Consider the following 280,877-nt stretch of genomic DNA (forward strand, 5'->3'; position numbering starts at 1 on the left):
GGGAGAACTCACCACAGGTTCCTGGTGGACACCCCCCCACTTCCCTGGATCTGGTCCTTCCTGGGACCTGGCTGCCTTCTTTATGTTAAACTGGATGCCCTATCTTTATGTTAAACTGCCCCTTTTTACGATGCTAGCTTGAGTGTCTATTAGGTGCAACCAGTAAGTTCTTCCTCATTCAGATGTTTGGTCCGTCTGTTACAGAAAGAGCCAGGCTTCCAACTTAGGTTTATCAACCTCTAGAGTCCATCCATGGGGACTTCCCACCTCCTTTCTGTCTGCTCCAGCATGGCAGTTTTAGCAGAACATTTCCTAAAACGAGGTTGTTGGGACAGCCTTGCTCTTTGCTTCATCCAGGTGGTTCCTGTGCCAATTCGATGTCACCAGTGTGACAACCAGCTGCCCTGATGTGGGTAGGGAGCTGCCCAGCAGCAGTCCAACTAGTTCCTACAATTCAGTGGTTCCCCATCATCACGTTCCTCCTAGAACATGCACCTTTCCTACCATGTTTCCCTGAAAATAAGACCTATCCCGAAAATAAGCGCTAGCATGATTTTTCAGGATGACATCCCCTGAACATAAGCCCCAATGCGTCTTTTGGAGCAAAAAGTCATATAAGACCCGGTCTTATTTTGGGGGAAACACGGTAGAAAGTTGTTGCTTTCCAGATTTTAAAGACATGCCACAGAAAGCGCGGCTTCAGAGCCTGGGTTTCTAAGACTGCACAGCACCTCCGATCCTGCACCTGCTCTCCGCGTGCTGCTGCTCTCTTGTCAGCAGAGCTGTCACCTTTGCCCTTTTTGAAAGGCTCCTCTTGTCCCTTACCCACAGGTTCTTCACGTAGTTGGAATCACCCTGGACCTCGTACCGCTGTCTGTGACAGCTCTGATGACATGTCTGTGCTTTCATTTCCTTAGCCACATCTGGCTGTGAGGGCAGCGTCAGGGTCCTGTTTGTCTTTGTGTCTCTGGTCCCTACCACGGTGGATGGCGTAGAGCTGGTACTCCATAAATGTTTGTGGAGTGAATGATTGCATGAATAAATGAATCATTAAATAAACTCATTTCTTTCCCAGATTCATTTCATTCACTGTCTCTTCACGCTGGCATATTGACTAGGCTAAAGTTTACCTCAACTAGTAATACTTTTTAAGGATAACTTTGGCTTCCCCGTTTTTTCCTTGTCCACTGGAAGGACCATAAAACAAAGGCCTTCTTCCCACTCTCCGTCTCACACCTAGCACAAAGCTTTACAAATAATTGGTATCTATTCATGGGTGTGTGTACGTGTGTGTGTGTGTGTGTGCACGCGTGTGTTGTGTTTGTTTTACAAAATAATAGTCCTAGTGTTTATTCTTTCACAGCTAATTTCCCAGATGGCAATTTCTTTCCTGTCCTGTCCTTTTCCCTCCTCTCCATGTGGCTGGCTGCCTCTTGACAGTGGACATAGTACAACACAGGGCTTCAGCTTCAACATGAGTGACCTTTGGCTTAGGCAACCCAGACAGGAATTTACTCAAATGTCCAGAAATAGAGACACCTATTTAATCGTCCTGATTGAACTTGGGAAATCTCACATCACATTCCTGAACTTTTCAACTCGCCTGATCAGAACAAATAAGAACCTGAGTGCCCACTGGGAGATCACCACTGTCCCCGCCCGTCAGACAGTGGATGCAAGTGGAGCGATGGGTGAGCTACCCCTGCCCCCCATCCTCGGGCCTTTTACCTCCTACCTCTGTCCCCGGTGGCTGCCGCTCTTACAGGCTGTGTCTCCTTCTACTACAGGGCAGAGACAGTGGCTCAACAGGAGGGAACTGGAGCAGACTGTCAATGAGACTAGAGAGGAGAGTGGTTAGAAGAGGCTTGCCAGCCAGCACAGGCCTTGATGAGGGAGACGTGGCTCTCTGGGTGTTATATTGGCCACCACCACCTCATGGTGTTCAGGTTACCACTCCCCACTGGGCAACCCTGGATGCCACTGTGGTGCTGCTGCCTTGCTCTCCAAGTCTCCGGGTGCTCTGGGCCACAGCAGCTCCCTCTGCTAGCCTAGATCACATTACCTTCTTTTAGGTGAGTCAGGACAGCCCCTAGAGAGGAATACGTGTGCTGAAAGTGAGGGCAACTGCTTTATGGCAGGCACTGTGATAGGCCTCTCTCTCTCTCTTTTTCTCTCTCTCTCTCTTTCCTTCTTTCCTTTTAATTAAAGAGCTTATCTATGAAATTCTAGATATCTTAAATTAGAGCCCTGTATGATTTATTTCCTTTTACTATGTCTGGCTTGCTACAAATTGTTTAAAATCTCAGTGTGCCACTGTTTCAGCAAGATGCTGGCTTGGCTTCTTTTTTACAGATAATTTGCATGAATTGTATTTCTGGTCTTCTATGTAGCTCTGGACTTTATGGCCAATATCTTGAGTCTCATTCTTTTCTCAAATTTGCAAAGTAATTTGAAGACTTGAGATTGAAAATTTTGGGTAATACAACTCTATAATTGTCCATCAAAATATGTTCTTTTCTTTATCCTGGTCACATAACCCAGCTTTCCTTGAAGTTAGATATGGTCAAGTGGCTAGATTTCCACCAAAGGAATGTGAACAGAAGTGCCATGTGTCACTTCCAGGCCTACACCTTAAGACCTGGGTGTGTCTCCTCAACCTTCCCACACACTGGCACCTAGACAAGGCAATGTCTATGCGCAATGTCAAACCTGATTATGCAGACAACATCAAGGCCTTGGGGGATGGAGGAGCAACAAGATGGAAGAAACTTGGATCCCTGTGTGGTCAAGTGGAGCAGAGCTAGCCACTGCCTGAAGCACTCAACCTGGACTGTTACCTGAGAAGGAGCTAAACTTGTCTTCTTTAAAGCATGAGATTTTTGATGGGTTTCATTGTTAGAGCAACCTAACCTTACTTTAACTAATAAAAAACATGGTACCAAAAGTACAGTATTGCTGTTACAAACACCCAAAATATGTGGCGTTGGCTCAGCAGTTGGGAGGTAAGGGAATTGATATTGTTTACTAGAAAGCCAGTGTCCTTGTTGAAGAAAACATTTGGTAAGATTGTCGTTGGTGATAATTTGAAGGACAGACCACTTGCCTACTAAGCCCCTAACTCTAGAGGAAGTAGTTGCGTAAAACCATAGTGTTAGTGTCTATTAGCTGCTTATTCCTGCTCTGTAGCAAGATATTATAACAGAGTGCAGGCAAGAATTGGTCAGGTCACAGAGAGTGTCCAGAAACGTGAATCTTTACAGAGTTACAAAAATCAGTTGTTTCTGTGTTCAAAACAAGAAAACACTGTAGTTACTCAAAGCGTTTTTTCAAAGTCCCATTAAAACAAAGCCAAACTAAAAGCCAGTCCTACGGCTAAGATGAGACTAGGGTTCTAAGGATTGGCTTGGATGCATATCGTTTCAGCTGGACTCAAAGTAGGCACCACTAAAATGAAAGAGAAATTCATTGGTTGATCATGGAAGCAAAGAAATAAAGCAGCTTTTTTTTTTTTTTTTTTTTTTTAAAAAGAAGTAAAGCAGCTTTGAGAACTGTGTTCAGAAAAGAACTTTGGGATAGTGACTGGCTCATGGAACTGACTGAAGCTTTCTCAGTTTTTGAGACAATTACATTGCCAAAGAAACTATAAGCCTTGTCAAAAAATAAGTCTCTTTAAGTATTTAAGGCATAAAGCAACCCTTGGGTGCCAACATCTGTACCAGCGAGAAGCCAGCTATGGAATTTGCACAGCTCCAAAGAGAGCTTAATCCAAAACTCACTTCAAATGTTGTGAGAGAGGAAAATAGAGGAAGAAGAACTTCTCGGAAGGCTAGGCCATTAGCTGTGGAGGACAATGGACATACCTCTTCCTTACTCTTTTACTCCTTCCTGCCAGCTCGGATTAACCATTGTTGCATGTAGCTACTGGTTATTCATTTTCATTACCCAACAGTATTCCAGTGTAAGAATATGCTGTTTAAGTATTTATCCATTGTATCATTTACAGATACTTAGGTTGTTTCTGGTTTTTTTGCCATCATGTTATGAACCTTCTTTCACATATTTCTTAGTGCCCGTTTGGACAGATTTCTCTGGGCTGTAACTGGTGGGTCATTAGGTACTCAACAGCACCAAACTTAAATTAATTGTAGCAATTATACTCCCTCCTGCAGTGTATTTGTGTTCCCTTTGTTTATAACCTTGTCTATATTTGTTATTTTCAGATATTTTAATTTTGTCAATCTGGTGGATATGTAATGGTGTCTTGTTGGGGTTTAATTCACATTTCCCAATTACTAATGAGGCTGAATATCTTTTCAAATTGTTCACTGGCCCATTTGGATTTTCCTTTTTGTGCCTATTCAAAACGTTTGGATAGAGCTATTGGGTTGTCTCTTTCATATTAATTTTTAGGAATTTTTTTATGTAACAGTCATTTACATAATGTTGCAAATATTTTCTCTGACTTTGTGGCTTATCTTTTCATTCTCTAACTGGTCTTTTGATGAATAAAAGTACTTCCTTTGAATGTGGTTAAGCTTAGTTGTTTTATTCCTCAGTCTGTAACCCTTCCTATCTATGGTTCACATTCAAAATCTCTGAGATGATCCAGTTAGTCGGCCAAGTACAGTACAGTGCAATGTGGTTGAGTGATACTCTGATGCAGGAAGACTATTTCCTAGGTTCTACGCAACCTCTAGATGTCTGCTTTAGGTTCGGTGCCAATCTCTGGCCTTATTTGCTGTCCCTAAGATAGAGGAGTACCATTGAAAACCATAAATGATGGAGCAAGAGGAAATTAGACAAAGGATAAGATATTCAAAACAAGAAATATGCACTGACAATAAAGCCTAATAATCCACATCCAGAGATGAAGAAAATAAATAACAGGAAACTTCTTAGAAATTAGATCATTCCATAGTATAGAACTTTGCAACTCAAATATTTGGCGATTAAATACACTTAATAAACATAATCTTAAAATGTGATTCATAGGCAGCTTTTTATTGATTAGATTATGGTAATTCCAAAGTTATTGCCAGGAAGTAATAAGCTTAAAACTTCATGAAAGTATGTTGGAATGATAGCTACAATTGCAATCCAAAACGTGGCAGTCCAAAGTCTTTCTGGAGTCAGTGAATTCAGATCTGCCAGTGTTCATTAAGAAATTTCCAAGAGACAGCTGGGCTAGATAGACTTGAATGTTCCTGTCACTGCAGAAAGCTCTATTTCAGTTTTAGAAATTTGAGCTCCTACCAGAAGCTCAAATGCGGAAGGGAGCTGGTGGGGACTTGTGTGGAGAAAATTGCTCTGCAGACAAGATCCAGAGAGCCAGAAGGGAACCATATGAGAACCATGGGCTCACCTAACAATCATTTATTGAATGCCTGCCATGTGACAGATACCGTGGTGGATACAAAGTTGAAGATAGAGTCCCTGTATCAGTTAGGACTCTGTGTTGCAAGTTACAGAAAACTAGCTCCCAATTTAATAAGCAATTCTTTTGGCTCATGTACATGGAAGTTCAGAGGTAGAGTAGGCTTCAGGATTGGATTAATTCAGTAGCGCCTGAGTTATCTCCCTTCGGGTGTACTGTCCTCATCTTCAAATTGGTTTTCCACGTGGTGTTACTTTTAGATGCCAAGATTTACAAAAAAGAGGAAAGTTTGTGTGGTGGTTCACTTTCTAAAAGTAAAAATACTTCTTTCCTAGAAGCTCCTAGCAAAGTTCATCTCATTTTTCATTGGTCCACCTGGGTCACATGCTCCTTTCAAAACCAATCCAGATGCTGAAAAAAATGTCATGCATTTATTGGTTCAGAAACCCAGGTCTAAGCCAATTGCCTTGGCAAGCAGCATGTGTGTGGGGGGGGAAGGGGCGGGGATTCCATCTTTCCCCAAATCTAATAGGCCAGAGAGTAAATACCTAAGTGGAAATTAATGTACTGTCAGGAAATGGCAGAAAGGATGCGGTGCCATCTTCCTGTTACAGTCTCAGTCTGCAAGGAACTGACACAGTTTAGAGGGAAAGACAGGGTTATAATCTACTCATAATGAAAAGTGACATGAGAAGTACAAAGTGCCATGGGAAACTAAAGGAGAAGGCTCTTTATAGCACCTGAGCGGTCAAGGAGCTGGGTCATGACAGATGACTTTTGAAAGATATTGAAGTAGAAGTGCATTCTAAGCTAAGGGTGTTGGATCCAGAGCACAGAAAGGGAAGTGTAGTTTAAAGGAAGGAGGAGGAAATTAGTTGGATTTATAATAACACTGAAACATCCAAGTGGAAATATCTGGAGAAAATTTGGGACCAGGGATGGAGGGGTTGTATTGGAAGCCATCAGTATTAGAGAAATGATAATAAGACCTATCTTTTATTTTTTTAAAGATATATGTATTATATATAATTTTTATTTTATTATATACTATTTGTATGTTAAATTATATATACATAATTTATATATATATGTGTGTGTGTGTGAGTGTATATATATATATATATATATATATATATATATATAATGTCAGACCTATTCTAAACACTTCATTGGTATTATTTCTTTTGATTCTTGTAATCCAGTATAGCTATTCCTGTCTCAATTTTACTGAAAAGGAAACTGACACTCAAAAACTAACTTACCAACACCATCTACCTGATCAATGGATGGAAAGGATTCAAACCCAGTACTAGAGCTATGAACATGGAGAAGGTTATTCAGGGATGGAAGCGCGTGTGTCCAGTCCTTACTTCCAAAATGCAGTGATCCTCAGTTTATGTGGATACCTTGATTATTGTTCCAAATTGTCTAGTTGCCCATAGCTCTTCTCCCACTCCCACCGCACGCCCCCTCACCTGGGATACTTTTGGCTGTAAGTAACTAGAAATAGTGGCTCGGCAAGCCAAAGCAATAGGAAAAGGTATTACCTCCTATAATAAGAAGTTGCAGGGCAAGGCACCTCCAGGGTTGATGAATTCAGCAACTCCATGTCACCAAGAACCTTGGTTATTTCTATCCATTCTGTATCTTCAGTAGGCCCATTAGATGCTAACACTAATTCATCTGATGGATAAAAATAGCTGTCATAGTTTAAGTAATATGTCTAGACCTGACAACATCCAAAGGGAAAAGTTAGACCATCTCTTCTGCTGGTTCCTTTTCGATTAGTGAAGAAACCTTTCCCCAAAGCCACCTGGCAGATCTGCTCTCACATCTCCTTGCCCAGAATTTATATCACATGCCCATTCCTAACCAATCACGAGCAAAGACAATAGGGTGACTGAATTGGCTTTATAAAGTACGTGACCTCGTGGAAGATAGTGGATTAGCCAGAAAAGATTGGGATTCTCTGAGATAGAACAAAACAACGGGCTGGGGGTGGGATGAGACAGTGGTGGGGAGATGAAGGGGGTAGGTGATAAGGACATTAAATAGGCAATTAACACGTCTGCTACATTGTCGTCTGCATCATGCATTCTCCGCAGTAATGCTATTCCCCCAGGAAGGCAAAAAATTGATTGGGAGAGGACTTTACTCCTTTTATGTGTGAAACACAAACATACATACAGTAGTACATGAGCAGATATACAGTATATCTACAGTATAGATAAAATTAAATTTTTGTGGGGGGTGAATTACAGAAAAGATGTCTAAAAAGTCTCCTTGGGGAAGGGGGGTGACAATGAAAATAAATGTAAGAAAAACTGATCTACATCAATGTATCTTTATCCAGAATTGGAGGCCCTTTGAGAAAAAGCTGTGCTGAAATCCTGTGTAGTACTCAAGGGAGCATTGTAAGGAAGTACAAAAATAGGAATTGCTGTGAAGCCTCTGATGGTAGCAGCAGTGATTATTGTAATACACTCATACTCTGACTTCTCAGTGTCTTCTAACTCTCTCTGGTCCAGGTTTGTAAACAATATAATAGCCACCAACATTTATTGAATGTTTTATTTATGTCTTCGTTCTTCTGAATACTTGACAGGCACTAACTTGTTAAATCTTTACAATCTAGCAAAGTGAGTGCAATTATTCCCATTTGACAGATGAGGAAACTGAGGCACAGAAAAGTTAAATAATTTTTATAAGAAAATGATTGAATGGCAATTAGAAAAAAACTATTTAGTTCTGAAAATGTTGGAATGGAAAGCCCTCACTTTCCACAGTAACACAGGACTGTAAAAATGGCCATGCAAGCTGAAACCATGCCAAGCAATCTTAATAAATAATGAAAAAAAAAAAAAAACAATTGTTTTGTGACCTTTAAACATTTTTGTCAAGATATTTAAAATTCTCTCCTGTCAGTTATAAATGTATAGGGAAATGAAAAAAATAGTAGAGCTAATATTATTAGTGAACTGTAGTTTAAAATATTATACACATTGAAAATAAAAGTGTTTTATTTCTTTGTAAAAAAAAAAGTATGAAAAGTAGTTTGAACAGTGCTTGCCTTCTCGTCACGCAACATAGAATACAGACTGAGCATCTTTTCTATGCCTTGGTGAATGGTTATACTCCTTTCTAAGTTTGGATCAGCTCCCAACATTTTTTCCTTTGAGTATTCAATGTTGTGAAACACCTCCCAAAGTGCCTTCAATGTGAAAATTGTTTTCCCGGTGTCATTTCCTCTGGGACATCATTATCCTTTTTGTCACAACCACTTATGTCCATGAGTTTGCCTTCACTGAGTTCCTTTGGCTGCATCTGGCATCTCGAACAGTAGCAATGTCGACATCCCCATGGTCGGCTCTTTATCTGTAATTCCATCTGTGTTCAGCTCAGATTTCACCATCGATGTTACCACTTTTCCTTTCTTTTTTTTTTTTTTTAATTTATTGGGGTGACAATTGTTAGTAAAATTACATAGATTTCCGGTGTACAATTCTGTACCACTTTTCCTTTCTTTGGTCCATTTTCATTTCTGTTGGCCAGTTTTCTCATTTGATTATCCATTTTTGTGAAGTGTTACATGGGTTTTTTACTAGGAGGCAAGAGGCAACTCAGCACATGCTTTCCTGTCAGTGTGGGAACTCCACAACGGACGGGCAGTGACCCATAACCAAGACAGAGTTGGAAAGAAGTGATATGATAGGTTACTGATTGTGATGTGCATCTGTTTTTTATGCAGTGATTTGTACACTGAAGAGCTAACAGAAAAGTATTTTAGGCAATTACTCACAGTTCATATACCATGGTAACTGAGCTTGAACTGTATTGTGGGGGACTGGTGTTATGTAACCAAACCGTGGTAACTGCAATCCATGCATATCAGAACCATGCAAAGTAAGGACTGCCTGTATAGACCAGGTAGGCAGATTTGTATAATAACTCCCCATACATCAATCACCCAGCTTCAACCATTACCAACTCACAGCCAGTCTTGTTTCTGCAACACCCCCACTGCCTCTTCCGTTCCTGCATCAATTTGAAACAAATCCCAGGCACCTCATCATTTCATACACAAGTATCTCAATTCATAATTCACAATGGGTATTTGAACCCCTCTCTGTCAAATTCCGGAGTCCGAGCTCTTAACAGTTAAACTACAGCTTTCTGGGAAAGGTACAGACTCAGACAAATGGAATGGCATGTGAACAGTGTTTGCTTTTTGTACCCTGACAGCAACCCTGTAAAGTGCTAGTGTCTTCCTTTTTTCCGAAGGAAACAGTCACAGAGGTGCTAAGTAACTTGTCCAAGATTACGCAGTGACTGAGTAGATGAGTCAGGCTTTAAATTCAGGTCTCCTGATTGCACATCCCATTCCCTTTCCTGTGCATCACAACCGCATGACATGCGTCCTTAAATTCCCATCTGTGACTTTCTCCTGTGCCCAACCTCCTCCACCAGTTAGCCCCCAGCTGTGGCCAAGAACTTAGGAAACCACATATTCCTTCCTTCTTTCTGTACCTCCAGTTTTATTAAAATATGCTTTCGATGGAAAAAACAAACAAGGACTTCGCACAAATCCTTGTGCAGGTGTTGACTTCTCGCATCCTGGGGGAAATGGTCCCCACTGGCCCTGAATCCATTACCAGGGCCACGCTTGCTGCATACTCAAGAGCCCTGGTCTATCAACATCCCCTCCTCCACAGGTGTCTTCTCTGCCACTGACTCAAAGAAAAGCCTCATGGAACAGGTCACTGGATTGAAAGCTGGTATGCCTCCCACCCCCAGGCCTGAGTTAAATCACTCTCTGCTTCTTGCTTGAACACCTGAGCTCTTGACTGTAGCACTCCCTGTACTGAGCCTCTGGCCAGGGAGGGAATAGTGCCTGAGTTCTCTGATACTGTGGAAACAGCAGAGAAGAGAGAAACAGGAGAAGAGGGGGAGGGGGAAAGAAACAAGAAACCCAGCCTGTCAGTCTAGCGGCACCTCTCTGAACCCTGCCACTAATTGTAATGAGACTTTACAAAGAATTAGCTCATAATTACTCAAGCACTAAGACAATAGGCCTCTCCATGTTTGCTTTCCTTTCCTTTCTATTACAACTTTCTGATTTTCCTGTGAAACTTCCTTCTATTCCAGAACAGGAGCATATTTTCTCTCTGGTTCTTTGAGGGATTCAAGCAGGGCAGGGTCCTTTCAGCCCCCTTGGTCTGCAGTTCCTCAGCAGTCTCAGAAGTGACTCTGGGTGTGGCTGGGACAAGGATATTTAAGGAAGGAGGTAGGAGGCACCAAGACAGAGGGACTGGGAGCTGCCAAAAGAAGGAAGACATGGGTGGCTCAGTTTAATGTCTATTTCTGTACCAGGCACTGTTGCCTTACATATGACATCCCATCGATTGAAATGGACGGTTGCTATTTTGTTTGCACAAATTTAGCTCCCCCTTACACCCCAAATTCTTATTTTTGGTAAGAGCACTTACAAATACCCTTTCCTCTGGAGAATTTCCTCTCTCCACTCTACCAGAAGATTCCGGTGGGACTGCCAATCACAAAAACCCTTCTCCTCTCCCAGGGCATGGACGTGCACCCAAGAGCTGGCCAATCAGAGACTTCCTTGGGCTTGTATATATTGATATGGGTAAAGAGGGGTCCTCTTTACTTCTGGGTTACTAAGCAAAAATTAAATAAAACAAACTATTTACAACATTGCCACCACTTGTATAGAGAAGATTTATTTATAGTAGGAGAAGATGAGGGCAATCACAGAAAGAAGCAGAGTTGATTGTGTGTGTCTGTGCGTGCGTGCGTGCGTGCGCATGTGCGCATAGAGATTGAGACATACATATAGATATAGACAGATAGATAGATAGATATCTGTCTATCTATCCATCCATCCGTCCATCCATCCATCCATTTATGAGCGAGAGAGACAGAGAAAAAGAGAGAGATCTGAAACTGTTTTAGTCTCTGCATCAAGTCATAATGTAAACCAACAACACTTCTGTGTACCAATACATTTTTTTGTGTGTAAACTTGAGTTCTGTGTTCAATACTTAGGATGCAGAGAGACCTAATAGGCTCCTTCCATTGTCATAGCAATCATATGATGCAGTCAAGGCTCAGAGAATTAACGTGTCTAGAAGTCATTTATTTGGTCAATCATTGGTGAGCCAAGGTTCACTCCAGTTCTCTCTGATTCCCTAGCTCTGCTGCTGGCACTCTGCCAACCTGCCTCCTAATGATGGGTAAAACCTGGTCCTGCCCCCAAGAAGCAAAGTCTGAGAGGAAATCAGACCTTTATCAACTACTATAAAGCAAGACAGAACACAATGCTATCACAGAAATACAGATAAAATTCAGTGGGATCCACAGGGAAGGGAGTATTTGAGACCACAATTGTGCCTCAATTATGTCAGCCCAAGCCAGCTTTGGGGGACTGCTGAATACTTGGATGCCCAAAGAAATGCCAAAGTGACCAAAGTCACTTTGGGCTTTCCTGGCCACCGACTATTTGCTGATGTGCAATCGGCAGTTATCATAACCTTGAACAGAAACTGACTGCTGGGAGCTATGGCCACTATTTGCAGAGCTTGGCGTTGTTTGTGATTCTGCCAGTTATATTTACAGTTGCCCTGAAACCTTTGCTCCGAAGAGCCCCGCCCCACTCCCATTCCCGATCACTGCTCTGCCTCCTGATGGGTCTGGACTCCATTACTTCCTGCTACAACCACAGTGCATGCAGCTGAGTAGGCATTGGAGAAAGGTAAGTGTGGATAATTATTTTCCAGGCTACCAAGCAAAATGAGTTTGTGCATGCCATTTATAAGCTATTTACAAAATGTGCAGTACCTTCAGTTGTTTATTCCTAGAGTCTAAAACAGTCGTTTTCAACCTTTACTTTTTTCTACTTGAGCTCACTTTGAGCTTGGCAAAATAGCCCACAGCCAGTCAATCCCATCCTTTCTCACGTACCAATGGAAAAATCATTCAGGGATACTATTAAGGGGCCATTGTGAAGTACACTTGGGGAGATTAAGTGTGCATGTGCTTTAGCAATTAGGGCATAAATTCGTATTCAAATTGCAATGCATAATTGTCTTTAGGTATAACTACTGGAAAATTAAAAGCCAAAAAATACAGTTGAAACAAATATGCAACACTAGTCACATTAAGGGTAACCAAACAGATCACAACTAGCTTATTAATGATGAAGGTAAGTTAACAGCAAATTACTATTAGAAACAAGAATGGCAGCAATTGAAGAACTTGACCCGCATGTGGCCAAACTGATGGTAGACTAATGTCAAAGTTCTACTCCAGAGAATGTCAGGTGTGGGCAAGCCTCCATCAGAACTGCCTCTGGAAGCTGGACTTCTTGGTGGAATATTAAACTAGAGTCCGTAATAAAATTTGGTACCTCATTAATTTTGGTTTATGAATTCCAAATTAGATTAACTTTTGATAATTCCCTTAGCAAGTTATTAATAAGTCTTAGATGTACATAAAAACAAGAGCGTATGGTTTTGTAAATATTATAGTTTGTCCTAAAGGACTAAAAGGGAAGACTTGCTTTCTTGGGTCAGTTGGAGGCCTGTCAGGTGGGACTTGGGTAGCTTTTGAGAATCACTGGTTGGAAGGCTCTGGAACACAGCCAATTTGTTATTTGCAGGGGTCTTTCTTTGACCAAGGCATGAGCGAAATATGAGATCTGAGAGTCAGGGACAATTTATTCCAACTCTCTTGCCTTCTACAACAAGAGTTTGCCAGGACCTCGGGAGAAAGGGGAAGATTCCAAACTGACACCCCCAGTTAGGTTAGCAGGGAGGTCAATGTTACTTGGAAATTTTTCACACTTGCTAATTAAACAACAACAACAAAAAAACCTTAAAGCAATGGGGATGGATGTTGTAGACTCACAGAAGAGTTATATTTCATTTGTGGCTAGAAAATTAAATGAAGGAAAGACTAAGAAGTAGTCTGTCAGAAAACCCAGCAGTACCCGCCCGTCTCCAAAGGGTACAATGCCTTGGTATTTCTACCTTAAAAAATAACACTTTATAATTGTGTAACACGTTTAACATTTCAAAACACATTTGCATATGTTTCTTTAATCTAGTGAGAGGGTGTAATTTATGTGACTGGAGGCAGTTTGTAGCTCCCTGACGTCCTTTTCCTCTCCTCTTTCCTCAACATTTTCCTTCCTTTTCCTTGCGTCCACATCCCTCCTAATTTAGCCTATCTCTTTTTCTTTCTGTTGTTGCTCAGTTATTGCTTTAGTAGCTGGTCCAGGCATTGACTACGTAAAATGAAACTACAGGACTTTTCAGGGTTACTCAGAGAGGTGGCTGATCCTGGCAGCAAAGTTTAATTCCGTCTAGATTTTTTGGGTCCTTTTTAAAAAATCAAAATATTTGACTTTTCAGTGAATCAGGTAGACCCCTTCATATAAAGCTCCTTCATTCCTGGATAAATTACCCCGGTAAATGGTTTGTGAATTGTGAGTGACTCATGCACAGACTAGGCTGTCCTGTGTCTCTGAGACACTGAGTTAGCCAGCACCAGCTTATGGGTATCTTGGTTGTGAAACCTAAAGTTCAGTGACTTGGGAAGTGTTGTGGGTTGAACTATGACCCTCCACCTCCCCACCTGGCCCAATTCATATGTCGAAGCCCTAACCCCCAGTTCTCAGACTGTGACCTGATTTGGAGATAAGAGTCTTTAAAGAGGAAATTAAGTTAAAATGAGGTCAGTAGGGTGGGCGCTCATCCAATATGGCTGGTTTCATTTTATAAAGGGGAAATTTGGACACAGAGACAGACCCAACTAGGGGGAAGACATGTAAAGAGACCCAGGGGGAAGATGGCCATCTCCAAGCCAAGGAGAGAGATCTGGAACAGATGCTTTCCTCACAGCCCTCAGAAGGAAGCAACCAACCCTGCCAACATCTTGATCTCGTACCTTCAGCCTCCAGAACTATGAGGCAATACATTTCTTTAAGCCTCTCAGTGGTATTTTTTACTGGCAAACTAATACAGGGAGCAACAGAGCCCAGAAGACTGCTTTTTCCTACCTTCTCACAGATGGTTTTAAGAATTAAATGAACTGATGTAAAAGCACTTTGTAAGTAAAGTGACAATGAAGATGAAACAGATTAATATAGCAGCAGTCCCGGGCTACAATCGTTATATCTACCATATTTTAGGAGGCCCGTTTCCACACATACACACTGAATCCCCTTCCTTGATTTATTTTCCTCTACGTAGCCCTTATCACCTTCTAACATACTATACATTTTACTTGTTTATTTTGCTTATTTGCTTATTGTCTGTTTCTTCCCACTAGAAGTAAAGTTGCATGAGGTGGAACTTCCTGTTTTGTTCACTGCTGTCTCCCCAGCACCTAAAACTTTGCCTAGTACATGGCAAGTCCTCAGTACACTTGTTGGATGAATCATAAATACATACTTGCCCCTCTCATCTTCATCAGGCCATTGCCTGCTAATCCTTTAAGACCCAATAGGCATCTTCTCCCTCAGGAGACCTCCCTGGGTCACTTTCCTCTCCTCTACTTTGGTGCTCCTCCTCCATTTTCTTAAATAGGTATTTCTATCATCACACTGACCACATCACACTTCCCTGACTCCCTCACTGCGGGTCCTTGAAGGTGGGGACCACCAATATGTGTATATCCTGCATCCCCAGGAGGTGGTTCTGAACCTGACCCTTAGTGAGCACTCCATCCTTGATTGTTGAGGGAGCCAGTAACTGCAGAGCAAGGGAAGGGCATGGGGAGAGGTAGATCAGAAGTGGCTCACTTAAGTAAGATAAGAGTGCTAGGCTAGTGTGGATGTGGAGAAAAGGGAACCCGTGTGCACTGTTGGTGGGAATGTCACTGTGCAACCACTACGAAAAACAGTCCTTGAGAAAATTAAAAATAGAACTACCATATGATCCAGCAATTTCACTTCTGGGTATATATCTGGAGGAAATGAAATCACTATCTCAAAGAGATATTTCCACTCTCATGTTCATTGCAGCATTTTTATAATAGCCAAGACAGTGAAACAGCCTCAGTCTAAGTGTTCATCCACAGATGAATGCAGATGGATAAAGAAGATGCCATATATATATAAAATGAATATTATTCAGCCATTAAAAAAAAAAAGGAAATCTGGCAATTTGCAACATTATGGATGAACCTAGAGGGCATTATGCTAAGTGAAATAAGTCAGAGGAAAAAAGACAAATACTGTGTGTTCTCGCTTATATGTGGAATTTTTAAAAACCAAATTCATTGAAAATGAGAATAAATGGTAGTTGCCAGGGGCTGGGGGAAATGGGGAGATGGTGGTGAAAGGGTGCAAACTTCCATTTATAAGTTCTGGGGATTTAATGTACAGCATGGTGGCTATCGTTAACAATATTGTATTATATACTTGAAAGTTGCTAAGAGAGTAAATCTTAAGTGTTCTTACCATCACAACAACAAAAAGACAATTATGTGAGGTGATGGATGCACTAACTGATATTTTTGTGGTAATTGGTTCACAATATTTACATGTATCAAATTATCACATTGTCCATCTTACTTACAGAATGTTAAATGTCAATTATATCTCAATAAACCTGGCAAAAATAATAAAATTAAAAAAAAAAAGAAGAAGAAGAAGAAGAAGTGGCTCATGAGGGGTGCTGGCCTTTTCGCTTGGTCAGTGCCCAGAAATAGTCAACAGTATTGCGCACACAAAAGGAAGGCCACTCTCACATGCTATTTTGGGGAACCCAGAGGAAACAACAAGTTGACAGTGAAGACAACCTCAGGAGGCTCTCAGGCATTTGAAATAAAAGAAAGAAAATGAAAATCAACACATCAGAGCAGAGATATGCAAAGCTGTTTCAAAGATCAAAAGACAAAGGCTCCTGGGTACACAAAACTGAAGTCTTATCTGATTAATATATTAACATAACTGAGTACAGAATGAGTTCCCCTGAGGCTGGGGTGGGGAGTGGGGGTTGTCAACCAAGAAACTTTGGTTAGAAAAGGGAGAAGTGAGGGGCCTTTGTCAGCTGAGCCTGGCTAAGGCTGCCTGGACTGGGGATGAAAATATCAGACTGTCCTGGAAGGTCTTTGATGGGAATTAAACCGCAGAAGTGGGGGCAGGGTCCACTTGAGAATGGGAGAGCCCTGTGTGACCAGAAGTAGTGCCAAAGTGGGGCTTGAACATAACAGTGATTCAGGGTAAGAATTCTTTGTCCTGGTGAAGCATGGTGTTGCTGTTAGCAAAGAGGGAAAAAGTACAATAAAGAATATCTATAAATGTCATTATTTTCCGAGTGAGGAATTAAGGATCTCAGGCTGATTGGTGCTTCTTGTCTGCAAAGAATGATAAGGAAAGACGGGATTTCACTATCCCAGGGAGCAATAGTCATCCTTTTGTTGATATTCATTCATTCATTCATTCATTCATTCATTCACACATTTTTGAACTAGACCCTGTGCTAAATCCTGGGGATACAAAAATAACTATTAACAACCAGTCCAACTAAGACCCTTAACCTCCTCGATCCTTTACAGGCCTACCTCATTGTACTGTGCTTTGCTTTATTGCACTTCACAGACATTGCATTTTTGACAAATTGAAGGTAAGACCCTCCACCAGAAAAAAGATTAAGACTTACTGAAGCCTCAGATTATTGTTAGCATTTTTAGCAATAAAGTATTTTTTAATTAAGGTATGTACTTTTTTTTTAGACACAGTGACACTGCACACGTAATAGATACGGTACCAGTGTGTACAGGCACTGGGAAGCCGAAACAGTCATGTGACTCACTTTATCGTGGAGGTCTGGAACCAAACCCACAACAGCTCTGAGGTCTGCCTATACTCTACCATCTAATTCAAGCAAGTGTCCTCCGGCGTCCCCCTAAGGAAGGGTAGCGATGACACAGGCTAATCAAGCAGAGCAGAAAGCCATTGGAAGAGAAAAATGCCAACCCCCCTGGGGACCCAGGACCAAACCCTCACAGCCTTTCGCTGGCAATGTTGACTGGGACCCATTAGAGCAGAAATAGAGTCCCAATTAGGCTACAGGCACTGCCTCTGATAATCACATAGCCAAAATTACCATTGAGCTAAACAAGGGATGATCATAGTTAAGCAGATCTGGCTTTCTTCATCAAAATTTTACCAGGGTGCCTGACACAGAGCACATTTATACGACGCCTCTCTTGACTTCAGTGAGACCTGCTCACCTGAAACAGAAAGATTAAAGTGAGTCGGGGCTACACTCCCTGATTTTAAAAATAAACATTCTCCAGGTTTTAAAAAGTGAGTTTCCGCAGGCAACACTTTACACAAGTACTTCCCTATACTGGATATATTTTATAATCTCTGTAAATTCTGCACATATTTTGCATACTAGCGACGAAGCTATTCAGCGTTTCCTTTGGACATAAAGGGAAAAGGAGAATAGATGGCCGTTGTCTAGTCTTTGTCCAAGGGGTCGTCTGTTTCCCATCCATCAGAAATCGGTTGGTTTACTCTGTTCAGCACTGTGCTGAGTACCAGGGCGATGGAGCAGGGCAGGAGGGGGAGATAGATACAAAGAATGGGACAGCTAGTTCTCAGTAAGCTTCCGGTCTCATGGGAGTGTTGTAGGGCAGGTTCCCTGGGTCTGAGATGGAGATTTGGAGCACGAAGTTAAATGGGGAGTGTTCTTAAGAACACACCTGTGTGGGACTGAGAAAACCAGGACTGGACAGAAGGAGGAATTGAACTGTGATGCAACAAACACCTCAGCTGGTCCCATAGGGAGCTCTGAAGCTGAGAGATATCCCAAACTGAGGCAAGGGAGATGTGCCTTTGTATTCAGTGCCATTGGGTGCAGGCTCCCCTGCTCCAAGGAAAGTAAACTTGGACAAAAAGCTACCTTCTGTGGAGAGAAATACATGGGAGGGACTCAGCTATGAGCTTTCAACAGATACCATCCCCAGAACTTGGGGGAATTCCTGTCTTGTCCCCACAGGTGGAGATCTGGGTGGCCGACCACAGCGTCCACCATAAGGAGGTGTATGTAACACGACAGTACAAAACGGGATATGACATCACGGTGCTCAAAGGAAGGTACAGATGTCGTAGAAGAAGCATTCAGAAGGTGGAAGAGGATATCTGACAGGGAAAAGGAAAACTTCAGGGAGTTGGAGTCCTTGGGTCTGAGCAAGGCCCCACGCCCTGCCTCAGGAGAAGACCTAGACTGATAGAATCCCACATTCCCAGCTCATGCAACGGAGCCATGAGAGGAGACATGTGCAATCATCTCCTTCCCCAGCACTTCCAGTGTCGCAGTCCCCATTACCCATCTCTCCTCAGGCTCAGGAACCCCTGAGAGCACTGGTAGAGGGTTGCTTACGGGGACCCTTCAGATGTGCTGACTGCCCTGCTGACAGACTGGCTCACCTGACTGAGCAATCCCTGTTCAGTCCGGGAACAAACTGACCCAAGGTCACCCCAGAATTCTGAATCTAGATGGCACTTGGCTAAGATAGGACCTCTTGTTTTCAAAATTTTTGTTTCTATCAAAACGGTTGTTCACTTCTTTTCCAAGAGTGAATGTCAAGACTGGTGAACCTAGAGTCACTTTTGTGGGTTCAGAGTGAATGGAGAAAGTGTATAGTGTTCCCCTCTTGGGCAAGGCAGAGGATATTTTTATCAGTTTTGTGATTTATCTTTCTAGTTGAGATGTCTCCAGGCTAGGGGAAACAGTTTTTCCATGGATTTACCCCTCAAATAGCAACATGTCCCCTTTCCCACTTTATAATTCTTTCTGCTCAGTTATGCCCCTTGAGATTCTTCATCTTTAGGCAATGCAAAAAGCTGCTGTTCAGAAGCTGAATAATGGTTTCCTTCCCGGTGTTTTCATACATTTGCATACTCTAACACACAACCTCCTCTGCTGTGGTTCAAAAGCATTACTTCAAGCAGGCAAAATTAAACAAATAAAGCAAAGCACATTAGTGCTAGTCCAGATAAAGCCTCATTTTCCTGCCCGTAAAATACAGAGATTGGTCTTACTTAACAATCTTTATTTGCTAGGCCCTTCCATGCCAAAGGTCACTGAATTATACAGATCAGAAACAGCTGATTGAGACCCATTTAAAGTATAATAGTTATCTATTGCTGCTTAACAAATTACCACAAAATTTAGTGATTTAAAACAACAAACATGTATTATCTCTGTTTCTTTAGGTCAGGAATGCCAGAGCAGCTTAGCAGGATGGTTCTGCTCAGGGTTTCATGAGGTTTCCGTCAGGAAGTTGACAAGGCTGCAGTCATTTTTAAGGCTTGACGGGGCTTGAAAGATCCATTTCTAAGACGGCTGAACTCACGCAGCTGTGAGCCAGTCTCATTTCCATGCCACATGGATCTCTCCTCAGGACATGATACCTGGCTTTCCCCGGAACAGGTGATCCAAGAACGACCACGATGGAAGGCACAGTGTCTTTAATGACTTAGTTTCAGAAGTGATACACAGTTTCTTCTGCCATATTCTGTCCATTAGAAACAGTCACTAAGTCCAGCCCATAATGAACGGGAGGAGACTCAAGCTCCCTTTACCAACTGAAGGGGAGCAGGTCATAGAATTAGCGGACATCATTCAAAACTCCCTTAGAAGGGAATGTGACGGAATGTTCCATTGAACTACAGAGCGAGCCTGAGCCGAAGTGTGAATTGGAGTCTCATCTTGTTGCCAGTGTCACCCCAGTGCCCCTACACCCTCAGCCCCCATCACCACTTCTTGGTCTCAGCGTCTCAGATGTGTTCTCAGCTCTCCTCATCGGTCCATCCCAGCCCATTATTTTATCCTTTCCTAAGGATATCTGTGCCCCTGAGGAGACGGTAAGATAAGTTAACCTACTTATCCCCTCCTGGCTAATGCTGGCATTTCGTTATTGGAAACTGCCTCTGCGGTGAAAGCAAAAGCTATCCTCTTGGAGAAAGAATGCATTTTAGAGGACATTGTAGGGTGATTGCCCAATGAACTCACAAATAATGGGATCTCTCCTCGGGAGCTTGCATGCAGCAAAGGATCAAGAGTAACGTCCAACATGCCACATTCTCCCAAGCCTGTTCCCTTCCCTTCTACCTCTGAGGTAGCATAAGCTCCAGGCCTGGTGATGGCTCCCTCCAGGGAAGTTCTTCCTATCAGCTTCTGCTTCTAGCAAACCAAATCTAGCAATATATAAAAGGATATAATACAACATGACCAAACAAGGTTCATCTCAGGAATGTAAGATTGGCTCAGCATTTGAAAATCAACCCATGTAATTCATTGTATTCATTTTCTATTGTTGTGTAAAAAAGTTATCACAAACTTAGCAGTTCAAAACAACACACATTTGTTATCTCACAGTTTCTGTAATCAGAAGTCCAGGTATGGCACAACTAGATTCTCTGCTCGGGATCTTACCGGGCTGAAACCAAGGATTTGGTTTCACAACTGTGCTTCTCATGTGGGGCTTGGGGTTCTCTTCCAAGCCTGCAATAACCCTTTATTGTACTGCTTTCTATGACCTATTTTATTGTGGAAATATTTGCATCTTTGTCTTATCTCCACCACATCTCCTGCCCTGAAGGCAGAAATTGCCCTCTTCATCTCAGTTTTGTGAAATTGAGCCAATAAATTCAAATATGCCGGTGCTTTCTGCTTGAGCATTTTGTAACAGTGACTAAATAGAGAGTCAAGTCAGGTTATATATTTCTGCCATTTTGCCACAGAACTTGTCTGCATTCCTCCCTTTTGGCAGTACTTTTCCCAGTCTGGTAGTCAGCATTTCAGACAGCTGCTTGGCATGGCTTTCAATTAAAGACAGCCGTCTGTAAAAGGTGCACTGCCGCACAGCCCATTACTGCTCTGGAGGTGGTGATGGTAGCAATAATTACCATTACTTATTTACAGTCTAATGGGCCGAGGCACCTTTCTTTTTTCAGAACTCTTCCCCAAATATGAGTCTACCATTTCTGGATAAAACTTTCATTTTAAGAAATTGCATTCAGCAAATTGAACTAGATATAGACATATCTGAGAAACTGGAACAAAGACCCAGACCTCCAACTAGGGGGGCTGTCCTTGGGCACACCGTTCAGAGTGGCTTTATACCTCTCCCCCATTTTAGCTGTACCTACTTGGAGTCCTTTTCTCACTTTCGTTTCCAAATGGTGGAGGCAGACAGAGGACGGTGGCCATGGGAACCGCCAGGGACTTTCCCTCCCTTCTCTCACAGAGCTCTCTATCTGGATGAAGTCAGTGAGTCAAAGAGGTTCGGTTATGCCATACACTGAGTTAACAGCTTGGGCTTTGAAACCCAATAGTCTGGGGTAGAATCCCAGGACACATTTCTTAATATTTTGTACCTCAGTTTCCTCACCTGTAAAATGAGAACAATTAGAGCACTTATCTCATAAGCTTTTTCCAAAGAATAAATGAGCTGATTCATTTAGAATAGTGACTGGCACGTAGTAAGTACTCAATCATAAAGGTTAGCTATTGTCATTATCTGTAGAACCGTGATTCTCAATCCTGTCTATATATTCAAACTAATTGGCAAGATTCTGAAAAGTGCTGAGGCTCAGAGCCCCCTCCGAGATCAGGGCTTCTCATCTGTGACACTAATTCTTTGTTGTTGAAAGCTGTCCTATGCATTGTAAGATGTTTAGCATCATCCTGTGCCTTTACTCATTAGACGTCAATAGCAAATCTCCGCCCACTCTCAGCTGTGATAACCAAAACTGTCTCCAGACATTGCTAAACATCCATGAGGGGGTGGGGGGTAATTGACCTCAGCGGAGATTTACTGCCCTGGATCAATGAAATCATAGTTTCCGGAGATGGAGCTTGGGCATGGGTCTTCCCCAGGGCAGATCCAGATTCTGTGGGGTATGAAGCTTATAAAATTTGGGGGTCACTCTTTTAAAAAAAATAATACAAAATACAAAATTAGGTATGGAAGTGAATATTTAGAATGAGTGAAGATATCACAGCAAAATACTTGAAAAAAAAGTGACTTGGAGATTCATATCCCTTTCTTTTGAGATCACTGCAGACAATTTAGCAGCAAAAATTATTCTTGATAACAACCTTGCTTTCTCTCCCTGTCTAGAATACTCAGCACCTCCCAGCATTCACAGGGTCCCTGAAGTTTAAGCATCCTGAGGAAGCTTCATGGCAAATCTGCCTCTGGGTCTTTCCTTGCTGCAGTGCAGTGCTTTGGACAGAGGCTCAGGTGGGCAGAGCAGCACAAAATCCGCAAGGCCCAGTTACCTTAATCAAGATTTCAGAAAACTTGGCAGTGGGAGGTAGTTTGGAGGCGGGCAGGGAGCACAGCAAGAAGAAATTCAGATTGTACCCAGAACCCAAAAGTCTGGAGAACCATGACTCTGGTCATGAAACAAGTAGTTCCAACAACTTGCTGTGCTTTGTTTTTCAGCCTCAGCACTGAGATCCTGGGCAGAATAACTGGTCAAAATTCAGGACCAGGGGTTGTGGGGCTAGGCAGAGAAGAAGTGTCCTCACAGGTCAGTATAATCACCTTCCGTGACTTCTTCAGGTCTGCCCTTAAACCTAAGAAACTGGGCAATGGGCAGGTCACACCGGTACCCAGCAGCCATAACTAGGGAGCTAGACTTCAGGCCTTAGAGAGTAGACTTTCTTCTCAGTCCCTGAGATGATGTTGTAAGAAGAGACTAAGCCTATACATACTAAACTCTGCAAAAGACTGAATATTTGTGTCCTCCCCAAATTCACATGTTGAAATGCTAACCCTGAATGTGATAGTATTAGGAGGTGAGACCTTTGGGAAGTGATTAGTCTACAAGAATGGAGCCCTCATGAATGGGATTAGTGCCCAGAGAGCTCCCTTGTCCCTTCTGTCATGTGAGGACACAATGAGAAGATGGCCATCTGTGAACCAGGAATTGGGCTCTCAGCAGACACTAACTCTGCCAACAACTTGACCTCGGACTTTCTAGCTTCCAGGACTGTGAGAAATAAATTTCTGCTGTTTATAAGCCACCCGCTCTATGTTATCTGTGCTAACAGCTGGAATAAACTAAGACAAACTCCCTGCCTCCATTTGGATAGGCTCCAGAATTGGATGTGAGGAAGAGCAGCTAGTACTGGGTATAGGTATAGACTGTAAACTCAGCTGTGATGCACTGGGGACCACAGAGGAAGAAGGAATGAGGCCAGGACTGACACAGGGTAGCCTGCTGAACAGCTCTCTTGGTCCTGTGGATGGAAAATGGGACGAGGTAGACCTTCCAGCTCTTTGTGACATCATCAAGGTTGCCCATGGAACCTGCCCATCATGGAAGCTGCTAAGATAAAATGATGAAATTCGAGGTTTTCTAGACCCACAAAATTAAAAGAATTAACCTCTAAAGTCACCCCTACAATTTGGGTTGGCCAGATACTCATTTTCTCAGAACTGGGGATGAGGACTATTTGACTATGAGGCTATGCTCCTAAAGGTGACATGCATTTACCAAGGATCACGTAGACTCTTTCCATGAATTGCCACCCTTGGCACATTTAATAGAGAGTGTCTATATTGTCACTATCACTGCTGTCATTTCAGTAACCAAGATTCCTGACATACGTGTACTGTGCCTTCGTTCTAAGAACAGATTCCTTTTCATTCAGAATTCCCCTGCTGTCGAGTTTGGGTGACGTTTCGGGGAAGATTGATTATAATGTGTATGATGGCATAAAGGATGAGGTGGAAGTGGGAGTTTTTCAGTCTGACTCCCCTGGACAACTGTATTCATCTTATCCTACCTGTGGTTCCAGGTACCCATGAGTGTGACGGCATGTGCTCTAATCTTCATATTATAAACCATCAGGGAAGAGGCTGTTTATAAAGTAACATGTGTTTATCTGATGCTCTAGTCAAACGAGTCTCATAATGAACCAATGGCTTCCCCATCCTGGTTCCAAGTGTTCTTCTAACCATGGATGTTTGAATCAATCAATTAACCTAGAAAACTAATTTTAACCAGTGATTTCATCGTATTCCCCATTTTTCAATCAAATAGTTGATCAAAATTTCTATTGGGACACAAGTCCATCTTCCTCTCCCTTTCCTTGCCCACTTATTGGGAATCCTGCAAATGGATAATAAAGTAATCCAAAAGAGGCAATGGTAAGAGAAAAAGCAACAAGTTTGGATATTTTTCAAATTAGAGCTTCAAATAATCCATTAAGCAATGAGGACAAGTGTGTAATATTAGACGTATATCTTTTTTCCCTCAAAATAACCAGTCTTCCATGCCATATTCCATAATTCTGGGAACTCATATTTCCTATGGGAAGTTACCATCTTATTCTTCCAGGTTTTCAGGTTTGTTATTTACAAAAAAGAAAGTTCAGATCTTTCTCAGAGTTACATTAATTCTCTAACACTACTTCTTTCTATGCTTTCTCTTTTAACTCTTCTAATACTTATTAGAGGTCTGAGATTTCACCCCACTCCCCACAAAACAAGCTACCACATCCATAGCACACTAAAAGGCAGGTTACAAAGGAGTTAGAGCATCAGCTGTGTCTCTCATAAGGTCTTGTTAGTTGTTATTTTCCCTACTGTGTTGGGATCTGATTCCAAGTCTGTGAGAGCCAGGCCTGTCTGGCTTCAATATCCATACTCTATCCACTCTCCCCGGTGCCCATTCTCACAGGAGAAGGAGGAGGAGGAAGAACAGAGATGCTAAATGTGGTTTGCTTTTGAGGGAATTCAGTATTAGCTTTTTATGCTTTTGAATATAACTCTCCATCAAGGTATTGTTAATAATTAATAAGGTAATATCCTATAAATATCTGCAATAGCTACCTCATAGGCTTGTGTAAGGCTACTATTAATATTTAATAAGATAATGTTACCTTATTCATACCTAGGTATTGTATTATTTAAATCTACCTCACAGGATTGTAGAGAGAAATGAAGAGAGTATATAAAGTGCCTGACACGTCAGTGATAGTTATTAAATAGTAAATATTACTGATACTATGAATTTGGTAGAAACACATTTTCTAACTCTTGAGTCAGACAGACCTGAATTTGTATGACCTTGAAGAAGTTATTTAAAGTCACAAAGCCTCAATTTCCTCATCTATAAATGGTAGGAAATAGTTTCTACTTCATAGTGTTGCTACGAAGGTTAAATATGCCGATGCTATGATATTTAGCATTATGTTTGTCATGTAGCAAATGCTGAGTGAACATTAGTTATTATATTAATGTTATTATGAGGACTTTATTATTATGTTTTTGTTTAGCTTGTCTTTGATATCATCACACATGCTATTTCCTTGTCTTCACATACCTTTTTTTCACCCCCTTTTGGAATAGCTGTGCTTTTGAAATTCTGAAATCAAGTTGGAAGAATTCCGCTGGATTCCTTCCTTCTGATCCTCATTGAGTCTACTTTGATTCCTTTTTCCCCCTTAAATTCTCTAGGTACTTTCTCTTTGCCATTTTATTTTAATTTAGAACACTCTTAATGCACAACCCATTATTCAAACTCAGCACATCTTATGACTTGGACATGCTTTGTTCAATAACAGTCATACCCTTGATTGAAACCATGATATTTGACTCACGTCTGTAGTTGTTTTCTCCAATCTTCCACCTGCCTGACATTGAGCCCTCCATTCCCACGACTGAGAATCCCACAGGGAAAACCACTGCCCACCAAATTGGGGAGGAAAACAGGTTGAATACAGTGACTCATAGTAACTTGCCAGAGCAGAAACCTTCAGAAGACCCAGGCCTGGGGTAGGAAAGCCTGAACTGTAATTGATGAATTGTTGGAGGCTTACTTTGGATAAGTTGGAGAGACCAAGGGCGACCTAGTCACAAGGGACTCCCACGCTTTTGTGAATTTTACCTCTAGGAACCCTACCAGATCGTCACAGCAAATATGAAAAAAAAAAAATGCCCTCATGCTTCCCGCAGGGGGAGAGGGAAAGGAATCATTTTGAAATATGCCACAGCATCGTGGTCTTCTTTATAAAGCCCATGGGCATTAAAAGGATAATGAAGGAACACTATGAACAACTCTATGCCCACAGATTTGGATGAAATGGACCAATTCCTTTAAAGACAATCTGCCAAAACTCACACAAGAAGGAATAGTCTGAATAGGGCTATAACTATTAAAGAAATTAAATCATTAATAGCCTTCGAAAACAGAAAGCACCAGGCCTAGATAAGTTCACTGGGGAATTTTACCAAACACTTAAGGAAGAAATTATACCAATTCAACAGGAACTCTCATTTATTGCTGGTGAGAATGTAAAATGGTACAGCTACTTCAGAAGAGAATTTGGCGGTGTCTTACCAAACTAAACACACCATTACCATAGAATCCAGCAATCATGCTCCTTGGTATTTACTCAAAGGAATTGGGAACTTATGTCCACATAAAACCCTACACAGAGATGTTTATAGCAACTTTATTCATAATTGTCCAAACTTGGAAGCAACCAAGACGTCCTTCAGGAGGTGAATCACTCCTGGTAATGGAATATTATTCAACACTAAAAAGATGTAAGCTATCAAGCCATGAAAAGACATGGAGAAAACTTAAATACAATTACTAAGTGAAAAAAGCCAATGCGAAAAGGCTATATACTGTATGATTCCAACTATATGACATTCTGGGAAAGGCAGAACTATATACAGACAGCAGAAACTTCAGTCGTTGCCAGGGTTGGGAAGAGGGAGGAATGAACAGGCTGGGCACAGAGGGTTTTTAGGGAAGTGAAACTGCTACAATGCTACAATGGTGGATACATGTCATTATATTTGTCAAAACCCCTAGAATACACAACACCAAAAGGGAACCCCAATGTAAGCCATGGACTTTCGGTGATAAAGATGTGTCAATGTAGAGTCATCAGTTGTAACAAATGCACCCCTCTGGTGCAGGATGTTGCTAATGGGGGAGGCTGTGCCTGTGTGAGGCGAGGGGTTATGTAAGAACTCTACTTTCTGTTCAGATTTACCGTGAACCTAAATCTGCTCTAAAACATAAAGTGTGTTAATTAAATATATAATAAGGATAATGTGTACATGTGAGAATACATAGGATATTAATTCGTCTTTAATATACCATCCACTTCAACATGTCCCTTTTTCCTGACACATAGTTACTGTTGAAATAAATAGTGTCTAATTTTCAGACCCCTTTTGAGATCTTAAGGCTTCAGCCAGGGCTTTTGGGGCTTTATACATCACGCACATCTCAAAAGGTAAAGGCATTTCCCAATCAATTCCAGCTTCCCTAAGGACCCACTATAAACCCAAATATTTTTCATTAGGAGACTACATAATAAATAAATTGTGGAAATTTATACCACTTGGTATGTTCATACTACTATGTGGTCATTAAAATACATGATTAAAAATGGGTATTTTGACATTGTGTATTAGACAAATGTTTATTAGAAATGCTAGACTTTGAAAATATGGTTAGGGACAATACCAAGTTGCACAATATTATAGATTTTTGCCTTTATTTGTATTGACTTATATATATATATATATATTTTATAAACTTTATTGGGGAATATTGGGGAACAGTGTGTCTCTCCAGGGAGGGCCCATCAGCTCCAAGTCCTTGACCTTCAGTCTAGTGGTGGAGGGTGCAGCTCACTGGCTCATGTGGGATTCGAACCAGCAATCCTGTTGTTCAGAGCTCACACTCTAATCAACTGAGCTAACCGGCTGCCCCGACTTATATTTTTAATGACACTATTTCTTCAAAGTATCAAAGTATAATAATAGTAACCAATTAGAAAGGAAGAAGGAGGGTGGGTGGGACAGGGAGCAAGAACACAGGGACTTCAACTTTATTTTCAAAGTTTTCAAAAGGATGTATTATATAACTTCTGGTTTTCTTCTGAAGAGTGCTGAGGGTAAAACCTCCTTAAGTTTCCGGGACATTTTATAAGGTAATGCTTTCATAGACTTTATGTTTCTCTTTCCATTTTGAGAGGCATACCTCATTGTGGCAGTCTGAACTTAATTTTGTTCACTCTATATTTACCATTGCAAAGGTACCCAGAAAGAGTAATATAGATTTAGGATTAAATCTCAGTTCTATCACTTGTTCATGGTTTGATATCAAGTAAGTTATTTAATTCTGTTTCCTTGTCTATAAAATGATGGTAACAAAAATATTCTTCTCTGGTTGTTATGAGGCAATATATGTAATAGTGGCTGACATAAAGCTGGTACTCAGTAAATGCTAGCTTCTTTAAGACTTAAATGATATTCTTTCTTAGTCTTGGAACTATCTGTAGGTTGAATGAATGAATGAATTTCAGGAGAATTACATAGTCAACAATGAAGTAGAAATACTGAGACAGCAGACTACAGATTTTACATAGCAATATAAGGAATAAGGTAAAACGTCAATTACTGTTCATGGATAAGTATGTTTTAGCAGTAAAGAAGAATAAGTGTGTACTTGCAAGCACACCATTGAAGAGGAAGCTGATATATCCGTGAAAAATGTGTGATGAGAGAAATCAATTAAATTGTCTCTACTGACCTCAAAACTACCATCAATAGCATGGATGGGTCTAGTTATGTCCTATGATATATCATACAGATTACCTATATGACCAAAAAAAAAAAGTCATAATCCAGAGTTATTAAGAATGAAATAGGGGGTTGGAGATGGGGAATTGTAAAAGTTAAACAGGATGTGTTGTGGTTTTTAATTCAATAGCAACTGTGGTTATTATGTGATCTAATGAAGTACCTAGGCAATGGGCAGATAAGCCCCTTAACAAACCAATAATCAGAAAATTCACAATAGAAAAATCTTATTTCCTTTTTTGATCACTTGAGGTTCTGAGTTCTCTTGGAACAGAAAATGCCTCGTCAAATATTTTTCAAAGTAGTCAAGTATTTTTCACATGTGGTCTATCTTACCAATGAGAAGCCAGTGGATATTACATGTCTGCAGAGAGGATATTCTGAAAAGGACACATCAGTTACATAGGAATCTGGCCAAAAATGTATAACCCAAATCTAATCACTAGAAAACATTAGCTAAACTTACAATAAGGGATATTCTATAAAATAATTGATTTGTATTCTTTAAAAATTGTCAGTGTCTTCAAAGACAAAAACAGGCTGGGGCACTGTTCCAGATTAAAGGAGATGAAAGGAATGTGGTTCCTGGCTTGGATCCTATATGGAGAAAAAAAAAAGTTGCTGTAAAAGGCATTAATGAGGCAACTGATAAAATTGGCATATGGATTGCATATTAGATAAAACTTTCTTATCAATGTTAAGTTTCCTGAATTTGATAACTGAACAGCAGTTGTATAGCGAGAATATCCTTATTCTGAAATTTTAAGGAGTAAAGAGGTATGATATGTAACTTACTCTCCAATGGTTTAGAAAAAAATTTTATTGATAAAGACAAATAAGAGAAAGGGGGAGGAGAGAGAGAGAGAAAGAGAGATTGTTAAAGCAAATGTCACAAAATATTAAAACTGATGAATCTTGATAAAGTATACATTAGAATTCTGTGTGAATTTGCAACTTTTCTGTAAATTTGAAATTATATCAAAATAAAGTTGATTTTAAAGATTGCCCATGGATCCTCTGAATCAGAACACTGGTGTAAAGTACTTGCTAAAGATGCGGTTCATGGCCCTGCCACTGAATCAGAAATTCTAGGGGTAGAGCCTGGGAATGTTCATTTAAAAAATTATTTTGGTGATTGTTATGCATACTAAAGTTTGAAAACCACTGGGCTGAACGTCAAATAGTTTTCTTAGCTTAATTAACTGGATGCCTTGAAAGAGACTACTACTACTGTACTACTCCTAATAGCTAAAAGTATCATGTGTTTATCACATGGTAAGAACTGTATATTTTATTCAATTCTCACAATAATGTCTATGAATTACTGTATACTTTTTTTTATAGATGAGGACATAGGGGGAATAGAGAGGTTAAGTAAATTGCCAAGGTCATATGCTATTAAGAGATGGAGTCAGGATTTAAATCCAAGGACAAACTGACCCTAGAGCCACACTCTTGCCACCATCTATTGAGCCCAGCTAGGAAACCACATGTTAGGATTATAGGTTTTGGCTATCATACAACAGACACGTTGTTTGTCTTTATAAAGTCAGTCCTTAATTGCATGTTAAGGAAGGAAGAAATGATGCAGCTAGAGCAAAAAGCTTTATGATGATTATAATAAGGCATGGAATTCCTCTTGCCAATCCTCCATCCTGGTGACAAGGCCTGGGCTCCATGACTAAGATAAGACCACAACCTGTTTGTTCTTCCTGATCACTACTGTCATTTCCCCATCCATCCTGTAGATCCTCTTCAGTGTGCAGGTACCAGACTGGGTGAGGTCTGGATATACCTTTACCAAAGAAAGATTCATCCTTAATGTGGGAGGGTTTCCTCAATGAGGTAGAATGTCATAATCGTTTTAAACTAGGAAAGGAATTACCCACGATGAAACCAAGACAGTGACTTGATTTAAAAGAGGTAGGGATTTCCCAGCTGGTCCTGCCTCCTCTGGTCCAGGGTATTTCCACCCCTCTGAGGCTCAGTCCTCTACAGAGGGAGCAGTCATCCCACAGAAGAAAGCCTGAAGAAGTACTTCACTTGAGAAGTGAGTTAGGCAGGCATGAGTCTCCCTGCTGATATGGACAGAGCTGGACTGGACATAAGCCTGCCCATTCCAGAGGCTCAGGAGGTCTTCCCATTAAACCATGCTGCCATCTGAAGAAAGAGATCAATACTGACAGTGTTTTGTAATCATGATCTAATATTTTTAAGTAGATCAGTAAGTGCAACACTACCATATGTTTTTCAGCTGCATCTAGTTAAAATGCAACGTATAATTGGTAATGAATTTTGTTGAGAGACTCAACCACCATCTTTTCTAATTAGAAAAATGAAAAGCTTTCAGCAAAAAACCTATTACAATTTTGAAGGGATTGAAGAACCACCCCCAGCTCAGCACCACCACTACAATTGCTATGGTCCTAAAGAACCTCCAGGTGGCAGGTGACATGATCTTATATACTGAAAATCCTAAGGAATCCACTTAAACTATTACAGCTAATAAATGAGTTTAGCAAGATCACAGGATACAAGATTAATATTAAAAAAAATTATTTTCTATATGCTTGCCATGAAAAAACTGAAAACGAAATTAGGAAACCAATTCTATTTACAATAGCATCAAGAGGAATAAAATACTTAGGAATAAATTTAATAAAAGAACACAAAATCTATACTCTGAAAACTACAAAATATTTTTGAAAGAAATTAAAGAAGACTTAAACAAATAAAAAGACAAGATGGCAATACTCCCCAGAGCACCACAGATTCAATATAGTCCTCATCAAAATCGCAGCTGGCGTCTTTGCAGAAATCAACAAATTAATCCTAAAATTCATGTGGGACTTCAAGGGACCCAGAATAGCCAAAACAATCTTGAAATAGAAGAGCAAAAATGCAGGATTCACACTTCCCAATTTCAAACCTTACTCCAAAGCCACAGTAATCAAGACAGCTTGAACGAGCATAAGTAGAGATATATCGATCAATAGATAAAATTAAAAGTCCAGAAATACACCATCACATTATGGTCAATTGATTGTGACAAGGGTGCCAAGACCATCCAAAAAAGTAGTCTAGGACAACGGATTAGCCAGCCACATACAAAAGATTGAAGTTGGACCTCTACTTCCCACCACCTACAAAAATTAATTCAAAATGTAGGAGCCAAAACTTAAACTCTTAGAAGAAAACATACATGTAAATCTTTGAGATCTTGGATTAAGCAGTTGTTTCTTAGATATGACACCAAAAGCACAAGAATAGACAAATTGAACAAGAAAAGAATAGATAAATTGACATCATCAAAATTAAAATTTTTTTTTGCTACACCATTAAGAAAGTGAAAAGAAACACACACAATGAGAGAAAATATTTGCAAATCAGATAGCTGGTAAGGGACTTGTATTTAGAATACGCAAAGTATTCTTACAACTCAATAAAAAGACAAATCACCCAATTAAAAAAAGATAAAGCATCTGAATAGGTGTTTTTTTCCAAAGAAAATATACAAATGACCAATAAGCACATGAAAAGATACTTAATATTATTAACCATTAGGAAAATGCAAATCAAAACCACAGTGAGATACTGCTTCCCACCCACTAAGATGGCTATAATCAAAAAGAGGAAAAATGGGCCAGCCGGGTGGCTCAGATAGTTGGAGTCTGTGCTCCTAACGCCGAGTTCGCCGGTTCGATTCCCACATGGGCCAGTGAGCTGCACCCTCTACAGCTAAGATTGTGGACAACAGCTCTCCCTGGAACTGGACTGCCATGAGCAGCCAGAGGTTGGCATGAGCTGCCAAGTGCTGCTGTGGGCAGCCATGGGAGGCCGAATGGGGGCGGGGGGAAGAAGGGGGAAAAAAAAAAAGGAAGAATAGCAAGTGTTGGTGAGAATGTGGAGAAATTGGAACTCTTGTATTTTCATCGTTGGTGGGAAGGTAAAATTGGCGCAGCAATTTTGGAAAACAGTCTGGCAGTTTCTCAAAAGGTTAAATATAGATTTACCATATAACCCAGCAATTCCACTCCTAAGTATACATCCAGAAGAATTGAAAATATATGTCCATACAAAATCTATGTACATGAGTGTTCATAGTAGCATTATTCATAATAGGCCCGAAGTGGAAACAACCCAAACATCCATCAACTAATGAACTGATAAATAAAACGTGGTGTATCCAGATGTCATACAGGGTGTCAGGCGGGGTCTCAGCTCCAGCTCCCCACAGAAGAACGCAGGATATGTTACGGCCAAAAAAGGAGCCATAGATAGGGGAGTCACACCACTAGTCTTGCTGGCGGCTGGGTTGGAGACACAGGAAGCAGGAGCCACACTATCCGCAATCTGCCATCCACTTCTCTCTCTGCCAACCAACCCCACTTGCTAGCTGCAATCCGCCATGCTAACTACAATCCGCTCTTGCTAGCTCAGCCACCATCTTCTCACTAGCCCCCATTTGCTTCTAGCGTAGCCACAGCAGTTATATTAGTGGCCAATGACTCACTGGTTACAGCTGATGGCCATCCGATCACAGTTGATGGCCATTTACTACCCGAGTGAACACCTTTCCACGTGAGGGCAAGAGCCTGGAAACGGCACTTCTGGCTCTGTCCCCACACCATATTATTATTTGGCAATAAAAAGAAATGAAGTTCCAATCCATTCTATAACATGGATGAACCTTAAAAACATTATGCTAAGTGATAAAAGCCAAACACAAAAGGCCACATGTTGTGTAATTCCATTTACATGAAATGTCTAGAATAGGCAAATCCATAGTGACAGACAACAGAATACCCGTTTCCTGGGGCTGGGGAGTTTGGGACAGCACCACAGATTCAATATAGTCCTCATCAAAATCGCAGCTGGCGTCTTTGCAGAAATCAACAAATTAATCCTAAAATTCATGTGGGACTTCAAGGGACCCAGAATAGCCAAAGGACATGATGAGGCCAAAAAGAAATATCCACGGAGCCATATATAGGGGAGTCATATCACTATAGTTTCACTGGAGGCTCGGTTGGAGACACAGGAAGCAGGATCCACACAATCTGCAACCTTCTGTCCATTTCTCTGCCAAGCAACCAACTCCACTTGCTAGCTGCAATCTGCCGTGCTAACTATAATCTGCTCTTGCTGGCTCAGCCACCATCTCCTTGCTGGTCCCCATTTTCTGCTAGCGTAGCCACAGCAGTTATATTAGTGGCCAGTGGCTCACTGGTTACAGCTGACGGCCAACTAGCCACAGCTGATGGCCATCCAATCACAGTTGATGGCCATTTACTACCTGAGCCAGCACCTTTCCACGTGAGGCCGAGAGCCTGGAAACTGCACTCCTGGCTCTGTCCCCACAGAATATTTTTCTGTGAGTCCCCAAATGATGCAGGGGATATTTGCTGTGAGTGCTGGGATCTCGTCTCCTGAGACCGAAGAATGGAAACATGGACCCAGGAGAGGCAAAGAGTGTTTTTAAAAAAGAGGATAGTTTATTGAAAGCAAAGCGTCAAGGCTCCCGAGTGGGAGGGGGTACCGAATGGGGGTGCCCAGTGACCGAAGCAAAAGCTCTTACTTTTATACCTTTCTTTGCCTGTTTGGGGGGAAGGGGCGCCTGCGCCTTTTAATGGAATTCGTCTGCCAGATTTGTTCTGTTAGCCCATCCTAAAGGGATTGGCAAAATAACCAATTCCTATCTATCAGATCTGTTCCGTTTGTCAGGCCAAAAGGAATTTTATGATTAACTTCAAGGCGCTGTTACATTTTGTCCTGGAGCGAAGGAGTGATTTCAAAACCTGGAATTTTAGGATATGGCTATCTTTGTTTATTCCACCAGGGGCTTCCCTGTCTACCTAAAAACATGCTAACTAATCTGTCTCAAAATTAATTTAAAATTGCTAAATACTGCAGAGTAAAATAATTGGCTTCCTATAGAGTATAATTGAATAATATTAAGGTGTGGTAATGATTAATTTGCAAAGAAAATAGTTATGTATTTTATGGATGTGAAAAACACTAACAAAGAAGTTCCTGCAGGTTTACTGGAGAATTTAGATTAAATATAAATGGAAGAAAGCAAAGCAGAATGCTGTTTAAGTGTCAATTTTGATTTTATGACATCAAGCTTGTTTCGTCATTGTTTGCTTGGCTCATGATCGTAACCTCTTGTTTCTAAAGCCACCAAGTAGTTTTATGGTGCAAAAAAGAGTGCAACAATTAAGAAGTTATATATACTGTTTGCTATTCCTACTAAAAAAGTAGAACATCTTGTAAAGAATGTTAAGATTATCATAAAACCATGACAATCTTAAGTAAATAATTTTTAAACTATCTTCAGTTGAGAAATATGAGTTAAATAAGACAGAAGCAAATGATTATTTGGAAATCCTGTCAGAAGCACAGTTCTCATACCAACAAAACCTAGATAAGTAGCTCATGGTAGCTATGGGAACATTTTCTAATAGGAGGAAAAAATGCTTTAGAGCAAATCCAGGTGAAAGAGTTCCTGGCTTCATTTACAGCAAGTCTATTTGAGGTTAGGTGTGGTTGTTAGGCTATAAAAAAGATTGTTTTCCGTATGGAACACATTGATCTGAGGTGATTTAAATGGCCCTTGCCTGAAGGCAGCAAGTTAAGGAGCCATAATTTTTTCTTTATAGCCTTTGATTCTTGAAACTAAGGCTTAGACCAGATAGTTTATACTTTGGTTAAGATAATACCCTCCTGGATCTACCCTAGTCTTTCAGTGCTTAGAAGAATATAATTAGAGTAGTCATATGTGGAATTTGAAGTCCAGATTTCACTTTTACACTTGAATTAATCCATGTGGTCCTGAAAATAGTATTTCTAACCTTTCACCATGTCTTGCCAATTTTACCTTCTAAATATTCCTCAAATCCATCCTTTTCTAGCTCCACTGCCATGATCCTAGCCCAAGCTACTGTCTTCTCTTGCTAACAATCTAACTGGTCTTATTAATTCCATTCCTTTCTGCCTACACTTCATTTTCCGTAGTAGCCAGAGTATACGCTTTAGAAGAAATCAAATCATGTAAAACTACTAGGGTGATCAATCCCTTGATTTGCCCAGGACTGTCCCACTATAGCACTACCCTCAATCCCAGGCAAACTGGAAGGGTTGGTTACCTGGGACTCTTCTCAAAAGCTGCCATCATCAAAGCCAAGATGAGTTGGTCACTGTAAAACCATACCAGCTCTATTTCTGATACACTCCATCATCCAATCATACACTCCAAACCCTCTGTAAAGGCCTACGAGGCCCTCCAGAACCTGTCTCTTGCCTTCTCCAGCTCCTCTCAGGTTGGACTTCCCCTTGGGCACACCACTCCAGGTACACCAGCATTAACTTAATTATAGGACTTTATTGTGCTCCCTTCTACTTCATGGGAATGTTCTTTCTGTCCCCCTTCACTTAGTTAAGTCAGGTTCATCCTTCGTATCATATCAGTTTAACACTACCTCACTATGTTAGGGCCCTCTGATGCAAGCTCTCAGAACCTTCTGTTTCTTTCCTTCATGGCACTTAACACAGTTTTTCATGTAGTTACTTATTAGTAGTTTAAACCCTTTTGCCGTGTCAGTCGGATATGCCCAAATGAATATTTCCATCCACTGACTACAGATGGAAACTTCTAGAAAGGAAGTTTAGGAAAGCAGGTGTACATTTTTCTATATTTTTGTGTTTTTCAAGAATTAATAAGAATAGGAAACTTTTATATATAAAAATAATGTCATTTATGTACAAAGCAGCTCAAATTGTTATTATTAAATGCCTAAAATAGTCAAAATGTCTACTTTTTGGGTTTTTGTAGATTTCTGACACATTTTGGAAAAAAAAAAAACTTGAAATCTATTAACACACAAAAGAGTTAATGTCTAATTCCCATACCAGGCTGTAAACTTTATGAGTGTCAGAGGCATGTGTGTTTTTGTTGATGATTGTGGCTTTTCCTCCTAGAATGTTCCTGGGGCATAAAAGGGGCTCAACAAATATCCATTTCAGTTCCACTGCAAATGCCATAGGCTAGACTTGAGATTTTTGAAGCATTTCCCTGCTTCTAATCTATTCACCTTCCAAACCGTGATGTGCACTCCGGCCGTGCTCATCTTTTAGATGTAGACACTCTCAGAATTTCCAGAGCCATCACTGTGCCCATATTGCTCTGTTAATGTGCCCCTATATGTAATTAGAGTACATTTACTAGGAGTGTACTGTGCACCGACATCATGCTACATACTGCATATACTTAATCTAATTTGCTCCTCACAACCACCCTAGAGGAATGTCCTACCTATTTTACATGTGAGAAGAGAAAGACTTAGAGAGACTAGGTAATGTATTTGGGTTATACGGTTTATAAGAGATGGCACCAGGTTGGTTCCTGATACAAAAACCCGTGCATTTGTAACTTTCAATTACATGTTTTATTAGTTCGAATTAGGTTTGGCTGGGTATGACAGAAAAGTCCAAAGTACAGTGACAGTGGCTTAAGCAAGACAGAAAATTACGTCTTTCTTGTGTTAAAGCGAACAGAGGAAAGCACTTCCGAGTTAGGATGACCGATCATCAGGGACCCAGACTCCTCCTGTGTCGCCGTTTGCTCACCCAAACTTACAGCTTTCACCTTGTGGTCCAAAATGGCTACGTGAGCTCCAGTTACCCTTATCCTCATTTAGTTAATAGGAAAGTAGAAGATGTAATGAAGGATGTGCCCCTGTCCTTTAAAGATACCTTAGAGAAGTCACAGCTAACACTTTTTATTTATATCTCATTGGCCAGAATATGGTCATGTAATCACACCTCCCTGAAAAGGAAGCTGGGAAGTATAATCTATATTTTGGTCAGTTATGAGCCCACTTTTTAAAAAAATGCTCTTATAAGAAGAAAAAATGAATGGATATTGGGGAAAATAATCAGCATCTTCCTGCTATAGTAAGTTCTACTTCTGACTTGTGTCTAGAAGACTATACAGTAGGAAACCAAGGAGTGAGGTGTTCTTTACTGACGGTTTCCAATTTACAATCAGGTTATACGTCAAGAGAATATTTTTAAGTTTGTGTTTCCTTATAGAAATAATATTCTGGTGAGAGGGGGTACAGAGGAGGGCCTGCCAGCCTTTGGGGTGACAGAGGGTGGAACTCCCACTCCAGGGCCTGCCTCCGGCTGTGTTGGGAGGGAGGAGCCTGTCCAGGATCCCCTCAGCCCTACTCTGGGGTTTCTCAAGGCTGTGTGGTTGCCAGCAGCTGATTCCAAGTAATTTAGATCTCAACTTCAGTTTATGCTTTGAAGCCAAAGTTTAAGAGAAACAAAGAATTGGAAAGTATATTTTATAAAATGTTTCTTGAAGATATTTCAAGAGAAAACCACTTCTAAGGAAATTCTTTCCTTATCCTTCTTCTTACTTCTTTTAACCAATAACTACATTAGCATCCAACACGGTGTGTGGGGGGGGCAGTGGGGAGAGAGACGAGTGAGCGTGTGCCAGCGCGTCATTGCCTGCTCCGTGCTGGAGAAATGCAAGATGGGATGATTTGCATTAGCACAGAGTCTAGCCACCAGTCTCACTCCCCAAGACGACACATTAACTTTAAACACACAATTGGAATAGGAGCAGAGTGAAAATTTCTGTTCAAATCTTTTATGATTTAAGCTGATGAGAGCCATGGATAGAGCCAAGCTGCACTGCAGAAGGCTTGGATAAGAGGGGGAAATTTAACCCAGGTAAGGACAGGTGATATGCTTTAGAGGAAACATTAAACACGCTATCAGCCCTGAATGGCTTGTTAACCTCTGATGTATCAGATCATCAGGGAGCAGGTGTAGCATAGAAAAGGTGGAGTAGACAGGGAACGGGACCTCTGTAACCTGGCTAAGGGACTGTATGGGGACCCAGGAGTTAGGGGACCACATCGATTCACCAGCCATTTTCCAGGACTAAGGAGTTTCCTGGGATATGGGACTTTGGGTGCTAAAATGATGAAAGTCTTGGGTAAACCCGGAGGAGCTTAATTCTACACCAGCCCTGTTTCTGATACAATCTATGATGAACAAACCATATAACTTCTCCACACCTTATTTCCTTTGTTCATAAGTGGAGTTATCTTGTGTTCCTTTTCTACAGGGGAGTTGTTCTCCTTATCAAACATCACTAAATTCCACCACCTCAACACTAGAACAAAGATCCTCCAGTGGGTTTTTGTTTGTTTTTTTTTAATTTGTGGGAAAACCCAGAAACAGGATACTTATGAGATAAAATGTTCCAGAATAAGTTAGAAGCTTGTTGTCAATGGCAGGACTTGGAAGTGTGAATGAAAGCTTGAGATACAATTTCAATAGGTCTCCTGAGGATGGAGGTGAGGGCAGAGGAAAGGGAAAAGAAGCTAGTTAGTTCAAAGCAGCTTGTCGGAGTACTGTTTTCCAGAAAGAAGTCAATGCCGGGAAATTCTATGAACAGAGTCCAGGGAAATTGCCAAGGTGGAATTCAGGTAACTGTGAGGAGGGCAGTTTTGTCCAGAAATTAAGGATAACCCCAGATCTTAAGAAGACCTAGCTTTTCTGACAGTCTAGAGAGGCTGAAGAAAATGGATTTTGCTTTAAATTGGAGTATGAGCTTGGGAGGACAGAAAAAATGGAAAGGATCAAGCTACTAAAGGAGCAGCAGAGTAAGAGAGAGATGGAGCTTATTTGCAGTCTGAGTGAGTACCATGAAACTGTGCACCTGGAACTTCTCAAATCTGAACAGTTTATATGTTGAGATCTCCTCGAACTGCAGGTTCATAACTGGGCAGTTAATTGTGAAAGAAGGAATCTGTGAAAGCAAAGAATGAAGTCAAACCTTAATTTGAGGTGCTGTGGTGCTTCTATAAATGCAGCAGTTACTCAGAGAAGGGACTCTGGAGTCCTGGACAAGCAGACAGGCTTCTCCTGGCTATTGAAATATGGTGAGAAGGAAAGAAGGATGGCATTCCAAGTAAGGGAAACAGCCAAAACGAAGCTATGGAATGGACTCATTTAAAAGTAGAGGAGGTTGATAGGAAAGTCAATGAGAATTGACGTAGAATTTGACAGTGTTTCCCAACCTTTAACTTCATGGCACTCATTGAAAATGGTAATAATAGTGTGGGGTAAATGGAAGCAACCAGTCTGGTGCCCTGGAAGTGCCAGCTGTGCCACGTAAGCTTAATTGAGTCACAGCAGTGTTCATGGCCTGTTGGTTGATAAACTCTAGAATAATGAGTGAGGAATCGGGTATTGAGGGCCCTGAAGCAAACCAGATAGAAACATTCAAACTTGATTTGTTAGGACATGGAAAACCAACGTCAAAACTTGAAGAGGAAAATGAAATGTTAAAAATGGTATTTTAAGAAAAGTACTATGCCCACATTATCTAGGATGGATTGGGAGTTAGGTGATAGCTTGAGAATGGAGGAAGGAAGATATTTTAATAATAAAAGAGGTAATAGTATTTTGTACAATTAGGGATTCCACTGAGATACTTCTAGCCACTGAATATTATTGAAACAGTCATTTTTAAAAGATTGAAGTGCATTTTAAAATGAAGTATTAGCAGCTTTATTTCTTCTGTGTATGGTTTGGGTAATGATGATGATGTCACCATTCAAGGTATCCTATTGTCAACCTAAAAAAATGAAAAGAAATTATTCAATCTGAATAAATTAAACAAACACTGAATTCAAAATTTGTTTCCACCATGTAAGGCAGTAAGCTAGACACTGGGAAAATAATCATCAGAAAGACAGGTGATATGGAACCCCTAATCTCAGTAGAGAACCTGAAATATAAAACATCCATGATAACATGATCCATTGTTATCATGTGGTAAGTATTGTGACAGAAGCATACATATGGAGGAAGACGGTGAATTCTGAAGTGGGGATGAGAATGGGGGTATGGATCCTTTGATATCTTAGCTGGACCATGAGGGATGAAAGTGATCAAATAGACACAAAAAAGGGAAAAGCTTGAATATAAAAAGCATGAGCTTGTATCTGTGACATTGCACAGTACCTCCTTTCAAGAGGGTTAGTACCTTACTGTGGCTGGTACAATAGTGGAGAGTGAGAGGAGGGGCAGTACATGGGGCACAGGGAGGGGTGAGGAAAGAGTGATAAGAGGTGAGACTGGAAAAGAGTAGCGTCCTCTGAAACTTCCTATTTCTCTTTCGGTGGAGAAGAGCTTTCCTACCAGTCTCCTCGAAAGTCACTGTAGTGTGTGGTCAGTAGTGTGGGCTCTAGTGGGCTCAAGTCCCAGCCCTGCCACTTACTAGCTGAGTGACCTAAGGCAGATTGTTTCATCTCTCCGTCTGTAAGATATGGGTAACAATATACTCTTCGTAAGGTCTTTGTGAAGATGGAATGAATGAATGCACGTAAAACACTGAAAACAGGGCCTAGAAGTTGAAAGTGATCAGTAAATGTCAGCTATTATTATTTTAATTGAATCAGAAATAACATGTGATTATTTTAGTTCTTAGGTTAAGAAAATGCAATTTTAAATTTGAATTTGACTTGTTTATAGGTGTACTACATGACTTCATAGGTTCTGTCAGTGGAGAAACTTGCTGAAATAGCCTTCTCCAAAATATCTTAATACTCATCCACTATCTATATAATACCTAAGAATTTACCACTAGAACGGCATTAAGGCTTTGGGGGTTTTAGGAGGTTCTTTATAAAATGTTCATACTTTAAGAAGAGGTAACACGGTTTTTAGCCATAAGCATATCAACATGAATTGGTTTATCACACCAAGAAGGAAAGACAGGGCTAAGCCAAGGAAATGCAACATTGGACAGTTGAAAAAGAAGGTTCTAGCTTTGACTGTTGTCTTTTGAGAGAGTCGGGGTCTTAGGTGGGGCCCTTAGTGCCCTTTGGGAATTAGAGATCATTTTAGTATAAAGAAGAAAAAAGGGAAATTAGTTGAAGAGGAGAAGGACACAGAGGAGAAGAGAGAATTGTTTACTTAATATTGCTTAGGGCCAACCTTGTTAATGAAAAGTTGATGACATGGCTTCAATAAAGCTGCAGTGAAGCCATAATGATTTGATCCAACTTGTCTAAAAAATATTTAGGTTATAAGCCCTAATGCATTTTATATAAACTGATAACTGATACTAACATAGAAGAAAAAACAATTTTTATATTATATATGTGTGTATATATATATATATACATATATATATACACACATATATAATATAATATAATAATATAATATAATATAATAATATATACATATATATACACACATATATACGTATATGTGTGTGTGTGTATATATATATATATATATACACACACACACATATATATATATATATATATATTTATATCCCTTTTTGTTTGAAGTTAAATCTGACAACAGAAAGCATGACTCTCTTGGGGTGCTAATTTCTAGGTTGCCACTCTTTCTAGTGATGTGCCAAGTCACTGCACAGCACAACACTGCTGATGAAGTCTCCCCCCAGAGAGGAAACAGTTCATTGGAGCTTTAGTGCAGAAACTGGCGAAATGTTTTTATAATTGCCACTAGGAAAAAGAGAAGGCCCAGGTGGTTTCTTCTGCCCAAGGGAGCCCCTCCCGGGTTATAACCTAATTTGTTGTGTGTATGTGGACCAGATGGGTGGAATTAAACCTTCTAAGGTGTTGTGGTTAGATTGTTTTCAAATGTCTGGGGACTCTTGGAAATGTGAGAAATCATATTTCTCTTTCAAAGGTCCATCCTTTTGTGGTTCAAATGTGGGCTTTTGAAACTGAAACTATAATGCCTGTGGCTATAGGGTGGGATCTGTTTTCCTTTTTCCCCTATTGGGGTGTATGTGAAGGCTCTGCAATTCTTGACTTGATTAATGTTGGTGCTTTGATAAACATAGCTCTAAGGTAGCAAGATAGGGGACAAGAAGCTGATTAGCCACCGAAGAAGGTCCTTGCTTTCTACAGATTTGTCTACCCTGAAGAGCTGGCCTTCCCCACCTTCCTATTAGTTATTCAAAGCATTTATACATCTGTCTGCCTGTGGTGTTGTGGAAATAAGCCATCGAGAAATCTCAGGGGGCTGCTTTAAGTGAGTTGAGGGTAAAAAAAAGGTATAGGCAAGAGGAAGGTAGTATATATAAGGTAAAAATTCAAAATATAGATCTAAAATGAACTCTGAAATATAAGAAATATACACATCACGTGATATTGTACCCTGAAGAAGTCAGCCCAAATGCAGTTTCTTATCCATTGTAGGTACTGAATAATCTTGAAACTGAAAGTGCTCCAGTGGTCAAGAAAGTTAAAAAGATAAGCCCCCTCATTCACCCTGGGGGAATAAAAGGCATATCTACACTTGAACATACTGTACTGCTCTGTTTGCTTAGTTTCAAGAAAAGTCTAATGAGGATGGAGCCAGTCAAGACTAGAAAAGCTGAAATAATCAAAATGAGGGCTTCCACATCCTTTCCATGAGGAGCTACTTAAAAGGCAGAATTCTGCAGTGTAAACAGTAGAAGGATGATGTTATGGCTGAATTGTGTCCCCCTAAAATTCATATATTGAAGTCCTAACCCTCAGTAGCTCAGAATGTGACTGCATTTGGAAATAGGGACTTTAAAAAGGTAAGTAATGTGGGTTTTTTGTTTTGGGGGGGGCCCTAATTCATTGTGACTGCGGCTTTCATAAGAAAAAATGAGAACACAGAGAGACAGACACCAGACCCATGCACACACACAGATGACCACATGAAAACACAGGGAGAAGGTGGCTGTCTACAAGCCAAGGAGAAAGGCCTCAGAAGAAACCAACCTTCCTGACACCTTGATCTCGGACTTTCAGCCTCCAGAACTGTGAGAAAACAAATTTCTGTCGTTCAAGTCATCCAGTCCTTGATATTTTGTTATGGTAGCCCTAGCAAACTAATGCAGATGAGAACAGATATGAACACATGATTTAAAATTGTGAAGGGTCTAGAAAAGGATGTGATTATCTCAGGATACCTCCAGGATAAGGTTTCTTAAAGCAGGATCTGCATACTACCTGTAGCAGAAAGACCTATGCTACTTTTTAAAAAGCAGCTTCCCAGGCCTCTCTGGACGTAGAGTATAAAATTTTCCGTTATACGGCCCAAGAATCTATCTTTTAAGGCACCCCAAATGATGTTTTTGCACCCCAACTGATGTTGAGACCCACTGTGCAAGGTCCTACCCAACCTCTGGCTGTTTTCTGGGCCTGGCTGGCTGGTACTAATTACATCTCAGCAAGTGCTGGTGTATCTGGCACTCTGGAAAATGCTCTGTGATCCAGGAACCAGATATACATCCCAGGGTAGGTTATTTCTCCAGGTATCAGCCAGTGTTTACCAGCATGGGAATGCTGAATGGATCCTTAGGGGGTTTACTCTTGATTCTTGGAAGATATATGTGCCTCAACTATCTTATTTAGGAATATAATAAGATTATTGAACAATAATCTACAGTACATGTTATTTCTTTCACGAGATTGATTTAAAGATGCTATTGTCACGTAAATTCTCAGAGGGAATACAGGGAACAGAAAGGGGGCACATCTAACCTTTCTATTGCTATACTTGAACATACATGGAAAGTTCTCTCATAGGGCCTGTGCCTTTTTAAGCCCTGTACAGTTAAAATATAGTATCAGTGAAATAGATAAATAACATATATAAATAAAAACAATACTAAATGGAAAAGAATCTAATGAATTATTTCAGCCAGGCTCTGTGCTTTCATGTATTTCCTCATCACCAAAGGGAATGAGAACAGAAAGAATTCTTTCTTACGGCACCAGGTGATTTTATTTTTCCTTCACCTCTGGACCAAAGAGGAACCGAAGTGCGAGAGAGAGAGATGTTGAGTTAGTTGAGAGTCCAAAGCAAACACAGTGACAAACATTTTCAAAGTAGGCAGAATAGGTGGTACTCTGATTGAATACGGCAGGTCATTAGGAACATGTAAAAACTGCCCCCACCCACATTTACCAATGTGATTAAGGGATATAACAAGCTTTGATAAATTTATTTATTTTTTAACTGAAATGAACGTGGGCCATTTGAGAATGTTCAGGTGGGCAGGTCATTGAGCTATTATTTCTCTATTTTCCTTTTGGTGGTCCAGCCTTGAAACAGAATGTAGCTAGTGTCCCAGGAGTGACTAAGCTTGTGCTGGGGGTTCCTATGGCCACCATTTTTTGATCACTTACTCAATAGTAGGCGCTGCCTAAGTGCTTTTCCCTTCTTGACTAAATTTCAGTGTCTCTGTGTAGACCATTCATTCCCACTGGATTCCTTTTTTGGAGGGGTGTGGAGGTGGGAGGTTGGACGGGGAATTGCAGCTGTCGTTAATGTCTCAGGTGCTTTCCAGAAACAAGAATTCTGGCACTTAAAATGAGTTTATTTAAATTCTAGATTTAAAGTCTAGTTTAAAACTCTAGACCTTAATACTGTGGAGAGGTTCAGAAGAAAAGCCTTGAGAGCCACGGGGTTGCATTAGGGAGGAAAAGAGGACATTCAGTCTTCAAGGAGACAGCTTCCCAGTTTGGATAGTGATCGACTCGTCAGACTAAAGAGGGCCCTAACAATGAAAAACGGCTGTTGTGGCTGAAAAGGGGCTCTCAATTTGGACCCAAGCACTCCTCGTGTGGTGTAAGGACTGGTGCTTCTTCCTAGACCTTTCTGAGCGGCCTTTTCCTCCTCCCTGGCCTCAGCGAGGTCCTGGCCCGGGGGCCAGGCAGCCCCAAAGGCCTTGAGTCGCGCGGACCGGCGGGGTCGTAGACGCGGGAGGCGGCAGGGAGAGCGGGCCGAGCGGCGGCGGCCGCGGCAGCGCCTTCATTAGAGGGCGCTCTGGGGGCGGCTCCGCCGCAGTCCTGACTCCCTCCGTTTCCTCCCCGCCTCCCCCCTCCTCCCTGCCAGACCCGGCGAACGCCGCCGGGCCCTGGGGACCGAGTCTCCGTGCCGCCGGGGACGCGCGCGGGCCGCGCCGCAGCCGGAGCGGGGCCAGGCCCCGCCGCCGCCTCCTTCCGCCGGCCCCGCCGCCGGCCATGCATTCTTCCGGCTCCTCTGGCTCCTGTAGCCTGGGCCGGAGCCCGGCCAGCCCGAGGTAACCCCCGGCTCAGGCGGGCGCAGGCCGCGGGGCTGCGGCGGAGCCGAGCCGGGGAGGCGCTGGGGGGCGGGGAAGGAGTGTCGTCGTCGTGCAGCCCGGGGAGGCGGCGGCGGCGGCGGCATGAGGGACCAGGGCGCGGTAGGCCCCGAGGAGGAGGCGGGGGCGTGGGGCGTCCGCCCGCCTCCCCGGGACCCGCCCCAGTGACAGGTCCGGCCTCTGAGTCCCCGCCGTCCCTCTGTCCGCAGGCAGCCGCGAGGGGAGTAGGGCGCCCGTTCGCGCCGTGCCTCGGCCGCCGCCGCGTCCATGACCGCCACCCCTCGGCCGGGGACACCCGCCGCCGCGCAGCCCCGCGCCCCGGGCCGCCGGCCCCGGCCGCGCTCGCCCCCGCGCTCCTCCGCCCGCCGTCCGCGCCCGCCGAGGTGAGCCCGGCGCGCGGGCCGAGACCGCCGCCCCGACCCTGTCCACACCCGCGGAAACCGCTGCGGGCTCCTCCCGCCCCCTGAGCGCTGTAGTCGCCTCTGCTTCCTCGCTTCTTTCGTCATGCCAGGCTCCCCGGTCCTCTGGTCGGAGACTTTATTCCCTCCGTCGCTGGCCCCTTTGCTTTTACCTCCTTCTGGCTTGTGCTCCCTTCCCCCTCCCCCTGTCCTTCTTATCCCCTACTTTTCTTCCTCTCCCCTTTCTGCCCTTTTTCTAGGCCCCTCTCTTTTCTTTCTTAAAAAAGGGAAAACAATAACCCCCCAAAGGAAAATTTTTAGTGTAACTCTTTGCTAATGCTAGAGACCTTTGGAAGGAATGAATCAATGTGCCGGAATGGTGGTGGGGAGGGTACCAGGTTCACAATATCTGGGGAATCTGATCTGGGGAATCTGATCGAGAGGTCCATGTTTCAGTCTTCGTGTCCCTGGTGTCGGCAGTTTGGAGATACTGAGGGTGATCGAAGCAAGTGGGTCTATTTTTCTTCCTTCAAGTCCAACAGAAGACTGCAGTGAGACGCGGTGCGGGGACGGCCACCGATTAGTTAGTGGGAATAGCATTATCATTTGCTAAATATATTATGACATACCCTGTGCCTCTGTGAACAGCTCCCTTGACCTTGTGCGGCTCCTCCTCCCTCGCTCTCTGTCCCCCTCTGGAATTTCCCGGAGAGATCACCGAGGTACTACACCGGGAAGGCTTAGACTCGATTTTTTTTTTTTTGTGCTGGAGACGATTTCCATGTTGGTAACTATTTATATGTGTTTGATCCGTTTTCCTTTTTAAATGAATTTTCCTTTCATCTCAGAAAGACAGGACGAACTCCAATGTGAGAATGGCTGTGACTTTGGAAGAAGCTCCGTCGCTGGTCTGGATCTTGGTGAAAGCCCTGCTGAGGTTTGCCTTTATGGTCGCCAACAACGTGTTTGCAATTCCAGCTTACATCTGCTATGTGATTGTGCTTCAGCCCCTTCGAATGCTGGACAGTAAGCTCTTCTGGTATATTGAAGGACTCATGTATAAATGGCTTTTAGGAATGGTGGCTTCTTGGGGATGGTATGCTGGATATACAGGTAAGAGTGAGAGCACTTTTGTTTAATGCATATGAACAAATCTGTAATGTTATGTTTAAGTCAGGAGCCATGATTAAATATATATTACGCTTTTGAGTTGACGATGCTTTAATGCTTTGACTTATTGAAAACATAAATAGAAAACAAGTCTATTGAGCTTGTCTTTAGAATCTCAATTAAGGATGATATTTTCAGAATTACAATTTCATAATTATATATTGATAATTTTTTCAATAATGTGTTTTAAATGTGATTGACATTTAGTAAGACTAGTCTGCAAAAGCTCTGCTAGAGAAATAGGAGTGGGTTATATGGGGCTTGAGGGCTTATAAAATGAAGAAGTAAGATATTTAGCCCATAAACGTGGGGAATTTAGAAAAAGGACTGAGCCATGTTTGTATCAAAATAGTTTAATAAGTTTTTTAATTTAATGTAGTATTGTACTGTTAACATTTTAAGCCAAGCTGAAAATGGCTTTCCTTTTCGTTATGTATGTTTCTTTTGATTACTAGAATCTTTTTATCTCAAATCTGTATTAGAATATTAAATATAAAAATTACGTTTTATCCATGTTAAGCTAATTTATCTTCTGAGTGTCTTTAAGTACATTGTTATTTCTCCCTTTAAATTGCATTTTGGGAAGCAGGAGTAAGGCTATTCCGAAGTGGACTTTTAGAGGGCTACATGAGAAATAGTGTTTATTTTTTGTTTTGAACCCTTATGTGCTTTGAGAACTTGTGCCTCTGCTATGAAAATTCTGGACTGTGTATTATACTTATTTGACTTTTTCCCCCTGAGAATGAGGATGATGAAAAAAGCAGTGAGGTTTCTTGTCTTAAGATATTGAGACTTTTATCCTAGAATTTTATAACTGATAGGCTCCTTAGAGATCATGCTGTAGATGCTGCAGTCAGTGAGTCTAGTTCGTAGCTTGGAAGAGTGAGGAGGGTACTCTCAGGGTGGAACAGCATGGCAGTTCCCCATTTTAAATTCTCTGTCTCCCTCTTTCTTGTCCAGGCTGCATCTGCAGATTTTATCTGTACACAGAAAAGGACTGACAGCACCCAGGTGTTAACGGAGTCTGACAGACTTGCTAGGTCAGAGAGCTCTCAGATGAAGCCTTTTCTCCTGGCAATACCATTTATTATTCTGCAAGACTGGAAGCCCCTGGGTACTGTACACATTGCTTCCTTGTCATGTAGGTCTTGTTGATATCTCAGTGCTTTTTGGATACAGTAGCTTCTAGTCCTTTTTTAGGCCCTTGTGGTAGCAGTAGTGGTGGTAGAGAAAAAGACGTTCTCATCTGTGGTGCTGAATTCTTACCTGAATTGCACTGCTGTTTTAGAATTGCTTTGCTCTGTTTGGGCTTCCCCAAATATGCTGTGTGGTACTAGTGGCTTTGTTCTTTGTACAGTATACTTAAGTTTGCTTGTTTTAAATGGGCTCATAGGACTTTGAGATACAAGTTTTAGAAATTCATTCTCCTTAAACACGATGAAATTACCGAAATGTTTGTGCTTGCATGTGTGTGAGGTATATTTGCATATAAAGTGAGAAGCTGAAAAAATTAATTTGGCATTGACCTTGAGATTATAAGGAGTGCAATTATAAGTGCTGCTTGAAGTGAAAGTTAGTTATCTATGGCCACAGCATGGCTGCAGTGTATTTTTAAGCATATTTTCTTGGGGCGTCTCTTCCCTGTTGATTGTAGAACTGCACAGTTTCGTTTGCCACCTGCTTGGAAAGTGGTCTTGGCAAGGATCTGCATATTTTAGTCTCTCTCAAGCATCTGCTCTCTTTAGGCTACTGCGTTTTGACCATGTGATCAGTTCATCTCATTCAAGTATAGAATATTTTAGTGTGTTTATTTTACATGGTATTCCTATAAGTAGAATACTTTCAGAGGGTCTAGTCATGGTCTGATCATAACAGAACACAGTTAAGAGCTCAAACTTTTTTTGAAAGCCACCACTGGATCTAAAGAAGTAGGGGTTGATGAGCAAATGTACCCATAAAAGCATCTAAGAGGTTTTATTAGCCTTTGTATGGATTTATGTGTTTCATTTTTTTCCCTTTGTATCAGGAGGATGAGCTTAAGGTTTTTTTTCCCTTTCTCTATGCTTAAATTTCACAGATGGAAAATTGAACATTGCCAAAGGAATTCTCAGCAGATCTAATCTGTTCGTTTTAGAATAAAAATTGCCAAACTTCGTTGAAAAACCACTTCCTAGGAAACCTTAAGTATTAATTAATTAAATATTAATTAGGAGGCTGGAAAGTGAATATTGGTGTAGAATATCATTTTTTCAAAATGTGGCATTCAGTCCAAGACAAGTCAATTACACAGCTCTGCTGCTGAGAACTTACGTTAATTATCCTACGCTGCCCGTATGGTAGTTTGTAGTCTATGTGGCTGTTTAAATTTAAATTAATTAAAATGAAATAAAGTTTAAAATTCAGTTTCTCAGTCACACCAACCACATTTCAAGTGCTCTATACTAGATGGCTAGTGGCTACTTTATTGGATAGTACAGGCATAGAACACATCCATCATCACAGAAAGTTCTGTTGGACAGAGCTGATAAATATTAAGTATGGCTTTCTCCTTTTTCTTAGGAAAAATGCATTTTATTTTTATAAAAAGAATATTTTTTAAAACATAGTTCTAAACAGATTTCTTTTAGGGAAGACAGGAAGATTTATTCAAGTTTTATAAAATTGTCTTCTAATTTCAGGCAAATGTCACAAAAATTAGTCCTTTAATCTCAGACATGGGCCTCATGAGAATGGAGAATAGTGAGGCTAGTAAGCCCGAGAACTTGAATGAATATTCTTGCACTTAATTTGCATTCTCAGAGGTGGAGTATGGCCTCTGGACACAGAAGATGGAAAGGGGTTTTCTGGTCTTTCTGTTGGTTTCTTACTGTTTATCAGCTCTTTACGTCATGTGGGAACACATTTCTTGAAAGAACTCGGAGAACATTTCCTTTAGTGGGAAGTGCTGTAGAAACATCTCACGTTGAGGAAGAGTTGTACATTGCCTTTGCGCTAATATTTCAAGGGCACACCAAAAGAGAGATTCTAGCTCAGTTAATGATCTACTTCTGCATGTTTTATTCAGAGCTGGGATAAATCAGTACAGTCCCTCCCTCCAATTTAAGTGAAGATTGGCACATTTCAGAGAGATTTTTTTAAAAATAAAATGTTTATTTAAAATAGTTTATTTTGATTTTCATTCACTTATTTTAATAAATTCATTGTTCCACGCACAAACACACTTAATTAAAGTCTCTTACACAAAGTCATTTAAAAAAGTATTCATTATAAATGGGAGCGCCAGAATTTCTATGTAGGATGGCAGTCTTTGGGGCCACAGTCTAACTGAAAGGGAGCTGGAGTGTCAGGGAACTGCCACCAAACTGATTTTGCTTAACAAATGCTATTTCCCTTAGATTGGGTATTCACTTGGGTGGCTTTAGGGAAAGCTGATGGAGATTAGGTTTAGCTTCCTCCCACTCCCCAAGTGACAGCTGTCATGGTTATTTGATTATTTGATAGTGTTTTTCACTGGGATGCAAATTCATTGTGTGAGGAAAAATACTAGGAATTATATCTGACCTTGAAATTCTAGAGAAATTTTTTAAAAAATTTATCTTCTATGCAGCATTTTCCCACCTTTGTCATAAACTAATTTAGTGTGTCAAGATGAACATTTTTAAAAAGTGAGATAGAATAGAATTAAATACAAAAGATCAGAAATGTGGGTACCTATACTGGGTAGTGTTACAGAACGTGTTTTTACTGTGAACCCTGTCAACGTTTGAAAGGCATTGTTCTAGTGGAAAGAACACTGCAATTTACAACTCTGGGAATCAGATGTCTTGATCTAGCTTTAACTTGAGCATATCTACTCACTCGTGGGGGCGAAATCCTTACCTGCTCTGTGCCTACTGTGCTGTGAGCTCTTTACAGATAGAGATGTGTCTTCTTTTATTCCTCTAGAGACAAGTTCATTGCCTGATGCTCACAGAGTGTTCCATAGCATCTAAAGTATTTTTTGAATGATCCCTTCTTTCTTTCTTGGTCTCAGCTAAGGTGCCTTAGCTACTTACCTCCCTGGAAGGTCTGATATCAAGGGCATTGCAATCCACAAAATAGAAACTCTGAACTGGATCATGTTTTTCTCATACATACATATGCACACACACACATGCTCAAACACACACACATACACACATACATACAAATACACATCCTATAGTACCACATTTGTTAACACACCTTTCTTGAGCTTCTATTATGTGTGGGAACAGGTACCTGGAGGGGCTGAGATGCACAGACATAATCGCTGACTTGAGTTCACAGCAGCCTTGGTGGGGAAGACAGTGCACCAACACCGAAAACATCCTGGTATAATGCTGTCATGGAGATGTACCTGGGGTAAAAGAGGAAGGGCTCCTGCTCTCCCATCAGTGGTAGGTGGTAGCAGAGAGGGAATAGGGAACTTAGGGAAGGAGATGCTTTAAATTCCTTTATTTTTTCCTGTAGGGAACTATTTCTCTGTGGGGCTATCATCAAGAATTATAATAGATTGAAAAGACTTAATGTGTCAGTTGAAATTTGTATCTTTGTGATGATATTAGCTAACATTTATTGAAATATAAGCCAAGTAGTATTCTAAGTGTTTTAGTCATTTAAAGCTCACAACAATCTTATCTGGTTGATTTTATTATTATCGTCCCTCCTTTTGTTACTGATGTTGAAATTGAAACACAGAGGTTTCACAGTTACTTCCCTTTAAGCATTAACTGAGTTGATGTTACAGGTTTATTTTTGTATTTAAAGAGCTATTATTGATCTTTATATAATGTTCCTAGAGTTTTTCTTGATTTTTATTACCCACATGTTCTTGCTGAGGCATGAAGTCTCTTTCCAAAGCTACAACTCTTTAACACCTGAAAGCAGTATCATAGTTATGATGTCTGCAAGAGGTTAAAAGTATTCTGTTGCTGCTACGGAAGTATTTTAGTATACTGTAAATTTCATAAAAATCCTACTTCCTTAAGTCTCTACTCTTACAGAGAACAGCAGTTCAATTGGAATTTTAGTTTTTGAGTGCTTGACAGTAGATTGTCATCCAAGTGAGGAGTTACTGTATGATGTTAGGTCAACAACTAATCTTGACATAAACCCAGCTGAGGAGTTTTCATTCAGTACGTTGTTTTGAGTTTTCATATGGAAAATATATCATTAAAGTTAAATATTAGTAAACGCTTTAAACTCAGCAGTCTGGTGGTACTGCAAATTTGATATCTAGTCTTATTTCAAAGATCATAAATAACTGAGTAATTTATTTTAAATAGCTTTTCTTTTGGAAGTATATAAAGTATATTCATTCATGCATACATACTCAAATGCACCATTACAGAAGCACGTGAAGTGGTATTTGTAGTGTTTGTAGTACTTAAGACTTCAGATTCTGGAATCAGACCAGGTAAAACAATTCCTACTTTCTTTTTGTTCACATTTGCCTAGTATATCTTTGCCCAGTATATCTTTGCCCGTCCTTTTGTTTTTAAACTTTTTAAACGATTTTGATTTAGATGTGTTTCTAATAATCAACATAGAGTTAGGTTTTGCTTTATAAGTCAATTTGAAAATCTTTTAATATGAGTTGAATCTAATCACATTTATTGACACGTTAGATTTGTTTTGTCTGTGCTCTGGTCATTGTATTTTATTTTATGTTTTCTGTTTTTATATATATGAATTTTAAGTCTTTCACTGTGTAGTCTGTTTTTCCTTGCAGTCTTGTTTTTCATTTTGTTCTGATGTTTAGCAAGGCTTGTATTTTTGTCTTCCTGTTACTTTATACGATATTCTTAGTTCTCTATTGATAGTAAGTAACTATTAATTGTCTTTCTATGAACAAAGGTAAAATTCTTCTTAAATCCTCCATTTTTCTCTTTTCTCTATCACTCAATTTTAGTCAATAGTGTTTATTGACAGTAATGTTTGCATTTGTACTTTTATGTATGCTTATATCTCTTCTACTTGCTTTGTGAGCTTGTAAGGCTATCCATTTATTCCCAGCTATTATCTCAAGGTAATCAGTAAGCTCATTAATCTTTCTGCTCACTTTCTCCCTTCTCCCAATTTTTATTATTTGCTTTGATATTTTATTAAGGCCTATAATATTTATGTCCTATTTTATCACCCTTGTCTCCTTCTGTTTTAGTCTTATTTCTTTAGTTTAATATGTATAGTGCTCCCCCAAGCACTTTTGCTGAATTTTTTCCAGTCATCCTATGGTTGGCTGAAGTTTATCCTCTAGTAGTTTCTCAATAAAGAATCATGAGAACAACATGAGAATATTATTCTTACAACATTTTTACAACTTTTTGTTGATTTATACTTGAAGGATAGCTTAGCAGGTAATAAAATCCTTGGCTTTTTCTTTCTTGCACATGTTGTAAAAATGTCATTTGGCATTAAATGTTGCTGTAGAGATGTGTGAAGTCAGCTTGAATTTTTTCCCCATTATTTATCATATGATCTTTTTTTTTTTTTGCCTGTCTACTCAAAGGATTTTCTCTTTCTCTCTAATATTTAGTAACTTTACAAGGATATGGTGGTGTAGGACACGATAGCACATGTGTGCCCTTTTAATAATGTAGATTCAAATCTATTTCAGAGAAGTTTTCTTTATATCTGTAAATATTTATTTTGTTTGATTGTTGTGGGGTTTTTGTGTTTTGTTTTTCTTGGTGATTCTAAATGTATGTGTATTGGATATCCCTTTGTACGAGTATCTCTCTCTCTCTCTCTCTCTATCTATCTCTCTCTTTCTCTCTCTTAATCATTTTCTCTTTAATCCTTTTAAATACTTTCCATTTGTTTGTTTCTGTCTTTAATGTCTCTTACTATGTCTTTTGCAATTGTCTTTAATGTCTCTTACTATGTCTTTTGCAATGTTTCTTCTATTTGTTCTCCTTTCAGTTTCTTCTTCATTTCTCTTGTGGTTTTGTTTATTCTTCTGTCTCTTTCCTGAGTTCTGCCAGTGCGTGTTTTCTCTATTCCTGTTGTGTACACATTTCTTTCTTAAGTTGTTATATATATGCTTTGTAATCTTCTTCCTAGTGGTGGTGACTTCATTGATTTTCTTAGATTCATGCAAGAATATTTAGTTACAATTTTTATCTTTGTTGTAATATTTTTCTAGTAAGCATTCTTTGACACTTGGTACATTATGCTACTCATTTCTACCATTTTTCTTATGGTATCTCTAAGTCAATGCTGTGCCAGCTACCTTTTTATTCCCTGTAATTTAATGCATTGGATTTTCCTCTGCCAGTTATTTGTAGGAGGTGTGGGTGGGGTCAGGGTCGATTTCCAGATTTTTGCCTCCCCAAGAGTCTTTTTTACATATGGTACCTGGCTGTGTTTCTCTGTGTCGCCACAAGTCCTCAGTTTCTCCAAACCAGACTTAGTCTAAAAGGCTTTTTGACACCAATGCTAAACTTCCCACCACTTTGTAGCTGTGACTGGAGGGACATAGCCCCAGCATACCAATATAGACTCCTTTCTTTGAGGAAGTGCATTTTTGCTGTTGCTTTCTGAGGTCTTCCAGAAAGCATGTCACACCTTCCATCTCTATCTCACATTACATGTCACACCTTTATCTCTGCTCTCTACTCCCAACATAGATTCTGTCTGATATCGTCCTTGTTTGAGCTCAGCCCTGATCTCATGTATTTTGGAGTTTTATATTTTTTGTTTTCTCTTAGGTTTGCTGAAAAAGGAGTTTTGTGAGGTTTTTATCTTTTTCTTTGTTGCTGTGTATTATCCAGGAAGATTTATGTCTATAACTTGACCACGTTCATACCAGGAAATGCAACAAAAGATTTTCGTTCAACTATGTATTAATAATTATAATTCAGATAGCTCTGTCACCATTCTACTGTACTACCAGTTGATTATTATAAAATGGAGGCCAGTTTACCTCCTAATTAATTTTCTTTAAGGTCTGTCCAAAAGCAAGAAATAGCCTCCTCAACTTTTTTTTTTTCCTCCTGGTGATTCCCAAACTGTTTTGATTCTTGGACTACTTATCTTCTCAGTGGAGTATAGTTAACACAGCCACTCTATTTCCACTTGGCTGCAGTAAGAAAATGTCACCAAAATGAATGGAAGAATTGAGTTACCTTTGATACTTCAGTAAGGAATATAAATGAAATGTCCTAACGGTATTAATACTGCTCTCTAGGGTCTGGTCTGTGGACCACCTTGAAAACTTTAAGGATGACCAGTGCTCCCCAAACTTTGGTAAATGTATTTGTGTGTGTGTGTGTGTGCGCGTGTGTGTAATACATCCATTTATATATATAAAGTGTGTGTGTGTGTATATATATATATACATACATATATATATATATATAAAGTATATATAGAATATGTTTTATATATAATGTAACTATATATTATAGTATATTTATAGTTTATTTGTTATAAACTAGTTTCAAGAGTTTCTTTTAGAGTTTGCAGACTAGTGGCCATATTGACCAGCTTATGTGCTTTATTTGGCCTTTATACTATCCCAACTTTTTAAAAAATTAGTTGCCAACATTTCAAAATTAGGGATATTTCACAAAACATAAAAAATAAAGCAAAGATTTGCAGCTCTTAAAAATAAGAAATCTTGCCATGCTGGGCCCTCATTTCCCTCTGCACCAGTTTGCTGGAGGTAAGTGATGTCTGCCCCCATTATGTTGTGCCCTTGCTCTCCGGTTCACCCAAGATCCCACTTCTTCCTTTCTTACCTGGTGCTGCTTTGCTCACTTACATTACCTGCCTGGGCCCCAGAGGCTTAGGTGATATCCATTAAAAAAAGAATTCAAATAACAATTAGTAGTCTATTCCTTTTAGACATGTAATAGTTTTGCATTTATAAGCCATAGTGCCTATACAGTAATGAATTCTACCATTAAAAACTGAAAATTTCTTAGTGGCCTCAATGACTGATTCATGTAGCAGAGGCATGTGATGGGAACTGAAAAATGAAGTGCCATTAGTAAGAACTGTGGTCACAAGGTTTTTTAAGTTTCATGTACCATATTACTAACCTAGTGAAATGTTTCCTCTTTGTGCACTCATTAATTAGTGGAACGTCTCATTTCTTTTTATGAACAAAATCATGTAAAATGTAGGTTATTAAAAATCAGTTATTTCTCTTTGCTTTTCATAGTTTTAAATATGAAAGATACAGCAAATCTAGTTGATTTCTGTTCCTTTAAATTGTAGTACAAATAATTTAAAAATAGTATTTTAAAAAGCATGCCTAAATTTTAGTTATAAGTTTATGCTTTTTCTTAAGTCTTAATAGAGCTTTTCAAGTTTTGCTAGCAAATTACCTTTCCTAAACATTTTTTATCTCATTAAACTTTAAGAAACATTATGACTTGTATGTGTACGATACATTTTGCATATGCAATTAATTAGAAGTTAGCATTATTTGACACTTTAAGGGGAAAAAAATCTGTAAATTTAAATACATCAAAAAGTTTCTGAATCATCAAAAGACTAAGCTATGATCAGTATAGCTTTAGTGTTAAGAATTTATATATATTTAAATAGAGATACAATTCACATACCATAAAATTTACCATATTAAAATGTACAATCCAGTGGTTTTTAGTATATTCATAAGTTACAAGATTCTACAAACATCCCCACTGACTAGTTCCAGAACATTTCCTCACCCCCAAAAGAAACCACAAACCCATAAGCAGTCACTACCCATTTCTTTTTCCCTTCAACCCTGGCAGCCATTAATCTATGCTCTGTCTTTATGGATTTGCCTATTCTAGACATTTCATATAAACGGAATCATATATGTGGTCTTTTATGTCTGGTTTCTTTCACTTAGCATAATGTTTTCGACGTTTGTCTATATTGTAATATGTGTCAGTACTTCATTCCTTTGTATGACTGAATAGTATTCCATTGTATGGATACACCACACTTTGTTTATACATTCATTAGCTGATGAACATTTGGTTTGTTTTCATATTTTGGCTGTTGTGAATAATTCTGCTGTGAACATTCATGTACAAGTTTCTGTGTGAACATACGTTTTTAATTCTCTTGGACTTTGGAGTCAAATTGCTGGGTCATATGATAATTCTATGTTTAACTTTTTAAGGAACTGCCAAACTGTTGTCCATAGCAGCTGTCCCATTGTACATTCCCACCCGCAATGCAGAAGAGTTCCAATTTCTCTACAACCTCACTAATACTTACTCTTTTCTGGGGTTTTGTTGTCGCTGTTTTGTTTCAATTTGGCCATCCTAGTGGATGTGAAGTGGTAGCTAATTGCAGTTTAGATTTGCATTTTCCTAATGACTAATGATGTTGAGCATCTTTTTTTGTGCTTATTAGCCATTTGTATGTCTTTGGAGAAATGTCTATTCAAATCCTTTGCCCATGAAATTGGGTTGTCTTTTTATTGTTGAGTTCTAAGATTCTTTTCTATATGCTGTATTCTATACCCTATTTTTTCATTGGTTGCTTGTGCTTTTGCTGTCACATCTTAGAAACCATTGCCTAATCCAAGGTCACGAAGATTTACACCTATGTTTTCTTTTTGGAGTTTAACTTTTATATTTAGGTCTTTGGTCCATTTTTCTATATGGTGTAGGTTAGGAGTCCAAACTTTGTTCTTTTCCATATGGATATCCACTTGTCCTAGCATTGTTTATTGAAAAAACTATTCTTTCCACATTAAATGATCTTTGCACCCTCGTTGAAAATCAGTTGGCCACATGGGTTTATTTCTGGACTCTTTCAATTCTATTCCGTTGATGTGTATGTCTCTCCTTATGCCAGTACTACACTGTCTTTATTACTATAGTTTTGTGGTAAGTTTTGAGTGTTAAGTATATTTGTATTTAATTGTTTAAAAAGTCACAATTCTTTTTATGTATTATGACTTCAATAATAATAATAAGTTCACAAATCAGAAATCCTAATTTAACACTGTCTTGAATTTTAAAGTTTCAAGGCAAATAATGTTTTTTTTTTTTCAATTACAGTTGGCATTCAATATTATTAGTTTCAGGTGTACAGCATAGGGGTTAGATATGAAGAGTGTTTTTCAAGAATTAATATTCATAACTGGGTTAAATGACCCCTTTCTACCTCTGTGTTGAAGAAATGCTTCCTAGTTATGTGTTCCACTAAAAATTGTTAGAAATCTTGTTATTAAGAATGAAATATTTATTTACTGTTTGCTTTCTCAAGGAACCATTAGTTGTAGAAGTATTTTGATGACTGATCAATCAAATATTTGTTGACTGCCTATTGCCAGTTAGCAAAGTTATTGGTAAAATACTGTGCTAGAGTGTGTGATTTACATTAATTCCTATCAAAAGGATTTTTGACGTAGTTTTTATTTTCAGGGATGGTTTTGGGAATAGTTAAGTTTACTATGAACTGTGTGTCCAAAATGGATCTGCAAAATGTTTTCTGAAAAATGGAGATCAATATGCACATTTTCCTCTAATGTGATGGTTCCATTTTAAAAAGTTAATTGAATGAGGTCCTTGCAGAGAAGAAAATTAACTGGAAGCTAAATTTTGTAGAAAAATGTATAAATTACATGGATAAGGAACAAGGGTGTCATTTTGAATGAGAATCTCAGGCTATTTTTTATGGGTGGGATAGAATTGGTTTTTGTATATGAGAGACTGAAGTAGGCATTTTGAAACTGAAATTGTCTTTTAAAGCCATTTTAAACCTGAGATACTTGTATATGGCTGTTGTATTTTTAGCAAAGAATAGATATTGCTAAATAAGTACGATATTAGAGAGAGCATGATGTATTAAAAAAAAAAAATGACTTTTGAGCTAGTATGAGTTTGGGTCCTGCCACCACCACTTGGTAGTTGTGCAACTTTGAGCTAGTTACTTAACTTCTTTGAACCTCAGTTTCATCATCTATAAAAATGGAGGTTATGATATTTATTTCTTGTGAAGCTTAAATGTAAAGTGAATAACATGGTGTTTGGTATTCTATAAATAAGTGTTATTATTATATTAATGCCTAGGAAAACAACCAAGATAACCTTTTGGGGAAAGATATGTCTAAATGAATAAAAGCTAACTTATGGATAGCTTTAGAAACATTTGAGGATGCTCAAGCTTAGCCAATAGAACAGCTCAATTCAGTTTTTGTTTTAATCAATAAATAATCATTTATGGTTATTTAAGTCATAGTGTAACTAAAATATTAACGAAATATAAATTTTATGTTTATAAAATATGAAATGCTTTGAAGCAATTTATGTTTAGCTGTCTTCTGACTGATTCAGTCATCTATCCTAATAAGAAATATTTGAGTGTCTGCTCTGTCAGGCCCTGTGCTGGTGGTGAGAGAACAATGGCAGATAAAACGGCACAGCTCCTCCTCCTCTTCTGCAGTTGACTATTTTGTGTGGGGAGACAACAGGACTCACGCGAGAACCACACAATCACAACTGTGAGAAGGGCTGCAAAGAACAAGTGTAGAGGCTATGAGGGTAAGGGACGGGGGCTTCCCCTGGAAGTGAGTGGTGTCAGGGAAGAATGGCCTCCTTGAGAAAGTAGTATTGAGACTGAGACCTGAGGAATAAGTAGGAGGTGGCCTGGTGGTGCTGGGGGAGCTGTGGCGTGTACAGGGGATGAAAAGTGTTTGTCGTGTTTGAGGAACAAAGGGAAGGCCAGATTGGCTGCAGCAGGGAGTGAATGACAAGGAGAGGAGTAAGGGGTGGTCATGGGGGAGTTGACGAGGCAAAATCCAGTGAGGCCTCGTAGTGCCTATTAAGGATTTTGAAATTTATCCAGAGAGGAAACTATTCTAGGATTTTAAGTAAGGGGATGGTGAAATCAGATTCATATTTGTAATTCTATACTCTGCCGGCTGTGTGGAAATGGATCGGAGAGAACGGAGAGTGTGCAGGGGATACCCTCTGGCAGACCCTCACCTTACCCAGGTGAGTAATAGTTGCTTGGTCTCGGGGTGATGGCAGTGGAGATGGAAAGAAGTGAACTAATTGCAGAGTTTTTATAGGAGGAAAATTGTCAGGACTTGCCGAGAGATTGGACGTAGAGGATGCAATAGAAGGGCAGGTGACGGAGATGAGCATAACATTTCTGGTATGAGCTTCTGGGTGGTTAGGGAAGCTCAGAGAAGGAGCAACATTGAGAAGAAAGATAAAAATTTAGCATAGGATAGGTGAGAAGTAGCCAAGTGGAGCTCTGAAGTGAATATACGCTTATGGACAGGCAATCTGGAACTCAGACGAGCGGTAAATTCCAATGGTGTTTAAAGCCATTGGAGATGGATGAAATCAGCTAGCGAGATTTTAAGTACTGAGTGATTAGAGGCCCGGGATCAAACTTCGAGAATGCCAACAGTTAGAAGTTGTGGAGAGAAGGATGCCCAACGAGTGTGGTGTCAGAAGTCCACAGTGTGTAAGGCAGGGGCCTGAGGAATGCTGCTCAGAGTTTATATTTTGTTAGACGCGAACTGATTTATTCTTTCATTGCATTTAGCAAGAGCAGCTTCATCGAGGTGGTAGGAGTGGAAACTAGATTGGAGTGGGTTGGAGATAATGATAAATGGGAGGAGATAAAATGCAAACATGAATGTATGACTTTCCAGAAGTTGTGTTACCAGAGAGTAGGCCCTTCTCGGTGCAGTGTCCAGGTTTTTGGCGTCTCGAGCAAAGAATTGAACGAGATGCTGAGGTAAAGTAGTGAACAAGCAGTTTATTAGAAGAGATAATATACTCCAAAGAAATAGGAACGGACCCAAGCAGTAGACAATGGCTCAAGGGCCCAAGGTGGCATTATTAGGAGAAAAAGTACACTCCGAAGAGTTTGGAGCGGGAGCAAAAGAAGAGGCTCAAAAGGCTCTGACTGGCGAGGACTTGGAGTTTTTAATCCTTTTCTCTCTAGAATGGGCTGTACCTTTCCAGGTATGGGACCACTTGATTGACACCTGTGATTGACAAGCGGCTGTTACCTCATCTTTTTAGACTGAGCATGTTCCTTCCCAGAATTCAGTCTGTTATATTAATGAACTTCCAGGCGTATGCATGATATTATAATGATGGTATGATAAGGCCCAGCTGAAATGAAGGTCATTGTGGCCTTTACTGCGCAGGTGTGAGTGACTGGTCTAATCCAGTCGGGTATTTTGTACCCATTTGTTTCCTCATAGGGGTAGATAGAGGGGAGATCTTTTTGGCGGTCACATTCTGTGGGTTGTGCAGGAATGCAGAGACCCGATGCCTAGCTCTAACTGCCTGCCTTGTTTTCCCTTTGAGAGATGTGATCCCCATAAAATGTCTCTGGGAAGTTGAGGGACAGGAGGTCTTTTCTTCTGTATCTGCTTCCTGCTGGGCAGGGGTGTAGAGCTGTCCCTACCTATTGGGGAATTTATGGAACTCTCGCCCTATCTGGTACCAGATGAAAGGAAGGGGTTCAAGATCCGCCTGGAAGACCGCATTGGCTTCTTTGGTTGCGACTAGCAATGTTGCTGGGGTATCCTATGTATCCCTAAGGCCCCTAAATGAGGAAAAATAGACTTTAATTAATAAATCCGCTAGCTCTATAGAGCCTGTGGCCATTCAACCAGTCATTCAGGTGGCGTCAATTGTCCAGGAGCTGGGCCCAGAATGGGTTGGAAAGAATTTTGTGTTCAATGATTACAATCCACAAGTATAATGGCCTGGGGGAATGTTAAAACTTATTTGTTCTCTGGGATGGAATTATCCAAGAGTTAAGTCCCGCATGGCTTGGGGGATGTTGGGAAGTATTCAGGCTAGAGCAATCTTTAGTCTAGGATTCAGAAACTGATTAGAAGAATAATCAAAGCCCGGGGCTAAGGAGCTAAGAAACTAGGGAAAAGGAAACTTAAAATTTCTATAGTGAGGGGGCTCTCCCATATCAGTTTGCCTCTGAAAGAGTAGAGGGTGATAGTTGCAGGAGAGAAATCGGGTCAAGAGCAGGATTTTTCATTTTTTTATTTTTAAGGTGGAAAAGTAGACTTTGACCCACTTAGAGTTGTACCTGATGAAACCAGGGTCACTTACTTACATGGCTAATGTATTTAAATAGGAAAACTATTCTTAGAGAAGATTGAATGATAGAACATTTATCAGGGCATGATACATGGAAGGCACTTCATGTTGGCTCTCTTAGTGAGGCAGGCAGTGGGGCAGCGCCTCCAATTTTTGGTTCTGTTCTGAGCTCTTATTTAGTAAGACTGTTCCCCCTCAGTCCCTCTGCATTTTCTCACTGCTATTCTTCTTCTCCCTAAGATCTCTTCTTCCATTTCTTTGAAAATCTCTGCCTACTTAGCTAACCCACTGACATCCTTCCCCACTCCTTCAGTTTCCATTCTTTACTTCTTGCTGAACTTCTTTGGCATCTGCTCTTTACCGTGTTCCTAACATTTGGGCTGAGATTTCCAGTAGTGCTTCAGAGTTCTCTCAGGGGTCAAGAATCTATACACATATTATTAGGAACCATCTGTAGATGAATAAATAATGTCTTGTAGATATGTGTTAATATTTTTCAATATATGTAACTGCTGTTTTGATTAATAAGAAATCCTTTACAAGCATTATAGACTTTATAGTTGCTTTTTGTTATGGTTATTTTCATTCAATGCTAAAAGAACCACTATCACATATTTGGACCTTAAAAAGGCTGTTCCTACTTGAAATGGTTAGGACTCAGTGCTTTACTACTGCATAAAACCTTCAGAATTTCACTCTGTTTTTCCCTTTTGTTCACCTTTGCTGTTCCTGTCTCTTTAACTAAGGCGTCAGTTGCTTAAGGGCAGGAGTTGTGGTTTCCGTTTGTACCTTTCTGCAGTGGTTGGCAGGCTACTACCCTTGGGCCAAATCCAGCCCACTGCCTGTTTGTTTTGTAAATCCTCTCCAGCTCGGGAGGTTCTTACAGATCACCATTTTCCATCGACCTGGTGATGGGAAACACTAACTTTGAATCCCCATTAAGTGAAATGCCACCCCTCCCAGGAAAGAATTCCATTCATCTCCTTAGTAGATGTTCATTGCAAAAAGTTGTACACTGGTTCTCCCTTCTCCACGGTTTTGCTTTCGTGGTTTCAGGTACTCGCTGTCAACCGCAATCTGAAAATTTTAAATGGAAAATTCCAGAAATAACTAGTTCATAAGTTTTCAGTTGCACACTATTCTAAGTAATGTGATGAAATCTTGCACATTCCCGCTCTATCCCTTTTGGGTGTACGTCATCCCTTTGTCCAGCGCGTCCAAACTGTATATGCCACCTGCCAGTTGGTCACTGAGCCATCTCAGCTTCGGATTCACCGTTGTCCTCTCATAGTGCTCGTTTTAAGATCATCCTGATTTTACTTAATAAATGGCCCCAAAGATATTCACATAGCTTTTATAACAGTATATTGTTATAATTGTTCTATTTTATTATTAGTTATTGTTAATCTCGTACTGTGCCTAATTTATAAATTAAGCTTTATCATAGTTATGTATGTATAGGAAAAAACATAGTCTATAAAGAGAGTTTGGATCTTGGAATGTATCCCCCATGGATGAGGGGGAAACTACTGTATTCAACTATTTTTATATTTTGAATTTTGTCAATAAAAAATTTGTGGAAATTTGTTGGAAAACAAATTTGTTATGTAAATACTTATAGTATGTAAATGTCCTCAAGTTTGCCTTTTGTCCTGCATGGCCTAAAATTTTTACTATCTGACCCTTTATAGAAAAAGTTTACTGACCCCTGCCTTATAGTAGTCGTTTCCAAATTTGTCTGCACATCTGAATTATCAGAGGAGCTTTAAATATATATATGAATTCTTCTACCCTGGAGATTCATCCAGATGGAGCCTGGGAACTTATATTTTTAACAAGCTATTTAGTTGATTGGGAATCACTGCCCTTTAATGCATTCATAGGGTTGAACTCCAAGAGATAAAGCAGTGAATTTTGGATTAGATGTCAGAAGACAGCTTATTATTTTCATATTTCAACATTTACTAACTGTGGGACCTTATCCAAGTAACGACTTGTTCTGCAGGTTTTTTAAAAAAATTCTAGTTCCTTTGCTTATAGACAGTTTTGCTTTATGTTCTACAATGGGAGTTCTTTACCTTTTGGGGTTCATAAGGACAGGACCTCTTTTGAGAATCTAATGAAAGTTATGGGCCTTCCCCTCAGGAAAGTGTACTTGTGTAATTTCCTATGGCAGCCATAGCAAATTACTACAGAAGTATGTAAAACAACAGCAATTTATTGTCTCACATTTCTGGAAGCTAGAAGTTCAAGTCAAGGTGTCAGCAGGGCTGTACTCCCAGGAGGCTTTAGAGGGAGCTTCCTGCCTCTGCCAGCTTTTGGTAGCCGTTGGCATTCCTGGGCTGTGCCTGTGTCACTCCAATTTGCCTCCAGGTTCACATTGCCCCTTCTCTATGCTTATTGTCTGTGTCTCTTATAAGGACACTAGGCATTGACTTAGGGCCCTACTGGATCATTCAGAATAAGCTCCTCCTCTCAGGATCCTTAATTTAATCACATCTTTTTCCATATAAAGTAACATTCACAGGTTCCAGGGATTTGACATGGATATCTTATGGGGTGGAGGTGAAGGCACATTTGGGGGATTACCACATACCTTTGCACATGCTGACAGTTTTACAAACAGTTTCAAGGGGTTCCCAACTCTTTGAAATTCATATATGGACCCCATGACCTCTAGGTTTGATCTCCATGCTCAGTGAGAAGACGGTTTCACCTACAGTGCATTCTCATTATGTAGTCTCTTTATTCTCACCTCTTGTCTCATGTTCTTACGTTCGTCATCCTATTAATATAATATCATTCTTGAAACCAAGTTCTTAGGACCTTAAATACTTTTAATTTATAGTTTGCTTTCTGAGTTAGTTTCTCTGATTCCTTCAGGAACTATTTATCTTCTGATAAGACTTACTGTTAAAAGAAAATAAAAGCCTCTCCTAATCCTTTTTAGTTAGTTCTGCAGCAAGGAGACTAACTTCTGTGCGAACCATAGACAACCAATAATGCCTCCAGTGAGAAGAGCAACTTACCTCAATTGAGTACCTGATGTGCCAGGCCTTTTAGCAAGTGCTTCCATGTGGCTTCTCACTCAATACTGAAAACAGTCCTCAGAGAAGGAATATCAACCCCATTGTACAAGTAAGAAAATGAAGACTTGTGAAAGTCAGGTCACTTGGGTGATAGAGCTTTGATGCGTGACAGAGTAAGCACGGGACAGAGCTGGCCTTTGAATGAAAGTCTCCTGCTCTGAAGCCCACACTGTTTTCATTAGGCCCTGAAAACATAGCACACTTTCCTTCCAGGTAATAGTTAGTAATCTAATCAGACAGGGGCTGTCTATGCTTTGGCTTCAGGGGTCAACAGACCAGGATTTCAGTCAGATTTGTGGTGCTTATTTACAGTATTACCTTGCACAATGTCTTCTCTGATCTTGAGCCTTCAGTAAGACAAATACCTCACTTCTGTGACAATGGAGAGAATATGAATGAAAGCTCTTCGAAATAGGACAATTGACTGTGTAATACAATTTATTAGTTTCTCATTTGGTTATATTCTTAGCACTTTTTTTTTTTTTTTTTTTTTTTTACTATCCTAGATTTGGAAGTTTGGGAATATGGTCAAGCCTCAAACCAGAGGCTATTTTAGCTGCAACTATGAATTTCTTTGCTTAAGACCCCTTGGGCTGAATGCTTTCTGCTCTTTCATTTTAAGTGACATCCCCAACTTTGTCTCGCTTGGCTTCACTTAATATCTACGTTCGTGATAACTTTCTGAGCAGTTGTCTTTCCTAGGTCAGGTTTTAACGCCTCTCATTGCCCACATTGCCATGGGTTGGGTTGGTGGCCTGGGTCTGTGATCTGGAGACTCTTCCTCTTTTCTCTGTTCTCCTCCCCCACTTCCTTCACTCCCTCATTCATCTGTAGATACCCAAAGCTGATACACCATCTCTCTAGTTTCACCTCACTAATTACTATTGCCTTCTATCTTTGCTCTTGACTTCTAGGATATAAAGATACTTAAAGGCATTCTCTCTCGTCTTTTAAAAACATACCCTCCCATTTAACAAACCGCAATTCTCCCTCATCCCCACAGCCCAGCCCAGCCGTCCATCCCACGTACTGTCAGTTCCTTTCACCTCCTGCCTTCCTGTGGTTTATAAGGTAATATGCAGAATTGTGGTGCTCTAGTAGCTTGGCCCAAGCCTACTTCTTCAGCCGTGTCCTTTGCTTCTCCTTTCCTTTATTCTTCCTGTCACAGTGCAGGATGTCCTTTCTATCAAGAGCCAGTCCCTTTGTTTGGATTCCATTCCTTCTTGCTTGCTCAGGAACCTTCCTCCATTGTTAATCTCCTCCTTATTTAGCTTTCATAAAAACTCTCACATTTCCAATTACTCTTAAAAAATCGGTGGGTATGGTGACCTGGGTCCACATTCCCAGATACCAGCAAGAGACTGGAGGTGATTAGTCGCTGCTCTTTGAGGTGGGGCAGCACTCTCTATTTTAACACAGTTCAGCTGCTCCCTACTGTCACGAAGGAAACCCACTTCCCTCACTTCTGTCACCTGCCTGGTAACACAAAAGGAATTTTGTACTTCCTGGCCTAAATTCTAGTATCCGGTTTTCTAAAGTACCTCTGTTATCTGGGCTTGTATTTAGAGTTTTAACCTTATTTCTCATTCTTTCCAGGACTGTCTGTTCCAGAAGGTCTCTATCCAGGCCACGTTCCCCCATGTCTTTGGTCCCCTAGCTCACAATGATTTCTTCTTTCCCTACCTCTGTGATGCATATTTTCATGTGTAATGCATTATTCTCCAATTTGTCTTTAATCCTAATAAGTGAGCAAACTTGATGGCGGGAATCATATTACATCAATTGAAAAGTTTAGGTTTTATATGGAAGAAAATGTACCTTTTAAAAAACTGAAATCATAAGTCCCAGTGAGATGCTGGCATAGTAATAGGCACATTAGAGCTGAAAATGACAAATAACAGCAGATTCACAATTCAGTCTCAGGCTTACTCCAGGGTATACATCTGTATACACTGCAAAGTGATCACCCCCAAAGTCTAGTTACCATCCATTGCCATACAGTTGACCCCTTCACCCTCTGTTCTCTGTATCTATAAGTTTTTGGTTTATTTTGTGCGTTTTTGTTTTTTGTTTTTAAATACCAGTTAATTACTGGTTATTACCGTTGTCTTTCCTGTTCTTCCTTAATTCATGCTTTGCAGTCAGGGGTGATTTTGATTTTATTGGTATTTGGAATTGGAAACTATTTCTGAAGCTTTCTAGCAGGTGGCTAGAGTGGAAGCAAGAAGACTTGTTAGGAGGTCACTGGAGAAGCGCAAGAAAGAGTTGTTGTCTGCCTGGACGAGAGTGGTAGTAATGAAGGAGAGACACACGGGATGCAGGCTATGCGTCGGAGGGCCAGTCCACGGGAGTTAAAAATGGCGTGAAAGTGGAGAACTACGGAAAGGGAGCAATCAGAGGTAGTCTTGGGTTTTGTCTGGAGTTGACCGGGTGAATGACCGTGCCCTTTGTTGTATGCAGAAGACTGGGGTAAAGAGCTGGTTCTGTACTGAGTATATGAAATTTAAGATGCCTGCATCCTGGGCCCAAAGACAGCATTGACTTCTTTCTTAGCTACACTGTGCTTCTTTAAACTTGGTTATTATTCAACTGTCATGCAGAAACCACTTGATTCTTTGGCCATACACTTGTGTACCCTTCCTTATTGCACTTGTCCAGCAACCTTTTTTGTTCAGGACTTTGGGACTTGGCTTGTCCACCCCATTTCTTGGCATAATCCTGGGCAACGTCAGGGGCTGTGTGAGCAACTCATCCAAGTTCATGTCTGCCAAGTTCTCTGACCTGCAGCGTGCCAGCAGTGAGTTCCCCTACTTCCTAACTACAATGTAACTTTGTAAATACTGCTTACCCTTTTGTCTCTCATTTCCTCAATTGTAAATTGGGGTATGGTAGCTGCACATTTGGGATTTTGTGAAGATTAAATAAGAAAATAATGTAAATTATTTTCTGTTATTAATGACAAATACCTGGCACATAGTAAGCAGTCTATAAATGTTATCTATTAAGATTGTTAGTATTTAATTATGTATCTATTTAATAATATGTGATGTTATTATTTTTTCAGTTAAGCAACCCCTTCAAAAGCTATACCTTAAGGCTTGCCTCCTCAATTTTAACCTTTAAATTTTAAGTGCCAAAAAAGGGGTAATGACCACAATTTCCTACTATGTTCAATATACTTGCTTTAAAAAAATAAAACTCATCAGTGCTTCAATTCCAGTGGTTCTTATTTACAAGTGTACATCAGATTTACCCAGGGGGTTGTTTTTCCAAATTTCTGGGCCCTACTTCTGGGAGTTTGAATAAGATGGGTAAGGGTGGAGATGAGGGATGGCATCAAATGGCTCTATTACAATAGTCCTCCCTCCGTCTTCTCTCAGTTTACCCCCTTACTTGGTTCCTTTCCTCACCAGTTTCCCCTCCATTAATTCGTACCTTAAGCTACTTTCTCATGGCAGCCTTAATTAATGTTCTCATTCTCTTTTTATCTTGCCCCTTCGGCTCTGCTAACCCCTAACTTTGGATAAATCCATCCAGTCTGCCTCCAATGGGGCTACTGAAAGCCACAGTTCTTAAGCTATGTGAGATTGTTTCATGTGCTTTTTTGCTCTTTAATCTTAAGTGTTCACATTAGAACACCTAACCTTACTGGACACAGTAGGCATATAACTCTTTTAGTTAATAATGATTTCAAAAGTGACTTCAGTTCTCACATAATCCAATTACCCAGGATCTCTGTGATTCTATCAATTCTCTCATTCATTTTCACAAAATGTTTGGAGTAGTATTAATGATATTATTAAAGTTTCATAAATGAGAAAACCAAGGCACAATGATAAAATAGTTTGTGGCACGAGCTGGCAGGCATAATTTGTTTTTGAACTTTGAAACATAGATTATGATAATCATGTATTAAGCCACCTTTCTTCTCCATATTAATTCTGTTTTGTGGGTCAGTATGTGGCTTTAACATCACTGTTTTTAAGGAAGTTGTGATGGATTACTGTTGTTTTTATTTTCTTTTTGAGATGTAAACTATCCTGATCATCAGTTTTAGTCTGTGTCTTTTGGAGGAGGTTTATTGATATGTTAGAGAGAGAGAGAAAAAAAGAGAGAGAGAGAGAGATTGGGAAGTAGATGATAATCTTTGGATTTGGTTTTTAACAAGAATTTTTAAAATTCAATTACAACTAGAGAACTTTTCTTCCAGTTTTTATTCAGTTCTCCTTCATTCTGTTTGGAAATAGGGGCCCTGACCCAATTATTTTTTTGAGAATTCATAGAACAGTGTGTTAAAATATTTTAGTTCTAATCAAGTTCAGTGTAATAACTGGCAGGCATCTATAGCGTCTGTTCTTCAACATGTGAATAATTCTTTGCTTAAGATATTGACTCTATTATTATACTTCCTGGTTTTGGGATAACTATGATCTGAAAAATATAGCTGCTTCACATATAAAATAAATGCTTTTTCTCTACAAGCATTTTTTATCTTGATTTTGTTAGTCATATAACTTTCTAACAGTGATATTTGAAGTATATAATGGTATGGTAAAAGTATGGTAAAAGAAGAATACCATAGATATTGGAAATTAAATTTATTGTTGAATAAAATTTAGATTATTACAAAATTCAACATAACTTGGTTGCTATATCAGGGTAATTTCTTAATAAAAAGCTGATCTAGCTACCTTCACATGTTTGATTTAGTATGCCATGTGAGTCTTAGTAAATTGACGTTTAGTTTGAAAATAAAATTTGGCTAAGTTATAGCGGAGAGATAAACTATGTATTGGATTAACTCTTAATGATTATACCGTGAAAGTCTTATAGAAATTAACATTGAGAACCATTTATAATACATAACATTAGATGTCTGTTAAAATGTTCTAGATGGTTAAAGTACAGTGCTGTCATTCTTTTCCTATATTTGGTAAGAAAAAAAACTATAATTTGTGGAGGAGTAATATGGAAAAGAAAGAAAGAATGAGCGAAGTTGAGTGAGTGGGGCGTATCAGTTTCAGAGAGCTGCTATAACAAAGTACCACAAACTGGTTAGCTTAAAACAACAGAAATGTATTGGAGTTTTGGAGTTTAGAAGTTTCAAATCAGGGTGGTGGCAGGGCCATGATTTTTCTGAATGTTCTAGAGGAGGATCCTTCCTTGTCTCTTGCTCACTTCGGGTGGTTGTCCGCAATCCTTGGCTTGTAGACACATCTCTGCGATCTCTGCCTCCATCATCACGTGGCATTCTCCCTGTGTGTCTCTGAGTCCAGATTTCCCTTTTATTCTAAGGACACCAGTCACACTGGATTTAGGTTTAGGGCCCACCCTAATCCAGTATGACTTCATCTTAGCTTGATTACATTTGCAAAGACTGTTCCGAATCAGGTCACATTCACAGATTCTGGATGGATGTAAATTTTGGGGGGACACTGTTCACTCCAGTAATACAGGAGGGCTCTATATTCAATTTGTATTTTGAGATTTAAACCAATACACTTACTAAAGCAAACAGGTAGATACATTTTATGTAAGAAACTTATTTTTACTTACAGCTATATTCATGTATATGCTTTGCCACTGTATAGGCCTAGGTATCCACTGTTTTCCATTCATGTAGCACAGATTGCACTGAAGGAATATTTGGTTATGAAACAGCTGTTTATGTAGTTGTGGAACCAGGAGACTTTCCACATGACCTCTTAATAGCCCAATGTTACAGAACCAAACTAGACTTTTCTTGAGCAGAGCATTTTAACTGCTATTAGAATAATACATTTGTTCTTACTTATTATATATCCACAATACCTAACAGTGCCTGATGCTGATTTATTTAGTGAAGGATGAATTAATAAAAGAGTGGTGTATGTGTGTGTCTGTCCATTGAGAGGTTGTCAATAGAGGCATGATATGGGGAGTTTTCATTTCGTGAATATATTTTCTTCAGTCTTTTTTAAATACTCAACTGGTGGCACTCTTCACACACTGTTCTACACTTTGTTTTTATTACTTACAGTATATCATTCCATATTACTATACAAATGCTATGATTACGTGATATTCCATTGCATAGATATAATTTATTTAACTAATCTTTCCTTTTTATTTTTAATTTTGATAAATACACATAACATTACACTTACTGTTATAACCATTTTTATATGTACACTTCAGTATTGTTAAGTATATTCACATTATTATCTAACCAATCTCCAGAACTTTTTCATCTTGCAAAACCATGACTCTATACTAGTTAAACAACTTTCCATTTCCCCCTCCTGGCAACCACCTTTATATCTATGAATTTGAGCTAGCTTCCCTTTTTCGTTGTTTTCATCTTTGCTCTTACAAACAATGCTGCAATAAATAGCCTTGCATATGTGTCATTTTGAGCATGAGTAAGTATATCTGTGAGGTGAATTCTTAGAAGTGGAATTGCTGGGTGAGAAGATTTTCACATTTCTTACTTTTGTTATATATTGCCAAATTGACTTCCAAAACTATTGTACCAATTTATACTCTTCCCAGCAATGTGATATAGCAGCTGTTTAAATATACTTCAGTAAAGTTAGCTTGTCAACCAAACTGAATTGGGAACTTGGGAAAGGAAAGGGCACTGTGAAGGGAATTTGGTGCTATTGCGTTTTTCAAGAAGGTGGGATCTCCCAGTATTCTACCTCTATTCTACCTCGGTTTCTTAAGGATTATCCACCATGCGGCACTCCAGTACATTGGGTTGACGTGAAGGGTGCTTGGGGATGAAGGGAGGCTGGGAGAGGTGAAGCAGGTGGGCTCCAAGTCTCCCGGTCCCCATTTCATCCAGAACTATTACATACAAGCCCCTCAACTTCTTTCCCTATAGCAGTGAGTGAGATGAGTGAACGTTAATGTATAATCAGCCTCTGTGATTCATGTCAGACATCTGAGGAACCCTAGAAGCTTCTTTGTAGAATCCTGATGTTTGAAACTGATGCTCAATTTTATTTTTTTCTGTGAAATAAATTTACTATAAAATGAGGCATAATTTCGTGGAAATACCGCTATTTTCCCTAGAGTGTATATACATATAGGTTTTGATGCAGTGTTCATCTGGAGATTTTAAATAAATGTAATATCTTTATTAGTTTTCTTATTTTAAAATGAAAATACTTAATATATTTTTGTAATGTTGCGTATTTTATTGTAAAGTAGAATTTGAAGGGCTCTGGGAACCACCTCCCAATGATGATTGGGATTAATAGTTTGGAATTCATTCCCCCAGACTTTCTTCAGTGTATTAAATAACATATAAATTTTATTTCTTCCTTAAAAAGATGGAGTCATGCTAAATATACTGTTTTATTATTTGCTTTTTTTACTTGATAAAGTCCTTTTTGGGTTAGTGTATAGAGATACCCTCAGTTCTTTACATGGATTTATATCATAATCCTGTTATGATAATTCTGTTATATCATAATTTTCTTATCCATTGCCCTGTTGGTGAACACTTAAGTTACATTAAACATCCTCTAAACATTTATCTTTGCCCATTTGAACTAATGTTTCTGTCGGATAAATTTGAAGAAGTAAAACTTCTACATCAAATAAATGACCATTTTATATTTTAATGGATATTTTTGGACTCTACATAATGTTATATCGATGTCCTGATTTTCATAAGAAATAAAATTCGTTTTAAACTTTCAGAAGTTTTAATTAGATGATGTGTCATCATTGATGTATACCAGTTTTTCTAATATAAGGTTTCTAGTAAGATCTTTCCTTAAAATGACAGCTTGTTTATTCTTACAGTGATGGAATGGGGGGACGATATTAAAACAATTTCAAATGATGAAGCAGTGATGTTGGTGAATCATCAGGCAACGGGAGATGTGTGTACTCTGATGATGTGCCTCCAGGATAAAGGACTGGTAAGCCATCCTGCACACAGTAGAAGACCATAGAAAGGGAAGGTTAACAGTCAATTCAAGTAACTTACTATGATTTGGAACATAGACTTTCATATGTATACTTTCCCTGAAAATTTAGAAAATTTTAAAAAGAAAGATGTGCATAATTCTAAGTCACTCCAGGAGGGGAATTTAGAGACTTAAAAAAAATAACTGTGATAATGTGAATTATATCTGTATAAAGCTGTTTTAAAAAAAAACATAAGAGAGCATTTTCTCAATCTGTTGGAAGCTTACTTCTGGGCATGTCCTCAGTTTGGCTCAAGTAAACTCTTAATAAAATTGTCTATAGGTTTGGGTAAAAATGAATGAATGAATGAATAAATAAATAAATAACTGAAATGAAAGCAAAGCTAATATGGTTTGAATTGGGGGCTATCTATCTTGAAGTAAAGTGGTGGATTGCCAGGTTGAGAAATACAGACACAAAAAATAATGTTGCTTAATTTAGAAGAGTAACATTTGTCAGTGAATTCAAGGGTCTTGGGGATCTTTAGCCAGAGGAAAATAAGGTAAATATTATTTTGGATTTTATTTACAAAGCATATTGAAAGGAAAGATATTAGGCTCATTTTATTCAGTGTTGCTAAGGCTGTGTTTGACCTGTTGATTTATGTCACTTATATTGATAAATAAAATATACCTATAAACTGGGTGGGTTTAAAATAAATTCTTATTTTAAAGGAATTATCACTTTAGAAGTTAAAGGGTTCTATTCATAGAAAACTAAATAAATAGAGTATATAAAATTAATGGAGCTAATATTATTTGCCTTAATAGTAAAGAAGCAAATCAATCGGTTTGTTAAGTGCTTCCTATTCGTGGTCAGCGGCTGTAAGTGTAGAACACCATCCTATAGGACACTTTCCTACTCTTAAAGGAGCTACGGTCCAGTGGTAGGTGCAGGGAGGGTATAGCAAACCATACTTAATTGCAAAATGGAGAATGTTCGGTGGCAGATGAGCTCACCATGTACTTGATAGATACAGAAAACTTTGTGGAGGGCAGAGGACGTAAACTTGGCCATGAAGAAGTAGAAGTTAGTTAAGGCAGAGTGGTGAAATGAGGGCCTTCTTCCTTCGTGAGACAGTCTTAGCCAGGACACCAAGGCGGGAATAAGCCTGGTGTGTTTAGGTCCTAGAGATTGTGTAGGTCAGTGGTCAGAAAATGAGGTGAGAGTCACGGAAGGGATGTTTGATTATTTTGGAATCTGTTTTTCATGTTTATCTGAAAAGCAGAGGCATAATCATGCTGGAATGTGGCATATATTGTCCTTTCTTATATTCAGTCTTGAATTGTTAAAAGACTATCACTGTGTAGATTGTTTGTACTTAATAGTAATGTTAATTGCCTGTCCTCTAAATTCATGACGTTAAAACTTTGTAAAAACTAGGTTATTTGGCTTTGTATAAAGAGAATCCCCAATTAACAAACATTTTTTTCTTACTGATATGATAGTTACATTTATAGTGATTATTCTGAGGTCCTACAGTGTCCTTAATTGGTTTTTGAATCTCAAAGAATGATTAAAATGGTCAGAATAAATATGCCTGACATTATTACTCTAACTCCACTTCGGCATTACATGATAACTATATTAACCAGAGTCTTAGTTAATCTAAAAATTGCTAATCATGTGGACAAAAGAAAGTTTGGTTTGTTTGTTAGCTTTTGTAAAAAGATTTCAGTTAGTTTGTCTACATTTTATTTTTCTGTCCAGAATAATTTTTTTTTTATTTTCAGATTAGTCATACTAAACATTTTTTATGATCTGATACTGCTGAACAATTTGAAATCTTTTTTTTTAAGATATTAATGACAGTACTTTTTTTTTTTTAATTGGGGAACAGTGTGTTTTTCCAGGGCCCATCAGCTCCAAGTCAAGTTGTTGTCCTTCAATCTAGTTAGTTGTGGAGGGCACAGCTCACTGGCCCATGTGGGAATCGAACCGGCAACCCTGTTGTTAAGAGCTCGTGCTCTAACCAATTGAGCCATCCGGCGGCCCCCAATTTGAAATCTTGAAGAAATTTTTATCATTTTTCATAAAGAAGTAATTAAGAAATACAAAGCTGGAAGTATAGTTTTTACCTCTTGCCTAATAAGTTAAGGCAGTATTAATTTATATTTACAAGTATGAACGTTTACTTGATTTATGTACTCCCATGGTACTACTACATTCCAAGAAAGTGCTCTCAAAATGTAAGAGAGTTGGCTAGACTATAGTCATGTTTCTTTTATCCAACATTTAATTATTTCTTGTTTTTAAATATTTTAGGTTGTTGCTCAAATGATGTGGTTGATGGATCATATTTTTAAGTACACAAACTTTGGAATTGTTTCTCTAATTCATGGAGACTTCTTTATAAGACAGGTAAGTAATGAGCATATTTCTTCTCAGTGACAGCCTGATCATACTTATTCTTTATTGTAAAAAGAGGCGTAACAAAACCAATTATAATAGGTAGAGCCAGTTCTAGTATGTCAGGGAGCTCTTCCTCTGACTTTGTTCTTTAAATCATTTATTTCAATCTGAACTTGAATATGCAAGCATTATAATCATTAAAATGATGATAATGTAAATACTCTAATCTCTACCCTCCTTCTTTTATCTACACAGTACAATGTTCAGTAAACATTTATTAAGCACTTGCCACATTCTTAGCTCTTCTACTTCTTAGCTATGTGACTTGGACAAGTTCCTTAAACTCTCCAAGTTTCCTCCTGTTTCAAATGAGAATAATAGGTGCTTTCCTCATAGGGTTGTTATGGGGATTAAATGTAGTAACACATGTGAAGCACTCAGAACAGTGCCTGCTTCCTTCATCATTATTTCTATTATGATTACCACTATTGTCATCTGTATTGTCACCATTATTTACAAGTCACTGTTATACTCAGTATATAAATTATCAGTAGGGAGATTATTAAAAAAAAAAAAAAACCAAGATTACCAGTAGTGAGATTATTAAATAAATAGAGGAGATATTTTGAGAATTCATAGTAGGAAAAGTGAGGACATCAGATTTCTGTGAATCCAGAAAAACTTTAGAGCAGAAGATGATATTTGGTATAAATCTAAAGAATGAGTATGAGTTTGCTAGAAGGTGGAATGGGTCCCAAGCATTAGGAATAATTTAGTGTAGGAAAAAGATTCATGCACTCTTACCAAATCAACACTACATTATACCGTGTTTCCCCGAAAATAAGACCTAGCCGGACCATCAGTTCTAATGCGTCTTTTGGAGCAAAAATTAATATAAGACCTGGTCTTACATTATATTATGTTATAAACACCTGGTTTTATATTAAAATAAGACCCGGTGTTATATTATATTGTATTGTATTGTATTGTATTATATTTATTATATTTTATAAGACTCGGTCTTATATTAAAGTAAGACTGGGTCTTATATCAATTTTTGCTCCAAAAGACGCATTAGAGCTGATGGTCCGGCTAGGTCTTATTTTTGGGAAAACATGGTAGTGTTTCCCTGATACACTATTAGTATCACACACTTTATTTTCTCAAAAATGGATTATTGAAATATGATATGCTAGCATTTTTATGTATGGTAATGCCACACTTAGCCGGTGTTTATATATTTAGCAACTTCAACCTGGATTGTGTAGTACCTTGCACATAAGTACTTAATGAATAACTGGTGAATCTAATTAAGCCTCTCCTAACAACCGCAAATTCAGAAATTAGCTGGAAGTGTGTGTACAAAAATTCTAAGCTCTATGAAAGTAGGTGTCACAAAATACATACACTTTACTCCAGACAGTTTTATGTACAGAACATAGTTTTGTTTTTCACATGCTGTACAATTACCTAGTTTCTTCTGGAAACACCCCTGGTTCTTCTGAGCAGAGAGATGAATAGACGCATTCACCGGAACCTCAGGAAGAAGTAGCAACAGGGATTAGCCACAAGGTTGAGGCAAAATAAACAGTGATCAGAACAAAGAAACTAGCCTAACATCTCAGAGTATCGCTGGAAGGGAAGACAGCAGAACCAACAATCGAAGTTTAGCAGTCTAGGGGAATCACGAGGGAAAACAGCTGAGCTTTTTGCATCATGGGAGTCTAAGGAAATTATTGAATTTATAGTATAGTATAACAGTTGACCCTAATATGATTCCCAGCTATCAAGAAGAGGCTAAATTATGGGTGTACTTTGACGGGATGAAAGTAGAAAATAATGTACTCTAAAATATTTTTCTTCATACTACAATGTAAAGATTTGTATACTTAAAGATTTTATTTCAAAATATCAGAGAAATTTGCAAATTCATTTCTAAAGAGCAACATTTTCCCCCGATAGATGGTAATAAAAATCTATAACATGGAGGGAGGGAAGAGAAAAAAGTATTAATGGTAAAGAAAACCTCTTGGGACTGCTGCTAGACAATTTTAACAAGTTATTTCCAAGAATGTTAAAAATATTTTACATGTAGACTTGGGAACTTAAATACATAACAATCATAATTCAATTCAGTAAACTAGCTAAGAAAATACCTTACTTGTTTTGCGTGTGGAATAATTCAAAGACTGAGAGCATACAAATTATTTTGGACAGCTTCTGTAATTTGTTGGCTGGAAAATTATTAGCAAATTGATCGTACAGGAAGAAAGAACCTTTGTGATATTTAGTTGTGAGTTTGGGGCCTTCCTACAGATTTTTCTGGATTCCTGCTTTCAGTCTCCAAGTCACCCTCTTTCCTCTCTTTCTCTCACAACTAAGATCCAGTGTCCTGTTAGCCTCACTTGCAGATTTTTCCCTGAATATATCCACTTCTCATCAATATACCATAGTTGAACCTCATTAAACTCCTTTGTCTGGACAACTGCAATAATCTCCTAATTTATTCTGTAGTTTTTATGTCACTGGAGCCAGCAGATCTTTTTTTTAATGTAAATAAGATAAAGACACTCCCTGGTTCAAAATTATCCAACGACTTCCTACCCCAAACCACTTACCAAGTGCAAGACCCATCCTACGTATCTGTTGTCTGCCTCTCTCTGCAATTTCCCCTCCTGCTCTGTCTTCCTCATTCATTACACTTCAGCCGTGCTGGCCTTGGTACAGTTCTTTGAACATGTCACGCTTGTTCCCAGTTCAGGGAGCTTTCTCCTTTTTGTTCTCGTCACCTGGAATATTCTGCTTCTCATCTTCCCATGGCTTTTTCTCTCACACTGTCAGCTCTGTTCAAATTTCACTTCCTTGGAACTCTTGACCCTCTCTATCCTCTTACTCTTTGTCTCCTAAGACGTATCACCAATTGAATTTACATTCTGTATTTACTATCTTCCCCACTCCAGTAAGCTCCATGAGGGGCTCTTCTCTCTCTCCACTGTATAGGGCAGTGCCTGGCAAGTAGTAGGCACTCAGTAAACAGTCACTGAATTGATGAATGAATGAACTTTCAGGGGCAATTAGAGCAATTTTTTTTCTTTAGGAAGAAGAGTTTATTTATATAAGTTGTAATACCTTTTTACCACTTTGGTTAAGATAGGCAGTAAGTGGGGGGAAATCATTATCCTAGTCTATGATTGAGTTTTACTTTATAAGTTGTTATTTCTATTTAATTTTATGGCATTTTCATTTCAAACGTAACTATATTTATGTGTGTGTCTACCTTCTAGGGAAAACTTCATCGTGACCAACAGCTTCTTCTTCTCAAGAGGCACCTAGAAAATAATTACAGGAACAGAGATAGAAAATGGATTGTTTTATTTCCAGAAGGGGGCTTCCTCAGGAAGAGGCGAGAAACAAGTCAGGCATTTGCCAAGAAAAATAACTTACCGTTTCTTACACATGTCACTCTGCCAAGGATTGGAGCAACAAAAGTTATTTTGAGTGCACTTGTAGCACGACAGGAAAATGGAAGTCCAGCAGGAGGAGATGCTAAAGAACTAGGTAGGATGGTTTTTAGCATGTTTTCCTTTGTTGGAATTAAAGGATTTTATGGAGTTCTAGAAGATAACATTGTTGTTCTTTTCTATATTATTACAGAAATAATACTGAGGGAGGTGAAAATATAGTTTTTAAATGTTTTTATTTATAAAAGTTGTCCATGCTTACAATAATTTTTTCAAATAATACAGAAATGCATAAAGATGAAGATGTCTTTCCCCTACCTTAGCTGTCCTTACTTCTGGCCATTCCCACGGCTATAGTAAACATTCCTGTAAATATCTTTGCGTATTTGTGCAAGTATTTCTGTGGGGTAGATTCCTAGAAGTGGAATAGCTAGATTAAAAGATATAGGGAGAGAACTGACTAATTTGTAAAACTAATCATAGATAATGCAAATGAGAATAGTAATTTATCATTTATCAGATTTAGAAAGTTTTTTGTTTGTAATACAGAGAATGAATGCAGTTGGGCACTATTTATTAAGAGCTTTAAAATATTTAAAAATGACTCATTTATTCCACTGCAACTAATACTTATCAAAAAGAAAGAATCTGAAATACTGGCAAAGAAGTTTATCACAGCATTATTTGTAATAGCAAACAATTGGAAATAACCAGAAGGGAGACCAGTTAAGAAATTATCAAATATTCATACAACAGAATACAGCTCAATCATTACCAATGATGTTTATAGAGCATCTTTATTGGCTTAGAAAAATGCTTCTGCTCTATGTTAATGATGTGGGAGGAACATACAACTGCGGTGAAAACATTTGAGCTCAAATATATAAACAATAAGGCAGTAGGAAATGAATGAAAAGAAAGATACCAAAATGTGAGTAGTGATTGCTTCTCTGAGTTGTAACATTATGGATGATTTTTTCTCATTTCTTAATGCTTTTCTGGATTTTTAAAAATAATGAGTATGTATTACTTTTATGGCCAGGAAGAAGTAAAACACACTCAAAGTTGCAACTATATATCTTGTCAGCATAATCGGTTGTGAATTATGAAGATTTGTAGGCTACATTTGTGCCAACAGCATAAAGGCTGTTATGAACAAGTTTATCTAAGACACAATGAAAATTTGGTGATAGAAACTGAAAGAAACTCACTAGGGGTAAGAACAAAAAGAAAGAAACTCACTTGGTCTGTTTCCTTAGTAGCATTTTGCTATTTTAAAAAATATTCTTTAGATACAGCAAAAATAGAAATAATAGGTCCTCAGAAATATGTATTTATAAATGACAATAAGGGCCAGACATAGAAATAATGCCTGTGAGACTACAGAGTTTTCCTTTCATTTGTTTTTTTTTCTAAGCAGCTAGACAGTCAGTTCTCTTAATCTTTCATCATGTATTACAAAGACAAATGGAAAGAGTTTTTTAATAGAAAAGGAAAGTTCAGAATAGCTTCACTGCTAAAGAGACACTGTGGCAATGTCAGCCAAGCCAAAGCTTGAAGGGAAGGTCTTCCAAATAGGATTTGTTGAACTAATTAAGACTGCTGTTTTTAAATTGTTTTATCCAGTCAATCCCCTGTGATGTTCTAGATCTCAAAGGCAGGGACAGTTATCATGCTAGTTACACAATGGTAAAGAAAAATGGTTTTTTCCTTGGGAACAAGACAATTTATATTTATAACCAAAGCAAAGTAGTTTATTATTTATCTTACCTTAGTTAAAAATTTTATTCTAGCTGTTAAGGGAAAATTATAAGAAATTCTAGAAAGTTATATACCTGAAAACTAGTTTCACTTGTATTTTACCATTTTCCCCTTAGTTTTGGTATTTTGTATTTTATTTTCTTTACTGTTCATATTCATTATTTAGTGTTCTATTCCATAGAAACACAAACCATGCCTTTGTGTCTTTTAATATGTGATCCATGCACATACCAATATTAAGTTGGATCTGATTAAAAGGATTAGTTTTTTCTTTGTTGTATGATTTAATAGATATAAAACTGAACTCTGATTTTTTCCCCATGATTTTATTATAAAATTTTTCAAACATACGTAAAAGTTGAAAGAATTTTACAGTTAATATCCATGAGTTGGTTCAGACAACCAAGATGGCGCAGTAGTTAAATGCTGTGTTTACCTTCTCTCACAACCACATCAAAATTACAACTATTAATAATCTACAAAGCAACCATTATTGACAATCGCCTAAAATCAAGCTGAACTGAAGCCTTTCAACTAAGGACGCACAGAAGAAGCCACCTCCAGACTGGTAGGAGGGGCAAAGACGTGGAACGGGCTGGTCCCACGCCTGCGTGTGACCATTAAAGATCGGGAAGGATATTTCGGCTGTGGGGATCCCTCACCATCCCCTAGGAGGGAAAGAGATCCCAGCCCCACTCCAGCCCAGGGTTCCAGTGCCGGGGAGAGAAGTCCCCATAATTTCCGGTTGTGAAAACCAGCGGAGATTGTGACTGAGTGAGACTGAGTGCAGCTGCACTCACAGGTACTCCTTTTAAAGGGACCGTGCGTGTGGACTTACCCACCAATGGAATCATTCACTCTGAGCTTTTGTACTGCGGCAGCAGCTGGAAAGGGGGCAGGGACATATGGTGGGGAACTGAGTTGTCTGACTTGGGACGGGGGCTGGAGAGGCAGATTCCCCTGAATGGAGGAGTTGGTAGAGGCCATTGTTTCTTTGCTGAGCCCTCTCCCTTCCCTGCGTGCAGATGCAGGCAGCTGCCATATCTTGAGTCTCCACTCCCTGGCGATTTGAGATCCAGCCCCGCCCAACTTTCTGGCACGCCCAGGCCGCTTCCTGCGGCTTTTTTGTGCAGACCACCTGCCTTGGCTCAAGCTGTACCTTTTTCTAGGGTCTCTCAAAGATTTGCAGAACCCAGACAAGCAGCATCTGGCTGGAGCATGTCCTGTACCTCTGGCTGAGCAGCCCTAAGCACGGCACTAGCTGCAGCCAGCCTTGGTTCATGGCTTGGCCTGAACCTGTGCTTCCATGTACAGCACGGATAGCAGCCATCTGCGACTTCTTTGTAGCTTCTGCCAGGCAGCCCCAGGTGGGGCACAGGCTGTAGTTCAACTTGACCTACAACAGATCCCCTCCAAGGTGGTCCTGGGTCTGGTAATCCCAGTGTCTAGCTTCAAAGTGAGCTGGAGCATCACCCAGCCACGTTCAAGTACAACATACCCAGGGGGCGGATCAGGAAGACACCAGAGTCCTGCTGAGGCAGATCCTGCCTCATAGGATCAGCCCCTACACAGTAACTTCTCCACTGTAGTCATGGCCAGTCCTCACAACCAGTGAGCCCCTGCAATTAAGTGCAGTTATCATCCAAGGCTCAACTACAAGAGGAGAACACACACAACCCACACAAGGGACACACCTAGAGCACGTGGCTCAGGTGACCAGAAAGACTGCACCACTGAAGCCCACAGCACACCTAGTACATAAGGCCACTCTACTAAGACTGGAAGACGTAGCAGCCCTACCTAATACATAGAAACAAACTTAGGGAGGCAGCCAAAATGGGGAGACAAAGAAACATGTCCCAAATAACAGAACAAAGCTCCAGAAAGAGAACTAAATGAAACAGAGGTAAGCAATCTATCAGACATAGAGTTCTAAACATTGGTTATAAGAATGCTCAATGATCTCAGGGAGAACTTCAATAGAGAGATAGGAAGCATAAAAATGGAGATGGAAACCATGAAAAAGAAGCAATCAGAAATAAAAGATATAATAACGGAAATGAATAATATATTACAGGGAATCAGCAATAGACTAGATGAAGCAGAGGATCCAGCCAGCGGTGTAGAAGATAAGATAGCAGAAAACACCCAAACAGAACAGCAAAAAGAACAAAGAATCCAACAAATTGAGGAAATAATGACAGAAAACTTCCCTAATTTGGTGAAGGAAATAGACATACAAGCCCAGGAAGCACAGAGAGTCCCAAACAAGATGAACCCAAAGAGGCCCACACCAAGACATCATAATTAAAATGCCAAAGGTTAAAGACAAAGAGATTATCTTAAAAGCAGCAAGAGAAAAGCAGTAGTTACCTACAGGGGAGCTCCCCCATAAAACTGGCAGCTGATTTCTTAACAGGAACTTTGCAGGCAAGAAGGGAGTGGCAGGAAATAGTCCAAGTGATGAAAAGCAATGACATACAACAAAGATTATTCTACCCAGTAAAGCTATCATTTAGAGTTGAAGGACAGATAAGGAGTTTCCCAGACAAGAGAAAGCTGAAGGCGTTCACCCCCACCAAACCAGTATTACAAGGAATCTCAGAGAGACTTCTTTAAGACGTGAGGGGGTTAAGGATGTGTGAAAGGGGAAGGGATTAAGAAGTACAAATTGGTTGTTACATGGCAGTTATGGGAATGTAGGGTATAGCATAAGGAATATAGCAGCAATGTAATAATTGGGTATGGTTCCAGATAGGTACCAAATCTATCAGGGTGATGGATAGGATTGTGGGGGGCAGGGTGAAAAGGTGAAGGTATTAAGAAATACAAATTGGTACTTAATACAGTATGGGGAATATAATCAACAGTGTTGTAAAGATTATGTAAGTTGTCAGATGGGCACTAGACTTATCAGGGGGATCACTTTATAGACTGTCCAATGTGCCATACACCTGAAGCTGAAGTAGAATAATACTGAATGTCAACTATAACTAAATACATAGGTATATATAGTCACGGGATGTGGAGTACAACATAGGGAAGATAGTCAATGGTATTGTAACAGCTATATAAGATGTCAGAGAGGTAGTAGCTTGGGGGAGGGGATTTATCACTTTATGAGGGGTTTAAATGTCTATTATGTTGCTTTGTATACCTGAAACTAATAATATTCATGAGCTGACCAACTAGATTCTATAATTAACATTTTACTATATTTGCTTTATCATATCTCTCTCCATCCTTCTATCCATCCATTAGTCCATCTTGGTTTTATTTTTTAATGCATCTCGATCTAAGTTGCGGACATCAGTATACATTTCAGCATATACATCACTGGGAGCTTGTCAAAATGAGTTTTGTTACATAAACTCTGTTCTTTTAGCAATATGTTATTTAAAAACTTTTTTCTTCCACTTGTTTCTTTTATAGGTATTATTTTCCCTTCAGGATGTTGGCTAAATTTTTAAAGAATTTAAGGCCAGCTCATAGTTATTTGACATACACCAGTAAAATATCATTGATTCCTAATGCACATTTGGACTTAGGTTTGAAAATAAGTTTTATTTTTTAGGGATCTCTTAAAAACTTCAAACAAAGCACAGACCATTACATGTTGAAGTCTGGCTATCAGCATTCTCTGGAGGATTCCCCTCTCAATTCTTTGTCAACTTTGTACTCCATGCTGGCAATAAAAACAGCATGCAAAAAAAAAAACAAAAACCCAGCATGCAAAGGACCAAAGTTAACAGAACCTCCTCATTCCCTCTCACAACAATAGTTATCTGCTGTACCTACCAAGGGCAGACAAGTTTACTCCTTTATTTCTATGTAACTCTTGCTAAAATGGGAGGAATTTTTCTGTTTTGTTTAAAGGAGAGCAACAAATGACAATCATGTGCATTAATAAAATGCTTAATTTTATTGCCTTATTCCAATATCCAGTACCTTGTGATACTCCCAGGTATCACAAACCTTGGTATTCATATTATATTGTGTTCTATTTAATGGATGTTTTTGTTTGGTTTTGATGTCTGTTTTTCACTTTTGTGATGTGATACTTCAGCTCTGACCTTTTTTCATAAGCCAGTTTTTGTGAGTGATAAATTAGATCTTGATGGTGCATAATTGTATTGAATATTTGAATGATGCATGTCTAATAAATAGCAATGCTGTTATTTGTTAATTTGTTAAAGGCTCATCTGTTTTATAATATAATAGGAAGTGCTTAATTTCATCCTAAGTGCATCATATGGAACAGTTAACATCAAAATTCACCCTGTTTTCTTAAAGCAAAAAAGTATTGTCAGTATGCTTTATACTCCTCACATAATCTGTACTATGTTACTTGTAAATAATATAAAAATTGATTCAATTTTAAGTCGTTTTTTTCTTTGTTCTCAGATAGCAAATCTAAAGGCCTCCAGTGGATAATAGATACAACCATAGCTTATCCCAAAGCTGAACCCATAGATATTCAAACCTGGATCCTTGGATACAGAAAACCAAGAGTCACACATGTACATTACAGGTAAGAATTCTACTTTAGGACTGGAAGAATATCTCCAACATGAAGTACTGTCTCAGGACACTGACTGTTTTAATATTAAATGTTTAATTGATAGTGAGTGTAATTGACTAAACATTGTTATGCTGAATTTTTAACATGAAAATATCATTTGAAGTAGTATTTTCACTGAGTGATAAAAGTCTCTAAAATGACATTCTAGAGGCACTGTGATTACTTAATTGTCTGAAACTCTTGAGTAAAAGTGATTAACTTACTTAAAGGGCAAACAAACATCAAGGAGAAATATATATTCATTTTTTGTTAAGTAGATTTGTATGAATAGAAATAGAATTTTTTAAAGCATTAAGTCATGTAAGATTTTCTAAATTAAACTGATAATTTCGCTGACTTACATGTTAAATTTTTAATATTTTAGTGTGCTTGTCATTTGTATAAACAACAACAATAACACTGAATATTCTGTGCTAGCTTTTTGAGATTTTTTAAAAGAGTTTTATGTAAATGTATATAAGTATTATATGAGGTGTGATAAAACAATACAGTGAATGTTTAAATTGAAAAAATTATTACAGTAAAAGATACATTGCCATTAATTCCCCTCAAAATATTCCCCCTCACTTCAGACATACTTATCCCATTGTTCTTGCCACTGTCTGAAGCAGTTCTGGAAAGTCCTCTTTCATGAGTGTCTTTAGTTGTGCTGTTGTGGCTGCCTCCATGTCCTGAAGCATTTTGACTTTGGGGAAGAGCCAGAAGTTGCACGATGCCAGATCTGGTGAATAAGGTGGATGAGGACACACTGTAATGTTTTTATTTGACAGAAATTGCCATGTACCAGAAGTGATGTGTGACACAGAGCGTTGTCATGATGGAGGATGATTTATGGCACACTTTAAAACACACCTTCTCTCAGGTGTGGCTCACACTCCACTGACTGCACTGAACAAGTTGAAATTTGTCACACACTGTTACCAAGGTTCAACATGCTGCTCCCGTATTGAAGATCCCTGCCTTTCTGTTAGATGGCACTCAGCAGCAGCAATCACCGTATTTTTTTTATCACAAAGGCTCTGTGTCACATGTCGCTTCTGGTACGGCAATTTCTGTCAAATAAAAACATTATGGTGTGTCTTCATCCACCTTACTCACTGGATCTGGCACTGTGCAACTTCTGGCTCTTCCCCCAAAGTCAAAATAACCATGAAAGGTAAACATTTTGAATCGATTCAGGACATCGAGGCAGCCACGACAGCACAACTAAAGACAGTCACGAAAGAGGATTTCCCGAACTGCTTCAGAAAGTGGCAAGAACAATGGGATAAGTGTGATCAAAGCGAGGGGGAAGTATTTTGAGGGGGGTTAATGGCAATGTATCTTTTACTGTAATGGTTTTTTTTAAAATTTAAGCATTCACCATATTTTTGTTATCACACCTCATATCAAAGTATTATGCTGATAAATAAGGCCTGGATCAGTTTTTAAGCCATTTATCTTTATTTCCTGGTCAAAGATCTCAACCAACAGCACCTAAATTATAAAGTGACCTTAGTCCCAAGGAGGATCACAATTGCCAACAAAGCCCTCAATTCAAGAGGAAAAGTACTCAAACTACAGACCCTTTGATAATAGATCATTAGCAGGTTTTCATCTGTGTAAACCATCAGAGATTTACAAATATGAGTACAGAGGTGGAATAATTTGAAACTTAAATTTTAAAACTTAAAATTAAATATTACAGTTTGGGTTTTTGATATGTGAGGAATGACTATAAAATTATAGTTGATTTACACTGCTGAATTATGAAGTTCATGTATAAGATAAGAAAATAATTCCTGATGACTGTTCTGACTCCATTCCACATATGTTGTCCATTTTACTGAAATTATTGAGCACTTATTATGTACAAAGCAGTGTGCTAGGCCCTGGAAGAATTTCTCCAGGAATAGTTTTATTTTCATACATATGAAACATCTAGCTTTCAGTTAAGTTTTTAAATTATAATCTATAAATGAAGCTGAATTCTAATGCCCAGGAATACGTGGCTATTGGATATATGTTTTGGACATGTGTAGATTGTATCTGCATTGGCTATATGTCGATCTTCCTAGCAAGCAAAAAGAACTGAGACAAGGAAGAAAACATTAAATTGTATAGGCAGTCTATTATACTTGACCTTGCTTTTTTAACCAATAGAAGACATTTTAGTTTATAGTTATTCAATAAAAAATGAATAATAGGGATCTTAGAAATTGAAAAAAATGTTTGTTTTTAGCAAAATTATTTTAACAGGAACAAATGCAAAGCTGTTAAATTCACTTGAAAAAGAGATTCTTAAATCTGGGTCTCATAGATGGACCTGAAAACAATTTTTAGCTCAATCTCTATACAAACTTTTGTGTATGTTTGCAATTTTCTATAGAGAAGATTCATAGCTTTCACTTTACTCTCAAAATAGACTAAAGATTTTTTAAAAAGATAGAAGAGGAATGGTTAGTTTGATACCGAAAAATACTTCTATTATAATAATAAAATAGAAGCATCTCAGAAATATATTTTTTATAGAATTTTTATTACCAGACATAGAAATAACAAAGAATATTCTAATGTGTTAGAGTACCAGAGATTAAATTAGGATTTAGAATTATACCCCAACTATTTAATACAATGTACAAATTATGCTCAATTATTTATTTACACACACACACCCTAGTAATCTTGGAACATGTTGAGGAGATACACTGTTCTTTTTTTCCTAGTAATTTAATGGAGATCATTCTCTAACCAATGTTAGGAAAAGGGAAGGACCTGTTCTCAGATGGGCAAGGGAGGGCAAATGAAAGGGCCAAGAGAAAACAGAAATGTCTTGGTGTCAGGATAGTTTTGAGGATTTGTAAGAAGCCTGTGAGAAAGGATGTGGGCCATGTCCTTAGCAACTCCCAGGGATAAGACTCTGTCAGCCATAGATTGACTGGGTCTCCTCACGTATTGTTGGAGGCCACCAGGACACCCTGGGCCACCAAGAAAAAGAGATTGTTTTTAGGCTGGTTTGTTTTTTCACTTTCTCAATTGCAAAATTATCTGTTTATTGCTTATTCTGGATTTTTACTGGCAGGAATAATGCCATTAAAATAAAAATAAATTTAAACAAAGTATACTCCTTATACTTTTTTTTTTTGCTATTCTCAGAAAGATTGGTTTTTTTCAGACTCTCCAATTGTTTGGTTATATTTTTAAAATTTTAAACAAGGATGAAGTGTTTTTAATTACAATAAGAGATTTAAAATGCAACATTAGAAATCATATATACACAAACATGAATAATATAAATGATTGGTTAGACCTTTATCTCCTTTAATGTAGGAGGTTGGCAAGAAAAACTAAATAGTATTAACTGCCTAAAGTGTGGAATGGGTACCCAGAAGGGTAAGAAAAGGTGATCTGGAAACTATAAGAAAAATAGTAGTTTTGCTTACTTATGTTGGCTTACTTATCTTCACCTATAGGCAGATTTTAAAAACTCATGAATGTTTTTTCCTGCAGTTAAGCATAATTTATCCAGAACATTACAACTAACCCATATGGTGCAAGCCAATTTTGCTTCACATGATGTAGAAAGTATTTGCTTTCTTCTTAACCCCAGTTGACCTTTAAAAAAAAAAAAAAGCAGTCCTCATTCTTAGAGAATTTAGCTGGAGTGATGACTTAGTCACTCTGGGTAGCTGGGCAGGTTAGTACTCTTGCTGGATTTTTCTGTATAATCTAGAGGAGCATACACATGAGTCAACAAGGCATTAGTTCGTTCTGCTCAGCATTCATTAGATCCCACTTCGAATATTGCATATATTATAATTTCTCTATTTTAAAAGAAATAATACAGTTAGTAGAAGGTTATGAAAAGAGCTAATACAAACCCTAGAATACTTGTACCAATTAAAAGGCAGCCATGTTAGATCGAAGCAAAGCAAATTTGGGGTGGTAATAATTTAACGAAACATAATTTTAAGAAGAACTCCAAGTTGAAATTACAAACATGTTAAGAAGTTTAGCAATCCATAAGTATTAAATTTGCAATAAGTTTCTGTATATATGAAGTAACTTTGATCACATTTTAGGTAAATTTAGGTAAATTTCATGGAAGGCAGTAACTGTGATGCATCTTGGTGCCAGCTGAGAGCCACGGAACGTGCCCTCCACGGCTCTGGCACTCTGTTATTATGCTGTAGTGTTCCTAGCCATTAAAATTCCCTTGGGAAACAATAGAATTGGCATAATTTATTTAACGTCAATCAGTGGTCGGGCTGTTTTTTATTTCCTTAATACGGTTCTTTTCTATTTTGGAAATTATTGCCAAGGCTACCAAGTAAATTCTGCTACCTATTCTGTACCTCATTGGAACATACTGTGACAGGTGTTGGAGGTATTTGAGCTAGGAAGGCATTTTCCCTACAGAGTGGTGCCAGTCATACTGTATCAGTAACATTAATTGCTTAGAAAACAGTCTTTATTTACATAGGAAGAGAATCATGTTCTAGATTTTATGTTTCTGTACTGATACTTAGGAAAAAACATAAGAAGCAATCGTTTATTTTAGATGTTCAAAAAATTTTTTTTATTTTAATAGCAGTTTTCTACATTGTCAGTTCACTTCTTACTTCTTAGGCTTATGTTGATTTTTAGGATTTTTGGAACAGATGAACTCTAAATACACGTTACTATCTGCTGTGAAATACTTTCCTAAAATACTACATAAGTGAGAAAGTGAAAATTTGTGACATGGTTATATACTAGCTCCTATCTTACAAATAGGTAGTATTGTTATCTTGCAAAAGTCAAAGTTTTGGTTAAGTGTTTGGAGCTTTTTCCATAGAAAATTGGTGGTAAAAAATAAGTACCCTGGCCACTTTACTAATTAAACCAAATGTACACGTAGCTCCTCAGGCGGCCCACCTGGGACCTTGATGGCCAGAGGTTGCCTGGGAATGCATCGTTTGAGCACCAAATGATATACTGATAAAGAAGTATTATAGAACTACAAAGCACCTTACAAGTATAAAGTACTATTATTAAGATATATAAAGTATATATGGATTGTGGATAAGTCCAGTATTAGTAAATTAGTATTCCCCGTTGATTGGATATAAGCCACTTACTACTTTAAGAGAAAAGATGTCTTTTCTTACTTCTAACTTCCCAATATTATATATTGTTTAACTAGGGAAATATTTTTGATTGGTTTACATACAACTACATTATAGATCTTTTTCAAAAGTAAAGTGTTTTTTTGTTTGTTTGTTTTTTGTTTTTTTAAAAGTAAAGTTTGTTTTAAAAGAGAAACCAAAGGCTTAATTCTGAGAAGCATTTGAAGGGAACAACTTTTTCCTCTCCCTCACCTCTCTCCCCTTTATATTCCTGTCTGAAATATAAACTGGAAGGCAGTTTATTCCTATTAATAAGTAATGGGCACAGTGTGCCACTATTAAGGAGTTAACAGGAAAATTAAACATGATTAGATTTTAATCATAGGGATACAGTGTTTATAATGATAAAAGTAAAAGTAACCCCTGTCCTTAATATAAATGTCTGCTTTGCTCCAAATTAGGACGGTGAGTTAGAGAGGCTGATTGCCATGTGCAGAAGGAGCTTATATTTTCATTTTTTAAATCTTGAGAAAAGATATAACCATAAATGTAATAGCATAGATAGATTACCAAAAGTAGAGGGGTTGCTGTCATGTCTAACTTGATTGGAACTTTGGTTATTTTGGAGAAGGCATTCAATTAGAGTCTTTGGGCAAGAGCTTAATTTTCAATTTTTTTTGGGGGGGGGAAATTAATTGAGAAGAGGAATATTTAACATTTCCAAAGAAAATATGCTCACTAGTGAGAATGGACAGATGTTAACATTTTGACCTATTTGCCTCAGGACTTTTTTTTTTAATTAAAAAAAATAAAGCATTTCTAATGAAGTTAACTTTCCATTGTTCTCCTTCCCAATTCCATAACCCTTCCTTCCTACTCTCAAAGCCAAAACCATCATAAATTTGGTGTGTATCCTTCCTGTTCTTATACTTTATTATACAGATACATCTATAATATACAACGTTGTTTTGTATGTTTTAAAAAATGTGTATGACCATATATGGTGTATCATTTTGCAACATGTATTTTTCCACTGTATATTATTTTCTAGATCTTTTTTTTACATTTATGACTCCCTTTTATTTGTTTGAACTATTAACACTATTTAAATATTCTATTCCCATCATATGATTGTCACTCATTATCTATTCTTTCCCTGAATGTTTTCTTAGTCTTTTTGCTATTACAGTAAACAGTGTTGCCGGGAACAGTTTTATACCTGTTTCACTAAGCATATATTTGTAAGTGAGTTAAAGTAGGGTACGGATGTGCCCCACAGTGGAATTGCTAGATCCTAGGTGTGAGCTATCACCTTACTGGGTATGGTCAGATAGTTCTCAAAGTGGTTGTATCAGATTACAGTCTCATTGGCAGTATGTAAGAGGTCACCTCTTCCTACATCTGCATCAAAGTCAGTCACCTTTGATTTTTGTAAATCTGATTGGTTTGAAATGGCATATCACCATTTAAGCCTCAGGTGTCATATTTATGAAATAAATGTGATAATCCTACAACCTGATATTAAAATGCACTGCTATAAAACCTAATGTTAAGCTGAAGGTAGCATCTTTATCTAAAATTTCTGTCACTATTGGAAATCTTAATGATTTACTCATTGGTGTACATCTACCCTGTCTAGAATGTAACCTCCATTAGAGCAGATCCCTCACCTGTCTTGCTCGCAATTATAATCCTAGGACAATGCTGGCATATGGTAGAAATGCAATACGTAGTGAATGTGTGAATGCTAAAGTTCATGCTGTCTAGGCATGCACTGTTAAGGTATAGCAGCAATTAGCCACATGTGGCTGTTGAGCACTTAAAATGGGGCCAGTCTGATTTGAGATGTTCTGTAAGTGTAAAATATACACTGGATTTCAGAGACTAGTAGGAAAAAGGAATGTAAAATATCTCATTAATTTTTGTTAATGACATGTTGAAATGATATTTTAGATATGGGGGGGATTAAAAGATTACATTTCTTTAATGTTATTAGAGAAATAACAAGGCCAAGAAGCCCCAGGATCTGTTGTTTGTAAGCTGGAGAACCAAGAAAGCCAGTGGTATAATTTAGTCTGAGTCCCAAGGTCTGAGAATGGGGGGGAAGAAGGAGTGATGGTGTAAGTACCTGAGTCTGAAAGATCAAGAACCAGGCACACCGGGGTCCTGGGGCAGGAGAAGATGTCCAAGGAGAAAGCGGCTTTGCCCTTCTTCCACCTTTTTGTTCTATTCAGGTCCTTAATGGATTGGATGATGCCCACTGCATTGGTGAAGGTGATCTTTACTCAGTCTACTGATTCCAGTGCTAATCTTCCAGAGACACCCTCACAGACACATCCAGAAATAATAATTTACCAGCGGTCTGGGCATCCCTTAGGCCAGTATAGTTAACACATAAAGTTAATCATCACAATAGTCGACATAGAAAACCCAAGAAACTGAGTTCACCATCTATTTTTCAGAGTTCAGCAATCTTAACATCAAACCATTACAGAAAAATCAGTGTTATCCCTGTATCGTGGCAATAAATTGAAAATGTAATTTTGAAACAATATTATTCTTAGAAGCAAGAAAACTATAAAGCACCTACCAATAAAAATTAACAAAAAATGTGTAAGACTTTTATGAACAAAAATATAAAGCTTCACTGAAGAACATAAAAGACCTTGAATAAGTGGAAAGAGATGCCATGTTCATAAAGGGAAAGACTCAAAATTTTAAAGATGTCAGTTCTCCCAAATTAATCTGTAAATTTGACATAATTCCAATTATATTATATCCAGGAGAATTTAGAATCAGAATCCAGGAGAGTTTTTCTGGTTAACTTGAGAAAAGTGGTTCTAGAATTCACTTAAGAGATTAATGATAAATGAATAGCTAAAACAGTTTTGAAGATGAACGAAACGGAGACATTCTTCCTACAAGATGTCAAGGCTTAGCATAATTAAAACAGTATAGTATGTGGGCCAGGCCAGATCAATGGAAAGATTAGAAAATCAAGATTTATTTGGGCACTTGTGTATGATTAAGGAGGCATCACATATGAGTGGGGGAAAGAATGAATATTCAATAAATGAAATGGTTTAGGATCATTGATTCGACATATGAGGGAAAATTGAAATTTTACCCGTGACCATTTTCTAAAATAAATTCTAAATGTGTTATCTTAACATCAGTAATGAAACTCTAAAGTATTGGAAGAAAATACAGGAAACTCTTAATCAGTAGGGCAGGCCTTCCCTATAAGACACAAAAATGATGTCATAAGTCATGAAGGAAAAATATAAAAAATACAAATTTGACTGCATCAAAAAACTGGAGTATGTAAAAGAGACCATAAACAAAGTTAAGGTGTTTGAAATGCACATAACAAGGATTCATATGGCATATATATGTAAACATTTTCTGCAGATCAATAATAATTTTTAAAACCCAATTGAAAATGGACAAAGGCTTCATTATTCATGGAAAACAAAATATATGAAAGGATAAGGGAAATGCAAAATAGGACAAAATACTGTTTTTTGCTCATCAATATTAAGTATTGGTGAGGTACGTAGTAAAGAAAATAACACAAATTGGTACAATTTGAAGAACAATTTGACAGTATCGTAAATCCTGTACGACATAATGGTTCTACTTGGGATTACATATCCTTCAGAAGGACAGGGATAATTGTGCAGCATTTTTTGTAAGAGTAAAACATTGGAAACAACTTAAATAAATATCCATCAGTAGAGAAATGGCTAAATAAAATGTACCTTCTTCTTACCAAACAGAATTTTGTATCTGACCACTTAACATCTTCACTAGGATGTCAAAAAGTCCTCTCAAAAACTAAACTGTACATTTTCCTAAAAATATATTCTCCTCATAGCCTTCCCCCTCTAATTATTGATGGCAACTTGCATCTTGCCTATTGCTCAGATCAGAAACCTTGGAGTCATCCGTGGCTCCTCTCTCTGTCTTGTATCTCACATCCGGAAGTCGTTTTGGTTCTGTATGCAGATTTATATCCTGGATCTGACTTTCCCCTTGGCCCTGTCCGCCATCACCTCTCCCCAGCTCCTAGATCACTAACTTCCTAACTGGTCACCCTGTTTTCACCCTTGTCCCTCTTAGTGTCTATTTCCAACATGGTATCCAGAGTGGTCTTTTTAAAATCTAAGTGAGATCATGCCACACTTAGGTTCAGAATCCCATAAGCACTTTAGCCATCTGAAAAAGCCAGGTGCCTCACGTTGGTGTCTCAGGCCCTGTCTAACCTGCTCCTTCTGCCTGACCCCACCTCCTACTTCCCCTTGCCCACTCCCTTGGCTGTACTGGCCTGCTTGCTGTCCTTGAACGCTGTGCCAGGTATGTTCCTACCGCACCATCTTTGTTCTAGCTGTTTCCTTCCCCTCAGAGAGTCTTCCCTTGGAATCTTCTGTGCATGACAGTCGATTCCATATGATTTTCTAGTTACATTTCTTATAGTTGGTAGTTATAAAGGTGATATTCAAAGCCTGTCCCATAGAGATAAAATAATGTCATTTCTTAGATCCTAGAGTTAAGTTGTGAAAAACACAATAAGCAAGAAATCATGTACCGTATTTCATCAACTAAGATACGTATTTTGGGGGCCGGCCCGGTGGCTCAGGCGATTGGAGCTCCATGCTCCTAACGCCGTAGGCTGCTGCTTCGATTCCCACATGGGCCAGTGTCCTCTCAACCACAAGGTTGCCAGTTCAACTCCCGCAAGGGATGGTGGGCTGCACCCCCTGCAACTAACAATGGCAACTAGACCTGGAGCTGAGCTGCGCCCTCCACAACTACAATTGAAAGGACAACAACTTGACTTGGAAAAAATCCTGGAAGTATGCACTGTTACTAGATAAAGTCCTGTTCCCCTTCCCCAATAAAATCTTTAAAAAAAAGATACATATTTTTTACATAGTAACATCTCTGTAATTAGGAGGCATCTTAAAAGCAGTATAATAACGCATTAGTTATTATTTTATTGGATATTTAGCATGCAGCACCTCAAACAAACAAAAGCCCAAAAAGTAATGTTGCCTTTTCCCTTTCCTCTCCCAAAAAGTCTGCACGGTGACTGCCTTGTAATTGGTATTCAACTGTTAACAGTTAATGCCTCTGGGAAGGGATCTTATTTCTCATTGTGTTATTTGGGTTATTATTTTATTTTTTAATGATGTGAATGTATTCTTCAACTTAAAAAAAAGAAATTGAATTTTGGTTTAATAATTTGAATAATTACAACAAAAGCGTTTTCATCAGATAGTTATAAGCATTTAATAGATTCACACTTAAAATGCATACCGTTTAATAAACGTTAGATAGACGTCACCCCTTGAAATCAAGGATATTGAAATACTCAAATCATATAAATAATCTAAGAGATTTTCATATTCTAGTGTTCTATCCATAATTTATTTTTTAAATTGATTTTTTATTAAAGTATGCTTGACATACAGTATTAGTTTCAGGTATACAACACTGTGATTTCACATTGATATACCTTACGATGTGATCACCCGATAAGTCTAGTAACCATCTGTCACCATACAAAGTTATTATGATATTATTGACTGTTTTCCCTATGCTGTACTTTACATCCCCGTGGCTTATTTATAACTGGAAGTTTGAACCTCTTATTCCCCTTCACCGTTTTCATTCGTTTCCCCCTCCCTTCTGACAACCATCAATTTGTTCTTTGTATCAATAATGAGTCTGTTTCTGTTTCGTTTATTCGTTGGTTTTATTTTTTCAATTTCCACATATAGGTGAAATTATGCAGTATTTTTCTCTGACTTATTTCACTTAGCATAATACTCTCTAGGTCCATCCTGTTCTATCCATAATTTAAAAGTGAGCTTAAAGAGACTTAAATTTCTATAATACTTTTTATGGTACAAAACTTAGAATAAAATTAATATGGTAAAAATCACTTGTTCAACATAATGGGGACTAAGTTTCAGGTCACCTTTTCCTAATAACTCTAAGTAAAGTGATTCACACCTAAGTGGTACGCAGTAATGGTACATGTTTAGAAGTTTACCAGCCAGCTCCAGACCCAAAATTACTCATCTGGGAATGAGGTCAGAAGACTGCTTACATATTTTGAATGAAGTAAATAGACTGTAGCTTTTTTTTTATCCCTACCAGAAGGAAACTGTGTCCTATCTTTAGTTTTTCTTATGGTAGGGCTTTTCTCTACCGTTGTTTATAAGTATTGCTCATTTCACCCCTACTCCTGCTGTGTAATAATTCGCTTCTTTTTCCTGTTTGCTTTTCTTGTTTTCTATTGCTTTACCTCTCTTTGTGTGCTAGCTTTTTTCTGGAAAAGGCTGGACATTTTAGTCATTCATCACTATTCAGAGCTTCCAGTTGGAAAATGGAAGGTTGCACATTAAATGTAATCTTCAAGTTTTTAGTTCTGCTTGGCTGTTTTTATTAATGTTCACCACCCACAAGTTCCTTTTTCTTCTCTGCACCAGCAGTTTTTTTTTCCCACTTCCCTTTAAGAAAATGAAACATTTTAGTTTTGCATCATTCAGGATGCTGGAAGCATGAAATAAGTGGTTTAATTGAGGTTGACTATATTGTGAAGTGAATTCTGTATTTCTGTAATGACGCTGAAGATTTGAAAGAGGTGTCTCATCATTTTAAATAAGATAAAATCTCCATCCCCTAGTTAGACGATATGCTTAATTTCTTCTCAAGTATATATCAGAAGTTAAACATGAAAATTTTTTTTGTTGCTGGAAACGACAAGGTCTCCTCTCCCCACCTTGGCCCTTTGGGGTTCACCATGTCTTTTTCACTTTTAGATCTCTTCAAGGTCAAGCACAATGACTGCCCTTGGTGTTCAAATAATCCTTTTTGTTTTCTAATTTAGTTTTGTTGGGAATATTATGTTTCCCAAATAAAAAAATTCTTGGAGTTTAAATTTTAATTGAATAATGGTTAAGCATAATTCTCACTGATGATCACTATTGAGAATTGAATTGAATCTGAGAAAATGGAAGGGTTTTCTTTTGTCTAACCTTTCATTTAATATAAGATCATATATACATATACATACATATATATGTATGTGTGGATATATACACGTATGTGCGCACACACACACACACACACACACACACACAATCTCTGAGAGACTGACAGATTATATAAATACAGACTTTCTCCAGGATCCTGTTTTCTGGTCCTCCTTTTTCCTGTGGAGATTTTGTTCATTATAGGAGAGCATGTAGAAATGGCTCCTCTGTAAATGGACCTCTAGCTCTGTCTTTTTTCCAAGTTCCAACCCCTCATTTAACTTCCTTTCCTCTACCTGGATACTCTGTTGCTTCTTCAAACCTTTTATTTCTAAAACTGGACTCATTTTCCTTCACACAAACCTGGTTCTTCTGGTTTTCCAGTTGTGGTTTATGTTAACATCATTCTGCCCTCACCCAAAATGAAAAATTTGGAGTTCCTTTGATTCTTCTACTTGTTTATTTTATCCTATCTCTCAAAGTTAACTGCCAGTTTCTATGAAAGATCCCTCTGCAATGTATGTGTCTATTCCCTTTTTTTTTTTTTTTATCTAAATGCCATAGCCTAGCTCAGGTCTCATTACCTCTTGCCTGAAGTATATTTGCTTATTAATTATTCTCTTTATTTCCCTACTTGAGTCTGTCTTATTTATTTTACTGTTATACTCCTCTTCCTGAAGCATAGTACCTGCCTTTTTCCTTTCCTTGTTTCTTTTCTCTCCCTCTCGGTCCCTCCCTTCTCTCTCTCTCTTCCTCTCTCTTTCTCTCTCTCTCTCTTATTATTTATAAACAGTGGAACAAGTGGCAAATTTTGAATGAAGTAAATAGATTGTAGATCAGATAATAGCATTGCATCAGTGTTAATTTGCTGATTTTGATTGTTGTACTATGGTTATATAAGAGACTGTCCTTGCATTTGGAAAATACAGATGGAAGTATTTAGGGGACACAGTATCTGTAACATACTCCCAAATTGGAGGAAAAATCATATATACATATCAGGAAAAAATATATGTATATATGGAGAGAAAGAATTATAAGATAAAGCAAATATGGGAAATTGATATTTGGGAAATCTGGTTGAAGCATATGTGTGAATTCTTTGTACTGTTTTTGTACTCGTTCTCTGAAATTATTTCAAAATAAAAAGTTTTGTCATTAGAGACATAAGGGGAAATCTCCATACCTTCCCCTCAATTTTGCTGTGAACCTAAAACTACTCTAAAAAAATAAAGTCTTAGTAAAAAATAAAAAGTCATTAGACTCATGGAAAGCATAACAGTGATTCTTTTAAGCAAATATACCAGTGTCATGTTTTGCTTACTGGATAGTTCACTTCAGTTTATTCAACAAACATTTGTTAAGATTCTTACTATGTCTCAAAGGATGTAACAAGAATAAACATATAAAAGAAAAAATTTGAGATCGGAACAATGTTATCTCATTGTTTATACTGTCGAGTGGCATGTGGCTTTGCTGTAGCTTTGACTTTACAAGGACCAGGACTCACAGGGAAGGTACGGGGATAATCATCCCTAACTCTGAAGGGAAGCAGGGACCTAGGTGCTGAGTCTTTACCGTCTCCCTTTCTACACAAACTTTAAAGTCACTCAGAATTCTCCTGTGTGTCCCTAGGTTTGCTACCTTACAGCCTTGGTTTATGCCTGTATTAAAGCTGCTAAAAGTTTATATCTGAGTTGCTGAATTCTATTTTCAGTTAACTGAGTGGGGATTCTTTTAAACCTTCCTGGGGAACCCAAGGGGAAGCTATAAGTATTATATTTTAGTATGTTGAAGATGAGGCTTGAGCCGCTGAACTCAAGACAATGGCTCAAAGCAAAACTTCCAAGAACTGAATGCTGGAAGAAATTCTGATATGCTAAATTTGACAGTACCTGGTCTTGTCCTTAAATCTATTTTGATGGCAAGTAGTTTCTGCATTTCTGAGTTATTCTTGTCACACTCACCCTGGTGGCGTCATTTAACTATGCCCATGGTATGATGGCTGTCTGCAGTTAGCACCTCATAAAGTTTTATGCTGGCAGATGACTTTCAATTTGATTCAGTTCAGCAACTTGAGTTCCCACAAAGGCGCAAGCACTGATTTACACGTTGGGTATGCAAAGATGAATATAGCACAGTCTGATAGAGAAACCAGACACATGAGAAAATTATTGGAACATACACTAGTAAGCACAGTTAAAAAGGACAGAAGTGGCACTGAGAAGGCATTAGGAAGGAGAAGGAGAGAGGGCCAAAGGAGAAGAGGACACAGGTGTGAAAGGGCCACATCCTGTGTTCCTTCAGAGGAAGTCAGTGAGGAGGTCGTTTTAAATTGGATGATCCAGAGCAGTGTATCAGTAAGATGGAGATGAACAGCAAAAGAAAGTTTTCTGGGAAACAGGTATCTGAAGAAGGAAAAAAATAGGGCTGTCATTTTTCATTGTGAACCTTGTAGTACTTTGACTTTTGAAAACTAACATATTGTTACTTTGTTAAATTTTTTTCCCTTAAATCTTAAATTCCACTTACTCTTTTTGGCCAACTCACGTGAAGCCTTTTTCATGCATTCTGTGCCATAAGTAGACATGCACACCCTTTCATTTAAACCTACGCAGAAATTCCTTAAAGTGCTTATACGACATTTACCATATTCTGGTTTTAGATTATTTGTTTACTTTTCACACCGCTCTGTTATATTATTAGATTTCTGAAAGCAGGAACTATTTGTCTCAAAACCTTCAGTGCTTATTAGTTCCTTACATGTAGTTGGAAGAATATATTTGCAGGTTTAACCTTGTTGTTAACTCACATTTTGGAGTCTCGGTGGCATGAAAATTCAAATGTTGTAACTTGAATCTATAGAGGTGCCAGCTGGTAAGCATTATTTTATATATTTTCGTAAAAGTGTAGTTTATTAGTGCTCTAAAATCTGATTCTATGGATTTGGGTAGAATACTCTGGATTTAAAAGTACATTCTGGATTATGGATAATAAGAATTTTTATTAGGAGCTAGTTTCTCCTAATAAATAAATGGATAGCTGTTGGTATTGGAAAGATTTATTTCTGTTGTTTATTTATTTATAGCCCAGAAGAACTCCTTTTATTTGATTCTAAGAGAACTGGTGTTCAGTGCATTTAATACTTGGCCATATTAGGGGATTAGTCATTTTAATATTTTAATCCCACAGTGACCAAACAATCAGAGTAATAGAAGTAGATTGCTTTTGAGGGAGCATTTGGTCTGCCCTCCTGGCTGTCTCCTAAGGAAGAGAATGTCCGGCTACTCTAAGCAGATGGTAGGGTAGGATTCTGTGAAAACAGCCCACTCCCAGAGTCTTCCCCACTTAAATCCATAGACTTCATCAACTCACCACGGTCCTTTCAGAGTTCAATTGATAAACCTAAACTTCCTCTGTTTAATTCAACCTTATTTGTATATCATTTTTCTCCTTATAAAGATGTTTTAAATACTATTTCAAGATATTCTTTAGCCCTATGACTCTTGCTAATTTATCCTTAGGTTGGTTAGGCCTGATTTTATATTTACAGAACTAGTATATTTTTTAGAGGTCAAAACAGTAGTGCTAATAATTCCCCCAAACCATTTGGCTGCTACTCAGTATAGTAGAAGGGACTAGGTTAAAAAGTGCTACTTGTATTGCAAAACTGTGTTAAGACATATTAGATGATCTAAAAGTAAAAAGTAATTTGTAATGGCATTCACGTTTTGCCTAAATTGAAATAGCAATATAGGCTCCTTGGTAAAATAGCAAGTGGTAGGTACTGGCCAAAGATGGAAAAATAATCTTAGACCTTACAGAAATAACAAGACAACTTCTCAAAAGACATAGTGGATCAGATTCACGTCTGCTGTCATGCTCTTCCAAAACCTCAGGAAAATACACACTGATGAGGTTTTTAAAGTTGTAGACCATCAAGGATGGGAGAACAGCAGGAAAAACAATAACAACAAAACTTGGGAAGTTGGAAAACAGAGCAGCAAATAATGTAACAGAAGCCTAAGCCGGTTGTGGGGAAAGCCAAGAGTCAACCTTATTTATACCACAGAACCTCCCAAAAGACTGAAAAACCGACAGCATCAGTACCTGTGGAAATGAGGCTGAAAGGTTTGCTGAACTTGGGAAGACTGGTTGAAATCTGTTTAAGGAGAGCTCAGATCCCCAGAACTCCTACCCTACGTCCCACAACTGGGTGATTATTCTTTCCCTACCCTGGCAAATACTGGAGGTTTACCCTGGAGAGGGAAATGAGGCACTCTGGACTCAGAAACACCAGGCACAGTTGAGGCAGGTAATGAAAATATCCTACAGTAAAAACAGGATGGCTAAGCTATGTAAGTGTGCTGAGACTCCCGGACCTGATATCTCACTCTGCTTCCAGAAAGCTAGCGACCAGGCCTTTACTTCCTAGGCAGAACATTAGAGGATCTGTCTCTGGAGAAATTGTTCCTCAGTGAAGCTCACAGTCACCAAACTCCATTCATGTGCTGAGAGCTTTCAGTCCCACATCTGGTAACAGTCTAGTCCCACATCTATAAATGTGAGTGAGCAAGAAAGAATTCCCAGATAATAGTAACATAATCGGCCTTTAATGTGCAAGACGGAGACTAAAACAAACATAAGAAGGTGACTTGGAGGAACGGAGACGGTACAGAGAAAGTACAGCTTCCAAAAATCCTAACAGTACATGGAAGTTTATTAACCCTTTTCTCTACTTTCGTGTATGTTTTAAATTTTCCACTATAATTCTCATAGAGATAAGACTCTCATAGAGATAAGATATTGTACCAATAAAACAATAGCATACTATTAAAAAGGAACACTCAAGGAGCTCTCAGAAATTAAATATATGATTAAAAAAAAAAGTAAAACCTCAGTAAAAAGTTTAGAAATTAAATAAGAAATCTCCCAGAAAGGACAACAAGAGAAAAAGAGATGCAAGATAATGAATTCCAACCCTGAATTCAGCATCTAGTCAGATTATCAGCCAGTGTGAGGGCAGAAAGAAGGCATGGGCAGAAATGCAAGATTTCAAGTACCCTTTTCTCAAGAAAGTGCTGGAGGATGTGCTCCATCAAAATGCAGAGTAAATATAGAAAGAGGAGTACACGAGATGTAAGAAACATGAGAGCCATTGGAGGGGTGCAGAGAATCACCAGGATGATAGTGAAGGGTCATCGCAGGATGAAAGCCACAGGCAGCAAATGCAGAATCTGGGTGAAATTTCTTCAGGAAGATGAAATCAAAGGAATATCTGATGCCTGAGAATGCCTTGGAAAAAGATCTAGACCACGGGTCAATCTGGCCCACTGTCTGCTTTTTAAATAAAATTTTATTTGACCACAGCTGTACCCTTTTATTTATATATGGTCAATGGCTGCTTTTGCACCACAAGCCAGAGTTGAATAGTTGCAACAGAGACCACATAGCCTGCAAAGTCGAAGTCTTCTATCTGGCCCTTTAAGAAACAGTTTGCAGACTTGATCTAGAGCATTGATTCTAGACCCTTGGCCATGAGTTTGTGGTTGAACTAGTTATGTGTACATAGAAAGCAATGCTCAATCCAGGGAGAACAGAAATTGGCAGGAAAGAAAAAGTAGCCATGATTTACTACATGGCTTAGTTCTGAATATATTTCCACGATTATAATAATGGAAATGTCAACTATTGTGCTAATTAAAATGATCATGGGACTGCATTGGGAAGGTGGGAAGGATGTGCCTGTGGAGTGGGACTAGGAAGAGGAAAGAGCTTAATCCTCGCCTTCCATAGTGCGAAGTCATAGTAGATAAGCCCTAAAACTAAAGCAGCAGCATGGTGGTAAATACCAAGGGAATTGACTAAATGAGGTGAAAATCAGTTCCTTTGGAGAGGGAGAAATGAAGAGCAGAGGAACAGGGACTGTTTTTCATACAAACAAACCTTTTCTAGACTTTTTAACCATGTACCTTTATAACTTTGATAAAGGGAAAAAATAAAGAAACCCCCCACACACAAAATTGGAAAACGAAGAAGAAAAGAAATTATTTCTCAAGGTCAACAAATATGCCGTCCTTCCTCATGCTGCCCCTTCCTGTTCTTTCCTCCAGTGGATATTTATCACTAATTACTGCAGTCTGTTTATTTCCTATTGAGTCAGGACAGAGTTACAGAATATTCAGATCATGTTCCATCGACCACACCCAATCAGTAAGAGTTGGCTTTGTTCATGAAACCAAAATCAATGATGTAATTAGCAAAAAAAAGGCACCAGTTTATGGGGATCCTATCTAGTTCACAGACTTTCCCAGCAAAAGAACATTATTTGGCCTAGCATTTGACTATTGTAATTTAGTGTCCTAAAGTAGCTGCCTTCTAAAACTTCATCTGTTCTAAATACCATTCCTACTTAACCCACAAACATGGGAAGACAGTTATTTCTCAATAATTATTCATACAGATAGGATAATCTCATAGTATGTTTCCAGCATCTAGCACTGGACCTAACATGAACAGGCTAGTAAATGTTTAAATGAGTGAATGAATGAATGAATTCAGTTATGTAATCAACAACAATTAAAAAAACAAAAACCCAAGGCAACTTAAGCTGAAGAAACCAACCCATGTGAAAGCAAAAGGGGATTCCATAACTTTCTTCAGCTTTTCGGTCACCACAGCTAAATTGTGGTTCTGAATGATTTTGACTTCTGAATTAAAGTAGTGTTTTGCCCTTTTTTTCCTAACTCTTAATAGGATCTTTCCAATCAAAGATGTTCCCCTGGAGACGGATGACCTTTCTGATTGGCTCTATCAACGTTTTATTGAAAAAGAGGACCTCTTAGCGCATTTTTATGAAACAGGTACACAATATTTTATCACATTCCTTCCTGAAATTACTGATAGTTCCAAAGATATACTTTGGGGGAGATAACCATTTTTTTTTTTGATTCTTCAGATACCCTAAAGGAATCAAAGTATTTCTATATTTTAAAATTTCAGCTTAGAATTTTCATAAAGACAAATTTATATTAAATTTATTCAGCCAGTGTGCAAAGATTGAATGATGAGTAAAACGTTGGACAATGGATCTAATTCAAGAGAATACACAGTCTGCCAAAGATTGCAATCATACATATACAATTATATGGGCTGTTTTATGAAATAGCAAGTAACCTTCATGTTTTGGCATTATACTTGGTTGTTTAAATAATACCGTCGTCTAGGAGTCATTTGAGATCACTTATAACTGCCTTTTTATATGCTTATTCTTTACATATAGGGATAAAGTTCACTTTTTAGTCTTCACAGGTACAACCTTATACTTTTCTCCTTGGTAGAAAAAAAGTATATTTCCCCTAAGGTCCCTTTTCCATACTTAATATTTTCTATGTACTATGAAAACTAAAGTGCAGTAAAAAAAAAAAAAAGACATAGCACGGGGAGAAGGAAGAAAGGAGGTTAAGAAAAAAAGGAAATTAACATTTGTAGAACCCCAAGCACTACCAAAGTGCTTTCACAAATAGTGATCTGTAGACCTATTTTCTAGAGGTTATGCTACGACCATAGGGAAAAAAGGTGAAGAGCAAGTTCTCCCAGGTCTGAGGATAATCAGGTAATTTTAGATTAACAGAAGGTGCTGTTCATTCTTCCCACTGAGGATGTTTTTTGGGACATAATTAAATTTCATGTTAAACCAGACTGTCAAAGGCCTGATGTTGAGCAAAGGCTGATGCTGTGAATTCCCTGTAGTGCTTTTTGTTTTTGTGCTCAGGATTGGTTCGCTTTGCCTTCAACAGGATTCCTTCCTGATCTTAACTTGCTAGTTCTGGGGCTGTGGAGTAGTGCATATTATTACATGACAGGAGCTGGACACTGCGTGTGTCTTTAGAATTCCTCGTAAGACTCATTGAATAAGATGTGCCTCTCCACGTGTGCAATCCTTGGTCTTACTCTTGAATTTTCCTGAAAGATAAGACAGGATGTATATGTAAGAAGGCATGGGGCGATTAAGAAACTACCCTGTTTCCCCAAAAATAAGACCTAGCCAGACAATCAACTCTAAGGCGTCTTTTGGAGCAAAAATTAATATAAGACCCGGTACTGTATTGTATTGTATTGTATTGTATTATATTATATTTATCATATTATATTTATTATAAGACCCGGTCTTATAGTAAAATAAGATCGCAAAAAACGCATTAGAGCTGATTGTCTGGCTAGGTCTTATTTTCGGGGAAACAGGGTAACAAGATTTCTCTTTCAGTCTCAGTCTCTTGCTTTATGATATTTGCCCTCGACTGTAGCAGCAATAATGGAAGCTTCTTTTTAAAAAGAAAAGTATTTGCATAACAGACCTTGAAACTTTAAAAGTGTTCTCTGTAAATTGCTTGTGAGAAGCAAATCTCCCTCATGAATCAGCTTAGGGTAGGGGATTACCAGCAAGGACAAAGACTATTTGAAATGCTGCAGAGTGTTATCAAGATGACCTTAGGTAATATTGCCCTGAAGTGGGCCAGCTTTAGAAATCTGTTTACTTTGTGTTTCCTTTTTGTTATTAAGGGAATGTATTCTTTTTTATTATTAAGGAAATTTATTATTCCTTTTTATTATTAAGATATATTTCATAAATCATATTGCCTTTTGAAAACATCAGTGATTTACAACCACTTTTTTGTGGCAAAGACAATTAACTTGTAAGAGGAATTAGTATAAGTTATGGTCTTTTGCAAAGTATTTAATACCGATTTTGCACATCTTGTGTCCTGGCCACTGTGGAAATCTCTAAGGATACAGTGGGAAACAAACCATCCAGAGTTCCTGCTCTCATGCAGTTTATATTCCAGCGGGAGACAATCTGTAGGAAAAAAAACAAGATAGATCCGGGATCATTACAGGTTGTAGAAAGTGCTGAGAAGGAAGTGAACATGGAGATGAGAGTGACTGACGGGGAGGCAGGTGCTATTGTTTCTGATGCTGGAAGAGTGCAGAGGCCCCAGCCAGTCACTGGCGTGCATGCAGAAGGAGCACCACAGGCAGAACAGAGATAAAGGCTCAGAGACAGGGAAGGGCTCAGCACTTTGAAAATTGTTTTTCAAAGATCTCTATTCAAGAGCAATGGGAAGTCATAGAAGATGCTCCAAAAAACAAAAACTCTAGTCAAAGTAATACTCAACTTTTGCTCTAGGAGACTTATCCCCACAATAAGACAAAGTAATCTTTCTGTCTTGTCTTTTAGGGGCTTTTCCACCTCCCAAGGGCCACAAGGAAGCTGTCTCCAGGGAGATGACCCTCAGCAATATGTGGATCTTTCTCATACAGTGTTTTGCATTTCTGTCAGGCTACATGTGGTACAACATCATTCAGTATTTTTACCATTGCCTGTTTTAGGAATTGACTTGGACTCATCAAGGTCACCATAGGAGTTCAGACTTTCATGAGTGTGCATTATTTTACATGTGCAAATCAGAATATAAAAAGAAAAAAAAAAGGAAATTCCATGGATGGATTAATGTTTATCCCCCTTTGGGATATTTTAAAACTCTGCTAAAATGAAGATCAGTAATGTGTTTTAATTAAGGACTTTTCATGTTTTAAAAAGATACATTCTAGCACACATTTAAGCCAACATCACATTTGGAGGAGGGGAAATCATCAAATCATCCTAGAAGACTGAGAGAAATTCAGTTGCCACCAGACATACTTGATACCCTAGTTCAAGCTAAGGAAGCTGTATTCGTCCTCTTAGCTAGTAGTCTCTGTTAGGGCGGTGCTGTAGAGCGCCCTCCTTTCCGCCAGCTCTTGCTGCGTTACTGGTAACCTGGAGCGGGGCTGCTCAGCATCTTCTGAAGAACTGTCTCCCTGTCATTTGCAGTGGCTCGTCAGTCCTCAACAACTCAGTGTCACGCGTGCTCTGGGGGGGAAAGCAGTGTCCAGTGGACATATCCCGGTACTAGAATGTGCTCTTTAAAAAGGCTAGCTCGGTCTCAGTCTAACACAGTGTTTACAGGCACTCGTGCTTTCCCTTGTATGAGGGTGTCACTTGCCTTCTTTTGTATAGAAGGCATATTGTAGATTGATAATTGTCTTTTACAAAATGCACTTTGATCAGATGCATATATAGCAAAGGATTAGTAGCATAGCCTGAGAACAAATGTGAGCATAATCAGTAAGAAGCCGTCTTGTCTGCGTTTTTATCTGTTTTGCAGATGCTCTGCAGCGCCTCCCCGAACTGGGACCACAGTGAGGTGAGGCTTCTGTCTGGCTCAGAGGCTTTTTTATTTTATTTTTTATTTTTTTTGGCATTTTAGCACCAATGCATTTGGGGATGGTTGAAATAAATTAATGAGAAACATTTAAATGATTAAGGTGAAATAGGCTAGTTTATTAGAAAAAGAAGAGCTACAGCCAGACACTGGCTTAAAACGGTGACAAGTTCTCACATGGCACCCCCAGAACCTGTCACATCAAGGAGCTGCCCATGTCAGAGCGGTGTGACCAGGAGTGAGACCATCACACAGGCTTCCCAGTCTCTTCCAGTTGCTTTTGAAGAGGACAAAGTCAAGTGTCTGTTTCTAGAAAACACATTGTTGGTTTTTTTTTGGTTTTTTTTTTTATATATTTGTCACTGTTCATGCGATTTACCTCACAGTAGAACCAAACTCTTCTCAAAAAGTGCCAGCACCACATCAGCCCATTACGGGCGCACCAGTGCTGAGAAAGGGCGTGGGCTGTGGTTTGGGACTGGAAGACTCTTGCGATCCTAGGAAGTCAGTTTTCTGTGACATGAGCACTGTAGACATCCCCTGTTGTCGCTAATCATACAAATGACAATTTTGAGAAGTAGGCCGGAAAATAAAAGTAAGGCTGATGTTTTCTGTTTTCAATAAACCAAAAATACTGAGAAGATGTGAATTTTCTCCCAGTTACGTGGGAAGGTAAAGCAACACCAAATAAACGACACAGCAGCTTCATCTTTATGTTAACTCCGTGCATGTAAGAAAGAGAATGATGTGTTAACTGAAATACCTCACTGATTATACTACTACTGGTAAAACGCACAGGACAGTGTTAATGTGTTTGGTTTGGTCATGGTTGTTATAAGATGCCTTTTTTTTTTTTAATCTAAGCATTTCATTGTATGTTTTACAGTGACAGTGGATAGGTGAAACCAATCTCAATTTAGAGGTACGGGTGACAATAGGAAGCCAAGTAGAAGCTTAAAGATAGCCTCTATTGGAGGCCCAGCAAATTGTACTAGATTACAAGGTGAATTGAAGTTGTTCACTTGAGAAATTAGTCAGCCATGGGGGGACTAAGTTGCTCACTGTCAAATATGACATGCGCAGTTCTAGCTATTAGACTGTTTCCTCATTGCTAAAGCAAGCACAGGTAGAGTGGCCAGTTCTGTCTGTCTCTCTGTCACACACACACACATACCACACGCATACATGCCTACACGGATATGGTTTAAGGCCACTCTTGTCATCACTGTGCCCCAAAGGAACATGATATTGTTTCATGTACTGTACACATTAAGCAAACTATTCTATAAGATGCTTTACTTTTCAAGCGCAGTCAGTTCAACAGGCTATTGACAAATGCCAATAGATATGTGAGTTAATTTTTGAAAGTAGGTCTGTGAGCTGTCAGTAGATGTGTGTTTGATCTGCCCTCTCCCTCTTTGATTCTTTATCAATATGTTTTCTCTCTTCTGCTTGTTTGAGAGCATCGCTCATGCTTTCCTAGTGGTAACTGGAGTTCTGCTTGCGCTAGGAAACGTGAAGAGAGAATCAGTGTTCTTGAATGGCAATCAGGGAAGCAGCAATATACCACTATACAGAACTGAATAAAAAATCCTAATTTGTACTGTCTTTGCAAAGTGAGACGAAAAAAGTTTTAGCAAATATACATTTTATCTAGGGGAAAGAAAATAACACTGTGCCAGTTTTATACCAGTAGCTTGCAGAATCTCAGCACTTCTTGGTCTCAGCTGATATGCCTGGATTCCCATAGCAGACAGGGTTGCGAACTCCCTGCTGGGTCCTGGTCTCAGCCAGTCACAGTGATGGAGCCACTGCTTGGCCTCAGGCAGGTGCAGTGATTCCAGAAGTGACCACCTCAGCAGTTCAGAAACCATTATTGGGGTTAAAATATGCAGATATTGTGGAGAAACCCAAACGCCAGTGGAAGTTAAAGACAAACTACAGAATGGAAGTGATGTTTTGGGTGGGCAAAAAAACTAGTTGAGAATCTAAAGAGTAGATTTTTTTTAAAAAAAAGGTTAGCTGTGAATTTAGATCTGTTATCTGTCATATCTTAATATGACAACCAACCCTTAATTTTCCACAGTAAAGTAACTAGAGATTACTGGATAATTGTTCCACTAATATGTCATAGTAATCCAAAAACCTAATTGTATTTGGGAGTTTGAATTGTTCTCATCAAACTTTTCTTTCCTAGGGATAATTTTTTAAATGATTGAGTTGTTTCTTAGTTTCTCTTGCTTATATATTTATGACTGTGTTAGTGAGTAGTGAAAAGATTTGGAAAGAGCTTCAGGAAAAGGAATCACAAAAGCCTAAATAATTAATAGGCTACAAAAGTAATCCCTAAATAATCAAGAGTTGGTGGGTGTTGCGATTGTTCTGAAATGTTCTTATGCAAATGAAGTGTTAAATCACCAAATGTAAACCTCAGAACATCATCCTCGTGTTCATATCGTTTGGATCCATGTTAAGAATGCCTCTTCATTCTGTGCTCTTGTTACTTGTGGATTTGTCTTAGTATATGTTTTTTGACAATCACTTCCCTAAAGACTCTTCTGAACTAGTGGGACCTGGTTATAATCATAGAACATAGTCTTTAATCATGGATAGTCTTCTTGGATTCTTTTTATATTTAAGAAAATTTTATTTGTGCTGCTGCATAGAAAGAGTTAGTTATTTTCTTCATTATGTAGGACTTCACTCCAGAGTTACCATTACGAGCGTACCAGCTCTGGTCCACCAAGGATGGATAAAAATGGTTAGTCTTATATTTTGCCATGTAGTGCTGTGAACCTTGCTTCTGGTAACATGAAAGGTAAAGTCAAAGGAGCACTGGGCAGCAGGTATACTGACTCATTTTATGAAGGGATAAAGACTAATATGTTTGGGACCAAAACCACCTAACTTGGACATTGCTAGATCACAGAGGGGCTAGGTGTTCTCTGGAGCGGTCCCTGGTTGGTGCTTTATTGTGATCATTTTGCATTGAGCCCCAACAATTAGGAACTGGACCCTGGGACTGAGCTGAGGGTGCTGAACTGTTTAGGGGAGGGTGACTGTGGCCATACGGAAGATAAAATATGGGTTTTTCTGCAAATTTCCATTTGAGGATTTATACACTTAGTATTTTTTAAAACAGTTTAAACAACAAAAAAAAACTACGTATTCTCGTTGCAAAGTATGCACACATATTTTGAATGGCTTTATTTTTATTGTGTAAAACTGTTGAACACATGGCTGTGATGCACACATCTTTACATGTAAGGAGTCTATGCATTTTACAGTAACTTCTGTTACGATTGGGTAATGAAACAGTTATACATTGAACTGCCATTATTTTAAGTGCTTTCATTTTTCTTTACAGTTATCACAAAATTGTATTTATTTTATAGAGATGGATTTTGTTTTCCTGATGCCATAATGTTTACTTGGGCATGGTGACCTGTCTTTCTTTCTTTGTGTATCTGCATGTTGTAATGTATGATAAGAATGAATGTAAAGGCTGTGGCAACTGTAATTTTTGTAAAGGGCTGGTCACACGTGGATCTGGTTTATGAATGCACTGGGATTATTTTAGTAACCAGATCACCTTTTCAGAAATTGAGATGTGAACACCAAAAGAAGCATTTTCTCAACAAAAAATTAATAGCTGGTTCTATTTTTTTTAACCTAGAAAAAAATAAAGTTGATTTTTTTCAAGTAAAGTGCTTTTAATTCTTAGTAGTGGGGATGGGGTTTTTGTGTTTTACTGGAGCTATTTTGGCATTGACATCTGTAGACGTGTACTTAGAACTCACCATGGCAGTTGGATGCTGAGGGCAAACTGAAAAATCAAATGAAAAAAACATTGTTCTTCCTCCTTTGGTTTTAAACTATTTCCCTCTCCCCCTTCCTTATTCTTCTCATCTAGTGGTACACTGGTAAATGTTTCCGCTCTGCTGGAAAAAAAGGTTATGTATACAGGCATACATAAGTTTGTTATAAATTTTGCTGATAGCAAGGATGTATAACAGCAAGGGATAATAAAACATACTTTATTATAAATTCTATATAGCGAATTGATTCTCCCAGGCTGCTTTAACTGATTTTTGCTGAACTCTTGTAGCCAACCTATGACTGCAATTCAACCATGATTTGAAAACTGGAATTACATCCTAATCCAGAAATTTCTCAAATTTATTGTCATTCAATCTGATATGTGATCTACTGTTAAATTATTTGTTAGCCTTGGACAAATTACACTCATTAAAGTGAACCACTTTTAGCTTCAGCACCAATTGTAAACTTACATAATTGATTTTTAATAACAGTCAATGAACAACTGGCAAAATTCGAAAACTTAAACAGTCAGCTCTCTTGAGCTGGTAGGAGCTGTCTCCAGCACACCACTGCCCTGTTCTGTATTTTGGGATTTTTAATTGTTGGTGTTGAATAAACTTTTCACAATGAATCACTCCCTGCTCACAGGAAATTCCTATCACTGACCCTGGCAGAGGCTTTAAAGGGTGAGAAGGCATTAACATCAGTCCACAGAGCATGCTTTTGATTTGAAGAATTTGACGAAAGCCAAGTTTTCCTGGAGTGCGTGGAAAGCTTGCATATTTCTAAAGTTGGCTCTATGCTTTCATTTCTCAAAGTAAATGGACACAGGCGTCTCTAAGATTTTGTTTTGAGCATTTAAGACATTTATTGTTTCGATATTTGTAGAATGTTTGATCCCATTGAAGATTTTTAAATGCATTAAAATATCTTACACAATCTACCAAATAAGTTAAATAGTTACAGTTCAGTCTACCTCTTCTGTTTTCTATGTGGGTTTAGGCTGCTGTTTTTGGTGAGGTTATACATTTTTTCCCCCTGGAAGTGGTTTCTGTAGAAGACGAAGAACAAACTGGGGGCAGGGCCTGAAAGCAAATTTGAAGTACTCAGAGATCTATTGTTGACCAGCCCTATTCCTTATGAGTTGGGGAGAAAAAAAAAAAAAAAGCCATTGTTTATAATTTCCACTTAATATGAAAATGTTTGTTTTAAAAATGTTTCCTCCTGCTGGAAAAAAAAAATGTATTTTTAAAGGGAAAAAAAATTCCTCTTTTGGCTATAAGAAAAAGTCAGCTGTATGAGCAGGTGTGACCATAGCATAACATGCTGATATGATATAAATCAATAAATTTTTACCTCTCAGGACTTGGATAACCTTTTTCTTACCTCTTAAAGGCTTGAGAAACATTAAGTATTAATAATCCAGATTCAAATGGAACATTGGGAGGAGGGTTGGCTAACCGCTGAAAGGAGACAGGCTTCTTTCATAATCAAAATACTCTGAATTGGGTATGATTAAATCCATTTTACAAAGGAAGAAATTGGAGTAATGCTTTTTTGCTCGAATGCATGAGTCTATCACAGCCTCTTTCTCAGTTTTCCCCTGCAGAGTTTCTGTTGCCTCATCTTGGAATACTATCTGCCTTTTAGGTGTGTGACCCACTCTAGAGATGGTGGTAAAGTTCCCGCTGTTTACTTACCTCAGGCAAGAGAACGAGCCATCTTTGTGACATTAGTACCATGTGTCCCCGAAAATAAGACCTAGCTGGGCCATCAGCTCTAATGCATCTTTTGGAGCAAAAATTACTATAAAACCTGGTCTTATTTTACTATAAGACCGGGTATAATATAGTATAATACAATACAACATAATATAAATAATAATATAATACTGGGTCTTACTGGTGTCACTGAGAAGTGCCTCCCCCAAAGGAGGGGCTTGGATACCTCCCCTAAAAAGTCAATTGCTTCACCTTCATTCCTTTGTTTCCTTTTTGATGGAAAGAACTTCCTGAAAACTGCCTTATCTTCAGATTTTTACCAGTTACCTAATACTGTATCAGCTGATGGAAAGTTGAGGGGCAAAAAAAGAGGTAGCTGGCAGTGGAGAAATCAGGAACCTGGAGTGCTGGGAAGAGCATCCCAGGCGTGTTGGAAGACAGGGAATGCCAAAGGCTGCTGCCTACAGACACGCAGCACCAACACAGCGGAGCCCGGGAGTCCTAAGAAAATCAGCTTCCATGGGAACTCTGTCCTAAGACTGCCATCCCTGAGTGCTCACCTGTAGAAGTTTCCACTGGGCGTCTCCAGGTGCCAAACAAAGAAACCATTCAAAATGCTGGCGACAAGGAGCCTCTTTTAATCAAGGCTTCTAGAGCCCCCAATAGGCCTTTTATCTTCCCCTGATATGTACACATTTCAGTAAGGACAAAGGATGGCGTTGACAACAAGACTTCTCTGGGCCCGCATTGGATGCATCAAACTCTGGTATATTTAGTGCGGGACAGCGAGAGCAGCGACAGCTCAGGGCTCGCCAAAAGCACAAAAGTAGAAGCAACCAAGACTTCTTTTAGCTCAGACCCAGGAGTGACACTGACACAGTGTCACTTGGTTAAAGTGAGTCATAAGGCCAGTCCAGGTTCGTTGTGGGAGGGTCTACAAAAGGGCGTGAATACTGGGAAGCAGGGACCCATCTTTGGGACCCGTCTGTGAAGACCAGCTATCACAGTAAAAAATTGCTCAGCTATTTGAATAGTTAAAGAACACTGGACAGGCCTACAAGAGTTCTTGCAATTTGTCCCGTTAGCCCATAATTTCAGTAGTTGGAGATTTTTTGAGCTTCCAAATACTTGTAAGAGGATTAGATTCATATAAATCACATTAATCAAAGGAATACCTACCTAAAAGAATGGAGATTTTGTTTGGGCTTTATCTTTATACTGTTGTTGGCACTGATTAATGCATAACTCATTGGCCCTTAGAATTTCAGAGCTAGTAGGAACGTTAGCTTGTTTTGAGATGGCAGATTTCATTCTGGTGCAATTTTGGTCCATTGCTGGTAGCATTAAATGGTTACTTAACACAACTGCAAGGACTAGAACCAGGTCTCTTAATTTCCATTCAAATGTTTTCCCCCAAACAGCAGATTGCTTCTGTTTGGGTTTCTGTTTTAGTAAATAAGAGTTAAACTGAGAGGATTAAGTACACTTGTTAAAGAGGTGATAGATCCAAAACTTCTATAATTTCCTTTTCCTTGATTTTAAGCATAATAGTTCCCAAACACTAAAAGATTATTTTTTTTAAGTGTTCCTCTCAGCTGTTGCAGAGATACAATTAGCCACTAATCTGAACTCTTATGTTCTTTGTTTTTTTGGATATAAAAATGAAATTGTTTGTTTGTTTGTTTGGGGGACATTTTTTTGCCCGGTGTAGTAGGAGATAAAGAGAATGCCTCCATTTCAGAATGAAGGGGATAGTGATTTCAGTCTCCTAACAGTTTCCTTCATTTCTAAATTCCAGGTATGAAACTGGCAGCAGGTAATAAATTCAGGGCCACGACTGCCTCTAGTGTCCAATGTCCCTCCATCATGGGGGCCGCTGGGCTCCAGGACTTGTCCAAGCAGGAGCTGGCAGAAGAGCAGCAGAACCCAGGACTCAGCCCATAAGCTGGAATTCCAACCCCTATGACAAGTGTCTGATCCTCTCACTCTCACTCTGATCATGTGTTAAATGGGAAACTTGCAGAGCTGTTTTCAGTATTAAAAGAGATCGTGTGTGTGAAACACATCATACTGAATGCTCAGTAAGGGGGACTATTTTATCCTAACCCAATGGGGCTTAACAGAGGATGTAAATTATTCTCACACCTAGCCGTGCCTAAGGTCCAAATAACCCATTCAGTTCCTTAAGAATTGTCTTATACACGTAGGCTGTAATGCCACCATCCCATTTTCTGGAGCCCTAGGTCCTTTGGGTTTCTAAGGTAAACTGAAATGCAATCAGTATAGCCAGGCTCCTAACCTCACCTCACCTAGTCAGACTATATCTAATTATCTAAGGCTCCAGACAGCAGCAAGATAAAGCGTTGAGGTCGGAGAGCCAATTAGGAAGGTGAGGAGACGAGGACATAAAGAGGAAATAGGTTCTGCTAGACAGAAGACATTACATAGTCTTAATAGGGAACCTATTTTTGCTTCTGAGACATGATGTCACTTGCAGTGAAGACCTTGAACTAATTATCAAAAGGGAGGGAAATACAATTTCTAGTAGTTGGAAACTATCCACCAGGCCATAGTTCTCTATGTATAATTCATATGATCTTAAATATAAAGCCTGCATGGAAGGCATCCTAAAGATTCAGGAGGCCACAGTCATTTTTAAAAACTTTTTCCTTTTTAGTTGCAGGAGAGTCTGAAGTTTATATACTGAGAATTGACATTTAATCTTCCAGTTACAAGTGCAGCACGCTCAATTCTTAGAAATGGAGGCACCAGAGAGAAGTGGACACATTAGAATCAAATATTACTTATGGTTCTTGAGATACCATGGTAGAGTTCAGAAGAACTGTAGGTGGAGCTGGAACAGCAAGCATGGATTTGAGACCCAGCTCTGCTGGGGGTGGTTGTGGGGAGGTGATAAGAAGGTGATGTTTCAAAGTCTGATCTGGCCCTAAGAGCGGTTGATTCTCCAACCTGATACCCAGCAGGCTGTCTGCCCACCATTCACAGAACTTCAGAGTATAAACACCAGAAGGTGGCAATTGAGAGTGAGAGAGAGCGAGAGAGAGAGAGCAAGAAAGAGAGAGAGAGAGAGAGAGAGAGAGAGAATGAAGGGCAAAGTTACAGTTATGGAGCAGGTCTCTTAGAGGAGATTTGGAAATAGTTACAAGTCATCACCGGGTGGGGAGCAATGAATAATGACTCATGGAGGTGCATCGATACCTGCCCAGGCATGACAATATTCAAAGCACTCCTGGGCTGGCTTATAATGGACAGAACCCGGCTTTGTTTTCCTAAAGGATGACTGAAAAAGGCAAGGGACTATTAGTTAATGAATGTGGACTTTATGAAGCAGTTTCTCCTTGGAGGCAGAGAAGCGGAATCATTGACTACGCAGCCTTCAGGATCCGTTCTATTTATGATTGGGACTAGTAATTGAAATAAATTGGAGTTGTGTCTGAGTCGTGGGGGAACCTGGTGTGTCAGGAGAGACTGGCTTACTCTTTATTGAAAGAGGAAGGAAAGGAGTGACAGGAGGGCCACCTCACCAACCCCACTGGTAGCGACCTGCCTAAGGACAGGGGTAGATTCTGACACGGAGAGAGCAGCCCAAGCGGGAGTGCCCCATGGGGTTCTCATTTGGAAGGTTTTCAATGTTGGGGTTTGAGGTGGGGAGGAGTGGTGGTGGTGGGCGCAGAATATAGCTACAGAGAATCTGAAAACAACAGACAAGAAGGAAGTGAAAGTAAAGGCTGCAGCCACCGAGGGTTTGCTGTAAGCTAGAGAAGCAGGAGAGCATTAGGCCTAACAAGCAAGTGAGAAGCGACAAGCGTGTCATTCAAGGAGCTCAGCCCCGGTGGTGCAGTTGTGTGCTTGCCAGCACGTCCACGTGGTGAGCACCTGGCTGCTCCTCCCGTGGGCTCCAGCTCTTCCTCTGAACCCTGCACCCCACCAGGAAGTCAGCATGCCAAGGACAAGCCTGCCCGCCCGCTCAGGTACCAGGTCTCAGCGGCCTCCACTCGCAGTTCCCTGCCCTACCCATTCCTTCAGTGGACGCCCATCAAATTGGAGGGCATTGGTGAAGTGCTCAGGATTTGCTCAATGAACATATTTCCCTGGTCTGGAGTGGGGACAAAACCACGTGGTTCTAGAAGCTTCCATTTCTTTCCTTGACTGGCACTTTTAAATGTGTGTGTTCTATCCTCTTTCCTTGTGTGATTGACTTTTTGGCTATCTGAGGTGGTTGTGTTTTTGTTTTGTTTTTACATTTCTATGTTATTTCTTTGGGCCATAGGGGAGGGAGGTTCTGAGATCCTGCTGTAATTCCACCATCTCTAACAGAAGTCTAATACATTCAACACAAGAGTCAGTTCATTAAAAGGTGGCTTTGCTCATGCCATTTTCATGACTGTTACTCAAAGTGAAGCACATCTGAAAAAATGCATCACTTTACTTACAGCCCAGGGGAAAAATAATTTAACATAAAGAATTTAGGAGTGATTTCTTTTCTTTTGATAGGCTGAAAGACTTCTAGATGAAGTAAGATTTCAATTGCTGAAAGAGGGAGGGGAAAAGCTGAGTGGGCCAGCAAGGGCTGTTAATCCGGAAGTTACAGTTTCCTCAATTTTTACTCCTTAGAAAATGACTGCTGCACAGAGAGTTGGTGAGAATCCAGTGAGATAATCCTTGTAAAAGGGTTTGGAGACCCTTAAAAGAGTCTGGAGACCCTTAAAAGAGTCCACAAGAGTGAGGGCGGTTACCATTAGAATAAACAATGAAACGGGTCCTTTCTTGTCATTAGAAGAATTCACAAAGAGGCTGGGCAAACCTGTGCCAGGGGTGCTGGGTAGGAGAACCCACCTCTGGGTGGGGAGTGGGCCAGCTGACCCCTAAGGCCTGTCTCCCTTGAGCCATTGTCAGTCACAGGGACCTTGATAAAAGTTGCCACTGTGCCTGCATTTTCTGCTGTGCTCAGAGGAGGGAAGAAAGAATGCGCTCAGCCTGACCAGAGGACAGGGCTCATTTGGCTCTCTTTCCTTGCAGAGACCTCTCTCTGAGCATCAAGGCACCAGGCAGGATTAGCTACAGAGGTTGTAAATGCAAAGCTCCTGCCTGAATAAAAAATTTTAAGAATTTCAAGATGGTGATAGCAGAGCATTAAAACAAGTACAGATCATATGTTAATGAAGTCAGCCCTGCCGCCAGGAGCACCAAGGAGGAAATAAGGCATGGAAGGACCCTGGGGATCCTCAGTGTCCCCGCTCTATCTCTCCCCTTCCCCCCGCCAGGACACTGCACAAAGAGGTCTTATACCAACAGCGTTTCCCATGTGCCAGGCAATGCTCTCTGCCCTTCACACACCAACCCATCTAATCTTAACAAGAACTCTAGGAGGTACCGTTATTATCACTATCTTACAGATGTATGAAACGACAGTTTAACAGGCTTGCCCATGATCACCAACTAGTGATGGCAGAGCCAGGATTCAAACCCAGGCAGTCTGGCCTCAGAGTTTGTTCTCTTAGTGACTGTGACTTATTCTTTTTCCAGGGGGTTCCATACAATTGCTTAGAGAGGGGGATAGTTGCAGAAGAACGCTGCAAGAATGTACGCAGGCCACCAGGCTGTAACCTCGTCTCCTTTATTGTCCTTAGTATAACCACACCAAACCCACCCAGGAGGTGGGCGAGGTGGCCAGGAGCTACAGCTGCCCAGACAGGTAGGGATGACCGTGTGCTCATCCAGGCGAGGGGTGTCTTAGTTTGGGTTCCCTCTAAAACAAAGCTTGAGATAAGGCTTTGGGCAGAGGTAGTTTATTTGGGAGGTGACCCCTGGAATGACTCAGAGAGATGAGAGCGTGGAAACGAAAATGGAAAGGAAAGGAAAGGAAAAGGGCTGAGAGAAAACCAGTATTAGGGGGTATTACTGCGTCCTCCACTGCAGGCAGCGGGAGCTCATCTCTGCAGGAGGCCGTGCACTCACCCACCACCTTCTGTCCCCCACTGGGTAGAGGCTGCCCCTGATGCTATGAATTCCCCCAAACTTCTGGGCTGCTCCTGCAGTGGATGGGAAAAGCTCCCCTGTTACTAGAGAAGCCTCAAGGCCAAAAGCAGAAAGACTCGGGGTGTATGCTTCAGGTGGGAACCCAAGGTGTCCCCCGCAACAACAGCTGAAAACAGTGGGCCAAAGGAAGTTAGTGAGGGATACCTAAGAAACCTGTACAGGGCATCAGATTTTTCTTGAGGACCAACCTCGCTAAAGAGCGAATGTGGTGACAGGGGTTGACAAGCAGATCTGAGGACAAAATGTCATTTGTACTGTTCTCCTCTGGATTCTTTGTTTCCCTTTTCCCTTTCCTTACTGACTGCAGTTGTCCATTTTTTGAGCTACCTTCTTACCCCACCCCCTGCCCACTCACACCAGGGAATGAACACCAGAGCACAAAAGAGTGGGACAGTGCGGGGAGGTCCATCCGTCAGCTGTTTACTGAGTGGGCTGGGAAGGGGTCAAGGGAAGGAGGAAAAGACCCAAAGCTCTGTCCCCCATGCAGCAGCATGTTGACACACCCCAGATGGCAACACAGAGATTAGCTGCTGGCTGTGCTGAAGGGTCTTGGGAAGGGCTGAATCCCCAGAGGCTTCCTAGAGAAGGAGCCATGAAGCCCACAGAAGGACTCAGAGTGAACCTTCGCTGCTGGCAGAAGAACACTGAAAACCCCCAGCACCCTGCCCCTCAATCCCCTCCTACACGCAGGCTCTCTGGGGCCTCCAATCGTCTGCTGGCCTGACGCTGGCCTGGGCTCAGGCAGGGGTGCTGGCTCAGCAAGCCTGCTCTGAGCCTCTGGCCAAGTCTCTCCCCAGGCCCTCTTCCCTTGGCCACATTTCCTGGAAACCACTTTCTAGCCTCTAATTGCCTCCCTCATTGTTCTGAGAAACTGGTTGACAAGTTGACCAGCCCAGAACCCCTGAACCTGCGAGCAGAGAGATGAGTTTATGACTTATTAATCTGCAAGAGGGAGGAATCCAGGCCTGGGAAGTAGGAATCTAAGATAAGGTCTCAGCTCGGCTTCTTTATAACCTGCTAGGTCACATTCCCTCAGTTTCCACATCTACAGACAGTAATCAGCCCTGCCACCTCCAGCTCACAGGGCTGGTGTGACATCAAATGAAACATCTGTGAGCGGAATTTTCAAACCAGTGGAGTTTTATGTAAATGGAGCATAATAACCATTGTTTGCTGCCCTTGTGCCTGGCATCGCATGAAACCTAGTTCCTACGCTGTCTTCCTGGCACACACAGTGGACTCTGTTGTTAGGAACTTAGCTTGGCAAACTCCTGCTTGTCTGGAATCCAAATTGGACGCTCACACACAGCAGTTGTGAGTTGTCTCGGGTTTTGGTCCAGTGGAAGGGGTACTCAATCGGGGCCAGAGCCAAGAATTGTCGCTCCAGGTCCAACTGCTTGGAGCTCTGTGACCTTGGACAAACTCCTTGATTTCCTAGAGCCTCGTGTGATTCATGGCTTCCCGGTCGGCCTCCTGGGTTCTCATGAGAGTGAAGCTAGATTACATGGGTCTACACAGGGCCAGCCTGATACGCAAGCAGTAGCTGAAAGTAGGGTTATTGCTGAAGGAAGGCTTTCTGGCTTGATCCCGCAGCACACATCACCCATCGGGCCTGGTGTGGACTTGGAGGCACAGACCAGCCCCCGAAATGTTTTCAGGATCTTCTGAGAAAGGCAGTGCACAAAGAGAAAGACTCATCCTTTTACAAGGCAGGGGTACAAGTAGTTGCCACCGTCACGATGATGGTTATCGTATGAAGGTGTTATGGGTCAGTAGAAATGGGAGGGGAAGAGTAGAATTGGAGTCCCAGAAGAGGGAGAAAAAAAAAAAAAACAGCAAGAAGTCTTGGGAGTGATGGCAGGAGCAAGGCAGGGTCTAAATGCAGAGCTGGAATGAGATCGAGTAAGGCAGGGTAGGTGCTGCAGGAGGGGACACGAGAAAGGCTGCGGAGGGGTGAGAGGTGCTGGGCAACTATGATGTGTGGCAGGTGATGGTGGCTCCCCCGCCTGCTGTGCTGGCAGAACCCCATTTTTCTCATGTGTCAGAGGGGCCCTCCTCCTTACCCAGGAACCATGGATGAACCATGAATGATTTAGAATCTCCTTCTATGCCAGTGCTTGGCTTATTAGAGTGACCCAGTCCTGGCCGATAGAATCTGAGGGGTTTCTGGAAAGATTTTCTTCCTCCTTAATAAAAAAAAAAAAACGAGAGAGAGGAGGGAACCTCTTTCCTTCTCTCCATCAATAACTCCTCCAGTGCCTCGTTCCCTCCCACCTGACGTTAAGTACCTGAGCTGGATAATTGCTGGTTCTGTTTCTTACCAGCTTCCCGCACTACCCACACCTTCCTGTTTTGACTGTCATGAGAGGCTGAGGCAGGCAGCAGCTGCAGCCTTCTAATGAGAAGGAGCATTGTACAAAAGCTATCCCGGAGCTTGGACATGGTCAAGTTGCTGAATCTCTGAATTCCCTCCAGGCGCCTTGATATGCGAGACAGGGATGTGCTCATGGTTTGAGCTACTTGTGATCTAGTGTTCCACTGACGAGAGAATGAAGGATAAAATAACACTGATAATAGGTGCCTTTGAAGGGGTTGGCCCAGCACTTTTTTTTTTCTGTTTTGCTTGTTTGTTTATTTTGTTCTTTAGATTCCACGTGTCAGCGAAATCACATTGCACCTGTCTTTGGCAAGCAATGTTGTGTACACTTATTTGTCACAAAAGACAAAAGGATAAGTTATCTTATCCTCTTTTTTAAAATAAATGAGGAAACTGAGGCCAGGGAAGATAAATGACTCCCACGGTCCCACACTAATTGCTGGTAGGTCTGACACTGTACGACAGGCTTTCTGAATCTCAGCCAAGTACACTTCCTATTCCACCTGAGAGAGACCAAAGCCAAAGCTAAACAGGAGTTGCCAATGCCCCACACAGCTAACCAGCTCCCTGCGGTCAGCTCCCAGGAGACTCTCAGGGTAGAATAAAAGAGAATCTGACCGTCAACTATTGGTCAGCCATTAGGTTGAGGAGCTGAGCCCAGGGTAAAACCTCTGTCTGGAACCAGACAGAGCAGCCATGGGGAGGTGGACAGATGAAGAAGGTGGCATGTTCTCCACTACCCCCAGGAAGCTGCTACATGGAGGGAGGGAAAGATGAGAAAGTGCAAAGCAAGTATGGCAGTCTTTTCAAAGCATGAAGCCAACTGACTCCCTGAGCGGGTAGGCACTGTGGATCCAGTGGAGAGACAGGCCATTAGGATGGGGCCAGAGACAGGTGTGTCAGAAGCAAGGGTAGGCTCTGTCTGAGAAGCTTTCCCATGGAGGTGAGTTCCAAACAGAGGAAGGAGACAAAGAACTTCAGGAAGGCCTGGGAAAAAACAAGGAAGGTTATGGGTCGGTGGTCTCTGTGGAGTAGGGAGGTCTCTGAACAGGCATCACCACTCATCGGGCAGAGAGGAACTTGGACTTCATTCTTTTGTCCTCCCTCCCTTTTTCCCTCCTTTCTTTCCTTCCTTCTTTTCTTCCTCCCTCCTTTTCTCCCTCTCTCCCTCCCTTCCTTCCTTTCTTCCGAGCACTTACCATTGTGCTAAGCATGTGCCAAGTGCTGGGGATACAGCAATCAATGAAACGACGAGGTCTTCTGGACCTTATAGTCTAGTCAAGAGAAGTGGAAAACAACTAAGTAAAATGCAGCAGATCTCCTTATTCGCAGGTTTCATATTTGCAAACTTACCTACTTCCTAGAACTTAGTTGAAATCCCCAGGTCAATACTTTCAGCACATTCAGAGTCATTTGGGGACAAGTGCAGAGTTGTGAAAATTTTGAGTCACCCAATGTGTGCCTTCCCAGATGAGGTGGAACCTTCTCGCTTTAGCTCTCACAGCATAAACAAGCCTCCTTTTTGTGATCTATTTAGCGCCACTTTTTTTTTCCCTGAAGTTCTGCCTGTCCAGTAAGTGCAAGAAGGCTGTGAAGTGCCTTACAAAGAAAAGACGAGCGTTAGATAAACTCCATTTGGGCAGGAGTGTCGTCAGCTGTGAGTCCAACATTAACGAATCAACACAATACGTGAAACACGGTGTCTTTAAACAGAAACACACACAAAGTCAGGTTGGCTATTGATGGGTTGATGAAAATGCTGTACCCAGAGGCTCATAGGTTCCTAATAGTGTTTCCCCTGTGGCTCAATATTTGCTAATTCGTTGTTCACAATTTTATAGAACATAACCACCTCAATTAACGAGATAGGACTATAATTTTATTTATGATGGGGGCCATGAAGAAGATCAAACCGGGAGTTGGATTAGCATGTGACGGGGAGTGGGGCTGGTCAAGGGAGACCTCTCTAGGAGGCGCCACCTGAGCTAAGATCTGCAGGACAAGGAAAGCAGCTAGCCTAGTGAGACCTGAGCGGAGCGTTCTGAGCGGAGGGGCCCGCAGGGCAGGCCTTGTGTGGGAAAGCCGGGCGGGCAGCCCACCAAGAGCCCGTGTGGCTGGAAAGTGGGATGGACTTCCGGTGGGTGGGATAACGTGCTGGGCTGATTTCAATCGTATCCCTTAGCAGTCAGATCTGTGATGGTCAAATCATCAGCTCCCTGACCCTCATGGTTTTCACTTTATAACTCAATGCCTGGCCCAGAGAAGGTATTAAAAAAGCTCTTGATGAATGAATAAGTTCAGAGTTTGCCTGTGGAATTCAGGTGCCCAGGAGGGTTTGTGGGTGTATAAATCACGGGGTGGGAGTGGGGCTTCGGCTTCAGTGGCGCAGGTGGAGGAGGCAAGTGGGCAGTGGGCGGTGAGGAAGGGCGTGATGCCACAGTCACTTTCCAGGAGCTTATTCAAGGGGGAAGGAGAAGTAGGTTGGTGACTAGAGGGGCAAAAGGGGGGGGGGGCGGTTATTTTAAGATTCCAAAGACCTGAATATGTCTATATGTTGAGGGAATGGAGTAAGTGGAGAAATAGTAAAGGTCAAGGAACAAGGCTGATCAGTAGACACTCCAGTTTGGACAATGACAGAGACAGCGCGGGGAGTGGGGCATCCCTGCCAGAGTCACCCCACAGGCTAGAGAGGTTGGGCAAAACAGAGCCTCCGTCTTTTTCCTAAGTAAGTTCCCATAGCATTCTTTTTCTCAATGACGCTTCACCTCCAGCAGGGGGAAGGCCATTGCTGAACTTGAGTAACCCTCTCAGGTCATGGCCTCCAGCTGGGTCCAGACTCCCAGGTGCATTGTTCCCCTTGTTGTTATTGCCTGCCCTGGGAGATTGGGTTACCCCAGGATAGTGTTCCCTACTTTGTCCGGGGCCATGTGATCCTATCAGGGGAGGAGCGTGGATATAAATTATTGAGGAAACCTCAGGTTCTCAACAACTCCCTAGTGACTCAGGTATGCCAAGAAACCTGAGAGAATTCGGCCCTTGGGGTGCTGTAGCTGGGATTGAGTGGGTGATCACTTCCCAGGCCTCTGAGCCTGCCAGTGATTGACACGGGAAGTCTTGGGGCTCTCTAGGGCCCCGTGTTAAAGGCACTGTGCAGCCAGGATTTCCCAAAAGGTCTGTAGAAGGGAAGAGAAGCAGCCCACTGACAGAAACCCAGTTCAGAAACTACTTGTTTGGGACCCCAGCCTGTGTGAAGATGATGAGGCAAAAGCAATACGTGTTCCTTCTGGAGAAGTCTAGGTGGGGCATGGTCTCCCCTAAAGAGAGGCTCAACCTCATTGCGGAAGGCATTTTGTCTGCCCTTGGGGAGCTCCTGGCAGACAGTGGACACACACACACACACACACACACACACACACACACACACACAGAGTCACTATAACTGATAGCAACTAGAACCAGATACAGGCCAGGTGTAGCGACTGTTCGGGAGGCTGAAACTAGCCAGACCACTGAAGGGGCAATGCCCAGAACGGGGATTAGCATGAAGTCACTCGCTCCCTTCTGGAGGCCTCCCTGCTACCTAGTGCGGAGCTGTGCCAAGAAGAGTCTGAGCGAGTTGGATACTTGCTGGTTCAGGCTGTGGAGCATCCAGACTCCACGTGCTGCAAGGGTCTTGTTTGCCTATTGCCCTAAGTCCCAGACCCCTTTCTGGAAAAGAGGAAGGGGCGGTGGGGAGGAGTTCAGGGCTCAGCCTCTCCAAGCTTCCTTTGGCTTTGGTTATCAAGAGACAGCCCCTGGATTTGCTCAGGGCTCTATCTTCCCTGCCCTTTAACACCTGTTATCACACTGGCTGTGCTTATTGGGCTCTCAAGGGTTACCAGGCGTGTTCATGTCTGCTCACATGCATCTCTACATGCCCAGCCATCCAAGTGCACACGTGCATATGTCCATGTGTTGTGGCCCCGTGTGATAATTCCTGTGTTTGCCTAAGTGTCTGCAGGTGTGCGCAGTGGGGTACTGTTTCGCAGACCCACTGAATATTCATCTACCACCTTTTAATGTCCAGCAACATGATGACATCAGCACAGCAGGCTGGACGTCGAACTGTCTCCCCACATCCCTGGCTTTGCCCTGATACATGTACCCTAACGTCCCTTCCTCCTTCTCAGGCCCTGAAGAACTCTTGTCTTCTACGCTCAAGACTTTCCCAGAAGGCCTGAGGATGTCTGATCTTGGGAGCTTTACTGGATCTCAGTTCATTTGTTCTCTTATCCTCAAACAATCACCAAGCTTCTGCCAGGCCAGACCCTGTGTTAAGTGTCAGGGATACCGAGATGAGTAGACATGGCCCACGTCTTCATGAAATGCACACTCTAGTCAAGGGGAAAGGACTGGACACCACTAATCATGTTCAAAGGCAGCTCTATAAGACCATGGGGGACAGAGAAAGAAGATGCTAATTTCCCCGAGGACCCCAGGATGGTTTCACTGAGGTCACGTTTGGCTAGGACTTGAATAGAGTTTTGACCAAAGAATGTGCAGAATAGCATGGCAAGCAGAGCAATGGTGCCATTGGAGATCTAGAAATGAGAAAGCCCATGGAGTGTTGACTTTCAAGCTATTCCTTAGGGCTGGCGTGTTGCTGGCCTCCAGGGAGTGCCTGTCACATAGAATACAACGTCCCCTAACTCTGTGCAGCGCTGTGTTCCTGCCCTTCCTCATCTGTATTCGTCTCAGCTGTGCCCCAGCTTCATCATGTTACATTAAACCAATTCCAAATCGGAGCCCATGAGCTAAAGTGAGGTTCAGAGACTATAGGGCAGGAGGAAGCAACACACCTCAGGCCTCCAGAACTGTGAGAGGATAAATTTCTGTTGTTTTAAGCCACCAAGTTTGTGGTAGTTTGTTAGACAGTTTTAGGAAACGAATCCAATGTGTTACTGATTTTCTACAGAAATGCAAAGGCAATTCAGTGGAGCAAAAAGTAGCCTCTTCAACAAATGCATATGCAAAAAAATACACTTGGATTCATACCTTTTGGCATATACAAAAAATTTACTCAAAATAGACGATAAACCTAAGTGTAAAACCAAATCCATTAAACGTCTGAAAGAACTCATAGGAGAAAAACCTTTATGACCTTTTGTTAAGCAAAGATTTGTTAACTATGACACCAAAGCATGCTCCATAAAATGAAAAATTGATATATTAGACTTCTTAAAATCAAAATCTTGTGCTCTTTGTAAGATGTTGTTAAGATAATAAAAAGTCACAGACTGCTGTGCATATATCTAATAAAGTGCTTGTGTTTAGATTATATTTTTTTAACTCTCAAAACTCAATAAGCAAGAAACAAACAACCTAATTTAAAAATAGACAAGGATTCAAATAGACACCCCACCATAGGAAATATACAAATGGCAGATAAGCACATGGAAATATGCTCAAAATTATTAGTTAGGGAAATGCAAATCACAACCACAAGCTATTGCACACCTATTAGGATGTTTAAAATTAAAGACCTTCAATACGAAAGCTGGCATGAACAAAGAGCAACTGGAATTTTCATGCACTGCTAGCAGGAACATAAAATGGTACAACCACTTTGGAAGACAATGAGGTAGTTTCTTAAATAAACATGCATCTAGCATATGATTAATCCAGCTATTCCACGCCTAAGTGTTTACCCAAAAGAAATGAAAGCATTTGTCCACACAAAGACTTGGACACAAATGCCCATCAGCAGTTGAATGAATAAAACAAATTATGGTATTTATACAACAGATACTACTCAGCTACAAAAAGGAATGAACCAGTGATATGTGCAGCAATGGATGAATCTCTAAAAAATTATGCTGAGTGAAAGAATCTGGACCAAAAAAAAGTCCGTAATGTACCATTCCATTCATATAAAATTTCATAAAATGAAACGAATCTGTAGTGATGAAAAGCAGATCAATGGTTGCCTGGGGGGGGTGATTTATGGGGCTGCGGAGGGAAAGGAAAACACTTTTGGGGAGGATGGATATGTTCACTCTCTCTTGGTGACGTTTTCATGGGTGTCAAAACTTATCAAAGTGCACACTTCAAATATGTTTAGTTTATTGTATATCAAACCTCAATAAACAAAAAAGAAAAAGAAGAAAAACTGACGTCCCCAGCATTCCCAGAATGAGTGCTGTAGCCGCTGCCTAACAATGGATGGTGGCAGCACAGACGGGTCCCATAGCCCGTACGCCCAGGCAGCCATGCAAGCCCACTCCCATCCGTGCACACACCCTGAGGACGCGATGCAGTGACAGCAGCCTTGTCTCCACTCCTCAAGCCCTCCATCAGGACACTGCCCGCTGGCCAGAAAGTTACAGGGAAATGAGGTCATTACAGTCCTTGGAGCAAGATCTCAAAAGGGTTAGTACACACATCAGAAAGCATTTGGTCCAGCAGATGCTGTGAACCCCCCGGAGTAATCTTTCTTTTGCTTCATTAGTCTTTGATGCCATCTGCACCTGGATCTCTCCACAGAACTGGGGGACTCTGCCCAGTTGTTGTCCCGTAGTCAGGGAGGGGAGAGTCCAGAACCTGTGGTAGGACACCAATATAACTAGGACTATACTTTCCAGATGTTCAAGGGTGTGATGTTTTTTCCTTTTACTATAATTCTTTATTAAATATAATTACATTTTATAGTTTCATAAGGTTATTTTTTTATGAATACATTTTTTAAAAAATTGCTATGAGGGTCTCCTCGACTGGAAGATGAGATGATTTACAACCATATTCTCGGAAACCCCTGCTGAAGGAATTTGAGGTAGCTTATTCTGTATGATTACTACTATTTTACAAAAGAAATTCAGCAATCTCTCCTGCACGTGACCTCCCTGGTTTGTGCCAAAACTGAGCTCAGCTCACCCTTTTGCCGGGTAGAATTCTCAGAAATTCCAGCCTTCTGGGTTATAAATGATCACAAGTTCAAAATGAGTCAAGTCTATGTAGTTGGGAGGCCTCGACACTTCTGCTGGGACTCAGATGTTGGAGCCAACAAGCCCTAAAGAATTCCTCCATCCTGTCGGGCAGATTCCCCAAGTCCCAGAACAGAATCCCCTCCCCCAACACCTGTACCATGCCATCCTGTCATTCCTGTCCCCTTCCTTTGAAAAGTAGATCACCAATCTACTTCTTTCCGGCCCTGCTCAACATGAAACGGTAATAATAATAATAATAATAATAATAATAATAATAATAATGGCTGACAGAAGGGCACTTAGATGGTCAGGCATTGATGTGAAACATATATGGCACAGCAAATCCTTACAACAACCATACGACATGGGCAGTATGATTATTACTATTTTACAAATGAGAAAACTGAGGCACAAAGATGTGAGGGTACAGAGTTTCTAGGCTGGTTTTTGTTTGTTTGTTATAGTTTTTAAAATTTTTAACTGTGGTAAATAACACTGAACATAAAATTTACCTTCTTAGCCATTTTAAGCATTCAGTTCAATAATATTAATTACATTCACATTGTTGTGCATCCAATCTCCAAAACTTTTTTCATCTGGCAAAACTGAAATTCTGTACCCACTAAACAACATTTCTCCATTTTCCCCTCTGCCCAGCTCCTGGCAACCATCATTCCACTTTCTGTCTCTGGGAATTTGACAACTCTTGGTACCTCATCTACATGGAAACATACAATATTTGTCCTCTTGTGACTGGCTTATTTCACTTAGCATAATGTCCTCAAGTTTCATCCGTGGTGTAGCATGTGTCAGAATTTCCCAGTTTCAGTTTTGCAAGATGAGAATTCTGGAGATGAGTTGTTGTGAGTTGCCCAACAATGTGAATGTACTTAATGCCACTGAACTCTACAATTAAAAATGGTTAAAATGGCAAATTTCATGTTGTGTGTGTACCTTACCACAATTAAAACAACAACGAGAACAGGTAAGATTTGCCCAAGGGAGCACATAGGTGCCAGATCCAAACCCAAGTGGGAAGACTCCTGTGTCCAGGCGCTTCACTGCTATCTATACTCGGAACAGAAGTCACATCGGTAAAGTCTGAAGCCCCAAGTCCTTCCAGGACATTACCACGTGGATGTGTGCGTGGCTGTGGATTCCAGTGTGCAGTTTATTACCAGCAGGATTGGGCAGTCCACACAGGGCTGTCAGTGGGAGAGAGTGTCAGATCCAACAGGGTGCTGGGGTGCTCGGGTCAGACAGAAGACCAGTGTGTGGGGAGGAGTGGGAGCCTGAGCGCCTGGGGGCCACTGAGCCTGAGGGGAGTTTGGGAGAGAGGGTTGTGTGAGGGTGGGGGTACCAAGAAACCACATTTAATGAGGGGCCTGGGCGGGGCTAACAGGAGGAGGGGCACCGCTTCCCTTACCTCAGAGGGGACTCCCAGAGGAGCAAGGGAGATGCCGGAGAGAAAAGTCCCTCTTTATGGAACTTCTGACACTCTTCTGTGGGCAGGGAATAGGGGAAGTGGGTGGTAGGGACAAAGAAGGGAAAGGGATGAGAAGCTGAGCCAGCACAATGGCCTACGCATCATGACCCCCTGTCCCTTTTCATGTGTCTTAGACATGACTGCCTGCACTGGGGGATAATTTTCTTCCCATAATCACATTTCATTCCCCTGGGAGATAAGGAGTAAGCTACTACTACTTAAAAAAAAAAAAAAGCCTTGTTTATAAACAATTTTAGGTGGTTTCCAAGAATCCAGATAACATAAAAGACATCTAGATAATAAAATAAAAATTGGGATGATCAGAGAAAAAAAATTAGGTTGGTGCAAAAGTAATTGGTTTAAAGGTTAAAAAGGTTTAAAAGGTTAAAAAATTATTGCAGGGGCAGTCGGATGGCTCAGCTGGTTAGAGTGCGAGCTCTTAACAACAAGTTTGCAGGTTCAATTCCCGCATGGGATGGTGGGCTGCGCCATCTGCAACTGAGATTGAAAACAGTGACTGGACATGGAGCTGAGCTGCGCCCTCCACAGCTAGGTTGAAGGACAGTACTTAGAGCTGATGGGCCCTGGAAAAACATACTGTCCCCCAAGATCCCCCCCAAAAAATTGCAAACACCAGGCCAGCCCGGTGACTCAGGTGGTTGGAGCTCCGTGTTCCTAAAGCCGAAGGCTGCCAGTTTGATTCCCACATGGGCCAGTGGGCTCTCAACCATAAAGTTGCCAGTTTGACTCCTTGACTCCCTCAAGGGATGGTGGGCTGTGCCACCTGCAACTGACAACGGCAACTGGACCTGGAGCTGAACTGCGCCCTCCACAACTACAACTGAAAGGACAACAACTTGACTTGGAAAAAAGCCTGCAAGTACACACTGTTCCCCAATAAAGTCCTGTTCCTGTCCCCAATAAAACATTTAAAAAAAATTGCAAAAATTGCAATTACTTTTGCACCAACCAACTACATAACTGAAAGTAAGGTCCACAGGGATATATATTCTTTGTCTTTCTCTCTCTGATTTGTCCCTGGCCTGGCATATCTTTTGCTGGGGTGTTAGCATTCTTTACCCCATTTTGTGGGGAAGCCAGGAAAGCCAAGTTGGAATATGCTGGAGCCTTGCTGGTTATCTGTGCAGGGGTGGAGGTGAGCTGGGGTGAGGGAAGGGGTCAGACCACTGCAGAGGGAAACCGCAGTAAGGAGCTGACCAAGGAAGAGCCACCTGTGCACACAGGGCCAGGGACCCTCAGCCTCAGGTGACGCCACGGCATCCTAGCCTGTCTAGGGCATCATCCTGGCAGGCAGGGGCTTCAGGCTGGGCTGTGACTCTTCCTCTGGGACAGGATGACCCTGACTTCTTGGCCCAGTGACAGGATTACTTCCCAGGGAATCCTTGAAAGGAGCTAAGGAAAAGCCCAGTTCTGCCTTTGTCTCCTGACAGGTATATGGGCTCTGCAGGGTCCCTACGTGAGAGGCTCTGGCCTGTCTCTTGCCCAGGTGTTTCATGCAGCCAGGCCCAGGAGTCTCCATGCCATGGGGTCCTTCTCCAGCATCACCATGTTAAAAATTCCTGGCAGGGTTCTGGGGCCGGGTAGGAAATGCACGTTTCGGGAATTAGCTCAGTGCACGTGTGCAAGGCTGTCCCAGCAGTGGCAGAGCTGGTTGGAGCACAGAGCTTTCTTTATGAGAGCTTTGAACAACCTCCTGCTCCCCAGGAGACAAATAGAGGTGCTTAAAGGGACAGCATAATCAAGATGTCAAACAGGCAATGTGAACACGAAGACTACTCCCCCTCTTTGGTACCTGGAGCCCCGGGGTGACTGGTTCCTCCTTGGAAATCTTTATGGCCCCTTCTCTTTCACACACACCTATTTATCATCTTGCCCTTTCCTCCTTCCAGTGACAAGAGCCTTCCTTGTTTAGATCCTGCAAGAGCCACTGGTTTGGCACCATCTGGTGTGGTAATGACAGTGTGCTGTGTCACCTTACCTTAGACCGTACTTCCTGGAGCAAGGTGAGGCCCACATTCCTGACAACTCTTAGGGCCACAGGCCTAAAGTCATGCAGCCTCACCAGTTCTGCTAGGCAGCCAGTTCGCGAGAAGGCTTGAGTCACAGTGAGGTTTCTTGACAACCTAACGCTCCAGTGCTTAGCAAACGAATAGCTAGCTAATGTTTATTCTCCGTGTCCTATGTCCCAGGCACTTACATGCATGACCTAATAAAAGTCGGAACTAAAAGTTAGGTGTTATTTTTATGTCTTTATTAAAGATAAGACAGCTAAAACTCAGTAAGCAGGAAGCCAGTTCTCAAACCAGACTCCATTTATCCCAAAAAGCCATGTTTGTACCCAACAGCAGCGTTTCTCAACTTCCTGGGAGGTCCCACCTCAGAGTTTCTGATTCAGTAGGTCTGGGGAGGAGACTGAACTTGCATTTCTCAAAAGCTCACAAGTGGCACTGTTGTCACCCTTGGAGTTACACTGCACTGAACGAGCAGCCCCCAAACTCTGTCACCTCATGGTCTTTATCCAGGAAATCCAGCCACTGTGGGTGCCACGTGCCCCTGCCACCTCAGCCAGAGAACCCCTCGATCCACTCCCCAGGACAGGGCTGCAGAGTTGGCAGATGCAAACGAAGGTCCCCATCTGTGCACACGTTTTTACGGCCAACAAGGCAGTTCTGTCGGTAACTGAGCCGTCTTTGTCTTCACCTGGAAGCAGGCGGGGGTCGAGGTCACGATTAACTGGGTACCGTTGTAACTTACACTGATTTCAGTATTGTTTGGTTAATGCCTTGTCCTTCTGCTGTAATGAAAGTACCACAAGAACAGACTTCTTGTTTGTTTTGTTCCCTACATTTGCCCAGCATTTTGCACACAGGATGTGAGCAAGAGAAATGAGTTGAATGAACAAATAAACAAACGGACAAAGCAATGAACAAGTGCATAAAGCATGCAGAGAGAGTCATGGATAAGCCATGCAGTAGGAACTAGACTGACTTGTTGAGAAATTGGAACACTAACTTGGCTGGATAGAGAACCCAGAAGAAAGACTCCTTTACAGGACAATCAGCTTGCCGTCCTCCCTTCTCAATACAGTAGGTCTGAAAGGTGTGGCCTGGTGTGTCCCACCCACACAGTAATCTAGACTGAGGTGTATTTGTTTGCTAGGGGTGCTGTTACAAATTGCCACAAACTGGGTGGCCTAAACAACAGAAATTTACTGTCCCACAATTCTGGAGGCCAGAAGACCAAGATTCAGGTGTCAGCAGGGTTGGCTCCTTCTGAGGGCTGTGAGGGAGAATCTGCTCCATGCCTCTGTCTTTGCTTCTGGTGGTTGGCCGGCAATCTTTGGCATTCTTTGACCTGTAGAAGCAAAACCCTGATCTCTGCCTTCATCGTCACAAGGTGTTCTACTTGTGTGTGTTTTTATGTCCAAATTTCCCCCTTTTGTGAGAACACTCACCACAGTGGATTAGGGCCCACCAAAATGACCTCATCTTAACTAATTAGATCTGCAACGACCCTATTTCCAAATAAGGTCACGTTCTGCCGTGCTGAGTGTTAGGACTCCCACATGTTTTTTCTGGGGGAACACATTTCAACCCATAACAGCTACAGTGAGCAGTTGTGCTTCCAGGCACAGTTTCCAACAGTCGGTCCTTTTCATTCGTTTCCAGAGGTCATCTGTCGACATGACTTTGAAGTCCATGAGGAAAATCTGTTAGAGGCAGTGTGAAAGTGAGACCAGGAGATGACCTGCTGAGAAGATGGTCAACGTTGTGTTCTCCCAGGCAGTGGACTGAAGACCATCCCCAAAGGTTCTTGTGTGGCCGCACCTGCTCCCTGGGACTAGGAGATGAGAGCTGACGGCTGACGGCGGAGGGCGCTGGGTGCCAGCCCCATCCCAGGTGCTGCGGGTCCCAGATACAGCTCTCTTCCTGGAGGCTGCCTCAGTGGGCCTGGCCACTACAAAAGTGGCCAGAGAAAAACAATGGTTCATGCTCGCATTACAAGCTTCACTTTCTGGTGCTTCCTGTTGTGGGTGCAAATTACAACACTGCCAACTCTTTCACCTGCCCCCCCCACCCTCACCCCCACCACTGTAACCCCTTGCTTCACTTCCTTCCGAGGCTCATCATTGCACTGTGCGTGATGTCTCTACAGAGGGGAGGGAGACACCTCTAACTTGCTTCTATATCTTAATTTTCTTTTTCATTCAACCAGGCTCTGTGAACTCAATTTCAAAGCTTTAACCAACAGTCCCCAGTGAGGGCAGCCACCAGTAATTCCATAAAACAATGAATTTATTGGAGAGCTACTGTGGATCCCAGGCACCATTCCTAATTTAGTGATTGTACATAGAATTTAGCTGGTTTGGGACTCATCCAAGTAGGAGCTTGGCAAAATCACAAAGATGGAGAGCCTTGTCCCCTCACACCCTGCATAGCTGGTGTCTGTCTGCCTGTAACCCTCTGCTCATCTCACTCTGCCCTGCATGCTCCCCTCTACCCTACCCTCTGGGCCACCTTATCTACACCCACATATGTGGCTGCCACAGTCATTGGCCTGCTATGACCCCAGATCTCTATGTATCTCCTTCCAGATCATCTCTCCACTGCACAGAGGAATGTCCAGTGGGAGGAGCAGAGGCACTTCAAAGGCTCCGTGTCTGGAAGAAGCCTGGCTTCCTCCTCCCCAGACCTGCTCCTCCTTCCAACTTATCTCCGTGGATGGCGCCATCATTCGCCAGGTTGCATATCCAGACACCTGAGTGTCTGCCTCAACTCCTGCCTCCTATTTATTGCCTGGGTTCTACTCACCTCGCCTCAGTTGTTCTACCTTCTGCACATGCCTAGGGCGTCCTCTCCTCTGTCTGCCCACCTTGGTTTAGGGGCTTCACAGTGACCTCTTCCCTGCATGCTTTGCCTCCAGGAATAACACTGATGTCGTCTTTGTAAATGCATATGTGATTATGCCCCCATCCCCCTGCTGACAGCTCTTCAGTGGCTCCCTGTCACTGTCAGGATGAAACAACCTCCTCAGTGAAGTTTCAAGGACTTTTGAGGCCTGGTTCGGACTCTTGCTCTACTAACATCTTCACACACATCTAAGGCTACCCCCCTGTTTTCTCTACCTGTATAACACTGTCTCCCACCCCAGCCTTCATCTCCCTGGCTAACTCCTACTTGACCTTCAAAACCCAACTCAAGTGTCACTTCCTGGGGAGCCTTCCCTGATCTCCAAGGTGGGCGGTGGGTGATGCTCTTACATGCTCCCTGAGCATGTGCACTTACTTATCTCTATCAAAGCATTTAATACACTATATGGCCATAATGGATTTTTCTTTTTCTCAGCCCAACCAGACTCTGAGTCTTAGGGAATAGCACTGTGCCTTGGGCACCATGGGATCCCCAGCACCTAGTACACAGCCTGGCATGTCATAAACAGGGGCTTTGGTTGGTCAATTAGTCAGACTCTATGGTATGGAATCAGCACTTGGCCCTGAGTGAGGTCAGAAGATGTGGTCACACACTCACCTCATCACTAAGGTGGCCCATGTGGTGCTACTAGCATGGGCTTTGGGATAAGCCAGACTTGGGTCCAAATCTTGGCTTCACCACTTGCCTGCTGTGTGACCCTGGGCAAGTGTCTTAATCACTCGGAGCTTCAGTAGCTTATTATGTAAAATGGGAATAAATGGTGAGGTGGGTAGGTATCGGGTTTGGAATATATGTTAATGGTGCTCCAGTAGCTTTAGGTAAAATCTTGTGCTGATTATGCTCCAGAATTTTTGACAAAATAAAACCAACACACACACACACACGACCCCAGGACTGCATTGTGTTGGGATGTACTAAATTATACTAAACCATGCCTGTGCCCGGTGTTCTAAGAGTTCTCAAGGTGATCAGTTATGTGATGAAGAGGCATTAAATACTTTGTGATGATTTAAGCAATCTCAATTTTGTTCCATGGTGAGATCTGTTGATTCTCAATGGACAAGTGCTTGGTGCCTTATGAGCCAAATGATGACACAACTGGCCTATTTTCTAGTTCAGCAGGGAGAAGACCAAAAATTATATAGTTCAGCAGACCTAGCACATTTGACAAAGTTTAAACTTACATAAAATTGGCATCTTCTTTTAAAACAAAATGGGAATCATATATTCCTCCATGAGTTATGGGAAGAGTTGAAAGAGACATGTGCAAAGCAGGCACATAAAGGACATTGGTGATGAGATCCTCATTCCTCAGTGTTGGGGACATTCCTGGAACAGGAGGTGGCCTGCCTTTCCAGCAGGAAAGAAGACAAAATGAGTCCTCCCAAATACGCGTATACCCCTCAGAATTCATATGCGAGTACGTCTGTACAGATGTGTCCTGGGCATGTGCTCTGCTGGTCCATTTGGTGGACAAGGACCCTTGTCCCCAAAGCACTCACAGAATCATAGCTCCATGCAGAACTCAGAAATCCACTGGACCTTCTCACATCACATGGAGAGCGGAACTGAGGCCTAAGAAGAAGAGATGGCCCAACTCCATGCAGCTCAGCACCATTTGGGATCTCACCGTCATCTAGATCTGACTGCCCATATCGGTGGTCCTCCCCACGTCTTCATCCCCAATCTCCTTATCCATGTCCTCTCCTTGTGCTGGGAGGCCACCTCCTCAGGTGCAGCTCCCTCAGTCAGGATCTGGCCTAAAGGGAAGAGGTGTACGGGTCACGGCCCAGCCCTGGAAGCTCCCTCGAAAGCCCTGAGGGTGCACTGGGAGAGGCCATGTCTGCAAAGGCTTCTGGGATGAACTTTCATGGTACTTGTGGGGACAGAACCCCAAAAAGCAGTTTCCAGGCTCTCGGCCTCACATAGAAAGGTGCTGGCTCAGGTAGTAAATGGCCGTCGACTGTGATCAAATGGCCATCAGCTGTGGCTAGTTGGCCGTCAGCTGTAACCAGTGAGCCATTGGGCGTTAATATAACTGCCGTGGCGAGGCTAGCAAAAAAAGGGGGAGCTAGCAAGGAGATGGTGGCTGAGCCTGCAAGCGGCGCAGTGAGGGTTGAGAATTGTGTGGCTCCTGCTTCCTGTGTCTCCAACCCAGCCGCCAGCGAGAGTATAGTGGTGTGACTCCCCTACCTATGGCTCCGTGGGTGTTCCTGTTTGGCCTCACCATGTCCTGCGTTCTTATGTGGGGAGCGGGACCAGAGACCCCGCAGGCTGCCCCGCACGACACCCCCGCATGACACATGGCGCAGCGAGCAGGGTACGGTGCCGGCCAAAGCCCTCAGAAGGGCGGTGGAGCAGTTTGTGCGTATGAACACTCAGTCTCAGGAAGACCAGGAGGAGCAGCTGCCTGAGAGCTGGACCCCCGTGGAGGGGAGGGAAGACGTGGACGGTTCCCCAACCAGCAAAGGCCGGAGAAAGCAAAGGTTGTTGCGGCCCTGTGAGCTGGGAAGTGCTTGCTGAGGCAGCCCGGATGCAGGACTTATAGTCCCAGGAGGAATGGCTTGCTGAGTCCTCCGTGGGAGCTGAGAGTGAGGTCAAGGTCATCCCTCACCCCCAGGACAGCCCTGCTGAATGACTATGGACTATGGGGAATTGCCTTCCATCCCTAATTTAATGGACAGCTTGACTGTTTGTTTGGGAACATACCACCATGTAGTGGAACTGGCGGATGTTTGCTTTTGTGTCTTGACCGGCCACCATTGAGAATATGTAAGCACCTTGACTGTGAGCCGCTGTTGTTCCAGCACGATACCCTGAGAGGCCCAGAGAGAGTGGCAATGCCCTGAGAACCCTCGCTGTGTCCAGGAAGTCTGGCTGTGCCCAGAGAGAGTGGCAGTGCCCTGAGAGGCCCTCGCTGTGCCCGGGGAGACTAGTGGTACCCTAAGAAGCCCAGGAAGTCTGGTGGTGCCCTGAGAAACCCTGGCTGTGACCAGAGAGCTTGGCTGTGTCCAGGAAATAGCATTCACCTCCAGGGTTCTCGCACAGGGCCCCTCGCGGAAGGTGCTTGTCGCTTAGATTGTGAGGCGAGACCCTGTAGGGGTGGAGTGTGGGGACAGAGCCCCAAAAAGCAGTTTCCAGGCTCTCGGCCTCACATAGAAAGGTGCTGGCTCAGGTAGTAAATGGCCATCGACTGTGATCAAATGGCCATCAGCTGTGGCTAGTTGGCCGTCAGCTGTAACCAGTGAGCCATTGGGCACTAATATAACTGCTGTGGCTAGGCTAGCAAAAAATGGGGGCTAGCAGGAAGATGGTGGCTGAGCTGGCAAGCGCGGATTGCAGTTATGATGGTGGGTTGCGGACAGTGTGGATCCAGCCTCCAGTGAGAGTATAGTGCCGCCAGCGAGAATATAGTGGTATCACTCCCCTACCTATGGCTCCGTGGGTGTTCCCTTTTGGCCTCGCCATATCCTGCGTTCTTATGTGGGGAGCGGGAGCAGAGACCCCACCGGATGCCCTGCACGACACATGGCGTAGTGGGCAGGATCCCCTGCACGACAAATGGCGCAGCAAGCAGGGTCTCCTGCATGACAGTACTTCAAGAGAAAAATATCTCACAGCCATGGACTGGGTTCCTCTCAAAGTAAAGTCATGATGGGTGGAAAGAAAACTGGAAGTGAAAAGATGGAAGGGCTCAGAACAAATCACGCCCATCGCTTGGGCAAACAGGCCCCGAGGCACCTTCGGGAACATAACTGTCCCTGCAGAGCAGTAGTTAGCTATTACTGTTTCAGAAACAGGGTCAACATTTCTATATTTGGACACTGTGCAGTCTGCAAGCATCCCAAGAGTTTTGAGTTCTCTAGGGTCCAGTCTCCCACAATCCATTCCTCCCATCCCCTGTAAAAAGAGTGTGCTGGCCCACGGAAATGAGGGGATCCCTGTCTTCCTCCTTCAGTACCAGGAAGGAAGGGCACCCTTATCTGGCAGTAGGAGAGGGCAGGGCTGAGTGGGGTGCAGGCTCTCCAAGTGGGTTTGTTCCCTGGATGCCCCTCAAAGCCATTTGGGGGACTTCCCCAAATCACAGAAGCCTGGCCCCTCAGCAGAGACCCTGATTCAGGAGGTCCAAGTTGTGGCCCTGGCATTTCGTTTTTACAAAACAAGCCCTGTAGGTCTACTGATCAACACCAAAGTTGAGAACTACAGGGCACTGAGATCGGGTCTAAGGTGTCACAAAATAACTTCCTGTTAATCATAGTTAAGGTGCCAACATTTGAGACTCATTTATCTATTTAAATATATGAGTTAAAACGGATTTGAGGCCGATCCTTGAATTCACCTCTCCTTCATATTTTCAGAGGGTGAAGCCCGGCATTGCGGCTCAGCTGGGAACTGTGCACGCCTGCAGCCCTCCTGTGCCACCACAGCCTTCCCTGAGAGACTGTCACTGGTACCGCTCACTGTTGGGATGGTTTCAAATTGGTCTAGAGCTTTCCTGGCCTTCCAAAAGCTGTGGGCTCAGTTCTAATCTGGGACTCTGGTGGAAGTGTGTCTCAAAAGCAGATGTCTCCATTGTGTTTCTCAGTAGAGAAAAGCTGAAGTCATCACCATTCTAGAGCAACTGTTCTCAACTTTAACCTGCCTGGGAATCACCTGGGGACTGCAAAAAAGAAAGGTTCTGATTCAGCAGGTCTGAGAGTATGCATTTCTAACAAGCTCCCGGAGGGCATCATTGCAACTGTCCAAGGACCACACTCAAGGGTCTACACCACTTATAAACAGCACTGCTCTAGCTATGAACGGGTTGGGGGGCTTGCAAAGAACAGGCTCTGTACCCAAGGTGACCCCTGGGACGGAAGGGTTTCCTGGGATGCAAAACTTTCAGTACTGAAACCTGGGACAGTCCCAAGCAAATTAGGATACGTGGTCACCCAATCCACAGCCGATGTCCCAGCACAATTAGTTTAGGTCATGTCTTGAAATAGACATCTGGGAAAGGCTCGCGAATGCTTACAAAGTAATAAACAGGATGTCATACATTGATTTCATTGTAGAAAAAGCCCTGTTAAAGCACTGAGCGAAGGCAGGTTAAACTCATGGTCACAGTGAAGTGGGGTTGCTCAAGAAAGGCTGAGCTCTGAGTCGGGTGGGAAGGAAAAGGGATCAGAGAATGATCCGAGGCCAGGATGAGGGAAGGGCTCCCATTCTCACACAAACCGGCTTTGGTTGGTGTTGATTTCACATGACGCCCTGTCATCTCAGTTGTCAGAAGCTACAGGACCATTCAAAATCAGGTTCCAGTGTGAGCTGGTATACTTGTATGAAATGCCTACATCTAATTCTTGTAGGCCACTTTCTTCCCCTCATGCCTACGGCAATTGACGTGGCCCTGCACATAAGTTGCCCTGGCCTCCCTGCCCAGGTGGCTTCTAGAGAATGTCATACAGTATAGGGGTCTAATGGCCTCCCTTCGGGGCTACAGCCCAGGTCTGGATTTGGTCCCGTCTCCACCCTGCCATGTGCTCTGTGATTTGGGTAGGAAGGGGTCAGCTTCTACCCATCCGTGCTTTTCCTCTTCCCCTCACAGGGATGACTGAGGCATGAGGTTCCCTGAAAGAGCCCTGGAGACCCCGGACCTTGCCAATATTTAACAGAGTCTGGGAAAGCCTCAGGCTGCTGCAGGACGGCTGGTCTCCACAAAGACTGCACACAGAATTTGTGGGAACGAAGCCATGCTCTGGCCGATGGGTTTTGATTCCTAGAATTCAGAGTATGTGGGTTTGGAATGCAGTGCTCTCTGGGTTGGAACAGTGGGAAGCTTCTTAATTATAAAACGTATTAAAATAAGTGCCACTTCATTTCTTTAGCAGCGGTTAGGATATGAACTTTGGACTCAGGAGGCAATGCCAGCTCTGGCACATTCTAGTGGTCTGACCTTGGCAAATTACTTAACCTTTGAAGGCTTGGTTTCCTTGTGTGTAAAACAGAGATAATAATAGTTTCTGGTCTTCAGGGTTGCGGTGCCTCTGCTGGCACACAGTCAATGCCCCAGAAGAGTGGCTACATTATGGTCACTGTGTTTCTGTCACCGTGTCACAGACTGCTGGAGAAGGCGCCTGGCAGGACCCCTGCTGGACCTCCTTTAAGGAAACTACTCATTAGCACATTGTTAACTGAAAGCTCCAAGATGCTGCCAAACTACTTGAAAAGATGTGTTAGAAATCCACATTTGGTAAAAGAGAGCAAAATTCTTAGTTCACAGAACTGAGAGAATAGGCCAACTCTTTTTTTTTTCTTTTTTTTTTTAATAACTGTCTTATTTTTGAAGAGTTTTCAATGTGTAGAAAAGTTGTGAAGCGAGTTCAAGAGTTCCCATGTACCCCGCGCCCAGTTTCCCCTGGTGTTCGGTACATCTGTCATGACGAAAGAATCAATATTGTTACGTTATTAACCAAGTCCATACTTGATCCCGATTTCCTTAGTGTTTTACCTAATGTCCTTTTCCTGTTCCGGGATGGCATCCAGATGTCACAGGACACAGTAGTCTTTGTCATGGCTCCTCCCACAGTTTCTTAGACTGTCTTGTTTTTGGTGCCTTTGACCGCTTTTTAGTACTGCAGACCCCTCTTTTCACAAAGGAGAAAACAGAGGTTGCAGAGCAGCTAAAGGAGTTAGAGTCCCCCTTCTCCATAATCTTGCTCTGGGGACGTGCAGCAAACCTTCCTTCACTGTTAGCACAGAGGGACAATTCTGTGGCACTGAAAGAGCCCAGGTTCTGCATTAACCTGTGATGCTGGGAGTCCCTGGGTCTTGCTTGATGCCTTGGATTCCTCAGGTCTCCTAGGCAGCCCGATGTCCTCTCAGTGCTGCCCTTCCCACCTGGCTACCTGCTCCTGTCAGTCCCCAGGCCAGGCCAGCGCCCCGCTGGGCCCACTGCTAGGCCTGTCACATCATGGACGGCTGGGGGTTGGAGGTGCAGAGAAGAAAGAACAGAATGGGGAGTTGCCATCAGCCTGTGTCCTTAGATGAAAGGATGATGCTGAACTGTGCCATTTCTGCCCCAGGCTCGTGTGCCCAGGGCGGCCTCATCTTCTCTCTCACAGGGAGTCCCGTGTCAGCTCTGTGCTGAGGCAGAGCTTCCTGTGGTCTAGTTGTTCACTTTTGGTCTGGCGTCCTTTTTTCTGTAGTGAGGCTGTGGGGAGGCTGCAGCTTTTCCGTTTGTAAAAATGACCGTTGTCCCCACCTGCACCGTTCCTTCTGTGAGCACAACACACATGCACACATGTGTACCTATGGTGTGCAGCCACCCAGTGTGACGAGCACACTCACTGAGCCAGGCTTGTCACACTCACCGACCCCTGACTTGTCCCCTCTGCAGGTCCTAGTTCTGATCAGAGTCCTTGCAGGAGTCACGTGATTGTTGGGTGGTCTGGGGAGGCATGGGGGAACTTTCTCAGAGATCAGGGAACCAGACCTTCAAGGATGTCCAGGGTGGGGGCATGTTTCTGCTTTCTCTTTTTCAGATGAGAACTTAGTATGATGACCTCAGAATGGTTAGGCATAACCATTCTGAGCCTCGGTTTTCTTTCCTGGAAAATGGGAATAAATTAATGCTCTGATGATGGGTATTTGGTGAAGAGTATAGGAGAAGAGTAGGTAGCACAGTGCCTGGCGTGGATGAGTGGCTCCGTGGGCCACATCAACCATGCCAGGTGTAACTGTGGCCTCAGCTCACCCGACAGCCTGGCACTGCTGCCCAGGTTGGTGGGAGGTGCAAGGGCCACAGCGCTATGAGGCAGGTGTACGCTTGACAGTCACCGTGCCTTCCTCAAATTAGGTCTTCTCTCTCTGCACCACAAAATTGCTCCGGAAAAACAAAAATGCAAAGAATAGCCTTCAATTAAACTATGTTTAAAGAGCACTCAGGAAGACTGGTGTTTAAAATAATGAGTAGCAAATGCTTTTCTAAAATGATGAGCGGTTTTTGTCAGAAATATAGACAGTCCCCGACTTACAATGGTTTGACTTAAAATTTTTCGACTTTAAGATGGTGTGAAAACGATATGTGTAGTAAACTACATGACATATTCAACACTTTAATATACAAAAGGGTTTGTGTTAGGTGATTTTGCCCAACTATAGGCTAATGCAACGCTTTGAACCTGCTTAAGGTAGGGGTGGCTAAGCTATGAAGTTCGGTAGGGTAGGTGTATTAAATGCAATTTTGACTTATGATACTTTCAACTTCCAATGGGTTTGTTGGGACATAACCCCATCGTAAGTCGAGGAACATCTGTAATCCCCTTCCCCAAATTACTCTGGTGGATTCTGATTCATGTGTTAGGTTCTCTAAAAGCAGGATTTAACTGACAACACGGTGCTCTGGGTTCAAGTTATGTATTTGGGAAAAAGATACATATGTTATTTCTCATAATATCCAACACATGGAAAACTTTACAAGAATATGCAGGAGTCCATGTGGCAGATCTCCCCAGAGGAGTTTCCAGATGTTTCCTGAAAAAGAAGAGAGTAAGGTCTCTGCATCGTGTCTCAGGTCAGAGTGAAGCCAGTTCTGGAACTTGAGGCTTGTGAGGAGGGAATTAGGTCTGAGGGGCCACGGACTAAGGTCTCTCCTAAGCTCCCTTCAACTGCCTCTGTGTCCTGGATGGATAATGGAGAGAGAGAGAGAGAGAGAGAGAGAGAGAGAGAGAGAGAGAGAGAGATTAGAGCACCAGAAGAAGGGGGAGGCAGGCACTTGGGAGTTGTTTGCATCTGCTCATCAATAGGGAACTGAATTTAAAACCACCCTGAAAACAGCCGTGCCTTGGCTTAGCTCCCTTTGTGTCGACTTGAGGACTATACGCCCTTGAATGCCCTTGTTGCAGGTTTGAAAACCTGCTGAGGACTGACTACCACATGGGGGCAGGAGAAGCAGAGGCCAGGTGAAGAAGCCAGGCCAGCAGGGAAGTGTATGTGCTCGGATATGCTGGCCAGGGTGACCAAGTTGTTTAAGTGCCCCTTGGGGGAGCCCTAGCAGTCAGCAGAAAGTCTAGTGCTGTGTTTCCCTCCATGGCTCCACCAGTGAGACAATTATACTGAAAACCATAATAGCAATCACATCTGGCACAATCACATCTAGCAAAAACACTTACATGTACAGCAGGTCAGACACTACATACATTATTTCATTCAATCCGCAGTGAAACCCTGTGAGGTAGGATTATCCCCCCACTCTACAGGGCAGGTGCCTGGGACTCAAGAAGCAAGTGCCCACGGTCTTACCCAGCTTGTGTGTGCAGGGCCGGGCGTCAGCCTCAGCTCCAGGTCCTGTGACTGAGGAGCAGGAGCTCAGAGCTCTGCTGCCCCCACACGGACTTGCCATGTCACACTGATACAGGAGGGGAGCTCTCTGGGGTCCAGCGAGGGTGGTGAAGTCAGGTCAGCCGGCAGACACCAGGCCTCGTGGTGCAGCTGTTATAACCGAACCTCAACTAGACGTTGAGCTGTTGCTGCTGATTTTTTAAAATCCCCTCCACCTTCAACGTAACTAGGCAAGTCACACAGACCAGCTGCCAAGACCCTGGATCCAATGGGGACTTGGCCTTCATTTTGTCTCTGGCACACTCCACCCTGAGTCAATCTGTTAATATCTTGTTCCTCATTTGTAAACTCCCCACAGGCAGTTGTGACATGGAGCAAGATGATGCTTACCCAGCGCCCGGCCTGAGCTCAGTGACCAGTCACCGGGCCGAGACCTGGAGGGAGCGGACTAGCTATAAGCTTTCCTTTCTGTCCCTGCCCTGGGATGTCTTCCTGTCATAGGCAACAGCTCTGAGGTTACAGTCCTGCTGGGTTTTGTCAAAGGATTGGTGCTAAAAAAAAATAAAGAAAAAGAATGGGGCTCTTCCTTCTGGACTTTCTGGACTGAATCAGAGCAAATAAGGTACGGGTAGAAATGAGAACACTGGATTTGGTCATCTGGAAAGTCTAGGTGGCCCACCCAACAGCATTTTCAAAGTCACATGGGGCAGAAGCCAGCCTGCAGGGGTCGCAGAGGGACTCAGTTGGTTGCTGATCAGAAACGCCAGGAGCTCAGGACGCACCTTGACTGTGCTGGTGCCTCAGCTGTTTGGTTCTGTCCCCTGAAAGTCAAAACAGCAGTTCCTCCTCCGACGGCTTCTGAACCCTCCTCACTAAGCAAATGCAGGCCCACGTAGCTTCTCCCAAGTCTCTGTAGGTTGCATTCGGGTCATTGTGGTCACAACCTTCACACTCCGATGAGCTGACATGTCATGAGCGTGTAACATGAAGTTAGCTGAAGGCTGATGTAATGAGAATGGTGACAGTGAGGATGGGAAGGCCACCGGGACAGGCCAGCCATCTTCCTGGGGCACAGGACTAAGGTGCAGACAGGCAGAAAGGCAGGGCCCGCAGCCGTCCTGGAAGGCTGCCCGGGACGGTACACACACACATGCCACACACCACACACACACACACACACCACACACACACATGCACATACCATTCACACACGCCACACACATGCCACACACACCACACTCACACACCCCCATGCCACACACACACACACACACACACACACACCACACACACAACACATATTCACACACCACACACACACACACACAAACACGCCGCATACACACACACTTTGTCTACCCTCCTTCACCATCTGGTCCCTCTGCGAGCCCTGCAGGCTGGCTTCTGCCCCACGTGACTTTGAAAATGCTGTTGGGTGGGCCACCTAGACTTTCCAGATGACCAAATCCAGTGTTCTCATTTCTACCCGTACCTTATTTGCTCCATCTGCAACATCTGGCACTGTGGCCACTGCCATGTGCTTAAAACCATCTCCTCTATAGACTCTGGGTTATCAATAATTTCCATATTGCCTCCTACCTCATCGGTCACTTTCCATGCTGTTTGCTGACCTTTCTTCCCCCTCCTGCCCAGTATAACCTCCAGGACCCCCTCCCAACTCCTTTCTCACTCTGCCCCTCTTGGGGCATATTTATTCCCACACTCTTATTTTCTAGGGCCCAGAGAGGTCGAGTGGATTCCCTAGGTCACCTAGCTCATCAGAACAGAGCTAGACGAACCTGGGTTCCTACTCCTCACACCCACCGCTCCTACAACTTCACTGTGCTGCTCCTAAAGGGGAAATTGGGACTGTTCTCTGAAAGCTCCTTTAGTCCCTTAGAAACATACTACAGACTTACCGCCCATAATTACTGTTAACAGTCTTCTTAACCCATTTATAATATCAATAGTCTTAGAGATAACAAATGTCCTGAATTCATAAATATTATGCAAAATGTCCTGAATTCACAAATATTATGAAAAACCATGCAAAATGTGTGAACGGTTCTCTTTGTCTGAAAGCGTATCCTTGCATTGAGCAGAAGTCAGCCTTCCCCTAACTTGTACCCTTGGGTGCTAGTTTGGCACTATCCCTCTTTAAAATATGATGAAGCTCAAAATTAAACACTATTTGGTTTCACAGATAAATTTCTTCTCATCATATTCTCCCATCAGCTGCCTGCCACTAAATCCAAAGCTGTCTCTTAGTTTGCAGATGTCTTGTCCTTCTATTGATATGAAATGCTGTGTCGCTATTATGGCCAGTCTCCATAACATCTCATACTCTCCTCTAGAACATGGTTATTTATTGAGCATGTACTCTGTCATGCACCTTTTTAAAACATCTTTTAGCATCTGATTGCTATAAACAAAGAATCTCTCCTTTTTTTCCTTTCTAGAAATCTTTATCAAGCTCTTTAAAGAATTTCCATAATCCCTGACTTCAAATTGCTCCAAGACACAAAAAATGTCTTCTCTGGGATTTGAAATGCTCAATATGAAAATCTCAAAGTTTCTTATGAGGCCAGGCCTCTGTGGGTGAACTGGTGAGGCAGTCCCAACCTCTTGTTTGTTATGAAGTTATTTACAGCCCTCTAGTGGGACTTTAATATAACATAAGAAGGGACGCTGAGGGCAGTGAATAAGGCATGGCTTCATTTATTCATTCGTGCATTCATTTGTTCATTCATTCAAGGTACAAATGCTAATTGAGTGCCTACTACATTCCAGGCATGTTTTAGGTGCTAGATATGCTGCAGCGAACAAAACAAACAACAAAATCATATACATTAGTTACTTAAGAGGAACTTATATTTGTTGAAGGTTGAGTTTTTTATTTAATCAGTCAGATATACAAGAGAAGTTGGTAATGTAGATTAGTGTATGGCACATTCTAAATGAGTAAGGAACAGATAATTGCTCTCGTAGGAGCTCACGGTGGGTTGAAGGCAGTCAGAAAAAATTTCAGGGAAGAAGCTGGGCATGAGCTGTCTTTAAAGAATGGGCGGAATATGAAGGATGGAGGGAGTAAATGACCCAGGAAGGGGTGTTTCCTGTAAAAGTGTTCCCTATTGACTCCTCGTGTTCCTCGGCCACCAGTGTCTCTTTCCACTCCACGGTGCCCAGTGGTTTCTGCTGTGCTGTCCTGCCCCTCACTCCCACCCAATGATATGTGCTATCTCTGGCCAGTCATTAGTGTTTGTCATGCCATGCCTATGTCACTCTTTTCTTTATCATGGTCATCATGGCCCCACTGTCTCTTTTTTAATGAACACCCAGCATATCAATTATATGCTGGGTGTTTATTAAACTGGGCGATAGTAAGTGCTCAGTAAATATTTGTTGAATGAACATATGAGCCTAGGAGCCACTCTCCATATTCCTGGGATGACCCTTTCCCCAATATTTAGTCTCTGCCATAGCACTGAGGACGTTTGAAACATGAGTACTAGAGGGCTTCATCCAAATCCTTGAATGATTAATAAGCTGCTTTCTCACATTTTCATTTAACAAAGATTTATTGCATGACACCTTTATTACAGGGCTTATGCTAGCTATGAGGAGCTTGGAGTTGAGCTACTGTGAGACCCATGGAAATATATAATGAAAAATAACAAGTTGAGGGTTGATTTTTGTACTATCTATAGTGAACACTATAGATGGAGGAATTGCTTGTTCTAGTGTGCTAGAAGAGGCTTCCCAGAGCACAAGAGAGAAAGTTGGCATTGAATCTTGAAAGACAAGTTACGTCCTCTAGGCATACACGATCATGATACAGGATGGGGGAGTGGATAAGGGAGTCAGGTGGACTAAGTATTCCAGACAAATGGAATATCAGGTGCAAAGGTAGTGGTGGTGGTGGTGTGGGCTGAGAAAGTGTGTCAAGTTTGGAGAATCGGGGCAAAGCATAAGAGCAAAAGAGTGGCCAGAGAGAAGGTGAAGGATTTGGGGCAGGCCAGCCAAAGAGTTCCATGGATGTCAATTTTTAAGAGGTACTAAAATAAAAAATATAATGCCAATTAACACAGCCACCGTAGCTCCTTACATAACTTTTGAAACCTAAATTGGTCCCATTCCCTTGGGATAAGACAGTGCCCTTGAATGTCACGTTAAAAATTCTCCTGGCTGGAATTCCAATTATGTTATATTCAGTGCATTATGTTATATTCAGTTCTTATTTTTAACATAAAGAGGTTTGCAATTCTTATTAATAGAAAATCAAGTTCCTTTCAATCCCATGCTGAACAGATATTTAAAGAAAATTGACCTATTTATGCATGACCAAATTATTAACTTTCCGGTAATGCACATGAAATGGATGGAGGCCTCTCTATCTGTTCTCCCAGGTAAAAATAGGACTGTTCCACCTGGCTGGGTCAGATGAAAATGTTGGTTTCTGTGGGTGCCCAGAAAAGGCTACATTCAATGAAGTATTGTCAATTAATTATGTATTCAGCACCCCAGGTAATCTATTTGGTAGTCTGTTTTTTTGTTTTTGTTTTTTAGGAGTCTTAAGGGTAAACCTGTCTGCCTTAGAGCCATCATATTCTGCTGGAGATTCCCAACATCGAGGACTTCCATATTCTTTCCCGAGGGTTTGTACACATCCACTGCATGTTGAACAAGCCTCTAAATTCGGTGTTCAAACTATAGTCTGTGTATGATGACCGCGCCCTTCACAAAGTCATGCGTAACTTTTAAATCGTTACTATACCAGTATGCAAGGTTTTTGCATTGATTCTTCTCTTCCTGGCTGTTGGACCTAAAGCAAATAATTTAACCTTTCTGTGCTCCTCATTATACTAATTCCTGCTTTACAAGTTTGTGTTGAGGAATAAACGAGACTATACATGTAAATAAATGGGTTGGCACAGTCCCACGTCATAGTTAGCACTTCAGCAAGGGACTGTAGGTTTAATCACCGTACTCAGCTCTCACTAAGTCTTCAGCGTGACCCCGATCAGGCTCAGGGTACAGGAACCTGAAAGAAGAAGGCGCGTGCAGAGTACAGGAACTGGAGGGGTCAGAGTGCAAAAGTCAGAAAGCATTTGGTTGAGGCAGTATGCAAAGAAGTCTGAGAAGTCTCTGGATTTCGGTTATTTTGGCGACTTCAGCCAGAGCGACAGCGTTGCAGAAACTGCCTTGCTGCCGCTTTCTCTTTCCCGCCCTCCCTTTGACCGACCTCCGCCCCTTTCCTCCTAGGAGTAGAAAGCGGACGCCGACACAGACGCCGAGGCGGTTGCCTAGGGATACGCCTTCCCAAGATGCTTAGGGTGTTGTGTTCTTCTTAGCCAATCAGAGAGGCGAAGCCTCCTCACTGTGGGCCAATAGACTGCGAGTCCAGGGCCCGCGACGGTTAAACGGGGCTTGGGACTGAGGCCGTCGGCAGTGTATCTTGGGGGTGCTTTCGAGTCGGTGGCCGTAGCTCCGCGGCTGCGGCGCGATCTGTTGGAGTCCTGCGGTGGGCCCGGCCATGCCGACCCGGGTGGAAGACTACGAGGTGCTGCACACCATTGGCACAGGCTCCTACGGTCGCTGCCAGAAGATCCGGAGGAAGAGTGACAGCAAGGTGAGCGCGGGCCCTTCCCTGTCTCCGCCCCTGCTGGGGTTTCGCCAGCCTGTGGTGAGCGCCCTCTGTCCCCGAAGCGAGAGGCCTGGGATTGTGGGTCTCCAAGGCTGGGTGCCCGGAAGAGTAAGCCATCTCCCCCAAACCTGTGTCTGTCCTGGGTTGCTCAAGGGATGGGAGACCGCGTCTTTCCTTCTTTTCCCCTTTCTCTTCCATTTCCTTCCTTTTTCCTGCTAAAGGCTTTTTTTTCATTGGTGACAGGTAGCGGTCTCCTGAGCTATTTTTTAGAGAAGAGTAGAACTCTGGGACAGGAGAAAGGGGTACCAGAACCTGGAGCTTTCTGTCTTGACAATCAGAGCTCTTTTAAAACATCCGTTATTAGCGTATTGGGTCCATATTTCCCATGTGTGTACATTGACCTTACATAGGAAAAAAACGATGGAGAGGAAACTGCCTGGCTGCTGACCGAGGGATCTTTACTCAGCTTTCTCACCCTGGAAAAGCTTGGCTGGTTGGAACTGGCCGGGATTTGGACTGCCTCTGACTCACCTTTGACCAGAGTACCTTTTTCTGAACTCCCTCAAAGCAAGTGAGGGTAGGAAGTTGGGGGAGGCCTAATGCGCCTCACCTCCGCCCTCTCCCATTGCATTATTTACTGCTTAAAAGTTAGAGAAAGATTATGGAAATAAAATCGGGTGTCCTTAAGTTTATCAAACTAAAGTAGATGTTAATAACCATGATCTATTTACCAGAGAAATAATGTTTGCAAATTTTAAATTTTGGAACTTTCATTCTTTGTTTTTGAGTATAAGGAGTTCACTCTTCCCTTGGGAAATTCTTATTTCAGATATTGGTTTGGAAAGAACTTGACTATGGCTCCATGACAGAAGCTGAGAAACAAATGCTTGTTTCTGAAGTGAATTTGCTTCGTGAACTGAAACATCCAAACATTGTCCGTTACTATGATCGTATTATTGACCGAACCAACACAACACTGTACATCGTAATGGAATATTGTGAAGGAGGGGACCTGGCTAGTGTAATTACAAAGGGAACCAAGGAAAGGTAAGTTAATCTTTGAAAGTAAGCTGAAAATGGGCCTGGTTTCATTTCTGTTAAGCATCCTGTTTTAGGATTAGGGAGGAAGTACTTAGTAACGTGGAAAAGTGTCCTTATATTTATCCTGTTTCCCCCAAAATAAGACCTCGTTAGACAATCAGCTCTAATGCGTCTTTTGGAGCAAAAATTAATATAAGACCCGGTATTATATTATATTAGACCTGGTCTTACATAAGACCCGGTATTTATTATATTATGTTATATTATATTATACCTGGTCTTATAGTAAAATAAGATTGGGTCTTATATTAATTTTTGCTCCAAAAGATGCATTAGAGCTGATTGTCTGGCTAGGTCTTATTTTTGGGAAAACATGGTAGTGGGTCCGCAGTACTTTAGGAAATCTCTGGTGCATCAACACCCGTATTTCATACCAGAGTGTGATATTTATTTCCCTATTTGTACACTTCGAAAACTAGATAATTCTCGTGATCCCATCTTTGTAATGGCTTTATTCAGAAGTTAAACACTGTATATCTTCTTTGGTTTCAGACAATACTTGGAGGAAGAGTTTGTTCTTCGAGTGATGACTCAGTTGACTCTGGCCCTAAAGGAATGTCATAGACGAAGCGATGGTGGTCATACAGTGCTACATCGGGATCTGAAACCAGCCAACGTTTTCCTGGATGGCAAGCAAAATGTTAAGCTTGGAGACTTTGGGCTAGCTAGAATATTAAACCATGATACGAGTTTTGCAAAGACATTTGTGGGCACACCTTACTACATGTCTCCTGTAAGTATTTCAGAATTTAGATACTTTTTACACCTCTTAATGATAAGCATTAAAATGCAGGAAAAGTGAGGTGGTTTTTTTTATTATTATTATTCGTGTGTTTAGTAATATCCAATAGCCAAGAATTAATAATACTGTTTCATTTTAAATTTACATTTTTCCAAATTGACCACCTGACCATTAAACGCCTCTGTATCGGCAATTCAAGTCATGATTTATTGAATGACTACCATGTGCTAAGTTCTGGGATTACAAAGATGAAGTAGATTTTGTCTCTGTCCTGAAGAGTCGTGTTTCTCAAAATGCCATAGGTCCTGTACCCCGGCTTGGAGCTTGGACTCATTTGGAGCATTTGTTCAAAATGCAGGGTCCTTGACCTCAATCCCCAAGCCCGTGAATTTGGACTCTGTATTTTAACAGACTTTCTAGATGATTCTTGTTCATGGAGATTGGACTCATTTGGAGCATTTGTTCAAAATGCAGGGTCCTTGACCTCAATCCCCAAGCCCGTGAATTTGGACTCTGTATTTTAACAGACTTTCTAGATGATTCTTGTTCATGGAGATTCAGGGATCAAGAGGCTCACTAACTTCAGATAACATGTTTTTACAGTGTTAACTTTTTGTATTTGTTCTTTTTTTTGTTGCCTTTTCCTGCAAGGGAGTTGAAGAGTCCACCTGCTTTTGTATTTCCTCTATTGCTGGATATTTTGTTTCCAAAATTCATCACCGTATGAATTATTCTTCCTTTTTTTTTTTGTTTTTGTTATTTCCTTTGTGTGTAGCTCTCAAAATGAAATCGTTGGGTCAAAGGGTATTAACCGTTTGTGGCTCTCTAGGTAGTGCCTGTTGGCTTTGGACTCTGCATTTTAACAGACGTTCTAGATGCCTGAAAAGCTTGAATTAATCTGAGCAAATAAAAATGGAAAGAGGTTAATTTTTTTTTTAGCAGTTCACAAACGTTTTACAAGATTTTCTAAATCTTTTTTAGTTATGTTAACCAATTTAACTGCAGTATAAAACTGTAAATTAATGATTTTCCCTAAGATTAGACATGGCCAGAACAGTGTCATTTTCTCACTGGATCGTATTCCAAATAGAAAGCCTTTAACATAAAGGAAAATTATCCAGAAGTGGTTCTTGGAAAATTTGAAACCTGCAGGATTCTTTTGTTCCTTTTCCCTCCTGCCCTTGTAATTAGATCAGTTCAACCTTCTCCAAGGCATTGATTGTCAGGAAATAATATCAGACGCACCTGTTGGACTTTAAAACACTAAGACTTTGGTATCTTGCCTCTGTGCCCTCTGTTGACAATAAGAGCTATGGTATTGTTGTTACTACAAGTGTGGAAGAAGGGCAAACAGTTAAAATAGGAAATGAGAATGTGTTAGTTACTACTGTAGTTTATACAGTGGACTAAAGGAACATATGTAACTGAATAATTCAATTAGTCATTTATGTCTGTATCCATTTATATGAAGGTTAGATATATGTGTTGGTTGTTGTGAAATTTTTTCTGGTTCTTTTAAAATAGAATTTCTAGATTCTGCATGTCATGAAGGTAGAGGTCTCTCATATTCACCTTTGAATTGTCAGTCGCCTGTAGTAACGATAAACATTTGTGAAGGAAAAGTGAGTGAATGAATTACACTATATGACAAAGTGTATTACGATGAAATCATTGCCTTTTTTTCCATTAAAAATTTGAAGATGATGTATAAAGTATCATCTTTTGTTATTATGATACAAGATCTGACATAAGCTGAATCAGCCTTTTGTAGTTGAAATTTTTGTTACAGGTATAAAATATTAATAATATAAAAATTTTCCTTTTTTCCCCCCCATGAGCAAATATTACCAAAATTTAAGGTTCCTTTTGTTTTTTTGTTTTTTGTTTTGGTCTCAGGGGTAATTTTATAAGTTTTAAAACAAAATAAACTTTTAACTCCTCGTACTTTCTTACCTTTTGTCCCCCTGAAGGAACAGATGAATCGCATGTCCTACGATGAGAAATCGGATATCTGGTCACTAGGCTGTTTGCTGTATGAATTATGTGCATTAATGTAAGTATGACGAAGACAGGTTTCTAGTCTGAGGTTTATAGTCAGAGAGATTTGTCACCTTTCACTGGGTTCGGCTGTTTGACCATCCATGTATATTCAAGTCTGAAAGAATCATACCTTGGGATAAAATAAGGTAGATGAACAGGCTAAAAAAATTAATAATATAACTCCTAAGGTTGGATCTTAACTGGTTCAAGCTTCCAACTTGGTTAGATGCTTCCTTGTTAGACTGATACTTAGCTCAAGGGGAGAGCAAAAGGGTCAGGCCTATGGAAGAAATGAAACAAAGATCTAGGGGAGAGGTCTAGAGACTGGGAGCCCAAGAAAGAGCTCCAATGCTTTGTCCTTTTCATTTTTTCCCCCTTCTAACCTATTCTGTAGAGCAGTGGTTCTCAGTTACAGAGGGGGAAGCACTTTTGCTCCATGGGATGATTGACAATGTCTGGTAACATCCGTGGTTTTTACAACGAGGGAAGTTACTGGCATCTAGTGCATAGAAGCCAAGCATAGTATGATGCATAGGAGAACAGCCCCCGCAGCAAAGAATCGTGTGACCCCAAATGTCAGTAGTGCTAAGACTTGGGAGACATACCTACAGAAGAAAATTGCAGAAGTAGAAACATACGCGTAAATAGAAACTGGAGCTTAAGTCATGCTCTTAATTTGGTTCTTGGTGTATTTTAATTTTTACATTGAAAAAAACATTTTTTTTTTCCTCTAGGCCTCCATTTACAGCTTTCAACCAGAAAGAATTGGCTGGGAAGATCCGAGAAGGCAAATTCAGGCGAATTCCATATCGTTACTCTGATGAATTGAATGACATTATTACGAGGATGTTAAATTTAAAGGTAAACATTATAAGATTATATTGTCTGTTTCTATCTCTCAATTAAATGTTGGCGTCTGAGTTCTCCTTGTAGAGCAATGAAACTGAAGAAACGTTAAATATATTTCCTTAGCTAAATCTACTCTGTTCACACGAATGAAATACATGTGAGTTTGGCAAATTGCATATCTGTGCTGGTCTGCCCTCTGTTCTCTCCTTTTGTTTCCTCCCACGCTCTGCCCGGCTACCAAGCCCCGATTGCAGAAAGGTTCCGAATCCTCAGTTCCCCTTGTCCTTGCCTACCTCAAAGTGATAGGTGGGGGCGAGGGGGCCACAGATAAGACTTTAATCTCTCCATTGCAGCTAGAGGTAGAGTAATAGAGACCAGAGATAAGGGGTTAAGGGGAGGGGTGGCTAAAAAGATTAGAGGGGAAAATGACTCAGATGTGAAAAAAATCTGGCCATGGAATGAGGAGGGAGATGTCCTAGGGATCAGGCTGATGTAAAAGTTAAATGCTGTGGGATTACAAAGAAGGCTATCGGTGAAGGTCCATGAGAGACCGTCCTGCTTACTGTAGTTTAGAGAAGCAAGGGCAGTACTTGCCCTAAAACAGGCCCTAAAACAGACCCTAACGATGCTACCGAGCGCCAGCACGGGGATGGGGGCTTCTAGGTTAAAGTGGGAACAGAGAGAAGTAAAACTGTGCATTGCCTTGTGGACCCAAAACCTCATGAGTAGGAGCCCCAGTGAACTTATTTGTCCGGGTGGGTAAGGCTCATCCATAAAAGAGTACTTTTTTTGGTCTTGGAAATAGATGCCCTTTTAAGGTAACTGCTGTTTTTGGATGAGTATTCTGTTATGAAATCTGACTGGAAGACTGAATATTTGTTTCCCCAGTATTACCATCGACCTTGTGTTGAAGAAATTCTGGAGAACCCTTTGATAGCCGACTTGGTTGCAGAAGAGCAAAGAAGAAATCCTGAGAGAAGAGGGCGACGATTAGAACCAGAAAAGTTGCAGGATTCCAGCCCTGTATTGAGTGAGCTGAAACTAAAGGAAATACAGTTACAGGAGCGAGAGCGAGCCCTCAAAGCAAGAGAAGAAAGACTGGAGCGTAAGTCTGAATGGGGCGAAGCAAAGGGGAGCTGCAGGAGGGTTACTGTGATGTGGGTGAAAATCTGTGACAGGAGTATTTTATATGTGTATGTGTTCTGTTAGAACATTCTTATAAATTCTTGAGAAACCAAATATGTATTGTAAAATATGTAAATCAAGGTTGCTGGCACCTTCCTATTGAACTAACTCTTTGTCTGAGATCAGTTGCTATCATTGTATTGTTGGGCACAAACTGTAAGGGCGCAAACACAGTATCCATTATACGTTCCTGAAGACTTTGTAGATCTGCATGTATACATTATATAAAAACTACAGTGGAACCTCAGTTTTCGAACGTCTCCGTTGACGAACATTTCGGTTTATGAACGCCATAAATTTTATAGATCTATGGTATCATTAGATAGTAAAATTCTTGCTAAATTTGCAGTTTTAGGGGTTGGTTTTAAAGGTCTGGAACAGATTAATCCCTTTTTCATTACTTTCTGTGAGGAAACTGCCTCTGTTTTCGAACGTTTCAGAACTCGAACGGTCTTCTGGAACAGATTACGTTCGAAAACCAAGGTACCACTGTATACAGATATAATACATTATGTGTACATTACACTTTACTATAGACTTTGTAGACTTTAGCATGTACTCTATACATTATACTTTAATGTAGCCTTTACACTTTACTGTTACTTTCTTCTTTCTGTTCCTTAATAGATATACCCTCAAGTTTTTCCGTTGTAAAGGAAGGTCTTAGAATTGCTGCCTTCCATAATAAAAACCAACTCCTACCTTCTGAAATCACTGATCCAACGCAGTCCAGGTCTGAAATCCTACACTATGTAGGACTAGATAAGTTCAGACAATTCAATAATGTGGGTACAAGAGATCTAGGTTTATAAATACTCTGATGGGTATTAATTGATTGGGTGCTAATTAGTTTTTGACGTTGAAGTTCTGTCTACTCCACTAAAGTAAGAGCTAGATCAAGGTTTTAGAATGATGCAAGGTAGCAACAGCCCCGAGACTCTTCATTTTAACAGTAAGAGACAGTGGTGGGGTCATGCCTGTCTCCTGCCTTCCTCATGGCTCACCTGATTTCGCTTCTGCAGCTTCAAGCCCAGTGCAGACTTTATAAATCTTTTTCTATTTAAGTGTACTTACGAAACATCCAATGCATTTGTTAATATTTTACTTCCTAATGGTAATTATGTAGCACTGTGAGATATTCTTTCTGTAGACAGAAAACCTGTGCTTCCCTGGAAACCTTTTTTTTTACTCTTTTGTCAAAAGAATTCTGTAAAAAAAAAGAAAACACTGGTTATAGTATTTTGAATTTCATATAGCAACTGAAATCTGAACTTTCTGAATTCTGGGCCCGGAATAAATAACAGCCTTTGTTATTCATCTGAAGAAGTACCTCTTCACTGAGCTGAGGTTTAGTCCCTTCTATTTGGGTGCTGTCACTCACCCAGAAAAACGAAAGATTGTAATGTAAGGATAGGCAGCACCCAGAAAAGGAACTGTTGCCCGCTTTCATTGGTGAGCAGAAACGGTGTTTTGTTTTTTGTTTTGTTTTGTTTTCCTCAAATGAGTTATTCCCCCGCAACCTGACCACAGGCTGAAGCTAACTTTGTGCTTGTGCTTAAACCAGTCCTTATAAGGAAAACTAAGACAACACACAACATATTGAAATACTGAATTAAAAACTAGCACATCAGATTAACCTGGTTATACAGTAAGGAACCTTTCACAAAGCATTTCTAATCACTGGTGAGGCAAGCTCGTTTTAGTGATTAGGAAAAGTGACAAGACTACCAAATGCGAATCGTTTTATACCCAAAGCCACTTGTTAATTTCTTTTTTTCTTGTTCCATTCCTTTTTTAAAGAGAAGGAACGAGAGCTTTGTGTTCGTGAGAGGCTGGCAGAGGATAAAGTGGCCAGAGCAGAGAGCCTGTTGAAGAATTACAGCCTGATGAAGGAACAGAAGCTGCTGTCTCTGGCAAGTAGTCCAGGTATGAGAATCAACTCAGGACACAGAAGCTGCTGATGCCAATGAAGAAATGGGCACCAGAGCTGTCTTCAAGGGGCTTTGGCAGCCCTTTAAATTTATAAAGTCTCGAATTTTAAGATGGAGTTAATTCAATATATGAATTTCAATGGAAGTAAGAATTCTGTTACAGTAACGATTTACTTACTGGGTTCATAGGCCTGAGGCAATTGGTCATAATGAGTTCATCCTCAGTTTTATTTACCTATCAAATTATGTGTTTACTATTTGATGTTTATTTTTTTAAAATGAGACATTTAAAACAATGCTGTGTTTTTCAGAGTTTTCTCTGGGTATATGATCAGAACTCTGCATTTCTCTCCATTTTCAAGCAGAAATACTAGGATTTTACTGTGGCCACGTGCCCAAATAATCCATGCCACGTCATCCTTCATAGAAAATGTGGCTTACAAGGCGTGATAAGCCAACTGTGAAACAGGCCATCACTTTTGGATCTTTGCTGAGACCATTCAAATGGAAATATATATTTGTCAAAATTTGATTACCTAATGTCTACATATGCTCTGTGTGTATATCAACAGGGTCTCGTACATAGACAGTTAGCCTTGCCAGGGCTGTACCTTGTGGGGGCATTGTCCCAGGTGCTCAGCTTTAGTGACACGTGGTTAGTGTATATACCAGTGGACCAGCTCTAACATGTGTTCTTCATTTCACAGAAACTCTAAATCTAATTTAATTTTCTCTTTAAGATTATGGAAAATGCAAAGCATTCAGTCTTTCCTCTTGATTATGATACAAATTAGTTTTCAAAGTTTTTTGTTGGTTTTCAGAATTCCAATGAAATTTCCAATGAAACTTAGAATTTTTATGGCTTCCTCATACCAACTAGAACAGCATACAATGTATGATTAAAAAATATGGTGAATGTTTAAATTAAAAAGATTTATTACAGTACAAGGCACATTGCCATTAATCCCCCTCAAAATAATCCCCCTTGCTTCGAACACACTTATCCCATTGTTCTTGCCACTTTCTTTTTTTTTCTTTTATTTATTGGGGTGACAATTGTTAGTAAAATTACATAAATTTCAGGTGTACAATTCTGTATTACATCATCTATAAATCCCACTGTGTGTTCACCACCCAGAGTCAGTTCTTCCATCACCATATATTTGTTCTTGCCACTTTCTGAAGCAGTTCTGGAAGTCCTCTTTCGTGAGTGTCTTTAGTTGCACTGTTGTGTCTGCCTTGATGTCCTGAATCAATGCAAAACATTTTCCTTGCATGGTCATTTTGACTTTGGGAAGAGCCAGAAGTCATACAGTGCCAGATCTGGTGAGTAGGGTAGATGAGGACACATTGTAATGTTTTATAATTAACAGAAATTGCTATACCAGAAGCGATGTATGACATGGCGCATTGTCATGATGGAGGATGAAGTAAAGACACTCATGAAAAAGGGCTTCCAGAACTGCTTCAGAAAGTGGCAAGAACGATGGGATAAGTGTCTTCAAAGCGAGGGGGAGTATTTTGAGGGGGATTAAGAGCAATGTGTCTTTTACTGTAATAATTTTTTTAATTTAAATATTCACCGTATTTTTTATCATACCTCATACGTGACGGCTGTCATTTCTATCTTGAATAAGTTGAGAGAAAATCTGGTCACTTCAGGCAACACGAGAACATTTTGTAAATAGAACAGAGGAAAAAACTAAGTGTGATGATTATAGTAACTTTAAAGTGATAGGTGATGGGAATCAACGAAACTGGTGGAAGAAAATGAAACAAAGATTACACAAAACTTGGGCTTTGCCTCTGTTAAATAATCTCTTTTTCCTCAATATTGCTATCTACCGTTCCAGTATTTTCATAATATTTATTTCAGCTTTTCTTAGATTCCACACTGCCATCCATAATGACAAAATAGTCTTAAATCATAATTACAGTGATAGAGCAAGGAGAAATTTTTATCTGGGTGAGTTTCATGCATGAAACCCATTGCTGAGAATTAGCAAGGCCCTGCTGGGGACGGCTCTTCCAGTTAAAGTATATTGTCATCTTGTTCTGAGGGTCTTTGAGCAAAGGATGGAAAGAGCTAGAGAAGGATGATGTGTTTCACATTGTCAGGATACACAGGTAGGTAGAGAACCTACCTGTATGTGAACCATGGCAAATACTTAAAATAGGCTGTAGGAATTGAGTATCCACTGGGGCTAGGAGGTATTTTAAAGTACTGAGCCCGAAGATACGGAGTGGGTGCTATTGTGAACTCAGGACAGTTGGAAATCTCCTCTCCCGTCCTTGGGCTGTCAAATTCAGACAAGAGGAAAACATCACAAATATGTCAAGATCATCATAGTAAGCGACAGCATCTTTTTTAAAGCTCTTGTTAGTCTATTTCATGAAGCACTAATTCTTTTTCTAAACACTTCTTTCTTATAAAAGTATCCCATTAGTAAGATTTACAATTGATGCTGTTGTTTTATAAATGTGTAGGTATTTGTAGTAATAAAGGTGAAGATATTTGAAACAATGGAGGTGAGGCTAAAGCAATAAGTGCTTTGAAGCAGAAACAATGTGCAGACAGGAAATCACGGACAACGAGAGTTGGAAGGCAGCGTTTCTCTGGACAGCCTACTCCTACCTCAGGGCCTTGCCTTCCGTTAGCCTGGAGCCTACACCTCTGTATAGCCTCGTGGCTTTACTTCTTTCATTACTTCTTTCATCAAGTCCCTGCTCAAAAGTCACCAGTTAAGAAACCTTCATCACTGTGACAACCCCCAGCACTTCTGTCTCCCTTTCTCAGTGTTATTTTCCCCACAGCCCATCCCCTCAAATACTCCACATGGAGTTTGTTTATTTGTTTATGGTGGATCTCCTCCTACAAGAATAGGGCCTCTGTTTGGTCCACAATGGCCCATACAAGGAGCTCAGGAAATACTTGAACATATTTCCTTTAAATGAACACAAAGGAAAAATAAAAAGCTTCTGGAATTCAAACCTGCAGGTCCCCAACCTCCAAATAGTCTCTCAGTAGCTAATAGTGTTACCACTTTAAGTGAATTTGTTTTTATGTAAAAGCACAATTCACCTTTTTCACCATACCGTTACTTGATTTATCTTTTCCACACTGAATTTGCTTAGGTTCTTGTATAAACAAGTTTCTGATCATTTAATCTGCTTTGAAATGTTGTTGAGTATTTAACTAAATTGTGGGTGCTCTCTATAAGAAAGAGCTTCTGCTTCCATACTTTTCTGGAAATAATGTGTTCTAGGTAGAATGGCACTTGTTTTCAAGAGTGGAGATAAATGACATTGCTTTCCAGAAGTTTTATATTGTGGCCCATTTAACCTTAAGAGAAAAGCTATTATTAAGAGAATAAAACATACCTTCCTTGATATTTGGCACATTCCAGGATTATCTTTTCAGCACTATGGATTAAAAGGCTGATTGATTTCTACCAACCTCCTGTCCCCAAGAAACTAAGACAGGCACCCAGATTTTAAATGTGAACTGAGTGAATATTTTTGATAAGTATGATAAGCATGGAGGAGTTGAACTCCTGTTCGCATAACTCAAACCCTTTTTCTTTTTCTTCCTAAAGAACTTTTCGATCTTTCATCCTCGATAATTAAGAAGAAAGTTCATTTCAGCGGGGAGAGTAAGGAGAACGTCATGAGGAGTGAGAATTCTGAGAGTCAGCTCACCTCCAAAGCCAAGTGCAAAGACCTGAAAAAAAGGCTTCATGCCGCCCAGCTGCGTGCTCAAGCCCTGTCAGACATTGAAAAAAATTACCAGCTGAAAAGCAGACAGATTCTGGGCATGCGCTAGCTGAGCGGGCGACACAGCTGTGTACAGTGTTTACTGCTGCCAAACCCGTCAAGATTGATATTCAACTGCTGTAGCTTGATATACTTGGTTCTGTGAGCCATGCCTTTCTGTACAGTGAGCTTTTGGAATTGCTTTTGCTGTTCTTCGGCAGTAATTATATAAAATGCCCACACCTTTAGTTTTTCTTCTTTTTTAAAGAAGCCTTTATAGAAAGAATGACACTTTCTTGCTTGGGCTTTTAAATCCTGTGTGTGATTACTACTGGAACAAGAAATGGTACATGCTAAATGTTAGAGAAAAATGATGTTAGGAAAAAATATTTACCCAGGAGTAGCACTTACTGAGAAGTTTTAAATGGCTGAGTGCTTCCAATCGTCACATCTGGATTTAAAATTTACAGTCTGAGGTTTTAAATGTTCTAGAGATTAGAAAACCTAATTGGATATAAGCTTGTTACTAATACCATGATATCTTGCTTATAAATATCGCTGTCAAATATTCCATTGCTCTGTAGTGTGAATCTGTCACGTTTGTTGAAATTCATCACTGTGATGTCTGTATTCTTTTTTCCCCCCTTTTATTCTGTTTAACTGTTTATAAGCTGGCTGACATTTACTCACCTCTTTCTCACTAAATAAAACAATTCTTTAGTTTTCCTATATTTATGTGTCTTGCATTTGTTGGCGTTAGTTGGAGGGAGTCTGTTTAGGTAAGAACATCGATCTGATGGTCACAAGAGCAGTAATGATGCTTGACTCCATCTCATTGACCCATCGAAGCCAGTGGTTCTTAACCGGGCAATTGTGCCTCCTCAGGAGACATTTGGCGATGTCTGGGGACATTGTAATGATTGCAGGGAGGGTACTACTGAATCTAGTGGGCAGAGGCCAGCGGTTCTGCTAAACATCCTACAATGTACAGGACAGTCCCCACAGCAAAATGCCACCAGTGCCGCGCTTGAGAAGCCCAACCTAAGCCAAAACTTGTTGCGGTACCCCACCCTTGAAGGCAATTTACCTTGGTTTTGATGGACTATTTTTTGTCTGACTTTTAATATAAATTAGCCATCTTCGTTGTGCCCATCACATTTTTCATGTGATGGTTTCCAAACAATGCTCATCCTTTTAGCTAAATGAAATAAGACCAAGTTATGAAGGGTAATCATAAATGGGGAAAAGTAGCTCCTTTATTAGTTATTTTATTACAGGTTTTCTACCCAATTAGTAATGTAATTCTATCAAAGACAGCTGATGTCTAAACACAGTCAGAAACTGCTGACCATGCCTTTCTGATACACCCACAGATTAATCCTAATGGTCCCTTAGACACTCATGTTGAGTGTAATTTGTAGGGCCCAGTGTAAAATAATGTGGGATTCCTTGTTCAAAAAGCAGGGAACACGTACCATGAAAGGTCCATTCTTCCAAGGAATGGAAGCTTTGTCCTTTCTTCCAAGGTCTCTGTTTATGGTGGTGTTGTTTGCTATTTAATGTTCTAAGTAAAGAAAAATTAAAATTTTGAATTATTTGCATGAGTTTTACTATTCATGTTTTATGTTGTACCATGCCAGTTTTAAATGCAAATAGCACATTAGCTCATGTGTAGAATCACCGAAATTATATAATTCGTATTTTGTGGCTCATCCAGGAAGGTGCCTCAAGCCGGCCAGACTCCGGCAAGACACATAGATGCTTGCACTGCCAGGTTGGAGAAGTTGAGGCATGCGTCTCTCTCCCCCAGACCCACTGCCCCCACCCATAGCACCTGGGTCACCCCCAAGGATCTTTACACCTCCAAGCTGGGACTTTTTGTTCCTGGATCAGGGTACCTAGATCACCCCTCCTACTAAGATATGGCCTCCAGCTGGCTGCCCACCAGCCATGCCATGGGGCTGCCAGCCCCAAATGGTGGAAAGGAATTAGGGGGCAGCTGCTGCCATGCTCTGTCCTGAGATGCTTTGGGGCACATTGCCCACGATCAGGTCCCTGCTGGGAGCAGAGTGTGGCAGAGGTCACGGGTACAGACAAGAAGAGGAGGCTGGTGTACTAAAGGGTGGGGAAGCTGGTGGCAGGAGGCAGGACCCTGCATGCACTGAAGCCCTAAGCCCCCACACATGTGCCGTTGTCCATTGGACTTGACTCATGAAACACAAATTCAAAGATATATTATTAAGAATCTTGGGGCCAGCCCGGTGGCTCAGGCGGTTGGAGCTCCGTGCTCCCAACGCCAAAGGCTGCTGGTTTGATTCCCACATGGGCCAGTGGGCTCTGAACCACAAGACTGCCGGTTTGATTCCTTGACTCCCGCAAGGGATGGTGGACTCCGCCCCCTGCAACTAAGATTGAACACAGTACCTTGAGCTGAGCTGCCGCTGAGCTCCTGGATGGCTCAGTTGGTTGGAGCGCGTCCTCTCAACCACAAGGTTGCCGGTTTGACTCCTTGACTCCTGCAAAGGATACTAACAATGGCAAATGGACCTGGAGCTGAGCTGCGCCCTCCACAACTAAGATTGAAAGGACAACAACTTGACTTGGAAAAGTCCCGGAAGTACACACTGTTCCCCAATAAAGTCCTGTTCCCCTTCCCCAATAAAATCTTAAAAAAAAAAAAAAAAGAAAGAAAGAATCTCAAGACTGCAGTCACAGAGCATTCAACCCCGGGGCCCTTCTGAATGCCAGGTCCTTCTGAATGCCAGGTCCTTTCTACATGTGGGGTTTGTGTGACTGCACTGGTGGCACACTCATGAAACCAGCCCTTTCTCTAGAAAACTTTTGTTTTACCTTCGGAAGTAAGTTTCCATTTTTAAATCTGTGGCATGCTGAGAGCTTCTCTGGTTTTCCTATCTCCGACTCCACCTTCTCTTTCATTCCTTCCTTCAATCAACACACAATTGAGCAGCTACTGTGAGCCAGGCACTGTTCAAGGTGCTGAAGACACAGCCATGAAGAAACACTGAAACCCCTACCCTCATGGAGAGTCCATTCAAATGGGGCAAGACAGTAAAGGAACTACATATGTATAGGGCATGTTAGTGCTAAGGAGCAGAATGAAGCAGGAAAGGGGAGCAGGGAATGGGAGGTTGCAGTTTTAGAAGAGGTGGTGGGCAGCCCTTTGGCTCAGTTGGTTAGAGCCCAGTGCTCGTAACACCAAGGTCGATGTTTCGATTCTCACATGGGCCAGCGAGCTGTGCCCTCCACAGCTAGATTGAAAACAACGACTTGACATGGAGCTGATGGGTCCTGGAAAAGCACACTGTATCCCAATATTCACAAGTTAAAAAAAGAAAGAAGAGGTGGTGATTAGGGGTGAAACAGGAAGAGGAGGAGTAAGCTGACCTGAAAGTGGGCAGAGGCTTGGAAAAAAGACGTTTTTAACTTGGATATGCTTCCCCTCTCCCAGCTCTAAAGCCAACAAACCCTTGTTTCTTGTTTACCCCTAAAGCTGGGAACATCTTGGGGTATGTGGACAATGATGATAGATTAGAAGATCTCTTCCATGGAGAGGTGGGGGGTGCTCCCAAATGATGATTCTCCAACATCTCTTTCTAAGACCTAAGATGCTTTGCTAGACACCAACACATATTTAACATTGCATACTTTCCATAATGAGTTTTACCAAGCATCGCCTACTCACAAAGATTTGAAAAAGGGTCATTGGATTTGAATATTAACCAGCTGTTCTGAGAGACAGCAACCACCAGGTGGCGCCATGATTCTGTTAGCCGTGACGTCCCACGCGTCCCACGCCGCGGGTGCAATTGGTTGTTAATGAGCGATTATATGCCAGGCGTTGGTTAAATGCTGTTTTCCCATTATTTCATTCAATCCTCACAACACCCCTGATAAATAGGCATCATTAGTAGCGCATTTTACACGAGGAAACCAAAGCTCAGAGATCACAGTTCCGAAGAGACACAGCTGGTTTCTGAACTTGACTCTAAAACCCTTGCCTGACTGCCTGCCTCCAGGAGGCAGCAAAAGGTTAGCTTGGTTCCCAGACCGTCTAGTGTGCCGTGATGATTGATGGGTTAAGGGTGACAGTCCGTGGCTTTACCCGAGACATTTGAACGACTAAGGAAGGGTGGGCGCAGAGCTGGCATGGTTAGAGTCCAGTGGCCTTCCACACCCACAGGGGAGATGGGTTAGTGGGGGGTTGTATGAAAGGTGGTCTTGAAGCAGCCCCAGTAGAAGCCCAGGACTGCCCTCCCCCCTTCCTCAGCACTTTCCCTCATTCCACCTGACGGCTCTCCATTTATTCAAAAGCCCAGCCCAGTGGCCCAACACCCTCGGGCTGCCCAGCTTCCTCCCCAGGGCCACCTCACTCAGGCCTGTTCTCCCCTGAGGTATTGTATTGTATGCTTCCAGGTGACCCTCCTTCCATTCCTCTAGGCAAGGGAGTTCCCTCACAGGCTCCAGGAAAGCCTGCCCTCCTAGAATGAAAGCAAAAGATAACACAAGGCAGCTGTTTTAAAAAGAATGGAGAGAATTCGTCTGTACCCACCAGAAAGGGTTATTGTTCACTGTGACTTGGCAGCCGGGAAAAGAGCGATCCGTATTGGCTGGATGGACTTCACAGCGAGGATGGAATCCAGGAGCGTGTGAGGGCCCACCTTCCCCATAATGCGGCTCACTTTGCCCCTCCTCCACCCTCCACTGGCCAGCTGAGGGCCGCGGCCTAGGAGGCTCCTGCACCTGAAAGGTTGGGTTCAACAGTACCTTCAGACCGGCCAGCAGGGGCACCCTTGCTTACCTCCACCAAAGCTCTGCCTCTACACTCTGACAGCCACAACCCCAGCCTTGGCTCTGGGGCTGGCCAGACATTAAGGCTACACCAGTGACTCCCTAGGGTGACCCAGTCAGGAAGCGGACCCCTCTTCCTTCTGCCTGCTCCCCCTTTCTATGAGACAACACACTGGCCTCTCTGTAATCTTACACATTCACAGGAAATGTTCATCGTGGCTCATGTTATTCATTACATGAGAAACATCAGGTTTTCCTTAAGTTATGAAGTGATAACATCAGTGTAAGACATTCTAATAGTATGGAAATATACATAGTAAAAATACAAAGGTAAAAGTTTCCTCACCCATCATCTCACTTTCTAGCTCTTTTTCCAGAAGTAGCTGTTAACAGTCTGGTGCTTGGTGTTTCCTGCCGGACTCCCTGCGTGTTGAGGGACATTGGGGTGTCTCTGTGTATGGGATCTGTGGGGTGCGTCTCTACCTGTATGCATCTGACTATGTGTCTTTAAACCACACTCACAAATAGGATCTTAATGTATGCACTGTTCGTTAATTTGCTTTTAGAAATGAACAACAATCCTTTCTTCTTGGTACCTATAAATTCTCTTCATTCCTTTGTAAAAGCTGCCTGTGCCATTTTTGCATTCATCCTAACTTCCTTCTAGGAGGGCAGGCTTACCTTGAGTCTTGGAGGAACCAGTTTCCCTAGAGTGCCCAGCAATGTGGGGACCACAGCCCCCGCCATAAGAACATAGGGCTTTGAGGACAAGACAGGCACACGCCTTTAAAACAGCTCCACACGCCCACAGAGAAGTTCGCCTGCTCCCTGCTCCAGTCATAGTATCACTGGCCCCAGTGCTTTCTCATGAAACTTCACGGTCAGTTAACTGGGAAAATAGTCGACACAGCATACAGAAGCCTCCCAAGCAGGATCTGGCTGCCTCAGAGCTTGCTGGACAAATCCCCATGATGCTCGGCCGAGAGTCCCAGAGCACAGTACTAGTCTGACATGAACCTCCCTTCTGCTCCCTCTCAGCACAGCGCTGGCTCACCTGCCGTGAGAACCACATCCAAGTGCTTCCTACTGGAGGCCAGGCTCTGAACAAGGAGCTGAGACACCTGGCTTAGACACCCAGCAGCTGCCCTGCCTTTGGCTTGTTTGTTTAACTGCTCTGAACTTGTTTTCTCATCGGGAGGAATGGATAGTAACACCAGTGAAGATCAAGGGGGGAAAACTGGAGTCAAGGACCTAGAACTAAACCTGCCTAGGAATTTATTCCACCTGGCTTCAGTAAAGATTTAAAGCGGCTTATAAGAAAATAGGAGTTTTAATAAAATACATATATTAAAAGTAAGGAAGAAGGGTGATTCCAGGAATAAGTCCAATGTATTGTACAGAATTACACACTACTGTTGGACCACAAATTTGGCTTTAAGCTTCTTAGCAGCCAAAGTGAAAGGAGAGAAACGCTTATCCCACATAAGCCCATAAAATAAAGGTAGTCCACTTGCTCAGGATGTGGCACCATCTGGAGGATCTCTCATCTGCACCGGTAAGAAGGGGACACTGTGTCATGGAAAGAGCATGCTCCTAGATGACCTCTGTGCAGTATGTGCAGCACTGAGGCCCAGAGCTCTTTCTATCCTGTCCCCTCCACACAGGCTTCTGGCATCACCGAAGCTCAAGTCAGCAAAAGCTACTGTTACGGAGAGAGCGGTTTTTGAAATATGTTAGTGTGCTTCTCTCTTTCACAGTTTTGTATCTTTGTTTCTTTGTTTTCCCTCCCTTATTTTTGAGATATGTCTTGGCGAGGGTTAGGATTGTGACAGTAAGAATATTGAGAGTAAGGAAAAGTCACCACTGTTCAGCTTGTGACAGCCAACGCGCCGAGGCAGGATTTTTGAGTCTGCAGCATCGGGAAGTTGGGCTTTGGCAAGAGAGAAAAGGATTTCCTAAATTTACTGAGCTCCCACTAAGACATGAAGAACCAGCCTGGAGGACCCGATTACAGAGTCCAACAACAGACAGGACAAGCGCCCAGGATGTGATGGGAGCAGTTCTGCGTCTAAAATTTGAATGTGCACATGAGTCTCCTACGCATCTTGTTAAAATGAAAAATCCAGTTCAGTGGGTCCAGGGCAGGGCTTGAGAGTCTACACATCTAACAAGCTCCCAGGTGACAATGATGCTGCTGTCCATGGACCACTCTCTGGTAGGGAGGGTGTGAGGGGAGCAAGGCTGAAAGTGAAGAGGGAAGACCCTCTCCTCCTGGGCCAGGGAACTGTGGGGAGAAGGTGGGCCGCGTTGGGGTCGTGGGTGGTCAGACTCGTGTGCTGGCCTTGCCGCTCCAGGTTGAAGTCCCAGGGTGAGGAGGCAAGCGGACAAGACTGAGGGGAAAGGCAAAAGCAGAAGGTGCTTTGTGCCCTGATCTCCATTTAGAACTTTGGTGGTGGCAGGAGTTGCGGGGAAGGAGAAGCCCTATGCTGGGGACTGTGGCAGCTTGGGGGTGAGGTGCGAGAGTGCCTGATTTGACATTCCCAAAGCCCTTAGCACGTCATGATGTAGAAGGACCTGGAAGAGACCCAGCTTCCTGCCTGTCCCCAGGGGGATTTCCGATAAGAATCTGGCTGGGGACGTGGGACTACACATTGGTCTTGGACTGAGTGGGAGTTACAACTGTGCTTTGGGGGTCATCAGGGCTTCCAGTGACAGAGGAGGTGGTCAGTGGATTGCCCGTGCCGAGACAATAAGCCAGGAGTCACACCCATCATTGATAACAGTGGCAGACGTCCCCAGGATGGCCAGGGAAAGACTTGGTCAGCCCAGACAGATGGTCACATAGAACAGAGAGCCACCAAAAGGTCTGCTGGGGCTCCATCCTCCCCCCACCACCATGAGCACTACTTGCCACACTACCAAGGGGAAAGGGGGGGTAAAATGGTTCCTTAAAGCTGAACTCTGAATTTACTGAATTGCCCCACACCTGTCAATTGATTAGCCTATGGATGTTTCTCTCACTCCCCTGCCAGGTGGAGAGTGTGACAATATTTATTAGACTCATTACAGGAAACAGAAGCCACAACTTTGCTCATCTGCACAGAGTGAGCTATTTTTTTGAAGCAGTCATAATAAAGATAATCTGTAATGCTGCTCAGTAAATAGTCTTAGTGCTGCTTACGAGAGCAACCTCCACAGGCAGCTTTTAGTGGGACACAGGGACGTGGGCTGGGGCCACAGACCTGGGGAGAGGTGAGGATTCAGCGGGAAGTATCCAGGGGAAGCACAGTTTGAGCAGAAGTCAGGAGAGGAGACACCCGAATTGGCAGACAGCAAGCAGAGGAAGGATACGAGAAGGTTTAAGCAAAGCGTGGGGGAAGGCCTGCCTCATTCATTTGTCCAGGGGCCCTTTATTAAGGCCCTTTATTAAGCTCCTGTTGCACGCCAGTGGCTGAGCCAGGCACTGGGAAGTCAGAGAGACTTTCCGAGCCTCATCTGGCCCACTCTCCAAGGACAAGGTGGAAGAAAGGCAGCACTTCCCTCCTGCCCTCCAAATAGAAGCCCGTGTAGGGAGGTGGTTTGAGAGTAGGGTGTTCAAAATACATCCCTTTGCTGCACTGCCCTCTGCCCTCTGCCTTGGAGGGTCTGAGGACGTGGGTATGGGTGAATGGAAGACCAGTGTGTGAATCCCTTCCCCCATTCAGACTCATCCTGGGGAGAAGGGAGCAGCCATTTGTATTCAGAATATTCCCATTGACAAGCCCTCCTCCCCCACCCCCACCCCCCAACACACACACACACACACACATACACACACACACACACACACACGCAGGGGCTGATGTATCTAGAACTTGAAGTTCAAGCTGGGGCATGAGGTCAGATGGCAATGGCTGCTGGGAGAAGGAAGATAACTTGGAAGGCTTTTAGATCTCTCTTGTAAGGTATTTGGGTTTATCATTACATTTTGCAGAATTTTTCAGCTGCAAGTTCACTTTGCTGCAGCATTGACCCTCACTGTACAGTTGGGACCCTGGAGGTCGGAGAGGAGGGCCAGCCTGTGGTCACGCAGAGCCAGGACGTACCGGCGGTCCCTGCTCTCAGTCACTGTCCAAGGCCTCTCTCCAGCTCCTGCCTGTTCTCCAGCACGCAGGAAAGGATTAATCATTAATCTTTACAACAACCTAGAAACTGATATCTGTGAACCACGAGCCCCAACACTTCTTTTCCAACATCCAGCCACTTAATCGAGGTTTGAGCTGCGTCAGCATAACAGTCTCATAGCCTCAGAAGTGGAGAGCCGTGAAGGCCTTGATCAGCTGTGCCTGGGGGCGAAGGCCAAGTTCCCAGCAGGCAGTGGTAGCATGGGAGCCGATAATGCTCTCTAAGAATGTATGCCTTCACCACCTATCAGGGCTGGGCCTCATTATATTCCCTTTCCTGGCATTAATTATCTCTTACCTTTGCGTTACTTCGCTTCAGTTTTCAAAGCACTTTCACAGACATGATCTCAATTGATCCCCAAATGATGCTTTAACTGGGCTGGGTGGATAATCGTTCTCCAGGAGAAAATAATCATTCAGAGACGTAAGTGACTCACTCAGGATCACGCAAACCCAAGGACTTCTGTCCTCAGTACCACCCACCTGGAGGAATGCGTAGCTGGACCATCTTTTTTTCTTTTCTTCTTTTTTTGGAGGAAGGGGAACAGGACTTTACTGGGGAACAGGGTGTACTTCCGGGACTTTTCCAAGTCAAGTTGTTGACCTTTCAATCTTAGTTATGGAGGACGCAGCTCAGCTCCAGGTCCAATTGTCATTGTAAGTTGCAGGGGACGCAGCCCACCATCCCTTGTGGGAGTCGAACCCGCAACCCTGTGGTTGAAAGGATGCGCTCCAACCACCTGAGCCATCTGGCCACCCGGGAGCTGAGCGGCAGCTCATTGACTTCATTCTAGTTGCAGAGGGCGCAGCTCTCGGGCCCATGTGGGAATCAAACTGGCAGCCGCGTTGTCCAGAGCTTGTGTTCCAACCAACTGAGCCACCTGTCCGCCCCTGGACCATCCTTTTAATGCAGGGGTGTGATTACAGTCCTTGGATGTGTTTTGGGGCTGTTCATGAATCCTCTGGAAGTACTGGCAGTATTTGGGGCATTTTTCTGAAAGAAAGTCCATAGTTTTCACCAGACTCTCTCTGACCCCAACCAGTAAGAACCACTGCTTCAAACTAAGCAGCCCAAACCCCTCTGTGCCACTACCTACAACCGTACTCGCCTGATGGGGCCTCCTCTGGATGGTTTTGGAGTTTGCTGGCCATAGTCAAGGCCAGGAGCTGGGCTGGCGGGGACTTTGCTGAGCTCAGATGTTTGGTTGCCCTTGAATCTGGAACTGTCCGGGCAGCAAACACCAAGCTGGGAGACCTGTAATGCAAAAAGTTTCATTTTCAATAACAACACCGAGGAATAAAGTTTACAGGAAATGCACATTATTCATAATGAAAAACATCTGTCAAACTACATTAAGGGACATTAAATAAATGGTAAAATATGCCACGTTGAGAATTCTTCATACTGTAAAATGCCAGTTGCCCAAACATACAAGTTTTATGCAAGTCTAATAAAAATATGTAAGGTTTTTCTTTTTTAATTGGACACAGTGAATTTACATAGAACAAGTCACCTGGAAAAAATAAATGTATGAATACAGTCATGACATTTCTGGGAAGAAAAGAACAGAGTGGATCTGCGCTCCTAGTTACTAAAATACATTAAAAGCTTCAATTATGAAACAGAGAGGAATGGAAGAAGTCAGGTGGCTCAATGGAAAAGAAGAGAAAGCCCAGGAAAGAGCCTATGTATTAAAATATATTAGTAGTATATGATGAATGTAATGTTCAAATCAGCGGGGGAAAGATTAGCTGGTTAGTAAATGATGTTGGAATAATATGGGAAAATAAAGCTAGATCCCTACCTCATCCCATGTACCAAATTAAATTCAAAATCTCCATTTCTTTATAGCAAGAAAGGGATGTAGTTCCTGCCGCACAGCACAATTGTAGGGATATTATGTGAGATAACGGATGTGAGATTATCTTAGCCGTGTGTCCAGCTCACAATACCCACCCAATAAATACTAGCTAATGTTACTATTAGTATTATGATGAGTCCAGATAGACCGTAATTCAAACATATAATGACAAAGTCATAACATTACTGAAAGTTCAGGCAAATCTTTCCCTGATCTCAGGGTGGCCATGGTTTTCATAGAAGCAAAGAAAGAAACAGGCAAAGACAGGGTCTGCCAGGAGGCTTAGAATGCTCTAATCCTGTTACCCAGCAATTCCACTTTTAGGAGGTTTATCCTAAGTACTCGTATGTTAGAGAAATGTATAAAGATGGTTATTAAGCATTTTTTGTAAGAGCAAAAAGTAGGAACAATCTCAATGTCAAAAAAGGAATGGTTAAAAAAAACTTCTGTTCAACCATATGATGGACTACTATGCAGCCATTAAAAATTAAAAATCATCTTAATGAACATTAATTGATTGATTTGGGGAAATGCTTAGGTTAGAATGCTACCCAGAACCCAAAGTAGTATAGATAGCATATATCTTGAACATACCAAAATGGTTACTTGTGTGTGGTGGGAATAACTTGAGGTGTTTTTTTTTTTTGCTGTTGTTATTCTTTGCAAATTCACTATATTAAACCTGCTTCTTTTATAATTCTACCATATTTAACAGGGGTTTTAACATCTATTTTTATAATTTTTAAAAATTGCCAGAAATCTGTGCTCTTGAAAGTTATTTATTGAGCAGAGATTTTACTTCTCCATCTTTGCTTCTCAAACTGGGGGACATTTGGGGTTTCTGCTAATAGGTCATCACAAGATCATGTGCACAATTTCCTTGCATAATCTTCCCCCTAGACATTACTTTTACAGTAAAAAAAAAAATTCAAATGAATTATGGGAGAAATACAACGTGCTTGTCAATTATCTTTTTAGATGGAACAGGAGGCCTATGAAGCACTGACCCCCAGATGACCCCCGTCCATGAGCTCTGTCTTGGAAGAGCTCATCTTCTTTGGAACATAGCTAGTGTGGAGAGGCGTGCGAGGAACCTGCTTCGAAGCCATTGTGCTGAAGTGAAGTTTGTCCCCTCCCCTGGGCCTGAGGTAGCCAAATGTGTGCTGGGCTTTCTTGGGAGTTCAAAGTCTCTGGTGTCACAAGTCCCCAGAGTCAAAGATTTCCCTCAGATGGAGACTCACTTCCCAGAAACCTCCAAAACAAACACTGATAAGCAAATAAGGTACAAGGAGCTGGCAGGTAGCTAGCGTGGGGCTTGGTGCCAGGCTGCAGTGGTGTGAGCCCTGGAGAGCGTGAGCGTTCCCACCACACGGGCCTGTTGGGGCAGCTCCTTCCCCAGCATCCTCTGCTCCCTTCAGTGGTCGTCCCCTCTGGGCAGATGAGGTACAGAAAATGAAAAGACAGCCTGCTCAGGTGAAACTTGGCTGGGACGGGGGAGAGGGGGGCAGGCTGGGCTGGCAGGACTGCTGTAAGGCAGGCAGATTCTGACAGGAGGGGAGCTGGGCTCACGTCATCTGCCTGCACAATGCCAATCACTGTGGGGGCATCTTACTAGGGCAACCTCTGTGTCTCAGGCTGCCTGAGGGTGCTGGGGAACGGCCTCGGCATATCCCACACTTTCTGGGCCACTGCATCCAGGGACATCAACCCACGCCAACGAGAGCAGGCTCACAGGTTCAGGGGCACGTGGGGCCGTGAACTTCGCACAAGCCCAGGCCTGCTCTCACTGTGGGCTGCAGCCTTAACCTTGGCTTGGTTTATGAGGAACCTGGAATAAGAGAGTGAGGACAGCCTTCCAGCCCCAGGTCAGGTGAGTGAGGGAGGCCACAGGACAACTAGTATTTATTGAGATTTTACTCTCCATCTGCCCCTGTATTAGCTGTATGCATTTAGTAGCCCACGTTTCTCATCACAATTATTGGATTATCTCCATTTCACAGATGAGGCTCAGATGTGATCAGTGGAGACAGGAAGGTCACACAGCTAGTGAATTGCTAGCTGGAGGTGGAAGGATTCACAGACAGATCTGTGACTTTCCTGAGCCAGCCTGTTTCCACTGACCTCGGTTCTATGTCATTATGGAACCCAGCCTCCGGGTCCCAGCCCTCCACGCCCATTCTCAGACCCACAGGAGCTCTGGTGACCTTTGCCTTCCTTCCTTAATCAAGTCCCAGGGAAGTAGCTGGGGAGTGTAATGCTAACTTCCTTTCTTTTGATTTCCAACACGGGGTCACCCACTCTCCCTCCTGCAGCTGGTTTTCCCCTGGGAAATCAGGCAAGCTATCATCAAAACAGCAAGCATGAAGTTACAAAGGTTCTAGAACCAAACTGAGTTCTCATACCCCCGCCCTGCTCGGTGGTCCCTGACTCCCTCTGAGAAGGTAATTGGAAACCCAGGTGGATCCTGAACTCTGTTTTATTTCAGAGTGTTAAGTTTATTAAGAGCCTGGCCTCAATTCTGCCTCCCCTCTTTCCTTCAGTCCTTCTCCCTGTACCCCAGACACCAGAGGTGGTGAACTGAAGGCAGAAGGAGGGCTCTCCCTTTCTCAGGTGGACTGTTTGCTTCTCTGGGATTTTCCATTTCATTCTGCCTCACTCCACCCCAACCCCACTGGCCAAAATTGGGGCTTTTTTTTTTTTTTTTTTTTTTTTAAGGCTAACTTGTGCCTTGCTTAAAATGGAGATCAATTCTGTGTTTTTAGCATTCTTATTCCCAGACAGTCACAGCAAAAGGCCTTATCACAGGCTCTGGGCTTCTGAGAGGGACTGCAACTAGCTGACACTTAGGCATGTGGGCCCTGCAAATGCTACAAATGTTTATAGGCTAAGGTCAGCCCTGCCTATCAGAAGGTAGGTGAGTAAAGCCCCACAGGTCCAACGAGCAGAACCCCAAAGATGGGAGGTTGTTACCTGAAAGAGTCGTCATGGGGTTCCCATAGTCCAGCCACACACGGTCCTCCCCATGGAGATTCCCAAGATATATCTGGCCTTCCTAAGGCAGGAAAGTTGGCTGGGTTTGCCTTGCTTCATAGTCTTTTATCTTAGTGTGAACAATGCCCTGACCGTACTTGACCCTGGAGGGGGGCTGTCCCAGGATCCACCTGCATGACCTTATCTTGAAAACTGGAGTCTACTGTTTCCCTTTTCTAAGCTAAAATCAAAGATTTGAAACAATATCTATGTCTTCACCCAGCAAGGGACAGCAGGGTTAGTGTATAGCTGGTTAGCGGTGTGATGGTCAGTGAACGAGTGTTGAACCCCACAGGGCACCCACAGCTGTAAGCCGTTGGGCAGGGTGAGAGCTGGGGGCTTCCATAGCCTCATCGGCAGAAGCTGGATGAGAATCTCTGTTTCCCAGAGTTGTTGAATGAATAAATCGACAGCATTTACACTGCTCCTGGAATGCAGACAGAAATGAATTCATCTTAGCTGTGATTATACTTTAGAATCACAAAGGCTTGGGGGCCTAGTCGTTCACTGAACAATCTTCATGACTATCGTTCAGAAGTTCCATGGACCAGTCACAGGTGGTGGCAAGACAGACAATAAGCAAAGAACTGCGTATGGTGAACACGCAATAAATATTTGTTGAACAACTTGCAAACATAGATGTGTGATTAGTTTACGATGAGAGCATGCAAGGTGCCGTGGGGCAGGCTGGGGGCCTCCCCTACCCCAGGCCTCCCTGGGAAGGTGAGAGTGAACTGGAGTCTCGAGAATCAGAAAGGTCTGGCCAGTCCCTTCGAGGAAACTTTGAATGAGCATTTTCTAAGAAATTAGTGAGACTAGAGTGTTACTCTTGGTTAGGAAGGTAAACCATTTCAAGAGTTCAAGGTTCAAGTACAGATCAAGCCTAGACATTACATCAGTTCACCCAGTCTGGCGAACTTCCATGTTCTCCCCAGTGACTGTGAGTGGAAGGAAGCTGCAGGGTAGTCTTCTCCTCCTTTCCCGCTCTGCCCCTCCACCCTGCTCTGGCCGCTCACTGGAGGAAGAACACCGAAAATTCTGACACAATCAGGAAGAGTCAGGCATTACCTCCCAGCAGGCTTGCTTTTCACAAAGACCTCTTGGCACTCACACATCCCAATTATTTTATGGAAACCTTTAAAGCCGATCAGAGGTGGAAAACTCTGGAGCTAAGAGCTAACATTTGCTGAGCAAAATCTCGTGTCAAGTTCTTAACAACCCTGTGAGAGAGATACTATGGTTATCAGCCCAACAGGAAGCACAGAAACGTTAATTTGCCTCCTAAGATGACATAGTTAGCAAACAGTGAGGCTGACCTTCAAATCCACACATCTGACTCCTGAGTATTTGGGCTTTACCCTGGAGCTTTCGGCAAATGTTGGCCCAAGTTGTTTTTTCCTTCCTTTACCGCTGAGCCTGCATCCAACCCAACCCTCCAGTAAGTCTTCATCACTACTGAACATGCTTCAGAGACAACTCAAGACTCACCGAGTTTCACATTGTACTGACGGGTCAGAATTGTCCCCACGGGAGAATGAAAAGAGCCCTGTCTTGTGGGAACCCTCTAAGACCAGCAGATATCTCTGCTCTGGTTCTGCAGGGACCTGTTTGGCCAGAGACAGGGGTGGGGCAGGCAAAGACCAGGCTGACAGAAGCGCCCCAAACAGTGTCCAGAGGCATAGTAAGGGGTGGGTGCTTATCTATAAGGAGCTCAAAGCCTCACAGAAGTGTGGGACCAGTAAACTCAGGCTTCTATACATCTTTCTTATACTGGTCATGTGAAAGTTGGTCCAGCTTCTGCCAAAGAAAATAGAGCTATTGAGTGGAAATAAAATACATCTTGTCCCAGACCTACTGATTTCTATTGAAAATTTTTCCACAAGCTGCCTCGTGCAACGTTGCCTGTATCAATGTAAGAAATGTCCAAACCTGTAGAGAATGTTTATGAGTTTGTTTGAGCCCAAACCGATGACAATTGCCGGGGAGGTAGGATCTCAAATGCTCCAGAGAATTACAGTTTTGCAGTTACTTTTATACATTTGAGATTAAGGAGGGAACATAAGGAAGATTACATGATGGTGGGAGAAAGCAAGACGGGTGTTGGATTACAGGGTCGTTAAGATTACGTGCTCCCTTGAGGGTGGTTCACCTTCCAGGGGTATTGCTCCTGGACTTCAAAGATGTGGTGCCCTAGAGGCATGAGGACAATGGTCAGGCTTGCTGCAAAACCTTTGTCTAAAGAAGTTACAGGCCTGGGGAGTGACTACCCACCATGACCCGCCCAGTTAGGAATTAAGGATTTATTACAACACCTCTTTTTCGTCCACACCTGGATCACCAATCCTGAGACTGACAGTCACCTCAAGCAGGTGGTACTATATGGCAGGTGCTATTGACAATAAAACTTTATTTACAAAAACAGGCGGTGGACCACACTTTGCCCATCCCTGCAGCAGTTTAAATATGATAGAAATCGCTTTCTCTTATGTGTAAAAGTGGTGAAGCAAGTGGCCCTAGTTTTGGGGGCAGTTGTTTAGGGACCCAGGTTCCCTCCATTGAGCTGCTCTGCCATTCCCCAGAGGCCATGTCCTCCTTTGCGTGGTTGAAGCTGTAGAGAAGGGTAAAAAGAGCACAGAGGAGGCAGGCCTGCTGCCTTAGGGCTTAGGCCTAGAGGTGAAACACAGACCTTCTACTCACATTCCACTGGCCAGTACTTAGACCTCTGACCACACATAACTGCAAAGGAGGCTGGGAAATGTAGTCTAGCTGTGTGTCCAGGAAAAGGGAAGAATGGGTGTTGGAGGATGGCCTACAATCTCTGCTACCCACTGGCTTCTATGTCCCTTCTGCCTTTTCCTTGATACCTCCATTGTGCTGCTCATGTGTCCTCCTCCTCCCTAGCCCTCTCGCCTCCTTCCTCTCCCTATAACTTCTTCCCCATGTGGTGCAGGGGAAGTTGACTCCACCCCTACTGTGGGCGTAGGTGTGACTGGTCTAAGGATAATCCCAAACCTTTTATTATAGTGATTGGGTCAGGGAGCTGGACCGAGTTAACCAATGAGAACACGATTCCTGGCCACCGGGGTGATTTGGGAGTGAGGGGATGTAACCCTAATGAGGCTGTTGATTTGGTAGGAACATCAGGAAAAGAAACATTCTTTCCCTGAAAAGGGAGTCCTCTTCAGAGTGGTGGGCATCCTGAGGCTACTGTAGCCATCTTGTACAAAATTGTGGGAGAATATACATAACATAAAAGTTACCGTTTTAACTATTTTTCAGTGTCCTGCTCACTGACATTACCTTTCACAGTACTGGGCAGCCATCACCATCACCCATCTCCAGAACTTTCTTCATCTTTCCAAACTGAAACTCTGTTCCCATTATATAATAACTCCCCACTTCCTCCTTCCTCCCAGCCCCTGGCAACCAGCATTTTACTTTCTGTCTCTATTTATTCAACTATCTAGGTATATCATGTAAGTGGAATCATGGAGAATTTGCATCTTTGTGACTGGCTTATTTCACTCAGCATGTTTCCGAGGTTCATCCATGTTGCAGAATGTGTCAGAATTTCCTTCTTTTATAGAGCTGAATAATATCCCATTGTAGGTTATACTCCGCCTGTTCATCCACCCATCAACGGACACTTGGATTGCTGCCCCCTTTTGGCTGGTCACTGCAACCATTTTGCTCCTATGAGATAAACCAGCGTGTGCAGGAAGCCAACATGGAGGAAAACGCAGCCAAAGGAATTGCTGAGACTGGAGCTGAGCTACCAAACCCCGCTGATCCGGAAGCCTGCCCAACCTCTGGATCAGCAGATCTGCAAAACAATGAAATTCTTCATCGTTGAATTGAGTTTTAGGTTTCTTATAACTATAAACTACCTAACTGATGCATCTTTGAAAAAATTGCCTAGTTTCACAACTGCAGAAGAAAACAAAAATGAGCAAAACCACAGAAAAGGGGGGAATCTTTTGCTGACATGAATACTGGGGAAAAAATTTAAAAGCACATTCTGAAGATTTTGTAACTATCTATGCTAGTTACTTTCCTCCAGATGAATGTGAGTGACTAATGCTGAGTGATGGAAAAATTGAAAAGACAGACAAATTCAATTAGGTTAAAATGTTTGGTTACATGCAGTATATGTCATAAACCTTTATTTTGACCTTCAAAGATAGACTTTTATTGAAAGGAAAAATCAGTTTTTCTTATCCTTTGGCTGAACAAATGCTGTGCGCCTATTTAGAGAAGGGGGACCAAATTATGAGCCTGCCCAGGGCTCTCATCCAACCCCATCTGCCTCAACTGTGAATGAAGTTGGAGGGTTGGGGCTTGCGGGTCCCCTCTGAGCCATGGCACCATGTGGGGGAAAATGCCCTGAACTCACTGGCAGCCCAGGGATCTTTTCCAGCTGTTATCCTGGAAAAAAATCTAACTTCTCTGGGCCTCTGTTTCCTCATCTGTGAAATGGGTTTCTTAATACCTTTCCTATCCACCCCATGGGGTTGGTAGTGAAAACTGCAAATGCTGTGCAGATTTAAGGCTCCTAGGGGAAAATATTAACCCGTCTTCTGTTCAAAGTTCAGTAGCCTGAGGGCGGGGTGGCAATCCCCTTGACAAGCAGCCAGGTGTGCCCTTTAGATGGCAGTCTGGTAGCCCCGCCGCCTGTACGTCTATGGCAGTGGCTGATAAGAAGTGTGTTTCCTGGGGAGAAGGAGATGGGCTCCCTTCCCTAGATTCCCTTTGTAAACAAGTGGATCCTGACACTGGGCTGGTCACATTCACATACACTGTCCAGTTCAAACGTCTACAACTGCCCTGGGGGATACTCTTCTCATCTGAGAGATGAAGTAACCGAGGCTCAGAGGGTTTACATTCAAGCCCAGATCTGAACTGAGAACCTGTCTTTGTCTCTGGAGCTCTCCCTGCTGTTCCATGCTACCTTTGTCTCCAAAGCCTGGACCCTTTCTCCTGCCATGTCCCTGGGTCTCTGAGAGTTCCCTCCCTCTGCTCACCAATCTGTGGTCCTGGGCATTTTGCTGGGGACCGGGGCATCCAGGAGGAGAGCAGATCCTTATGCGTAGAGACAAGGGATTCCATGGACATGTGTCAGCTCACGAGGCCTCGGCTCGGTGCTCATGCTCCATGATATTGTTCTGCCTGCAGGAACACGCATTGACACTGATGAGGTCAGGGCTATGATAGGTTTTCAGCAAAATAATTCTCCATTTATTGGTCCCAAAGGAAGAATCCCTGGAAGTAAGAACGTGTTGTAGGACAAAGAGCCAGAAGTGCAAGGTGCCCACCTTCTGGGGCCCTGGTTCGAAGGGCAGAGACACTATTTTGACCACCTTGGTGTCCAGAGCCCGCTAGCTGACCCAGCACATAGCAGGTGCTCAGTACGAGTTTGTTAAATGAGTGAGTGAATGAATGATGACTTCTATGAATGATGGCCCCACCTTGCCTCCCTTCCGGTGTTCTCTGCACCTCCCCTCTCGTACTCTCTCCTCTTACAGCTCCTTCTAGTCTCCCACCCACTGCCCTCCTGACCTGCTTAAGTTCACATCCCTCCTCCTGCACTTTCCTATGCTCCCTTTCTTCCCACAATGGTCTGCCCCATGATAAGAGTTGTTTGGCTGCCTGTGTCCAGATAATTCTCATTTCTGGCCCCTGCCTCTGCGGAGTTCTCCTGACCTGTCACTTGACCAGGCTGGCCAATTTGATTCAACCTTTGTCCTCCTTGCAAAAAACATTAACTCTTTTGAATTCAATCCCTTAATTCAAAGTGGTTCCTGGAGAGAGACTTTGGTTGTAAGCTGTCCAGAGAGAGTAGAATGAAAGGTACTGTCTTGCAGTGACCCCAGAACCTTGCACAGGCAAGGAGATACTACGTGTTCCCCCTCTGTGGTCTCCAGGAGGCAGCCTGTCAGGCTCTCTATTCTCTCCAATGAGAAATCTGATTGAGAGGTGCAGAATTGCTTCTCGGAATGTAGATCACTGCACTGTGATTCTTCCTGTTACTCTGGCTCCTGCCCTCTTGCCTGGTCAGACCCCTGACTCTCTGTAAAGTTCCCATGACCATGCTTGAAAGTGCCAGAGGTGCCTCATGTGTATTCCCAACAAGCCCCATCTGCACTGTCAGCTGCCAACCCCTCTTCTTATTTCTGTCCCCTTCCAGGGCTCTCCCCTGAGTGGCCCCTGTCACCTCCTGATGTACCCCACCACATCCTGCATCCATTCCTGCTGGGCCTGATACCGCTGGAGGCCTTGTGGGCTCCCCATGGTTGGCTCTAGCTTGAATATAACTTCAGTTCAACCTGGGTCTCTCTCCCACCTTCATTTCTGAAATACTTCACTTTCATATGAGTTTTCTCATTGATCTTTCACCAAATACTCAAAACCACCTTCTGGTATTATTAGTGTCTTATGGAAGGAAGAGGAACCCACTCAGACCAGCTCCAGCAGGAGAGAGGTTTATAGAAAGGATTAATCTCCAAGGGTAAAATGAAGTGCAGCCAGATGGCTTATGAACATTTCAGAAGGGAGGTGTGAACGGGGTTGAAATGACTAATTCCTGCCATGGTCATCATCAGCACTGCCCTATATCACCTGCTGCCTGTGTGTGCCTATGAATTTGCCTCTTCATGCAGCAATAGTTGCAATCCTGACCTAAGTGAATGAATTTGCCATAAGCTGGCCTTAGTTATTAGAGTCTTTCAAGACTTTGAAGTAAGAGTATGACCCCTCCCAAGATGGCCACATCCCACTCAGCAATTCCACTCCAAGGTGTATATCTAAAAGAAGTGAAAATAGTTGTCTACCCAGAAACTTTTACACAAATGTTTATAGTAGCATTAGCCATAATAAGCAAAAGATGGAAACAACCCAAATGGCCATCAACTGATGAATGGATAAACAAAATCAAGTATATCTATACAATGGAATATTATTTGGCCATAAAAAGGAATGAAGTACTGACATATGCTACAACATGGATAAACCTTGAAACCATATGTTAAGTGAAAGTTAGACAGAAAAAGACCACATATTGTAAAATTGCATCTATATGAAAGTCCAGAATAGGGAAATCTATAGAGACAAGAAGTAGGTTAGTGGTTGCTTAGGGTAGGGGGTCAGGGATTGGTGAAGGTAGGTGGGGAGATATACAGGTTATAGGGTTTCTTCTTGACGTGATAAGAATGTTCTAAACTTGATGTGGTAATGGTGGCACATATTTATGAATATACTAAAATGCTACTGAATTGTGCACTTTAAATGGGTGAATTGTATGGTATGAATCTTATGTCACTGGAGCTTTTTAAAAAAGAAACAAACATGATGTCCACATCCTAATCTCCAGAACCTGTGAATACATTGCCTTACACGACAAAAAGGATTTTGCAGAATTAAATTAAGGATCTTGAGATAGGGAGATCATCTTGGATTATCTGAGTGGATTTCATGTAATCACCAGGCTCCTTACAGGAGATAGGTAAGGGAGAGAGAGAGAGAGAGAGAGAGAGAGGGTGGTAAGGAGAGAGGGGAGAGAGAGAAAGATTGAGAGAGAGAGAGAGAGAGAGAAGAGATTTAAAGATTCTGTGGCTTTGAAGATGAAATAAGGGACCACCACCCAAGGAATGAAGGCTCTAGAAGCTGAAAAAGACAAGGAAATGGATTATCCCCTAGAGCCTCCAGAAGGAATGCAGCCCTGCTGACACTTTGATTTTAGCCCGGTGAAAGCTATTTCAGACTTCTAATCTCCAGAACTGTAAAATAATGTGTTGTTTCTAACCACTAAGTTTGAGGTAATTTGTTATAGCAGCAAAGGAAAGCAATTAAAAGAATTTACAGAGACAAGGTCAAATGGTGGTGGGATTTAGTCAAGTTGAAGTCAAGTTGAGCCAGTAAATGTAGAGAAAGCAACATTGCTTCCTCTAGGAAGCCTTCCCTCACCTTCTTTTTCCCATCTTAGACTATGTTGGAGGTCTCTTCTGGGATCCTACAATGCCAGAGTTATCACCATTGCTGCACCACAGCCCTTGATTACCTGTCGGTTTCCGTCATTCAGATAGAGATTCCTGGAGAGGTGAGGGTCTTGAAACTCATTGTTGCATCCCCAGTGCCTAGGATTGTGCCTTGCACAACCTAAGTGTTCAGCTACTTGGTGACTGAAAGACAAATGCCCCTGAAGCAATAAATGATCTTTATTGAGTTCTTATTGTGCTAAATGCTTTATATTCATTTCCTTATTTATCCCTCACATCAATCCGATGAGCCAGGTGTCATTATGAGCTCCACTACACAGAAGAGAGAAAAGAAGCTCAGGGAAGGTCAATATCATGCCCAGCCTGCAACAGATCTGCTCAGCTCGGTCCTGCTCTACACCCGTGCTATCCAATACCACAGCCACTGGCTTCATGTGGCGACTTACATTTAAATTAATTACGATGAAATAAAATAAAAAATCCAGTTCCTCGGTGACACTAGCCACATCTCAGGTGCCCAGCCACCACACATGGCTAGTGGCGACCATCCTAGGCAGTGTTTCTATAGAACATATTCATCATCACAGGAGTTCTATCTCACAGCACGGTTCTCAACCACCGTTACTATATCAAATAAAACATGTCATTTCAAATCCTTGATTGCCTTGGAAAATATAAAAACAGACTCAGCTCTTCATCTTCCCAAGCCAGGAGTGAGGTTTCTCAGGAAAGCCTGCATGTCCCCGGTCTCATGACAGATGGGACACTCTCACTGGAAGATGCAGGAAACATGAGCTAATAATCCCGGTCACTTGAATAGATCTGATAAACGTGGTCCCGCCCATGGGGAGAGTTGTGTGGCTGGATTACGGTGAGGCCTCTTCCAGCTGACAGCTTCGTTTGGGGCCCTGCAAAGGTGGCCCTGGGGCCTCATTCTCCTCCCATCTGATAAAGCAGGCCTCAAACATACCCTGTATTTGCACAGGTCCCATATGTTTGTGTTGTAACCAGCCCACTAGAGGCTTCCAGAAACATAGTAGGAAGGGATAGCCATAACCACAATAAAATAACATTTAAGGATTGCCAAATGTTTACCAGGCATTGCTAAGAATTGCTTTATAGACGTCATCTTAGTTAAACCTTGCAAGTAGATATTGTGATCCCCAATTCACAGATGACAAAGTGGAGACCTGGCAAAGTCAGGTGGGCCTGCCCAAGGTCACACACAGGAAATGGCAGAGCTGGGACACAAACTCCAAAATGGTTGAGAAAAGAAGCCATTTTTGTAATAATGACTATACAGTTTGGGTAGTTCATCCCCCAGATACAAGCTGCCTTGTAAATTTCATGAGGTGAGGGGTACAAAAAGAGCTTAGCAAGCGCGCTGTCAGCCCTGAGCATTCTCCAGTCAGTTGCTGTCCCCCCACGGGGAGAGGTGAGCAGCTGGGGCCGAATAAGCCCCCAGCAGAGATCTTACTGTTTTCCCAGCTGCAAAGATGGGCTTGCTCCTAGGATCCCAGCCCTGTGACGGCTGCCTTCCCTCACTGTCATCCTCAGGAACCAGGACATGTGGTTCAACCTGGAGAGAATAGAATAGAGGTGTTTCAAGGGACCCCCTCTGACTTAAGACTAGGCAGCAGGAGGGGGAAATCTCAAGCCAGTAACACAGCCCGTGGTTTCTTGGGGGGAAACCACAGAAGACTCAGCTTGGGATGGCGAAACCCACAATCCCACCACATGAGGCGTGTCCCGGGAGTACCTTGGCTGCCAAGACCTATATTGGCACAAGACTCCACTGGCAGCATCTTCTTGTGGACGTTAGCTCTCCTGTCCGGCAGTAACCCCTGTAAGGGGTGGCTCTGTTGTTGGTGGCCCTGTGAGGAGGACACTGGGGCAGGAGGGGATGGCGGTGAACACTGAGGAAAGAAGGTGTGGGGACAGAGCCAGGAGTGCAGTTTCCAGGCTCTCGGCCTCACGTGGAAAGGTGCTGACTCAGGTAGTAAATGGCCATCAGCTGTGATTAGATGGCCGTCAGATGTAACCAGTGAGCCATTGGCCACTAACATAACTGCTGTGGCTACGCTAGCAGCAAATGGCGACTAGCAAGGAGATGGTGGCTGAGCTAGCAAGTGCAGATTGTAGTTAGCACGGCGGAGTGCAGGTTGTAGATTGCAGAGAAGTAGACGGCAGGTTGCGGATCATGTGGCTCCTGCTTCCTGTGTCTCCAACCCAGCCGTCAGTGAGACTATAGTGGTATAACTCCCCTATTTATGGCTCCGTGGGTGTTCCTTTTTGGCCTCACCATGTCCTGTGTTCTTATGCGGGGAGCGGGACCAGAAACCCCGCATGCCACCCTGCATGACAGAAGGCTTCTAGCTCTGCCCTCAGCGAGCTTCCAGCATGATGCAGGAACCCAGTTTTTTACCCCAGAGAAGCTCCTAATTTGGTAAGAGAGGTATAGCCCCTTTCCTCCAGGCTCACAGTCTTCGAGAAGAATCCTAGAGCACATTCTGATCTTGGATTCTACATCCAAGCAGAAGCAAAATTTAGACCAAATCCAGGAGTCCTTTCTCAGGCCCTCCCACCTCCTTTGCTAATGCTTCCCCCATCCCCACCTGTTCCACCGCCCAGCAAACAGGACCACGAGCAATTCCCAGGCCAAGAGCAAGAAAGAAGCCTAGTCTATGCAGACAGGTGGTGCTGTTTTATGCATAGCTTTGATTTTACCTTAATCGATTTAAAAAGTAACCAATTCAGGAATTTGGGTGCTATGTTTTTGGTAACACCTTCACATACAAGTTTTTTGGGGACTTAAGTTTTCATTTCCCTGAGGTAGGTACCGAAGAGCGAAACCGCTGGGTCATATGGAATTCTTGGCCTAATTGAGTGAGGTGCTGCCAGTTTTCCACAGCAGCATTGCACACTCCCACCAGCAGGGGATGGCAATTCTGATCTCTCCACCTCCTTGGGCACGTCAGAGTGAGATGCCTCTTGGATGTCCAGTTGGTGATGTCAAACCAGTGTGGAGTTCAGGGAGAGACCAGGCTGGAGAGTCGCAGGTCTCAGCGTAGCGGTGTTGCGGACATTGTGTGACAGGCTAAGGCATGGGGTGGGCCCAACAGCCAGAGGTCGGCAAGGTGACGAGGAAGCAGCTGAGGGAAGTGAGCGGGGCCTGGGGGAGATAGGAGGAGCCCCGGGGAAACTTGTCCTGGAAGCCAAGGAAGGAAAGTCTTTCTGGGCTGGGGGAGGGGATAGGCTGTGTCCAGTGCTGCTGACGAGGAAGACGAGAGTGAGAACTGACCACTGCTCTGGGCCCCAGGGAAGTTTCTGGTGACAGTAAGAACCACAGTTTCATGACAGCAATGGGCAAAAGCCGTTGGAGTGAGCCCCATGGCTGGGGTGGGGGTGGGCATATTCCTCAGGGTCTGAGGAGGTTTACTGAGGCTTGCTGACGGACCCTGAACAGGTTTGTGAAGGAGAGATGAGACCACAAGGTCATCCGTGAAGCTCCACTCACCTCTTTCCTGAGAGTCCTGTAGGTGTTTTGCCAGAATTCTTAAAACGATGTCCTTGTCTTGGCTCCCTCTAAGCTCCCAGGACAGCGACCAGCATGGGGCAGGTGGTGGGGGGAGGATGGGTCCCTCCCAGCCCTTCTCATCCTTCGATGAGACCTCTATTTGCTTTGTACCTTCTTGGTGCCCCAGCTGCAGGGCCTTTGGGGAGCGAGGAGGAAGCCTTACTCCCCAGGATGGGCATCCTGGAAGGCTGCCATACTCTTTCTCCCTCTCTGGCTGGCACCAGGCCATATCCTGTGCCAATGTGTGGGTATTTAGCCATGGGAGGCATGAGTAAGGCCAGCAGCCCCCAGCCACAAGGGCTGCACTGTGCCATCCTGCTGCAATCAACCCCCTACGTGTCTATCCCCTTCACCTGGCTTCCAGGCTCTCCTTTTGGCTGGCTGCCTACCACGCAGGGTTGTGGGTATGGACTCTGAACTGGAGGCATATGGGGGCATCTGATTCGGCCCTTGTTGAGGGGAATTCCACAGGAGGAGGAACAGGAAGCCTTGTGAGGCAGCCTCCTCTCTACTCACCAGTGCAGGTGGGAAGGAAGACTAGGGCAGCTTTGATCCCGAGGCAGCCTGCGATGACTTCAGCCTTCATCTCTCAGTGCTCCCTCGTCGCAGCCTTCCCACACCGGTCTGGTGAGCCCTGCCCCATTCCATAGGCTCTGGGGCACAAGGGCTGGCTGAGGCGGCAGAGCTGTGACCATTAATAATGGTCCCACATCCATCCCTCCAAAGTATATGGGGTTTGGATGCATGGCTCGGCAGCAGCCCTACTGACTGAAACCCTGGGGCCGGGGCCCGATGCGTGCAGTTTGGGGGACGGTGTGGTCTTAGAGGCTTACTCCCTGGGCACCACCATTTGTTTCTGTGGTAGCTCCTCACAGAAACTTCCCATTATGCTTTCTCCCTGAAGCCAAAACTGCTTCCAAGGTTCATTCCCCAGTTGTGAGGTCACTGGATAGTCTCCAGGGCCTGGGCAATGCTGCTTCCTCCCATAAAACAAAGCTATAAACGGGTTCTGCCCTCCTCTTGCCACTAATGAGCTCAGCAGAGGAAGCTCGGTGGTCTTCGCTCGGCTATCTTCCCCATCTCCCCAGCCTGGGGGAAGGATGGCGTAAGGGATGAGCCTGAAGACGGAGAAGCAGTGAAGGATGTTGGAACTCACTCTTCTCATTTTCAAACAGGGAAAGCAAAGCTAAGTGGTAGAAGGCCTTGCTGAAGAGTAAAATCGAAAGGCTGTACCAGGTGCTGGATTGTACACACAAGCTCCTGTATTTTCACCTGCATCATTAAGGTAAAGATATAAATTATCATGCTAGTTTGACAAATGAGGAAACTGAGGCTCATAGGTAATTTCCTAGAGTCACACATGGATTCTACCTCTGGTCATTGGTGTCCTTCCTCTCTTCCCCTATCCCTGGGGTCCTCATCCAAGTGCATCAGAATGAACCTGCAGCCTTGAGGGTCCAGGACCCACAGAGCCCTTTGGTCAAGGCTGCTATTCCCAAAAGGGGACACAGCGCAGCCACTCAGAGGCTGGCCTTAGAGCCAGTCAGCTCTGGGTTGGTTCACTGCTATCTGTGGGACTTTGGGCAAGTTGTTTCCTACCCTAGGCCTCACTGTCTTCGTCTTTAAAGTGGGTCTAATGTTAGTACTCGCGTTATAGGTTGTAAAGATGAATGAGGTCATGCAGGAAAGGCTCAGCGAGGGCACAGGTTTCGTGATCTCAATGTTGAAGCTATTCTTGGGGTTATAATGCCATGACCTGAGGCCCAGACATCATCTCTCTCCTATTAATCCATCCGGTCCCTTTCCCAGTGGTGACATTTCAGTTACAAGGAGATGGGAGATGGCCCAAATGTCAAGGGCCTGACACTGATTTGCATTTTACAAGTGTGAGTCACCTGATCTCATGAGTGGCCCCAAGGCCCAGGCTCCACTGTTGCCCGGTCCCAGCCCAGGAGGCAGGATGATCACTAATGTATCAGGACAAAGGTCTGACTGCCTTCCCTCTGTCTCCTCTCCTTAGCCTCCTCTGCTTCTCTTCTTGGTCAGGGATTAAGGGGGCATGGGGCTGTCACGGAGGAGGCTGAGGTCTCCAGCCTCGTGTACAGTAGTTACAGAGTAGCAGACAGTAGCCCTGAGCCCAGCCAGCCCTGCTTCTCAAGGAAGACCAGGAAAGCGTGTGGAGGGCTCAAGGCTCACAGTTCCCTTTACTGATAGGGCCAGAGAGCCCAGCCTTCCCTTGTCTGCCTCCCAACAGTGACTGCTTCGGCCACAGTGTGGGCGGCCCACAGTCGTGTAAAGTCCTTTCTTCCCACCAGAGTCTCCTCCTTCGGAGCGAGGGAAGCAATACGCAAAAAGCTGGGCCTCACTGGGCCCGGGAATAACTATCTGGGAGCATCACAGGCCGGTCTGGAACACAAGGTGCTGCTTTCTCTCTTCTCACCCTTTCAACAGCCCTGCTCTAGTGGCAACATGTAGAAGAGAATTATTATTATTATTATTATTTCCACTTGAGATATAATTATAGCAGCACCCAAAGCAAAGCCTCACACCCTCTCTCTCCCCCTCCAGCCCAGCCAGCCGTGCCCCACCCCCACTCATGTTATTTATGGGACTTCTCTGGCTCTGGGCCAGTGAGGTTGCTCCCCACTCCCCAGTGCCTCTGGAAGGCCCTCCTTTTAACTGCATCCTCCATTGGGTCAAAAACCAGCAAACTCTGTGGTTGGAGCCCCAGAGGTCACTGGTCTGGAAGGGCTTTGATCTGGATTCTCGGGCTGGGTGGGGCATATACAAAGCACAAGCAACTATAGGACGAGAGTCAGTTCAGCACTGGGTGGAGGAGGTACAGGGACCTGGACATGCTGGGAGCCTTGCAGTCAGTCCTCGGACTGGGCCTCCCTTCTGGAGACTCCCTCGGGCTCCAACATCCTCCTGGGGGGCTGAAGAGGGCACCGTCAGGGATGTTGCCCATGTGCTGAGAGGGCCCTGTGGCCTGCTTGTGGCGGGGAAGTCTGGTTTCAGGTTCTTCTAGGATTAGCCCTGTGGGGAAGGAAGGTGGCTTGGTTACCAATTGGCTTCTTGGCCCTTTTTTGTGGGTACAGTCAGCGGCACCAGGGCTGTCGAGATAAGGTAGCAGCTTCCCCACCCAGGGGCTCCACAGTAGAGATACCAGTCGCCTTGTTCTCCTTCTGGAGGTGATGACTCATGAGAGAGGCAGGGTGGGGACAGCGCCTGCAGCTCATCTCTCTGTGGTAACACATTTCAGGAATCCCCCACAGCTGAGGAAAAGGCCTGTGACACCCGGTGAGAAGGAGAGACACGGGCAGTCCAGAAAGCCACGTAACTCCCACCAGGATTCTGAGCTATGAACATGGGGACACCTGTTGCCCCACCTTTCAGGTGCTCCGCTGTTGGCCCAAATTCTCTTATGACAAAATCATTTGAGATCTATGCCTGTGGCCCTCCTTTCTGCTCCCATTGGGTGTACTTCTGTTCAATCAAGTCACACAGGGGATTCAGATTACCCGTAGGATAGAGAATGCCTACAGGGGGAACCTTGAATAAATGGCCTGAGTTGCTAGGAAAGAAAGTTGCTGCTGGTTTTCAGTAAACCATCTCTTTCACCACTCAGAGACTCGACAAAGAACTGGGTAAGCACATAAAGTTCTAATGTGGTAGCCAGTCATTGCCATCACATAGCTACAAAGTCAGAAGCATCTTTTTGCTTTATCTTCTGTCTATGGTTCTGACTTTTTCTCCATCTCTCTTCTCAACACTCATCCTCCTATGTTCTGGGCACCCCCAGGTCCTAGGGGTGTTGGATGACAGGTTGATCCATGAGCCAGGGATGCAATCGGGGTCAAAGGAGGGAGATGGCCAACCTGTCCGTGTTGGTTAGGTGTGAGATGGGACCACAGGGCTAGAACAATGAAGTTTGCCTGGGGTGGAGTGGAGCATCAGAGAAAGTTTCTGAGAAATGACATCTGGATGGGGGTCTCGTGTACTAAGTTCCCCAAGTACATGAGCTGAAGAGGGCACTCTGGGCCCAGGCAGGGTAGAAAAAATATAGAACATCCAGTTAAATTTAAAGTTCAGATAAACTGTAAAAAATGTTTAGTACATGTCCTTAATAATACATGAAATAAGCATATACTAAAAAGGTGTTTGTTACTTATCTGAAATTTAAATTTAATTTGCCATCCTGAATTTTGCTTTGCTAAATGTGGCAACCCTAGGTCCAGGAACCAGCAGGAGCAAAGACAAAAACAGCATTTGTGGGAAGGAGGAGTGATCTAGCTGGTTAAGAGCCACAGAGCCTTGGGCCGTCCTGACTTAGGATCACAGACCACCTGCCAGTAGATGCCAACACTTGGACCATAGCTCTTAGCTGCTGCGCCAGCCCTTTCTTCCAGGACCTCCTCATCAGCAGCTGGAGAAACCCAGTTTCATGTATTCACTATTTCTTTTTTTCTTTCCCAAGTTTCTGCATCCAGCCCCTTCCCTTGGGTCAGTATTCATTTAAGCTGTTCAGTATACACTTACTGAATGGCAGTCCTTTGTCAGCACTGTGCTTGGCGCTGGTGATACAGGGGCACATGGAACAGACACAGCCCTTGGCTACATGGATTTATAACCTATACCTTTCAAAACCTCTTTTGACAGTAAAAGGTCTGACAATTAAGTTCGTGAACTTGCTGCAACCATGTTGCTGACTTTTTTTATATCAGAGGGATTATTCATTATGAAGTTGTACCAACTGGACAACCGCTTAACCACGTTTACTATTTGGAAGTGCTGAAAAGGCTGCATGAAAAAGTTAGACGGCCTGAACTTTTCACCAACAATCACGACAATGCACCAGCTCACACAACACTGTCTGTGAGGGAGTTTTTAGCCAGTAAACAAAGAACTGTATGGGAACATCCTCCCTAGTCACCTGATCTGGCCCCCAATGACTTCTTTCTTTACAAGAAGGTAAAAGAAATATTGAAAGGAAGACATTTTGATGACATTCAGGACATCAAGGGTAATACGACGACAGCTCTGATGGCCATTCCAGAAAGAGAGTTCCAAAACTGCTTTGAAGGGTGGACTAGGTGCTGGCATCAGAGCATAACCTCCCAAGGGGAGTACTTCAAAGGTGACCACAATGACATTCAGCAATGAGGTACGTAGCACTTTTTCTAGGATGAGTTCACAAACTTAATTGTCTGACCTCATATGTGATGGGTGGGAGTAGATAGTAAAAAAGACACATATAAACACATATACAAGCTAAATTTCTCCTATCCTCCGTTTTTTTTTTTTTTTTTTTTTTTTAATAGCTATTTCACAGAAAGGAAATTTCCGAGCCAGAGGCCTGCTCTGGAATTCTTAACTCCTTCTCCTTTCCAGCACGGAACAGGAACAACTGAGTTCTTAAGCGTTCTCTCTGTCATTCTGTCCGTGCACTGGATTAAAAAGCGGCTGGGAGCAGAGCGCTGTTAGAAGATACAGGAGGAAAGCATCTGTCCCAGACCCCAAATGCTAGTCTGACGAGGTACACCGAGCACACACTAAAACCAAACACCTCCACTCCCCACTCCAAATTACCTCTAATGCAAAGATGTCGTTGGAAACACCAATCAGTAATGACAGGACCGTAATTTCCGTCATGGCCAGTGATGGCCTCCACGTGTGAGGCACGGGCCGTGCACTGAGCACTTTCATCACCGTTCCATTCAGAACACGTGGCCCAGAACAATCCTGTCGATTAACCCCAATCGACAGTTGAAATGACAGACCACAGGGAGTGGGTAATTTGCCCAGGGTCCAGCAGCTGGCAAGTGGGGCTGAAATTGAGCTTTAAGACTACAGACCTCACAAACTTAACCATGATGCTAAAGAGCTGGAGGGATAATCTGTGCCTCTGACATCTAAAATTGCCTGTAAGTAAATGCAAACGTGCATGCATTTTCACAAGTGTGTTTCCACACCAGGGATCTGGTCTCGGCCAACCCTTTCACTGGCTCAGGGTAGTCACTGAGCTGGGAGACTTTAATCAAGTCAGGTATCTCAAGGGTGGAAATGCAAACCTTCTCCCATGTTCTTTCCTGCCCTGGAGAATCACTGTGGTTTAGAATCTCTAGAGCAGTCATTTGTGAAGTGTGGGCCCCAGACCAGCAGCAGAAGCATCCTGGCACCTGGGAGCTTGTTCGAGATGCAAAATTTTCTGGCCCCATTCGTGACTTCCACTGAATCAGAAATTCCAAGCTCGGCCATCTGGTGATTCTGATGCTGCCTCAAGTCTGAGAACCACTAATCTAAAAGGACTTACGCTTTCCAGCTGCTGCCAAGTTTCTAGGGCCCTTGCTCTACTGATGAGGCAGGAGGCAGCCCGTAAGGGCTTGTCCTGGGACGAGGGCTCTCCAGCCCATGCCTGGCATGTAATAGATACACAGTACATGTATTTTGGTTAAAGGAATAACTGACACCCAGAGTTCATGTCTCTGTTATCATGTCAGAAGGGGACTGTCACTAGGGTGACACCTTGGCTGGACTGCAATGCCAGGATCCTCAGGGGTTCAGGCAGACCGTAAACACCCTGGACAGCAGGAGGGTGAAACCTTATTTCCCTTAAGTCTCAGGATGAACCCAGACCCTGAGAGGGGCTCACCCTGCTTCTGACCTATGGAGTTTTCAGCAGGAGTTGTCAAAATTGTTAAAAGTTACCACAGAAATATCCAGCTTATCTAGTGGTGTGCTGATAAACCATTGTCGGAGTAAAAAGCTCTGGCTTGCAGCATTTGCTGACTCCCAAGGTGTAAATACTTCCATCATGGCCCATGGAGACACCACTGGCACTAGCAACTTGCTTGAAACTAAAGGGGTCCTTGTTTTAAAAGCATTCAAATACTATGAAGTCTGACAATTAAGTTTGTGAACTTGTTGCAATGATGTTGCTACCCTTTTTTGATATTACAAGGCTTATTCATTATGAATTTGGACCAACTGGACAAACGTTTCACCAAGTTTACTATTTGGAAGTGCTAAAAAGGCTGCATGAAAAAGTTAGAAGACCTTGAACTTTTCGCCAACAATCGCGACAATGTACCAGCTCACAAGCCACTGTCTGTGAGGGAGTTTTTAGCCAGTAAACAAATAACTGTATTGGAACATCCTTGCTACTCACCTTATCTGGCCCCCAATGACTTCTTTCTTTACCCAAAGATAAAGGAAATACTGAAAGGAAGACATTTTGATGACATTCAGGACATCAAGCGTTATGTGACGACAGCTCTGATGGCCATTCCAGAGAAAGAGTTCCCAAATTGCTTGAAGGGTGGACTAGGCACTGGCATTGGTGCATAGCTTCCCAAGGGGAGTACTTCGAAGGCGACCATAGTGATAGCAAAAAGTATGTAGCACTTAGTCTAGGATGAGCTCACGAACTTAATTGTCTGACTTCGTATATGTGTATGTAGAAAATCAAACAGCACAAAAGACTTAAGATGAGAAACATCTTCATCACCTTCAGTCCTGCTCCCAGAGGGAACCATCCACAACACTTTCTGGGTTTAGTTCTACTGGTGGTCGCGTCATAGCTCCAGATGGTGAGCTTACACCATCATGCGTTCGTCTCCCATCCCCAATGTCCACTGATGCCCTGGCTTGAACGAGTAGCAACCTAGCTCATCCCTAGCACCTTCTACTCCCTGCCACATCCACTCCCCACTTGGTTATTTTGATGATACTTTGCAATTCTTCTATCAGTTACCTTTAAGTCTTTAAATAATAGTAGCAGGCACTCCTCTAGTGTTTGTTCTTAGAAAAGGTGCTGTTATATGCACTTCAGGCTTATTAATGATTGAATACTCACAGTGGCCCTCTGAGGTAGGGTCTATTTTCATTCCCATTTTATAGATGAGGAAACTGAGGCACAAAGAGGTTAAGTAACTTGCCCAAGCTAGTAAAAGGCAGAGCTAGGATTCAAACCCAGACAGGGTGGCTCCAGAGTCCATGCTTTTAAACATCTCAGAGGAAGATCTTATAAAGTTACTTCATGTTGGGGAGCAGTTGCAAGGGGAATAGCCATAGGAATATAAATATGTTAGCAAGCTGTAGCCTATTTGCTTTTATTCCTCTTACAATAAGCAAGGATAATGTCTACACAAGCCTGCCTCTGCCCTATCAGGTAGCTTGAGCTGGAATGGCTCAGGGCCCTGTCCACTATTAGCAATATGGAAGGTGGGAGTTGCTGAAGGTCTGTGGTCAAAATTTGTCTTTACATGAAGGCCCCAGGTTATTCTGAGAAAATGTGTCTATCACTATGGGCTTTTTTCCGACCCATTCACCTTGTGTGGTACTTGGTGGGCCCTTTCAAACTGGAAGATTTGAATTCTTTTTCAGATTTAGGAAACTGTCTTCTCTTATTTCTTTGATAATTTCTCCCCTTTATTTTCTCTCTTGGATGTTGGACTTCTTAGATTGATTCTCTATCTCTATGTTTTGTTTGTTTGTATTCTAGAAGATTGGCTGACCTTTCCTTTGAAGACCTTATATTAAATATTTTATTGTAGCAAGCACAGTTTTAATTTCTAAGAAACTTTCTTCTTTTTTAATTGTTTCTTTTTCCTCATCAACCTGTTTTGGGTTTATAGACGCCATCCATAACTTCTTGGATTGCTCTGAAATTATACATTAGAATTATTCGAGTTCCCTGAGTTAACTCCATTTCCTTTGGGGCCAGTTGTTCTGTTTTCTTATCCTGGTTTTTCTACTTCCTGGTTTTTCTTCGGTTCCTGAAGTTGGCTCACATTCAGCATTCCTTTGTTCCAGCTCTATTCATCTAGTCCTTACTCTGTCTCTGTGTGAGACTCTGTGCCTGGGGCTGGGAATATGACAAGTTCCTGTCCTCATGGAGCTTTCCATTTCACGCCAGACTCTGTCATGACAGAGCAGATTAGCTAAGCAATGCATCACCCTGTGTTTGTATATTCCATACTGTATTTAACATTTTGGTTTCTTGTCTGCCAGCCCCACTAGACTGTGACCAGGGGCTCACATTTTACAAATTTATTCCAAGGAGGCCCTTGGTAAAAGTTTGATACATCTTGGTTGAATGGAACTGAATAGAGTTCTGTGATTGTTGCTATATTTACACACACACATACACACACACACGCACACACGGATGCTGTAGAGTTGTGCTGGGGTCTTCTGGAAGGATGGGAGAGACCAGAGCCAAATGCCTCCCACCGGAAGGTTTTGCAGAGGCCTGACAATCAGGGTACCCCACGGCCCCTGCTCATCCCGCTCACCCAGCCACTCACTTTCTAAACACACACCAAGGCTACCATTGCCTCTTCCCTCTCTAGTGGCTACCAACTGTCACTTTTGCCTGCAGTGTCTCAACATCCTACCTTCCACCTCAGCTCTATAATTATAATCATTAAAAAGAAGGGGAGGTAGGAATGCACTTACCAGGCACTCTCTGGTGTCTCCCTTCCTCTTCCTGCTCTGCCAGAGTGGGAAGCCTCTTTCCAGGGGACAATGGGCTGTGGGTCCAGAACCTCAGTTCATTCATTTGTTCATGCATTCATTCATTCAGTCATTAATCCTTTATTAAGGAAACCTTATGTATTAGACTTAGTGCCAGGCTCTAGAGACTTTAAAAAAAAAAAGGATATGATGCCTTCTTTACAGGTTTCAAGAGCTTACAGTCCAGGAGGCTAAAGCATTTGACATTTTTCCAGGAGTGAGCAGCAGGCCCCGATTTCCTTGCCGCCCCAACCCTGTGTTCCCACTGAAGTTGACCTCTGCTCCTGGACCTCCACACTAGGCTACTGCCTCCTTAAGTAGGGACTCAATAGATATATGTGCTGGTTGAATGAATGAATGAATGAATGAATGAATGAATAGCACTGCCTAGCATGGTGGGGATATGCCCAGCTTCTTCACCCTGAGGGGACCCCTTGCCAACTCCCGAATTATTCTGGAATCCCAAGGACAATTTGAGACCCATGATAAGCAGAAGGACCAAAACTCTTTGCAGCTTTGTGCTTCCTACTGTGTTTCCCCGAAAATAAGACCTAACCAGAAAATAAGCCCTAGCATGATTTTTCAGGATGACATCCCCTGAACGTAAGCCCTAATGCGTCTTTTGGAGCAAATCTTAATATAAGACCCGGTCTTATTTTCGGGGCAACACAGTAGCAGCACCTACCTTGGGAAGGAGCTGACTTTCCTGGCCCAGGCGCCTGGCTGGGGAGGGCTGAGCTCGTTAAAATCTGGATCAAAGAGAGCTTGAAAAATGCAGAATCTCATTAACACAGGACCCAGACAGACAGGCCCTGGGAGTGAATGTGGTAAGGGGGGAGGGGTCAAGGGAGGCTCTAGGGTGCAAAGAGTTGCTGTTAATAAGTTTAAAGAAAGAAAAACATGTGTGAACATTAGGGCCAGAGCCCAGACTCTGGGATGCCTGTTCTGAAGCTGGGGCTGTGGTAACACAGAGGAGGCAGCCGGGGCTGCCTGGGGATGCTCCGCCAGGTGTGGTCACAGCCAAATGAGCTGTGAAGTCACTGGCTAACGATGAGGGGCGCTGGAATTCCCCATTTTCCTGCCTTCCTGGTCAGAAGCAACTGGCCTGCCCCTCCCATCAGAGAGCTTCTTCCCTTCCCTTCCCGGAGAGGGGAGAGGCCCTTGTTCCGAGCAGCCACCAGTCTTCTCCTATTCACACTCTTGTGCAGTGGGCTTGGGCTGGAGTTGCAGACTCCGAGTTCTGTGACACAGTCTGGTACAGCCTGGGAGCTCAGGCCAGGAGTCCAGAAGAGGGATCAGGATGTCTGAAAAGGACTGCAGGGGACTCTGGGAGTGGAGGATTGAATCTGAAGGCCAAGTGAGCCTGCTGAGCGGACAGCACCCCTCCCACACTCCAGAGCAGCTCTTGGCAAGAGCACAGGCAGGCAGGAACAATGGGAGGAAGAGAGCATGTGCAGGGCCCAGAGGTGGGGGTGTCCAAGGCTAGGCCTCCAGCCCTGTGGGCATCCAGGGACCAATGAAGATACAGGGGTTCTGTCTGTAGGGCCAAGGCTGCTGGGCCTGCACTCAGTGAGGCCTGGCCCAGGGTCATGCCAGGAAGAAGGCCCGGTCCTGGGGTGGACGAGTGGCCTAGCGTAGGGATTCAGGGGTGGAGGCCAAGAACCAAAGACTCAGCTGTAACAAAGGTTACAAAGGGGTGTTTATCGGAGCTTCTTAGGAGGCCCCAGGAAGGTCGGAGGGTAGGTTTCCTGGCGCTGGCTGAGAAGCTTGAGGGACCTGTTTGTGAAACACCCGGGGTCTCTGGCTCATGGTTAGGGGCACAGGCAGCACTGATCACAGTGGAGACATGGGGATATTTCTCCCCTGACACTCAGGCCCTCTGTCCTTGTGGTGAAAAGAGAACCGTCTTAAAGAAAAGAGCAGTGAGTTAGAGTTCTTTCCATTTGCATGCTTTTCCTAATCCTCCGAGAAATTAGCTTTTCCTCTTCCTTGCACCATCTTTCCCTCCCCAACAATCCGTTCAGCCCTGACCAGACTGCAGATGGCAGTGGGGTCCTACCGGACCAGAGGCCTGGAGGAGCCCCAGGGACAGCAGGGGAGGCCAAGAGGAAGAAAGGGCAACTCCAGCGCATGCCTAGGTGGCACCTCCCTGCCCGGGGTAGGGAAGCCAGGCTCCTGGACAGTTTTCTGTCTCCCTTTGTCTCCACCGGGGCAGGAGGGGCAGAGCTTACTTCCTCCACACTCTTGAAAACAACGAACAAGGTCCCGCCCCTGTTCTCAGTCTGTGTGTGTGTGTGTGTGTGTGTGTGTAAGAGTGAGTGTATGAGTGTGTGTGTGTGTGTGTGTGTGTGTGTGAGTGAATGTGTGCGGGTATATGACTGTGAACCTGAGTGTCAGTGTGTGTGATGTGTGTGCATGACAGCATGTGAACAAGTGTGGAGGGTGTGAAGCTATGCATACACGTATGAGTGCTGAGCATGTGTGGTGGGTGTGAATGGGGTGTATGTGTGGTGAGTGTGAGTGTGTAAGGAGCCTCCCCACCCTGCTAGGCCCTGTACTCCCCACCATGCTGTGAGATCTTGGACAAGTTACTTCATCCCTCTCAACCTCAGTTTCTTCATCTGTAGAATGGGTATAATACTATTTACATCATAGAAGTGTTGGGAGGAGTCCATCTTCAGAAGAATCTAACAGTTGGGTCTTGGAGAAGACCAGTGAGTTGTGAGAACTATGACAGGAGGGGCCTGGGTAGGTGGACACTGATGTCAGATAGCAGAACATTTCCCATATTCTCTCCATGTCCTCACCCCAAACACACAGGCCTAGGATGTCTGAGCTGTCAGGACCTTAGAGACCACTAGAGGCTGAGAGAGGTGTCAGCCGGCTTCACAGAGGCCAGTTTGGGACTGGAGTCCTGCCTTTCTGACTTGGTGGGACTCATTCTGGCAAATACTATAGTGATTAGAGCACAGCCATCAGATCTGGAGTCCATCAGATCTGGATTCGAATCCCAGCTCTAGCACTCAGCCACCTCACTTGTCTAATCTTGTTCTTTCATCCCTCAGATGAAAACAATACTAGTCCACACCTTGGAGTAGTGCTGGCCAATACAACAGCCACTTGCCAGGTATGGCTGTTTCAATTTAATTAAAGTTAAATAAAATAAAAATTAATAAGAGTCATTGTCTCAGTTTCCCCAGCCATATTTCAGATGTTCAATAGCCACATGTGGCTGGTGGCCACTGTATTGGACAGAGCAGACACAGACTGTTCCCATCATTGCAGACAGTCCTGTGGGTAAGCGCTGCCTTGGAGGGCTGTTGTGAAGACTGTATGAGGCAATGAGAATAAAGCGCTTAGCTCAGAGCCTGGCTCTGAATAAACGATGGCAGCTGTCACTGTTATTATCAGAGCCTCCTGAATAGTCTTCCTCCCAGCTAAGGGCAGCCTAAAGGCCACGACATTCCTTGGAACCATGGCCGTGGCTGTGGTCTGAAAGTATCACAGGATTTGGGGATGGTGATGTGAACATGTCTTCTTGAGCTACACTCTGAGGATGGGGACAAATTGTTCAAGTTCTGTATTTTATTGACAAGGAAACTGAGGCCCAGAGAGGTGAAGCGACTCCCACAAAGTCACCTGACAGAGCTGAGGCCAGAGTCATGTTCTCTGACTTCTCACCCAATGATCCTGTTCCCCTGCCCCCACTCAGGTGCACCCAGAGCAGGCTGCATCAGAATTATCTGGGGGCTTCATAAAAACCCAGATTTCTAGGCCCCACCTCAGATGTCTTGAGCCAGAACTCGCAGGGTGGAGCCTGAGGTCTGCTTTCTTACCAGGAGTTCCAGATACTTTTGATCTTCAGCCAATTTGGGGGCACTAAGCTGGGAGACCAGGGTCTGACTGGCTCAGGCCCCTGGCGGCTTAAAGATGGCAAGCTCAGGAGGCATAGGCCTTCTCGTCCCCTCACACTCTCCTGAGCTAGTTTCCCCAGCATGCCCTTCTTCCCCTTCTACCTCTGACACACATCAGAAATAAATTTTCAGGGTGCCTTGGAAAAGGCGAGCGAGTGAGGACCTTCAGCTTGTTCCCATCAGAGGCGCCAAGGCAGCCACTCTGGCCAAGGTGGCAGAGGCTGGAGCTGAGGAGGCTGAGAAAGCACTCAGGCCGCAGCACGGTGCTCACTGAGGGACTCTTCTGGCCTGGGCACCTTGACTTTGCCTGAGGCTCGTTGGCCAGGGAGGGAGCCAGTCACTCCAGCCCTGACTGCCAAGAGCAGTCCTGACAAGATGGCAGCCGTCCAGCCTTCAATGTTGTTTGGCTCAGGGAGACTGCTCTCTCTGACAGGAAGCCTTTCATCTCCACAGTGGTAATCACCAGTTGAGAGGGACCAGCTTCCCACTGCAAGGAGCTCAGTGGGGTTGTGCAACCCGGCCCTTTGCAAGGAGAGCCCCCTTTCATCTGAGCATGCTAAATGTCTTGTTATCCATGTGGCTGGGGAACAGAGACAACACTTGTCGGCATTTGCCCCCTGTGAACACGCAGTTTAGCTGGGGCCGGGGGAGGGCTTCAGTGGGGGGGTGGGATGGGCCAGAGGCATCTGGGGTGGGTGCTTTCCAGAAAGTCTCCCTGCTCTCCACATGTGGCTTCAGACACTGCCACATTCCAGTGGGGAAACTCTCAACAATGGGGATTCCCTTGGGACGAGGTAGGAACTGTCTCCTACATTCTCTGTTGAGGGCTTAATAGGTCTCAACTGGGGGACCTTTGCAAGCGCCAGCCTCCTCTTTCTTCCATCACAGTCAGAGGAGATTCTCTGTCTGGCTGACACTGAGCCAGGGAGTGGTCAGGTTCAGAGGACCTTGACACCCACTCCCCAAAGAAACCGGCATGGAGAACATCTGCATGTGGTTAAATGACCCCTCAAGGTCATTCATGCATTCATTCATTCATTCAATACTCCTGCACTGAGGGCTGCTAATGTTTTCTAGCTCTAGCACCAGCAGCACACAAAAGACAAGAGCCCTTGTTCTTGTGGAGCTAACATTCTTACGGGGGAGAAGGGAGATAGGAAAGAAACAAACAAATAAGTTAATACAGAATGTAATCTGAGTTAGAGAAAAGGGCTATGAAAAAATATGAAACAGAGCAAAGATAGGGAGGAGCAGGGCTATTTTTTGATAGGGTGGTTGGGGAAATAGGCTCAAGAAATACTGACTTTTTGTATCTTTTTCCTGGAGTTAAAAACATCCCGACTCTCTCGTTGTCCCCACCACTTGCAGTGTCTTAGAAATCAGAGACCCTCGTTTGTCCCCTCACTACCCTCTCTGTATGCAACTTTCCTGAGAGTCAAATATTCCTGTATCTAAAGTTACCTATCATGAACCACAGAATTTTTATGATGTGATAAAAATTGGCAGGTTGATGTTATATCTGTTACCTTGAAGGCCACTTCATTTAAACCTGGGGCTGACAATAAGTTCTGCTCACATCACCGTGGGCTTGATCTCAAGAAAATGTTCTCTTTAAGCCATTCTCTTAACTGTCACTCTCCTGAACCGACTCTTTGGGATTGGCGCTGCCCGGTCCTCCCTTTGTAAGATGCTGGAGGTACAAAGGTGTAATCTGTGATAAGGGAAGATCTGCCCTGAGGCCAGTCTGCCAGTACTGATACGGGGCACCCCCAGACTGATGGGCATTCAATCAGGGCACACAAGGCAAGTCCTTTCCTGGAGAGGCAGGGGTGTGGTGGGTTTAGAGGCAGAGACATGACTGGAGCCCCTGCTGCCTTGTGGCCTAGAGGAAGCACCAGATTGGGAGTCAGGTGGACTCAGAATCAAGTCATGGTGCTTCTACTTCCGGGGTTGCCTTGGTGCCTCTGAGACTCGGTTTTCTCATCTGTAAAATGAGGATGTTTACCTATCTTTAAAAAACTGTACACAAGCCCCTGGCATATGTTATACTCTTGATAAATGAGATTAGCTTCTTGGGCAAATAGCTTAATCACTCTTAGCTTTGATTTTTCATCTGTGAAAACAAGATATCAATAGATCAGCCTCGTGGGGTTATTGCGAAGATGAGATATGTAAAGTTGCCTGTCACAGGGCCTGGGGCTCAATAGTGTGTGTCTAATCTACACTGGGAGCTCGTCCCAGAGTGAACCGGCAGGTAGACAGGTGCATAGAGGGGCATGAATATTGCTCAAGCAGCCCTTCACATTGCAAGGATGGGCCCTCTTGCCTGGCCACTGGCTTAGTCAATGAAGAGAAAGTATAGAAGGGGAAGTGAGAGGAAGGACTTCCTGGGTGTTTTTGGTGATTTAAATTCTGGTTTAAGAATTGAAACTGACAACATGGGTAAGGCAGCAGCTGAGCAGATTACATACTCAAAAGGAGAGCGGGGTGGTACAAGATCAGAGGTTGGTGAAAAGTGCTGTCTCATAGCCTCTACTTCCCCTGCTGGAGAGATGGTTCTGCTTTTAGATGTTCGCCATTAGCCTTTCCATCTGCTGACTCATCCTCACACAGCTCCAGCCCCGGAAAGCTGAGCATGTGGAAGGAGGCCTATTAATAGTTTTTTCCTAGGACACCCATCCTGACTTTTTCTAAGACAGTTTGACGCGAAGCTTGATGCCCTACCCCTCATTCTCAACCCGCCCACCCCAGCCCACCAGCACTCTCATTATACAGACTGCGAAGTAACAATTCTGGGCACTCGGTAGTGCCCAGAAGGCTCTGGAGCTTCCATTCGGCCACTTCTAGGTGTGTTGGGATTTCAAAATGGCGGCCTATTCATTTTGGTCAGAGAGCAAGTCATGGGAAGTTCTTTCTATAGTGTTCCCTGAGGGCTCCAATAGGATCCCCACACAGCTACTAGATGGGAAGCTATAGCAGTGAGGAGGGGGATGCAGAACAAACCCCCAAAAGTAACCCAAGGGCCAGCAGAGAGCAGAAAGCCTGGAGGGCAGAAAGCAGTGCCAGCTGGCATGGCTGGGTTTGTCGGGGAAGAGACTGTGGCCTCTGGGTTTCTGCCCACAGAAACCCAGACACAGTTGGAACCTGGCTTGGCAAACAGGTCACAGAGAGCAGAAAGCACCTGGACTGTGTGTGGTATGGGGGTTGTGGGGCCGGCTGCAGCCCCACACAGAACAACCTGCTTTGGGGAGTGTGTCCCAATACAGTGAAGAATAGTGACTACGTAGAATACAATCTGTGCTAGAACAAATTGACACTCCCTGGGCAAGCTTGAAGAGATAATAAGTGGTCCGGGTTCTTGGACACTGTTTTGGGAAACTGGCCAGCACATTCTCTGTGAGGGGCCTTTGTATGGGTGGATGAATTAGAGAGAGCCTCATGTAATACAAGTACTTATTTTTCATCTCAGCTTTACTGCTCATTAGCTGTGTGATTTTGGTCAAGATGCGGCTCCTCTGTGGGCCTCAGTTTCCTCAACTATAAAAAGACGAGGTCTAAGTTCTCTTCCAGAAGGGATGTTCCTGCTTACTATCACGTGTCTGTTCAGAAAATGTGACTCTCTTCAGAAGAGAGAGGAACAGCTAAGAGGGTCAGTAGCTGGACTGATGAGGATAAGCCAGTGACAAAGAGGACGGAGGGCTGGAGTTCTCTCTCTCTGTCCCTCAAACTCTCTCCCTATCCCTTTCATTAGAAAGGCTTCCCTGGGCTGGCCCGGTGGCTCAGGTGGTTGTAGCTCCATGCTCCTAACTCCAAAGGCTGTTGGTTCGATTCCCCCAATGGGCTCTCGACCACAAGGTTGCCAGTTCAATTCCTCGAGTCCCGCAAGGGATGGTGGGCTGTGCCCCCTGCAACTAACAACGGCAACTGGACCTGCAGCTGAGCTGTGCCCTCCACAGCTAAGACTGAAAGGACAACAACTTGAAGCTGAACGGCACCCTCCACAACTAAGGTTGAAAGGACAACAACTTGACTTGGAAAAAAGGCCTGGAAGTACACAATGTTCCCCAATAAAGTCCTGTTCCCCTTCCCCAATAAAATCTTTAAAAAATAAATAAATAAATAAAATAAAATGAGATAAAAAAATAAAGCCCTTCTTTGTAGAATCAACAAGAAGTACAATTCCCATTGTATACCACACAAGAAAAACATATTAAAAAAAAAAAAAAAAAGAAAAGAAAGGCTTCCCTGGGGCTCCTCCCCAAGCACCTCACTGGCAGGCCCATGGGTGCATTGGAGCAGAGTCTAGCTTTGCTTTTGCTGGGCCTGAGGCAGGCCTTCCGCTTCAGGCACTGTCAGCTGAATCTCTGCTTCCTCTTCCAACCCCCTTCTGGCCCACGGTTCTTCCTTTTTCCTCCATCGCTTCTATATTCAAATCAGGATTCAGAAGACTCCCCAGACTCTGTGAAGAAATGAAAGTGAAGTAAAGGGGGTCTGGGTAACGAACAGAAGGGTTGGCCTATTGGGATGCGTGTGGTAGGAAGAGAGGCAGAGAGGAGAGAAGCCTTAGAGCCAGAGGAGACCTTGGCATAGACTGTGAGTGCTTCCCTGACTCCTGACAACCAGCAAGACCTGCGTGGTCCCCAAAACCTGCCCTTTTCTGTCTCTGGAGGAGGTTGGAGGCATTCACTTAGCCTGTTGCTCACTAGCCCTGGCAGAGAGTTGGGGGGGGGGCAGGGAGGCACAGTCACCTCTGGCAGGAAAGTGTCCCTGGGGACCTGCGGGTGCTAGGGGTCAATAGATTAACTGCTGGGATGGGAATACCCCAATGCCCAGCTTCAGGATACGTGGACATCATCCCAGGAGAATCTGGGCTAAGAACCCCCTCCTCTGCCCCCTGAACTTGGCATGAAGGGAAGATGGAAGCAGCTGAAATGATTTCCTGGCTGGCGCTCCAGCCTGCACGTCTGTCTAACAATTGCTCAAGCCTGCAGAAACCACCTTGCACACGGCCCTTGCATCCAGATTTCTGCAAAGTGGTGCCAGGAAAACATGGGGGAAGGGAGGGGCATCTGGCTGACGACCGCACTTTGAGCCAAGAGGGAGTTTTTGGTTTGAAAATGGATTGTCTTTTGCTCTGTTGATATTTCTCTGGCATTAGTGTGCTGACTGAAAAAGAGGCTTTCAGCCAAAAAGTAAGTCTTTCTGGAATAGGCCAGTGAGAACTAAACCAGCACAGAGAGAGAGGGCATTTTTCTTTTGGCACAGTACGCACAACTGCAATAAACAAGTAGAGAATACCAGCTGGAGAAGGAACCATGGTCTAAGAGCACCGATTCTGGAATCAAGCTGGCTGGGTTCGAATCAGAACCCTTTGATTTGTTGTGTGATGTGGCCTTAACTTCCTCCTCTGTCAGGTGGGGATGGTAACAGGTGGGGCTTAGACTGAGGGGCTTTTTATTCTTTGTTTTTAAGTGGCTACGACTATTCCTGGTACATGGTAAGTGCTTGGTAACTATTACTTATTATCATTTTATTACAGACATTTAGGGGCATTGTCTCTATTGTTAAAGACATTTATAACCTTGTTGAAGGGATAAAAAACAAACACATGCAAACTTAGATAATAAACAATACTTTAAATGACTCAATATAGCAACACAAAAATGGGGTATGTGATGGAGTGCCAAATGGGTGGTACAGTGTCCTCAAATGCCAGGCTGGACCTGCTGTGCCCACAGTCCATTTTCAGGTGACTAGTACTCTCCTCCTTTGAACCTATGGAAGGGGCAGCCCAATGGGACTATGTAATCCATCACCTGCTCACAAGGGTGAATATTTGACCCAGTGAGTGGCCAGCTGCAGGCTAGAGGGACCCAGCATGGCCTGATGGGAAAAGATTACTTATTCCAATCAGATTCTCTCTAGGAAATCTGAGCTGGACGCATGGAAAAAATGAGCTATATGCTGAGGGAGCAGAAGCTGACAGGACACCCTGAGGTAGAAGAGGGGACACGGTGGGGCAGATGTATGCTGACATCACAAGGGAACAACAACGGTGACTCACAGGCTGCCCATCCACAGAAATGGGATCAAAGCAGACACACAGAGCGAGCAGAAAACACTGTGAAAAGGTGACCAGGAGGCTCTGGAAGAGAGACGATGGGAAGGGATGACTCCAGGAGCTGCCTCAGTTCCTTCTGAAGAAATTTAAGGGCGTCTTTGATTCTTGGGACTGAGAAAGCTGGAATGCATGGAGCATGGAGGGCTGTGGCAGCCTGAGGAGATGAGAGAGGCTCCTGTGTCCTGTCTGAGAGGCCAGAGGACATGGAATGGGCAGAGGGGCTGTCGGGAGGAATGCTAAGAGGACAATCACGGCAACGGGAAAACATGAAGCATATTGGGAAATATGAGTAGACTGGTTTGGTTAGAGCCGAGGCTCAGAAGAACAGAATTTGGAAATATTCAGCAAGATGCATTGTTGTATCAGTTCAGAGGCTTTCAGGTGCACCTAACAGGAAACCTGACCAAACCCAAGCTACACTCTTATGTGAATGGACTGGCTCGTGTTTGGGACAAGTCGGCAGGTGTGGCAGGCTTCAGTCAACGTCCAGTCCAGGGTTCAAAGACCACAGCAAGGACCTTGCATTTATGCCTTCGCACTCTTCTTCTGAAGGAGGCATTATTCTAAACCCTCCGGCCTGGCTCTAAGTCAATCTGCTGAATGATCGATTTGCCAAAAACATAATTTAAGGAATATTGTTTTTTAAAAGTCAATTAAAATGCCATATTTTAAATTTGATTCAGAAGTTGGCTTTCAGATAATTGGCCTTCAGAAAATTATTTTTCGGCAAATTGCCCTGCTTTCAGCTATTCTTGAGAACAAAGATGGCTGGTAGCAGCCCCTAGAAGTATAAACTTCTCTATTTACGTTCAGGAGGAGAAAGAGCCTCCATGCCCCAGCCAGACTAGCAGAAGTCCTGGTGTTCGCTCTGGTGGGTCATCTGGACTCACACGCCACACGCTGAGCCAATAACACTGGATTGGAGAAGATGCCGGCTAGAGTGGACCTAGCTCAGTGCCTTTTCCTAAACCATTCACTAAGGCCAAGGTGATGGAGCAAAGGTGGTGAGTTTAAGCTTTTCAAGCCCTACGCCTGAGCTGGGAGTAGGTAGAATACCACCTTGGGCACATGGCTGGGAAACTCCATGGAAAGACCTAGGAGGTCACAGATGCAGAGGAGGCAATTCATGATGCCGGTTACAACTCGGGGACAATCTTCAATAGCCAGCAAAAAGGTTGGGACTTTATTCTATAGGCAGCCAGGTGACTCTGGAGGTTTGTAGACCTGGGCTGCAAACTCTTCCCGGTGGTATGTTAGGAAGACTAGTCTGACTGTTGAATGGATAGGAAGAGGGGAAAGTCTGGCAAACTAGTGCAGTTATTGGAGAATAATAAGCAGGAGGTTAGGCAATGAGGACTGAAACTAGGGAACTAAAGTGAGAAAGGAAAGAGCGGGGCAACCAGGAAGTATGTTGAAAGAAGAAGTGATTGAAATGAGTGTCTTATTAGATATTATGGAAGTGGGTGGATGGTGGCAGAGGGAAAAGTCAAAAATGACTCCAAGGTCTCTACCCTGATGAAATTTTGGAATGTCTGCCTCATATCCTTAACCTTTTTCTCTAGAAGCTATCGCCTCACTCACAGGCAAGGGTCCTTGTCCTGGAACCCTGTTGTTTTGGCAGCCCAGCATGCCTTCCACTTCTGTGAATGGACCTTTCCTTCCTTCTGGAAACTGTCCACTCCCCAGATCTCTCCACGGTTATTGTGGAGGCCACTGTGCTCATACCCAACCCCCTCTGGGGGCACCTGACCTGAGATGGGTTAATCTAAACTCTTTCTCAACTTGGCACTAGAACTGAGAAAGTGATGTCTACCTCTCTTGGGGAGATTGAAGATGGGATCGGCGCAGTTGATGACCTGCTGCTCACCCCGTTTTTCCATATAACCAAGGAGCAGAGGAAGCCAGTCTACAACATGGAGAAGAATGAAGCAGATGCAGACATGGCTTCAGAGAGCAAGCCTGGGAGCAACTGGCTGGATCCTTGAATGCTGTCCGCTTTCTGCATGTACTTCCTGTTCATGGGTCTGTGAGATTCCCTCTGGCTTCTTCATATACAATTTAATCAACTATTTCTGCATTCGGGAAAATCAGAAGTAGCTGCAGATTCTAAAAAGAAGCTACAGTTGACCCTTGAATAATGCAGGGTTAGGAGTTGAAAATTTGTGTATAACTTTGGGCTCCCCCAAACATAACTACAGTTGTCCCTTGGTATATACGAGGTACTGGTCACAAGACACCTGTGGATACCAAAATTCCCAGATGCTCGAGTCCCTTGTATAAAATGGCGTAGAATAACGCATACAGTTGGCATTTGCATCTGCAATTCCGAACCGTGGCTGGAAAATACTGTTTTCAGTCCTCAGTTGGTTGAATCCATGGAGGCAAAACCCAGAGATATGGAGGGATGACTGTATATTTATTGAAAAAAATCTGCATATAAGTCGACTCGTGCAGTTCAAACCAGTGTTGCTCAAGGGTCAACTGTACATCAATTTGGAACTTATTTGCATTACCAGTGAGTTTCCTAGAGATATTCAAGCTGGACCATCACTTAGAGGTGCTGTCATAAAGAAATGCAGATGAGCAAATGAGCTTGGTCAGCAGACCCTTAAGCATAGAAGGAAGCCATGGAAGTGGGTGAGAAGCCATGGAAGTGGGTAAGATCTCCCAGAGAGAAAATGTGGAAAGAAATTCAGAGGAACTTTGCAGAACAACCACATTTAAAGATTGATAAGTGTAAGGGGATCCAGCAAAGAGATAGAGGGATTTCCCAGACAGTTGGGGGAGCTAAGTTGGTAGTGTCCAAGGAAACAGGGGTGACTTCCAGGAGGCTCTGGGGTTGGTTGATTCAGCAACTCGAAAGTGGTCCTTAGGACCCAGGCTCTGTTCACTTCTCTGCACTCAGCACTGGCTTCATCTCAGGGTGGATTGATTCCTCCCTTCGCTGAGTAACTGGAACGGTGGAAAAGAGACAGTGACCATTTTCCCAGCCATGGAATCTAAGCGTCTCTCTGCAAGCTGATTGGGCCACTTTAGATCATGTGCACACCCGTAGCCCAGTAAGACTCACCAAAGAAACGCCATTGATTGATTGGCTTAGATCAATCAGGTCCACTCCTTAAGCTGGGGGTGGGATCAGCTTCCTCTGAGGCATGTGGCAGTGGAGAGGACTGTGGCTCCATCTGAGACTCCAAGGATCATGTTCAGGGTTCTGCTGGGGAGGAAGAAAGGGAAAGGAAAGCATCAGAGGCAATGAACAGCCCCCCAACACGGCCCACAAGGCCTGCGTGAACTGGCCCTGCCTACCTTGCTCTGTAAAGCTCCCAGAAGGTATGTACTAGGTGTCTCTCCCTCGCGATCTTCTCATATGCTGGTCCCTCTGTGAGTAATAGTTTCCATGATATTTGCCTAATCCCTGTTCTTACATAAAGTCTCACTTACATGTCATTCCTTAAAGGGAACTTTTCAATCCTCCTACATTAAATTAGCCACACACACCACCACCCCCGACTTGTGTCCCTATTGGAATCTAATTTCAAGTTGTAATTATGTTTATATTACATTCATGTGCAGCTCTGTGGGGCAGAGTCCAGATTTTTCTGTTCACCAATGGATCCTCAGATATTGGCACACAGCAGATGTTCAAGAAATATTTGATGAATGGGTGAATTAGACAGTTCACTGCTTCTCTTTCTAATGCATATCTATTGTGTGTTTTTTTAAAGCACATAAGACATCCTTTGAGGTCACCTGAATATAAATACTTCTACAAAACAATATCTTTTCAAAAGAATGATGACTTTAAATGAACCTAAATAATAAAAAATTCTTTAAAATCTTAAAAATCATGTACCTTTATTATGTTCAAGGGATTTATACTTCATGTCAGTTACATAAATAAAGACAAGACTAACGGGAATTGGTGAACTAGTTAAACACTGTATTTGTTCCACAGCCTACCTCATGAGTTAATTATATTCTCAAACATGAATGCCTCCTCTGCACCAACCATTTGGGCTGGGCTGTAAGACTTGGCCCTGTTTCATGGAAGTTTACATTAAGGTCATTCTGTCTACTAAGGCAAGAACTGAATGAATATATCTTAACAATGGTTTTCTACTACAAAGATCGAAACAAATAAGCTTTTCTGGTTAACCTTTAGGTAATTCAATTAACTTCTATTACCAGAACATTCTAGTCTGCTTTTCTAGTCAGAGTTTCTACACAGGAGGGGCTTAAGCACCAGCAATCTGTTAGAAAAGGAGGCTGGAAGCTTGTCTTGAAATCGTGTTTACACAGCAAGCATGCTGTGTCTGCTCAGATTGTGTGGCTATTTGGCATGGCTAGAGGTGGCTATTGGAAATTATGGGATAATTAAATCATTGTCTCCTTACCACCCCTTGGAGCTACCACTGATCCTAGTTAACTGAAGCATAATTGTATTTTGTTTATCAGTCTTTGGATAGCACAGGCTTCCAAATCTGCTAAGATTTCAAAAAGAAAATTTCAAAGGGAGGAAGCAGCAGTGGTCTGCTCTGATAACTTGTCTATCCGTGTATTTTCCAATTGCTTCGTCCTCTTCTCTCAGAGGGCAGCATGGGTGAGAATCTGACTCTCAGGGCTGATGTCCACGACAGGCTATGAGACAGAGACTATGTAAATCTTTTTGAGGGGGGAAGGATTAGTTTTTGGCCTGAAAAAAAAAAAGGAAAATTTGTTAGAATGTCAAGTTAAACATCTGTAAACTAGCAATAGGAAAGCATATATTTACCTACTTTGCAGGGACATGATGGCATCAAAATCAGACGAATGTGTGTGCAAATAGGAAGGATGTAATTAATAGTTTCCAAATGGCCTTTCTTGTTTTATTACCACCCATCCATTTCTCACACATTGAAAAAAAGAAACTAGTTTATATTTATCCTTCTCACTTATGCTGAATGAACGTCTTTTCCTCAAGGAAAGCAAAACCAGACAGGTCTGGTTTAATTACATAATTGTGTATTCATACACTGTTTTTGAAGATAAATGCTTTGTGACCTCAGACTGAATCAGCTCTCAGAGCAAGGAGACATGTAAGGCCTGCCATCTGCTGTATGTGGTGTGGTTGGAGCAGGATAGGACCCAGCTTCACGGTCATACCACATACGTACCACATACAAGCTGGATTAGGAAGAATGTGTGGGCTTGGACTTCACTCTCTTTCTCGTTCCTAAATTCTGCTCAGGAAGCTAGGTTTCGTGGGTATGCAGTCCTACTTGATGAAAGCTCATAGTGATAATTACACTCCTAATAATCGCTAACTTTTACTATGGACCTGTCACGGGCCAGACAGTGGGCCAAATGCTTTGAGTCTTCATCTTTGGAGCCCTCCCAACACTATGAAGTCTATTTTATCATCTCATCATTTTGCAGATGAGGAGACTGAGCAGAGAGCCCTCATTCACTTGCCCAAGATCACATACTGGAGGCTTGAACCTAAGTGTGCCTGGCTCGGAAGAGGCTCTTCTGAGAAACGAACAAGCTGGAGTTTATGGCCCTTCATTTACATTCCCCTTTGCAAGGCCTGTGCCTAATTCGTGTTTGTCATTTTGTGTTCTTCTTTCTTAAAGAGTCCCCAGACTGTGTTAGCTCTTGTCCCCACAAAACCTGCATCCATCCCTGGCTTGACTTCAGGGCCTCCATCCTTAATCTCCAAACCATAATTTCTAGTCCACCATAAATAACCTGAAGGAGATTTCACTTTGGGTGGTGAACACACGATGCAATATACAGATGATACATTATAAAATTGTACACTTGAAACCTATATAATTTTATTAACCTATTGGTTAATAACAACCCCAATAAACTTAATAAAAATATAAAAGTAAAACACACACACACACACACACACACACACACACACACACAACCTGAATGTCAAGGACTGTCTTATTTCCAACACAAAGTAGGTGCTTAATTCAACTCAAAGTTTGAATGAAAGCATAGAAGACTGAACAAATGTCCTACTTGAAACCCATGCTGTGGATTGATCACTACTATAGCTCAAAAACCATGGGAAGCCAGAGCACCCTGTGAGCCCTTAAAAGAAATCAGTTCTTTCCTGACATAGGGCACAGAGCAACAGTAGAGCTTTTCGCCAGTGTAAAGGAGCAGGCAGGAAGCGTCTCTGCATTCCTTTACAATTGGCAAATCATGGAGAATGCCACATTGGTGAATGTGCAATGACTTCCTCTTTGCAGGCACTTCCATAAGAGACACCTCATTTCACTTAGCATATCCCATTAACAAAGGGAGACAACAAATTAAAAGGAAGTCCCTGAGGTGTCTGAGACGCAGTGTGCCTAAGTGGATAAACAACCTAATTGAATCACCTGCCCTGATGAAAGCACCCTATTCAAGGCTGCCTTTGAACACGTACTTCTAGTTTTGCAAGAGTTTGCTGGTGTCATTTCAAAAGGCTAGGAGAAAATGTGTTTAAAACAAGAGTTTTTGTTAGACACACAGATGGTGAAGATTGGTACATATTGGAAGTAACTACTGAAGGTAGTTGGAGAGTGTATATTCCTCATGTCTAAAGCGTAAGCTTGTCTCCCAACAAGGAAACCAGGGAGCTCTCTAGGACTCCTTCAACCTGGAAATTCCTATGTCCTAATGGGATGTATTTTCCCCACGATTTATGGTGAGGTACGTGTCAGAGGAAGAGATTCTAAAAAGGGTGGACTATCCTTGAGAACAATTAGTGGTGGCTCCCATTCTTTTCTGGTGACCTGATTCCATCCAGGGCCCTCTGCCCATGGGTTTCATGCAGGTTTGCTCACCTGATTCAGAGGAATTTGGCTCATCTGAATCTCAATGCCTCGGTGTACAAAAGAGACACCTTGGTGTCACATACATCTAGGCTAAAGGTACTTGTTCTTGTCTGTAACAGCAGAACAATTAGCAAAATCACTACTTGTTTATCAGATATTGGAGCTACTCAGTTTTGATTTAGAAATGTATTGTCGTGTAAGACGTATCATGACTTAAAATAGGTGGCTTTCTGCACAAATCAATCAACAAGCAATGCAAATATAGTCAATACCCTAATGGGATAAAAAGGAGAAGGAAGAAGAAGAGAAGGGAGAAAAAGAAGAACAAGAAGAGTAATAAGGTAATGAGGCAGTCACTTTTCCTTTCATGTATGAAAACACATTACAAATAGTCAGATATATATGTGGTAATTAAAAGTATGACCCAGAAATCCCACTCCTGGTATTTAACCAAGTGAAATGAAGACCTATAGTGACACAAAAAATGAATAGTCACAGCAGCTTCCTTCATCATCACCAGAAGCTGGAAACAACTCAAAGGTCCCTGAGTTGGGGTATGAGAAAAACAAACCATGGCACATTCATACAATGGCCTATTACACAGTGATAAAAAGGAAGGAACTATTGATACAGGTGACAACTTGGATGGATCTGAAGGACATCACACTGAGTGAAAAAAGCCACATTCAAAAGGGGACACATTGTATGATTCCATTTATATAACATTTTGGAAAAGGCAAAACAATAGGGACAGAAAACAGATTAGTGGTTGCCAGGGTTAAAAGGAGAGGGGAAGTTTGAATGCAAAAGAACAGCATGAGGGAATTTGGGAGAATATGGAGCTGTTCTCTATCTTACACAATCTATGCATTTGGCAAAACTCAAAACTGTACCCCCAAAGAGTGAATTTCAGTGTGTGTAAACTAAAAAATAAAATAAATCAGTGTTACACTAGTACAGGTACAGACAGATCAATAGAACATCATAGAGAGCTAGAAATGGAATGAAGTATAAATAGTTAGTTTCACTAAAGATGTCACTTCAAATCCACAGAGATAAGGTGCATTATTTAATAAATGGTGCTGGGAAAACTGGCCCTTATCATTAAAAAAGATACCTACTTCATACCTTAAATCGAAATAAATTCCATTCATTAAAGATTGAAATGGGAATAAAAATGAGAATACGAGAGCAAAATACAGATTTTTAAATGATCTTGAGTTGGGGAAGGACTTTTTAAGGATAACATAAAAGTCAGAAATCATAAAGGAAAAAATGAATTCATTGGGGTGGCTGGATGGCTCACTTGGTTGGAGCGCGAGCTCTGAACGGTGGGGTTGCCGGTTCGATTCCCACATGGGCCCATGAGCTGCGCCATCCACAACTAGATTGAAGACAATGAGCTGCCACTGAGCTGCTGGAGGGGCGGGGGGTTGGATGGCTCAGTTGTTTAGAGCGCGAGCTCTCAACAACACGGTCGTCGGTTCAATTCCCGCATGGGATGGTGGGCTGTGCCCCCTGCAACTAAAGACTGAGGACAGCAACTGAATTTGGAGCTGAGCTGCGCCCTCCACAACTAGATTGAGGGACAGTGATTTGGAGCTGATGGGCCTTGGAGAGACACAATGTTCTCCAATATTCCCCAATAAAAATAAAAAACTAAAATAAAAAGAATTCATTTGACTATAAAACATTTTTAAAAACTCAGTAAAATAAACAGTAACTCTTAACAAGTCAACAGACAAATGACGAAGTGGGAAAAATATCCACAACACGTATGGTAGTACACATATGGTAGTCAAAGATATCTGTAGTGGATGCTGGGGTGTGCCATCCAAATCTCACCTTCCAAATCCCACCTTCAGTACTGGGGTGTTAATCCCCCAGCTGTAGGGAGTGTTGGTGTCACAGCTGTCTACAGCTGAAGACAGCCACTTTGCCGGAAGTCATCCCTCTCCCTGGGGGCAGCCTTCATCCAATGACTGGTCAATAAAGAGGTATGAAGGCTTGGCCTTCTTGCCTCAATGTAGAACTATTGAAGGGTCATCCCAGAGCTCTCCATGAGGTCAGCTGAGTGAGGCTTTCTGCCCTATCCTGCTTTTTTTCATTCTCTTATAGGTGTTGATCCCAAGGGCACACCCCCAATAAACTCCTGCATGGCACACTGTCTTAGAGTCTACTTCTGGGGAACTCAGCCTAAAAGAATATCCGTAACATATAAAAAAATTTTACAAATCAACAGGAAAAGAGAAAAATGGGCAAAAGACATAAAGAGCCAGTTTTTATATGCATCGTAATTCAAATTACCTGCAACTTTTGTCACAGCAAGTTTGCTTCTAGGAATTTTTCATAAAGAAATAATCTCACAAGTGTGTAACTCTATATCATCAAGGCTGCCCAAGGGAGCATTGGTTAGAATAGTGAAAAATTGGAAACAATCTTAATATTCACCAATTTATTAAATAAATGTCATACAATGCAATTATTAAAAGCAATTTTAGATATTTATAAAGATGAAACAATAGCCAACATTTAAATATATTCCTTAAAATACACTCTGTAAAATAGATTGCACAATACATAATATGTAAACCAGTCTGGAAGGTTATAGAAAACATTTAGTAGTTAATATTTTTTAGGATTAGAAGGGATGGCCATTTTCTTCTTTGTATTTTGTTGTATTTTCTGAAAAAAATGTATAATGAGACTTATACAAGCAGAAGAAAATAAAGTTATTTTTAAAAGGATTTTATTGGATAAGACTTTAGTATGAAGTTCAAGCATATTGACTGAAAATTAAGCATATTTTTATTTTATTTCCAATTATTTTAATTAAAGCAAAACAATTAACTTCAAAATTAACCTTAAAAGCAACATTAATCTTAAGTTATGGCTTTACTGTTCATATTAATTCTTTTTTAAAAAAATTGGGGAATATTAGGGTACAGTGTGCTTTCTCCAGGACCCATCAGCTGCAAGTCAAGTCATTGTTTTCAGTCTAATTGTGGAGGGCGCAGCTCACTGGCCCATGTGGGAATCAAACTGGTGACCTTGGTGTTATGAGAACTGCACTCTAACCAACTAAGCCAACCGGCCACTGCAATATTAATTCTTGAAAGTCACACACTACCTGTGTTGGACACCTGTTGTTTCTGTGTTTATTTGCCTGAGCAGTACCTACTCTCCTTCTTCAGGTGAGGGATGCTGGTTTGCCTCTGGGAAACCATTCCTCCCTCTCCTGAGGCCATGAGGTTCCTGTAAGGCTTGACCCACAACCCCTGTGGAGGAGCACATAATCCATGCACACTTCCCATCTCTCTGACCATAAGGGCATTCAGGAGAGGCACATGTCCCAGCTTGGTCTAGTGAGAGTCAACTGCAGGACTTTGCTGCAGCTATCGGGGGAAAACAATGCTGTTTCTCAGCTTGGGTTGCTAAGCTGGTCAAAGATAAGCTTGGAAAAATGTTGCAGATGAAGTCAACACCAAACAAAGCAGAGAAGAGAAATGGAGAGAAAAAGATTTTTGAAGACAGTGTTGGTACCTTTCAATCAGGCTGACGCCCAAGGATTAAATCCTGAACTTTTCAGTTACATGAACCAATAAATTCTCTGTTGTTGCTTAAACATTTTTGAATTGGGCCTCCTTTGCATCTCAAAGGAATATCTCCATGGGAAGCAAAATATTTTCATTGGTTCAATCTTTCAGTCATTCAATTAAAATGTATTGAGTATTGTCTTAGTTCAGGCTGCTAACAAAATACCACAGACTGAATGGCTTAGACGACAGACATCTATTTCTCACAATTCTGGAGGCTGGGAAGCCCAAGATCAAGGTGCTGGCAAGATAGGTTTCATTCTGAGTCCTCTTCTCTTAGCTTGTAGGTGGCTGCCATTTTGCTGCTGTTCACGTGACCTCTTCTTTGTGCATGCTGAGACAGAGAGCAAGCTCTCTGGTGTCTCTTCTTATAAAGACACTAACCCCATCATTAAAAACCCTACCTTCATGACCTCATCTATTCCTAATGACGTCCCAAAAGCCCCATATCCAAATACCATCAGAGTGAGGGTTAAGGCTTCCACATGTGAATTCTGGGGGGACACATTCAGTCTATAACCAACATCTAGCACCCACTATATGTAGCAACTACACGAATCCTAGGAATATAGGGGAGAAAGACACACTTAACAGGAAGGGTACATTTGATGGAAACTCAACCCCAGAGGCTGATCTTTGGGGGTGCCAGACTCTTTTTCTAGGAGCCTTCCCAGCTGCCTCTAGAAGGTAGGCCGTGAATTTTTTTCTCTCTTTGGACAATCCTGCTGGAGCAGTAGCATCTGCCTTCTCTTTGGCTCTCTCTAGTATCATTTCTTTGGATATTTCCATTTGTCTGTCAAGTCTGCCTTTACCGAGGAGGCCTGGGGTGGGCAGCCTGGACTGGCTCTGCTCCTAGTAATGACGCAAATGCCCTTTGCTCTGGTGCCCTGCTTCCTGTGCTCTCTTCTTGTTGACTAGTATTTCCTCTCCACAGAACATTGTGAGACCCAGGACTTACGGAAAAGGGATAAAGGAAGAAAGGCTGCTTCATGCCTAAGTCAAAAGGGGTTCTGTATGCGCTCCATGCAATCTAGATCTTCGGCTCCATATTGGAGGTCGGGGCCTATGTCTCCAAATCAGCCTTTGCTGTCACCCATCGTCCTTTGAGCATGGGTTTTCCTCAAGGACCTTATGGGAAGGGTTCGCTGGCCAGAGGACAGGGTCTGGGCCTTCCTGGGCTCCCTGGCCAAATGTTACCTTACTCTCTCCAGTGACCATTCTCAACCCACGAATGTGTATAAGACCTTCTAGGGAAAGTGCTCAGAATGAGAAAAGAGTTGTGGGTGTAACCTTTCTTAACATCTTTAGCTCAGCCCAACGACTGTCTCAGAGGCCCTCTTTGAGAATTTCTAAGGTTGTAGATCACATCTCCAGGAGGGGAAAATAAGCATCCTCAGCAGATTCCATTAGAATAATGGTAACTAATGAGGTCATGTCTGGTAATTATAGAATTATCTTAATTAATTATTAATGTATGCAAGGCTTGAGAACACTGGCATTTTCATTATACAATATTAACTTTCAAAATCAAGCCCAAACAGTACCTGGAGAAATTGCACAAACGAGCAGTGAGCCCCCGACCACACTTTGAGATTGAGTGCCCTAAGCTGGACTGGGGGATAAACAGATCACTTTATTGAGCTATGATTTTTTTCCTTTCCTCTCAATCCGGGAGAATCATAGAATTTAGCAACCTCTTACTCCAGTGATTCTTCTTGTGGCGTGCACATCGGAATCTCCTTGGGAGCTTTTGCAAATTTCGCTTGTCCAGTCGCCATCTCTGGAGACACTGCATCAGTGGGTCTGGGGGTAGGGGGCAGCATCTGAATAACCAGGTTAATCTGTAAATAAGCAGATAAGGAACTGAGGCCCAGAGAGAGAGAAAGCAATTTGTGTAAGGTGACAGTGACCATTTGTCGAAGAGCCACGACTAGCACCCAGGTCTCCTGACGCTGATCCAGGGTTCTTTTTACAAGTAGACGTGTAAAGAAACAGGTAGTCTTACCAAACTGCCTAGTTATCCTCAATTACCCAAGTGCCCACCTTGAAGAATGGAGAGTGGCTCCAGACTGTCCCTGGGAGCACTGCTCAGTGATTTATAGCATCACCAAACATTTGGGTAACAGCTGTCAGGCATATCTGTCCATCATTTTCAAAGACAGGGCCACTGCCCTTTGTAGTCCACTGTAGTTGATGAGTTAGGGAAATGCGTGACATGTGTCTCCCCGTTTCCTGTGCATACAGCCTTAATACACTGTGGTTTGTGGTTGTGGTCACTTGTTTACAAAAACTGGCTCTCAAAGTCATGGTCAGCCCAAAGCCTTTGTTGAAGAACTCACCGTTTATGCTATAGCTTCCCAGTGGGCCTTTCTGCAGCTGTCCTTTCCTAGTCTTCTCCCAAAGCCACCAAGTTTGAATGTGGGCATTTTTACTGAATGCAGGAGACACACCCCACACCATCAGTCAAGAAAGAAGTATTTGTTGAGAGGTAGTACTTGCTCGGCATCGTGCTTACGTTTAATTCATGCTGTAGTTAGAAAGCACTTCAGGGTGCTGGGGAAAAGGAATTTAAGCTGCCTCAGAACTCCCTTTTGGAAAAAGAAAGCCCCCTTATTCACAGCACACCTAAAAGAATACTAAAATGCATCTTTCTGAAGGAAAATATCCTTCAAATACTCTGGAAAACTTCCATCCAACCTCTACAGTGGGCCTATTTGAAGGAGCTGAGCCACACACCATTGTCAACCATCTCAAAAGTGCCACCTAATTTAGCAGAAATCTGGCAACCGTGACTCATACAGCTGCCTGGACGCTGGACTTGTCACCCATTACAACCACCTGTGTTTTACAGTTCAGACCGAGTGATTAAAGCCCAGCCAAGGTGACTCATCTGGAGTTCAGAGTACAACCGGAACAAAAGGGAAACTTGCTCGGTTTCTAGACTCAAAGGACACTATAGCTGGAAGGGATTTCAAGAGGTCATTTGGTTCACTTGCTTGGCTGCAGGTGAACAACGAAACTGTCCAAGACTAATGATTGTCTGGGGGGCAAAGGCATCATAATGTCTCCAACCTCTTGGTTCAAGTTCGTAATTCCCAACAGTTCTTCCGTAAGTCTAACCAAATTCTGTCTTGCTGTTAGTCTTTCAATGTTTCTCTGTTGTGAGGCCTCACTTGTTCTATTGAAGAGTCTACCCCCGGGAAGTCTTGAAAGACCCACTCAGAGATGCTGTGTGGGGAGCTTCAGGAGTTAAACGCAGACTATTCTGTATTTTGAGATCTTTCCTGCCCTGCCCGAATGCCAAACAATTGTACTTCCCTGATCCATCATCTCCAGGGACTGTTTTCCCTGGAGGAGACTGAGGCAAATCAGTGGACTACAAATACAGGCAGAGCTCAGAGATACTGCAGGTTCCATCCCATCCCAGACCACCGCGATGAAGGGAGTATCGCAATAAACCGAGTCACATGAATGTTTTTGGCTTCCCAGTGCATATGAAAGTGATGATTACACTGTAATGTAGTCTATTAAGGATGCAATAGCATTATGTCCAAAAAAATGTGCATACCTTAATTAAAAAATACTTTATTGCTAAGAAAGTGCTAACCATCCTCTCAGCCTCCTGGAAAAATGGTGCTGACAGACTTGCTCAATGCAGGATGGCTACAAATCTTCAATTTATTAAAAAAAACACAGTATCTGCAAAGTGCAATAAAGCAATGCACAACAAAACAAGTTATGACTGCCCAGGAAATATGGAGCAACAGTAGCCATGACCATGGAAACCTGTGGGTGAAGGTTAGGCTGATGGAAGGGACTTTTCTGATTCTGAGGGCAATTATTGAAGTAAAATCTGATCCAGAGGGAGGCTGCTGTGTCTCCTTTCCAGGAGGACTTACGGATGGCCTGATTCCCCTGTGCTCCCCAATGGGAGAAGAAAAATGGAGACATTTTTCTTGGACTCTTTCCAACTTTGCAGTAGTGGCTCCTCCCCGGTCTGAAAAAAAGCAGCAGTTCTAAGCATTTCGAAAGATCAGTGTGTGTGAGGAAACTCATAAGCAACTGCAGTTCAGTGAGATTCCCTTTGAATTTGGCTCTCACCCTTCATTAAACCAGCATGGACAAGCCTAAAATGAGAGGGTTCTTATATGGCTCCTCCGGCAAAAGTTTGAAAGCTAACAACTGACATTTTCTTTTTGACATTTTTCCACCTTACTGCCTCCTTCAATTAGACTGTGTAATGGGAGGAGATGCAGAGTTCTAAGATTATTCCCATAGTTAGGATTTTATTTCATTAAATCTCCTTTGGGGGTAAACTATCCACTAGCATTTGCATCAATTGTTCTTGAATCGCTACCTAATGCGAAGAAGTATCCTGGTATATGTCACTTACCTTCCTTTATATGGTTCAGAAGAGAGAGAAAGAGAGAATGCAGCAGCCAAATTCAGAAGCTTCAGTTGGGGAAGAATTTCTCTTAAGCCTATAGGTAAAATGAGATATTGCCAACTCTATTCAGAAGAGCTTTAAAGAAAAAAATATGACGAATCTCCAACCTGTTCTTTATATTGATTCTGTTTGGAACACTTTTCACCAATCTACCAACAACCATGTCCATCAGTTAGGAAGCATTGACTGAGCCCAGCTTTAGGCCAGGAAGTGTGGGGTTTACCCCAGAACATAACGTTTAGTCTCTGTCTTTATCAAGTGTCCAAGCTAATGAGGCTATAAGACGAACTCATGCCAGTGTAAGGAAATACACATTTAGGTGCTAAGTGGTGATAGTTCTCTCGTAGACTGAAGTAGTCAGGAAGCTTTTATTAAAGGGTGCACAGCCTGAGCTGGCTTTCAAGAAAGGGCAGATTTGGGAGCAGCAGAGTAAAAAACAAACAAAAAGAAACAAAGAGAAAAAAAGTAGAAAGTTAATTATGAAAATTTAAACTAGTGTTTAAAAACTTTTCGTTACAGATCATTTCAATCATACAAAAAGGTGCAGAAGCTCTATGTACTCATCACTCTCCCTCAAACTTTATCAATTCACGGCCAATCTTACTTCATTTATCCACTGCTCTCCCCACACACACTTTTCTCCACATCCTGGATTATTTTGAAGCAAATCCCACTCATCATATCATTCCATCTGTCACTATTTCAGTCTTTTACTAGCATTTTGATGTAAGCAGGCTCAAATTATACAGGTCAGAGCGTGTTTCAAAAAAATAGCACAAAACCTAAAATCTTGGCACAATAAAAAGTTCCTCCAAGCTCCAGCCAATGACACGTTTATTCCCAGTTCTATTTTGTTCAGCAACATCCCAGCACATGAGAAGAAGCCATAATTTTCTTTTGGAGGAGGTTGAAATAAAATATGTATGTTCAGAAATGCAAACTTTTGCTACAATGCTTGGACATTAATGGAATGTCGGAAGCATATGGACAAACACTTGTTCCGGTACATCTGCTGCAAAGAAAGTATATTTCTTTCTTCTATTTTCAACATAGATCAGAGGGGTATTTCGGGAAGACATGCCTTTCTTAAAGCAGAGTCCAACAAAAGTGGCCATTGGAATCTGAGGATGAGGGGAGAGGCTGGGGCCAGGAGGTAGAAAAGCGCAGCTGGGGAGGGAGGAGAGCGGGGTAGGGTGGGGGTGGATAGGACACAGAGACTCTCAGGGCTCCTGCTGGATGTGAAACTGAGTGGGAGGCAAAGAATGAAAGTGGAGCATGTTAATCTTGGAACGAGGATGAGTCACGCAGCAAATGAGATGCGTTCCCACTGATGCTTTGAATAATCCCCCTTGACTGGGAAAAGAAACCAAACGAATGTGGCTCTTGATCGTGGTAGAGAGAGGATATGTCATACCCAGTGTGTAGCTGAAGACTGGGCTCCCTTCCTAGCTCTTCCACTCTTCCTGGGTGACCTGGAACAAGCCATCTAGCTTCTCAGGGTCTCAGACTCCTTCCTCATCTTCGACAGAAGGAAAGCAGGGCTAGGATTATCTGTGGATCCCTGGAGACATACAATATTCAACAACTCAGTTAATTGAAATATATTGTAAAAGAACAAAGAGATATGGATTTGGGGTGACATTTGGGTGGCAGTTGCTAGTGGTAGGGAGCAGCAGTAACAATTGAGACAACTCAGACCATGCATAAGACCCTGTCATATGGAGAAGTAAAATGATGGCACTAGCCCACATGTATCAAGTACTGATGTGTCAGTTACTCTGCCAAGCAGCTTACATACATGATCTCACTTAATTATTACAACATACCTATGAGGTAGGTTCTACTATTTTCACATATCATGAGGTAACTGAGGCACAGAAATGGTTAAGTAATCTACTCCAGAAACATTGCCAGTAAATAGGAAAGCCAGAATCGACCCAGATCACTCTCAATTCCAAACTCTTTACCACTGCACGGCATGCTCTCCTGTTATGTTAGGCTGCATAGCATATATGAAAACCTTGTATCTTTTCTTTCAATCAAAATTCAGGAACCTCTGTTAAATATCTGACACAGGAGTCAGCTTGAAGGGGGTCCCAGTGGTAAAAACGGGGACAGATTCAGCACCCAAATTTAAGTACAGTGATGAATTAAAAACCATTGAAAAAATAATATGTTTGGGTCCTTTACTGATAATAGATAGATAATAAATAGATAGAGAAATCAATCAATGAATCAATCAATAAAATACTGAGGATTGACTGGTAAATGTGGAGGGACTGCTAGAACTGGAAAATCATCAACTGGTAGTTATCAGAGTAAAGATGATTCCATCTTTAAGAACCTACAATGGAGGTTAAAGCTAAGGAGGCAATGTGAATGACCAAGATAGTCGCACAGTCTGAAAGTGTCTCCCCAGAGACTGCTTATCAGTTCAAGGGAGTTAAAAAAAAAAAAAAAAATTATACAGTGGAAAAATTTAAGCAACACCTTGATGGGTGAGAAAAATGTACATTACCAAAAACAGGCATATGAATATTGTGTGCCTCCAGCTGTGATACCCTTAAAAGGACAAAATGTTAATTTTGCAATATTCCAGCCAAGAATGCATAAACAAAAACATCAGATAAATGCAATATGGGGATGTTGTAATTTTTTTATAAGGGGAACTATTTTGTTTTTGAAAAAAAAAAAGTCAACATCATAAAACTCAAAGAAAAGCTGTGGAAATGTTCCAGATTCAAGGACAACTAAATGCAAGCCTGACCCTGGACTTGATGTTGTACAAGAGCGGGGAGTGTGGACAGTGCTATAAAAGACATTATTAGATCAACTAACAAAATGGGAATATGGACAGTACTAATGTAAATGTATGAGCTAGTAAATGTACCATGGTTGTGTTCAGAATGTTCCTATTTTCAGGAAATGCACAAAGTATATGTCACTTACCTTCCTTTATATGGTTCAGAAGAGAGAGAAAGAGAGAATGCAAACGCCAAAGCAAATGGGGTAAAACGTTAACAATCGTGGATCTACGTAAAGCCTGGATGGGGTTCCTTGAAACATTTTCTAATTTTGAAAATATGTAGAAATAAGGGGGCCTTTTTTTTTTTAAGTCAATCTGATATCACATTAGCAATTATCAATCTCTGAGTTCTTGAACTGTGTGGTAGAAAAACAAAAGGAGTGATCTGCATTGAACCATGAGAATACTTGTCATCAGATGGGAGAAGCTTAGGGCTGAGCGGCTCCTTGGAGTTTAGGGGGTTCACCAACCAACATGAGGAGTTATGTGAGTCACACAGAAAACAGGCTTACAAGGGAACAAACATCAGACGAATTCCACTGTGAGAAACACCAAGAAAACCAGTATCTCTATGTGTGTAAGGAAAAGATTTTCACGTCCAGGCCTATAGTGTGCTTATTTCAATACAAGTTTACCCGGCAGAAGAATTCGCCTGTTCAAATTCATCTTTCATCTTTTGCTCCTTAAAATATATTGGGACTAGAAGGTTCTGTGGCAGCTGGGAAAGGCAGTCGATACAAGGAGAAAACTGCTGGCATTGACAAAGACACAATACATGAAAGGCCTGGGGAAACTCTAGAATAAGTAACAAATCAGTGGACAACTTTTGACAACGGGGTTATTATTGCTACAGACTTGAGTTACTTACTATGTGCTAAGCCCTGGGGATACAGAAAGATGAAAGAAAGGATCCTTGTCCTCAAGAAGCTTTGCGGAGAAAGACACACAAAGGTACATTACAAGGCAGCACATGAAAAGTACCAAATGAGTGTGTGCTAGAGTTTATGAAATAGGACAGTCAGGAAAAGCTTTGTGGGTACAGAGCACCAAGTAAGTGGTAGGGGTAGACTTTTCTTCCTCTCTCCCTTCCTTCCTCCTTTCTTTCCTTTCTTCCTTCTTTCCTTCCTTCCTTCTTTCTCTCCTTCCTTCTTTCTTTCCTTCCAGTAAATACTTATTCTGTTTTCTAATTACAAGGTACATTTAAAGAGAACAGTGAAATTAAAAGAAAATAAAAGAAAAAAAGATGCTTAGAGGAAAATGAAAAGGCACATTTGGGGATTAATTAATAATAATAATAGCTAAAATGTAATGGGCCCTGTGATGGGCAGCCCTGTGGCTGCCATAACAAATTAGCACAAATTTAGTAGCTTAAAGCCACAGACATTGATTCTCACAGCTCTGGAGGCAGAAGTCTGAACTCTAGGTGTCGGTAGGTCTGTGCTCCCTCCAGAGGCTCTGGGGGAAACTCCTTTCCTTGCCTCTTTTAGCTTCTGGGGGCTGTTGGCATTCCTTGGCCATCTCTGCCTCCATCTTCACATGGTCTTTTCTTCTGCTGTCTAGACACCTTGTGGGTCTCTTATTAGTACACTGTCATTGGATTTAGGGACTACCTAGATAATCCAGGATGATCTTTTCATCTCAAGATTCTTAATTATATCTGCAAAGGACCCTTTTTTTCAAATGAGGTAGCATTCGTCATTTGAGGAATTAGGACATGAGCATATCTTCTTTTGGGGGAAGGGGTCACCATTCAATCCATTACAAGCCTTGCCCATGTGTCAGGTATTGTCCTAAGCATCTTATATGTATTAACTCATCTAATTCACAACAACCCAATGAAGTAAGTTATTATTTTGGAGGCACAGAGCCATTAGATAACTTGGAACCATTACCGCTAGAGTGGAGAGTTTGTGTTGAGGACGAGTGAGAAATAAGTTTAGGTCACATGCAGGCTGTCTTAAATACCTAGATAAAATGTTGTGCCTTATTCTGTGGGTAATGGGCTGCCACTGAGGATTTTGAGCAAGAACATCATATGAGTACTGAAGTCTGAGAATATTGATCAGAAAGCACTGTGTTAAATAGATTGGAGGAGAGTGGGAATGGGAGACCTATTTGAAGTGCACACATAACTGCTCTGAGAGGTATGTAGGCCTAGACTGGAGGTCTGGCCACAGAAACAGAGAGGAAGGCTTAATAACGCATCCTTCTTTTTATCCCAACATGTGGAGCTAGACTCTCTTTTCCATTAGACTTAGCCCTTCCATCTTCCTAAGCTCCCTACCAGAAGGCAGTCGAGAGAGAAGACAATCTCCATTTGCCCCAATTTAGCAGACACTGGTTTTTCCATTAAAGCATTGCTCTCAAATTTGAGGGCTACTGAGCAGCACCTGGAAATGCAATCCCAATAGTTTCGATTGTGGTCACTTTTAAGACAATGGCACTTTGGGGACTGAATGATGTCTCTCTTGAGGTTGAGAGATGGTCATCTCTGACCTATGATGGAATAAGCCTAGAAGCCAACGTAAAGCATAAAGTCACTAACAAGGACTCATGGGAATGGTCTGTAGCAACAGCCACAATGAAGTTACACATCCTTGCTCTCTTCCTCTAGAATCAGCAGACAGACAGAGGGAAGCCTCTCTATTCTCAACTCCCACCTGCGCTTCTTGGTAACTATTACGCCCTGAATAGCTGCTCCTGGTACGCCCTGAATATTAAATACCCCTTATTCATTTTTAGTCCTTAGACTTTTTGTGAGGATTTGATCAATAATGCCTGATGGGAAAGGCATTTCCTGTTGGATAATAAAAGGTTTGAATGCAAGAGACCCCCAGTCATACTGTTGAGTCGTCAGCCTAACTTGTTATTCAGACTTCAGAGATCATGAATGCTAGTCAGAGTAACTAATGTTTCCAAAAGCTGTAAAGTAATTATTTTTCTCTGACACAGCAAGAAAAAACTGAAATGCTTATTCACATCTGGTGTTTGATATATTTTAAGGAGTGTTTTCCTACAGGATAAGACATTTTATTTCATTAAACATTTTTAATATAGAAGTGATGTCATTCATTACAAAATAAAATTCAAATATGACAGATGACTATAAAATACAAAGTAAAATTAAACCATTTTTAAGGTTGAGGATACTTTTTTTGATGGGACTCTCTTAACTCCATGTAATATCCTCCTTCCAGGGTTAGAAAATAAGCTCCAATACCTTGTTCCTCAAAGTATGATTTGGGCGCCACCAACATTGGCATCCCCCAGGAGCTTATTGGAAATGCAGACTCTGTTTCCACTGCAGACCGTATTGAATCAGAAGCTGCATTTTTAACAACACGTGAGGGGTCGGTATTTTCACTGTTAGTCCTTTGGAAGACATCCCAGATTGTTAAAGAAGTTGAAAGTAAGAAATGGATGAAAGAGGTGGGCAGAAAACTTAACGAATTCATTCTACAGAGTTGTGTGAACAGGACCCAATTTTGGAACACACCACTAGAGAATCAGACATTGGAGTGACCTGTTAAAGAGGTGTCACTCACAAGTAGGCCACCTCCCCTTAGTCCTTATAGTAATTACAAATTAATAAGACAGTCATAGAACCAAAAACTTTTAGAACTGAGATAAATTATAGAATTTGTAGTAGTAGTGCATGTGAGGTCTCGAGCCTCAAACTGGGTTTGTTTCCTCCAAATTTGGGTATGAGGTTAAAAATAAACATGTTGCTGGTATGATTAGGGCCTCACAAACCATGGGACCTGGCGCAAATGTTTTCATTTCTTGAGGTCTCAGTCCATAATCTGCAGAATCTGCCCTGCAAACTTCATAGGATCATCATGTACTTAAAATAAGGACGTGGAAGGACTTTGAAAACTGTGAGAACCTAGATTATCATCATGGCAGATTTCAAAGGTGGATCCCAGTTTCATCCAATTAATTGCATCTTGTGTGAGATAATATCACAGCAAAAGGGTGGTAGCCTGCTTGAAGTAAAGAAAAAGGTGAGCTAATTAGTGTTTTCTACACTGTCCAAAAGAAAAGGGTCCTCTGAGTCTCATGTTCCAGGGAGATAGGGAACCCCAGGGGTTTACTAAGGATCTGACGAATGAATGCATGAATTACTAAGCTTGAGAAAGGTAATGAGTATCCCTTCATTCAACAAACATTTACTGAGCCAGGCTGTCTCGGGATACAATGGTGAGCAGAAGCCCACACTGCCGTTGCCCACGTGGAGCTTACAATCTAATCAAATACTCACATGGATAAATGTAAATTGCATCATTGCTTTGTGCCGCAAAAGATCAGGGCAAGGAGCCAAGAGAACTTGTACTAAAGTGGTGTAACCTGGTCAGAGAGCTTAGAGAAGACTTCCCTGAGGAAGTGGACCTTGAGCAGAGAGCTGAAGAATGAACAAGAACTCAGATGAGGGAGAGGGGACAGAAGAGTGCCGCAGGCAGAAGGAACAGTACATGAACAGGCCTCTGGGCAGGAGGGAGCATGAGGATGCTTGGTGATCAGAGAGGCCAGTCCCATTAGATGGAATGATGGGATGAGGCTGGGGAGGGCAGCCCGGGCCAGCCGTGCCCAGTCCTATGCACTTGAGTTTGGTTCTTCTCCTTAGAATGCTGGGAAGCCACTGAAGGATCACAGCTGTGCTGGTGGTGCTGGTGGTAGAAGATGTGTATTTCGCCAACAACCAGATCTAGGTTTGGAAAAGATCACTCTGGCAGCAAAATGGAGTGTAAGTCAGGGGCAGGAGGACAGAGTGCATGTACAGAGACAGGCAGGAGACTTTTACCACCTATGACAGAGAGTGGAAATGCTCCCGGCCGCAGAAGCTCTAGCTGCTCTGGTCTAGTTCTCTCCTCCCTGCACAGCCTTGCTTCCAAGAGGCCTTGACTACCCAGTGCAATGAGTTCTCCCCTCTAGACAGAGAAAGTGGTCTGGCCAGCAAATTAGTCCATTTTGAGTCCATGTGAATCAGTTTCCTCCAGGTGAAATGATAAAAATGCAGTTTCTGAATCTGCAAATTGAAAACTCATCCCTGGATGCAGGGCGACTCCAAGTACAGGTAGCCTGAAAAGCCCACCTGAGAGTATCAAGCTGGCAGCATCATCTCCTTTACTCATAACTTAACTCCAGTTAAGACACCATCTCTTACACCCTTCACGGAAAAGATGTAAAAAGTGAGGCCTAGAGAGGTTTAATAACTTGTTTAAAGTCACACAGTAACTTTTGAGGACCAGGTCCCTGAATTTTCTAAAACTCATTAGATGTGTGATGCTTTCAAAATACTCTACAGGTCAGCATCGTCTTTATAGACATGCAATGGACAGTCCTAGGAACATACTTTTAAATTTTTTTAACTTCTTCACATTGTATTCTAATTACAATCTCCATCTCCTAGAGTAGAAAGACTAAAGAACGAACAGGCATTTAGTCTAAACCATAAAACTGACTATCTGAGCCTTCAACAATTTCTGGTATTACATAACACTGCATCCAAGAAATTCACAAATATCATTAGTGAGCCTTTCCGTATAGGTGTCAGTGCCTTTATTTCTAGACTTAATTTCCAGGCATGACTGGAGAACTTAGATCCAGTTTTCGGTCTCCAAGAAAAAGTTTCCCTTTGCTATTCACTCTCATCTGCCATTCTTTAGCTTCAACAAATACAAAAAGCACCGCGATTGTCCTGGGCTTCTCAGTGCATGTTCCGCTCTCTGCGCTGCTCCTGGTTCTCCATAGCTTCTGCGTAGGGTTTCCTGCTCTGACCCTTTCATATGCTTCCCCTGATACCTCTGTGATGTTTCTGCATTGTTACTTGTTTGTTCCTTGTTCGACTGCCTGGTCCCTCAGGGAGCAGTTAAATATTCAAACCTTGGCTCTCCTGTCGCTGCTAGAGATTTTAGTTTATATTTGTAATAATTATTCAAGTGCATTCCAAAACAAAACAAACAGATCTGATTTCCCCATCATTTTTGCTTTAAGATTGAACATTAGAAGTGATTTCCTGTCATCCAAAATCAAATGCAATCTGGCTTTCACATGGTTTTCTTCCTGTCTTTCAATGGTACAGTTTCATATGGTCATAATTTTTTATAACCAAGATTCAGAGATGTGTCTGTGTTTAGCAGTTTTTACAGGAATCCTTTTAAACCTACAGTTTGGATTGATAACCTGCAAGCTAGCTCCTTAAGCTGGGAAACTCCAGGTTGGAGGAGCTTGGCATTAAGAGCTGGGAGAGCTTTTACTTAGAGGGCTCTGAGATTGCAGAGTTTGTGTTAAACATTTGACTTTCTCTCAAATTGGCAGTCTTTTTCCAAAAGGAGCATTATTCTCTCATCTTTAAAGTATGCTGAGTTTAGTCAGTTTGGATACTAAGCAAATTATCAGGAGACTTCTCAAGCACTAGGAAGAAAAAGCCAAGGCATTTTACTCAACCTGGGGCCACAACCTCCAGGGGAGCTGGTGAATAATAGAATGGTTTTCCTTCATTTAACCCACTCTTGGCTGTGCTAATACTATGCGAGGACAACCAGCTGAAAAAGGACAAATTTGAATCAAGGCACCAAATTATTTTTTCTACACAATGTTAGGGGAAAGAAAACTTTTTTGACTGAAATGTTTTGCTATTATGGAAATGATATTACTCTTTCTGGAGTGCATGATTGTAAGTTTTTACAACCTGGAAAATGTACTTCCGACTCCCTCCTCCTCACCCCCAACCCCACCAGGTTATGAAAAAATAAAGCACATTGTCTGGGAAATGGCTTACAAGAGAAAAATAAAATGCCTGCACAAAATAGTTTCTCATAAATGACTACTGGGTTGAACTGAACGGAACCCAAGAGTCTGTTTTTATATGGACCCAATCATCTCCCAATTCTGTCTGCTTAGTTATTCAAGGGATTGCTAGCCTGTTTGCTGAGCATCCCTGTCTTCTACATGTCCTTTCTGGTTCCTTTTTGGCTCCTTTTGGGCATTAAATTCTCACATTTGGAGGAATCTGTTTTTTTAAAATAAAAGGACACAGCAGCTCTCAATAGGAGGCAAAATGATCTTCTGTCTCTTGGCCATTTCTATAGGATCTCTTGACCCCTCAATGGGAAATTGAGTGGCTCCTCAATTTCTGTATTAGGAGGGGCTGGTCAGCAGGCTTGAAGCTGTGTTTACATATATGATCAGATAAATGTCAATTGTCCATACCAAAGGAGAAGAGATTATGGAAGTCCCCAAATCTATCTCCCCACTCGTTAGCACTGCCACCATCCAGACTTCACTTGAAACGGGCTCACTAAGGGCTAGTTCCCCTTAAAATCAGCTCGTGCGGCCCCTCCTCCCCCACCTTTCCCCAATTTCCTCACCTATTTAAGCAATATCTTCCTTGTCAGGTTAAAAACATCGCAATTATCTTTGTTAAATTGTCCTCCTCAGTTTTCACCCTCCCACTATCCAATTAATCATCAAATCATATCGATTCTTCCTTTGTAACATCTTGGAAACTTTCCTCCATTCTTTTCTATTCTGACAAAACAGAAATAGAAGATGAGGGTCCAGCTCTCCAGTCGGATGGGTGTGAAGATGAGAAACGCATCACACAAAAGTGAAAAAATAAAAAAAAGAAATATAAAACATTACAGAATAACATTGCTCCAAACAAACTTTACATACAGATCCTGAGGCACTGGTTAGCACTGCATTTGTCTTGTAGCAATCCAAAACAGTCGGGGGTCCTTCCTACGGTTCAGAGGCTGTGGTGAGGCCTTTGGGGGTCCAGCTCAGGCCACTCTGATTCCAGCCACTGTCCCACCCCACCCCCACCCCTGCTTTAGGATTAGGAAGCCTTCATTCCCAGACTAATTGATCTCCACTCAGAGCATGGCGCATGTATATCCAATCTAAACTAGTGTTGGCACAATTTACTAAAAGTATTTCATCGTAATTTAAAATGTTTATGTTTGTATTTTACCTCCACCTGGACGGAAGCACATTCTTCTGTATTCTTACTGCCCTTCCCCTCCCCCATAGCAACCAACAGAGGATTCTGCTGTTTACAGTTTATAAATGTTTGTTAAATCATAGAGCCTTAGAATTTTAGAGTCAGAAGGAATCTTAGGAGTTCCTCTTGACCAATCCTTTATAGATGAAGACACAGGTCTAGAGAGATTAGTTGACTTGCCCAAATCCATACAGCTGGCTAGTGGTAAAGTAGGGACCAGAATCCAGGTTTCTCACACTTGAAGTCTGTATCCTAAATTGTCCTTAGATAATTAATGACAGAAACATCTGACTTTACACAAGGTCTTCTGGGGATGGTGGTGATAGGGGTGATTTGCTTTACTTAAACATTTACAAAGATTCCGTCCACGCCACTCGCAGGGCCGCCTTGAAGTACTAGTAACTCCTCGGCTCGGTGTTGGGCAGAGTCACAAGTTACTTGCAGCACTAGTTTTAAGAGTCTGTCGCCTAATCTAGGTTCTTCTGACAGGAGGGCGCACACCGGGGCCCCGCACACAGGGGCTCCCCCTCCCTGGCCGCTGTCTGTCATACAGCGGCCGTGCGGCCCGCCCCACGTGGACTCGGCTCCCGGGATCAAAGTCTGTTTGCTACCCGGCCCCCGCAGGTGTGCGGTGGGCTGCGAAGACCCGCAGCGCCAGAGCAGGGACCTCGCCACACCTGCCCCTCCCCCTCCTGCTGCACGCGGCCCGCGCCCCCTACCCTCCCCCACGACGCCCGTCGCTGCACCCGGCCGCGGCCCCCCGGCCCACGCCCGACTCCAGGAGGAAACGGCCCCGCCCCCATCTGTTGAAGCCGCGACACCACCCTCTCCCACCCAGCCGAGCCTCCATCCAATAGCGAGCGTGGATGGGCGGGGCGCGGCAGCTGTCGTGAGGGGGTCCTAGCCAATGGGGAAGCATGCCGGGCCTGTTGGGCGGGGCGTCGAGGCCTTGTCACGCCTGGGTCCGTGTGAAAACGGGGGTTCCGAGTGCAAAGCAAAGTTTTTTTGTAAACCGTCTGCAAAAGCGGGGGGGCGAAGAAGGCGCCCGAGACCGGGCCGAGTGCAGCTGCCGTGGTCGCCGCCTTTTTAGCTCCCCTGGCATCGGTTCCTCGGCCCGAGCCACAGCGGAGGTGACCAGTGGAGGGAAGACCTGCGCGGAGAGACCGCAGATGCTTGGAGCCTTCGCAGCGCGCAGCTACCCGCCGCCCGCCTACTCCTGCTCGGGCACTTGGTGCTTGGGCTCCGGGAATCCCAGCTCCCCGCCGCCGCCGCCTCTGTCGCCGGGCTGCGGGTGTGGGGGTTGCTGGGGCTGAGCCGGGCCTCCGCGCCGGCTCGGAGGACGGACGCCTGAGGAGGTGCGCGCCGCCGGCTCGCCGGGGACGCCCACAGGCGCGGGGGCTCGGCGGCTTGACCCGGGGCTCGCCCCGAACGGCCCCGGAGGCCCCTCACTGGTGTCCCAAAGGCCCCTCAGCAGTGTTCCGAGCGGCCCACTGAGAGCCCCGCGCCACCCTCCCTCCTCCGTCGCGGGGGCTCAGACAGACCCTCGGCGCCTCGCCGCCACCGCCTCCCAGTGTCCGGGCCGCGTTCGGCGGGCCCTTGAGCCGCAGCCATGGGGTGCTGGGGTCGGAACCGGGGCCGGCTGCTATGCATGCTGATGCTGACCTTCATGTTCATGGTGCTGGAGGTGGTGGTGAGTCGGGTGACCTCGTCGCTGGCGATGCTCTCCGATTCCTTCCACATGCTGTCGGACGTGTTGGCGCTGGTGGTGGCGCTGGTGGCCGAGCGCTTCGCCCGGCGGACCCACGCCACCCAGAAGAATACGTTCGGCTGGATCCGGGCCGAAGTGATGGGGGCTCTGGTGAACGCCATCTTCCTGACCGGCCTCTGTTTCGCTATCCTGCTGGAGGCCATCGAGCGCTTCATCGAACCGCATGAGATGCAGCAGCCGCTGGTGGTCCTTGGGGTCGGCGTGGCGGGGCTGGTGGTCAACGTGCTGGGGCTCTGCCTCTTCCACCATCACAGCGGCTTCGGCAACGACTCCGGCCACGGCCACTCGCACGGGGGTCACGGCCACAGCCACGGTTTCCCTAAGGGGGTCCGCAGCAAGAGCAGCCGCTCCGGGGACAGCGACAGCAGCGTGAGCCCGGGCGAGCAGAGACCTGACCAGGAGGAGACCAATACCCTGGTGACCAATAGTAGCAACTCCAACGGGCTGAAAATGGACGGGACAGGTAAAGAGAGAAAGTCGCCGCCGCAGGTGGTTTGGTTTGGGGAGCCCAGACCCTAGCCCGGCCCGGGCGGGATGGTCTGCACGCCCCCTGGTGCTCAAGTGAGCTGGCGTTGCGCCGCCGCCTTCCCGCTCCCTCCAGGTCCCGCCTCCTCCCGCCCGGGAAGGAGTGCAAATAGGACCCCTTTCAGCCCGAGTGTTGCGTGCCAGGGGGTAGGGAGCACATCTGGGGGTGCAGGTATAGGGTCGGAAGGTGACTGTCAGCCCGCTGCAGCCCGCAACCGCTCTTGGCCATCTTTACGGGCTACCTTTTCAAGAGACTGTCTGTTGAGTTTTTACAGGATCAAAAATGCTTCCTAATTCAATTTCTTGGCCCTATTGGGAAATGGAGAGAATCCCCAATTCGTCTTTTGCTGTTGGCTGTTTGAAACGCAAGTAGTTCTTATGCCCTTTAAACAAGTTTCTCGATATTGTATGCAGAGCTACCTGTAGGCATTACTTTCCTGAACTCAAAACCCGGGTTAAAGGTTTCTTTTATGAACGGCAATGTGTGTTTCAGTTAATTGTCTAAAATCTAAACCTAATCCTGAAAGTCCTACAATTAGGACTTGTCTAGGCACGTTAAAATAAGAGTGATGGTAATTTATTCATCTTATAGTTTTAATGAGTGCTGTTCATTCTAATCATTAAGTGCTCTTGAAAGAAATTTGGAAATGTTGGAAGAAAGGAGACAAAAAGGAATCAACCAATACCGTACTACCCAAGCTCCATGACCGTAACAGTTTGGTGTATTTCTTTCCATTTTTTCCCATGTGTATTTATTTACCTAATTGTATGATACTACACAGTTTTCCTTTTTTTCCGAGATTCAGGATATTATGGTAATGAAATTCAAGTTGTATATTGAAAAAGGTTTAATAGATGAGTGAATTTCTTCTCATTCCTACTCTGCAGGGTGTTATTCCAAGAAAATTCAGCTGCTCCAGTGTATATATATCCTTTAACAGATTAATATATTTGGTTTAAGAGTAGAAAGGTAGATGGTGATCATTTATTTCCAACTTTTCTTGAAGGCTCTTGTCAGTTTCTAAACCCCCCTCCACCAACAGACTAATAAAAGTTTAAAAGTTAAATATGACACCTTAAAGACAAAGACTGACTAGAGCTTTGTGTCAAATCAGGCCTTTGTAATAGACATATCCAGAGTTGCATGTAATTTGGGGGGATAGCATTCAGTTGTATTTTTCCTTTTTGGTACATGCCAAAAAGTATAGCACATGTTCCCAGGACCCTCACCCCACAGCAAAGATGAGCTTTTTTTAGAGTGAGGGAGCTTGGAGGGTGGTTAGGAGAATGGAGAAACAATGTCATCTTAATGACTCTATTTAACCCTGGCCATTTTGTCCTGGCTTGTTCCCAATATGTCAATTTATATTAAATTGCCCTGAGCACATTTTAAAATTACGGTTTATGAAAAAATTTTCACCTCCTTACTTAAACGGAATGAGACAAGGATGTTTATAAAAATACTTTAAGTGTATTTGATTCAGAATTTGTATTTCTTTGCAGATCCAGAAAAGTCCAGAAAAGATGTAACGGATGTACAGTTAAATGGGAATCTTATCAGAGAAATTGACCAAATGGAATTGGAAGATGATAAGGATAAGGCTGCACAACTTAACATGCGTGGAGTTTTTCTGCATGTCTTTGGAGATGCTTTGGGTTCAGTGATTGTAGTCGTAAATGCCTTGGTCTTTTACTTTTCTTGGAGAGGTTGTCCTGAAGGGGAGTTCTGCTTGAACCCATGTACCCCTGACCCCTGCAAAGCACTTGTAGAAATGATGAATAGTACTCATGCAACAGTTTATGAAGCTGGTCCTTGCTGGGTACTATATTTAGATCCCACTCTTTGTATTGTAATGGTTTGTATACTTCTTTACACAACTTACCCATTACTTAAGGAATCTGCTCTTATTCTTCTACAAACTGTTCCTAAACAAATTGATATCAGACATTTGATAAAAGAACTTCGAAATGTTGAAGGAGTTAAGGAAGTTCATGAATTACATGTTTGGCAACTTGCTGGAAGCAGAATCATTGCCACTGCTCACATAAAATGTGAAGACCCAACATCATACATGGAGGTGGCTAAAATCATTAAAGACGTTTTTCATGATCACGGAATTCACGCTACCACCATTCAGCCTGAATTTGCTAGTGTAGGCTCTAAATCAAGTGTAGTTCCGTGCGAGCTTGCCTGCAGAACTCAGTGTGCTTTGAAGCAATGCTGTGGGACACGGCCACAAGCCCATTCTGGAAAGGATGCAGAAAAGGCCCCGACAGTTAGCATTTCTTGTTTAGAACTTAGTGAGAATCTAGAGAAGCCCAGGCGGACTAAAGCGGAAAACGTCCCTGCTGTTGTGCTTGAGTTTAAAAACACGCCAAACAAACAACCTGAATCATCTTTGTGAGTCTTGGAAAAAGGTGTGATATTTGACTTTCGCTTTAAACTGCAAGAGGAAAAAGACTCCATTGAAATTCTAAGTTTGCCAAGTAGTGTAATTGAAGTCCTTGTCTGGTCACACAGTTTAATTCTATTTTTGTAAGAACATAATGGGACTGCTTAACAGAGTTCTATATTACGAGTTTGTAATTCTTAGTGCAGAGTACAGCTATGCTGTACAATTTTGGGAAGCCAGTTTTAACACTATGTTACATTTTTGTTTAAAATAAGTATAAACCTTATATAACATAATGACATTTGATTTCCAGTTTTTCCATGGTGAAAAATTAATTAGGGGGATAAATAAATTAAAATTGTTACTGGAATTTCTCTGCTTTTCTTTTCCCCCAGTGTTACATATATATATATATTTTTAAAATCAGAATTAACTGCTAGAACTTTAAAATTCACAACTTTATTTCCTTTGACATTTTAGGAAATATATACTTGCCTTTTGAGATCATTACATGGCATAATGGCATCATATTTTAAGAGTGACTCCTCCTAGATATTAGGAAAAGTTCCTTTTTTTCTTCACATAGGATATATTAATACTAATGATCAGTTACTATCCTGTATTCTATATTGCTGAGTATTCTAATAAACAGTGAAATAATTAACAAATTGAACTATAGTTTACACATAATAGGGGCATATGGGGAGTAAGAGCACAGAAGAAAGTTTACCAAATTAAATATTTAGATTATTGTAAGTTAATATTCAGACTACATTTTTAAATTATTCTGAGAAATTTTCTCTTAACCAAAGTTAGTCTAAAATACAGACATGTTCACCAGCATTACTTTTTTTGAAAGATTGGCATCAGAAACACTGAGTTGAAAGTTTACTCACCAAATATATACAGTAAATATTTTTAAGGACAGTGAACTCAATCTAATAATTACATGTTAAATGCAAGCTTATTAATGGAATCTCTTAAATTTTGGGTGTTTTAAAAAACTTCAGAGTGAATGTCATTTCCTAGTGACCAATTCTGGATGGATTCAAATGCAGCTTTTCCAACAACCAGCAATGCTTGTGTTTTGCCAAGAGCCACTGACTTGGGGGAAGAAAGAAATCTGAAGGTTAATGCAGTTTGGATATTAGATTCTTACAAAGCAATATTAGTTAAGGTAAAGTTAGTAATTCAGATTCTGTAAGTCATCCTGTCTTGACATTGCTCAGATCTTCCAATAGTGGCTTATTTTTTAAGAGGCCACAATATCTACACAGGAAATTGTTCTTGGCTATTTTATCGTTGCTATGGATTTCAAATCCATGCACAAATGTTATTTAAGGGTATTTAAGTTATATTTTTCTTGATAGAGGTTATGCTTTGTGAAGAAACTATAGAATTTTGTCCTCAAAAGGATGAATATTAATATCAGTTATTGTGTATAGCTCTATTTTTTTAGACATAAGGTATCCTGACTACTTCAGTGACTTTTTATAGCTGACTACTTTTGGGATGGCTACCTTTTGGGGTTTGAAATAATTCATTGTTTAATGGGTCTTAAGATGAAAGCGCTGGCCTTTGACAGTTAACTTTTTAAAGGGATGATCTGGTAGATGGTGTGTTTCTTTTCTAGTATAAGCCTATTGCTGGCAATGGGCCTACTTAAGAGCAGCTGATTTTTCCAATGAGAATGAGGTAGTTTTAGGAACATAGTTTGTAAGTTCACATTTACTATAATGGGCCAAAACCATAACCTGCCAATTTGCAATACATCTTGAGCTTTTAATACTCTTATCTGATATTGTGTAATTCAATTCCTAAACTGATAGTTACTTTGGATTTTGCAGAAATGTTTTTTAAAAATGAAATTGGGGAATCTTATATGGGTGAATAAGAGAGAAAGCTTCAAATTGTACTGTATCGTGTACATTCCTGGTTTAACACTTTAATCTACAAAATATTAAGATCTCAATGCAGTTTGTTATAGAAACATTTCAGTAATGATACAATAGGAAAACTGATAAAATACTATATTCAGTGGGGTTTTCTTTACCAATACTCTGTTGGGTCTATTTCTTAAAGATTGTATAATGTATAAGAAATCAACTGAATGAGGATTTTTGAACCGGTGTATAAGCGTGGGGCAAGGGCTTTTTTTTCCCCCCCAGAAGTGCTTTGAAGGTAACAGCCTTTAGATTTCAGTTAGTTCACTTTTCATAGTTTTTAAGTAGCTTATATGTAACAAAGTGAGACAATACGAGTCTCTTTTTTCAAAGGACTTGTCATCATAGCAAAATCAGTGGGCACTGACTCACCTTTTGAGTTTTAGCAGAGAATTATTTATTTCTTTACAATGCACTTTCTAACCCATTTTTAGCTATATTAGCATTATCTTTTTAAAAAATGCTTTTGTATTTAAATATTGTGGGACTTAAGTGTCTTTTCTAAAATAGCTTATTCCTGCCTGAAAGAAAATGAGGGAAATACCCTGAATTATTAGGAGACTTAAACCCAATATTTAAATATGCTGTTTTATAACACTGCATCAGTTTTAGGAGGTGCATCTCTCCAGCTGGCTCTTTAATATTTGAGCAAAATCAGTGTATTTAGAATATACGTTTAGCAACTTGTCTGTTATCTCCGTTTAGTGAGAAGAAGGTGCTGCATGTGTCTGAATTAAAACCAACCCAGAAATTTTTCCAAGCCAAATGCAGCCTTAGTGATGAGAGAGATTTAATCCTCCATTGTCACCTTTTAGATTATGTGATTGGTTAATTTTTTTTTAAAGTCATCTGCATTGTAAAAGAATGGACTAGAACTTACAAAAAAAGGTCAAAAAAACTCACAAAAACTTTGCTGTATGTATTTTAGTATCTTAGAAAACAATGTTTGACGAACTAAGGTATGTAATTTGAATAGGAAAAATTTCCATCAAGAGCACCTTTGGAAAATCACAATAGGTAGAAGATTATGTTAACCCATTTGTGTCTTGTTTAGTATCCTCAGTTAAATTTGAACTTTTGGAAGTTTTGAGGGAAAAGACCCATGGAATCTAATGTGAAGTATTTAGTAGGCTAACTGGTATTGAGTTGAAGATTTTTACTGTTTATAAGCAGATATTTGAATGATATAAATGTCATCTACCTGCTGTCTTAAGATGTTCTCATACATAAATATGGAGAATAATTCTACAATATAGAAATATTTATTTTAATAGAGTTTCAGTTAAGTCATAAAACAGTGTTAAAACTCTTAGGAAGGTGGAGGGGTTTTTTTGCTTGTTCTTTAAATTGAAACTGTCAAATACAGTGTTTGACCATCTGAAATGGAAATTGTAATGGCACTATTTTGATGTAGCTCTACCTATGCTAAGTGGCAGGCGATGCTATTTTGTTTTACTAACAAGCTCTGGAATATTTAGCAGTCATTTTCACTGGCACAAGAGCTTTTTGTATGTCATTCAAATTTAAACTTTTAAACCAAAAATTTTATGGTCCAGTGTCTCTGGCAAAAAGATGCTGAAGGGAATGTAACATACAATTAATATGTGGTTTATATATAAAAACACACAAATTGCCATGTTATGGTTCTGCCTTGAAACAGCACAATGAAGTGTATCAGTGTATTCTGTGATTCTTTATGAAATTTCCATGTTGTGTTTTGTGTCTCCCATACCCTGTCCTTTGGGCCAGATGTGGCACAGTTAAATGCAACTATCATTTCACTAAATGCAGATGCACATAAAATGTCTTTAGTGCTGCAAATTTTACCTAACATTTGGTATGTTTTATGACTGTGCATTGTTTTCCAAAGCTGTTCCTACCTCACCATGAGGCTTTATGGATTGTTATGTATTATAAATGTTCTTTATGAGACAGACTACTGTGTTTCTTCTCATTTATTAAAAGTTAAGTAGAAAAATAAACTAATTTTTAAATACCTACTGCATCATTTTGTGCATATGGCCTCCCCTTCTATGCTAGTCTGGGTTATATAAAAGAGAGTTGGACTTCAAGTATTGAAAGGGAAATTGCAGCTTAACATAAGTGTTACTTGTGTGCAGAATGTCCTGGTTACAGGACAGTGAGGTAGAGGGAAACAAATGTGGGCAAAAATTGCAATAGAAATTGAAAGGGTAATAATAGTGTAAAAGCTCACCAACATGAAATACTCAATTATGTAGCTATAGGTTAACCTACTTCTTTGAGACTTGCTATTTATTTGTAAGCATAGTTACTAATAAGGATTATTAAGTATTTTGTAATTATATAATCCAGAACTATTAACCCGAGAGTGCATTAGTACATTACTTTGGTTATATGAGTTCAGAACTATCATAAATATAGTCTCATAAAGAATTTCTTTAAAGAACTTGTACTTCTGGCTGGGAGATAAACAGTTGAAAAATCAATTGGTAATAAATATCAGTAGACAATTAGTAGAATTGATAAATAGATATTTCAAAGGGACAGAAATCTTTGGAAAGGATTCAAGTAGGTTAAAATTGAAAGAAAGGGAAGTGGGTGTGAGGCACGGGGACATGGAATAATATAGAGAATTGAGGGTCCAGATGTAGGAGATTTTGTTAAAAGTGCCATGTCAGCTGGTTTGAATTTGGTTTTATAGGAATGGAGGAAACCATCAATAATATTTGAGTGGAAAAGGCGTATAGGATAGATTTGGAATGGAAGTAGACAAAGTGAGACAGGACAAGTCAGTTTACTAGGTATTCAATGCTAAGAGCAGGAGCAGTTCCCAAACAACACACACCCACTCTGCATGACCCCATTTCTATTGATTCCACACACATTGTTTTCATACTTGAGCATTTCTGAAATCAGACATGCACAGATACAATCAGTGGTATCTTATTGCTGTTGGCCAACTTTTTTCCTTATCTGGTTGTGTTTTTACTACTAAGGGTTCAGAAAAGAATTCTCAGGCAATATGGTCTTTTAAGAAGTATTTGCCAACATTCCCTGCAACAGTCTCATGTGCTGTGCATTGCACATCTGAATGAGAGCTACTCCTTTCGAATTAGATGAAAATACGCTAAGAAACTCAGTGGCAAAATTTGGTTTTAAGGAAATCTCAGACATTTCCAAGCCTTCAGAATTGACCATGTTTTCCACACACATACCCACCGCCCCAGCTGTAGCCTTCTCGACTTAACGATTTTTTGACTTTAGAGGGTGCAAAAGTGATGCTCACTCACTAGACACCGTACTTCGAATTTTGATCTTTTCCGAGGCTAGGGATGTGCAAATACGGTGCTCGCGTGATCCAGGGCAGCAGCAGTGAGCCACAGCTCCCGCGTGGCCACACGATCACGAGGGTAAACAACCGATACTCAACAGTGTAGCATTAAATGCACTTTCAATTTAGAATGTTTGCAACTGACAATGGTTTTCTCTGGAAGTAACGTCGTAAATGGAGGAGCCACCTGTCTGGCCTTTTTTTTCTTTTAAATCAAGTAACTTACGCCACTGTTGCTTTTGCTTATTTACAAACTCGTTTTCCTTTCAAGTCGTAAACACTGTGAAGTCAAGGCTGTCATCTTATTTCCTCAGGCTTTAGCACAGACACTAGTCATTCAAGGTGTTTGAATGGATATTCAAGAATGGCTGGAGTGGAAGAAGATACAGTAATAATATTATGAATAGCTAAAATGTACTGAGCATTTATTACATTCCAGACACATACATTTTCATCTAGTCCTTACAAACCATTAGGCATATTAAATTCCCATTTTACAGACAAACATATTAAGCATCTTACCCAAAGTCATCTAGTTAGTAAGTGATGGAACCAGAACTGGAGTTCAGCAAGAGACCTAGGAATCAGCAAGTGGCTTGCTTTCCCATTACTGAGCTGTCAACAACCTTTAGAAGTAAACTTAAAATGAAGAGTTCTTTTTCATTTTCACTCAATGAGCAGCAATAGACAGGCAAAACAAGTGAGGAAAAGAAGTGTTAAAGCATTTGACATTTATTTTAAAAAATCAGAGTAGCCACCAGATGACAGATCAGAACTTTCTTACCAAAGTTAGAGTTTCTTATGTTTTGGTTTAATGTCATTTTTATTTTTAACTCCGTGGGGGAGAGGACTAACAATCGATTTTAGAATTTAGGGCCTCTTGGTTTTAATTCACTCTTGTGGACTCGTGCCAATCTTTACAAACTAGTAGTGTTTTCACCTAAGCTACCGTACAGTGTTGCTTGAGGCATTAACTGCTTCTTCTAGAGCACAAAAACTGTGGCTTAAATATCTTTTATGTTGAAAACAGTGGGTCTTTAGGAGAATGAGGAGCAGAGGTGACTGAAGGAAACGTGGGTGAGGAGACACAGGGAGAGGACCATCTGCTTTTCAACAGGGGTGCTATTAGCATTTGGGTGAGACAATTTATCATAGTGCAGAAGGGTCCTGTGCATTTGAGTTGAGCAACCCTGGCCTCCTTCCACACAAATGCCTATAGCAACTCCCCTCCCCTGCCCATCAAATGTTTCAAATGTCCCCTAAGGAGGCGGTATGACCCTATGGGAAACCATAAAAGACTATCCCACTGGCTACTCTGCCAGTCTCTCCCATATGATCCAAAAGCTACATCTAGTCTCCTTTTACATAGACTGGTAACAGATCCTCGGCATTTCGTTTGCACTACAGTTTCATCCTTCTGTGCAGGAACCATGCTTCCATGTCTGCATCGTCAAATAGAAAGTCTGAGGGTTTGATTTCTGAGGCTTGTAACTATCGATAGAACCAGGTAGACAGGAGCTCCTCTGGTTGGCTAAGAAGATTGTTCTGTGTAAGAAAGCAGCGCAGGTGGGGCCATCTGAGTTGGTCATGGAAACCCTTGGCTCTCTCTTTAGAAGTATAAAGTAAAAATGGGTTTCTGGCAATATAAAGGGGTTCAAAACCAGTGCCTTTTATTAAAATACAAATTTGAATATTCAAATAGAAATTGAGAAAGACCCACCCTAATTTTTCTTTCTAATGACAAATGTCAAGGACAATATTGGACAAAATTTATCAGGACTTTTTATAGCCTGTAAGAAGGATGACAGACAATGACACCTGCCCTAGGCTCTTGCATCAAGTTTTCAATTCCTCTGGAAGGTGATGGTAATGAGGCAGTATTTATTAGTAAAGCTATTGGGTCTTGAGTTTCTACATATTATTAAAAATCAATGAGCTAAAAAAATTAGGTAGCATATTATGGTAGATGTTCATGTCTCAATTCCCAGAACCTATAATATATTGCCTTACATGGAATGTATTACATGGAATGCAAGTGTATTTACATAAGTTAAGGATTTGGGGATGGGGTGATCATCTTGGATAATCTGGAGGGGCTCAATATAGTCATAAGGGTCCTTATAGAAGGAGGCACGAGGGTCAGAGTCAGAGAGAAGATGTAACGACAGAGACGTAGATGACAGAAGTAAGGGTTGTGGTTAGAGCAAGAGATTTGAAGATGCTACACTACTGGCTTTGAAGATGGAGGAAGAGGCCACTAGCTAAGGGATGCAGGCAGCCCCTAGTAGCCGGAAAAGTCAAAGAAACGAGCAAAACACGACAAGAAACTCCATCACTAGATGATATCACTGGATGGTACCCTGGATGGCACGAAGCTCTGAGGGGCAGGGTACGGTGACTCAACCATGGGTGAGGGCTGCCCCATCTTCTAGCAATAAATAAATCTTGGGAAACTTGAAAAAATGTCAATGAAATGGATTCTCCCCTATAGCCTCCAGAAGGAACAAAGGAACACAGCTCTGCTGACAACTGTATTTATTCCAGAAAACACATTTTGGACTTCAAACCCCCAGAACTGTAAGGTAATACATTCAGTTTGTTTTAAGCCACTAAGTCTGTTGTAATTTGTTATAGCAGCAGTAAGAAACTAATATACATATATTAGTGCATAAATATAACTTATACACTAAATTTTTATATTGACCATTGCAAAACCTTTGTTCTCATTGGAGTTAAATTACTGACTAACTTGCAAGTAAAATTTTTATTAGACAAGGACTAGATACTATCAATGGTGGTATAACTTTTTGTTTCACGTGTATGCAATAATTTACATTGGATAAGTAAGTTAATGAAACACTGATCTGTGGTTTTAAGGTAGGAAGGAGATGCTGAGGTTGATTGGATATGTGAACTACAATGAAGGGTTTTCTTTAATTAGTCAGGTGCTCTGAGTTTGTTAAGATTTCAAGCTTAAGAGATAAATAATTCCTTAAGGAATTTGGTGGGAGTTCAGACGTCCTCGTGTCACAATGAGACACAATCTGAATGAAAGGAGAGCTCCCGGTGAGTGAATCAACCTTGTATGGATTAGAGATGTCATCTCAAAAACCCTGAGGCTTCTGAGGTAACCACAGACTAGCATTCATCACAGCAGGCTCCATTTTTTTCTTACGTTTCCTCCTTTTGTCCCACACAGAGCCTGCTTCCTACTCTTTTCCTCCTTCCTCCATTCTGTCTTCTCTCTATCCAGTTCTTCCCCACCCCCAGTAAGGTCCCTTATTAGGCATGGGACCTTGGCAGGTTGGATACCTCTTGGAGTCTCAGTTTTCAGATCTGTGAGATGGGGATAATGCATCCTTTATAGGGTCCTTGTGAGACTTACACGAGACAAAAACAAAGATTTGCCACATTCTATGTTCTGGCACTGTGCTGAGTGTTTTAGGCTGTGTAATCCTTACAATTACTCCATGAATTAAATGCTATTATCTCCAATTTAGAGAAGAGGAAACTGTGAGAGAATTGAGTAACTTCTGTAAATCTAAGAAGTAGGAGAACCAAAATTGAACTCACCTCTAAGAGGGTCTGTGCTCTTTTTTTTTTTTTTAATAATTAAACACTTTTTCTATTACCGTTGACATACAATATTATTATTAGTTTCAGATGTACAACATAGTTATTTGGGGTCTTTGCTCTTAAGTATGACATCCATTCCACAGAGTATCTAACACTGTCTCTGATCTCTGGGGGCTTCTCCAAATGCAGCAGTATAGCAAAGTGGTCAGCTCTGGAGTCAGACTACCTGACTTCAAAGCCCAGACTCACTGACTGATTGGCACTTGCGTAAGACACTTAGACTTTCTCCTTTAGTTGCCTTATCTGAAAAAATGAGGATAATGATAGCTTCTCTTAGAGGACTGTTGTAGATATTAAATGAATCAGTCTGAGTAAAACACTTTGAACAGTGCCTGCTCCTTAGTGCTCAATAAATATTAGCTACTTAGTTTATTCCCCTCCCATTTTGTACCTTTCCCCTTTTTTTCCTTCTTTCTCTTTTCTTCTCCTTCTTCTTTCTTTCTTCTCTCTCTCTCTCTCTCTCCCTCTCTCCCTTTTCCTAAGCCAATTAGTGACCCTTAGTAAGACTGATTCATCCCATTCTTGACTCTTGAGCTTATACTGTTCTCTTCAATAGGACCACAATTCTCTCTCTTTTTCAAAATAATTAGACTTTTTTTTTTCTTTAAGTAGCTTCCGTAACAAACACTACCTGCAGGAGACAGGAGGATCTCATGGACAAACAGATGTTTACCTAATGGTCTACACTAGGACTTCTACTTCTATAGGAAAGGGTTTGGGGGAGGAGGAGAAATGATTGAGGCTGAAAACAAGACAGCCAATTTCAACAATTCATGTAGGCTGTGGAGGAAATGGGTGTGAGGTGTTTTCGTCAAGGACCGCGTTGGGTGTGTGCTATTTGCCTTCTTGCTGCTGGGAAGCCTAACGGTGATTTCTGCTAAGGGTCAAGCTTGGACCAGTATCTCTGAGACCTTTCTAGCTGAGATGCGGGGATTTCATGAGATGTCCTTTTAAGGGGCAGAGCAATGGCCCAGTGGAAAGAGCCCCAGATGTGATTTTCCACTGCACTGACCCAGCAGGCCTGGCCCCACCACCTGTAGTTCCAGGAGACAGATCCAAAGGAGGCAATGACATCACTTCCATTCTTCTTTTCCTCGTCCTCTTCCTTCTCCTTCTTTTAAAATCAACGGATAAGACCGTTTTCACCTATTTTTTTAAACGAAACTATTTGAGAACCTCTGAGTGTGCAGGCAGGGAGTGCGCCCGAGGTCTGATGGGCAGTCTCCTGAGGCAGCAGCTCAAGCATTTCTCCAACCACCACCAGCTGCTGTGGGGGCTCCAACCTCCGAGTACTAAACTGCGTTTTCTCTCTCTTAATTATAACTTACAGACAAGTCACAGAGGAACACCTATTGGAAATACCAGTTAACGAACAGCAAAAAAATAATGATTCTTCAGATTTGTTTCACTATCTGCTTCCTCAAATCACTGTGTCGCATTCATGTGATAAATATTATTAAAGGTAATGAAAATGTCTACGCTCCTCCAAAATCCAATGTACGGAAGAGAAAAGATGGTGCTGATGCCGTCCCATCTGGTTTGTCATTTATTGGAAGTCAAGACTGCTCTTGCCCACAGAGTGGGATTTGTGGCGAAGGGCTTGCAAAGAGCAACCTGAAACCTTCTCCCTTACCTCATCATTTAAAGCAAAACACTAGCATTTTGTAAGGATTAAAAAAAAAAAAAAAAAAAAAAAAAAAACAGCTAATTTTGTTAAGTGTCTAAATTAGGTCCTGAATGCACTTTTTGTCTATTTTTTATGTTGGAATACCTGGTAATATATCAACTTATATCTTAAAACGATATATGTGTACATGTAAATATATGCGTCTATAAATATTTTTTATTGCTCAAATAAATAAAAGTCAGTTGAACAACTTAGGCCACTTTTTAATCAGTGAAAAGTTAAATGTGAGATCACATTTAGAAGGAGCTTATAGAACAATTTTAGTGACATATTCATCTAAAGTAAAAAGATTGGTTCCTTATAAATCACTTACTCTGTGCATAAGTGACAAAGTAGCAGGACCCGGTGCCAAATAAGATCCTGGTGGTGCTGGGGGCGATGAGATTACGCTGGAATGTGAAAGGCTGGGAAGAGTGGCGGTGTGGGTTGTCCCTGGGGTTCCTGGCTGTCCCTCCTCTTTTTCAGTGGCAGGAACAGCGCCTTGACATTTTGGTAGAGAGCAGCTCTGCTGAGGCTTGGGTAGCCGGGAAAATCAAGGGACATTGTGGGCACCTATTCTCCATCAGGAGCTAGCATTTTGTGTACACAGACCCGCTCTGCATCTGGTGTGGTGGTTAAGGCATGGGTCTTAGAGACAGACAGATGAGAGTTGGAGTCTTGTGACCTGTCCGTTTCCTGTCTTTATCACCCTGGTCACTTTGGTCTCTGCATGGGAGTATTGTGAGGACTAATGCATTTATAGTCCTTGCCACGGGGCCTGGTATTAAATAAATGCTCAGTAAAATATTAGTGGTCTTCACTACAATCCCAGGAGGCAAGTATTCTCCACTGACCAACCCCAAAACGAGGCTTCTGTTAAGTACTAATGTAGATCGATGATAAACTAGAACGAGTATTCATCTAGGCGAGACCTAGATTCAATCCATGCCCCCAGAGCTCTTGATTTTTCCCTTCATGCCACACTTACATCCTGTGGGGTTTTCCAGAATTTCACTGTTCTCCTCCGAAGTACAGATTGGTTTATTCATTTAATAAATATTGAGTGCCTATTATGCATTAGTATTTAGATGTAAAGGTCAGGAAAGCCTGAATGAATGACAAAGAGATATTTGAGTAGAGAGTGAAAGGCAAGTCAGGAAGCAAGCAAGCCGCTCAGGTTTCTGGGGGAAGAGCCTTCCAGGTGGAGGGAATGGCAGGGCTGAGGTCCCTGAGGAGGGAGCTGCCCAGCTCTTGAAGGACACAAGTGGATGTCACTGGGGGAAGGTCTATGTTCATCAACAAAAGACAACCTACTGAATGGGAGAAGATATTTGCAAATGATATGTCTGATAAGGAGTTAATATCCAAAACATATTAAGAACTCATACAACCCAACATCAAAAAATGAGACAATCCAATTTAAAAAATGAGCAGAGGACCTGAACAGACGTTTCTCCAAAGAAGACATACAGATGGCCAACAGACATATGAAAAGATGTTCAACATCGCTAATCATCAGGGAAATGCAAATCAAAACCACAATGAGATATCACCTCACACCTGTCAGAATGGCTGCCATCAATAATAAATCAACAAACAACAAGTATTGGCGAGGATGTGGAGAAAAGGGAAACCTCGTGCACTATCGGTGGGATTGCAAATTGGTGCAGCCACTTTGGAAAACAGAAACAAAATTTAAAAAAGAATTACCATATGACCCAGCCATTCCACCTCTAGGATATATATTTGAAAAAAGAGAGACAAATGTCATATGATTTCACTCATATGTAGAATCTGAAAGACGAAAAAACAAAATGAACAAATAAAACTAAACAGAAACAGACTCATAGACACAGAAAACAAACTGATGGTTGCCAGAGGGCATGGGGGTGGGGGATGGGTGAAAAGGATGAAGTGGAATAAGAGGTACAAACCTCCAGTTCTAAAAAAGAAGAAGTCTTCGGAATGTAAGGTACAGTGCAGGGAAAATAGTCAATATTAACGTAACAACTTTGTACGGTGAATGATGGTTACCAGACTTACCGGGGTGATCACTTCGTAAGCAATGTAAATGCCGAATCACCATGTTGTACACCTGAAACTAATATCCTATTGTATCTCAACTATACTTTCAAAAAAGAGAGCGAGGGAGAGATCCAGATTTCTTCTCCAAAGCAGATGATTCTAATATTTGGACTTCCTTCTATTCAGTCACCAGCCCTTGTTTGAGTCAAGCAACTCGGAGGTGTAGGGCTGGCTTCGTGGTGTTCTGGTTTGTTGCGTAATAGCAGCGACTGCCTTGGTGACTCAGCAGGGTTCTGTGCATAAAAGTCACCCCAGTGGGTGACAAGTTCCAGCCCGAAGGCCTCCCTCGTTCCGGAATCCTCCACAGGGTGAAGGAAGGGGCCATTTCTCTGAGCCTGATCTGAATGTCTAGATTCCTTAGAGCTTTGAGCAAGTAAATACCTTATCTCAGAAGTATGGATCTTCCAGCTTGATTTTACCTCCCTGGAAAAAAAGGAGTCTGATCAGTGCAATGAGCGAGAACATGGACTTTGGAACTGGAGAATTGGCTTAAGTGCGTGCTCTGGCATTTACGAGTTATATAATTGACCTGCAAAATGAGGACATTAGTACTTGTGTCTTAGGAGATGGGGTTCAAGTGTGGTGATGTAGGGAACAGGCCTAGCTCAGTGCTAGCCCTTAGTAGAAGCTCAATAAGTGGTCACTACGATTATTTTTACCCTCTTGAGCCCTCCTATGCTAGCAGAACAGACACCCCACTACTCTGTCCAATTCCCAATCCTTATCCAAATACTGATAAAATTGTGTCCCTGTACATCCAGAATCGCAACTGAAAATAGGTTGGATGATCTCCATACGTGAAATAAAAGTGCATTGGGGGAATTAGGCTGGGAGTGGGGGTGGAGCCATATCAGATAAACTAGCTAAATTGAGTAAATTTATGGTTACCTACCCTTACTTTATAGAGAAAGGGTTGAGTGTCTTTTCCATTTGACCCTGGAATGTGGTATTCTTGCGCAATTCTTGAAGCTCATCATTTGCAGATGGATTCTGGTGAATTGAAACCTGTTTTGAATGTGGCAAGAGAGATCACTATTTCAACAAAATTGGCGTTGTGTGTGTTTTAAGAATGTGAATTCACTATCTCCTAATGTTTGGGTTGCTAGTCCAGATTTCTCATAGGTATGTGTATTTTTGTGTTTGCAGAATCATTTTCTCTCTATCAAATAGTTCTGTGGCTATCTATGGAGTCATCGATTCAAAGGCTTTTTCACTAGAGTTTTCCTCTCCCCATGTACATGGGTTTGTAGGAGGTGGAGGGATGGTCATTCACCAGGGATTAAATTTTTCTTGGGGAAAACCTACTTAGGGCAATGGAGGTCACTGAGTGAATGCCAGTCACAGCAACTGAAGGCCTGCAGAGATGAAAAATCTGCACCGTAGCTGCCTTCTCCTCTGTCCGAAGGCACCTCTGGTCAGTATGGACAAAGCAGTCAACTCAACTCTGGAGCTTTAAGAAGTAGACCAATTTTTAATTACACAATTTATACCCAGATGCATTCCCCTAGTAAACAATTGAAATAATACTGATAAGACTTAAGGAACTTTCCCTCTCTTTGTTTTCTAGGAGTTTTTAAAACATAATGAATTTTGAATTTATCCAAGTTCTGTTTTTTCTGTTGTTATGATCACAAGTTTTTCCTTTAATCACTGTCCCCCTATGATCCTCAATTTGGTGTGTAGCATTCAAGACCTGTTCATATATATATATATTTATATATATATGTATATGCATATGCATATGTATTAATATCTATGAACCTACATATGTAGGTATTAAATTAATAATGGTATTACATTAATATCAATGTTCAGGCCATATACATGTATATATTATTAATATATAATTAATACCTATAATAATTTATGCAGGATTTTCTATGGAGGGTGTTTCCCAACTGAATCATTTTGCAACTTGCTCTTTCTCTCAGCAATATGCAGTTCATCAGGCTCTGCTTGTCATTTGTAACTGATGGGTCGTGTTTCCTAGTGATGAGTTTGTTTGGTCAGGCTCCTACTGACAGCTATATAGGGTGGTCCAGCTTCTGAGTCTTAGAGACAGTGCTGGAGTGGACATCTTTAGCCATGTTTTCTTGTGCACGGTTCTGCCGTTTTAGGAGGTTCATTTTAAGAAGTGTCACGGGTGTTATGCAATTCAAATCTAATAGATACGGCCAAATTGCCCTTCAGAGTGCCAATCTAAATTCCCACCAACAGTGCATGAGTGTACTTGAAAACTTTTCATATTGTTAAACTAAGATTTTTGTCAAAAGTTTGCAGTACTTCAAATTTGTTTTAATTTGCATATATCTGAATGGCAAAGTGGAATATCTTTCCATGCCTTTATTGGCCACTGATATTTCCTCTTCAGTGAATTTCTTATTCAGATTCTTTCCATACTTTTCTTATTTGGGTTGGTTATCTCTTTTATATGAATTTGTAATCATTTTTAAAATGTATTCTTGATACTATTTGTTTCTCCTTATTGTTTAATTTTGTTTATGGTACCTTATACCCAGAGAACAAGTCATGTGAGGACACGGTGAGAAGATGGTCATTTGCAGGCCAAGGAGAGAGGCCTCGGGAGAAATCAAACTAGATTTAATACTATGAAATCATCTAATCTGTGAACATGAGATTCTATGTCATCCATGTTGATATTACCAAAAGTAATTACCAAATTTATCAAGGGTTTAGTTCTAGAAATTTTTGTTTGTTTTTGCTTATTTGTTTCTATAGTAAACATTTTCATACACCTAAATATAGGTACAATATACATACAAATAGGTATATATACATACATACGTACATACATACGTACATACATACACAGACACACATATACACGTATGTGTTTTAGCTTACTACTTCTTGAAACTCACTTATTCCCCATAGATTAACTTTTCTTCTTATTGAAATACATCTTTATTTCAGAGAGGCCTAAATTGACCGGACAAGGAATTCTAGGTTCTAGTATTTCCCCTTAACGTCTTATTTAGTCTCTGCAAAGGCCCTTGAAGGAAGGTACCATAATCCCTATTTTACAGATGTAGCTTTAGAAGTTTGGGGAAGCTAAGTAGCTTGCCCAAAGCCACACAGTTAACACAAGGCAAACTGGGATTCGAGCCCAAGTGCTGTTTGTTCCAAGCTCAGATACTGAGGCACTTTCCAAAATACCAGGCTAACATATGAAAGTCAATAAAAAGCACTCAATTGTTAGTTTCCTTCTGTCCCGTCTTTCTCTTCTCTTTTCTGAAAATGCGCAGAAATTTTTCTCCCCATAAGTGAATCTCTCAGCCGATGAATCAAATTCACTATATTTAGATTTTCATGAGTAGGAACAGGGAAAAGAGGAATTTTTCTCAGATCAGGAGATAGTAGAAATGATGGATGGACATGACTGTTGACCTGGGATTGGCTTGTAACCTGTGGTTGGTGACAGAGCAAACCTGGCTGCTCCTGGCTCAGCCTGGCATTCTCTATGAGGCAGTGAGGTGGTGTGTGCCTGCCAAGGCCACTAGAGCAGGGCCTGGGAGGTCAGCAGCTGGCAAGAATCCTGCAACCTAGCACGTGAGAAGGTAGGAAAGACTCCTGAACAACTCAGTGCCTGGGGCTGGAACATTCTGCCTTGCTAGCTGTGATTCCCCTCCCCCTTTCCTGGCAAAACTAAATGATTACGTGCATCTCAGCAGCAAAGTCAAAATTAATTTTACTTCCTTCTGCAATGAAAGTCCAGCTGAGTTGGGAAGGGAGGGACCCTTGAAAGGTATTTCCACCTTGGCCTGACTTATTAGGTTAGTAGAAATGGAATTTTTGTTCTTCTTGGTAGGTTATTAAAATGCTTAAGGAATGTGCAGAAGGCAAATTTAGTTTGAGGAGCCCAGTAGGCCAAGGAGACTCTGAATAAAATAGTCTAGTTGTTTGGCTAGCTGGAGTGTTGGTAAGAGGGAGCTTTTGACTGAGGGCTGCCCCAGTGCTGAGCTTCATGGCTCCTAGGGGCTCCATCCTGAAAGGGTCTGCAGGTGGCGTCTGCTCACCGCTCAACCCCAAAGCCTTCTGTGCCTAGGCAGCTCCTCACCTACAGTCTGGGGAATTGAGAAGCTCAGCTGGCCTCTTGCCCCTTGGACTTGATGTCCACTGAAATCCCTTCAAGTTGAGGAGTGCGGGAGAAAAAAAAGAGGTGAGACTGGGTGACAAGGGAGGTAGGAGAAGGTCATATTGGGCATATTCTGATATTCTCTGGAGCAGTGAGGGCTCAGCAGGGTGAGGTCTGGGGAGAGGAGGCAGTGCTGCAACCTGTCACTGGGAAGGGTTTGATTGAGCAGCTGACTCAGAAATGCAGGGCTGACAATCCATAATTACAGTCCCATGCCACATTGAGTCTTGTCAAAATGCAGAGCCCTACTTAGTCCCAGAGCCTCAGCGCCTTCTAAGTGGGAGAGGCCTTTCCAGAAAACAAATCTTCATACCTCCCCACACTCAGCCTCACAAAGGCAAGAATCACCTGTGTAGAAGAGGTGTTCTCCCTTGAGGAGCCCAAGGAGTGTTTTCCAGACACAATCATGACCATGTCAGCCCTCCTCCAGGTCTTTAGCAAGACCTATAAGCCTGCTTGCCGATCTGGCTCCTGCCCACCTGGCAACCTCATCTAACACCGATGACCTCTACGGCTAGTCATTAAATCAATGCAACGCACGGTACTGAATGCCTACTTCCGGCTGGGTGTTGTTCTAGGCATTGAGATTACTCCCATAAACCAAATAAAGTTCCTGCCCTTGTGGTGTTTACATTCTAGCAGGGGGAGAAAGGTAAAATTTAGAGCAAGTTGGCTAGCAGTGAATGTTCAGGAGAAAACCACACAAGGTCGATCAACGAAAGCCTCACTGATAATGCGCCATTTGAACAAAGGCCTAAAAGAAGAGAAAGGGCAAATCAGACTTCTGGGAAGGGCATGCCAGGTATCAAGGCCAGCAAGTGCAAGGGTCCTGAGGTGGGAACATGCTTTCTATGCTGCTCAAGAGCAACAAGAAGGCCGGTGTGGCCAAAACAGAGTGGGGAATAGATGTGACCAAAGAAGTACCAGGGCATTTGCACTTTGGTTTTCACTCAGAATGAGATAGAAGGTTTTGCGCTGAGACATTATATGATCTGACTTATGTTTTAAATGGATCCTCTGACTGCTTTGTAGAGAATAGAATAAAGGAGATGAGGGGTAGGATCAGGGAGACCAGTTAGGAAGTTCTTGAAATGACCCAGGAGAAGGGTGATGAAGGCTTGGACTCAGTCCCAATGGTGAAGGTGCTGAATGCTGGCTGGATTCCAGACACACGTGGCAGTTGTCAGGATGGCCTGACAGATTGGATGGGAGAATGAGAGAAACTGAGGAGTCAGAGATGACTCCAAACTTTTGGGCCAAACAACTAGAAGGATGGATCGACCACTTACAGAGGTGGGAAGATGGCAGGAGAAGAAGGTTCTGGGGGCAAAATCAGGAATTTGGTGTTGGACCTGTTAAATTTGGGATGATTATTCAACATTCCAGGGAAGGTGTCAAGCAGGCATTTGGATGTTTGAGTCTGGAATTCAGGGGAATGATCTGGCTGGAAACATAAATTTAGAAGTCATCAGCTATAACAGGTATTTAAAATTATGAGCCTGGTTGAGGATTGGCCTTATTTAAATTCATGACTACCAACCTCACTGGGGGCTCAAGGAATTAGAGATGAGATGTTCAGGGACAGAGCCCTGGGATATTTCAATGCTTTGGAGTCAGGAAGACGAAAAAGAGCCAGCAAAAGACACAGAGAAGGAGCACCCAGTGAGATAGGAGGAAAACCAGGAGAAGGTGGTGTCCTGGAATCCAGGGGAGGAAAATGTTTCAAGGAATGAGTGATCAACTGGGTAAAAAGTCCTGAGGAGCCAAGTGAGATGGGAACTGAGAATCGATTGTTTGGCAAGCAATTGGTCACCTTAAGAAAGTGTGGAGGAGTGAGGGAAAAGGGCTGATGGAAGTGAGGTCAAGAGAGGATGGGAGTGCAAAGTCTTGTTAACTATCCTGTACCTTGCTTTTTCTCACCTTCATGTCATCTTCCTTCCGTTCCCTCTTCAATTCCACATGCATGAAAGAAACTGCAAAACTGTCATTCTCTGGAGTATTTGAGACCTGGCTTCCTGGCATGTCATCAGTTTGACTCACCTAAATTCTTATGAAAACTCTCTACAGGTTTGGTGCCTCGCATGTTTGGTGCCTGGACTGTGTTCCAAGGCTGGACTCAGCTGGGACTGCCGACTAGCGTGCCTTACACACAGCGGGGTGGTACCAAGGCAACTGGACTTCTTACGTGGTACCTCAGAGCTCCAGAAGTGAGAGTTCCCGTGAACACAGCAGAAGCACACGGCCTTTCATAATCTAACCTCTGAAGTCACATATCAATACCTCCACTGGACTCTTGGCCGAAGCAGGCACAAGCCACCCAGATTCAAAAGGAGGGACATAGACTCGACTTCCCCATGGGAAGGATGCCAAAAGCTTGACCCTAGTCTTCTAAGTCTCCTTCATGATACTTTTTTTTCAGTGTTCTTATCTCAGCATGCACTCGTATGTATTCACTATGGTGACAGCTTGAGTCAGGGCTTGCATGCTCCAGTAAACGACTACCACAGTCAGGCAGAGGAATGAAGCTGACCAGGTGTAAGAGACCTTAGGGCTGGTGAACCAGACGTTGTCTGCGCTCTTTGAAGTAAGCAGCCACTTCTTGGCACTGGCTAATTGCTGTTCCGAGGCAAGCCATGCCCAGTATTGCCAGAGCTTCCAATTTTTCAAGATAGGTCCAGAACTAAGGGTGTTTACGTAAAACTTCTCACAATTAAAAAGGCTGTGCCAGCCACCTGCTGCCTGGCAGGTAGTAGGCTCCATAAATCATTGTGGAAGAAATAGAAATAGGAAAGGACCCTTAAGGTCCCCTCACACTCATCAAACAAGGAAACTAGACTCCTACAACAGGTTGGCATTTAGCATGATCCACACAGCACCTTAAAGGGCCGGTCTCTCTGCCTCTATTTGGCTTTCTTTTTCTTCTAAATGCTTAAAATGATCTGAGATATGTAATTGATTGCCTGGGCCTCCCACATACCAGGTTAAGTCTCATTGATTTTGCTTGTTCTGTACCCAGGGCCTAGAGAAATGCCTGCCGTAGAAGGTGCCCAGTGGATTCTTACTGAAGGGAGGTCAAATGGGTGTGACAGGTGCCATTCAGGGGGCCAAGCACCTTGTGGTAAGTGCCAAGGTAAGTAAGGAAGCTGGGATTAACACACACACACACACACACACACACACACACAATTTGGTGCAGAAGTACGACTATAGTTGACACTTTGGTAGAGAAGATACTCCTTGACATACTTTGGAGCCATGTTTTTGCAAACACTTGTGCAATTTAAAAATGCATTTCTCAAAATGAGTTTCCATATATGATATTACAGGAAAGAAGGGGATTAAGGGATTTTGGTAATCCTTGGGAGACATTACAAGCTTCATGATTCCAGCCTGTTTCAGGCAAAACGGAATATTTAAATATGTGATTTAAACGTGGAACTCTGGGGTGGGGAGAGTAAGGAAGAGAGCTTTGGAAGCCACGCAGGGGTGGGGAAGGTGAGGCTTGGCCTCCCTAACTGCCTAGAGAGGTTCATAGCAGTAGAGACTGTTCAGTTTTTCCTGTTTTTGTTTTAAAGACATTTGGAAGTGTCACCCGTCTCCAGGTGGAGCTCACCTAACTCAGCTGGCCGGGAAGTCAGAAGTTTTATAGCGAAACAGAATGGGGTGTGGTGCTAGTGAGCAGAGATACAGCACAGAGGCACCTCCTGAGACGATGGCCTCAATATGCAGCTGCTCGTAGGTGACCAGCCATCCTCCTACACTGCCTACCGATGTCAGAGATGCAGGGCACTCAGAGGTGGCAGCCTATTGTGACACCACTGCCAACACTATGTTGATGAAAGGTGTGGAGAGAGAAAGCAAGCTTTACACAGAGAAACGCACGACCCTGTAGTCTTTTCTCTATGGAACTGGGTTTTCACCCCAGAGTTCTCTGACCCCCAAACCCTTTCTCTCTCCACAGGTTTGGCTGGTTAACCTTGTCTTTTTACAACACCAGTTGCTCTTTCTCCCTGACACATGTCACTCATTTCTCAGACAGCAGGAAGTTAGGACAATTTCTGGAGTTGCCTCTCAAGTCATATACACCCTCTCTTTGATCGGCTTGCCCTCCAAGGCAGAGTTCCCGCAGCAGTTCGGGGCTGCAGGCCCTCGTCTTCATGCTGCCCATTAGGAGGGACCATGGGGCTGACTGGCCACCTGCACCTGTAACAGTGCTTGGCACACTCAAGAAGTGCGTATTTAAAAGAGTGTTAATCATTATTTGGCACCACTGGGTGGCGGGTGCAGCGCTGATCTCTCTGCGAACATAACTCTTTAACCCTTACAACACCCCTAAAAAGCAGCAGAATTGTCCTCCTTACTGATGAGGAAATTAAAGTTTTGGGAGCACATTGGGCTTGTCCACACTCACAGAGCTGGTTACCAGTGGAGCTAGGATTTGAATGGAATCAATCTGCCTCCATAGCAGCTCCTGTGGTATAATATCCTTTTGGGGGTGTACGTGTGTGGGGCTGGGGGTGGTGTTTAAGTTGCCTATATCCAGTGCTGAGGGTGTCCAGATCAAAGCAGGCATCCTTTGATCTGCATGTATGAGTAGAACTCAGGCTGGAGGTGTTTGGAGAAGCTATGGGGAGGAGTGAATGGGAGCAAACAGGTTGGGGCAGTAGGTGGGGCACACTGCAGGCAAGATGACATGGGCCGGCTTGGTGACAAGCTCAGCTGGGCCCCTGAGGTTCGGGACAGGAGGGTGATGAGGGAGGGGCCATGCACAGAGGTCACAGCTGGGCCCATGAGAGATCAGGCTGATCTGAGTGGTTGTTTTTCTTAACTGGACCAGCCAAACTCGCCCCAGCAGCTTCCTGGCTTTCTAAGGTCTTCCCTTCCTTGTTCCTAAGTCACTGGGCTAAGAAAATACAGCATGTCCACCTGGCCAACTTCCCAGATAGAGCCTCATAAAGTTCTAGCACAAAGAGAAGTGAAACAGGAGGAAGAAATAATCTGTTCATTCTACCATCCAATATTTATTGAGTACCTACTATGTGCTAGGTGCCATCACAGGTTCTTGGGATACCGTAGTAAACCCAAAAGACAGAGACCCCTGCCCTCAGGTTGCTTCTCATAGGGATTGGGGGAACAGTACCAAACAACCACAAGAAATAAGTAAATTAGATAACAAAGGCTGTGAAATAAAGACAAAGTGGAGTAGCAAAGGGGGACCAGGAGTGAGTGTGTGGCTGGGGTTGGGGTTCATTCTGGCTGCAATCTCAACAGAGCCATCAGGGAAGGGAAGGAGTTGCTCCTTAGTTCTAGGGGAAGAGGGTTCCAGGAAGAGGGAATGACCAGGTTAAAGTGCTGAGGCTTGAAGCACGGGCCTGTGTGTCTGAGCAATAGCAGGAGAGCAGCGGCTGGAGAAGAGAGGGCAGTAGGAGGGGTAGAAAGATGTAAGGATAGGGAGATCCAGGAGCCGTACAATGCAGGCCGTTTCTGAGCTGAGATGTGACATGATCTGACTTCTGTGTGTAAAGGACCCCCCAGCTGAAGCACAAAGGTGGAAATGGAGACCAGCTAGAGCCTGGTGGGATAAGCAGGTGAGAAATGAGCGGGGCTGGAGAAAGATAGGTGCAGTGATGAAAGGAGGTTGGAGGCTGGATATAATTGAGGGAGGAGCCGATAGGCTCTGCCCATGATTGGATTTGGGGGGTGAGAGAAAAAGACCAGGCAAAGAAGACCTTGGGTATTTGACCTGAGCAATCGATGGAGTTTCCACCGCTGAACGGGAAGATGAGGAGAGTAGGTTTGTGGGGGAAGGGACAGGGAAGAGCATAAGTATAGTCTTGCATCTATTGCCTCTGACACGGTCACTCCGGCTGGCCATGTCAGGTAGGCCGTTAGGCATATGAGTTAGGACTGCCAGAGAAAGGTCTGGACTAGAACTCAGAGGTATCAGCCTACAGATAGTATTGAAAGCCATGAGCCTGAAGCATATCGAGGGAGTGTGAGAGCAGACAGAGAAAGGACAAGGGCTGGGCCTCAGGGACTCTGGTGTGAAAAGCCCTGTAGAGAAGGAGCCACCAGGAAAGGAGGAGAGCTTCAGGGAGCAAGGAGGGAGCAACTGTATCAAGTGGTGCTCAAGCCAGTCTTGCTGCTTTTGCTGTGCTGGGGAGCTGCCATTCCCCTCCCTATAAAATACGAGTGACAATGTCCATTCCTGAGGGGTGCGATGAAGAAATGAAACAATGTATTGGAAACACAGGGCACTTTGAAAGCTCTTCCCAGCTGGGAGTTTCTTTCTCTGGGAGAATGCATACGAATAATGACAATGATAACCATGATGCTGATGCTTCTCTGTGTGTCAGAAAAAAAGTGTTTAAGGCACGCCCTTGTTGTTGGGCAGCATAGCAGGAGTTGGGAAGACCCACGTGGTATAACGGGAAGCCATCCGTGCTTGCAGGGCACAGCCTGGAACGGAGGGGCCAGGGGACCAGGAGGGCTTCCCACAGTTGGGGGACTTCACGGACAGTATGCAGAAGGGATTGGTGGGGACCTGCTTGATTATAGTGGCATGTATTGGTGTGTGTGTTCAAGGAACAGGGACAGTGGGCAAGAGGTCGACAGGGAGGTAAGGTTAGGTCACATTACACAGTGACCATATGCTATAAAGCAACAATTGAGCCACCAACACCTGGGGGGGGGGGCGGTTAGTGCACAGCCTTTGTACAAGCACCCCAGGCCCTTCGCAGCACGGCCTTACAATTGCTCTGTTTGCTGTTGAACCCCCAGCTTAGTGCCCCGTTGAGGGAGGCATGCATGATGCACATGCGGGTCCCTCTGGCCGTGCAGAGGACGCTCTGTGCCCAGCTCCCTGCAGGCACCCAGTAACTGGGAATGGAACGAATTCATGAACCGAGGTCTGACAGTTCTAAGACCTACCTCAGAGGCCCTGGGGCCCATCAGGTGTTCTTTCAAAGCCCCTGGGAGGAGTCTTGAGTCCAGGTGCCTGGAAGGACTCCCTGCTTGTCACTGCTCCCAAGCCCAACAGATCCCAGGCTCCCTGCTTGTCACTGCTCCCATGGCCATCAGATCCCGACACAGGCAGGCCAGGGACTCCTTGCAGAGATGCACTCCAGGCACAGACGCCATCACAGATGGCAGCTTCTTCATTCTCTTCTCTGGCCTTGAGGCCCTTCCAGTTCCTCCCTGCTCTGGCCTCCCTCATACTCAGATAAAGGGCTATTTTTGCTATATATTCCCCCCACCCCCACTTACCTCTCCTATCCCCTAGGAGGGGCAAGTGGGGGTGGGGAGAATACATAGCAAAAATAGCCCTTTGGGGACAGGGACAAGGCAACCAGCTGCCAGGCAAGGAGAGGACAACAAGGAAGCGAGTGACTCAGATGGAACCAGCAAGACACTGGGGGAGAAGTAAGAAGGAGCAGGTGTGGAGAAGGTGGGAGTGTGGGTGGAGGGAGCGAACCAGACCTGCAGGGTCAGGGGCGACCTGGGCAGAGATGAGGAGAAAAAGAGGAGGCCGGGCACAAGGAGAAAGGCAGAGCCACAGGGCGCCCAGCATTGCCCGGGGGTGGGGCCTCTCTGGCTCTGGTTTGGGGGTGTTGATGGGGTTGGGGGGACTCCACTTGCAACAAGCAGAAGTTCTGGGCCATGAAGGCAGGGAGAACAGAAGGGACACGTGTGTAAAAGAAGGGGACGTACGGGGACAGTAATAATTTTGAAAAAGGGTGAAATTAGAGATTTTTAAAACTTCAAAGTCCCCCACTAATCGGGGCTCCTAAGCATAAACAACTCTTACTACAGTATGTCCTTTGTGGGTTGGTCACAGTGTAGCTTATCTGTGAGCTTCTGACAGTTTAGTCAATCAGGAGGGGTGAGAGTGTGAGCGTATGTGACTGTGTGTGAGTGAGGGTGTATGTGGGGGGGAGAGTGCGAGTGTGTGTGTGTGTGAGAGAGAGAGGGGGGTGTGAGTATGTGAGTGTGTGTGTGGGGGAAGCTGTGAGTGTGTGAAGGTGGGAGGGTGTGAGTGTGAGTGTGTGTGCGTGTGTGTGAGGGTGTGTGTGCATATGACCCCTCAGCACAGCCATGTAGGGGCCCTCGTGGGGCTACGGCAGGATTGGCTGTGTCTGGCCGGTGGGCCTGACCTACAGAACTTTCCCTCCAAGTTCCTGGAGCTGTTATGGAGTGGCTCACCCAGGAAGGCAGTGGGCAACCAAGCCCTCAAGGTCAGAGGGGAGAGGTGGTGACCTGCAGCCCATCAGAGGAGGGGACAGCCCAGCTCAATGCTGTCTGATTGCTCGGAAGAAGACTCTAAACAAAATGAGGAGACCATTCTCATGAAGACTCTGGCCGGTCCAACCAAGTGTAACTCTCAGGGGAGACTTGTCCAGAGCCCCTGACACTCAAGCTCCAAGAAATGGAAGGCAGTAGCTGGTGAGACCCAGTGGGGCAGAAACCCTGGAGGCATTCGGGGTGGGGACGGGGGTGTTGAGTGTTGGCAGAGGGTTGAGGCCTTGTGAAATGGGGCACAATAAAAATAAAAGCCAGTGACATTTTATGGTGGTTCATCTGCACCCAAAGCATGGAGTGGCCTGGAGGAAATTCAGGTACATGAACTAGGAACAATTAAAGACTCTTGATCGTTTTCATTAGACTAACATTTACTGAACATATATTTGTCTATTCCAGGCACTGGGACAAGCCCTCCCTCCCAGGCCTTAGGAATTCACCATCCAGTGGGCAAGATGAGTATAAAAATGGGTCATTACGTGCTGCTCGTAAGGAATGACGGTGACGATGGCAGCAGCGTACTGAGCACTCGCAGGTCCAGGGCACTGTCCTAAGCACTTGACACACACTAACTCATGCCGAGATTGACATAAGCGTGGGGTGAGGGGGTCGTCAGACAAGGGCGTCTCATAGGGCCCAAGGGCAGGGCTCCTGGTCCCCACCGGTCACCTCAACATGGGGAGAAGCTGCTCCACAAGAAGAAACAGTATTTTCTGCCGTTGTCTAGAATGGGTCAAGGAGGACATCTGAATTCCCAGAAACCCCCAATCCCTCCTCTCCCTAGAACAGCTGCATTCCTGGCTGGCCAGTCTCCGACTTTCCCTGCTTGGAGCTGGCTGGCTCAGATTTGTCTAGACCACAGCAACCATTATGTAATCTCTCCTCTCGAGCTCATCTCTGAAGACCATGCCCTCGAGGCCTCCTGGAGAAAGTTAACCGTGGGCTCAGAGATAAAGGCAGACAGAGGCTCCAGGGTGGTGTTGGGATAGAGCGGGAGGGGTTGGGAGGCTGGGCCTCTGGAGACCTCCCAGGTGAAGGGAGGAGGAATGAGCCAGCAGCTCCTTCCTGCATAGCTCAGAGCCATCCTCTGGGCGTCAGGACATAGTACCGGCCATCTAGAGGTGGGTGGGGAAGTTTGCATGGCTCAGGGCAGAACAAATACAGCCCACCCCCTTTTCTTCCCACTCTGGCTCCATCCTGTATCTAGAAGGACCACCAGTGCTACCAGTGCCTGTGTGGACACGCCAGCCTGCATGTCCACACACCACCAAACAGCAACCCCTGGCCACTCCTTGGGCCCAGCGAAGGGTTGCAATATTTGGAATATACTTATACTAAAAAATTATTCCTTGGGTTTCTGAAATTCAAGTGTAACTGGGTGTCCTGCGTTTTATCCGGCAGCACTTACCACCCGCCATCAGGTCGGCCCTCAGTAGGCCCAGGGGACGGACCCTCACAGGCCCTGTAAGTGGGCTCAGGCCCGTTGGACAGGGATTTCCAGGGTCCAGTACTAGAGTGTGGTTGGGGGACACAGGCTGTGGGAGGTGGAGGGGTAGGTATATCTTGGCCCTGTGGACTTTTCTGGAGAGAGGAGCTCAGACTGGGTCCCCGAAGCTCAGGAGCTAGAGCAGGGCCCTTTGCATGCTCACTAGAGCCTGACTTCAAGTGAGCGCTCACCTCAGCACAGGGCATAGTGGTCCTTTATCGGTCTCCTCAGTGCCTTTACCTCAGTTTCTCCACAAGGCAGTGCCCTCTGATGATGGGAGAGGCTAAGAGCAAGGGCTGCGAGATAAAATACAGGGTGCCCAGTTACATTCGAATTTCACATGAGCAATGAATTAACTTTTTACTATAAATGTGTCCCACGCAATATTTGGGACAAACGTACACTAAAGAACGATTTCTTGTTGACCTGAAATTCAAATTCAACCCTGTGTCCTGTGTTTGATTTTGCTTTTATGTGTTTGTTTTTGATAAATCTGGCAACCTTGCTGATAGCTGGGGTGTTGGAGTTCCACAGACTAGGTTCCAACCTCAGCTTCTCCACCTTCTAGCTGTGTGAAACTCTCAGAGGTTCACTTTCCTTGTCGACCTCAAGACTGGTGGAAGGATGAGATGATAAAGTGCCTGGCATGGGTGACAAGTGTTATTATTGTCCCTGGCTGAGATCCCACAGCTAGAAGGCAGTGAGGCCGGTATTCACCCTCCAACCTCCAGCTTCAGGTTCTTCGGTCTTCTCTAGGACACTCAGTAGCCTGCTGCATCCTCCTTGGAACTGAGCCCTCCCCGTCCTCGAGGGCCCGGGGCAGAGGCTGTAGGAAGGTTTAAGGAGGGGTGCTCTGGTCTGGATATGCCGAATTCTCTAATGCCCCAAGAGGAGGGAGCCCTGTGGGATCAAAGAGGGAAGGGAGGAGCTCACATTTATTCTGTGCCTAATATATACCTGGCATTTCCTTCTCTAATTTAATCCTTACAAAAACTCATTCCCCTTTTGCAGCTAAAGACATATTCATAGCAACACAGGAGAAGGACCTTGCTGCTCCCCAGTTTGGACCATGGTTACTCCAGCTAACTTCACGGCTCAGTCTTACCTCCTTCAGGCCTCTGCTCACCTTCCCCTTCCCAGGGAGGTCTTGGGATATAAGCTCCGTGAGAGCAGGTTTTTCTAGTTGCTTTGTTTACCCACATGTTCCCAGTGCCTAAGACACAGCCTTGCACATATTGTTGAATAACTGACAATAGCAGTGATAATGATAATAACAGTTGACACTCATTTAGCACCTCCTTTGCCCCAGAATTGTTCTAAGCACCTTACATACATTCGTTTACGTATCTTCAGAACACCTCTATAAAGTACAGAGCAGGCACAAAGAGGGTAAATAACTTGCCCAAGGTCACACAGCTGGTGGGCAACAGTTTCGATCTGGTTGTCCTGCGTTCCCAGTCGACAGTTTTTACACCCTCCTCAGGTGTCCATGAGCCCGGCTTCTGCTCCTTTCGTGCACTCATGGCCCCATTGGTGGGACCCGCCCACGTCTCTGTCTCCTTGGATTGAGTGTCTCTTTGCTTCTTTCCTGCTGACTTAATCCCTTTGAAGGCAGGGACTGTCTCCTTCATCCTTATTTCCTTAGTGTCCTGCCTGGTGGCCAGCCCACTGCAGGGCCTCCTCACCGCTCTCCTGGTTGGCTTGGACAACAATCCTGGGAGGTGGGAAGCACAGGTAAAGTTGCTCCACCACCTCCATTGTACCACTGGGGGAGCAGGCGCTGAGCAGTGCAGATGTGTTGGAGCAGGAAGAGCCGGCCGTAAGCAGACCCCGGGCTGCCTGAGTCAGCGTTTTCCAGGCCATGGCCTGCTGGGGTGGGGATCAACCCTGTACAGCCCATGGTCTCTGGCTGCTGTCCCAGGTTTTGGGGTTACCACCACCACCTGTTAGAAGTGGGCAAAGGCAAAACATAGTCATGAAGCAGGGGGAAGGGGTGCGAGTGGAACGGAGAATCCAGCCAGGTTCTTTCAATGGAGGCCTGTGAGGACTGCTTTTTGGAGCTAGAGAGAGTGGGGAGTCGGTTCCTAGCCTGTGATGCATGTCTGCCAGGTGTGCTTCAAAGCAACAGGATGCAAAGCAGGCTGTATTTAGCCTGTGGTTGCTGCTGTGGTATCAGCCCACTGCCCAGTCCCTCCTGGTGGGGGAACACGTTGGAGAATTTTCCTCTGACTGGGGAATGTGTTCCTTGGGGAGAAGGGAGCGTTTCAATGAACAGAAAACCTAGAGACTCGTGGCTCAACCAAAAAAAGGCAAGAACTTCCCAGAAAGAAATATATCTCAGCTGAAGCAGAAGGTCTTTATGCCTGTCTTTCTCGTTGGCCACCAAGGATGTTCTGTGAACAGACTCATGCTGGAACCTGGGAATGGTGGGGAGAGGCTATATTCATTCATTCATTCATTCATTCATTCATTCATTCATTCATGCATTCATTCATTCAACAAGTATTTATTACATTTCTACTATGCACCAAGCACTGAGCTAAGTGCTGAGAATATACTGGGGAAAACAATGTACTTGTCTACTTTGAACTTTCATTTTAATGCAGGACAAACATTAAAGGAGCCTTGCTGTTACTTAATTATTTGTAGCTGTCAGTGCTCTGAAGGAGAATTACTGGATTCCATGAGAGGATAAAATAAGGAATTTCAGTCTGGAAGTCAAAGAAGGCTTCCTGGAGAAAGTGGTGTTTGAGCTGAGTGCTGGAGGGTCTAAGAGTTCATTTGGCAACTTGCTGTGAGTAGGGAGTGAGAGGGGCTGAGCAACAAGCATTTCAGGCCCAATGAGTGGCACACTCCAAGACCTTGAAACAAAGGAATATGGCTTATGCATGAAGGTCATGCATGAAGGGCTCCCAAGTGGCTGGTGTCTGGATGTTAATCCTCTTGAGAGACATAGCCCTTGCACACAAGCACTCCCTAGTCTGACGGGGAAAATAATGGAGTTCAACCATAAGAGTAGCATTCCACTAGCAGCAGAGACACAGGGGTCTGAGCTGGTGATATTTGCCACAAAGGGACAAGTCAGTTGGAAAATGCTTGTTGAAGATGCATGTCTTGGGTTTTGAAGGTGGAAAGTGTCCTGATTTGGCAGAAGGTGTAAGAGTTTGAAGAGCTGTATGCAAGGCTGGGGAGGTGGGAACAAGCGTACGTCAGGTTGGAGCAGGACGTGGGTGAATGACTCCATTTGGATGTGTATGTTCTCTGTCTCCAATTAACTTGAATAGCTACTTTTTATTTCACAACCACCGTGCGCCAAGCAGGCATTCATTTAGTCCACACAAATAGCCTTTTGAGGTAGCTGTGATCATCCCATTTTTCCGGTGAGGAGAGAAAGGAAGCTCAGAGGATTAATTAAGGGACCGACCCACAGTGACACGGAGAAGAGGCGATAGAACCAGGAGTCAAACAAAGTGTCTACTCTGTAGCTCATGAACCCTCAGACGCAATGGACTTCCTCATGATCTGACATTTTATGGATTGTCCCTGCCTGCTCTGGGGAGACTAGTACCTTACATACCAGCTAACACCTGGTTTAGCCGTTTGCAAGGATTTAGCCACAGTTCTGTTACCACCTACCTTTCCAACCCACAGAGAAGCAGCTTGGGGTTCTTTATTGGAAAAGGCAAAGCACAGAGGATGTAGGTCTGCCTGAGCCCTTTCCTCCATCTTGTATATCCACGGCCTTGATTGGTATCATTAGAGCTGAGGTTTTTGTCTGTTTTATTGCTGTGTCCCCAGTCCCCAGAATAATGCATGACACCTAGTAGGCACACCAAAAATTTTGTTGAAATAAATCTGTGTGGGTCGTGCAACGTTAAGGGGAATTTCACATGTATAATCCCTTGCCCACTGGCAGTTCATCGTTTAGTTGAACATAACACACACACACACACACACTCACTCACGCAAACACACACACATGCAAGCACTCACACACATACACTCACAGGAAGCCAACTTCTGACTTAGCTAAGACATTGGGGAACAACTATTCTCCACCTGGACCATATATGATGAAATAGTGTTTATGTATAAAAAATGGAATTGGGTTAGACTGGAGCCAGCCAGCTAATTTTTTCCCAGCAGTGAAATCAACTAGAAACAAAAAACATACTAACCCTAAACAAAATCATTTAACATTTTGTTGTCTTTTTTTGGATTTTTTTTTTTGTGTGTGTGTGTGGGGGGGGCGCATATAACTTACATAATAAAGTTTACAATCTCTGGTGTACAGCCAGACGCATTTTTACATATATAACGTATGTATGTATTGGTGAAACCTCAACCCAGATAAACATACAGAGTATTTCTAGGACCCCAGAGGTTTTCTCATGTACTCTCCCAGAAAATATCCTTCCCCTAGGCAGAGGCTCCTGCTATATTTTAGTTTGTGTGTTCTTCACATTCATAGAAATGGAATCATAGCGGAAGTAGTCTTTCATGTCTGGCTTCTTTTTCTCAACAGTGTGTCTGTGAGGTTTATGATTGTTGCTCTATGTAGTAGTTCATTCTTCTTCACTACTATATAGCATAGATAAATATATTTCAAGGGGCCGGCCCAGTGGCTCAGGCGGTTAGAGCTCCATGCTCCTAACTCCGAAGGCTGCCGGTTCGATTCCCACATGGGCCAGTGGCCTCTCAACCACAAGGTTGCCAGTTCGATTCCTCAACTCCCACAAGGGATGGTGGGCTCCGCCCCCTGCAACTAGAAATGGCAACTGGACCTGGAGCTGAGCTGCGCCCTCCACAACTAAGACTGAAAGGACAACAACTTGAAGCTGAACGGCACCCTCCACAACTAAGATTGAAAGGACAACTTGACTTGGAAAAAAGGCCTGGAAGTACTCACTGTTCCCCAATAAAGTCCTGTTCCCCTTCCCCAATAAAATCTTTAAATAAATAAATAAACAAATTTCCATTAGTTTATCCATTCTCCTATTGATGAGCACTTGGTCATGTCCAGTTTGGGGTTATTATGAATAAAACTACAATGAACACTCTTGTACTTGTCTTTCGGTCACATTAATACTAACTTTTATTGATTATATATAAGAAGGGGACTTGTTCAGTAGGTTATGCTGTTTTAGTAGATTTGCCAAAAAGTTGCCTGGGTCGTACCAGCTTATACTTCCACCAGCAATACAAAGTCTGACAATTAAGTTCGCGAACTTGCTGCAACACTGTTGCTAACATTTTTTCACATCAGAGGGATTATTTATTATGAATTTGTACCAACTGGACAAACAGTTAATTAACCAAGTTTTCTACTTGGAAGTGCTGAAAAGTCTGCGTGAAAAAGGCCTGAACTTTTCGCCAACAATTCATGGCTCTTGCATCACGACAGTGCACCGGCTCACAGGGCACTGCCTGTGAGGGAGTTTTTAGCCAGTAAACAAATAACTGTATTGGAACACCCTCCCTACTCACCTGATCTGGCCCCCAGTGACTTTTTTCTTTACTGAAGATAAAGGAAATATTGAAAGGAAGACATTTTGATGACATTCAGGACATCAAGCGTAATACGATGACAACTCTGATGGCCGTTCCAGAAAAAGAGTTCCAAAATTGCTTTGAAGGGTGGATTAGGTGCTCGCATCGGTGCATAGTTTCCTAAGGGGAGTACTTCGAAGGTGACCATAGCAATATTCAGCAATGAGGTATGTAGCACTTTTTCTAGAATGAGTTCACGACTTCATTGTCTGACCTCATGTATGAGAGATTGGAGAGTTTTTAAGGCCAAGAATATGATGCCTTATCTCTCTCCAACTTTCCTGGCCATTTCTCACAAGATTGGACTGAAACATTGGGTATTGGAGCCACGATCTCTATGTCCTGGTGAAGTTTTTACCGGACCTTAGAGAATCAAGGGTTCTAAGAGCCAGGAGCCTGGGGGTGGCAGAGTAGGGGTGGTCAGTGGGCTGGGTGGAGGTGGTCTGTGAGGTAGGGCTTCTCCACGGTTGGCCCATGAGACTGTCCAGGTGCCCTGAGAGCTTCTCTATGATGCCCTGCTGGATTAGGCTGGTGTCAGGGTGACATCTCCATTCTAACCGTAAATAAAAGGTGGGTGGTGCTATCTAGTCTAAAATGAATTTATGGCTAGAAATCCACCCACCATAGAAGAATCTGGTTTTGTTCCCTCTTCCCCAATTTTTTGCTCAGCTCCCTCTTTCGTCCTTTCTATCAGAATAGCTGCTTCGAGGAGATGGATCAAGCACTCTGGTCCCAGGGAGAGAGGATAGATGGGTGAGATACACCATGATGTTTGTTGCCTCATTGAAAAGGCTGGAGGACTAAAATTCTTGGACTCCTGGAAGAGGAAGAAGTACCAGAGAGGGAAGGACTATGGAGAGGGCCGAAGAGGGTATTGCCACAGTTAAGTTTAAGTGTCTTCCAGGGACGCCAGCCCTATTATTGCCTCTGATGTGATGTGGTGTGGCCAAAATCAAAAAAAGAAAAAGTCAATGTAATCCTTACTTGACTCACCTCTGCCACCATGACCCCGAATGGTCATTAAGGGGTCAGTCAAACCTGGATTCTAGTCCTGGCTCTGTCCTTTGCTAACAGTGAAGCCTTGAGGAAGATGCTGGAGCTTTCTAAGCCTTGGTTTCCTTGTCTGTAACATGTGGCTGGTAAGAGCTCACACAGCCCCGGATGTTCTGCTGATTAAACCGGTAAGGAACTTAACTACATCAACAAACACCACTCATTGTCTGGGAGTGAGGAGAAGTCAGGGTGGGGAGGCCAGAGTTCCCTGGGACCCCCCTGCTGGGTTGACCCAGGAGGCAGCAATGTGGGGTGGGGGAGACCATCTGCCTGACTCTGTCAAGACCTCTTTCAAACTCAGTATTCTCTTTCTTGAAAACAAATAGAAATAAAGGGACTTAGACTGCCGCTGAAAGGACTACAGTGATATAAATTGAAGAATAGGTACAAACGTAGGCTGCAGCATTACTGTTTGTGAAAGTCTTTGGAAGGAAGAGAGAATTTCACCCCTGGGGGTTGGGGGCAGAGTTCTCCTTGGTGTCACAAGAATGATGTGCTGCGGTGGAGATCACATAGAGCCACTTGTCTTCCATCCCTGGAGGCCAGGCCGTGAAGAAGGTATGGCTAGTGTGGAAGCCGCAAGTTCAGTTGTCCATGAGTGTTGGATTTAGTTAGGGGCAGAGCTGGGTCCTGTTCACTGCTCCCTTTGGACTCTGCTGTGGGTCTGGGATCCTCTCCTCAAGGTCTCAGGCCTGCCGTTCTCAGTTATTCTTCCCTCTGGAAGGCCGTGGACCATCCTGGGGACCCACCCCAAGTGGCTTCCTTCCCTTGGCTACAGAGTCTTTGAAAATGGCTGAAACATTTTCTATCCCAGGCCGAGTCAGGCTTCCTCCCTACCCCAGAGCTGTTACCAGGCCCAGTTAAGTCTGGGCTAAGCTTGGGAAGGCAGCGGGTATAGGGCCTTCCTTCCAGTTCCGAGAAGAGGATGTGGAGGAAGCAGGACCCCACTGAGCTTGCCGTGCGAGATACTCAGCCTGGCACTGTGAGAACAGCGGGCACAGACCTCCATTTCCGGCCCTCTTAGGTGATCCAAGACAGCTCCCAATAAGAGCAAGGCCCAAGGCAGTTCACTAAAAAAAACTAGTGTATAGGAAACTACTCCAGGCAGCTTTAAGCAATTCCTTTCCATTTAACTCTCCAAATGCTAAATTCTAAACTTGGCTGATTACTTCAGTTCAGGGCTGATAGCCACCATTCTTTTTCTTTGCACAAGTAAAAACTGTATAAATTTAGGGTGTACCACATCATGTTTTGATACATGTATTCCGTGCAGTGATGACTACAGTCAAACTCCACTCTGCTAGTTTATCATGAATCCCACTCTGGCCTTCAGGGGCTCCTCCACTGCGGTAAAATAGCCACGAGAGTGGTAGGAATCATAATAATAGAGGTCTGGCCACGTGGGCCCTGCCAGAGGCAGAATATATCCTTGCCACTCACTACCTGGAGAGTCTTTGGATTTCGCAGAAGCACCGATGGGGCTAAACCTTGGAACGGGTTTGCGGCTGAGGCTCCTCCTGTTGTGCTCCTCCCGTCACTGTGTGGGTTTAGGGTCTGAACCCACAAAGAGGCCCCTTCCTGAAGGTGCCACAGCCAAAGCTGGCAAACACTGGGTTTCTCAAACCACCAAAGGTCAGGCAGTGGGTGGGGTGGGGTGAAGATGAGGAAAGACTAGGGGTGGGAGTGAAAGAGAGAAGGAAGAATAAAGTCCTCCCTTCCCCCAGGCTGTTAGAGAGGGAGAATAAGAATGCCCCTCCCCAGACCTGAGGGAGGGGACGGTGGGGACACAGAGGATGAATAGGTGGGAGATGCGCTCATTTGCTAATTTTGCACAGCATTTGCATGCTTTTCATGTATTGTCTAGAGTACAGCCCTGGGAGATTCCCCCAGGCCCACTGTCTCCTTCCCCTCCTTCTCTGAGGTGCTGCACGCCCCCAACCCCTGGTAGAAGAGAAGTGGATGGGCTCTCTCTCCACCACAGCCCTGTCTGGGCGAGGAGGCTGCAGGGTGGGGGCCATGTGCCTGGAGTCTGAGCAGAAGATGGGGCCCCCATGATAAAGAAGCCAGGGGTAGGGGAAGGTGTGTGGAAGGGGAGTCCCCCTGCTAGGAGGATGGGGGTGGAGGGTACAGGGTGTCTGGTGAGGAGATGCTTTCTGACTCCAGGCTTTTTTCTAGACCAGGACCGGAAGGAAGGAAGCCAGATGCGGTGCCTCCTCCTCAATCCTTGTGAAGTTTTATTTCCTGCTTCGAAGCAGGCCTTGACATCAAACACCTTTCTTTTCCAGTGGTCCTGCACTTCCACTCAGCTGGCTCTGCTTCAGCCTTTACAAATGGGGGTGGGGATGGGGGTTCAGGACACCAAGGAGGAAGCTCTCAGGGTTAGGGCCCAATATCTCTCCTTGTGCATTCACAGTGGCTGGCTGGGCTCAAGATCAAATAAATAAGAACAGGGGCCCTGAGTAGGCTCTCGGGGAGGCCTGGGGCTGCCTGAACCCTGGCTGGCTTCTGATTGGTCAAGCATGGCTAATCCCAGAGTGCCCTGGGGCAGGACTCTGGTAAACTGGAGCGATTTCATCCCCACCCTGGGTGGTGGGGGTCCTACCTCTTTTCACTTTTTGTTTCTCTCAGTTTTCTTTGCTCACTCTCTTGTCGAAGTCATTTTTTTACTCATGAAAATATAATTATGACCCAGTAGCCTTGTTAGCCTTTCCAGGGTCCTTTCCCACTGATATCCAGCTTCCCCACTATTGTAGCTAACAGGTTCCCTCTGTTCTGTATGGGAAGTGTGGCTGCCTTATGCTCCTAGAAACACGGCTCCACCACCTAAGGAGTGGACAGGGGACAGTGGGGCAGCTGGAAGGCAGCAGGGGGAAGAGTGTTGGGCTGAGGAAGGCTTTGCACACTGGTGAGGCCTCTGGGCCCCAGACGCATGAATGGCTAGGCTGAGTCTGGTCAGAGCACCCACGACAGGCTGTTGATTCAACTCCTGGGGAACAGGGGCAGAGGCCAGCCTAGAAAAGGCACGAGACAATTTCCTGAGCCAGAAAACACACAACCTAGCTGCCTGACACACCCCTAGGCTTGGCAGACCCAGGACCTCTTTGCACACGCACAGGCTGCATGCACACTTACGGGAGCTGGAAGGTGTGGATGGGCCCTGCACATGCTCACCGAGGCTCTGTGCACATGCCCACGGTAGGAAACCCTGATAGACTACAGCTAGGCTTATGCTCCAGTCTGTTTGCCTTTGTGTCCTTGTGTACATCTCGTCCTGTGTGTGCAGTTATGCCACCACCATGCTGTAGTGTACCTTGGTGTCACATAGCTCACCCTCCCCCAGGTTACACTTAAAACTGAGACCAAGTGGGGTCAAGTGACTTATCTAAGGTCACATAGCTGATAAGCACATTTTCTTTTGAGTTATAATAGAGTTTGGAATTTGGAGTTGACAGAGATTTGAAGGGTGACTTGAAGCCTGGGAGTTAGCAGGACAGGCAGATAGGCTTTCGAGTCCTAACGGCCTGAGCTCATGTCTAGCTCTGCCTCTTTCTAAATTGTGTGTCCTTTGACAAGTTACTGAAACTCTCTGAGCTCTAGCTTCCTTCTCTTTAAAGTAGGAGTGATCAAACCTACTCTGCAGGGTGATTGTAAGACTTTGGAATGATACACATCAGAGGCCTGGCACACAATAGGCACCAATAAATGGTTCCACAACTATTTGATAATGTAGTAAACACTGATTGCAGTGTTATTTTATGATACTTACCATCGGCCAGGCACTATGCTTGTGTCTGGGGAGACCAGAACACAGGGGTTGTCTGGGTAGATGGAACGTAGGATAAAGACAAGAAAATACTGCAGTGGTTACATTACTGGTGTCACAAGAAATACAGAAGAGAAGCACTGACCCACGATGGTGTATGTGGGGAGTAGGGGGTGGTGGTGGCACTCAAGACTTCCTAGAATTTTTAGGGTGAATAAAATTGAATCAGGCAAAGAGGAAGGGAAAGGAGATTCAAGGTGAGAGAACAGCAAGGACAGAGACACAGAGGCTAAGGAAAGTCTACCATCCATATGGCTGGACGGGGCCAGAGTAGACAGGGATAGGATTAGTGTGTATAAAAGAGATGGGCTTTGATCTGAAAGGCTGGGGAGCCTTTGAATACAGCTATGCTGACACCAAAAGTTCTCAATGGAAAAGCATATTTAGAAAATAGTGAACTTTGCTTCAATTTACTCTTTTCTTCTCAAAAGCGTTGCTTCATTGTTTGCTAACAAGCCTTTTGCTTTTATTAAAGGTCACTGGCAACTGAAAGTTTTGGCACAGAACTAGTCTCCTTGATATAAAAGGGAGAAATTCAAACATAACTGAGAAATACAAGTACCTACCCATTTACTAATGAGTTAATAAATTACTGCTTTGGGTCTTTAACCGGGAGGGTACCCCAAGCCCCCCAGCTAGAAATTCACTCTCATTATGTTGTTAATGTATTGAACACATTGCAGTTGGTAGTTTTCAAAGCTGTGCTTGATGATAGTATGTGGGGGTGGGGGGTGGGGGGGGTTTCAAAATGTTTCATTCATTCAAAGTGGTTCAACAAATATATGCCAGGCACTGTTCTAGGCTCTAGGGCATAGGGCTGAATAAGACAAGGTTCCTGCTTTCCTGTGGGTAACACCAAGTTTTCAGGCAGGAAGCGCTCAGCCATCCTGAGACACATGGCAGAGTAGAATGGGTAGAGCATGGCATTTTCAAGTCAGACCAAACCTGGGTTTCAGTCCAGGCTGTTTGAACTCAGGCAAGTGACGTCATCTCTTTCAGGCCCTCAAGAGGGAAGTGGGAGAAACAGAACCTACTTCACAGGTTGTTCTGAAGATTAAATGAGATAAAAAATGTGATGTGTTTGACATCAAGACTGGTATAAATAAGTCCTCGGTAAGTGACAACCACCAGTTCCAATGATCTTTGGAACAAACTCGAAGGCTAAGAGAAGGAGCAGGAAAGAGGTTTTATTGTGGAGTAGAGACTGGCAATGAATTTAGGGGGAAATAGTCTAGATCCCACTTCAAAACCATTGGAAGGAAGGTTTCTCCAGGATTCGGGTTGGGTTTTGTTCATTTTCTATGTCCAGTGTCTAGCACATAACAGACATGCTTCTGAGCTCTTGGAGTTGGGTGTCCGACAGTTCTAGGAAGACACCATTCCATGGCTACTCTGGCCAGGAAAGGTTGATAGAACCTGGGACATCATCAGGAACTGGGTCATTCGTGAAATAAGCAAACATGACATGGACACCCAGCAACACATTTTTAGGAACAGTGCAGACAACAGAATGTTCAGGGGAGAGCAGGCTGGAGGCAAGGAAGGATTGGAAGACCTTGGGGAGCGGCTTGGAGGGTCTATGGCAAGAAGCATCCTTGTTCCACAGTTCACATCTTGGACCTTCACCTTCCTCAGAGAATCTGCCTCACCCTGTGCCAAGCAGCTTACGAAGTTCACTCTTCCATTCAAATGATGAGGGGCCAGGGTTTCCTACTCAAGAACAGGTATCTGGGATGCTTAGGATGGTCTATGATCTGCCCAGGGAGGGGACAGCCAGGGTCACAATAAGAACATTCCACAGTCAGTCTAACAGAGCCACAATACTCCCCAAATTGAGAGACTTTGCTGCCTCATTTTGGGGGCGGGGGCAAATTCAAGGATGTCTGGGCAACACTTCATCCTCATGTGCTCACAGATTCAAAGAATGTTAGAGATGGACAAAGCTTTGGTCCACCCCTCATGGAACACTTGAGAACATCGAGTCCCAGAAAGGACAGTGATTTGGGCAATGAAGAGCGGTGATCTGGGATCAGAACCCACACGGGCTGGTTGTTTTATGGGTCAGTGCACACAGTTTGTAAATGACGCACACGTTATCTCTGAGCTCCTGACTGGGACATCCAGTTTCCTACTTGACATCTCTTTTTGGATGTCTCAAAGGTTTCTCCACCTCAGTGCATCTGAACACTTCATAATCTTCTCAGCCTGGTTCTCTTTCCTGGCTCCGTGACTGACACCACCTATCCACTTGAGCAAGCTGAGGAAATTCCAGTAATCTCTCTCTCTCTCTCACACCCTCCATATCCAATCCGTTATCAAGTCCTGCTGATTATATCTCTTAAATACTTTTCCAACCCCCACTTCCTTATTTCTACTTCCTATATCATCACCCTAATGCAAGCTACCTTCCACATCTCAACTCCTGCAACAGCTGTCTACCTGATACACCTGAGTCCATTTTGGTCCTATCCAAGCCATCCCTCACCGTGCAGTCAGTCACATGACCTTCACAGAACACAGATCTAGTCATGTCCATACACACCAGCTTGGAGAAACTTCAGTGGCTTCCTTTTGTTCTTAGGATAAAGACAAAACTTAATGTGACTTCCAAGACCCTATGTCATCTGGCTCCTACTTCTCTCTGCCACCTGCTCTCCTGTCATGTGACATACTCTCTCCTGTTCTCCACTCCAGCCACACTGACTTGCGCATAGTCCGTCACCAAACTCTCCAGCCAGAGTTGCCTTTTCTATGCTGTTCCTCTGCATGAAATGCTCAACTCCCTCCCTTGGCCTGGTTAACACCTCTTCATTCTTTAGCATCCAGTCCAAACCTCACTTCCTCAGGAAAGCCTTCCTGAGTGGCTCAAATCCTCCCATGTTATGTTCTTATATCACCTGTCACAGCTCATATTTTACATTTGTTTGGCAAGTATTTGGTGATTGACTTTTCCTCATCATCCTATAAGCTCCACAAAGGAAAGACCATGTCTGGCTGTGTTTATTATACCCTGAGCGCATAGTACAGTGCCTGGCACATGAGAAGAATCTAAATATTTGTTCATTGAATGAGTGAATTAATGAATACTCTGTTTTTAAAAACTTCCTCTGAAGATGACACAATGGAGAAAAATCACCACTTTTTTTTGTCCCCAGATAGCCTCCTGTGCCTCTTTCTGAAACAAAATGGAAAGCTAGGTGGTGAGATGCATGTGAAGTTAATTGTGCCACAAAACTTATCTCCTATTGGTTTCCTTTTATGTTCCTAAAGAAAGTCACCATGTCCAAGTGGAGAGAAAAACAGGCTAAAGTGATATGTACAATGTGAACTTACTGTCATTTTTAATTTTTATTAAAAAAATAATTATTGTTATTAATACAAAACAACATGATGATTAGACATTTATGGACCTCACAAAATGATAAACTCCGAACTCTACTACCCCTCTGACATCGTACACAGCTATTACAATACCATTGACTATATCCCTATGCTGCACTTTACATCCGTGACTATATATTTTTATGTAATGTCCTTCTTATCTCTTAGTATAGTCTTTGTTTTAAAGTCTATTTTGTCTGATATCAGTATTGCTACCCCAGATTTTTTTCGTTTCCATTTGCATGAAATATCTTTTTCCATCCCTTTACTTTCAGTGTATGTGTGTCTTTTTATCTGAGGTGGGTCTCTTGTACACAGCATATGCATAGGTCTTGTTTTCGTATTACTTCAACTACCCTATATCTTTTGATTGGAGCGTTTAATCCATTTACATTTAAATTGGTTATTGATAGGTACATAGTTATTGCCATTTTATTATTCATATTTTTTATCTTCATTTGTTTTCTCCTTTCTTCTGCTTACAGGAGTCCTTTTAACCTTTCTGGTAATACTGGCTTGATGGTAATAAATTCCTTTAGCTTTTTCTTATCTGGGAAGCTCTTTATCTCTTCTTCAATTTTAAATGATAACCTTGCTGGGTAGAGTAGTCTTCGTTGTAGGCCCTTGTTTTCATTACTTTGAATATGTCCTGCCACATCCTTCTATCCTGCAAAGTTTCTGTTGAGAAATCAGCTGTTAGTCTTATGGGAGCTCCCTTGTCTTTCTCTTGCTGCTTTTAGGACGCTTTCTTTGTCTTTAACCTTTGTTATTTTAATTATGATGTGTCTTGGTGTGGGCCAGTTTGGGTTCATCTTGTTTGGGTCTCTGTTTGCTTCCTGGGCTTGTATGTCTATTTTTTTTTTTTTTTTTTGCCAGGTTAGAGAAGTTTTCAGTCATTATTTCTTCAAATAAGTTTTTGATCCCTTTCTCTCTCGCTTCTCCTGGTACTCCTCTGATGTGAATGTTGTTATGCTTGATGCTGTCCCAGAAGTCTGTTAAACTATCTTTTTTTTCCTTTTTTTCTTTTTGTTGTTCTGATTGGCTATTTTCTGCTACCTTTTCTTCTAAATTGCCGATTCAATCCTCTGCTTCATCTAATCTGCTGTTGATTCCCTCTAGTGTATTCTTCATTTCAGTTATTATAGTCTTTATTTCTTTTTTATGATTTCTATGTCCTTCGTTATGCCTACTATCTCTTTGTTCAAATTCTCACTAAATTCATTAAGCATTCTTATAACCACTGTTTTAAACTCTGTCTGTGGTAGGTTGGCTGCCTCCATGTTATTTAGTTCTATTTCTGGAGGTTACTCCTGTTCTTTTACTTGGGACATGTTTCTTTGTCTCCTCATTCTGGCTGCCTTTCTGTGTTTGCTTCTGTGTATTAGGTAGATCTCCTATGGCTCTCAGTCTTTGCTGGGGTGGCCTTATGTAGTATGTGTCCTGTGTGGTCCAGTGGTGCAATCTCCCTAATCTCCTGTGTGTGCTCCAGGAGTGTCCCTTGAGTGTGTTGTGTGTGTTCTCCTGTTGTAGATGAGCCTTGATTGCTTTTGGTGCATCAGTGGGTGGGGCTGACTGACTGTGAAAATTGGCTATGCCCATAGTGTATGAGCTGCTGTGTGGGGCTGACCCCTTGGAGGAGGATTGTGCCTGTTGAGACCCTCCCTTTGAGTGTGCTGCTTGTGGGGCTAACCAGGTAGTGCTCTGGTGTGGTCTGAAGCTGGCCTCTGGGTGTGTTGTTCCTAGTGTCTTTTGGGAGGGGCTCCTGTACAGTCGAATTTCAGCCTTGCCTGTGACTGGTCTGTGGCTACCTGGTAGGAGCTACAAAGTTATGTGTGGTTGGCTGCTGCCTGTGCTGACCTGGAGGCATGTGGGAGTGGCCTCACTGTAAACCGAGGTGGGCTGCCATCAGTATTGGGCCTGCGGCAATTTAGCAAAAAGCCAAGGGCCCACTAGGCCTATTGCCACCTGCTGTCTGCCTGTAAAGCTCAGCCATTGAAAGAGCCTCCTTAGGTACCTAGGCTGGGCTGGTTGACCCAGTGTTAACAGAGCCTTCAGAGATGTAGTATTAGCTGACGAGCTGGGTGGAGTGGGGTCCCAGGGAGTCATGAGATGTGTCGGTGCTTGTTACAGGTTAATGCAGATTCAGTTCTTGTACCAGTGACTGGCCTGTGACCACTTCAAAAAATGGCCTGAGGACACTACAGCCAGCCACTGCTCACCTTGGGCTCACAGGTCCCTGAGAGCTACCCAACAGTGGCTGCAGCACGGGTTGTGGCTTACTGTCTACCACCAAAAGTTCCCTGAGCAACTGCGGGCCCTGTTGTAAAAGGCATCTGCAGCTTGTGGGGTGGGGCCAGGTCCCCAGGTGCCAAGAGTGTCCCAGGCAATGCAGCACCAGGTGGGTGGAGTGGGATTCCAGGGAGCTGCTGGGTGTGGGTTGTAGGTTTTACAGAGTTAATGCAGTTTTGGTTCTTGCATCCATGCCAGGCCCACGACCATTTCACAAAAACTCCCTGAGAACACTAAAGCCATCCACTGCTCACCTTAGGCCTGCAGGTCCCCGAGAGCTGCCCAATAGAGGCTGCAGCCCAGGTTGTGCCTCATTGCCCACCACCAAGAAGTTCCCCAGACTGCCATGGGCTGTCTGCTTCTGTAAAAGGCTTCTGCAGCTTGTGAGGTGGGGCCAGCCACTCAGTAGCCAAGAGTGCTCGGGGGGATACAGTACTAGCTGTGCAGGGTGGGGACCCAGCACGT

The 280,877-nt window shown here is 42.8% G+C and overlaps 3 protein-coding genes across 9 annotated transcripts; all 3 read left to right on the forward strand.

The window, feature by feature from the left end:
* The first annotated feature begins 11,741 nt into the window (after window positions 1-11,741).
* On the forward strand, window positions 11,742-127,631 carry LPGAT1 (lysophosphatidylglycerol acyltransferase 1). Of its 7 annotated transcripts, none has more exons than XM_033091955.1 (8): window positions 11,742-12,143; window positions 47,461-47,725; window positions 73,731-73,849; window positions 76,164-76,259; window positions 79,535-79,808; window positions 85,877-86,003; window positions 104,941-105,047; window positions 126,599-127,631. In XM_033091955.1, exons 1-8 carry the CDS (start codon window positions 12,117-12,119, stop codon window positions 126,769-126,771), a joined length of 1,188 nt encoding a protein of 395 aa, XP_032947846.1. In that variant the 5' UTR covers window positions 11,742-12,116; the 3' UTR covers window positions 126,772-127,631. The 7 variants fall into 7 exon arrangements, with proteins under 7 accessions (XP_032947846.1, XP_032947847.1, XP_032947850.1 ...); XM_033091956.1 differs by lacking the exon at window positions 126,599-127,631 and adding an exon at window positions 107,423-111,603 and having other exon boundaries at window positions 11,746-12,143; XM_033091959.1 differs by lacking the exon at window positions 11,742-12,143 and adding an exon at window positions 46,152-46,175.
* Window positions 127,632-150,492: 22,861 nt separating this feature from the next.
* NEK2 (NIMA related kinase 2) lies at window positions 150,493-163,754 on the forward strand. The gene is made up of 8 exons (XM_033092005.1): window positions 150,493-150,779; window positions 151,624-151,841; window positions 152,388-152,628; window positions 154,608-154,690; window positions 155,412-155,538; window positions 156,415-156,631; window positions 158,512-158,637; window positions 162,239-163,754. The coding sequence occupies exons 1-8, from the start codon at window positions 150,684-150,686 to the stop codon at window positions 162,463-162,465; spliced, it is 1,335 nt and encodes a 444-aa protein (XP_032947896.1). The 5' UTR covers window positions 150,493-150,683; the 3' UTR covers window positions 162,466-163,754.
* A 70,320-nt stretch (window positions 163,755-234,074) lies between these two features.
* SLC30A1 (solute carrier family 30 member 1) lies at window positions 234,075-238,132 on the forward strand. The gene is made up of 2 exons (XM_033093095.1): window positions 234,075-235,278; window positions 236,844-238,132. Exons 1-2 carry the CDS (start codon window positions 234,657-234,659, stop codon window positions 237,743-237,745), a joined length of 1,524 nt encoding a protein of 507 aa, XP_032948986.1. The 5' UTR covers window positions 234,075-234,656; the 3' UTR covers window positions 237,746-238,132.
* The last annotated feature ends 42,745 nt before the right edge of the window (window positions 238,133-280,877 follow it).

The sequence above is a fragment of the Rhinolophus ferrumequinum genome, chromosome 22, assembly GCF_004115265.2.
Source record: "Rhinolophus ferrumequinum isolate MPI-CBG mRhiFer1 chromosome 22, mRhiFer1_v1.p, whole genome shotgun sequence".
NCBI lineage: Eukaryota > Metazoa > Chordata > Mammalia > Chiroptera > Rhinolophidae > Rhinolophus > Rhinolophus ferrumequinum.

Excerpts from the sequence above, each read along its gene's own strand:
- LPGAT1 (XM_033091955.1), top strand. The coding sequence starts at position 12,117 with ATGCAGCTGAGTAGGCATTGGAGAAAG. Across the intron at positions 12,144-47,460 it reads TGAGTAGGCATTGGAGAAAG|AAAGACAGGACGAACTCCAA; the intron begins GTAAGTGTGGAT and ends CTTTCATCTCAG. Across the intron at positions 105,048-126,598 it reads AGCGCATTTTTATGAAACAG|GCCCTGAAGAACTCTTGTCT; the intron begins GTACACAATATT and ends CCTCCTTCTCAG.
- NEK2 (XM_033092005.1), top strand. The coding sequence starts at position 150,684 with ATGCCGACCCGGGTGGAAGACTACGAGGTGCTGCACACCATTGGCACA. Across the intron at positions 150,780-151,623 it reads GGAGGAAGAGTGACAGCAAG|ATATTGGTTTGGAAAGAACT; the intron begins GTGAGCGCGGGC and ends TTCTTATTTCAG. Across the intron at positions 152,629-154,607 it reads CACCTTACTACATGTCTCCT|GAACAGATGAATCGCATGTC; the intron begins GTAAGTATTTCA and ends GTCCCCCTGAAG.
- SLC30A1 (XM_033093095.1), top strand. The coding sequence starts at position 234,657 with ATGGGGTGCTGGGGTCGGAACCGGGGCCGGCTGCTATGCATGCTGATG. Across the intron at positions 235,279-236,843 it reads GCTGAAAATGGACGGGACAG|ATCCAGAAAAGTCCAGAAAA; the intron begins GTAAAGAGAGAA and ends ATTTCTTTGCAG.